The sequence below is a fragment of the Helicoverpa zea genome, chromosome 31, assembly GCF_022581195.2.
Source record: "Helicoverpa zea isolate HzStark_Cry1AcR chromosome 31, ilHelZeax1.1, whole genome shotgun sequence".
In the NCBI taxonomy this organism is placed as follows: Eukaryota; Metazoa; Arthropoda; class Insecta; order Lepidoptera; family Noctuidae; genus Helicoverpa; species Helicoverpa zea.
The window spans coordinates 1,576,472-1,864,829 of NC_061482.1; the positions used below are offsets into that span (position 1 = coordinate 1,576,472).

The following is a 288,358-nucleotide window of genomic DNA, read 5'->3' on the forward strand; positions in this document are numbered from 1 at the left end:
ATCGGCCGACTGAAAGTGAACAGTGTGTTGGTTACTGAAATGTTGAATATTCAGAACATATGTATTTCAGAAGCCCGTGTTTTGTGAATACAGGGAAGTTGGCATTTTCCTCGATGGATGTACAAATTATTTTTGGTGTTTTACTTGACGTATTTGGATACTGAATTAGCACGAAAATTATTATAATGTTAAGAATTTTATGTTATGTTTATTTCGTTACTGATGATTTTTAAGCCTGAATATTTTACGGAAAGCGTAGCGGGAGAGCTACTTTCCGCAATCGAGTAAAAGAATGCCTATGTTGTTTCTTCGGCTCTACGCTTTCGGTTTACTCAGTTTCAATTACATTTACATTGGTTATTTTGGTTAGCCCACAAAAATATTATTAATAGGACACCACTGTTAAGATTTCTGTGCTTTAAGCACTTTTGGCGTGAGAGCCCAATAGGCAGACAGAGTTACTTTCCCATGTATGCCATTAGTAAGGATTCGTTATAGTCATAAATGCACTTACCAATTCTTAGTAATCATACACTCTATTACTTACCATATGACCAATGTATCATCCTTCATCATCTTCATAAACATATATTTGATAAAAAATACCATCACCCTCCACAAGCCTAGGCGACGTAACAGAGTCAAGTATGCAAAATTCTTCCTACAAAAAATCTCCCAAAACAAATGGCCCATCTCTCCCAGCTACCCTCATACCTGATGCATGCCTGTACCTTGCTCGAGCATCGGAGCACACATTCTTGAGAGCGCGGCATCTCGAGCGCGCTGCATAGTTGCACCGTTTCAGGCACATTCCTGAATGCCCTGAAATGTCACGTACGATCCGAACAGGGTGTACCATATTGAGTTACGTATCAGAGGGATTTTTTGAGAAATTTTAATATTTGAAATTTTTGCAAGGAACAATCTTCTTTTAGGTACATCATAAAAATGAATTGGACCGATTTTTCTTGGTTTAAAATGTTTGCAGAATTTCAGGGAAGAAATATTAGTAGACGATAAGTTCCAATATATAATCTATATAAGTTACGAAGTTTGCCGAGTTAAGTTAGTATGACATGAAAACCCCTTCAGAGCTGTGAAGGTATTAATAGCGGTTCCTAGATGAGATTCCCGAGTATATGCCATCGTCAGCCAGAAAAGAATACGTTTTTAAATGACATATTTATAGAGTTATTAATATTACATATCTGACTCTACATAGATACAGACACACTACATAGTCAGTCAGACCACAGTTCATTATGTTATATTCCACAATGTTCGTATTCATTCCACTATCTTCCGCAATTTAAGTGTGGAACTATCTGAATAAACGTCACATCGTACGAATTACTATCGAAGGAAAAATGAGTAAGTTTCAATGAATTTATCAATTTGGTTGCGTTATCAGTAACTTTTTATCGGAAGCAAGACGTTTTAAACGTTATTTGTAAGGTAAAAATAAAATGTTATGACCAAATCAGACGATATGCTATCGACTTTTGCTAAAAGTATTTGAATGTTGCTTTTTAAAAAACATATCATATTTTGATGATAATCATCATCTGTCTAGCCTTTTCCCTACTATGTTGGGGTGGTTTCCAGTCTAACCGCATGCAGCTGAGTACCAGTGTTTTACAACAAGCGACTGTCAATCTCTCCAACCCAGTTACCAGATTTTTTTACCACCTGGTAAGACCTTCAGACTTACTGGCTTCTGACAGCTGTACCGACTGTCAAAGATGTTCAAATGACAATCAGGCCCAACTCATTGAACGTACCTTCCTTATCTGATAATTATTATTGGCATTATTTTGTAAATATGGCGTCCAAAAAGTCCCGTAATTAGATAAACGATTTTTGTGTCTTGTTTGGAAAATCCTAACTGAAACTTCTGGAAATTTGAATAGAAAACATTGCAGTAAGTACTATCTACTCGTACATGAACATTACATGAGCCAGATTCAGCAAACACCTTATATTTAATTCATAGTTAAAGTAATAAAAGTGTAATCGTCTAGTACTGCGCAGTAAAGTATGCTAATCTGATTTATTTGTGGAGGCAAATAGTTCATACTTATCGTTTATGTAAAGAGGTCGGGATGAACGTAGCAGCTTGTTTAGAATATGGACCAGAACATGAAATTATTGTTTGTGTTAGTGTTGCAATATTGTATTACACTTATGTTGTACTTACCAAAGAAATTGTCTCACCTACAAGAAAATTAAAGTTTCAATCCTAAATTACTTGTGTAGAAAACGTACTCCAATGTCAAACTTTTTAAGGTATCATTTTAGAAACTGAAAACCTTTTTCCCTAGAAGAAAGACGAGTGTATGTTCAAAAGAGTCACTTTATCTTTAACTCTTTCGCGTTTATACCGATGACATGCACTTACAATATTAGATGGTATGGATAGCCCTGAATCAATAATAAGATAGTTTATGTCATTTTTACAAGTGTTCCCGCGGGAAAAATATAGTCGCCCATAATAAAGTCTATAACTTCAAGCGACGTACATAATTCCAAATTCACTTTGAGTACCAACAAACCCATTTCGGTATTCAATTAAAAAGATACGGCTAAGCGACAGAACCGTTTTGTACGTTTTTATCGGGAAAATGTCGTACGATGTCGACGCTACGAGAGACAGTTTTAATATCTTTCAGTGCACTTGTACTTACATAAAATCACCCCTTATATTAAGTGTGAGGGATAGTCTGAATTCTGACTTATTTTGCTTTAGGCTTAGCACGAATAAAATTTAAAAACTTTGACTTTGGACTACAGTTAGGCGGCAGTTGGTAATATTTTTAAAAGAAATTCTTTTTTCCTATAAATTTTTTCAGTCAGTCGGATATCGGCTAAATTCTTGAATTCACCTTCATACCGATTTCTACTATCGGCCGACTAAAAGTTTGCAGTGTTGCCTTACGTGAACGTCTTTTTTAATTTTTAAATTATATTCTATTCCAACAATTGAATTCATCTATTTCAACAATTGATCATGAAAATTGATAGCTTAACTGTTGTTTTAAGAAAACTGACGTTTATTTTCTGGGTGAACTTTTTCCATAAATTATTGTCAAAATTAAATTATTGACAGTTAAGAATTTCAGCTTGATGGCTGAAATAATTAGACTCTTTATTAAATCCAGTTTTCTATTAAATTAAACTCAAAAATCAAAAATCTTGAAGCAAAACTCTTTCTAAAAGATACTGATATCATGTTCGCAGTTAGTTTACACTGGTATGACGAAATTGCGTTTAGTAATCGAAAAAACTGATACCATATTACGTTCCTTATCAGAGTTAGTAACACTACGCTTTATCTTGCTAGAGTAACGCGAGTTGATAAGTTCGCTTATTCGTGTATATGTAGCGGTTGGTAAGGAAAATGATGATTTTATATTCCAACTTCGGCACGTTGAGGAAACTACTTCATGTTCAGGGATAAAGATTAGGTTAGTTTTTACTAGATTTTTTCATTAGCAGGTGTTTCTCGTATTTTTGTCCGCGTTCCAGGAGAAAGTCTTCCCATACCTGGAAAAAATATTGCCTATGTTAACCTGGCATATTATAGCTTTCCATTCCAACAGTGCAGGATCACCTAAATCGGTTTCAGTACTTCAGGAGAGTACCAGAGATACAAACAAAAAAATGTTTTCTCTTCATCATTTTAGTTTAAAAACCTTAAAGGCAAACTTATAAAATCAAAATGGTACATAACACTAATGAGCAAAATTCCCAAAATTCTCCTCATTATAAACAAGAGCTGCAAACCGAGTTTAAACTGTAACTCAATAGATTTAAAAAAATCGCTAATTTCCCCCGGGAAGTTCATTAAAACCGACACAGGATGACGTACGAGAGGACTTGTAAGGATAACACGAGTCGCCCACGAGCACACAAACACACTGTGCCATAAAAACCGCCCGATTACACGACGGTCTTAGACACAGTGTCGGTTTCACCGCTAGTTGGAAACCAAGACCTTGATGTAAATGGAAAATTCCTTTAGTCAGTTATGCCCGTTTCATCTGTGGGGACGTTTCATTAAAGCACTATGAAAATCTAGCATGAATCATGTATGAATGTTCGAATTCAATTTACCCAGTTTCGACGTGAAACTAATACATATTTATTATCAATTTTCTTACTTTTAGTTTTGTTTTATTTATTTTTCTTCGTACATGAAATATTAATATAATCAGATTAAACTGCTTATAAGTATATACAACTAGAACAAATATATTAATATTTTCATTATCAATATTTAACGCGTTTTCCTTACATGTTGTTTAGATAAAAACATTGAAAGTTTAATGAAGTTTTCATTTGACTACCATTATTTACTATTTTCCAAATTGGATTTATTATATTCCAACCAGATTCAAGTATCAGATCCTTACCAATTAACTTGTACTTCTCATGTTTTATCGAAATTATGAAAATTCAAAGACTATTATTATTATAAGGTTACTTACTATTAAAATGACTCTTTCAGTACCTACATTATTTAGTTCACCGTTTGCCTGCGACTTAAATCTTTTCAGTAAATTCATGAAAGCGCATCACATTTCTATATAATCTGGTAAAATATAAAGTAAGACTGCCATCTAGTTAGTAGTTCTAAGTTTCCTGCTTTTCATTTTTTTACAATTTTTCCTGTAATGATGTCAACCTATTATGAATCACTCGAGTACGCTTCCTAGTGCCACTGCAAACTTTTAGTCGGCCGACAGTTTGTTCGGACTCATAAATCAATATGGTAGTGGTTGTACAGATCAAGACAGTATCCGGCTGATGTCAAAAGTCTAAAATGATTGGATCCCCTATTACCTAGGCTTCAAAATATACTGTCAACCATTTGTCCGACTATTTGTCGAAAGTTTAGTCTGTAGTGTAGGGGGTTCATATTCTTGTCAGACAATTTACCATCTCTGGTATTGCAGGCTAGTGGAGTCACTAAGGTGGGTTAAAGATTCCTCTCGATATTGAATATTCCTTCTCTTTTTATGAAACTGCGGTCGACGATACTAAAATGTATTTGGTGAAATGAATTAATTATTTATTTTTGGTCGAGTTTGTTGGCTATCTAAAGGCATTTGGGTAAGGAGTTTTATAAAGCAAGACATGGGCCTACTTACGAATTCAAAGTCCCAAAAATTTACAGATTTTTTTCATGCAATTTTTCCTCAAGTACGACGCAAATCAATTCAGTAGAGTTACAAGAGTCCATATTCGCCGTGGGTCCGTGTTTGACGTTAAGTGTGTTCGCGAGGCCGCCGGACGAGGACCGTTCAGCCCAATTGAAAGATTACTTGACGCGATAAACTGTACCGCACTAGATTGTGTTCATTCTCCTTGAGTTTCTATATAGAACAGAGGCTGGATATACATTTGCGTAGGCTAAAAAATCTTGATACTTTCGCACTTTGACGAAAAAATCAGGAAAGTGATTTAAATGTTGAGTATGCACACAGATCTTTCTAGGCAGCTGGTTGATGCTTCTAAGGGCTGGCATATTATTACCTTTGACAAAAGACTAGCATGGCGATTCATCGAGGTAATGCTGCCAGCCAATTTGTTAAGTACAACTTTGAAGAAACCTGGATTTCATAGTCCTAAATCGCCAACCCACTTTGAGTAAGCGTAACAATTAACGCTCGTTCATTCTCTGTGTGAGTACTAATGAGGAGAGGCCGCAGCCCTGCCTAGCAGCGGCTATAAAACGGCTGATGAACATGACATTTGAAGCCTCTTGTCTTTGCATTTTATTAGTTTTTAATGATAGTGATATAACTATATTTATTGAGTTGTCCTATAAATTGACTTCAAGTATTGCATTTTATACTATTCTCTTTCTTTACAATTTTATGGCATGATGTAGTAACAGTAAATTTTTCTTGTATGTAATAATGTATGCCCTGACCTTCTTTAGTGTTCATGTAAGTCTAGGTATAGAAATATCAACGTATCCATATTTACAGGATTTATTTATTAATAAAGAACCTGCAGTTACCTGCTCCGCTCAGCGTAACTGATGAACTAAATTTATTTGTGACTAGCTTCCGCCCGCGGCTTCGTCCACGTAGTGTTTGGTTATATCGCGTTTCCAAGAGAATTCTTCAAAGTACCGGGATAAAAACTATATGCTCTTTCTCAAGGTCAACTCTATCTCTGTATCAAATTTTATTAAAATCAATTCAGTGGTTTAGACGTGAAAGCGTAACAGACATACAGACAGAGTTACTTTCGCATTTATAATATTAGTAGGAATAAAGAACCTGCAGTTACCTGCTCTGCTCAACTGATGAACCGATTAAGATGAAATATAGTTTATGTTGCAAGTTGGACATTACATCACTTTTACCCGTCAATCTGTGTAAGTAGGAGGAACCTTAGATTACTTTTATCCGGATGCGAGAGAATGTCTCTCGGGACGCGAAGGAAACCGCCGGAAACAGCTAGTTAGTTATTATCTGTTAATCCAAATCATTGAACGTTGAGTGACAGCTAAATCACGCGATGTCATTACCTACAGGTTGTTTTTAAGTAGAGATTCATCTGTAGCAATAAACTATTTACTTAATTTCTTTACAATATTAGATGATATTTTGTATGGGTTGAGAAGTCGGATGCGCAGTCGCTACTTGTAAAACACTGGTACTCAGCTGCATCTGGTTAGACAGAAAGCCGACCCCAACATAGTTAGGATAAGACTAAGCAGATGATAAAAATATATATTTTTTTTATACTTGTTTTTGTGTGTCAATAATTGAATTAAATGTCAATATTACATACGTAAGACTCCGTAATCCATGTAGAGAACCCCATACAAGTGCTAAGAACTAAACTGTAAGAGCAGTTTAATATACCTATTTACTTAGTATATTTACCATATTTTTTTAATTACAGCAAAAAAAATATCTTCAGGAAATCAGATGCATCCACTAGGTACTGACTTCTAGGCCGATGTGCCCAAAAATATATATATTTTTTGTTTTTTTAGTGTTTTAAGAAGTTAATTATTTTTTATAAAAAGTCTTTTTACCAGAATAACCAAATCGTGAGACCGTTAGAGACTATTTTTTTACTGATTCCATGAAACAGTGTAGAATCCAACTAATCTATAATATAAAAATGAATCGCAAAATGTGTTGGTAAGCGCATAACTCAACAACGCCTGGACCAATTTGGCTAATTCTTTTTTTGTTGTGTTTGTTATTGTCAGGAGAAGGTTCTTATGAAAAAAAAAATAGGGTAAAGTAGAGAAGTCAGTTGACGGGAGCGAAGCCGCGGGCAAAAGCTAGTACTACATAAAAGCATAGTACGATATAGAAAAAAAAACTAGCCATCTATAAACCTAAAGCCATAAAAGTTTGCTTTTCACACCACGAAACGTCAAAGGGAAGTTGGTGCCAGAAAATGTTTCAGGTACAAATATTGGTATTTGGTACACACAGCAATATCCCACAATTTCTCGTACAAACATTTTGTTTTTGTACCAATTCGTACTATTTGCTGGCTGGTTTCCGCAGTTTTACGATAAACCTGGTATTTTACTAGGTTTTCCAGCTTTTGCTGGGAACTTTACAAATATAAACTGTCATTTTCACAACACTTCTCTTAATAAGTATAAAGATGACTGGCTCAGGTATTTAGCCGGTACTCTTAGTCCAACTTTACTCTGAATTATTTCACTGTTACTCAGTAGTCCTGATATACTTACATACAACTTTAAATACTTACATTTAAGTTTGTCTGGATCAAAACCTGTATGGATCTCATACTGGACACGCTTGACCACAAAGCCACCAAACATCATCACCAAGCCACCAAGCGTCAAAATACTAAAACATATACTAAGGCTAGAGAGTTGGTTTGTTGACTTAATACGCTCTAATTTCAGGACTTTATTTAAAAATTACTTCAGTGTTAGATAGCCCATTTATCAAGGAAGGCTATAGGATTTTTATCTGTGACAGGAGATTTCCCCATGGGACGCAAGTGAAATCGCTGCCGGATGCTAGTTCGTCAAACTATTTTCAGAGTAATATAAGCAATATTCAGGCAACCATGACACCTGTCCATCCAAACTCACTGCATTCGTTATTGAAACTCCATCAGTGATTACGTCCAGTCAATCGAATATTAATAGCATCCTCTTACTTACCCGAATTTAAGCTGGAAAATCATCCACAATCTCATCAAATGATTTTCAGAATACCTGCACTAGAAATACGTCAATATTCAGCAGCCATGACACCTGTCCATCCAAATGCAATGCGTTCGTTAATGAAAATCCATCACTGATTACTTTCAGTCAATCAAAAATTAATAGAAGCTCTTACTTACCCGAATTTAAACTGGGAACTCATCAACAATCCCAATTTACTCCATCACTCAATTAAGTGATTTTCGCGACACTTGAAAAATATTTTTCATTTCCTCTCAGCGAATCCTGAAATTTTTATGTTCGTAACTCCACAATGCGCTTTCAGGAACGAATATTAAAGTTTCAATTTTAATATTGATACGATATTGTAAATGCATGTAGCACGAATTTTATTTCGTCGCCGTCATAAATAATTCGTGCCTTTTTTGTGTTACGAGTTTATCCTATTAAATAAATAAAATATTAAAAAAAGAGAATTTTTTTTTTGGTTCATCTGTTAGTTAAGCCTTTTCCCAACTATGTTAGGGTCGGCTTCCAGTCTAAATGAATGCAGACAACCATTGTAGGTACCACCAGGTGACAACCATTGTAATGCCTTCTCCATAGCCCTCCATGGATCTCTATCTGCTGCTTTTTGTGGCCATTCCTTGACGAAGCTATCCAAGTCTTCTCTCCAGTCTTTCTCTCGGTCGCCTTCCATAATCAGGGATCCATTTTGTGGTGATGTGACCCGCCCAATCCCACGTCAACTTTGCAGACTTATTGCCCACATCGACTATGCCCGTCTTGGACCGGATAATGTTGTGGCGTGTCCGGTCCATCATAATGGATAACGTAAAAGGTCGTAGCAGTACTTTATAGAACAACATGCAGGTGGATGTGCATTGTATATCTACGCATTGTCTTGTCATTTGGTTGTCTTCTAATTATACCTAAGTAGATAATTTTCAGCATTCATGCCCATTTATGACCTCGTTTGCTGCTGTCATACAGACAACGTAATTATTTTTATTGTGTATAGCGTTTTCAGTGGTCGTCATTCCCATGGTTTCGTTATTGTAAAATTACGTAAGAATATGTGTACTGGATCATGTAATAGGTGCCTTCTTATCTCATTACATAAAATGTGTACATTATATAAAATGTGATTAGTAGATAGTTTTTGTTTGGCATAAAGAGAAAATTTTAACATGAAGGTGAGGTGAGATACTACCAGTGATATTTCTTCTGATGTGTAAGTACTTACTCCAGCAAAACAGTAACTAACATTTCCAAAATATCTACGATATGTACTGCTACCTTTGTACGTGAACACATAGTAGCTGTGAACACGCGACGTCGACTTTATTTGTACGAGAGCATATGTACGCGAAGAAATCTGGTAGAAACTCACCAATACTCTTTTGTCGAGGTAAATAAAAGTATTATGAAATACTACTTTAATCTCGATAATACGGCTTCAATTCCTGTATTCTGAAGGAGCAGAAAACTCGACACTTGAGTCTCCAATGCAATTGTGAGATGACACTGGAAATTGCAGAACGGAAGAATCCGACCGTTAATATTAGGTGCTTCTGTCATCTTTCAATTGTATTGAGTGGTTCACTTTTATTATTAACTTATCTTTTATTTTTAAAGACAGTGTCAATAAGTTAGACTCCCTGTAAATTGACTTCCCTGTCTACCTATTTACATTCATCTTTTGGAATGTTTAAAAGTAGTATTTTTTTGTTCGATTTAAGGAAACGAGAGTGTTGTAAGTGTATTTCTGCGTTTAAAACTTTATCAAAATTAATTTTCCACTGTGGTACAATCCTTTATCTTGTCGTAATAATGTTTAAGATATTTAAAATGAACAAAAAATCACTTCGAAAGCAAGTTTAAATAAAAAAAAAAAAACTTAGTATTACCATCATAATAAAACCAATTTGTAATTTGAAAAAAAAAAAACGTTATTAGGAACAAAACAGAGCTTTAAACAACAAGTAGGCAAATTATTGAGCAAGGTTTATAGGCATTCATACAGGAATGAATTTTATCCAGTACGCGAACCTTGTCAACTTATAGTATAAGTTTTATAGATACGTATATTTTTATTTTGTTATGTTTTAGTACAAAAAATAATAGTTATTGATAGTGAAAGATGTTTATTTTGTCACCGATTGTATGGTCATAGTCGTCATAGTAGGCACGCGTAAGAATAGTTAGTATCCATATTTTGAGGATTTTGGCTCGAAAAAAAAATGAAAAAAAAAATACTGATGATGCAAATATGTTCTGTTAATGATTCTGGACCAGTTTTCTTTTTGCGCACTGCTTAAAATGAATTCCTGTATAACGCTTCTGCTGTAAGGAGATGAGCTTAGAACTATGTCTAACTTAGGGGAAGGCTTGCGAAGCCACAAACTCGCTATTCACGGTGCCCGTTATCTCACCACGTGGCGGAATGCTTAGATACTTAAATTTTAATACAGTTAAATTTCCTTTGTAACCGAAGATTTTTCCACTGTTTTATTTTCCAAAAGATATCTACCATGCAGGATGCATGCAGGCTTGCTAATTGGATTTAATTTTTGTGTAACCATCGTATGTCGCTAATCTATCCTTTGAAAGACTTTTTTTTTGTAGATTATGCTTGAAAGCTCGTCTTCTTTATGATAACTTGATCATTTAGTAAGTATATTTATTCTAGTGTGGTATTTTAGTTTTTAAAGATAGTTTTAGTTGTTTTTTTTTTCAAATAAATATTTTTATTAACATTTAAGTACTATTTGGATATAAATATGAGTAGATGTTTTTTTATGTATTTTAATAGTTTTTTAATTCATATTTGATTCGAGAACTTTACCTTTAAGCATTATAGATTTTTTAACACAATTTTATTTCTTATGGAACAATTATGGTGGATGCTCCCGGTAGTAGATCAATCAATTACAAACTCACATACAAACACTTTTCTTTAAAAGTTTTATGATTAAAAAAAAAAAATTTCTATATTAATTATTTTAAGAATCAGTGTAAAAATATTCTATTTATTTATAATTTTATCTATGACCAATAACCATTGATCTTTCTATATGTCTTTTTCAGTATTTTTACGAATATTTACGGAACATTGTTTATAAGGTAATAAATATGATTATGATGGAGTATAATATACTATATACTAGTTATTTTTTTCCCTACCCATTTGCCCTACAAAAATAGGGTAATTTCGCCAATTTGCAGCCATTTTGTAATGCTCGAAAATAAATAAACTACAACACATCGACCGAAAACAATGTATGTACATGAGATAAGAGGTAATTAATGTCCACGCGGACACAACTGTACTTGCTTACTATTATAAATAAACCAAATGAGGGTTTTCGATACTTTTTCTACCGCCAGGCGGCGCTTCGTATGCGTCAGGTCCAAACAGCTGTCAAATAGTATGGAATTGTAGGGTCCGAACTTATTGTTTATTGAAATTCTGTTATATTGGAAGTGTTATTGATTTTATTATGGACTACGGTCAGAATAAGGTTTCCGAACTAAAAATTGAGCTAAGAGAGAGGGTGCAAAAGTCACTGGTACTAAGGAAAAGCTTGTTGAAAAATTTGTTAACACAATATGATTTAGTTTTTTTTATTTACTCAAGCTCAATAGTAAAACAATAATGCAGTGCTTTAATTATAAAATAAAAAAAAACACTAAAATCGTTCACTATTCATAGTAAAGATAAGCACTTTGACAGTTACCTGGACCTGACGACTCGGTGCTGCCACCTGGTGGACGCCATTTTAGAAAACCCTCATTGCGTCCACTATTTCCGTTAAATACTTTTTTTTATATTCAGTTTATTTACGTAAAACTGCTCCGAAACAGAACTTTTTACTATTAATTCTCAAAAATGCAACACAAACCTACTATGACAATATTGTTTTTTTTTTAGAATAATGAAAAAAAGACTCTTTTATGTTGAGGAGGATTGTGGAGGTTGATTTTTAAAATCTTTTCGTTGTTAAACAAAGATTTTTTACATATCGATGAGATTTTTTTATTTTTAATGATAACTTTTTACATATTTTTTTATATTCTTAAAAAATATTTTTTTTTACAAATTCTTAAAAATGTACCCCCTATATTGTATGTATTTCTTAGCTGTTGGACTCTAACTGACCCACGGTTGGACGCAATCTGGAATTTGTGAACACATATTGGGTAAAACGCCTAATTGTCAAGTGTTTTTTAATAAAAAAAAAAATAATTGATGTTTCGAACAAAACTGGAAGTTTATCTAGAAAAGACTATATAGTGACCATGTTACGTATTATTTTAATAGAAATCGTAGCTGACAAAATTTTTTACCTACTATCACCGTCAAACTATCTACACCAAATGGACGCGACCGGCGAAATTACCCTGTGTCAGGCCAATCTACTCTTTTTTTTAGATTTTCAAAGTTCTAAACTGTAAATTATTTTGACCCTATGAAACCAAATTATTTTTCAGATAATCTAGCCATTAACCAGTTTTCAATTGCTCTACATAGTTTTTTGGGCCTTCCAGCCTTAAAAATTTATTACATTTTCAAGGTTTTAAACCCATGTTTTGGATTTAAAGAAAGATTTTCATTGAATACTAGGTATTTACTACGAGAGTTTGTTTATACAATCTTCCGCATAATTTCGGATTATCTATACAAAGTGTAAAAATGTCATCTGCGTTATCAGAGACCAGTGCATAGGTTCAATGATCGACCTGTAATTTTTTTAAACATTCTTTATTCGGATATATACTACCTACAGTTTTTATACAAATTCTTTAGTCAATAGACTAACTACCTAAATAGCCACTTGGTTAGAATGTCAATTGTTTTATTGATTCTCTAATATTCTTCGTTACCATAGCCAATTCGCCAAGAGCATTTTATTAAAATTTTGTTTTTGATAACCAATCTATTGTATTGTAGCGTTAACAGAAGCAATATTTATAAAACTGTTCATTCGCTAAGCCATTGTGTTTTTTTCTAAGTTGTCGGCGTTTCTCGGAAGGCCCCAAGGTTATAGTGGACAAGGATACGAGTCGCTATTGGCCCGGGCCTTGAGGGCGGGCCCGGGTGACTCCTACTAACTTACTCAATGTTTAGTGTAACCTAACTTCTTGTGAACCATGTGTCCCTACTACTCAGTGTGCAGTGTTCAGGGTAAAAAAAAAAGTTGCAAAATCAAAAATAATCATCAGTAAAAACAAGTAGAGTCCAATTTAAATCAGATTTATTATTAAATCGCATTGCATAGTACATTTTGAGCGCAATAGAGAATAATGATCAATCGCAAGTGGCGTGCAGGTTATACAAAGTGTGGCCGCGTGACGCCGAGGCTGGCTGGAACAGAAAGAACAATTGAACAAGCATGAAATTCGTAGTGTCGGTTGAGTTCGCGCCTCTTCAACGAGTTTAAATTTTAGGCAGCGCGGGGCGGGGCTGCGTGCGCGCCGACACATCCGCTCGCTCGCAGATTGCCCAATTCCCGCCACGAGCGTGCCGCGCCGTCCATTATTCCGATTTCGTCATTCGGTACAATGACTCAAACCCAACTGTTACGACACAGATATTTTAAGCGAAAGACATCACACAAAAATAGTTACATACACAATATACAATTATACAGTAAAAAATATTTAAGTCGACCAAGTAAGTCTTCACAACGGCCTTGTCTCAAGCAGAAAATTCAGTGATTTCGCAGCCGAATCAAAAACAGCTTGCGTAATCCCTGACGTCACTGCGGACATGGCCACGCTGGGAGCGGAGCGACGGCGCGGGCGCAGCGAGCGACGGTTACATGCCAACCATATAGGAGAGAGAAAAAGACTGACTAGTATTTAATAAAGTCAAGTCGATTCCTCCCCCCGACACGACTGACATTTAGTTTTCTTTCTTCCAGTCTTCACTGTTCAGTATTGTTCGGCTCCGACTGTAAGTAAAATATTAAACGCGACACGTGCGCGAACTAGCACCGCGAGGCTCGAGTCACATGACAAAGCAAAAGGAAAAATACGAATTACTCATTTGTACTGAATAGGCACAACCGCACGCGGACCGACTTCGCTACGATATAACTTTTTGAACGAATGATAAAAATCGCCAAGTCGAAACTCAACTACACGGAAGTTGTAAAAGTAGGTCGCGAACATCTCACAAATTTTTAAAACCGAGCTAAATTATTTTTATTCACTTTAAAGTTGATTTATGATCACTACTATTCCCTAGGAGCAGTTAGAAATAACGCGCCTCACGCCGCACGAACAAAAACTAAGTTTGAAAAATGTTCCAACTAAAGTTAACTTGCACTGGAGTAGAGAGAGTTCGGAGAACACGACCGAAGCGGACGACGAGCAAAGTGCGAATGGCGGCACGTAGCGGCGAGCCATGGCGTTTGGTGCGAGAGGGGCGCGGGCGGCGGCGCGAGGGGGGGGGGGGGCGCGGGGCGGGCGGCGCGCGCAGAGAAAGGACGCGAGTGGTGATGTAATCGCGATCGATGCACTCCGCGCTGCCGTGCGCCACCTTTGATCAACTATGAGCAACTACCTGCCATAGGGGGGGCGCACTTATCGACGGCCTCTAGTACTGCGCGTTGAGCACTAACTCTAAGCCTACGGTGAATACACCTAGTGACGTATCCAGTGATAAAGTGGAAGTCTGCTGATCTGCGGCCGTGGGAGTAGTGGATCGGCGGCTCCTATGCAAATTATTTACGAGGTCAGTGACCGTAGTACAAACACGTGCTGTAATTCACGTGTAGTAACAAAGAAAACCCGTACGCTGCATGATTTCGGAATGGGGACCGCCTTAGCGGCAGGGCATTCCGAAAGCGCGATAGAACGGCTTAGAGCATTATATGTGGTCGGCCGTCGACGTAGAGTTGGTACCAGTCCGATATTGATCAGTTGGCTTGGTACCTACGTGGTGACGGGGCGCGCGCTCGTCGTGCGTTTCCGTAGCCCCTCGGCTTCTATGTAGGTCACACGTGTAAGCGTTATCCCCACCAGACCGGCCTTGGCTTACTTTGAACTAAATGGCATATCACCTCCCCTTCTCCTTGGGCACCGCGAAACCGCGGCTCGAGGTTTGAACTGGCGAACCTACTCGCATACCCGACTCATGCCTGCATTCATTATTTAAAATTTTGTAAGTATTTTATAAGCGTTACTGACATGGAACTGCGCTCCAATTATCAATTTTTTTAGGGGCTTTATTCTACCGAGTCAAGTCAAATAACATTTTATTATTTATTTTCGTAAATAGACAATAGGCACAGTAATTTTATGTTTCTATGAAGTGTGAATAAAATATTTATTTAGGAAGAAAATAGATAAAACATCGTAAAATATGGCTTGTGGTGCCGCGGGGGTGCAAGGACCATAGGGCGTGGCTCGCTCCTCCCCTAACTAGCGATACATATTTTTTCTAATAGTTACGAGTTTGGGTTTTTTGTGAATCATTTGGGATTGACGGTGCGTCTGTTAGGGATTCGTACATAAAGAATAATTTATGGTAGAAAGGAAGGAATATATTCGCCATTTTTGGATCGATATGAATTGACAAGTGGAGTGCGGGGATTGCAGGCATTGGTCGACGGCGCGGCGTAACGCGCATGTCCGAGGCGGCTGCGCGGTCCACATGACGCGGTGTTAACGATCCAAGTCAGTGTCTACGAGATCCCGCAGCCCAACGTGGCCCCACCAAATAAAACTCGCGGCTGATGATGAAAACAGCATTTCGGCCTCGTCGTATCTAGGACGGCACCCGAAATAACTAGGGCACGGTAACTGCGCAGCTGCTAACGCAACTCATAGCTGGCGGAGTCGAGCGGCCAGCCAGCGAGACCCGCGAGCAGCGGCGGCGGCGCCCGGCGGAACGGCGGCGGGGCGAGGGGAGCGGCTCTCTCTACACTGGTGAGTCCATTGCCGAAATCGACCTCTCCGCGGTACTTTCGTGCACTCTCTAATAACGCCTAAATTTATGGTAACGCGCCGATAGCAATTGGGGACGCTGAGAATCGTAATCTGAATAGGAAATCGGTGTGATTGACGGGTCTCGTGTAGTGTTCGTGAGCCAACGTCGCCGGTTCGCGCTGCCCACAAAGAAGATCGATAATTTCGAGTGTCACGGACTCCATTTTGTGTTCACTCTGTCCCTAGGTCGTGGCGACTGGACTGACTTCGTGATTCTGATCGTCCCTGGCTTGGTGCGAGGCCTGACGCGTCGGCGCCAGGAGTGCTAACTTCCCGTGTCCCTGATCCCTGAGGAGGAAGCTCTCCAGCATCATGCATCGCCTGACAGTGCGACGTCCTCGCTATTGTAGCCAATCATACTTTAACGTAAGCATCAATTATTATTTATTGCATAGTTCTTGATGTTTTTCAGAAATTATTTAACTTTTGATTATGCAGGGAAATTATATTAAGTGCAATTAGATTAAAGTCTGTTCAAGACACCAAAAAATATGTTGATGTATATACCTATCACTACCAGTAGTTGCTTTAAATGTTTATTATAAGACTAGTTGTATGTTTTAGTAATATATGTATATCTCATCAAGAAGGAACCTAAAATGTATGAAATATATTATTTTACTCTTCTTTATTTATGTTTATATTTTTTATGTCTATTGCAACCTAAGTCACCTGAGAAGGCAGTTTTTATCTAATATATACCTATATACTCATACATAAGGTTTTAATACTGTGTAGTTATTACAACATTAGCAAAAATACTGTTTAGTTTAGAGCATTCATAAAATACTTAGCAAAAATTATAAAAATACTAAATATGTATATATAGAAAACAGCTCATTTGAAATCCGTTAAATATTCCGTTATATTATTATTTTCTGTCTAGTAATGTTTTAGGTCTTCATAAAAATAATAATTTCTTTGTTAGCCAGTCATAAATAATTTAGCAGTGTGCATATAAAATACAAAAGAAAATAACTTGTGTAGATAATACTTTTAGGTAAAATGTTAATTTTGAAATAGTCTGAATTAGTGAGATATTCATTGAATGTAACTTATATTCAAAGTTAAAACTCTATAGTTTATAGCAGTTAACTTTAAATCAATGAAAATTAGTCTGAAATAAATTATTTACATACTTGTGTGTATTTTAAGTAAATATATAAACAAAAGTAGTTACCCAATTATACTTGAATGAATCAAAATTTCTGTGCTTTTATGCCTAATATCATATGAAAAAAAGAAACCTTTTTTGCAGTTAGTAAAAAAATAGTAGGTAGTAAAAATAAAGATATAAAGAATTACTAACAGTATACAAAAAAAAGAATGCCAATATTTAATCGCCAATATTTATGAATGTGTTAATTTTATTATTTTCTTTTGAATATTTCTCTTGTCTATGTTTTTTTAATCATCTGATTTCAATGAAGCCTATTATATATATCAGCAGAGCTCTAAAATAATATAACTAAACAGGTTTTAAATGCAGGAATAGTTGGTCTTCCTGGGTGCATTCCTTCCTATTGTGTTCAGTTAACCTACAAGGGTAGTTAGGGCAGCTTTGGTAGGTATTATAATAGTTATGATAGTAAGTTATATTTCCGCGTGACTACCAAACGCATTACCTATTCTTTCTTTCTCTTTGTTTGGATAACTACAACTGCACATCACGTGTTTTATGAAACTTCGGATGTTTTTATAACTGCTTGCTATTGGATATTATTTATTATTGTTAACCAATGAGATTCATACTGGAAGGCGTTTCAGTATTATTATCAAACAATGCATTCCGCAATAGCTAACATTATCATTCGATGTAACGTGCGGCCACACGATTTCCTATTGTTTTCTTTATTTCCAAGTTTAAGTACCGTTACGACGAAATTGCGGTAGATAACGTGTGCTCATACGCCGAATAGTTTGGCAGACATAGTTGGAATCGTGTTAACTAAACATGAGATAGGCGACAGAGTAGGTACTGAAGCGCTTTGAACACCGCGGCCGCTGATAACGAACGTTACGCGGAACTGTGTGATAAGCGCGGCTAAACCCGCCACGCGAGCCGCCAGCACTCGTAACTCGAGCCTCAACAGAAGGTTAAACGTACCCACTGTACTAGTCACTCGTATCAAATGCCCCACTAATTTAATTACCACCAAATACCAAGTCGGAAAATTGAAAAAAGTTTCCACGAAAACACGAGTTTGAAAAGAAAACTGTAACTCGGAGCTACCGTGAAATTGCGCCAGCAAAAGAAAAGTACGTGAAAAGAAAAGAAAATCGCCGAAATAAAAGTGCGGTGTCGCGTGTGGTGTCGCGCAGCGGGACTCACCTGACGCGGCTTCTCGGGCTTCAGTCGGCGCTGTTGTGGAGGCAGCGGCTGCCATGTTCAGTATATTTATGACAGCCGGCGCGGGCAGGACGCGGGCGCGCAGACCACGTCGACGCAGCCCGATGCCGCATTGTGCTCTATAGTGTGTACGTATGCGCGCCGCCCCCGCCCCGCGCACGCTAACTCCTCCGCCTCTTCTAACTCGCCAGCGAAACGACCTAACCGCTGCTCCAACACGCCACATTCAAACACACCCTTTAGGCCTCGATGCCTCCAAAGAAATGGTATCTCTATGGCAACGCTGCAATGGTTTATGCGGCATTTGTCTGCCATATTGCCAGAACCCGTCGATAATTCGGTTCGTACCGAAAACTGTTGGCTCGGAGTTACTTCGCGCCCTACTGCCGGGGTCATGTTATCACGCGACACACTTCTACACAAAGCGAACCTAATTAATACGATATTCTTGCTTTATTTAGACGATATAATGGGCTCCTTGTTGCAAATTGAAATGTAATGATGATAAGCAAAAAATAATAACTACACTAGTATATGTTTTATAATTTAGATCTGAAATACAACGAAGTAGAAAGAGAAATAACAAACAATATTAGTTGGCGTACGTATTCACAGTTGGTACTTATAACGTAGAGTATCAGGCGCTTACAATGGATCGAGGGCGCGCTGAAGTGAGCCACAATGGATGCGTTATCTCAGATATTGTTATGACCTTACTATTGCGTCGTATATCTAGGAGTTTTCCAGTATTATGTTCATTATTTGTTTGTTACGTTACGTTAATTTAAAGAAGAATATTATAATATTTTAGACACTGTAACAAAGTTATCAATCTAAATATATAAAACTCAAAGGTGACTGACTGACTGACTGACTGACATAGTGATCTATCAACGCACAGCTGAAACCACTGGACGGATCGGGCTGAAATTTGGCATGCAGGTAGATGTTATGACGTAGGCATCCGCTAAGAAAGGATTTTGATCAATTCTACCCCCAAGGGGATAAAATAGGGGATGAAAGTTTGTATGAAACTTTGTCAATTTTAAACCGATCGGACTGAGACTTTGCATGCATAAAGCTACTATGGCGTAGGCAACTCTTAAGAAAGGATTTTGATAAATTCCATCCCTAAGGGGATAAAATAGGGGATGAAAGTTTGTATACATCTTCTTAGATTTGTACACGCTAATCTTCCGAACTACTGAACGGATTTCAATGATTTTTTCTTTGTTGTATCAGTATTAAGCCTGGTCAACATATAGGCTATAATTTATCTTCGAAACTTGAAGACCTGATGCAGAACTCCAACAGACCAACAAAACTATAAGAGATACAAAAATGGTGCCATGGCAAAAATTGTTTCATATGATGAGCATTTTCAGCTGAGATAATAAATTTTAAGATCTGGAACACCTGATGTGGAACCCCAAGAGCCCAGCTTCTCTATACCATATACAGGTATGACGTTTTAGCAAAAGTTGTTCAATTTGATAAGCACTTTCTATTGACTTACACAAATTGAAGATCTAAAACACCTGATGTGGAACTCCAGGGGCCCAGCTAGACTATAGCATATAGAGGTATGACGTTTTAGAAAAAGTTGTTCAATCTGATAAGCACTCTCTGTTGACTTATAAAAATTGAACCACACCTACACCTGATGTGGAACTCCAGGAGCCCAGCTAGAACCATGACGGGGGTAGGTCTCACGCCTCTGGTTTGGCTTGGCCGTCCAGAGTGGAGTCGCTAGAGCAGGATTAGAAGCCCTGCTCGGAGGGTAGGTGCCTCATGGTAAGCACAGGGAGCGCGTAATCTGCGTTTAAAGTCCACCGAGGTATCCTCACCCTTCAGCTCATACTTGAGAGATTGGTTCTCTACCCACTAAACCACCACGACTTCTACTAAGTCACCACGACTTTGTCATCTATTTAATGTTTTTTTACGTAATAATACTTGTGTAATATTTTTGCCACACACAAATGCGGACTAATTAGAATCACTACTTTTATCCCTATGGTCACGTCTATTGCGGTTCAGTTCTCAGCGTTTTGTTTAATCTGCTGTGCTTTTGCTGTTAAAGTACAAAAATTAAGTATATAGAACGTTTCTCTTCGGTCCCTTAAAATTCAATATCAGACTATTCAGATCTTTGATTTTGCTGACCCCGTAGTCGCTGGCATAAGGGACAGGATCCGCGTACGAAGTCGCGGGCAGAAGCTAGTTCTCCTATATATCTTACAAAATATATTTACATGAGAAAAAAAATGTCCGTAGATACAAGAACTAATTGACGATATAATACAAATACGAAAAAAGAATTTAACATTCACTCCTAGCATTTATGAATACACTGAAGTTTCATAATTCTCATAAATCAATCTTTGTTTTATTTCTATCTTCTATTTATTCTTAGAAGTATCCTAACTTATAGATATATTTCTCCTACAGAAACCAATCTGCCCCTGCGAGAAGGTTACTCCTAAGCCTCTGAAGGCTTACCCGGTGCCTCAACCCTGGGTAAGTAGTACGTACCTACTACTGCAAGAGTTTGGCGGATCCCACACTACGCGCAAATGTAACTACGCACTATAACTATAGGTAGTATTGATGTATGTTGAGAGTTTCAGAGTGAGATCCGTGATAGTGTGGGATCCGCTTTATTTTTGCTATAAACATACATTAAATGAAAGCTTACGTTTTTAAAGTACCGTGAATTTACAATTAATCATTTTTCACAGTGTTATTTTCTAGGGCATACTCTTACTTCTCATATTCATTAAAATATAGTAAAAAATCTATATCATGAAAGCAAACACTATCTAAAACATAACAAAATTTTAATATTCAGTGTTTAAATAAAGCATTCCCAAATTAAGAAATCAATAATTAATATCCAACATTGTTCAACATCCATTCTGTTTTAATATCAGTAATGTCATTCAAATAAGCAACGAACTACATCACATCGAATAGGTACATACAAAACAACACCACACATGTATTTTTACATACATTTTCCGTATACTTATTTCTAAGCATCTCCGAGCGAAAGTAGGTCAGCAGCCTTCGTATATTTGGTACCTCCGACCCGACACTTCCTCTATATGCGTATAAATATATATTCTATAGATATATACTCGTAAAACGAGAGTTTGTTATTTGTAAATGTCAATAGGATTTGAGAATTTGACTATCAAATATAGCTCAATTATTCATGAATAGTATGCTATTTAAGATACCTACTTATGAAACCGCAAAATGAAAATAGTACGAACACTAAATGAAATGCTAAATCGAAAAAGCTAAAAATAGACCAAATAATAGCGCTTCGAAGTAAAAAAACTGGAATGAATGAATCTGGAAAAAGCTGATTAAAAGCTTAGCTGGAATCCAGGTCGCAATGATTGAATTTTCTCAAATGAATGCAGTCTGCCACCGTACAATTGATTCATTAAAATTCTTTGCCGCTTAATAAAAGATTGCGGAGAAAGAAAGTTCTTTAAGTGAGAACGATAATCTAAATGTTAATTAGACATTGAAATGAAATAGATAGGATTTAAACTAAACATTTTAAGAAACCATGTTTATTTTGTCACTCACGTATTTTGTTAAACGACGTTCTTTGTAAAGACTATTCTTTGTAATGCTATTTTTAAAGACGCCAACGCTACGTAGCCTACGTATAGATTCCGCGTAGTCGCGGCGTAGTTGTTCGTAGAAGCACTACGAGCGTAGGCGATACGTAGTCGCGGCGTAGTCGTACGTAGCAGCGCTCCGTGTGTAGGCAAAACGTAGACGCGTCGTAGTCACTGCGTAGTCATAGCTATTTTATTTTCACATCAATACGCGTTATTTAGTCTTGTCTAAATATCGATAGCTATATACTTCAAAAACATAATACACACCAATAACTTAGTAAGCTTATAGAAAAAATAATGTCTACTTCACATCACACAATGAAAAATATCATAGATAATATTTTTTAAAGTATCCACAATAATTATTCAGGTTACCTTCAACGGGGACGAAGACCAATCGATTTACGAGATCTCAGCCAAGATGGCGGCATTGGAAGTAGAAGGAGCTCAACGAGCGAAGAAAGCGAAGAAAGAAGAATCGGTGGATGATGAGGCAAGCTCTGCTGAGAGCGATGCCAGCATCGAGTGTGAGGTCGAAGATAGCAATGACGATGACTTTACTGAATCTGACAGCGAGACCGCTGAGGCTTGCGCGTCCCTGGTCGCGATACCGGCAGGGGAGGTTGGTTTCAACATTTATTATTTTTACACTTCGATTTTTTTGTCTCATTTAATTTTGTTGTAAGTAGCCTCGAAAAGTTGAGTTTGAATCTAATGATTTTTTGCCTACTTTTTTCTTACAAAATTCGTATTTTACCTACTTATTTAGGTTTAAATTATATAAAAAAGTTATGGTAATAGTCAACGTTATTTATCGAGCGTTCAACTGCCCCGTGTGTATCACGGCGCACCTAATGGGGATTCTAAGAAGTAGTTCTTTGCGACAAAATCGTGTACGCACATAGGTATTCCGATTACTTTATAGCAATCCCTTTCCCTGAGTCCATTAAGCTGTGATCTCACGGGTACACATGCCCGTCATAACTTGTGTGCGTAAGGAGGTCAATACTAATACCTACTATACCTACCTGCAGTCTCAGGTGAAAGAGAAAGTTCCCATGTTGTTGTTACGGACGGAATTCCAACGTTTTACTATTTCACTTTCCCCTGCTCTCGATTCTTTTTGCCGCTACCATAAATATTATTTCGAATACGAACGTTTTCAGAATATAGTTCAAGGCTTTCAGCGTAAACGTATAGTAGTTGCTTACGTATAGTAGTGCGTGGTTAAAATATGAGTTTCAGTTCTCAAATAAGGCAAAGGCAGTGACTTAAATACGGCTGAGGATTAGGATCCACAAGCGGCGGTCGTACTCATGTAAAGCAGGAAATAAATAGGTCGCGGGGGCACGGGATCCCGTGGGGTGGCTCGTGCTCCGCGGGGGGTGGCTGCGGCCCTTCTGGAGGGGGCGAGGGGGCTGCCAAACTAGGTGGCCTACATGCTCACGGAACCCGGTCCGCTGAACAGCGCTTTTTCATCGGGGGCACACCGCTGTAAATGAATTATTTGAATCTTCCACCCGCGGGACACGGCTGCTTATTTATCTTGTTATGTTTGTAAGCTCTGGAGAAAACGTTTTTTGACGTTTAATCATACAGTGACAAAGAAGTAAGGAACATTTATAAAAGTTTTAGCTAAGCACTAAATAAAAATGACTCCTTTCAGACATCCTTCAGTAGTGAGTACTCAGTACTTCAGTGTAGCACTGTCCCCACTGGAAAATGTAAAGGAAAACAAGAACTCCTTTATAAAAACCCCTTTTAAAACCGTGCACGTAAATAAAATTTCAGCCTGAATCGTCACGAAAAGGCCCCTTTGGATTATAAATAGAGTTGGCCACGTGTTCGTAGATATAAGTGTGTAGCACAATGCACCTCTTGACACGTTCGCGAATCTAGCGCAGTGTGAATGGGCCCCATTTCGCGCACTCGGCAAATACACGCGTAGGTATATTTTTCTGCTATGTCAGTTATAAGGATGGATTTATTGCTGTTCTTATTAAATGTGAATGATGAATTAAAGTTATGAAATCGAAGAATGTGTCGTGACCGATATTTCTTCTGATTAGTAGCAGTTTGTAGTGAGGTTTGGGCGGATTTTCAGAAGAACAAAAATAACACAAATACTTTAGATATTAGTGTAGTATAAAATTAGTGTGTCTTTTTAATGTTTATTATTAGTCATACCTAATTTCAGTACCCATTTAGGAATTTCATCGCAATTCCGCCCCATTCACTTTTTCAGTGAACGGAGAAAAACATTCAACTTAAACAGTTAAAGTCTCTCTGCGATTCAAATCTACAATAAAAAAATATATTTTATATTTTTTTTTCATATTCACAATCCATCATTACCTAGACATTCAATAAGCTTCCGCCCGCGGCTTCGCCCGCGTATAGTTCGGTAATATCGCGTTTCTGAGAGAATTCTTCAAAAGTCCGAGATAAAAACTATCTTATGTTCTTTCTCAAGGTCAACTCTATCTCTGTACCAATTTTATTAAAATTTGTTCAGTGGTTTAGACATGAAAGCGTAACAGATAGACATACAGAGTTACTTTCGCATTTATAATATTAGTAGGGATTCATCTACAAATTCATAATTATTTATCACTTCTTGTCAATCATACCCAATCTTTGACTTGCATAAAAAACGTCTGGCATCATTATCAGTGCACGATAAAAAAGTAAATATTTTTGTTTAACAATTGCAATAAATCGCATCAAATATACAACATGAAAAATACATAAGTTCAAGGTAGTTAAACAAGATAAGTTCAATCAAATCAGTTTCTGCACTGGTTTTAACTGGTAAAGTGCATCGGGGGCTATCCTTTGTTTGTCTCAATCAATCAATTATTACTCATCATTATTTGCAATTACAAAGAGTTTAGAATTGTGAATCCGCTTGGCAACCAATATTTGTGTGAGAAAGAGTTTAGGCTACTGTTTGATATAGATGCTGTAGTCAATATTTCTTAAGTCATAGTCATCAGCCCATGGCAGTCCACTACTGGTTGGCCGTCTTCCTCATATATTTAGTTTTTATCCCCAATTTTGAAATTGACACTCCTTTGGTGTCATTCCTCCGAAACACGTAGCTTGATCGGCATGAGGTTATATTCGTTGAAATCGTTTTTTTTTATATCAGCTAATATTGCTGTTCATACCTTTAAACTACTTTTTATATAAAAAAAATAACAAAATACGGTAAGTTGTAGGTAATAGAAGCTTTAACTAAAAAAAAATCATTCAACCAAACTAAAAATGTCGTCGTGGAATATTTTTCTAGGCATATCTCGAACAGGTACGTCGGGGCTCACTGTTAGACTCGCAGTGCTGTAAATGAGAAGAATTTGGAAAAAGCAATGGCGTAGGCACTCCATCATCTTGGTCCGCGTAGTGACGCCCATTTAGGAAGGTCGATTGGCGACGCGAAGCCGCCGCGTGGGCTGGACTCGCCGCTCAGACTGGCTGACGACAGACTGGGCCTTCCACCAGCCCTGAACCGTTCGTAATGAACAGGTACAGTGTAGCCAATATCCTACAGCCAAGCGACTGCCCACGCACATGTATTCTGTCTATGGCGAATTTTATAACCACACTAATTTCTATAACAGCTGTGCCCATCACTTCGCGTCGTCATTCGACATTTGTTGTTCTTTTATTATTTCGAGTCAGTTGTTCAACTTTCTTTCTATTTGGTTCAAAGGTTTTTCTTTACAGTTTTGTATTAGTTCGTTCGTCCACAGAATTATTTGTAAGTCGTTTTCCGTTTTGCATTTACAGCACCGTTTTTTCAAGAATTCTACACAACATCGGCCTGTTTACAACAAAGTTTGGTACAGGGTTGCCTTAAATACACACGAATGTTTTGAACAGCTTTGGGATAATAAAGAAAGGTCGATGAATCCTAACATAATATTACAAAATTGGAAAGCTGCACACGATAACCAACTTTTGATGAACACATATTAAAAAGACATTATAGTGCCAAAAGCACGTGTTTTTGGAGGGAAACGTTATTTGTTTTCACATACTATTAGTTACTTATAACTAACTAAAATGTCACATTATGTACTGTAATATTTGATGTGAAAATTGACCATGTAGTTACCTTCTTTAAAATTCACAAATAAGTAATCGTACCTATATGTATTCATGATCAATTCCTATTAACAACATTTATAATCCTAATGCTTGCGCACTAAGTTGTGTTATTTGATAGTTTGTGAATAAAATATAAAATTGCACAAAGCTTAGCAAAATATGTGTGACATGTGAGTATGATGTTGTCGGTAGGTGGCGTCGGAAGAAATATGACTGACGCCGGATCTCGAGGCCGCTGCTGCCTCGCCGGCCGCCGCTGCCTCGCCCGCCGGTGCCGCGGGGGACAGTTGACTGCCGCGGACCGCGCGGCACCCCGCTGGCGGGCCCGGCCGCGCCGTCACCAGGCCGCCACTGCCCCGCGGTCACTGGGGCCCTCCCATGCGTCGGCTCGAGCTCAACGATGCCACTTATAGAAAAGTAGTGGCGAGCACCGAGAACATTCTGCGGCGTCTCCTCGTCACCAAGCGATACGACTCCATCAGCAACTTCCTAGATCTGTACGAGGAGTACAAGCGCTCGGGCTGCGGGTCGCTGCGAGATCTGTACGAGCGGTACGAGGCCACGACGCGGCCGCAAGCATTGGGGGACACGTGCGTGGGCCTCGCGCTGGAACTGATGCGCCGCTGGCAGTGCCTGGAGAGTCGCTTCCCCGGTCTGCGCGCCGCCACCTGCCTCATGTCCTGCGAGGAGACCGTGCCCTACGTCTGCTACGACTTCGAGGTCTGCGCGGGACCCTTTGATCTCCTCGCCCCCGACAAGGAGCACGTTATGGTCGGTGTGCACATCACACTAAACGGCAGGCTTGGTATTCTGATCGCAGACCCTGGCTACCACGTGGCAAGAACAGTCACAGTGATGGTCGACCAGCAGAGCCCCCACACGGGCTGGTTTAATCATATTACGGAGCCGGAACAAATAAAAGACTATTCCTACAGTTTTTGTGAGGGTAGTTTGAGCTATGTCCTCTGGAAAGAAGTCATCAATAGAGAAGGAAAATATAAATACACGACTTCGTTGATTTATGTTGGTAGGCCTTACTGCGGTGGTATCACAGTAACAGAGAAAAGAAACCTTGTCTACAAGTTAAAGAGTTTGGTGCATCGTGCACACAACGGCGTCTCTGTTGCAGGTTTATATGTCTTCTTGAGCACACCATTCAGAGATGCAAAAATCAATTTATTTTATTATAGTAAAAAAGCAAAAATAAAAAAAAAATATAACCTCCGAAAATTTCAAGATATTGCAAGCGTAGAGGAAAACATTTTGAAAAAAATTAACATTTGTAATTCTCGTTTGGAATTACCAGACGGGAAATTACTTACAATCATAAACAAGTTGGCAAAAGCGCTATCAGATGAATCATTTACTAGCCAATGTATAGAAATCAACACGTACATCATTCAATGCAGTATTTGACAGCGGGAGAAATTGTGGGCAAAAATTAACGCTCAACTAAAGGAGCGCTATTCTGACCAGGCCCACATACTTCTGAAAGCTGGTCAAACATATGGGGCAGATAAAACAAAATCGAAGTGTTTACAAATGCAAAAGTCGGCAGTTCAGCCAAAAACAAAGATATCATGTAGAGAAAAATCCTCCTTCATGGCTCTTGAAATTCTGCCTCAAGAACTGCTGATCGGATTGCTTGAAAAAGTAAATTTCAACTCAAAAGAAGAAAATCAAATTGAACCATTGCAAACACACGACAATATCAATGTTAGTGAAATAGATAATATTCAAAATGCAAACGCTTCACGTAAACGGGATAAAGCGAGTGATGCTAAAGATCAGTTGGAAATGCTGGACGTGCAGGGTAGGGCTGGCCCGTCGAGGAAGCGGGGCAAGCCGAGTTCTGGTGCTCCCACCGAGGAGTCTGATGGGCAGGCCGCGGCCGGGCCGCCGAGAAAAAGGGGAAATGAAAATGTAGCTAACGAGCCCACAGGTGAAGCTGCTACCGGCGAAAGTAAATCCGAGTCACAGAAATGTTCCAAGGGTCAACAAGCTATGTTAGAAGTTGAAGCCCTCCCTCAAAATATATTTGAAGCTATGCTTGCTAAACTCAAAATTAAACAAAAAATATATGTTGCCAAGAAAAATAAAGAGCAGGGCGAAGCCAGTTTTTCACAACTCAGTAACCTAAGATTTGAGGGAACAAAACGGGGAGTTTCGATTTTGTATAATATAGATACGATAATGGAATATCAGGGTGTTTTTCCTCCTAGGAAGCAATTTATAATAGACATTGAAGAATTGCCTAAATGTGTATTTGATTCCTTATTTACTAGATCTGACCCTTCAGACAAAGAGGCCGGACCTTCGAGCGATGCGAGTAGGAAGACTTGCGAAGAACAGGAGAGTGATGAGGCTGAACAAAAGGAGCTTGTATCGAGTGAAGAACAAGGAGAGGTGGAGGCCAGCTGTGAACGGCCCACGGAGAGAGTCGCCATTGTAGAAGTTGAGGCTCTCCCAGCAGACCTGAACGAGAAAATGGTCGCCAAGGTCAAGATTCAGTTTGCGTGTCCGGAGGTTGAAGTTCCTATATTTCAAATAGAAGATTTGGCGAAGGTTCCTATCGAGGGTGCGTTTGATAAGCCAGGATAAGTAGGGTGTCAAATTATTTTATCTATGTAAAATTTATTGTATAAATAAAATGTTATTTTTATGTAAGTTTGTACCAGCCTAGGTGGTGAACATAATTTGAGCCGCTTTTGGGCAATTTAATAAAATAAAGTAGGGCACGACTGCTACAAAAAAGACTAGGTCGATTAACTAAACACAATGTAGGTGCCACTCACGTAGGTACGGGCCTCGCTAGGGAATTGTACGGAGATAATCTAGTGCACGTCCAATCAAATTATGTAGTTGGTGATTCGGGATGGCAGTGTGTCCGGCTACCAACGTGATCTGGGTCGCGCGGCGCGTCCTACTGCCAAACGCACACATGCAAGCATATCTACCGGCACGCACACTAGCGCACACGCCGTCCGCGGCCTCGTCACTAACTCAGCCGAAAAACTCGCGCATGCGCTCACAACACACACATACAATTTAACATTCTGCTATCGTAGGAGCAGACAGTAATTAGATCACATCAAAAACACACGGATTAAAAAAAATATCGTAGAACATGTCATGCCCAAAAAAAAATCTTTGATTGAATACGTAGGTACCTATATTTTGCAGTCTTAACTTAAATGAAAGAACAAATGAATTAAACTCTTTGTATTTATTTGTATAAAAAGTTCTTTTTTAAAGGCTGGTACTAACTCTTATACCTACTTATATTGTGTAGGTTTGTGTGTAAGTTCGTCTGATTCTCTGATCTGATTGGGTCGTCTCAAATACTAGAGGCGCCAAATATGTATGATCTATTATATATTATGAATCTATTATATATTATGAATATTGATAGATACACAGTCATCATCATCATCCTACCACTTGCTTGGAGGATGCTTTCCATCATCACCCTCCAAGCAAGTGGTAGGATGATGATGATGATGATGATAGAGTCAATGTTTTATGATTATATTCGGTGTTAATCAAATCTGCTTAATCATGATGATAATAATATAATTATATGTACCTATAAAGGATGTCAATTACCAAAATTTGTAGGTAATTGAATTATCGTAGGGAATAGGTATTTCTTTTAAAACAGAAATGTAAAAAATACCAAAAACAATATTTTTGTCCTTGTAAGTAGTGGTTTCCGTGGATTTCTGTATTTATATCAACATTGAATGTTATTTAGGTAAATACTGATTCTTTAAACATGTATTAAATATATAAGTCTTGCATTTATCACTTTAACGCTTTTAAAATGATGGCAGTCTAAAGCTAATAGGTAGCTATTTTACTATATATTTTGTTTTGTTTAAACTACAAACTTCTTTGTAAGATTATGAACCAAAAATGAAATTTCAATGCTTTACTAAATCATAAGTTAGGTTCAAAACTATGTTTATTTACCTATATATTTCGCGTTTAACTTTGCATTTTCAAGTAAACCATTTGATGCCTCGTTGATAGGCGCAATTGTGTTTGGTTAAAAGAAGCCACCTTTGGACAAGCAGAGCTTCTCGACAACATCTGTACGAACTTCAGGAATGCAAAGTTAATTGACGCGAAATGCACCAATTTTACTTAAATGTCTATTCGCTATTAGCATTTATTGTTAGGTTAAGAAACATACGAGGGCAAAAGACTTTTAAAAAAATACTTGAGACTGATCGGACTGACATTCCTGGGTTTGACAAGATGGTGATAGGACGAAAAAGTCCATAAAATAGAGAGGGGAAAAATGTGAAATTTTTAAACTATTTTGAATGTCTAGTAACTAACGTAGGTAGGTTTTATGCGTATTACGCAAATGGTCTTAATATCGAATATCGTTGTTCAATTAGATCTATTCATTGTGCAAGTCATTTATGGGATATTTTTCGCTAAAATAAACGAGTATTAATTTTCCCACATAAATATGTAGGTAAGTCCCTTTCATCCACTTAAAACGCACAGATTATATACAATAGTTAGTTAAAACTAAGTAAATTCAGTCCAAAGAAGCATTTCAGTGAAAATATCTCATAAATGCTTTTCTATGTCTACATATTCAATGGAACATAAGTGTATGATGATGTAATCAATTTTAAATCTGAATGTTAGGTTAAGCTGATATAATTGTATTACAGTAGGTAAAATATTCACATTTCGGCTTAAACCATGTGTTCAAAAACTATGTAGTAGGGTACATTGACACTTACAATACATTTTACTGTTTATAAACTCGTCAAATACCTACTCATATTTAAACAGGCTAACTGATTGTGAAGTTTTATGTAAAGCTCGAAATCTTGATTAAGTCTACAGATACAGTTGAGAACTTAGCCATACTTATGTTAATCTGAAATATCGAAGCCACAACGAATGTTTTAACTATTATTTTGATCTTTTTATCAAAGTATCGCAACAATTTTAAGTCATAGACTAGTTTGCAATCTATTTACAAAAGCCTAAATGTTTCGATTTTATTTCGCAGTAAACAATGCAAAGACCATCGTTTTGGAAATCTGTACGATCAAGGTGCTGTTAAAATTATTGTGAATAAACACTTTGGATCTACAATAACTTTGTGAAAATATTTATACTTGTAGGTAAATAAAAATTTGGAGAAATTTTCGGCCAAAAAATCTTGATACTTATACAAAATTGTAAGGTAGGTATTACATAATAAATTCACCCTACAATGTACTTGTATAGACTGTCTAATGTATGTATCGACAAAATCTTGGAAACTTGCTAATTATGTCTACATTTACCGAATTATATAAAAATAGCGAATCTCTCGTGAGATAATTTTTCTCAAAAATTATGTGTAGAGTTATAAACTGTAATATCATGACTGTTGAATTTTCTCTGCTGTATTAATATTAAATGAATGCATATGAAAAAGTGTTTTTATTTATATAAGTAGGTACATTCCCTCGTCCCCATCTAACGCAAAAATATTTTCCATTACGGTTCAAAAACCTTTTTTATTGTGACGATTTCGACACTATAGTAATTGAAGCTCGATAAACACAAAATTTTACAGACTGGAAACCAAATAAATTATTTCTAGAAATGCCTAATAGGAAAATGTATGGAAAAGTTTACATAGGTATTATAATTAAAAATCTTTTTTCTTAATCGAGACTTTCTTTTCTATATACTTGTCTTTCCTTGTGAACAACGTGAAACTACTTTAATTGCCTCTGAAAATCTGAAATAAAGTATAACAAAGAGTTAAGTATACTTACTACAATAGTATTTACCTGAGATAAGTAGGTTAGTATTTACCTGTGTTCGTATATTCAAGCACTTTGTACTGAAATAGGTAGGTCAACAGAATTTTGAGGCATGCAGCACTCAAACTGGTACCTATAGTACCTGCACTTTTTATCAGGTTTCGGATGTAACCACAAATAGGTAATATTTTTTATACTTATAACAAAACGCATGAGCATTTGAATACATTACATTAGAAAAATATGTAGGTGCAGTGCATACTTTCTATGCTCCCGTTCTATTGCTTAAAGTTAGTTTTATTTGTGTTTGATTAGGCAGCAACGCAACACTTTCCATATTACGAAATCAGACTTACGTCGTGCAATAGGTCTGCGTAGGTACTCGCCATGTCATCATATTGAGACCCTACACATGATGTAACCAACGAAATTTAAATGGGAGAGCAAAAAGGACGCGATCAATAACGAAACGCAACTTTACTATATCTAAAAACACGTATAAATAAGGCAAAAATCATTTGTTTCTTACTTTTATAATACAGAAGATAGGTACTTTATAAAAAGAGGTTGGTAACTCTAATTTTCTTCTTTGGAAAGACTTTAGCTAAGTAATGATTACGCCTTGTGTAGATATAAACAGCCTCGGCTATATTTAAAACAAAAGCCTGAAAGTATAAGCACAGATATAGCGACAAACCCACTTAAACGGATTGGGTTAAGGATTTTCAGCGGTGACCCAGATAAGTTAAGCCTTGGTTCCACTACGCGAGCTCTGACACGAGTAACCATGGAGTTTCTTGCCCGTACTTCTCTATAGGAAGCAACTTTTTAAATGGGCAACTAAATCAGGAATATTCATGAATATTAATATAGAAAAAGAATCAAAATTTGTATATTTATGGCGTGCTTGTAAAGACCATAATGAAATAAAATGATTTGACTTTGACTTGACTTTGAACACCTCAGGGCGGGAGTATATCAACCTATTTGGATGTTTGAATGATTCTCTATCCATACAATACCTAAACCAGTTAAAATATAAGGAACAATAATACTAAATTCATTCAACACAAGTAACACAAGTCATAGCTTGCCCGAGACTGCATTTACGAAGTACAAGAGAAGAAATAAAAACTCTGCGAACCTGCATTTCTTATGGGCAAAAACCAATGGATTTAAGTACTGCAACACTGCAACATTATAAATTCATCAATGTAACCCTACATGCAAGTAGGTATTTGAACCCATAGGTAAAACTTCAAAAGTAATAAGAATAATTTTGCTCTGCCAATATACCTCCACTATCGTCGTAAAGATTATGCATTGTCAATTGCCTAGCCTTTTCCCAACTATTTTAGCGTCGGCTTTCAGTGTAATCGGAGTTTTACAAGGAGCGACTGCCTATCCATAGTAATATGACCTATCTGTCCTCGTCAGCCTTATTACCCGGGCAATCCGACCACGCCCAGCGTACCTAACAGGCTAACCCTATGATCGATCTCCTCATCGTCCTGGGGCTCAATTCTGCTAATGTAATAGTGTGGTGACTGGATAACACTTGAATCGCAAAAGCAGTTTTAACCTTAGCGGGCATTCTGCTACTAATATAATAAGACCAATCGGTTTGCCGTTGGTCTGCCACTTGGTCTATACGGACTATACGGTAGTTTGATCTACAATCATATTGCAATCGTAAATAATTTGCATACAATATGATTCATTATTGAGTGACAGAAAAGTAAACGTTTATTTAAAAGAAGAATAACGGAATGCCACATGCGTTTCGATCGTACCTAATGAGGGTTTTCTAAAATGGCGTCCACCAGGTGGCAGCACCGAGTCGTCAGGTCCAGGTAACTGTCAAAGTGCTTATCTTTACTTTGAATAGTGAACGATTTTAGTGTTTTTTTTTATTTTATAATTAAAGCACTGCATTATTGTTTTACTATTGAGGTTGAGTAAATAAAAAAAACTAAATCATATTGTGTTAACAAATTTTTCAACAAGCTTTTCCTTAGTACCAGTGACTTTTGCACCCTCTCTCTTAGCTCAATTTTTAGTTCGGAAACCTTATTCTGACCGTAGTCCATAATAAAATCAATAACACTTCCAATATAACAGAATTTCAATAAACAATAAGTTCGGACCCTACAATTCCATACTATTTGACAGCTGTTTGGACCTGACGCATACGAAGCGCCGCCTGGCGGCAGAAAAAGTATCGAAAACCCTCATTGATTCGTGATTGGATCTCAGTCAGATGTGAATCGTATGTCGCTTAAGAAAAATTAGCAGAATGGAGCCCCTGAAGTTATCACGTACCACGTCGAGGTCACTACTGGGGAAGTACGAGAGCAGAGAGTAAATTCCTCTGACCAGACGAGGGTTGTGTCCAGTGGTCATCGTTAGTCATCTTCAAATGTGTAAATGGCGGTGTAAGTTGTAGCACCGCTCGGCGCTGCGGGATTGTTCGAGTGAGTTACCGCAGCCCTGGTACATAAAAGGCCTACGGCAGAACACGACGGTTTTTAGTCAGTAAGAGTCTGACACTCCCTCACCGCTGCTAACCCACAGTGGGAGGGGTCATTTGATGATTTTTGACGTCGTTAAAAAAAAATATTGTAGCACCGCTACCTACATGCAGATGACGGTGTAATTAAGTTATAGTACTGCTACAATGGTAAAAACATGTCATAAATCTGCTTAAAAAAACTTCAGATATTTCCCATTTTGCTGAGGGGGTGAAGTTCTACCGCTAAGAACGTACCCCTAACGGGTTCGGTAGGTGGGTGACGGCAGGCGCCCCGGCCAGCCTACGCTCCGCTTCCATTGACCCAATTCTTAGCGTCGTATGCTCCCAATTATTGACCCCGACTTATTTTCAACGTGCCAGAACTTCAATAGCTTTCATGTGTCTATTTAATACTGAAGTAGATAACTCTTCTCTCCGCAGTACTAGTACCACACAATCTGGAAGTACCTACCTAGGTACCTAAAGTTAATAAAAGATTTGTACCTAAGTAGTTAGTTCTAGGTGTGCACTGCGCAGCTGGAATCACGCTCCTCAGGAGTCCTTTAAAAATATATAATATCATTTTATATATATAACTTCTTTTTTAATGGCCTTATTAAGTAAAATCGCTTGTAACAGGAATTTAGGCATTTATTATCTACTTTTTTTGTTAATTTATTTCCATTTAAATTATATCTTTAAAATTACCATTTAAAGATCTATCTAGGCGACTGGTTGACGCTTCTCGTGACCAAAAGGCTGGCTATTACCTCGAACAAAGGATCAGCATGGCCATCCAACAAGGTAATTCTGCCAGCCTCTTGGGTACGTTCCCTGTTGACAGCGATGAAGATGAATTTTTTGACGCGTTTTAGTTAGTGTCTTTTTTTTGTATTACTAGGAGTGTTTTTTAAATGTATTGTAAATATCTATGTAAATAAAAATCTAAAAAAAGTATTAAATATACTATAAAACATTGATATACATAGCATTCATAAACTACAAAAGTTTGTAATTAATGCTACAACTTAGTCTTCATAAAGATATTTTAGGTATAGGTATACCTAAATTGAATTTTAGTAGCAAGTAATATTGACTTATGTATACATTTTTAGAATTTTGGTAACTATATTCCCAATCCTACATCAGCATTCCAAAAGCTGCAGAAAGTGAGACGTTAGTTTAAATTTAATATCACTTTTTGTTATTGTATTTCGTAAATATGCGGGTAGGTTGTTAATTAAACGAGGAACTAGGTAAGATGTTCGTCTGTTCTTTTTGGATCTAGTAAGGCAGGCAATACGATCAAGTTTTTTTGTGTCCAAATCTGCCTCCCAACGTTTTCTATGTATAATATTATCATGTACCTAGCCCTAGCCTCTTCCCAACTACGCTGGATAGTAATCGGATGCAGCAGAGTAATTATTGTTTTCATGGGGCGACTCGGCGACTTGTCGATTCGGTTGTCAAACTTTCTACCTTCTGACTGATCGTACTTTTGACTACCGTTACTTCTACCCGTGTCGACTTCCTGGGTAGTCATATTATCTATTAATAAATCTGTGGTTCACAAAAATTCTGACAGTCATAAGCTGTATCGCTGAAAAACTTTAGGTTCCGGTTCCGCTATCGGCAAATAAAAAAGCAATTTGACAGCTCACATTTGAATAATCTGTCATTAACGTCATTGCCATTTGTGTTTGTGAGTGAAAATTATTCTTAATTTTCTTACAAATTATCATTTTTCCTGAAATAAATAATAGTATAGTGTTGAAAAATCAATATGGATAAAAAGTCGAGACGTTCAAATCCGGGCAATTTGCTCGCCAAAGTACTTGATGAAGATGAATTTTATGCGACAACGTACGGAGAATTCCACGAAACTGAGGAAGACAATGATTACAAGTATGTTTTAATTATTTTACTACTATAGTGTAGATACAAAGCGTTGTTAATAACTCTGTAGATGCCTAGCTTCAATGCCAAGTTTCAATACCTACATAGTAATTTTTTACAATCTAGAATGTTGTAGGTACTTTAATAGAAATGCGGGTAATAATATTCAGGCATTTATCATATTTCTTTGTAGAGATCCCAGTCAGTTGTCTTGGAGTGTGATCTGAGGTTAAGTCTGTAAGGTGTTCGATTTTCGAGTAATCGGGACTCAGGTTTTTTGCAATGAAGAAGTCAAGCACATCACGGATTTTATTTCTATCCGTAGGTCAGTGTGTGGGTTCAGTACATGATAAGCATTCCAACTTCATATCTTCGGTGGCTTTACGTCATGGTCTTCCTCTAGTGTTTATTAATCTAGAGCCCCATTTTAAGTGTTTGGAGTTCCAGTCACCTCCACACACAAATTGAACTCAGTGTTGAAAAATAGTTTAGGAAATCCTCAGCCTTAATAGTGTGTTTAGCGGGACAGAGTATGGGAGTTACCAGGCGGGTGGTCTGTTGTGTACTTTATATATATGTTTTTCTGAATAGGAAACGTCGACGTCTCTGTCAAGTCATTGGCGTTCCAAGTTAGCAGTGGCCGGCCAGCTGGTTGGTGCAGAGAAGGTTGAGGAACATGACAGTGTCCCACTGGACCTGTCTGTCGGTAAGAGTTATTATCATGATAACTTCCATGTTATTATTATATTAGTTATTATTATTATCATGATAGATCCTTGGTATTTATGAGTTCTAGTCATGATTTACTCATCATCTCTCTAGCCTTTTCCCAAAGACGTTGAGGTCGGCTTCCAGTCTAACTGGATGCAGCTGAGTACCAGTGTTTTACAAGGAGCGACTACCTATCTGACCTTCTCAACCAAAATATCCGGGCAATCCAATGGCCCCTTGGTATGACTGGTGTCAGACCTCAGCTATGGAAGCAATTGTCTAGCTAGCTAGATATTTCCCGTGGTTTCACCCGCGTCCTGGGAACTACTGCCCATACTGGGACAAATTATAACCCATGTTACTTGGGGGTAGACTAGCTTACCAAATGTGAAATATTTTTTCATATTGGTTTAGTAGTTTGGGAGCCAGCGGTTTTCTCGCAGTTCCGCTTGTGTCCCTTGGGTTGGGAACCCGTACCGGAATAAAATATAGCAACTTAGTTGGAAAGAATGTTTTTCCAACAGTGAAAGAATTTTTTAAATCGGTTCTTTAATTGTGAAATGTTTGTACATAGTAAATAATATGAAAGTATTTTGTATCAGCCTTCTTTTACAACACTCATGAATTTTTACATATATGTAATTTCAGAGCGTAAATCGATAAGACAGAGTACAGCAGTGAAGTCAGCTGAGACTCAGCGGAGGATGAACATTAGAACCAAACTGAAAAAAAGATAGCCAAAGAAGGAGGAAGATCGGCCCACGCAGGAGGAATTGTTGGCTGAAGCTGTGATTACGGAGAGTGAAAACCTTAAAAGCTTAGGTAATGTATCAAGTTATATTTAACATAGCATAGATTATACACAGTAAGAATGTTAGACAAAGTAAGGTTGGTGGTCACCCTATTCTGAAAAGTACGTTGTAAAGGCCTCGTCTACTGACAGAGCCAAAGGCTTTGTTTATATCGACAAATGCAATATAGAGAGGGCTCTGATATTCGCGATTCTGTTCCTGAAGTTTACGCAGAATGAATTTATTGTCATTCGTGGATCGACCAGGGGCTCGATTCTGCTAAGTTAATAATGTCAAAATTTAATAGACATTGAATCGCAATAGCGGTTTTTACCATATCGGGCATTCTGCTACTAATATAAGACCAATCGTATTCCAACGACATTCGATTGGTTTGCGATTAGTCTCCGTTGTGACTCCGGATATATTCTTGCTGCTAAAGTTTGACTGAGATGCTCTGTGGCCAATGTTGAGTAGGAATATTAGTATTTTTATACATATAAAATATTACATAGTAAGCAGTTTACGCAGTGGCCTTAACGCTGTAAAATTAAATCTTCTTGAAAAGTAAAAAAAATAATACTTTTCGTTTTTCCTATGTCTTTAATTAAACAAAACCTAATTTCCATTGCTTCATGTGATTTCAGAGAGATTTAAACAAATTAAGTTGGAAAAGAAGAAGATACAGTCCATAATGAAAACTATCACCGATCCAATTATTTGGTAAGTAACCATATTCCAGTCAAATGTTCACTTCATTGTACCCAACCAAACACAAGCAACTTCAAACAGATCACACATATGTGTAAAACTACCGAATGTATACATAATTAATATATTCGTACAATTTAACGCGAACCTCTCAGGAATGAGATATTAATGAAGTATGTACACGGAGAACAAAATGACTAGCGGATATGTCATAACGCAGTCTGCAAGTCAAAATGAGAGTGTTCAGGTGACGAGGAACGTTACTAGCTCCACCTTTACAAACCTTCCATGGAACCCGCCCATTATTTTCAAAATAAAATCACTAATCAATCAAGTACAATCTTTGACAGATTGGTTTTGACAAGGAACCCGAACGTCTCTGATCTTGATCACGCCTGCCCTATATTGCTTGACCTACAAGAAGAATCCTGACCTACCTTCCTTATGCCATCTCCGCTATCTTTCCTTCCTGCGTGATTTTCGAAAAAAATATTGTGCTGACTACTATATACTAACTTATTATTTCTGTAAAAGCATTTAGACGTCTGAAATTGAAACAGAATGTTATTTTTCAGATACCATTCCTTGGCAGTTCCTATTATTGAAGAAATTCCTGATGAGGATGAAAAGCCTAACTTGTTCGAAGATAATATAGGTGCTATATAATATCGAAATTGAAAATGGTGAGTTTATAACTATCAAATAATCTTTGTATTTTTATTGTAATAATAAAAGAAAGAGAAGAGCTCGTGGCTAAGTCAAATCCACGCGGATCGATCGATCGTAATGTTAAGCAACGCTTGCCGCGGTCGGTCCGTGGATGGGTGACCATCTTGTCATGACTAATTTCTTCATGTTTCGAAAGGCACGATAAATTGGTTGATCCCTGTTGTCATTTGAACATCTTTGGCAGTTGTTACCGTTACGTCAAAAAATCAGAAAGATCAGCCACGAAGTCTGACAACCAGTCTTACCTAGGAGTTTTGGTTTGCCCGGGTATCTGGGTTGAGGAAGTCAGATAGGCAGTCGCTTCTTGTGAAACCCTGGTACCCAGCTGCATCTGGTTAGACTGACTGAAAACTTTTAAATTTCCTTGACCAACGAGTACCTAAGCCTGCTTACTTTTATATTGAAACTGTCTTTTTGCCTGTTTCACCCTTCCCTTGGGTAACTACTTCACACTCCTTGGTAGAAAGTAGTCTTTAAATGTTTAAAACCAAATGTTATCCTTATTAGTTCAGAAGTTAAGTGTAACAAAGAAACTTTTTTATTAATGAGGAATTTATTAACACTCGATATTTTCAGAATCGGTGACAGAAATACAAACTGTAAAGTTAGACGGCTCGTCTAACTTTACTTGTGGGGGGCTCTTTGTTTTGCTTATTTTGGATGACATGGGGAGTAGGCGAGTCCAGATGATGATTACGTCATCGATAGTTATTTACTTTTTAACACGAATGGCAACCCTCACATTGTCTATGCTTGAAAACGAAACGCATTTTTGGGGATTCCCGCAAATATACACGCATATGTTTAGGCACTGGCTTTAGAATCGATTCGGGGAATAGGCATGATGACAAATTTTTAAATTCCTTTGTATGATGTAGGTATACGTCTATTTTATATGAAAAATCATTAATTTTAAGAAAATGCGAAGTTTTTTAATCAAATAATTGCATTTTTCTCTGTCCACTTTGAATCCGGCGCGAAAACGCTTGTCAGTGTCATGTCGTCACTTGTGACGTCACAACTGAAATTACAAGACGCAAGTAAACAACGCTCGTGCAATAATTAAGTTTTTTGTGTTATTAAATATGAATTCGAAAGGGCATAGGTGTTGTGGGGTCCCCCAGTGTAAGAACACATCCAAAACAACTCCTGATGAGTTATTTGTGTACGTTCCTCACAATAAAAAAATACGAAACAAGTGGCTTAAACTTGCAAGGCGAGATTCAAAAGCAATATTGCCCAGGGTACAACTTTATTTTTGTGAAGATCACTTTGATGTAAATAACTATTTCGAGGTTAGGTTTCATCTCTCATTGTTTTTTAATTAAACTAGTATACTTACATGGAAGTTTTAACATTTCTAAATTCAGCTGAACAAAAATCTTTATTTGATGCCAAAAACTTTCCCAGCATTATGATATCAATTCTAGGCAAATTAGCGCTGTTTGCCTTGATAAATCCGGGCTCCATAACTCGTGTTATAAACAATTAATTAATTAAAAACAAAGATCGCAGTGGAAGTTCACAATAACGAAATGTGACGTTCGCGTGCTTTCGCGCGAGTTGTTTTGAGAAATGACGTCACGAGCTCTGATTGGTGTTCAAGATATCATGGCGGATTGCCTTATTTCGTAATTTTATTTTATAAAAATACATATTAATCACATTATTAATAAAGAAAACAATGCGCGTTTTATATTCCAAGCTTCAAGTTTAATTTAATAAATATATTATTTTAATGATTTTTGATTACTGTCATCATGCCTATTACCGCGCGCTGTTCACTTGTCTTCTTCTGTCAGTGTATTGTTTTGTTCGGATACTATAACTTTATAATTACAATATAAAAAAATACATTTTTAATTGAAAAATGTTTACGTAAGCATGGGGGGAGGGGGTAAAAGCTTCCTTATTTTTGCTGACAAGGGAGATGAGGGGGTAAATAATTGTAATAAATCTGCTTACGTAATATTTGAACGCACATTGCACATGTAGCACATTGCACATGTAGTAGACAAACCTGTAGTGCAGCTGCGGCATGTGCGGTCTGCAGTTGCAGTCGACAGGTGGCATTCAAAACGAACCTTTATTATCCCCCTGCAGGGCCTGTTCCTCTGCCTACCTCTTCTCATACAGAGAAGGAATGAGCGTTAATCACGTAAGCGTAAGGTCCTATTTTACTTTAACGCTGTCTATTTCCTTCATAGTTTCGTCTGTATACTAAGGTAGTTTATGTACCTTGCAAACATTATGTGCTCTAGGGTCTTATATTTAAATAGATTCCAAAATCTCTCGAAGAATCTGACTGAATTTGTTTAACTGTTGATGACGAGTTTCATTCGTTACACGGCCTCCTTTAAAAAAAAATGCATTTATTTCAGGTAATCATAACCCATATTGTTATAATTATAGACATTAATTAAATTTTCAATAGTTATAGATTTTATTATTAAATTTAAAATTGACACATGTAACAATTTTGCCAATTTATTATAATAAAAACAATAAAATTACCAATAAAATAAAATACAGAAATGTACACTAAATTAATTAAATAAAATGAAAATCAAAATTAAATACATTAAGTAATAAAGATAGACAATTAATTAATGACGTTGATAAGATATGACGCTCCGTTCCTCACAGTAACATCATCAGCGCCATTTATCCAGCCGCTAGGAAAATAATAAAAAGAGAAAATCCCTCATTGTTACCAATGTTATAAAATGTAGTCATTGATTACTTTGTTGTCGCACAAAACGAAACGATAATTCATGTAATGGAGTTTCTGGACTTACGGTATTGCCGAACTTTGAAAAAAAACATTTTTGTCAGTCGTTCTATTTCACTGACGGCAAGCACAATCCGCTATTAGCAGAATAAATCTATATGTTCTTGGATCGTATAAACGGATGACCAGAAGTGGTTTAAATCTCTTTACACACTTAAACCTTATGAGGACATGTAATAATACCACAACTTCACAAAATGTTTGTACACGATACGAAGTCTGCCAGGAAGTGTAAAATAAATAATAATTCTACCAATATAATTATTTCCAGAAAACCAGCCCTCTACACAGACTTTTTGAGCAAGCTGCCGTGTTTCAGCGTGGAAGCCTTGCGTACCATCCGCGAAACTTACCGCCAGCAGCTAGAGGCTTGACTTGATAAGAACGACCCCAACGTCGCCGCTTGGCTCAAGTGGCTGAACATTCCTACGTAAAAATAAATATCTAGTAAACACTTGATAAGTCCATGTACATATCAAGCTATACAAAACTATCAAAGCTGACCGTTCAATTTGTAGCTAGGACATATGAAGCGAGTCCAAGACAAACTGGATTTGTATAGCTTGATGTGCAACCAATATTTGTTTAGTTTGCCATTTATATCGGCCATCAAAGCCAGTATACATTTGTATTACTATATTCATATACACAACTTATTACTTACTAAATATACTATAAACTAGCTTAAAGAGTATTTACATAAAAATATATTTGTTATGTAATACTCTTTAAACTAGCTTAAAAAATATATTTTTTATGTAATACTCTTTAAGCTAGTTTTCGTAGAGACGGTGGAATACAATAACGTCAAAATTCGGCGTGCATTGTAAGGTAGTCTTAGTTTTATTTTATGCCGCCAAGATGTTTTAGATCGGAGCGCATTTGTCCAACATGTTGGGGCAACTTAAATGCTAAAACAGTGATTCCGTAGTGTACGGCGCGAATCTATCACAGTCCACGCCGGCCAATGAGAACGCACGAACGCGCCATATAAATATGCTAGCTTTGCGCGCGAGACTCAGTAGGATTCGCCGCCCTAGACATGCCCTCCTAGAACCAGATGATGATATAACTGTCCTCCAAGAGAGCAGTAAACTCACTAGCACTCTACACAAACACAAACCGCGTTCGTACAGACCCCGCCGCCGAGGTCCGCCGCGACGTCTCGATCTTTGTCTTCCCGACGCCGGTGGAGCTGGAGTGGATGCATGCGTGTTGTGTTCATCCATGTTGAACGTGTACGCCGGTTTTAGTCGATAGTGCTGGATCTTCCTGGAAGCTGGATGGTGAAGTACTTGTCGTTGCGTTCGATGACCTTGTACGGACCTTTGTATGGTTGTTGCAGCGGTTTGCGGACGGCGTCGTCGCGTAGTAGCACGTGACTGCAAGTTTTAAGATCGTTGTTGTTACTGTTGTTGTCGTTTTCAGTTTTTGATTTTGTAGAGTATTTTAATTTAGAAAAACTGGTCTAACAAGTATTGCTAATATAAAAGGCGGGTCTTTTTTTTTTAACTACTTTAAAAGTCTTCTAATGACCCCTCCCGCTGTGGGTTAGCAGCGGTGAGGGAGTGTCAGACTCTTACTGACTAAAAACCGTCGTGTTCCGTCATAGGCCTCCCGTCATGTACCAGGGCCCCGGTATCTCTTTCGAACAACCCGCAGCCCCGGCAGGCCTTGGCCCTACTGGACCCCGCTGGGGTTGAGCTGAGCCACAACTAGCACTCCATCACGTCTTCCTCCTCGCCCTGACTGACGCAGAAATGGGCGCCGCGGCAGCAGCAGCGGCGCACTGACCGCAGCGGAAACAGTGGGCGCTGCGGTCGACCTCCTAGGTGCAACGGACACCCCAATGATGCCAGACGTGGCATCGGAAGCACCTCAGCGGTCTGGGGTCAAGCAGCTTGACTTGCGCCGACATCCAGCCAACCAGCAGTCTTCGGCCGTCTACGATGGTCTTGGCCGCCGTCACGGGGCAGCTCACCGTAATGGTGCTCATGCCCCTGAAGTCGGCACGTATGGTGCCCGCCTTAACTTCATCGGCGGAGCATCCACCCGTCCTAGCGACGGCGGCCACCACCTCCTCCGTAGTGACTGAGTCGTCCAGGCCCAGGATGCGCAGATCTGCGCACTTGTAGGGCCTGGAGACTCGGGAGCCATCCGCATTTATGGTCGCCCTGAGCCTCTCGGCTAGAACGTCTGCGGCGGGCCCACTGGCCGCTCCTGGGACCTCCACCATTCGGGCGCCCGTTGCGGTCACCCTGAGCCGAAGGCCCTCGGTGATGCCCAGCTCGGCTAGGCTCACCGCCTCCTTAGCTTTAGCGAGCACGTCGCGGTACGACACGCCCCTCTTGACCGCGTCCGGCTTTAGCGTGAGTACTAATGCTGCAGTCTTGGGGGCGCAGAGTTGCGCCGCAGCGGCTCGCTCGCTGCGCCGCCGTCTTTGGGCCTTCTTTTTGGCCGTTTTGACCGCCCTCCGTCTCTTTTTCTTCTCCCCCACTACTTGCCACTCAGACTCAATGGCAGGAGAGGTAGGGGCCGCAGACGGAGTCGGCTTCGGAAGGCGTTTCGCCGCCACAGGTGCCGACGGGACCGGTGCCGCTGTTGGCACCGGTGTCCTCTGCGCCCGGACCGCAGTTGCGGCCTTGGGGTTTGACTGGGCGGCCCGTTCGGCGCCGCGACAGGGGGCTTGCTCGGCGGTCCCCTTCTGGGCGGGGGTGCCGTTGCAGCCGCAGCCGCATAAGAGGCCCTTTGGGCCGCTGGGGCTTCGGCTCCGCGAGGGGGGGCGCAGAACCCTGCCAGGATGGAGAAGCGCACCTGGAAGGCCGCCATCTCCTGTCGCACCAGGGCCAGGACCTGGCTCTCCACAGGGGAGGACTGCGGTTGCTGCAGAGTGGTCCCGCTGCGTTCGGCCTCCTGCTCTCTCATTTTTCTCAAGTCTGCCCGGAGACTCCTGTTCTCCTTCAGGATCGACTCCAGGACGGCCGTGAAACGAGCCACCTCTTCTTGTAGCTTGACCAGATCGCTCTTTGGAGCTTGGTCGAAGCTTACTTCAGCTGCCGCATTTATAGAGGCGGATGCCGTAACTATCGCCCTGTGCCGATTGGCCTTGAGGCGCTTTAGGGACACATCCCTGAATGTGGCCGCCACCGTCTTGGCGAAATTGGCCCTACGCTCCTGGTCGGAGCCGACGGCCGCCGCGTCCTCCTCGGAAGAGCTTTGTTGAGCTGCTCCTCCGTTGTCTTTGGGTGCCTCAGCAACCCTCTCTTCAACCGGTCTCCGGTCGGCCTTTTTGGCCGAGGCCCCGCGGCCACCGGAGGAAGACCCCTGGTCGTCCTTCTTCCTCTTAAGAAACGCCTTGAGCCGGTGCTCCTTCTTGCTTTGGGGAACCCTGAGATCACCCGCAGCTCCATCGCTGGATGCGGACTCGCAATCCGAGACCGCATCCCACTCCCTGTCGTCATCTTGGTTTTTTTTATTATTTTTTTCTGAGGTATCCATAAAAGTTCCCACGAGTATAAAACTTTGTATAAATGAAAATGTGTGTGGTTCGCACTATTGACCAATTAAGCTACCCATTTTCCAAGCTTACCACATCCCTCACGGCTTGGAGGTTTGGGGATTTTTTTAGAGAAGTTGATCTTCCTCGCGGCCCGGGCGGTTAAGCCAAGACCGTCGCCGTCGGCCCCTTTCGGAGAGTCAGAGACATGACCATGACGGTCTCCTCAGAGGTTACGAGATTAACGGTGGTGGGAAGGATATCCCCCCCACCTGCCCAGAGGCAGGGTAAGTGTACACCGGGCCCGCTCTTGCACCCGCACGTAGTCTCTCTGCTCAGCAGAGGGACCCGCGAAGGGCGATCCTCCCTTTCAGGATTAACCTGCACTCCTCCCGGGATGGCCGCCTCTGGGCCTCACCGGACAGAATATTAGCATGCGGACACCGATTACCCTCGGGAAGAGCCCCGAGGGGTCCCGGCGTCCGCACCCCAGGGTGCACCACGTGGAGGTTTTCTGCCCCAGCACCACTAAAAAGCGGGTCAAAAAAAAAATGGCGGAAAATTGAGTTTAAATCTTAATACATGTAGGGTTGGAGCAGCGAATAAAATGCAGTCGTTGATTAATCTTTTATTTTTCCTTAATTTGACAAGCACAAAGCACACCATCACTCCGACCGTTACGCCGTCTTGTTCCAATCCCCCCTCTCTTTCACACACATGCCCTGTCTCTCTCTCATTCACTCACGCAATCGTTCTATGTGAACGTACAATCCTACAACTCGGCTGTCCTGATACTTGTCTGCCCTCAGACAACACTACCATCCATTACGATGTAATACAAACACAACTTACAAATAACAAAAAAAACATTAACGTAAAAACTAAACATAACTTCTTATGTTGTTTAAGGTAACAGATAGATCTTATAGTTCGGCCATTCAGAGAATGCGTTCCTGACACGTCGCGATTGAACTGACGACGTAACTACATTCATTGATTATTGATATAATAATGTTGTTTTAATGCTCCTCAATTGTTAAAACGGTAAACAACCAGCAAAAATATTTTTATCGTAACTGCAACGCCATTGCAAAGTTACGTCGTCAGTTCAATCGCGACGTGTCAGGAACGCATTCTCTGAATGGCCGAACTATAATTGTACTAAGTTATAAATTAAAGATATTCGGCTTAGTATCTTTACAACCTTCAAGACAACTTGTATGCAACTCAATATAAACAAAATCTTACTGTATAGTGTGTACATAGAATTTACATGATAAGATATAAAATAATACAGAATACAAATCATGACGATAAACGCTACAGCTGTTCTAAAAGGAGTTTGTTTTTTATTTTTATCTATCTTTCATTCATCTCCTATTAACTGATTTAGTGATAAAATAAACCATGGAAATGCCTACTGCGGCCATGGCTTCATCTGGTCTGCGGAACTCGACGATTTAATAGGTCCTTCAGTGGCACGCTCTACCTTCTCCACATCGTAGTGATCATTGCGCTTAACCTTCGCCACCCTATAGGGCCTTAGATACTCGGGTTTTAGCTTCATTCCTGTACCAAACTGCGTTCTCTTTATGGCTACTAAATCTCCTTTATATTGGGTACTAGGTTTCCGTTTCTCATTAAATGTCTTCTTATTCTCTTCTTGTACTTGTAGTATTTGCTGCTTTGCTTTGATTCTCATTTCCTCTCTATTTTCTTCATACTGATCAATTTTTTCTTGTTTTAACAATTCCAATATGTCTGGACACATTTTCACACACGGTCGGTTAGCCCCATGGTAAGTTATTAATTAACTTGTGTTATGGGTGCTAACACAACTGATAAACTACATATAGCTACATATATACATATTGATAAATACATATTGTAACACCCAGACCACGGCCAACAAACATGCTCATCACACACATGTCGACCGAACCGGGAATCGAACCCAGGACCTCAGGTTCGGCAGTCCGGCATGGTGACCATTGCGCCATCGAGGTCGTCAAAATATGTGTAGGTCTTCTTTACACCTCATGCTTATACCAATCATAAGGTGAAATGGAGTTGTGTCTATACTTCTTTGGTAGGTACTGTTTATGGCTCTTTGCACTCGACTAATGTGTCTATACCACAGTGATGGATTTTCTAGACATATCTTCGTCAACACACTTAGTATAGTCCGGTGCAGTCTTTCTACTTGGCCGCTCGGGACTCCTGTCGTGATGGTAACATGCTGTATATTTTCTTCTTGGCAGTACTCTTGAAATTCACCCCCCAGTGAATGCAGTCCCTCTGTCACTTATTCTTCTCACAGGTTCCCATAATGTTGCTGGTGTATCTTTAGCTTTTCAACTGTTTCTTTACTCGTTGTACTCTTGGTGGGGAAAATCCAGGTGAACTTAGTGAAACCGTCCACTATTGTCAATATGTGATTGTACAGTTTCTTTGTATCCGTCAACGGTCCCAAATGGTCTTAATGAAGAGTGTGCAATGGGGCACCTTCCCTCGTTTTCCGAGTTCTTTCATAATGAGCATGTAGTCTAAGCAGGTTTCATTAGGCTGTTTCTTCCTGTTGCTCATTAACTCGTGAATGGATTTGATATCGACGTGGTCTGGGAATTCTTTTACAAGTGTCGCTTTCAGGTCTTCCCAAGTCTTGTGCGGTCGCTCTGCCCGCAACCATAGCAGTGCTGTGCCCGTGAGTGCTCTTTTTGTTGTATCAAAATGTTTTTTTTTTCAGATTGTTTAATAATTATCTGCTCTAATGATATTGTTGGCTGAGATTTGATATTCTCTTTATTTTTGCTGGTATCATCTGGTGTGTTCCAGTGGACTGAGTGTTGTTGAGCATGGTATAGAATATAGATTCTAAACGCTTTAACTCTGGAGTGTTCGGCCGTGGCTCGACATTTACAAAAAACATAAAGGAGATTGGGCAAGAATGTATGAAGTTTGGTCCAAATGTCCACCACGAACGAGACCTATATAATTAAATAGTCCACTTAATTTAGAGTAACTTTTACTAAGAAAGTAAAATAAAAACAATGCCAAAAAAAAGTTATAGCCAAAAATGTATTCTTAATTTTCGGTAGTTTTTGTATGTTATCATAATTATTTTTTATTTTATTCCACTTCCCTTTCCGCACTTTATCTAAAACTAAGATGAGTAAGACACATTTGCACATAAACAGCCCATATTTTTTTGCTCGATGGATGTACGAATCACTAACCAATTGAGGCGCCAGAAGTACTTGAATATACTCAGCGGTGCCTGGATCTAAGAAAGTTCGATGTAACTGTTGGTGTCTTCTCTCTAATAATGAACAATTCTATTTTGTCAGAAGTTACAGAAAGTACGAAAATCGAACATCACGAAAAGTCTTCAACATCAAGAAATTGAAAAAATCTATAAAATGTATTATTTGATTTTGCTATAACTTTTTTCTGGCATTATATTTTTTTTTACTTTCATAACAAAAAATGATCTATATTTAACGGGCTATCTAGCCATATAGGTCTCGTTCGTGGTGGACATTTGGACCGGAATCGCCCATTGTCCTTTAGGGGTTTTTGTTTCGTCTTGACCGCGCGCAAATGATATCACCTCTTACTTTATTTCCTGATTTTTCTATTTCCTCTGTAATTGCTGTTAATGGCGTAGTGTGGTGCAAGTTTTTAATTACAATACTACAACAGCTTTTTTCTTCAAATGTTATTTTCACTCACGGTTTTAGATGGCGGTGTAGTTGGTTTATTTACACTCTTGGTAGCGGTAGCTGGAAAAATATTTCCTAGCGAGGAAGATCTAGGTCTTGTATTGAAGAGGCTTGGGTGAAATGTCTGCTGAACAAAATTTTTCCTTGTACTGCCAGTAGCATTTACCGTCGCAGGAGCCTGGACTTCCACTCCTGTGTGGTCTTCGGTAGCCAATTTCTCATTAACAGGCCCGAATACCTGTGAGCGCCGGGGGTTAGCCGGATCGCATGACAAATTCTCTTCATAATCGCTCATAATTCATATTTAAAAGGTGGGGCATACTCATAGCGCTTTCCCAAGGTACTATGGTTACACTTTTTGAAGGGATTTAATCCTTCAAGGCTTGCAAGTAGCCTGTGGACAAGTTATTGACCGCCGCGTGTTGCTCGGCGTTATCGATGCTTATTTTGCACCACGGTGGGCCTAGGAAAAGGTGGTAAATCCTACGGACACAAGCAACTTTATCCCCCTTCTGAATATATGACTTATATTATTTATGCAAGGAAAATCTTGCGGTTCTCGGGGAGTTTACTAAAAGTAGTTAGTAAAAAGTTTGAGTAACATTACTTGGAAATGTCCATTATGAGGGCTACCGCGTATGAAATCGCTACTAGAGGTTGTGTAGCGTGAGCTCTTCGAAACGTCAAATGTCACTGTTTGCTTGCGCGCGCGGGTTTAAATTCCTAATTAAATTAACATTGCGGATATTTAACAATAGGTACTTTAGAATAATTATGGCAAATACAGGCAAATGGGAGATTTTGCGTGATAACTTCTCCACTAGTATTTTTTTGTTTCCATTAATGATTTTTGGATAAAGTGTGACATTCACGACATTGTTTGAAAGTGAATGTGAACTGAATGACCTTTTTCAAAGTTGTCAAAACTTAGGATAAGTGTACTAGTTTACTTTTTTTATTTAGATTGTATATTTGTAGACTTGCTACTAAGAGTGTACTTGTGCTATAATTTTATAAGAGAACCAGCACCAAAGGCTTGTATAAAAGTGAACATTTATTTATCTAAACTTTTGTAAGTGGTAGGTAAGCTACCAAATAAAGATATCAAAATTCATTTTTTATTTTTTTTTTGCTTGCCCCCGTCTATCTACCTACACTTAATTTTGGTGATTTAGTACAAGAATAAAAAAGATGTCAAAGTCGTGGTGGCCTACAGGATAAAGAGTCAACCTCTCGAGCATGAGGGCGTGGGTTCGATTCCAGGTCAGGCAAGTACCAATTCAACTTTTCTAATTTGTATGTATTTTCTAAGATATTTTGGACACTAATGACTGTGTTTCGGATGACACGTTAAACTGTAGATCCCAGCTGTCATTGAACATCCTTGGCAGTCGTTACGGGTAGTCAGAAGCCAGTAAGTCTGACGCCAGTCTAACCAAGAGGTATCGGTAAAAGTTCCGCCAGGACAACGTTCACCCAGCAGAATCAGTTTTTGGTGAATTTCTCCACAATGGCTGCATACACAGTTTTTTTTTAACATACACAATTATAGGACGTCATACACTAATTATCTGCATAATTAAAATCTTTAAATTCAACAACATTCCGCTGCGCGAACGCACACGTTGCTTTAAAACCGCGGACTCAATTTTGATGACCGAGCAAGCGAAGGATTCTAAAATTGAAACACGAGCGTAACGAGTGTTTCAATAATAAGAATCCTGAGTGATAGCGAGGGAATCAAAAGAGCACAAGGTGAAAAATCTTTGCAACACGTAACTTTTCATCCCACCTCATCGAGGAAATTTCTAAACATAAAAAAAAAAAACAAAATGGCGCGCACATATGAGTATCAAATTAAAAAGAAGTACCTATTAAAGTTTATTTATTTGAAAACTCAGTTTAAAAATGAAACGAGGTTAAAAATCTATGTAAAAACAATAATCAAAATTACTTAATTAATTGAATAATTATTTTAAGCAGTATTTTATTTGCTTAATATGTATTTGTTTGAAAAGTCTGATCAAGATTGTCACAAATGGAGTATTGCACACGATGTTCTAAATTCAAATCACTTTGCCGCTCTAGAGGATAAAAACGGCTTTTGAGCTCAGATATCAAAGGGTAAAACTACTCTTTCCGAGATGGTGGGATGAAAAAAATATAGCTAAGTAGACCAAATAGAGTCCGTTCCCAATATTCTTTCTATTGTTTTGCTTACTACAGAAACAGGCCCGCCGCTAGCTGTTAGTTCGCCCGCGTGCAAAACTGATTATGCCGCCCTACGACTACACATTATACCGCGTTTTGTCAAAAAAGAAAAATTCGTTAAGATTAGATATATAATTAATTAGGTACAATAATTATATTTGTTTACTGAAGTGTAAAACTAAGCCACATAATCAGGCCCGCCGTAAGTGGGCGTGCAGGGCGTGCACAGCACGCGGGCGGCACGTCCTAGGGGGCGGCAAATCTAGCGAGTTATCACGTAATATTTACAAAATACAATATCTTTTTACTAATGATTTGATTTCAATATTTCCGAACACAGCAATAGCGCTAAGAATATTACTTACAGTGCCGGTTTCAGTAACATCTGTTGAAAGATAATTTTCAAAATTAAAAATTCTTAAAAACGATTTAAGATCAACCAGTGGCGTAGCGTGGGGCAAATGCTATTTAGGGGCGGCAAAATTAAACCATACGGCAAAATTAAACCATAATTACGTAATAAAAATATTTTGACTAAAAATAGATGAGTAGATTAGCAATAAATGTATCTATAATAATAAAAAGCCATAACGGACGTGCGCGAAAAATGATTTTTCGGAATTGAATGCCTCAACAATTAAGAGCGTGTACGCTCGCCGCGCGATGTCAACTTTAGGTAATTCAACGCAAAAAATCGCGCAGACTAGCGTCGCGGCTGTGTGCGTGCCTATCATACTTCACGTATAGTCACACAAACCATTTTGATCCTTTCGTGTGAAATTAGTAGAACAAAAAATATATTACTTAGTAAATAGTTAATAGCGAGAAAATAGTGTAAATCTATGGATGACTAAAATATAAAGGCATGAAAATAAGTCGTTAATACTTACACTCTTTTGCAAAAAAATCGGACACCTATGAAAATCTTGGTTTTGAGGACTTTCTGTATATTACATACAATTTTCAACAGTACGAAATAGTCGACTGATGATTAATGGCAATGTAAGAGTTTCTGTATTTTAACCGATTTCAAAAAAAGGAGAAGGTTTCAATTAGATTGTTTTGTGATTGTTCTCAATTTGATTGTTCTCGATTTCTCAAAGACGCCTGGACCGATTTGAAAAATTGATTGTTTATATGAATGGTCCAGTCCATCCAGACCGAAAAATTGTGGTCAAATAACAACATTTGCCGGAAAGCCAAATATTGGTGAAGAGCTTGGGTTTACCAAATAAATAAAATTAAAGTTTTAAGTTATCTATCCTATATGCTTCAAAAGTTATTCGGGATCAAAAGTCAAGGGTACATCCAAAATGAACATATAAATAGCTCTGCTCCTATCTAGCCTAAGGCGTCCGCCATATTGGATTAAGACTCGCGACACATTTTTTTGTTGAGTTATTCATATCAAGCCCTTTCATTTGATACCCATATCGTAGGAATGCATTAAAAACATTTTTGTCTCCATCTTGGGTATACCCCCATATTGGATATACAATCATACATTGTCATTAAAACTGAACTTTCAAACAAAATTTCAACTCAATCGATAAAAAAAATATGCTTCAAAATTGAGCTTTAAATAAAATAGTAATGTATCAAGATTTGTTGGTCGCGCTTGAAATGTACTCTATTCTCGGTATCCACGGCAGAGGTTATTCACCCTACGCGATGTGACGGAGCGACACGTCCTCTCTCTGTGAAGCCTTGCGGCGGTCTGGTTTGAATTGACTCGCGTGCAGCGTTTTATAGTAGTTTTTAAATAATTTATAAAATAATAAAAGCGAGAGATTAAATTATAATGTAAAGTTTATGTTTAAAAAAAAGAGTTACATTACTATAGTAAATAATTGTTATAATAATTTAAGTAAGATAGGTAGGTAAAAAAAGCATTTGAAATTCACAATTTTTCACATTGTTAAAATATTTTTTTCTGAAAGATAGAGACCTAAATCAAAAAATGTTTTCAACTAACTATAGGCATGGGGATTTCATCTATGAGTAAAAAAATAAATATGATTAGATTTGCCACTATTTTCACATAAATTTAAGCTTCGAAATAGACGCTGAACGGGAATTTTATAAATCATCTGTTACGTTATAGGGGTTTTAAGTATTTAAACTACACAAATTGAAATTTATGTTCAATTAACTATATAGACAGTGAAATTAACTTGCGTTATTATAAATTAACATAGTTATAGGATAAGTAGTTAATGAGAAACAGTGGTTTGAAAAGTACCTTTTTAGGCCAAATGGCGCGCGGTTGACGTACACGCTCTTAAACAAAAATAAATTGTGATATCTGGATCATGGAGCCGCGAGCGCAGCAAGCGCGAATTTTTTTGGGGATGCAAAGGGTGAAACAGTCAAAATTGATAGGAGACGACAAAAGCTAGGGCGGCTTTTTCTGAAATTTTATTTCTAATCTACTCATCTAATTTTATTAAAAATATTTTTATTACGTAATTATGGTTTAATTTTGCCGCCCACTAAATCATGCCGCCCGGGGCATTTGCAAATCAAATAATTGGTAAAAAGATATTGTATTTTTTTAATATTACGTGATAAGTCGCTCGATTTGCCGCCCCCTAGGACGTGCCGCCCGCGTGCGGTGCACGCCTTGCACGCCCGCTTACGCCGGGCCTGTACAGAAAGTGTTGACATTATACAGCAGAGTTTAGCGAAAGCTAATATTGCATTTAGGTCACTGCCCTAACTTACCAAATATTAATAAAATATTGAGACATCTGTTTCACGTAGTCGGTTACCCCAAGGTAGGTAAGCTATTAACTAACTCGTGTTAGGGAGCTAGCACAAATGATAAACTAAATACTATGCATACGTTTATTATAACACTCAGACCACAGGCAACAAGCATGCTCATCACACAAATGTTGACTGTACCGGGAATCGAACCCGGGACCTCAGTCGGCAATCCATGCTGACCGGAGTTCAAACATTTTTGGGTGTTCTCCTTTGAAACTAATAGCCTGACTACCTAAACCAAAATATTATATATCATAAAAGAAAATACCAACATGGAAGAGAATAAATATCTTTATTTAAATAATCAGAATCACATACATATTTATATAAACTAAACATTATAGAAGGTAATATTATTAGAAGAATATTAATATTATTTATTAGACATATATTTCTTATTTCCTAAACATCAATTTATAATGATTATTTTGATAACTATCTTAAATAGACATCAATTTTTTATTTCCTCAACATCAATATACATGTATAATGATTATTTTGATTATTTTCTACTATTTTTTTTTCAATTTTTAACTAAGTAGATATCATTGAATGATTTTAAAGCTATCGAGTGATGAAATGGTCATGAGTTAAGAAGCCCGGTCGAAATACCACTGAACCTCGGAATGCAAGAAGCCAAACATATTATGACATCTTGACCGAATCTTGAAGTCCCTTTAGAAGGAAACTTTCAGATCTCTGAGCTACCAAGGACGCGAATTCCGTTTGGTGGTTGTCCGCGCGGTCGAGCGGTTTGACGTAGCAATAGCTTTCATTCCGAGATTCAACGTTTATTTGACTGGGTTAAAGCTTCAATAGAACACGCAGGAGTTTTTTTTTTCTATTTACATATAGAACATTAAACATACTTCTATTATACATATATATTTTTCATATTTTATATAAAAAAAGTATAACTATATTATATATGTATTATACTTTATGTATATATTTATTATTATTATTGAATATATCCTAAAAGCGGGACCAACGCCTTGTGGGACCAATTATCTAATTAGTATAGTAATCCTTTTAAGACGAAGAAATTATTTCATTGAGAAAAGTGTAGGGACATCCTGGTCCCCACGTTACGTTTCAATGAGACTACATGCTGGCTTATAAAAACAGAAACATGTCATTTGTCACACGGAGTGTAGACATAGACATTTTATATTAGACATTTCTGTCGCGTCTAAGAATTATTAAAAAACTAAAATCTGTGACCTACTATTTTTTTTTCTGTGCAGGCTATAGAGTACTATAGATGTTTTATTTATCGAAAGACAATGGAGTGTGCCATACTTGTGTAAATATATTGCAACTTTACACACACAAGTTTGGCTCACTCGCTTTCCTGAAATAAAGCATCTATAACTATATTAAAAAAGGTTGTAAAGATAATGTTTATCTTTTTAAAATAAATTAACAAAAAGTTTAAAAATAGGTGGATAGATAGAATTATATTTACAACCAATCAGGAAAAAAAAAAAAACTTAAGTACATACAAATCAGTCCGTATAGTTGTTCACATAATTTTCTAGAATATTTACTTCAGTGTAACTTGTAAACCTAAATATATGGAGTAATCTCCGAAAAATTATTAAAAAAAAACTACATAAATACCCTTTTTACATAAGCTCGCGTAAGGCGGAGATTTTTATAAATTATAATTTGACGATATTAACACATATTAAATCACTGCAAATTTCGAAAATTTACTTTTGAGTAGTAACCAAGTAACAGGCCTATGTAAAAAAGGTAAGTATGTATAAAAATACATGTTAAAAAACTATTGCTTAAAATAATGATTCAATTGATTTAGTCACTGTTATTATTGTATTTATGTACATTGAGTTTTGGCCGAGTTCAATTTTCAAATAATAAGTCATACTAAGATTGTTTATCTTTAGTTAAGAGTAGGAAACTAATTTATAAATCATAAAATAAATCAATTGACATAATATTGTTAAACGATTTTATTATATTCACAACCCTTCAATAGCACCTTTTAATGCACAGCCTTTTTATACCTAGTATATGTATTATCACATTTGCAGAATGACAATGGAAATGAAAATGGAGAATGATAATATCTATTAACAATTACTTAACATCTTAAAAATATTTCTGAACATACATTTATACATTATATTGTTTTTTTTAATATTTCGCTACTTAAATCTAATGTAAAATTTAAATGGATTACATATATTTTTTATTAATAACGGGTAAACATTTATCAAACAAACATTTATTATTAAAAATTTATCATAAAGTATTTTATAGATAAAGGTAAAGTCACACGAAAGTATGAAATGATGGATGTTAAGTAACAAGAACATTATTACCTTAAATATATTGACTTGAATACAGCAACCGACTCTGCCGACAATATATTGAAGTTTGTTTTTCCGTTTTTTACGGTTTACAAAGCTCGGCTATTTGGTCGGTGCTGTGAATCAGGCCTTACAAATGTAAGGGTTACAAAAACACTTCAGAGTATTAGGGTAAATAGATTAGTCCAAGACGCAATTGACGAGGCCATTCTCTAAGCTCTCGGGAGGCGACGGCGGTTCTTGCAGGACGATCTGTCTGAAATGCGGAATCATTGGGCGCTCGATGCCTTCTGAAACCAATTAAGAGCTATTGAGATACATTTTCATTCGACTACTAGACGTTAGGATTAAAATATCTTAACTAGCTGTGTTGGCGTGTGTGACAAGATGATCGCCCATCTAAGGAATGGCCCGGAAGTTAAATAGAGACGATTTAGGCTAGAGCCTACGCAGACCGGGACGGCATGGCAAAGGATTTTAATTTTACGTATTAGTATAGCTCACTTGCAATTTTTCAGCTATAATTTTGATAGCACACCTACTTTTATATAAATATAGGAATACATATGTACATTACACATATATCTTTGCATGAAAGCAAATACTTAGTGTAACCTAAGCAGTCCAGGATTAACCCATAAGCAAACTAAGCAATTAGGGCTAAGGCACTACACGATCGAAAAAAACCAGCTGTCGAACGTCGGTCTTACAATGTTAAAACGCGATCTTTACCCCCTCCCCTCTTGTCAAAGCTATAAATACGTCGGTGATTACTGACCTGGATGGCGGTTGTGGAGGATGCCAAGTTCAATCATGTCGCTGTCGTAGCGCAGGCGAGGACAGGTGCGGCTGCGAGGCAGCACGGGCTTGCGAGCGACGGGGCGGACCGGCTTCTCGTGCGAAGCGGCGCGCGGCGGCAAGGGAAGCACGTTGATCTGCAGTTAACATATATCTGTATGTCACTACAGTACCACGGGACTAGAGTCCCGGAATTTTGGAAGGCGAACGTGGGGCGCTGAATCTCTTTTAACCCATTAGAGGTCAAACAAAAAGTACTTAATTATTTTGGAATTGGAACACAAAAGACAAGAAAAACATGGAAAAATTTTTTTTTGGGAAAAAAACAAAACGCTACGCACATAATATTTTTCATATCATAAAAGAGTGTTATAATCAAGTAAAATAACAAGGTTAACTACATTAACTTTACGAGATCTGTTATTTACACTTAGGAATGTGACTGTACTCAATCGAGTGTACAGTGACTTCTAATGGGTTAAGGCAACTTTAGTGAAATGGCGAAACAAAGTTATTATTATTAGCATGCAAAATTTTATGTGGATCATGATGAAAAGAAACCTATACTGCCTTTAACTGGTTTTTGTCTTAGAACTGACCGCCCAAGTCCAACAATCGGTGACCGATATTTTGTAGGAAAAATATAGAACACACTGATAGTAATAGTGCGACACACATGTCCTACATATAGTCGATCAGAAAATCTTAGTACATGCTATAAAAAATTGGGTCGTTTATCAGTCCTACTAAAAGTCGTGACGTGGACGGGCAGCCTAATCAGGATGCAATATTCAGAAGCATTTGAGTACAGCTGTCGTGAAAATTCTTCACCATTGTGAAGTTTGGTACTAATGACTGCGCAAAAGAGTTAATTAATAAACAAAACACTATTTTTCTTTCGCGTTGCATTGAAATTGCTTTCATAACGGTAGATTTTCACGAGAGCTGTAGTAAGTACCTAAGTATTCAACGAACATACCGCACACCAATATCTAAAGAGGGTTGACTCAAAAAAACACTTCAGAAAACGCGAAAAACTGATTCTTCCATCCCTGTGCGTGCTAGAAGTGTATAGAAAACTGATTTTTGTACGCAACTAGAACAAATTTTTACATCTTTGTTGGTCGTATTTATGCATCAAAAATCTAGTTTTTTGAGTTAACTGCCTTTAGACCTAGGTGTACGATATGTATGAAGATTTTCTAGGATATATCTTTTTATTTTATTGGGGTATTAAAATGCAAGATATTTACCGGTTTGAAGTGGCGCTGCACGCCGATCTCGGAGGCCAAGTCTAGCATGTAAAGAAGAGCAGATGATGAATGATGTGTATTTTTGTTCACCTCTGTAAGAGTTATTTCAGAAAGAAACTTATTTGTTTCATACACAGGATTTTGTTACAATAATAATATTACAGTGACTTTTTAAAGGTACAATGTTACATTAAAGTACAATTGTATTGTAGGAAAAATAGTCGAAGACGTTCAAGAGACGTTTATACTAAGAGCAAATATAGTTTTTGCCAAGTTTAATAGCGGGTCGGAACATCACGCGTGTGCGCCATGCGCGTAACTATACTTATGCTCGGAAGTTGGTTGCGAGCCGCCATTAAGTTTGACGAGAACTACAGCCTCTCTTATTCGATTCCGAAAAACTATGGGGAGTCGGTAATAGGTTAAAAATGATAAAACTAAATCGTCTAATGAATGTCAAGCGGCCAATTGTTAAAAAAAGCAAATAAAAATAATGACTTACTACTTCTAGCAAACATTGCAGAGTTTTGTGGTGGATAGTTGAAGTTGCGAAGTGGATACAACCGGTATTTTACGGTTAATTGGAGCTAGTATCAGTTACACCAGACGCAAGTTTTTCAAATTCTCCATATCGTTTGTTCCCTCGGGATCGAGGGCAATCATTTTTCTAATAGGCATAAATTAATCGTTTAGATTTTGATAATCTAAAAAATGAATAAAAAATTGAAAAATTTAAGAGCCGTCAATTTCACTTGTACTGTAGAGCGATTTCAGACTAGCTTATTTACCTGCCCGGCTTGGAAAATATAATTTGCGTTTGGTGCGCGTATCATCGTTCAAGCACCGTTTTCGTCTAATCACGATTACAAATACGAGCGGATAATTCGCTGGTATGAAACCGGTCTTATATGTTTTTTTTTATATCCTGTGGATTTTTAGGAGAAATCGCAGATTGTGATAAAGATGTACAATCTGTCTCACCCATTAAGATAGATTTTTTAAATGCTTATAAGATAGAGGACAAATGATTAAGAATACTGTAATAGCAACATATTTATGTGTCGTATGTCGTGTTCGGTCCTGATGATACCAACGGTGATAAACACAGAACAACATCAATTTTATGAATGGTTGATAGCGTTTTTAATCGATATACATTTACGTTACACTAATTGCACAGGGTATTAAATTAGTTATTAAACGTATATCGTAAACCATAAACTAAAAAGAAGAAAAAAAAAACTAAAATGTTTCACTACACACACAATGATCTAGAAGTCACTAGAAGTGGCCACCATCACTAAATGACGCACAATGAATGATCGTGGAGTGATAACACAACTAGATTATGATGGTACCAAATCTACTTGCGAGATGAACAGCTCGCGACGCGTTGTTCAGAGCATCGCTGTCAGAGTCACTGGTCATCTTCCTCCCTTTGCCATACTTGCCTAGGCTCTGGCTTGACTGGGCCTTAGCTTGGCCGGGCTTTAGCTTGCTCAAAAAATGCCAGCGTCCAGCGACATGGCTGCGTTCAGCGACATGGCTGGGTTCAGCGAGATGGCTGGGTTCAGCGACATGGCTGGGTTCAGCGACATGGCTGGGTTCAGCGACATGGCTGGGTTCAGCGACATTGCTGGGTTCAGCGACATGGCTGGGTGCAGGGAGATGTCTGGGTTCAGCGACATGGCTGGGTTCAGCGACATAGCTGGGTCTAGCAACATAGCTAGGTCCAGCAACATAGCTGGGTCTGGCAGCAAGGCCGGGTCTAGCAGCATAAAATCCCAATCTAGCCGTAGCCGTGTGATCTATTTCGACGTAGTTAGACAAGATCTCTTTAGCCTTCATTTCTTCGGCAGTGAGCTTGACGATTCTGCGGGCAGCCGCGGGTGTGGCAGGCAGTCTAGCACGGCCGGCAGGCGATTTAATACGGAAGGCAGGCTTTCGCCGTGGAATCTTGGGACCGCGCGGAGGCAGCGGCAGCACGTTTATCTGATTAAGATCAAAATATAACACTGATATAGCTACAATTTTGAATTTTGAGAGAATGCTACATTCGCTGAAAGAATCGATTGCTTGAATGGACTACGTAAAATTAGAATAATTTGGAACCAATCACTCCTAATTTCTAAAGTAGGAATCTATGCCAAGGTTAAATAATAATACACACTATTATGACATCCCTAACAGCACATAATATGGTCAGATTATTTCTGTCTGTTGGCACATTATGCGTGGCGTTGTCTCCATTTTCTGGATCTCTCTCGAAGAGACCCTTTTTGAATTTGCATTCTAGCGGTACCATCAAGGTCCTTTTTTTAATTTTTCAGTGGGTATAGGTACAGGAGATATTTTTTATAAGGGTGCTTACATAAAGAAACAGGTTGCCGGTACAGACAAACCTGTACGGGTAGGTACCGGTACGTTACAACCTGTTTCTTTATAAGCGAGTGAATAGGATTATATTGAAATATTATACCTGCACTGATCGGTACCTACCCGTACCGGTTTGTCTGTACCGGCAACCTGTTTCTTTATGTAAGCACCCATACTCTGACTTATAGGCCATCATGGCATTTTCATCTATTTCTTCAAACGGCATTCCATTATTTTTGAATATCATTTTAAGTTGTCTGCTGTTTTTCGGAGGATGGTTTGGCCTGGTCTTCACTTGTGAAGTTTAAGATATTTCCATTAAACTAGCGTGGTGTACTTAATGTATTTAATACCGAGCTATGATAAAAATTCAGAACATATAAATACAATAAAAATAGAACACCGAAAATACATAATTATAAGATCCATAAAAATAACAAGCTATGTAATTGTGACATTTCAGCTATCGATAATAGACACTTTTTTCGAGGAAATATAGAAATAAGGTAACGACACACAAAAAGAAACAAAAACAATTTTCAGGAAAGTTAAAATTTATTTAAATTATTTTTTTCACGTTGTTAAAATCCTTTTTACATTGTTATTCAATGGGCACGAGCATGGCAACAGCTTTGCCGATATCTCCGTTAGTTTTCTGCAGTTGTTCGTGGCACTTGTCGAACGACACGTCCGTCCCCACCGAGACCTTGACACGAACCAACTTGATCGCGTTGTGAACGTTCCAGCCGCTCAAATCCAACGCTTCTAAGCATTGCGCCTGATTCGCCTGCAGTTGACAAACGATTTTGTTAGTTATTTGTATGAACTTAGAGTTGAAAATGAAAAAACACAGAGAAATGAAATGAAATTAGTAGTGGGTTAAAATAAATTAGTAAGCAATACTACATTACATGCTGATAAAAGGTTAGTGAACATAAAATAAATAAATGAGAACTAAATCATAATAGGAAAAATCTAGTGGAAATAAAACAAATTGGCAACTACATCTAATCTAATCTAAGTCAACTATTTCAGCAAATAAGTGCATAATATGTATGCACTTATAATTTATGAAGCTCTACGACAAACGTAATTTTATTAATTAAAATATTTTATACTCAGTTTGTTTGAATTTTAAAGTCACTGGTTCTAAAACACTTGAATTATTATCAAAAATATTCATAATCTATGCCAGTTGTCAACACTATTCAATATATTTTAGTGTATAATAAATAGAATAAGCTCTCAATATTAACACAAGTTAATTACGCTATATTAAAAGCACTGTTCGTTACATACACATTAAAATACCTGTACTTGTATATTTGTACCAAATAATTTCCATGTTAGAATATAATTATAATATATGCCATGCAATCCCAGCAGTTATTTATACCTCCATCCTCCAGGATCCAACTGAAAATATCAATAGGAAAATTCCCAAGAATTCGGTCAGGATAGGAATAGAACCCACCATACTATAGAAAGGTGCAATCAATTTTGTTAGTAGGACAAGCATTTTCAAAATGTCAGCGGGTTCTTTGGAAGTTTTTAGAATTATTATCGTGCAATGTTAATATCATTCTCTGTTAGTCAAATACATTATGTATGCACCTGTTGTTTAAGGACCTTGCACATTATACGGACTTCATCAGACTCGACACCACGCTGTCGACCACAAGGCTTTTGGTCAGCAAACTCCAACAAATCTTCTACTGACACGTGGTCTTTACAATCTGTAATGATTAACGTCTTTAATTCCATGCAAGTGTTTCTTGAGTTCCATATCATCATCATCAATTATAAGTATTGTTTAATTGACTCGTTTGTCTAGCTGTTGCAAGCACGGCTGCTATACATGAGGTCCTTTGACATCGCTTTCTGGGGTTTAGAAACCTTCACAAAGCAGTCTGGAGCCTGGAAGTTGGTGATTGCTACACCCGTGCATCTGAGAGCACGTGAATGTTCTGCGCCTGATCTCTCTCCGATCGTATCGGATTGCCGTCACATCGGACTATGAGAGTGAAGGAATAGTGAGTGCACCTGTGTCTGCGCAAATGCTCGTGCACTGTTATATGTCCTGCGCAGTTGGCTGATCTCTGTATATGAGAACAGCCGCCGAGGCCGATGATCGGCTAGGAGAACATCATCGTATATATCATATAATTCATGTAAGTATTTTAGATATATCACCTTTTACTAAAGCGTTGTTGCTTTCATCCCCGCTTTCTGATTCGCTTTCAGTGTTAACAGGTAACCCTGTATCGCTTTCGTCGTCATTGTCATAGAAGCAGGCGAAGGGATTGCTGGGACCGGCAACATTGAAAGGGTTTGTGTCAACTTTGGGGGCCGAATCGACCTCGTCCTCAGCAGTTTCTACCTCAACTGGTTTTATTTCTTCTTTAATTTCTGGGTTTTTGGTGTTCTGGTAGAGGATAACGCTCTTCGTTTCGCTGACTGGTTCGTTCTCTGGTTTTGGCTTATCTAGTAGTTTTAGCGGATATTTCCTGATGTGTCGAGGTTTGTCAATTAGCTTCGGCTTTGTAGTTCGAGGAGGCAATGGCAGGACATTCTGTTTTTAAATTGATTGATTTTGGTTTATTATTTTCTTTCATTGGTTGAGACGTGCACATGGGTAATTATAATAGAGGGTAAGCGAATGTGGGAGGGGTTAAATAAATATTCACAAGTGTTTCTTTATTTCTTATACTAATTATAACCATGGGCTATTTATTATAGAAGGGTTAACATATTGAAGTAGTTATAATGTTATATACTTACGCCGTGAGCAGTATCAGGCTGAGCAGCGTCAGCAGCGGCAAAGCTTCTGAAACAAATCAGGTGTAACAAAACATGAATAATATTCTGTATTAAAAGTTAATTTCTTTTTAAGATAACTATCAGTGTTGCACATTGCTAGTGACTTATAAAATCAAACCCTTATTAAGTTAAATAATATAGTCAAAGTCAAAGTCAAAGTCAAAATCGTTTATTGAAAATAGGCTAGATTCTAGCACTTTTTCACGTCAAAAAATACAAAATGACAGACTAAAAAATTATCCCTTGAACTAATTTTTCCAAACGCCACTTAAGTCCTAAGATGTACTTAAGTCTTTCTTCTAACTATCCCATACACATTCCAAACTTACCGGGCCTTGCTAGGCGAATTGGCCTGCAGAGAGCGGAACTGCACGTGAGTAGCGCGGGCTGGCTTCGGGATAGTGGCTGGCTTCAGAATGCCACTGGTTTCCTTGGCAATGTGAGTCATCAGCGACGTGGAAGGAGTCGGCTCTTCAATGAGGCTGGTGTATGCCATCTTGGATTCTTCAGTTATGGTGGACTGGGGAACAATAGTGGTGATGATTTATTTGTATAGAAGGCACATCAAGCTGCTTCAATAGTCAAAGATAAAGTATTTTTTAAAGTCAAAATTATTTATTAAAATTAAGCAAATTAGTTTAGTACTTTTTCACATTAAAATTACAATGGACAGCACCCCCAAAACTTCCCAGCAACACAGTTGTCCGTTCAATACACAATAATACCCGGTATGGGCACGTTCGGTACGGCCGCGGGCTGTACACTACCTGAACGTGCCCCAAAGGGTGATAGCCATTAGGCTAATCCGGGGGTACCGCACGATCTCCCGCGAAGCAGCTGGCCTACTTGCTGGACTGCCACCGTGGGATCTGGTGGCGAGGGTCTTCTTGCGCCTGTACGACTGGCGCGAGGAGGCTCAGCGCCGGGGGGAACCCCGTTGCCGCGGCAAGTTGTCGCGCAGCGGGCGGAGCTCCGGCGCGATCTCATGGTGGCCTGGAGGGAGCGACTGTCGCAACCCAGTGCAGGGCACGCCACCATCGTGGCGGTAAGTCCCCTCTTTGAGGAGTGGCTCGGGAGGAGTCACGGCGCCCTCACGTACCGCATGACGCAGGTCCTCACCGGACACGGTTGTTTCGGGAGGTACCTGCACCGCATCGGTCGTGAGGAGGCGCCCGGGTGTCACCATTGTGCGGACAGCCCCGAGGACACGGTGGACCACACAGTCCAGGTGTGCCCCGCATGGGAGGGGCACCGCCGGGTCCTCGTCGAGGCTTTGGGCGGCGGCGACCTCTCGCGTCCGGCCCTGGTTCAGGCCATGGTCCGGGGCGAGAGGGAATGGGATGCCGTCGCCTCCTTCTGCGAAGCGGTCATGCTCGAGAAGGAGGAGGCGGAACGCCAGAGAGTTCGCACCTCTCATCCCGGCCGCCGCGCTGGACCAGGTAGACACCATGGGCGCCGGGTGTCGCGAGATGACTCCCGGCCACCGTAGGCGTGGGTCTGTGGGCGGTAAGTTCGGGTGGCTCATCGTCCCTCTGTCTGCTTAGACGACAGACCCGTGTCGACGGCGCGCGTTGTTCCACGCGCTCCTCAAAGAGATGTCAGCAACCCCAGCGGGGCCCAGCAGGGCCAAGGCCTGCCGGGGCTGCGGGTTGTTCGAAAGAGATACCGCGGCCCTGGTACATAAAAGGCCTATGACGGAACACGACGGTTTTTAGTCAGTAAGAGTCTGACACTCCCTCACCGCTGCTAACCCACAGCGGGAGGGGTCATTTGATGATTTTTAACGTCGGAAAAAAAAATACACAATAATACAGGTTCTTTTAAAAAGTCAAACTTGTTGCATGGCTTCCAAGGAATTCGGAAGAACCGGCAAAAAACTCCATGGACATTTTGAAATAAAATAATGTACTATTGTTAACAATAGGTACACACTGTTAGGTAATATAAGAATCATAATCATCAATCAATTTAATAGACTTATCTCTAAAGTATAAGCTTTGAGTAGCTTAATGTGCTTAAAACGTAATAAACGACATCTACTATTAGGAATAAAAATGAAACACGAAAATAATCTTGTCATAAATTGTAATGGTACTTTATTATTAAAATTAAAAAATAAAAGACACAAGTCTTACCTGGATATCAGGAACGCTGTTAGCTTCCTCAGAAAAATTGCGACGCTCACGAGCTAAGGGCAAAAACAAATATTTACTAATCCTCATAAAACCGCAATCATCATCATCATCATCCTCTTTAATTTAATTTGGGGTCGTCGCAGCATGTTTTCTCCTTTCATACTCCCTCTATCTGCCGTCATCTCACATTCTTTGAGTCATATATGCTTCCAAACAAATTATTCACTGAAACTACAAACAAGAGCATCCCTTAATCGTATCTACAAGTTCAAAAGGGGCTCTAAACATTTCTATTCAGTAATACCCATTTCAATATACATCATTAGTCCTTAAGTGAATCCTTATAGAAAATATTGCATTGGAAATTGATAAGACCTTTACATGTAATACGGAACATAACAAGCAATCATTTATATTGAACTTGAAACTGCAATAAGCAAAACAATTTCCCTACAGGTAAATATATTTCTATTGAAATGTAATTTATCCTGTATTGACAACATGGCCTTAGGAAGAGTCCTTGATATTACTGCATTCAGGTTGCAATATAGCGTAAGTAGTAAGTAACACGAGAACCTATATTACGGCAATTGCATCGAAGCAAAATAATATGCATCGATGAATGCTGATATTACTTTCTTATTGGTAATTGAAGGTTCTCTAAGGCTTATAGGAAATTGAATGTTATCTAAAGTTTCTATAATGTAAGTAGTAGTAAGGTATCTCTATCAAAGGTTACGAGGTATAAAGAGCCTAAGCCTTTCGGCACGTGGAAGGACGGCGAAACCATGGTACCTCGGAAGACGTGTTTGGTCCTGCCATTATATTTGAGAAGACTAACAACCAGTCTAACTAAGAAGCATCAAGTTACTCTGTACACAAATTTCGGAATCAGTCTATAGTCGGTTCGTATAGACCAACCGTATTAATCTTAATTCGGTTACTTGAGCATAAATTCCCGGGCGCGTAGGTATAAGCTCGTTATGTATAAAGTCACGTCTTTTTCCATATACGGAAACTCATACAGGCGTGGACGCATTTATAAGCTCGTGTAAGTGCGAGAGGCTTTAAGCCCGTGTAAGCGCGAGTCGCTAATAGGCTCATGTAAGCGTGAGCCATCTATAACTCACTATATCTATTCGAGCGAATATATCAGAATATGCAACTTTAAACGCGACAATTTCATTGTTGCGTGAAAAGTAACGAGATAACATGAAACGCGTGTGTAAGTATATTAGTGCGAGCCGTTTTTATCTAGTGTAAGCGCCAGCCGTTAATAGGCTCGTGTAAGCGCGAGCCATCTATAACATATCATTAGCTATTCAAGCAAGTATACCGGAATATACCAGTGTACATAAATGCTACAATATTATTGAAGCGTGAAAAGTAACGAGATAACACGAAAAGCGCGTGTAACTGAATTAGTGCGAGCCCTTAATAAGCTCGTGTAAGCGCGAGCCATCTATAACTCACTTTTACCTACTCGAGCAAATATATCGGAATATTATAAGTGTAAACGCGACGATTTCATTGTGAAATATAACAAGATACTATGTAACGCGCGAGTAAGTAGATTAGTGCGAGACAGTTATAAACTGGTGTAAGCGCAAGTCGCCAACACGATCGTGTAAGCGCCAGCTATCTAAAACTCGTCATTAACTTATTCAGGCGATTATATCGGAATATGCAACGCAAACGCAACAATTGTTCTGTACCGTGAAATATAACGAGATATGTAAGAATTAGTAATGCGCGTGTAAGTGTGTATATTGAAACGGCCGTAAACGCAAAGAAAGACTCGTCTAAAATCATCCATTTAATGGTAGACAACCCCAAAAAGACTAACTTAGGGACACTCTGAGTTATATCGGAAACAGTCCTAAATAACCTGCTCAACCTCAACTATTTCTGGTTCCAACATATCATAAAAAGCAGATTTCCTTCAGCGCGCATTCTTCTTGTTGACAAAAATTTGCTGTAAGGTACATAAAAATGAGTAACTTACCAGCCGAGGAATCCTTCTCAGCATCATGACCGTGTCCGTGATGGAGAGACAGCGGAAACTTAAAATGAAACTTCGAACGCTCGCTGGGTGAATGCGGGAGTTTCTTGTCACCATCCAGATCGCTCATGGACCTAGGCCAATCAAATAAGTCTTAGTTTCCGCAAATTTGAAAATGTGCCTTTTAAAGTTTGGGTTCTGAAACTCATTAAGTAAGCCCAGTTTTGAACTTGGCCCAAAATTAGTTTCCATGGTTATCATCTATTCAATATATCGATTCGGCAATTTGAATACTGGTTATGGTTTAATTATCGTTATATGTAAAGGTAGTTAAATGGTGCACCTCACATTGGGAAATTAATTGCTGTGAGAATTATGTATGCAGTATTAATTATTACGTAGCAAATTCAATTTTAACAGTCTTACTACAAAAAAGTTTGACGCCTGTTTAGCTCGTGCTTAAAAAAAGTGTTACCACAAAACTGCGTTTAAGGGTTGTTTAGAGATAGACACGCCTTAAATCTGGTTTAAATTTAAACACCCGAACACCCTAGTTTTGAAACTGTTTAACCTCAACATTTATGTGTCAGAGCCACTCACTGTTTCATTTTGTTTGGTGTTCAGTAGGATTTCGCGCATAATGGATTTTGTGGATTCTATCGACTTCATTGACGAAATGGATGTTGAGGTCATGGAGAGTATTCGTGACAACAATGTAACCCGTGTGAGGATTAATCCGTTCGAACAGTACGACGACAAGCAATTAAAAAAAAAAGTATAGATTCAGCAAAGCTTTTGCTAGGAAGATAGTGGATCTAGTAGTATAAATTAGTGGTTACGTTTCAGATCCAAGATGACAGTGGGGACATGCAAGGCATCTCTCAACAATCGATAAGCAAAATTGCGAGAAATGTCGCGGAAGCGTTGGCGAAAAAAGCCCATTTGTTTATCAATATGCCGACAACATTAGAGGCACAACAGGAGACCATGAGAGGATTTAGAAGCATATGTGACTTCCCCACAGTCATTGGAGCCATAGACTGTACTCACATAAAAATAAGAAGAGTGGATGGAGATATGAGTGAAGTCTATGTGAATCGCAAGGGTTATTACTCCATCAATGTCCAAGTTGTCTGCGATTCAAAATTGAAAATCAGAGACATAGTTGCACGGTGGAGGGGAAGCCACCATGATTCCCTCATATTTAATGAAAGCACATTGAAGGAGAGGTTCGAACGTGGTGAGTTTCATGGACGACTACTAGGAGACAGTGGCCATGCGTGTACACCATATCTCTTTACGCCAGTGCTTAATCCGAGCAATGATAGAGAGGAGTCTTACAACAGAGCCCATATAAGAACAAGGAATACAATCGAAAGGTGTTTCGGGTTATGGAAACAAAGATTCAGATGCCTATTGAGAGGAATGTTCATGAAATTAAGTACGGCCAAAACAACTATTGTAGCTTTGACCGTACTTCACAACATTGCTATAGACATGAACGAAGATTTAGATATTATACGATATAGTAGGGGAGGCAAGAGTGCTAAACCGGGAGTGACTCGAGCGTCAATGAGACCTATTAGATTGCGAAGCTTAGATGATAAGAAGAAAAAAATGTCCTGACATACACACACTTTCATCGGTGGGTGGAGCGGCTATAAACTTTCAAAAATGTAAAAAAAAACAGTTGCGTGGACATACTCGAGCGCGTCAGATATTAATAGCATGCACGTCGTACGTCATTTTGAAAACATACGTATATTAATCTGACTGTTTCCATGGTGGGGGTGGTCGTAGGTAAGGGTTAAAAATGGGAAAAAAAATAATTTTATCGAGCGCGACAGATTTTCAAAAGGGGTGTTAAGTGAACCAAAACGAAGTCTCTTATGCAATAATCTGACGATTTAGACGTGACCTAAACTCGTGGCCATTATTTGAAATTGCAAAAAAAAATCGCCATTTTGAAATACTCGAGCGCGTCAGATTAAGATATATATGGTTCATTTATGTACCCTTAACGTAATCATCTTATAATCTGACGATTATCTGGAGAGACTCGCTTAATCTGACAATGGAAAGTTTTTAAAACTAATAATAATCAATACTGTAACCTAATTTTCTTTGAAAAATTAACACCAATATCGTTGTTTTTTAATTTTGTTATAATCATTATCTAAGTCGTGGTGGCCTAGTGGGTAAAGAACCAACCTCTCAAGTATGTGGATTCGATTCCAGGTCAGGCAAGTACCAATGCAACTTGTCTAAGTTTGTATTTACTGTCAAGTTTATCTTGGACACCAATGTCTGCACAGCAAGTACTTAGTACTTACAAGACATACACGTTGTAGCACTTTGGTATTCCTTTAAAACTTGAGATATCAATAGATTATTTAGTTTTAACTTTTACACACTTTTTGATCTATATCCCAGAACGGACAAACATTTCAACAAAGCTGTCATAATAAAGGTTATTCTAGATAAAAAGGCCTATCCAATGATATGTATGAAATTGCTATTGGCGGAGTGTACCAATCTGCTCATACATTACATACATTTCTATATAATTACATTGAATTATAATGACATTGATAAATATACATGTGACATAAACAATACAATTGAATCTATAATAACATGGCTTGACGGAATTATCTACGCGTAAATCTTACAAAAACTAATTTTATTCAATTTAATACATATAGATAAAAAAATAAGGCTCATCATCATCTGCCTAGCCTTTTTCCCAACTATGTTGGGGTCGGCTTCCAGTCTAACTGGATGACTAGGCCACCACGACTGTATAAAAAGAAGACTATAAAGAGTAATTATAGAGGACATAAATTACAAGAAGTATACGAAATGGCATTTCTCGGTATCACGATAGACAAACAATGCAACTGGAAGGCACACGTATTTAACGAAAGTATCCAATAAAATGAATCGTCTTCGTTAAAAACAGTATACATATATGCATATTATGTATGACTTCCTGAGATTAGCGAGATCAAACAAAAAAACTCTTTAGCTTTATAATATTAGTGTAGATTATTTAAGACCCAAAATGTACCAACACTTATTGCAAATGAATTGAATTGAAAAAAGAGAGAGAGGAATAGAAACCTGAGAGGAGAATACCGGCATCACGTAGCTGCACGCTTTAAACTTTATCGATTAATTTTCCTTACTTCGGCTTACGGGAATCGTCAGATTATATATTTTTCGTGAACGTTGAATTATTCCCTTCAAAATAAAAAAAAAATTAGCCGCGCTCGAGAAAGTCAAGATGACGTTTTTTTTTTACAAGTTTGCTTCCTTCCTACTTCTTATCGTCAATCGCAAATTGTCAGATTAGTGGAATATACACTTTTTAGCATATAACTAACTTACCCTATCTTAATCTGACGCGCTGGAGAATGTCAGATGATATATTTTTTTTTACTAATCTGATCCTTTATTCTAGACACGCGGCTACATATACAGGGCTTATACTTGGTGGAGGTGTTAAATGGGGTAATAGGTACCTCCCTATATACTAATCTGCCGCGCTTGAGTAAATCCCAAAATCCCTTCTAGGCCTCCCCTACTAATATGATCGTCAAAGCTCAAGATCACAGACTCAGAGAGCTACAGTAAGGGGTGCCGTAATAAGACAACAATTTATTAATCAACATTTTAATTAGTTACTATATTAACTTACATAATAATAATTGCACTTAGAATATAGATGCTTGAATAAAAGTTATTCTTTAAGTTTTTTTTTTTAATAGTTCTATTTCTATTTTCCCTATCTCCATCCTATGTTTTAATTCCTGGTGGGCTAACTTTTGCCTGTGGTATTTCATCTTAAGTTTGTGCTCTTCTACCATCATTTCCATGGCTTGTTTTTTGATTTCAAGGTTGCTGTTGAGCAGCGCGGTCTTGCAGGTACTGTAACAAAAGCGAAATATGTTATATGTTATAATATGCTAGAAAACATTAGTGTAAATATTCAAGACATAAATTTTTAGTCTAAATATCATATTAAAAATTATTTAAGTACTTACATGTTTTTTTTAACTGTAACAATAATCATGTTTTAATTAATAGTAGTTGTGAAGATGATCAAATAAAGACTCATTATGAAATAAGTACAAATTTTAGTAGGTAGGTACTAAATACCTCTTTGTTGTGCACATCAGCATTACTGTAACAGTTTCACCTTCTTCTAATATATCAAAATCCTGTAAATAATTGCATCATTAGCTTATTTAATTTTGTAATCATTACAAATATTAAGTAGGTACATATTCATGAATCCAAATGGTTTTACCTCATATAAGTCTTTCAAAGTGCTGTCGCGTCTATGTATAGTGTTGTTATCTCCATTGACAAGAGGTTCATCTGGGACCTGGAAGTGAAACATATCCTACTAATATTATAAACGCGAAAGTTTGTATGTATGGATGTATGGATGTTTGTTACTCTTTCACGCAAAAACTACTGAATGGATTTTAATGAAACTTTACAATAATATAGCTTATACATCAGAATAACACATAGGCTACAATTTGTAAACATATTGTTCGAAATACTAAACCTGCGCAGACGAAGTCGCGGGCACCAGCTAGTTGTACATATTTATAATAAGTACATTTTATTTTGTAGTTAAAACAACTACAAACTACTTTCGTTTACTACTTCTTTGATTACATCTATCTACTCTATCTAATAACTGAAGAAAATAACAATAATACAGTTACTAATACAGCTTGCGGAACCGAATCACTATCATAAATGTTTTCGTCAATAACAAAATCCGTTGGACAAAACTCCAGTATTTTAAGGTCTTCTGGTGAGGGAGAAGGTGGTCGCTGCCCGCCACCAGTAGCATGTAACGCTCTTCGGTGTTGTGACACACTTTTTTTTTGCGGCTATCTTAGATCGCCTCCAGAAACCTTTTAACTGAACTACTTCTCTGGGTTTCCCAATTAGTTCTTTGAGTCTGCAGCAAAAGTAACATTGTTACAGATATGTTATTAGAACAAAAGTTAGGTAATTCATATGATGTGTGGGCTAGTAGTTAAGCCTTTACACACTATTGATATAAAAGCCGCCCCTAAAACAACGCACTGACCGTATCATATCATTTAACTTGTTTCAGTATAATCTTACTTGTTTTGGATATTCAACAATTCCAGTTTTTTTCTTCTGTTAGTATTAGTATCCGTTAATTTATTCTCGACAATAGGTGCGGACTCCCACATTATTTCGAGGAACAGATCCTAGAATGGAGAAGCAGATGTATTACGAAACATTTCGATAACAAATTACCGGGTATCTATTAAAAATGATTCTTACCTTTTCTTCCTGGGTCCAGTTTTCACCACGTATAAGTGTATTTGTGTTGTTTTTAGTTTCTTCCATGTTTTCCAAATAATTTGCGTACTATAGCAGAATTATTTCTATTATTCGAATAAGGGCTGATTTTTCAATCACCAGATAACTGTTATCTGAGGAATATGTTTGACGTTTTGACAGCTTTTGTATGGAAAATATGTCAAACCGTCATATTTATTCCTCAGATAGAAGTTAACTGATGATTGAAAAATCAGCCCTAAATCAAATAGAAAAACTGTTTAAAATTATGACAAAATTGACATTAGAGAACGTTCCATTCCACATCACTGGACATTACCGTTTCTTCTGTTCCTAAACGGCTTTGCCCCAAAATAGTGATATTTTAATTACATTCATTACAAAAAAAAATCTAAGCCTTAATTTATTGAAGTATTTAAGACATTATATAAAATTTGCCCATCACATAAAAGTATGAAAGGACTTGTAAGCTATCTGCATGTAATGGACTGGATGAACGAATGTTTTGCTGTGTTACCAAAAGCAAAATAAAATGAATGTGATTGACGTTGTCTACGTGTTGTGTAGCGAGATACGCGTTAAACATCGTTCTGTGGTAACGAAAATTAAAAAGCTACTAAATACGTGTCTACCGCTTTAGACAGAGTTTAGCTAAACTCGTGTAAGATCATGTTTAAATCGTTTTTTGTAGTAAGACCATATGGAATTAATATCCCTAGTAATTAGAAAACAAATTACACTCTGTGAACCTAATCAAGTGACAAGAGCACGCGGGTGAGTATTTTGCTTCGGTACACACGCGAGTCGCTGGACCCGCACGTTTTTTAAATACATGTAACCTGCGCATGTGCCTCAACATGCACCGTGTAGATGCACCCTTAACTGCAAGCTCGAAATCCTGATACCGTAGTGTGTCCCGCACTACTTACTTAGCAGTGATTTCATTAGCCAGGGCGACAGCAGTGTTCAAGGTCTTCTCATCATGAGCTGACATCGGCTTCATGGTGCCAGTGGATCCCTTCTTGCGCTCCGATTTCGTCAGGGTCGTGGTCCTGCCAACAAGGATGGAGATGGTTATATAACAGTACCTAGATTTTGAAGACTGGCTGAAAATGGCACACATGAAAATTGTTCAGATCTTTTAAAATAAATGTTTTGATTGATTGATTGATTTTTTTGAAGATGATGTTCAGCACTGGTTGATGATGATGATGATAGTAGACGTAATGAAAGTCTTAAGTCAGGAATAAAAATAATATTGACACCTAAATGGAAGACATTGCGGAGACGCTATTAGGAAATTCACTTTGGATTAATATAAATTCCAAGTTGATAAACTATGTTAAATGGTTCTCGAATATTAACAGAATGTAATGTTAACATAGTCTCCGCAAAGTCCAGTCCAAGTAATACATGTAACTAAATAGCTGTAACAAATAACATGACCTTTCAACACGAGCCGAATATAAAATAACAAAATCAATGCATCCGCAACTAAAGTACTTAGTCAGAAACAGTTTACGGGAAAATATCAAAAAGCTATATTTAGGGCGATTTCAGACTAGTGCTATTTGTGCGCGTAGGTAAACGATTGAATTACAATAAGCGCCCACACGCGAGCCATATTTCCCGCTTCGAAAAACCCGACAGCTCACATGTCGAGGTAAATTACGGCCTACGGCTTATTCGCTCGATCCGTTAATAAATTGTAACTTATAGCTTCGACACGAGTAGCCATATGAGTGGCATCAATGTTTATATGATTGAAAAAACGCGTCGATACGCGCTTCGAAATAATTAGCTTATCCGCGTTCATGTGACACCACTCCCGTTTGTATAAACGATTCAGAACACAAAAAATACTTTTTGCAGTTACTTAATTGAAATATCATTTATAAATGAAAAAATAATAATATAGTAAAATTGTTTACAAAATCAAATTGACAATTACAATTCGACATGGCTCAAACATATTACAAAACAAAAATGATGAAATATTCCTAACCTTTTTTCTATGAACATAAAATCTGTTTTAACAAAGGGGAGAGATAGATGCTTATCATCTAGAATCACAACATACACACACGCTGCTTTTAACTATGCACAGAAGACAGCACATCAACCCACTTGAAACTGTCAAATTTCTTCAAAAGATTTTCTATCTTATCACAATAGCGCAAGGTTAATGCTCGACCGGTAGAATTTGACCGATTCGAGTAGGTTGACCTGCTATAGTTCGGCCATTCAGAGAATGCGTTCCTGACACGTCGCGATTGAACTGACGACGTAATAACATTCATTGATTATTGATATAATAATGTTGTTTTAATGCTCCTCAATTGTTAAAACGGTAAACAACCAGCAAAAATATTTTTATCGTAACTGCAACGCCATTGCAAAGTTACGTCGTCAGTTCAATCGCGACGTGTCAGGAACGCATTCTCTGAATGGCCGAACTATAGCGTCTATGGTCTGACAGTTTTTTGGTGCAGTTAACAGTACCGAAAGTGCTATTTTCCCTTGAAAATTTAAGCTGTCAACTACACAAAAACTTTGGTAACACTATACCCACTTATTGTTATATCGTTCAACTTAGGGTGCGCCTACACGGTGCATGTGGCTGGAGCAAGTTAACATGCGCAAGTGACAAGAGCACGCGGATGGGTATTTTGCTTAGGTACATGCGCGAGTCGCTGGACCCGCAGGATTTTAAAATGCATATAACTTGCGCATGTGCCCCAAGCAAGCTACTTGCACCGTGTAGATGCACCCTTATTTCAATGGATACTAACGGTTCGTCAACCACTACATCCTGGCTGGTCGAGGGCTCCCTTTAATTGCAGCATGAAAAATTTATGTTATACAGCTATCAATTGTTATTTTTTTTTGTGGCTCTTAGTTTTGTTCAAAAATAAACAGTTAACTAGTACAAGAGAGTTTCAATTATAATTATCCGATGATCCTTTTGCTTAATAATTTAAATTAAAAAAAAAACCTTTCCTTCTTACGCAGTGTAATCACGTTAATTATTTAATTATGTAATAAAAAATTCTGTGATTACCAATTTTTTCCACATCATAAAAAATTACTACCTATAAAAAATAATTATAGAAAGCACTTACTCATTTTTATCAGCTTTACGCTTTATAGCAAGCTTCCTGAAGAAAGCAGCCAAAGAACTAAAAATTACGTCAGTTAGTAAAACAGTAATTGGACAAATTATTTTACAGTTAAGGCCCAAGATCCGACACCATAAAAGTCCTTTTTTTTAAACAACTTTTTACTTTGTTTTTTTGTTTACTTTGAAAATTGTACGTGATTATAATTTCGATATAATATTATTATAATTTCTGAAGTGAGCTACTGCATAACACTCCATCATCTTTAAGCTGTGCCCTACCGGGTCCATATTGTGTCCACCTTATAAAACACATGGAATAAAGAATTGAGTATTTAACGTTTAGTTGTTTTTAAGAAAATTGACGTTTATATTGTCGATGAACTTGGGCCTTAATGTGTACTTAAACTGTACATACTTGCTGAAACCTTCTTCTTGCTCGGCTCGCTCCCTTTAAGTTAAGCGTGCAAAGAAAATTTTACATTGATATAAGCAATACCTCAATAATCTATCCAATCAACTATTTAGTTCTATGAATCAATACTATGTCAATAGAACAGATATCGTATGTCTCTTTATAGCCCGGTCAAAATAGACATTTGAAATAACAAAAATTCCCGGAAAGCTGATTTTTGGTGGAGAGCTAGATTTGATCATTATAAATAAAATACTAAAAGTCCCCATAGATCCCATGTGTGCGTCAAAAGTTATTCGAGGTCAAATGTCAAAATTTTAGGTTTTTTGTTTTTTTTTTCGAAATCGTTAAGTTTTATCAAAAAAAGATATCAGACCAAAGTTGTAGATCTTTAAATTTTCTACAAAAATGTCATTAACAGTTTTCTCCTAAATTTTACCATTCCTGAGATTTCGCGCTTCAAAGTATATTCCATACATGACATGCACACATTTCCACGCCACCTGTGAGGTGCGCACTCGGCGCGTTTTTTTACCGTGGTTTCCCCTGTAGGCCTACTCCACTAACTGTCATGACAATTTTAGGATAGTTTAAGGGAATAATTGCCGTCAAGTTCTAATACGATGTCTGTTGGGTTAACTATTATTGTGATTGTGTTAGATTTATCAAATTCATACAAAAACTCGTGGTGGCCTAGTGGGTAAAGAACCAACCTCTCAAGTATGAGTGGGTTCGATTCCAGGTCAAGTACCAATGCAACTTTTCTAAGTTTGTATGTACTTTCTAAGCATATCTTGGACACCAATGACTGTTTCTGATGGCACGTTAAACTGTAGGTTCTGGCTGTCATTGAACATCCATGGCAGTCGCTATGGGTAGTCAGAAGCCAGTAAGTCTGACACCAGTCTAACCAAGGGGTATTGGGTTGCCCGGGTAACTGGGTTAAGGGGGTCAGATAGGGCAGTCGCTCCTTGTAAAGGACTGGTACTTAGCTACATCTGGAAGCCAACCCCAACATAGTTGGGGAAAGGGCTCGGAGGATGATTAGTATCAAATCATCCTCCGATCCGACAATCATTTTTGCAATTGCAAAAAATAATGTCAGGAGTTTTTCTGGAGCAGGTGGGAGTAAAGTTTTAATAGGGTCCAGATATTATGTATCAATTTCCAACCCCAATCTTCTGGATAAAAATGGAAATGTCGAAGGAAAATTAGCGTGCGATAATTTTCTACAACTTTAGAAGCGGATTGTCGCGACTTCAGCGGTTTAAAAAATTTTGGTCTGTGTTTAGTGATGCAGAACCATACCTTAGGAGTGCAGTACGCTGATATTTAGGATTTAAAAGTGGGCAATCTAGCCTTAGCGACAAGCCACGTGAAGGTAATTCAAAACCCGATATGACCCAAGATAACATCGAGGCTATGCGGCAGTTAATTGTCGCAGACCAACATGTAACATACCGTGACATGGATCCGTGGGCATTACGATTGTTTTACATTCCCCAAAATTAAGTAAAGTTTTCGTGGTAAACGTTTCAGCACACCTGAAAAAGCTGTTGACTCATACAAATCGGCCAATTTGACTACCCCCACTTCAGAATGGAATAAATATTTCAAGAACTGGGTTTAATGCATGCAAAATTGCATTAAATATCGCGGAGAATTCTTTGAAAAACAATAAATGATATTAACCTATTAGATTGTCTATACTTATTTCAAACGACACAACTTAAAGGCAGCCGTCGTATATACGTGGCTTACATGTGCATATCATGTGTAGTGTGACTCTTTGAATCGCGATATCTCGGGAATGGTAAGATTTAGGAGAAAACTGTTAATGCCATTTTTGTAGAAAATTTAAAGATCTACAACTTTGGTCTGATGTCTTTTTTTGATAAAACTTACCGTTTTCGAAAAAAAAACCTAAAATTTTGACATTTGACCTCGAATAACTTTTGACGCACACATGGGATCGATGGGGACTTTTAGTATTTTATTTATAATGATCAAATCTAGCTTTCCACCAAAAATCATCTTTCCGGGAATTTTTGTTATTTGACCACTACTTTTATGTCTATTTTGACCGGGCTATTAGTCAAATTAGCAGAGTTAAGCCCCAGGTATTGGGCTGCAGAGGTGCCTCATTGTTTGTGTTTGCGCACCCACATCTGATGCCTTCGGTGTAATCCGCCTAGATAAGGTGACCTTGGATCTTCCAACCCGTGTAAGTATTCTTTGAAGAGACTTCCACACATGCCATTTTATGCTCATTACTTTACATTTCCACGAAGTTAATAAGAAATCTTAACGTTAATGAAACCATTATGCTAATTACTTGTAAGTAAATGAACAAATTACATACGGTGCTGGGCGACGGTAGCAGCTGGTCCTTGGATAAAAGCATGAAAAACAGAAAATTCTTACAATTCTAATTAATGTAAGTAATTACTCACATTTTTAAATTATCGCCTTTTATATGCATAATTTAAAATAACTAATTTTATGAAACTGTGTGTCAGTGTAGTGCTTACCCTTAAGTAACAAAGTTCACTCTAGATTTCAGCTTTAGTGTAAGAATTTATTCTAAGTGTATTAATGAATAAATTGAACTAAAGACTGTGTTAGAAACACTATTTTTCATATTTCTTCAACATTAAAAAATGCACGGTACATTAATATTGTCAAAAACTTTAGTGACTTTGACCTTGACTCGCACAATCTGGTTTTCGCAAAATCTCTATAGAAGACATTTCCTAGAGAACTAAATTAAAGGCGACCTTCGGACTAGGTCCTTTGTGAAGTCAGGAAAGATGGCAAGTCAGTGCTTTTCAAATGTCTTCAAAGACCCAAGCTTTAGGATTAAAACGTTATTAATATTCCTCAGGGTCAAAGGCATACAATACAAAAATGCACGATCCAGCATAATAAAATAAATTACAATTTTAACAATGTCTCTCTGGAAAAAGCCAATTCAATTTCCCGATAAAAAATAAACCTTGACTTATCAAAACTGGAATTCACCAATCGAACACTGTGAAATATCGAAACTAAGCTTTGCAACATGTTTGATTTCAGGGCCAATCAAATCCTGTTGTTATGAAACAAATTATTTTTCCGGATTTTACCAGAACCGTATACCTTTGCTATTGAAAAAGACTTTGTGTAAATTCTTTGAACATTGCTTTTGAATTGTGAAATCAAAGGCTTTGTCGTGAGCGCCAAATTAATTTCAGTTTCTAGGAAATGCAGCGTGGCGACTGTTACACGCGCAGCTTCATGTCCGTGGAATAAATAATGAACTATTGTGTAGGTTTTACAAAATTACAAAATTTACGCAAGTATACGTACAGTGGCCCCAACGATGCCGATCGGCGGAACCACGTCCCAATGCTGCATGTAAGATAAAACACGTCGTTGAAACAAATGAAGAAACACTTTGTTCTAACTTAAAGCAACTTTCAAATTAGTAAATCGAAGATCTTTTGTTTTGAGTCATGGTGAACACTATTTATTTGTTTACTTGTATTCACCACTTTCAGAAAGTTATCGATCAAAATCATTCATAGAAATTCACTGGAATGAGCAATTACAAAAGTATGATGCAACAAATTATGAACATCTTCAAGTGATATAAGTCAATTAAAAGATAATATAAATATGTAGATAGTATCTACGTACCGCCAACGCGATCGTTCAGAACGAGAAGTCGAGCTCCTGGTTAAGGCATTGGACACAAAATGTAAAAATATAAGTTATTTACGTTAACTGTCAATATCTACTACTAAAATAATGTAGACATTCAATCCTTAAGGTACCATTTGAACGCTAGCTGTCGACCGCACATGACTTCATTGCCTGAAATCGGCCGAAGCATGTAGAGTCGATATCAACAGCTGCGGCCGATTTCAAGCAGTCACGGCGAATGCGGTGCCGACCGTTGGAGTCGGCAGCCAGTTTTCAAAACATACCTTTATGGGTACGCAAATAATAACAATACAAAAACTAACGGATAATTAAAACAAGAGTCACCATAAAATACAATTAACCGTCACTTATTGTTTCTAAAGCAATAATAATTAATCAACTAAGTCTAATTCTAAATTCATAATCTTACATCAAAATCATTAAAACAATTTAAAACTTATACTCTAATCAACCACAGTACAACCGAAAAATACAATTATTCAATATTGACGAAAAAAGCACACAACATTTTACAATTTACGACACATATTTTCAAACTATAACCCAATTTCAATTAGTGCGAAATTTTTTCAATATTTTTCAGACTTTCAAATTATAGTACAGTAAGTAATATAATTTCTGTCAAAAGTCTACTTTAATTCTTTCTGTATTATAGTAAGTATACTTTAATTCTTTCAAGTATGTCGTATGTTTCTTTTAAGTATGTCTTAGACACCATTGACTGTGTTTCGGATGGCACGTTAAACTGTAGGTCCCGGCTGTCATTGAACATCCTTGGCAGTCGTTACGGGTAGTCAGAAGCCAGTAAGTCTGACACCAGTCTAACCAAGGGGTATCGAGTTGCCCGGGTAACTGGGTTGAGGAGGTCAGATAGGCAGTCGCTTCTTGTAAAGCACTGGTACTCAGCTGAATCCGGTTAGACTGGAAGCCGACCCCAACATGATTGGGAAAAGGCTCGGAGGATGATGATGACTTTAATTCTTTCTGTCAAAGCAATTTACGTACAAGCGACGGATATAGAATAATGTTTGACCAGCACTTAAAGTTGACTGATGTTTCGATATTCGGCCGTAAATACGTTAAAAGCACTAATTGAGCTCGAGTTGCAAGTTTCACTTACGTATCAGCGGTACCGCTCGGAGAGGCCGGCCTAACAAACCAAATAAAATCTATGTTTAACAGACTTCATAAAGTCATAGTAAATGTCATAAAGTTGTTCTTTACACTAAAAAATGTTTTGCTAATATCATCATCTCACACCTTGCCTATCACAGTGAGATACCATTTGACCACACTAAGGCCCGGTTGTTCGAAGCTCGGTTACGTCAAGGTTAAGGTTAAATTCTAGTTACAGTAAAATTAACAGGGTTTAAATTCAAAAAGCGTTGTTCAAGTACCATTTAGTTTAACGAACGTTAAAATTTCATAATAAAAACGTCAAATTAACCATTAAAATTGACAACGGTCACTAACTTTAACTTTACCGTAACGTACAAATAGGGCTGCCATCTCGAATTTCGCCAAACCCGGGCATAGATTAAAAAAACCCGGACATTTGGCGTAAATAGCATTTTTTCCCCGGACGAGACCGAAAATAATAAGTAAAAAAACAAGACCTCATTTTCATATTATTTTTTTAATTTCACACAATGGTCCGGGTTTTCCCCGGACACTTCTTCAAAATCCGCCCGGACGGCCCCCGGACGGGCTCCAAACGAGGACAAATCCGGGGAAACCCGGACGGATGGCAGCCCTACGTACAAACAACCGAGCCTAACGTAAGGCAAACTTTACATTCATAGTCCACAGTGCCTATTTTCGTATTTAAAAGTAGGCATCAATATAAATTATCAATAAAACTAATAATTACCTGATGGCATCAGCCGATCTCCCAGGTTGGTTCTGAAACCATAAAATGAAGGTTAATAAGATGTCACCTTGAATAAAAAAGATACTTGACTAAACTGGCATTGCATTGGTGTGTATAGATAGATGTTTTATCTCACGAATGCGGGTGAGAGATAATTGTGTGTGTAAATGTTTATAGGTACATATTGTAAGTGTGTGCGTAACTTCGAGAGCGCCCGGTATTGGCCGAGTCGCAGAGTCAAACAAAGAAAATGTGGATGTACACTTACGCACACAAGTTGGCTCATCCGCACCGCTCAAAAGCATCTATAAAATCATGATGATCTTTCTAGAACTATTAAAACCGTGAAAAAGTTAATAAAAGGTAAGTAATATTTACAAAATTATGATTATGTACAGTAAAACTTCGTGCCTATGTGCCAGGGCTTTAATACTCCAAGTATTTCCAGAACTATTGTAGAAATGAAATGTCAAAGAGATCTATTGTGTTAGAAGGTCCTTTCCTTGAACTTTGGTAAAAGCAGTGACATCCATTTCCAAAGTGAAGTTGGAAACTGTGATTTGCGCCTCTAGAAATGGACGAAACGTCGGACCATCCGCAAACTGGACCAATTATGTAATGGACCTTTGCAAATTGGAGTAGTTGCAATACAGAAAATCGGATATCGAATAAGATCGGATGTAGGTACCTAATGTTAAATTCCTTCACGCCTACATTAAAATAAATATGACAGGTATTTAATAGTGTGTCGAAAACAAGCGTGTTGAGAGAATTTCAGCCTAATTCGTGACTTCTGGGTAAAACCAACTAATATAGCATTTATTCAATGCACGTTGTTTGAACAAGAATGTAAAGTGCTGGACTGCAAAATACATGCAGTGCTTTGAATTCCGAACTCAAATACACGGATTTCCACATGACGTAACAGAATGTAGTTAAATCCACAAACCTCTAAATTACAGCACTACCAGGAATACTGAACGAGAAATACTTTTATTTGCAGTTATGAAATATTAATGAACATTACTCAGCAAATAGCAAAGTTTTATTAATTAAAAAATAGTTGTCGTTAAATATTTTGATCGTCATGTCGAAATTCTGTCTAAAATGTATGATAAAGAACTCAGAAACTACTGAACCGAGCCAAAAAATCACTAATGAGAATATATTTATAGTGTTTAAGCTAGTTTGAGCTCAACGCCGCCAACCCCTAAGGTCTAGGCTAGATGTACTCACCGACTATTGTTGGCAGTAATTCATAATATATCTAAATATAACTAAATTACGTGTCATGATAAAAACCTAAAAACGTTTCAAAGGGCGACTTCAGAATAGCGCTTTTTTTCCAGGTACACGGTTCTTTTCGGCATACCAACTTACACGAGCGATGTATTTCACGCTTCGAAAAATCTGTCCTGGCTTACACGTGTTTATGCCTGTATTCCGGCTTGTTCGCTCCAACTTATATGAGTTTATAAGAGAGTTAACGGTCCTACGAGTTGTTATTTAAAAGGTGGTTACACGTGCATACATACAACTTGTAAGTGCGTTTACAACGCTAGTCTGAAATCACTCTAATAACTCTACAAAGGCTGTTAAAACTTTTAAATGTTTCATTTCGAAATTATGAACCCTTTCCCTTTGTACTAACGTTCTTGTACAGATTGGCTTTACAGAGTTTCCCTTGAAATGAAATGCATTTTGAACTAATTAGAATTTCTGGAAGCATCATTTTACGTGGAACACGCGCAATTAGTTTTATTAGAAGTTATGAACTAAACTGCAGTCGTGGCCGATTAATTTTTTATATGTTTTCTTTAATATAGTCAGTCGGAAAAGTGAGCCGTAATCTTATATGACAATAGAGCTTACCTAATCAAATAGCCTATGTTAGGTTTCACACTCCGATATAACATTAAAAATATCAATGTCACAACCTTTATAAGAGAAATCCCTCTCTTGTTATACTTATGAGGAAGACGCTTAGACGATGCTGATTCGGTTTAAAGAAATTTATTTTTAATAAGAACTGATTCTGTTTCAAGATCACAAATGAGTTTCTAATTGAGAGAATTCTAGATTTCTAGAACATGTAAAAAATAAACTATTTATATAAAAATGTTTGTTATATGAATATGTTTGTCAATAAAAAATGTACATTTTAATATTCCGAATATGAGGTTCAATTTTAGTCTCACTAAACAAACTGCAGTAGCGATATATACATATGTATATAGTGATATTACGAGTATGCTCATATATGTACATAGTCATGTCTGAGCACACTCGTTATAACACTCACTGCCCTAGTCACTATCACACGAGTAAGCTGAATACACAAAGGAACCTAATTAAACTTCTACTTACTGGCTGTTATGTACATTATATTCAGCATCTATGTTCTATGCTATACATATCAAAGTCCAGAATATATCACGCTATGGCTGATTACACTTTCCGAAAAGCAACACCTGTAAAACCTGTTATAAAAACTGTGTAAAAAGCTTAAATATTCTCGCAACAAGTGAATCGATTTACTCCGAAAATTCTCTCGATAAATTAGAGTAAAAACACGAATAGTGATACTGCGAAAAAGTTGAGCCGACGTTCGATGTGTTTAAGGCTGGCCGCCCACGGCCGATAATTTAACCGGTGACAGTTTCTTTTTTGTAGGAAAAAATAGAACTCATATTTACCAATAGTGCAGCGTTCTACAAAAACTTGGTTAGAAAATCCTAGTCAGATAGTCGTACAAAAAATCAGCCTGAATATCTAAGAGAAAGTCGAAAGAAGTGGGCGGGCAGTCTTAATAAAATTCACGTACAAAATTATATGAGGATGGGTTTAAATGGTGCGATCCATCTTTGAGCAAGCGAAAAACTATTTTCTAAGATAAAGTAACTTTGATTGCGTTGCTAAAATTCATGATTATGAGTAATATCGGTTCGTCCTTTTAATGGTTGGTGGTGCATAGTGCTTGGAACTAATTGGCAAGCAAATGCTGTTTTTTTCTTTGGACAAAAGGTGATGTAGGTAATTGATATAAAGCGTTTGTGATCTTTTTCATTTACCTATTACGTTGGGTCCGCATACATTTCGCTGTGAGTAAAGATAAAGACTTTTATTGGCTGAAGATGTAATACGCTAGTTAATTAGTTCCTCTGTATGTCATTATTACTAAGGAAGGAAAAATGAGCAGAGATGTCATATGGCAGGCAGGTCAGACGCCTTGACCTCCGTCCCCCGAACAAATGCATTTTGGAGACGCCACTTTCTTAGAAAATTGTCGGTTATGACATCTCCGCTCTTTATTTTATTCTCCATTATTATCCGTCCGATATATTAAGGAGAATTAAATCAAACATAAACCCCAAAAATTAATGTTCCGTACTATTTATATTTCCATAGCAATTGCGTATTAATTAACCTTTCCAATTAACTCTAACAGATTTTTTATAAATGTTATTCAAATTCTCGCCTGTCCAATTATTTCTAACAGAATTGTTTTCATAAATGTTGTTCAAATTCTGACATTTTTATTTAAAAGCTTGAAGCTTTAAATACAGCCAAATGACACAAACAGTTAGAAGGACGGACGGTTTTTTTACCCCAAAAACGGACACTTAGGCCTAAGTTCTCCGACAACGTGCACGTCAGTTTTCAAAAGAACTATTTACCTACTATCAATTTCAAGTTCAAGTTTCAAAGTAAAAAGTGTTTTAATAAAAACGGACGTTTATTGGACGAACTTGAACCTTAAAAGCTCGTCTAAGGTGAAATAACTGGCCTTACTACCGCATATTCACACGAACAATGCATAAACGCGGTAGTAAGGCGCTTAATTTCAGCTTCGACGAACTATAGGAAGTTAGCACAAATCACTTAAGTACGTTATACTTACATCGTCACGGCGGCGGTCCATGTTGCGGAACATTACTTCTATTTCATCCAATAAACTCTGGCTAAAGTCGCTCGTACTCTTCTGCAATGCAAAGAAACATTAAATATTCAAGTCTACCATTTGTAAGGGAAGATTCATATTTGACGAAACGACGCGTCACGCCAAGACGTACAAATATAGGAGGAAGCATTCAATCATGCACACCTAATCGATGATGCATTAGTGAGTCGATTATAGATTTACGATACGCTCGGCGCATTTTCTGTCAGATATGAACCATTCTTAAGGGTGCGTCCTGAGTGAGCGCGTCAACGCGGGAGCGAATGCGAGTGCAATGCAGAGCGGTTTTTTGAGTATCCCGATGACGCAATGGCCATAATGCATAATGCCGGACCTAAGGTCCCGGGTGCGATTCCCGGTACGGTCTACATTTGTGTGATGGGTATGCCTATTGGCCGTTGTTTAAGTGTTATATGTATTTTCAGGAACCAAAGTGAAAGCCTGCCGGAGCTGCAGGATTGTTCGAGAGTTACCGCGGCCTTGGTACATAATGGGCTTAAGACTTAAGACTGACTATGTTGTATGTATGTATTTATAAATATGTATATATTAGGTATATTTAACTTATGTTGTCTATCACTTGAGTTGCCACATGTACCTACCACAAGTTTACAAAAAACGTTCGGTATTGCTAGCTGACCTTGTAAAAAAGTGTTCCAATACACGTAATATGTCCCGGTGTATTTAATAGGATGTATACTGCGCAGTAGCTCACGTCACGTAGGCCACTTCAAAAGAAATCCAGTGTTTGTTGTTTACCTGTGACGCTGCGCTGGTTTCGCTTTGCCATCGCTTTGATTGATAGCTCATAAAGGACGCAATGTAAGCGCGCTTATTTACCAACGGAAAACGGACGGCAAGGTATAAAGCTTATTGGAAATTTCGTGGAAAAATTGAGCCCACGCGCAGCCAACCGTTTTTTCAAGTTCAATCGTTACTTTTTGGAAAACAAAATTCGTAGGCACTCGAAGTTTCTCAGTAATTCAAAATCAAAGGGGCATTATGTATTTGCTTAGCCTTTTTCCAACTATGTTATGGTCGGCTTATTTGAGTAGCAATATTTTACATGGAGCTACTGCCTATCTGACCTTCTCCACCCAATTATCAGAGCTTACTGGTTACTAACTACCCGTAACGACTGCCAAAGATGTTCAAATAACAACCGGAACCTACAGTTTAGCGTGACCCCCGAAAAAATTCGTTATGCCATATATATGCAGATGGTCACCCATCCACGGACCGACTGCGCTAAGCGTTGCTTGACCTTAGGATCGATCGATGCGCTTGATCTTTGACTTATCTACGAGCTGAAGAACTAAAACAAAGGGTACGGCACTAATAAAAGTACCAAACATGGAAATGTCCTCACCAGAATCTCAATATTATCCTTTGAGTTCAAACGATCGACTCTGCCACAGGAAGTAGCAGTACCCTCCTGCAACAAAAGAGGTATTAAGAACTCGCTGAAAATCTACTTTAATGTGTAAAATCTACTTAAATAATTACAGATTCGTTAATACGAAAATTACAGGAAATAAAAAATATTTTCAGTACTTGCTGAGAATTAATGTACGCGTGTACCTCAATATCGAAAATTACGAATAACGAGAATTGAAGATAATTTAATAAGGTCTCGTTGAATAAATTAACTAAAAATTAAATCTGAATCCCGGTGAATGCAGCTTTTCCAGAAACTAATTATCCTACTGGTATTTAATATGCAATCATATAAATGCGAAAGAATCTCTGTATGTATGGATGTTTGTTCCTCTTTCACGCAAGTGGAAGGGTCCTACTTAGTAGGTTCTTATGAACCTAGGTAGTAGGTAGCAATATAATATACACATCAGAATAGCATTTTCATTAATGTGCAGGAAATAGTTTCCTCAAAAAGCGAGCAAAATCGCAAGCAAAGCCTAGTTAATTTATATTAGTGAAAACATTTCAGTAAGTATCCAATAATTATTTTCACTCACAGATTCATCGGAAAAAGTAGAAGAACATTCTCTGTATTTATTTATTAAAGAGTTTATGTACACAGTTGATGAGACAAGGAAAATAAAATAATCAAGTACAAAGGCAGTGCTTATTCCTTAAGAAATCTTTTCCAGTAAGCCCGCTATGAGGGAGTTACAATAAAAAAATAAATAGTTAAAAAAACTAAAAAACACGCACTAAAAATTACAAAAGAAGAAAGCGTGGAGCGTTTTGTCAAAGAAGAGTAAAGATTACATAAGCGCTCTACGCTTTCTTTCATCAAACTAAATGACCGCCATATTGGATTTAGGTCAAGTGATATTTTTTTTTTGTATCCCATCCAGCAAACCCTATCATTTAGTACCCTTACATGGGGGTGTATTTCTAACAGGCAACCCGCAATGTTAGATTTAAGTCACGAGACAATTTTCACATTCCTAAAAGCAAACCCTTTCATTTGATGCCCATATTATCATGGGGGTGGATTTCAAACAGCCAGTCCGTCATATTGGATTTGTAATGACGCTTCTTAGCTAGTCATGAATTGTAATCAGAACTCAGAGCGTGTGCAAAATTTCATCCCAGTTGGAAACACAGTGATAAATTTGACATTGACATTTGAATCTGACCCTTAAATCTTCTCTTAAAATACAATTTATAAAGTCAATATAAAAATGCATGTTGACAGCTATCTGACAACAGCTGCGACATGCCGTGACATTCAACTTAATCCGTGCCTACAAGCTCATCTTTTTAAAAGCTTTTATAAGGATATATTTCAACAAATGCGGAACTTTATAAAAGTCGATATGATTACAGACTCGTGTAAGCGCACGAGTCTTTCTAAACTCTCGATTATCATAGTCATAGGGCTTCTAAAGCTCTCGAACTATTTCTAGACCGCGTATGTAAAATGCGAAGATTGTATGTCTAGATGTTTGTTCATCTCTCACGAAAAAATCTCTTGAAGGAATTTTTTGTCTACAATTCTTAAAAGGAGTTTGTAGTAATTAGAATATTGACAAAATATATATTTTTTTGCTTCATTTTTTTTTTGGCCTTAATATGGCTTGCATATCAGAATAGCACAGAGGCTACTTTATATCAATGTACGGTAAAAAGTTATCTATGTACGAGAGTGTAACCGCGCGAGAAGATTGCTGTAGCTACATAACAATACCCAATTAGCTCCACTGATTTTTATCCTCGATGGAAGCAAAAAAGCTTCTTATTACAACAACAAAAAGCAGAAATAATTTAAGTGGAAAAAGTGGGCGGGGGTGGTATTTTCCTCCATGTATCTAATTATAGGAGGTATAATTGAACTGCAAGCCAGCCCACTTCAACCTGTTCAACGATAGAATATTGACCTACGTTTTTTTTTTTTAAACTCCGAGTATGAATACCGAACATAGAAAATGCATGCATTTTCTCTAAAGAATATTTCCTTAAGAATGTAGAGTACAAGTTTTCATACAAATCTCAGATTAGTAAACGGATGGATAGGAAATATTATATTCCAGATTGTAAGCCATAGCTTCGTTTTAATAGCGTAGAAGTTTTTTAAAGCCATCAAAGTATCAAAGGCCTAACTGAACGTTTGAGATGCTAATGCATCGTCATCATCGGTCTTTGTACTCATCCGATGCAGGGAGCAAATCTCTTCCAATATAGAGAAAAAACATACGAACAAACGCCGCCTCCCCATCCCCCGCCCTCCCATAAATAAAGAAAAATACCTAATATCTAAATAAGAATTTATTGACGATAGGTCAAAGTTCTTACAAGAAGTTCAAGTTCAAAATACCACGTCTGCGAACCTTAGCTAACAAAATATCATGTTTTTATATTTTCTATAATCGCGCGAAACCTCACTACCTTTACTTGATCTATGGTTATGTGCTTATTTGATAATCACGTACTATTTTAAATGTATCTGGAACGCGATATTTTCCAACAAAATAAAAAATCTATATACCTAATTGCCTACATTTTCTAAGAAACGCTAATAGGAACAACCTTTACGAGATGAGCTTAAAACGGCTTATGAAAAATCCAGTATCGATAAGAGTATCGATAACAAATCCATTTAAAAAATCCATAGTATATTCTGTAAAATATTCGTGACTCCATATTTAGAAAGAATAGATATCTAGAACGCTTAAGTAGCCGTATATAATTTTAGGCTGGCAAGTCTTGTAGACTATGGGCATGTTTGTAATGAAAGACTGTCTATTGTCAAACGAGTTCTGTGGTCAAAGGGAGTGTCCCGCCCAACAACACGACGAATAAAGGTAAATATCAAACCTATTTGATTACCAAGTGTTTGAATCGCTCAAATTAGCTCAAAAACATGTCCAGTACCTTTTGATAGTGTGATAGTGTTAAGCATATTTTCGTAAAGTCAATAGACATTGTTTGAAAACGCCAAGCGTAGATGTAAATAAAACAAAAGATCACGCTTGTGTTTCTAATTTTCTTTACAAAAGTGGTGTAAAATTCATTTCTTTTGTTTGTCTTTGTTACATTATTAGCCTAATTGTATGTTGTTTTTATTTTTCTATGTTAAGTAAAGGTTATGTAAAGCGAGTGATAGGTTGTAGAAGATTCGCAGCTGTCGGAGAGATGTCACGGCCGTCAGCGCACCACGCATGCGATCGATACGCCGACAAATACTGAGATACATAGATACTACGCAATTAGCCAGCCTTATCTAATAACAACCTACACCTAGGTCGAAAATTAAATATTTTGTAACCTTTAAAATATTACTAGATAGACTCAGAATTTCAATTCTTTTTGTCTCCAATTTTTTTTTGTTTCAAAAAATACTTGTTCGGAGTTAAGAAAACTTATCGTAAATTTCGAGAAAATCGCAAGCACAAGTATAATAGAAATCGCAGTAATACAAGAAGCCCGGCATTGTTATTGCATCCTTCAGACTATTGATTTCACAGTTCGCGGAGCTTATTTTTTAATACTATTTATGGCTCTAGAAAAAATGAAAAAATAAAAATCAGCGATATTGAGTCGAGACCTCTCAAGATTCCTTGAAAATACATCTTATTATTGTGCAAGCCAATTAGAATAGTACCTGTCGGCGAGTGCCTGGGGAGAGGTAGCAATGACTTATAACAAGAGCTTACATGCAGGTTCGTTACTTTCTAGCCAACATACTAGACAAGCATTATTCCATATGCAAGTAACTCACACAGGTGGTAAACAATCCTCAAGTGTCAGTCAAACTTCAAAATATTATTGTACCCGACCATGAACGCATGACTCCTCCCCTCCCCCCCTTGCACTCGCCGCACAGAGCAATCACAGATCCTCAAATTTTCAAAATGTGTTTTTAAATAACAGTAGCAATGCAAACGCACAGACTAGAGATAACGAAAGCTTCAGTAACACCCTAACACTGATGGATGCTAGGAAATGATTAAACTGAGCTGCAACATGGCCGAATTTAAAATCAATATCCCCAGAGTTGCACGATTTTAGGTCCTTTCAGCCCGGCTCTGAGCCTGTATGTCAAGGTTGCGCAACTAGTGGTGTTAAAATTCCCTAGTTGCAGTTTTTGCTCAAAAATTCTCCCGAAAAACGGGGAAATTCTCCCCGCATGCGGTGCGATGAGAGTTGCAACATCACATATGTGTGAATAAAGATGATTTCAAGTCTGTTTATACTTTGATTTGCATTAAATAGTAACTGGTAATGTCCTTAATGCCAATCAGTAAAATTCAAATTTTTTCTACCTTTGTACAAACTTAAGAGATTGTATAAAATAAAAAAAATGCAATCTGAAATGGACGTACAAGGGCAACAACATAAATCTCTTTATCCATTTCCTAGCATACCTTTTTCTTTATGAATATAAAGCTCGAATGAGCTTTGATACAAAGCGACATAGATGAAGAGAGCTTTATCCTTTGTCCATATTTTTACCAGCTACGTATGAAACTATCAGAGTGGGTAGTTACGAGTACTCGAACTAGCACTAGTACTTCTCCCGGATTAAAACTACTCTATGTAATACCCGTATTTTCCTGCGAACACTATATCAAACTCAATCCATGTGCATAGTTCCAGTTATTTTATCAGAACATCAGACAGATTTGCTTTTGAAACTATGAAAGTTTTTAAAAGCTTTTAGTGTTTACTAGAATTGAGATTATCAACATATGTAGTTAGCAAAATTGTTTGACTTATGTTGCCCAGCTAGCACGACTGTTGGATTAGTGACTTCTAAGTCAGTAGGTCAAGATCACTGTCTATTGATTCATCATCCTACGAGCCTGTTCCCAACAAGGTTGGGGTCGGCTTCCAGTCGGTAATAATAAAATACTGGAAAAATTGAGCCCACGCGCAGCCAACCATTTTTTCAAGTTCAATCGTTAGTTTTTGGAAAACATCATACCTACATAAGTACTTTAGGCACTCGAATATTTTCTGAGTAATTTAAAAACAAAGGGTCATCATCTGCCTAGCGTTTTCTATTTTCCCAACTATGTTTGAGTGGGCTTCCACTTACAGATGAGTACCAGTTTTAGTACCTGGATCAATATAGCCAAGGTTAACCGGGAATATTAAAATAATTTTCGGAAAACAAAATCGATATCAGTAGATCACCATCTGTATACTGATATCAATTTTTTGTATTCCGAAAGTTCTTTTATTGTTGGGAAGTAACATTATTCCCAGATGACCTTGGCTTGACCTGATCCAGGTACGGAAAAAATCCTTGAAAAAATAAGTGAAACCGCTAGAATCATCCAGTCTTGAACGAAGTTAATCGTTTCGACCTTGTACTGAAACCAGTTACAAGTTTTATAATACGGAGGAATAAGATTCCATGTTGTTCCAGTTGTAATCATCCTTAGGGTGCGTCTACACGGTGCATGTAACTGGAGCAAGTTAACATGCGCAAGTGACCCGCGCACATGCAACAGTGCACGCGGGTGGGAATTTTGATTGATACGTGCGTGAGTCGGTGGGCCCGCATCTATTTAAAATGCATGTAACCGGCGCATGTGCCTCTACATGCGCAAGCTACTTGCACCGGGTAGATGCAACCTTACTTTTACATTATACATGAGAAAGTAAGTCTGTCTCTTCAGCACAGAAAGGTCATATTGATATGCAACTTTCAACGCGGGTGCGAGAATTCTTCAGCCAAAAAAAACGGACTGCACTCCGCACTATTATCTTAAAGTTTCCATTATTAGTAAAGAAATACTTCTTTACTGCAAAGTAGCATATTTCCATTTAATGTTAGAATTTCTATTTATTTTTTTCTCCTTTCAGAAATAAATCCTTTTTCATCATCATTTCCCGAGCCTTTTCCCAACTACGTTGAGGTCGGCTTCCAGTCTAACTGGAAGCGGCTGAGTGCCAGTGTTCTACAAGGAGCGCCTGCTTATTTGACCTCGACCCAATTATCCGGGCAACAATACCCCTTTGTTAGACTGGTGTCAGACTTACTAGCCTCTGACTACCCGATATTTACTGACAGTCGGGGGTCTGACAGTGCCCTCCAAAACACAGTCAGGGTGCGTCTACACGGTGCATGTAACTGGAGCAAGTTAGCATGCGCAAGTGACACCCGCGCACGTTTTTAAGGGTGCGTCTATACGGTGCATGTATCTGGAGCAAGTTAACATGCGCAAGTGACCCGCGCGCATGCAACAGTGCACGCGGGTGGGAATTTTTCTTTGGTACGTGCGTGAGTTGGTGGACCCGCATCTATTTAAAATGCATGTAACCGGCGCATGTGCCTCTACATGCGCAAGCTACTTGCACCATGTAAATGAACCCTTAAATGCATGTCACCTGCGCATGTGACTCTACATGCGCAAGCTACTTGCACCGTGTGGATGCACCCTCAATGGTGTCCAAGATATACTTAGAAAGTACAAACAACTTATAAAAGTTGCATTGGTACTTCGCTGATCTGGAACCGAACCCACGCTCTCGTACTTGAGAGGTAGGTTCCCCGTAACCCACCATGACCTTTTTGTCTTTCAATATTTTGTGTCACGAAATATTGAAAGACAAACGTTTCATATAAAGACAAGATGGCGGCTGGGTATACATCATCATCATCATCATCATCATGTCGGCCAACTGCCGTGCGCTGCTGAATTAAGACCTCCCCCGAGGAACGCCAGCTATCCCAGTTGAGTATTAAAGAAACAATATATTCAAAAACATTATTTAGAAACTCCGGAAAACTGCAAAATGTAGTGGGAAAAGGGGAGGGTATGTCAGGGGTTTTTTTGGATATTTTTTTTTCAAAACCTTTATAAAAAAAAATCTAAACCAATAAATATAACAGGGTAGGAATTCAGGAAAGAATTCCGGAAGAAATCTGGAAAAAAAATCTTAATCTACATACTTACCGCAAGTTACAGCCCGCGGAGAAAGTTCAAAAGTTCGTTAAACACTGAATTTAACACTCACTCGAAGAAAAGGCGCGCAAAAGTTCAGTTATTGTTCCTTGGGAACACTTGGGACCTAGTACTGGATCAGTACTGATGATCCCGAGTTCAAGGGCACAAAACTAGCGCAACACTTTTATTCAAGTTTAGAAAAGTTTGGGGATAAATCGTCCGTATCGATAATAAGCTTGGCCAGCGAGATAAGGCTCAGCTGAAGCCAAAGAATTAGAGAGACACTATTAATTCAGTGATGAATCACTAAATCAGCAGTGGAGACAGTTGGTTAGAGGAGGAGCAGAGCAACTAGTGCATCGGCTTCCGAGTCCAGCTTCCAACTGGCGCTTGTCTAGCCAACCCTTCTACATGCATGCGCGGTAGACACGCGCTGACATTGAAACTACATTTCAGTGTTGCACAAACACAACTAGGGATGACCCAGACAAACAACTGTTACGCGTTACAGGTGGTATTTCGGAACATTTTTTGAAAATGTGACTGTTTAGCGTTAAATTTTAGGAGTAAATCTGTAATTAAATTTAAAATTTGATTTTGTAGTGCCAGGATTGATTTGAGACGAAATTCGATTATCAAAACAACAATAAATAAATCGATTCCTGATACCGATTAATGAAAAATATAATTTTATTTAATTCATTGAATAGATAAAAGATACTGTATTGTTATTATATTAATTACTATAAATAAGTTGCATTATTAATTTAACCCACAACACAATTTTAATGTACAGTATGTATGTTACACGTAATATACAGTACTATTTATTTTCGCCAAAAATCGAATCGCGATTTTTTTATGTTTTTAAAATGCCTATAAAAATTTAACTTACAGTTTAAAGCTTTCGGGGGGTTGTTGAGTAATAGTAGAATTAACCCGCGCGATAGTTTGACGGATGGCTCGTAAACGAGCCGGTGGCCGGGCCTGCATTGATTAAGTGCTAACCTGTGGGAGTAACCTTGCACCCGGCGCGCTTTATTTGAATATAAAATACGTAAAGTAAGGGTTATTTTGGCAAATTCTAGATTGATTTTCGTTTGTTTATGTTTATTGTTTTATAATTAACTTAACCCGTGACCTTTGAACTAAAATAAGGTAGAAATTCAGCATGTAATACGAAAGGTGCGGACATGTGGAGATGTATGAAAACAAATCAACAAGTGCTGTTGATTTCTTTTGTTCTGATGAATGTAAAAATACTAATTGTTTAAAAAACGATATCTACTGAGTGCAGTTTATATCCTGACGATATCTTTTCACCATAATGTAATGGGAAAACCAAAAAGAACGAAATAAATATTACTGAAACAAACGTAGATGCGACTATTTTTTATTTCAAAGATATTGACAACTCTGTAAGTACAGAAGACAAATCTATCACATAATTGTTCTTCATCTCCTCTCTATTTGTACAAAACTCGAAAATCTTCTTGATGACCGAGAGCGTGAACTGCAGAGAAAATAAAGCAGTCACTTAATACTATCCTTTTTGTACCACAACAACGAAAAAACAACACCATTTATAAAGACAATTCTACTACAGATGTCTTTCTTGCGATGAAATAATATTAACTGGCCACATTTCACAGAAAGCAATACAAAATTAATAAAATGGATGATTATGAAAATAACATACCTTAACAACCAAAATATAGGACGCATTTTTCGATAATGCGAGGATAAAGAAGCACAAAATAATCACATCGATATGAAATAAATGTAATAAAACATAAGTCAACACATTTGCCTAATAAAAAAAAGGAAAAAAATATCTCTAGCAGACACAGGAAATACACAATTACTACATAGGAAGGAAAGACAACTAAATTACAACTGAACGAGGCAAAAAAAAACTTCTTAATGATGCAACACTTAATAAAATGAATCCAAAAAGGCTGATTCTCCAATTTCCCTAGCCTATACAATAACAACTAACATTCTCCACCAAAAAAACATACAGAGAAGAAGTGAGTGTAGAGAAAAGAGTTGCTGAAGATATTTTACGGTTGAACGAAGCGTAACGTAAGTATTTAAATGATAATAATATCTATTTTGCAACATTTTATTATTTTTAAGTTAAAGCTCCATAGTTATTCAATGATTTTCCCAACGTCAAGGCAATACATTTCATAGGTCTGTTGCAAATGACAAAATTTCAGCAGCGTTAATGAGAATTCAATTCAACAGTCTCTAACATCAATTATTCATTTGTAGCTTAATTCCCAGAGCATTTGCAAATAAGAAAAACTTTCTATTCTAACACGTAAGAGCATGCATGTACTATAGAAAAAAATATGAAAATTACCGTATCAGTATCGGAAATCTCGTGGTACTCGTGAACTTCATCAGTCTTGGGCATGGTGCCGTTGTCGCCTTTGTGGGATCTGCCAAGAGTTGCGCTCCTCACCTGAGTAGCATTATAAACAAATTAGTACATAATAACATTTATAAGCGCATTATAATGTATTTTTTGGAATCTAAGCTGTTTTTTAAATATAAGGCCTCTTAAAACTGCTGCAGGATTGGGTATAGGACTCTTGTAAATCTACTGCGGTAATGGGATTGATTGAAAGAGTTACCGCGGCCCTGGTAATATAAAGGGCTCCAGAAGGAACAATGGTGTGTTTCAGTAAAAGTTTGATGTTCCCGCTACCGCAACAGATTCAGCAATGTTAAATAGAGGATGATTTGATGATTTCCCACCTATTAAAAAATACGTCTTTTTCTGAAACTCAAAACAAACGAGTGTCATGACAAAGATGGATTGGCGATTCGCGGAACTCGAACTCCCACATTTGTAAGACTAAACTTTGTTGCCTACTTTCAGGTCTTACAGTCATTAGATCTTGCTCTATAGTAATAGAACTTAGTTTTACAAGTGCAAAGGTGTTCTCAAAAGCATTGTAAATGGAATGGACATGTTAAAAATGGGGGTACTACGCCAAATCGAATGACAAATAATTGGCTATCAATTGATCGACCACTATAAATCGAATGTCTAAATACTCGAACATTCATAATATCGAATGGTTATTAAATCGAGCATTAAATACATCGCGCAGTCAATACATCGAGTGTTCAAAATATCTAATTTTTGTTAAATAAAATGAAATTAAGTGTTATATGTTACCTTACTAAGAATACTTTTGCTGGTAGTCGGCTCTGACAATGTCCTGAGACTGTTCTTGCGCAAACTTCTTGTTTTATCACCTAGTAACAGAGTGAACAAATAAATTATGTGGGAAATAGGTATCATAGTTGAGTAAGAGTGCTTTCTACCCGAGATGTGCTATGCTCCGTTGCTATTGATGCTTTTGATATCCATCATTTTCATTGGTGCAGCAGATAGTACAGCAATGGTGGAAACGCATTCTACTAAGATATGTTTTATATGAAATGTTTGCTATTGTAGCGAGTGGTGCCTATCCTACTATTGATACATCTTTGTCAAATCAAAACCAATATGTCAAGGATTGGTCTTGATTGTGTTTTTATTTTGAAAATAGAAGTAGAAGACAAGTTCCATGGCGTGTAAGGGCAGAGCTGGTAAAGTTCGTCATCCCCCGAACACCCGCCGCATTTTGTCGTACTACTTTCTTAGGATATTTTGCGTTATGACATCTACGCTTGGCAGGAGCCGCTTAAAGGACGCTTCTCCTTTTTGTTGGGGATTTATTTATTTATTTTTATTTATTTAATGTGATGAATGGGATGTAATGTGATGCTCCAAACAATTGTAAGAAAATAATATTTTTGTATCAATAGCAGCCTGGGGGTTATTTGTAGACTATTCTCGTATAAGTAAAAAATCTTCAGGACATAATTTCGCTTAAGAATTTAGTATTACTTTTTTCTGGCCGGCACTTTCATTTTTGGGTACCAAACTTGAATGATGTTCTTTAGGAAAAGTTTAGGCAGTTTTTCAAAAAGTTAAAACTCACAAGCTAAATCCACTTCATCGCAGTCAGGCCTGTCCGGCTGATGAGAAGCCAGCATGGGGTAGGGCGTGGTCCCCGAAGCTCCCGTCAGGTGTGACGGCGAATTCGGGTTGATCAGCGGCATCTGTTCCAGGTCTTCCGAAGGTTTGTATGGAGTCACTATCTGACGGGGCGGCTGTGGATTAGTAAGGAATATATTATTTTATTGTATTTTTTTTGTTCATTTATACACAGAAGTTGTTGGTGTTCCTTTTGCAAATAAATAAATTACGGGGATTTTAGTAGGCTTATTTTGTATGTTTTATAGCTGTAAACTCTTGAAGAAGAATACATAATGCCGTGTTATCCAACCAGCTGTTTTCAACGGTTTTGTGTGTAACATAACCTTTTTAGTACATGGGTAAAAATATAAAGTTTTCACAGGTTTCGCACGAATCAACAGTTAACGTTACTGCGAGAGCGTAATACAAATATATCGTTCGCTTTGTAGTATTTTAAAGAAACTAAATTGTTAAATATTAGTATATGTTTAAATATTAGCGTATCTCTGTTTCTATGGTGGTTTTCAAAACTACTGAACCAATTTCAACGTTTGGTACACAGATATTCTAGAGTCTAATTACATAGATTGGAGGGAAGTAGTTCAGTCAGAATGCTGGTGGAACCTAGTGTCAAATAAATCACAATTACATTCAAGGTTTCTTATAACCTACCTAAGCATGTTGTCATCAAAAGAAAATAATACTCTAACATCAATATTCATCAATCTAGTTAGTTTCCATTCACCAAATGACACAAAAGCAGAAAAAAACGACAAAATGTAAAATGTGTCGTGTAATGAAAAGCATAAAATGTAAAATGTAGAACATCGTATAATATCTGCGTGGAATGAAACTTGTGTTTTCATTATTATATTTATACTTATGATTGTTTGTTACCAGGGCAATGTTTCGAAGGCGCTGTAACCGACAGCATATAGGCTAGATTCACTCTGCAATATTGCACTCAATTGCAGCGTGAACATAGCCAGTATGCTGTGGGTTCTGTCCAAGGAACGAAGGTAGGAAACTCGCTGGAATATAATCTGTAAGGGTATGTCGTGTCCTGCGTGGGCAAATAACGGACGCAAACGCGAAGCGATGATTAGCGAAGTGACAGATGTACGTTGCGTTACGTACGTCACTTCAAAGGGAATTCACATTCTTTATTAGAACAACAAACACAATACAGCGTTCGTTAACTGCCATATCAGTTTGTGAAAACTGTTTCGCATCCATTGACGTCTGTCTAGTGTTTACCTACGAAAAGCGGCGGACAGCGTTCAGCAATCGACTGTTTGTTGTTTTCGCCTCGCGTCGCTTTGCGTTCGCATCCAAATCGCTCACTTAGGACGCATAAGAAAAAATCCGACACCAAATTGTAAAATGTATTAAAGTTAATGGTGTGAAATATTCAAAGATTATTGGCAATGATAAATTCTGGTAATGAAAATGTGTGGTTCCACGCAGGGTTAGCGGACCATTCTATATCCCTTGGCGCGAGATTGGCATTATCGAACAATTTGCGAAAAGAAAATAACAAAAAAAAATGTTAATCATGTGAATTGCTGTGGACATAGCATGAATCATTTAGTAAAAAGTGTGTTCAAAATCCGCGAGAAATGAATTCTCAAATATGTTATGTTGATCATAAAAATTGACTATAACACTTTCCACCTTATTATAAAACTTGTTCTTAACAAGTACTAACTTTAGAACTAGACTTAAACCATCGTATTTAACAAAGTGAGTGGTCTTAACCCAGAACTACAGCTGGTATTTTTTTAAGACTACGTTTTATAATAAGGTAGCATGTACTCATTCACATTCACATTCATTTGATCAAAAAATTACATCAAAACATCCGCTCAAAACCACAGAACTTCAAACCAAACACGCAAATCTTTTACCAATTATACCAAAACTCGCGCCAAAGTCAAGTACTTACGCATCCGGCAGGATCCAGGAATGAAATATCTCCAAAGTAGGCCCCATCTAGGCCCACATGTCCTGTATGCTTGACGTCGCCTTGCGGGCTCGATATCATACACCGCTGTATCGACCGCTTGCCCGTAAAAGTGTGTCGTTTAACATCGCTCCTCAGCAGCGTCGAGCGGATCGACCGCGCGGATTGCCGGACGGGATGCGGAGAGAGCGACCCGTAACATACACTTCTCTGATGGATGCAAGCGTTGGTTGGTTTGTTAATCGAACGGCTTAACGCAAATGGTTCCCGTGATGTGGTTGTGGATGATATTGATAAACGAAATGTTGACAAAAATAAGATGTTTTTCAATGCTAGGAAATTGGCGTTTGATTCAAACTTCAAGTCAGTTTACACAACAACAAGCAGATTTGGATAAGAATCTATAAAATACGATTGATTTTAGTCGCCATTTTAAAAATTAGCTTCCCATGGAGAAAATCGGCCATGACATTCCATATTACTTTTAAACTAATTTTAGAATGTTTAAAATTTTCTAGCATTTGAAAAACATATAACGCAACGGAAAAGGTGATGCCAGAGAGATAAAGTGATTAAAAACAGTGATTACACACATACAGAAAGCTAAATATTGCGGAATTTACCTCTGGTGGGACATAGGGCTTCGTGTGCGAAGGGTCTAACATGCCACAGGCGCCGCCGGGTAGAACGCCGTACCATAGTGGAGATTTTGTCATGTTCCTGAAATGTATTAGAAGGTAAATATTATTAATGTATATCATCATAAAATTGGCTAGCTTTTGAAGTAATTTTCTTGTAAAAATACACTGTACTTTCTGAGTTTATGCCATCGCTTGCAGACAGTATCCATATTTCCTAGTTTCGCTGCACATTATATAAGTGTGTGTAAGCGTATCTGAAATTAGACGTTTAACAGTGCTGTTTTCACTTAGGAATTTTATTCACACCACTAAACATCTAAGTACCTTCAGACTCGCTAAGTTACATTCGACATAATATGACAACAATATATAAATATTCCGCTATAACCATTTACTAAGGACGTCGATATCCGACCCATGCGTTGTTTATCGATTAGGGATTAAAATTTTACATAAGTATTATACAAATTTCAATATCTAACCGACAAACAACGGATGGATCAGTTATGGAAACCCGTAGTTGATTAGTTCAACTACAATACTCTAGTAAGTACTTTACACGCCGACTCCCAGCGTTAAACTGAAGCTTAAAAGAGCAATTTGCAAATGCCAGCATTTCTGCAACAGTCGCAGACCCCTCGCATGCAAAACATCCTTGAAATCCCGCTTTGCAAACGACAGATGTCAATCTAGGTTCAAAACCAGGGGATTTAATGAACGCTGTTCTGAACAGACTGGATTAAGTAAGGGGAAAATACAAAAGAACCACTAAACATGTAATTATTTGGCAGACTGACCGTTGTGAATATACAGGCTGTGTCGTTCACAATCACATTAAATCCTATCGCATATACTTTATGATATTCTAAGGCGAATTGTAAAAAAAATTACGTAATCCATTCAGTTTAACCACAGGAGTAATTTTTCGTTTTTAAATTTACAACATCATGTGTAAAGCAGAGATAAAGTTAGAAGTATCGAATGTTTTGATCAGTTGACAGCTGTCAGTTTTCAAGGGAGAATTTCAGTTGTTTGTAATGACTGACTTTTATATGGTGTTCTAATTTTCGCACATTTTTATTCTATTTACTTTGTTTGAAAAATTCTTTTTTTTTCGTATTTTTCTTTTTGTTAATCGACATATATTAACCAGTATATTAACGCATTTCATTTAATGTGATTGTGGACGACACACCCGATATATAGCAATAGCCAAAGGGGTTTGTTCCTTTGATGTCTGGATAACCTATGTATTACGGTTGGGATAAAAAGAAAACTACAGATGCATTTTGCAAAGGGTCAAGCAGTAAATATTTGTACCAACAACTGGGTATATACTTGGGAACACGATATGGCAAATGTTTTATTTTGTATGCACTCTTTGTGCAAGCGAACAAATGACTGTGTGATTGAAAAAATCTTATTCACTAACATTTTTTGAGTATAGAGCTCAGCAAATTGTACCTACAGGGCTTAAAAACGCGCAGCACATTGTGTAGGGCTTAAAAAACGTTTTCAATTTACTTTTTGTGTAACTTAAATATAGGAGGCCAGACATTGTGGATGCTTTTACTAATCAATTTTGAAATCACTATAGCAGATAAAATATTGTATAGAAATAATAACTAGCACTCCATTTAGTGTGGGTTTACAAAAAGGCTCAGCTTAGATACTCTTGAAGATCAATAAACAGTAATTTATATAGCAGAATATTTCTACAGAACATTCCTAGAGTCTTTCAAAGTGCAAGTCTTGCCAGGGTAACTGGGTTCAGAAGGTCAGACAGGCAGTCGCTCCTTGTAAAACACTGGTACTCAGCTGCATGCGGTTAGACTGGACGTCGACCCCGAAATAGTTGGGGAAAGGCTACGCAGATGATAGGTACATATATAGCAGAATATTTTAGTCAAATAACCATATATCAAGCTATGACATTTAAACAATAAATTCGCCAAACAATAAAAAAGTCTCATTTAGCTGGGCAAATGCTATGTGCAAAAAATCGCTATTATGCTATATTTACTTTGTTTTGGTACCGCTAGCAAAAACTATGAACAATTGCCAAGCTATAAAACATAAATTATATGAAAATTGTGAGCCTGATTTATTCATAAAATTATTATGAATAAATCAGGTTTTTATAGATGAAACTTGTATTATTATTTCTCATCCTGCCTGATATGATATTATAATCACTAGCTGTTTCCAGCGGTTTCGACCGTGTCTTTTGGGAAATCTTTCCCATGTGCGGACAAATATATAACGTATGTTACTCGGGGATAGTCTAGCTTCCTAACAGTGAAATAATGTTTCAGATCGGTCCAGTAGTTTCGTAGCTTTTAGTGTACAAACAAACGAACAAACAGATGTTTCCTCTTTATTAAATTAATGGACAAAATATAGATTTTGGTATACTATTCTCTCTTTGTACCTTACATTTAATTTATTACACAAACACAAAAGCTCATAGGAATCGGTTATGCTATGCTATGGGCATGCTATATGGAGAAATTTAAATTGTTTTGAGTCTGAACAACATTTAGAAATAAACAATCAAAATTAGACGAAATGAAAAATTGCTATAAACAAATCTAGTATTATGAGAAGAATACATTAATAATTATATATATATATATCAAGAAGCAATAAAAAATAGTGAAAAATAAATATACATGAACATAGTCCCACACAATAAAGAAATATAATACGAAAGTGTGGATAAAAATAAAATCGGCATGCGCCACAAAGGTAGTGAGCATGAATGTAGTCGACCAAAGAAACGGTGGATGGATTGTATGAAAGACGATAAGAAGATAAGGCTGGAAAGAGTATCGTATGAAATAAAAGGGCATACAGCACCGAAAACAAATAAATAAATTTGCATATAGCAGAGGAATGATAAATCGCAAGAGCTTGTAACACAAAAAAAAGAAAATAAAACAAAGTGAGAGACTTACAACTAAACATCGCCCTCCGAGCCTTTTTCCCAACTATGTTAGGGTCGGCTTCCAGTCTAACCGGATGTAGCTGAGTACCAGTGCTTTACAAGAAGCGACTGCCTATCTGACCTCCTCAACCCAGATACCCGGGCAATCTAATGCCTCTTGGCTAGACCGGTGTCAGACTTACTGGCTTCTGACTACCCGTAACGACTGCCAAGGATGTTCAATGACTTCCGGGACCTACAGTTTAACGTGCCATCCGAAACACAGTCATTGGTGTCTAAGATATACTTAGAAAGTACAACTAAAAATTCATAATTAAATCTGTATAATAAACTTACTCTTTTCCTAATACTGTAATGATTTGTCCAGCTTTGTACTCGAGGAAGGTGTTTCTTCTGGCGTCTTCTGGCTTTTGGAAGTTCACCGTTGCTTCCACCTGTAAAAAGAAAACAGTTACATACATTTTTGACCTTGCAAAGCAGGTTATCTTACTTATAAGGGACATACCTACTTTATGATATATAAAAAATCACTTTATGATATAATGTCGGGACACCTTCTTTACACACGGTCGGTTAGCCCCATGGTAAGTTATTAACTTGTGTTATGGGTGCTAACACAACTGATAAACTACATATAGCTACATATATACATTTTTATTTATAAATACATATTGTAACACCCAGACCACGGCCAACAAGCATGCTCATCACACAAATGTCGACCGAACCGGGGATCGAACCCGGGACCTCAGGTTCGGCAGTCCGGCATGGTGACCATTGCGCCATCGAGGTCGTCATTTACTATATACTTTATATACTTTTGTGTTTTCTTTGAACTAAATTTAAACTCAAACAGTATCCAGTGGTTTCCATTCGTATAAATAACCTAGCTATTAGTGACGCCCAACGTGTGTTAGGGCTAAAATTTTTTACTACTTATTACGTACGTGTAACGTGTTATTTTGATTATTTAACGGCCAGTTTCTTCATCAAAAGTAAAAGTCAAAGTAATTTCTAAAGTAAAAGTAACGGTCAAATTCGTTTTTTCAAGGCTAAAGTGACAGCCAAATTAATAGAAAAAATGAATTTGACCGTTACTTTTACTTTAGACATTATTTTGACTTTTACTTTTGATGAAGAAACTGGCTGTTAAAGTTTAAATGCGATTGTTATTACGATAATCATTTTTGGATAATTAAAAAACTTTGCAATGTAAAAGTCTTGTAAGATTTAGTTAGATTAAGCTAAATTTTAATAATTCTGTAGCGCTCCTGGCTGGAGGTCTTAAATTCTAGACATCCATAGGGAAAATACTAGTTAAGTAGTATACGGCTTCCTAGGCTGAACTGTGAGATGGCATCTATACTAATATTATAAAGAGGAAATTTTATTTGTTTGTTTGTAATGAATAGGCTCAAAAACTACTGGATTGTTTTTAAAAATTCTTTCACCATTCGAATGTTACATTCCTCTTTCCAAGATCCACGAGTAACATAGGCTTTATTTTATCCCGGTACGGGCAGTAGTTACCACGGGACGTGGGTATAACCGCGGGAAAACGGCTAGTACCAAATAAAAACGCTTAGCTGCCAAAGATATTGAAATGACCATTACTTACTATATAGTACAAAACAAAGTCGCTTTTTCTACCCCTTTGTACGTTTAAATTTTCAAAACTACGGATTTTGATGCGGTTTTTTAAATAGATAGAGTAATTGAATAAGAAGTTTTATATGTATGTCGGAGACTGTCATTAGTACGGACACTAAACGTCACGCAAGCGCGCCCTCTGGTGGCGTTTCCGGTGAAACAACATTTTGGCGCGCTTGGCGGAGTCGTGGCGGTCAGCGTGGCGTCCGCGGAGCTCAGTCTTCATCGAGTCTTGGTCGAGGCTACGTCAAGTCTTCGTGTTGTCGCATTACTGCCTTTCGTTACATGTAGTGTACCTAGTGTTATCCAAATTGCAAAGTGTAATGGTTCTTCTAACCTAACAGATAGTCATGTGTTGCTGGGGAGTTTGTTCCGCCACTACTTCTCCCCAGCCAAAACACATAGGAAGTGGTGAAGGGCGGGCGTTTCGGGGGCTGTCTTTTGTTCTGACTAAATTGAATAAACGTTTTTGAGTTTTGAGCTCTTTTTGAGTTATCTCTTTGTACGATTACCCTAGCTGATGTCGAACAATAGTGCCATCCTGATGTAGCTCCAACATGTATAATAACATCCATTAAATAGTGGGGAAATAGCGAAACTGGGGCGGCTCGCTAGTTTATAACATTAGTAGGGATAACATCCATTAATTAGTAGGGAAAAACTGCTATCCCGTACGAAACCGAAGCGGACCACTAGTTTAAAAAAAACTATATAAACATTGCATACCTGTTCAGGTCTTATGCTGCGTAACTTCGGCGCTAAGTCCTTAAACTTAGGCCTATTGTTGAAGTCGTGTGCCCAACACTCCAGCATAGTAGTGTAGTAGGCTTCGGGACAACATTCCGGTCGCTCCAGTCTCTGAAAAGTTTAGAATATATTGTTAGATAAGAAATCAAAAGAAATCATTTGATTTGTTTGTTTCTTTGCACCATAAGTTTCTCTCAACCTATTTGAAGAATTCTTTCACTGTTGGAAAGCTTCGCCAAGTAACATCTAAACAGTTTGTTTGTTTGCTTGAAGGTGCTAATCTCAGGAACTACTGGTCCGATTCGAAATTTTTTCAGTATTAGATAGCCCATTCATCGAGGAAGGTTATAGGCAATAGATAAAGTACCCGCTACAGTACACATACACATATTTACCTACAATCCTAACTAATATTATAAATGTGAAAGTAACTCTGTCTGCCTGTCTTTCTGTGTGTCTTTCTGTCTTTTCTTCACGCCTAAACTGCTGAACCGATTTGTGTGAAATTTGGTACAGACATAGATTCGAATTGAGAAATGACATAGGATAGTTTTTATTACAAAAAAAAATATAGAAATTAAAAATTAAATTTATTAAGGACATATAGCGCCATCTATTGGTCAAACCAAAAATCTGCCGGAAGTCACTATTCCACGCGAACGAAGTCGCGGGCAAAAGCTAGTCTGTTATAAATCTAAAATCTACTATATACAAGACAAATATCCGATGCGTAGATAGAAGAGGTTTTTGCTTGGATATTAAGTATAGAAAAATTGTTCTTAGTTATGTTTATAATCAATTTGTTCTTGAGGAATCATCACAAGAGTTGATCACGATCAGTTCTTCTAAAGGTTACTTCAAATACACTAGACTTGTGTATGGCCTTGCAATCGCTCCCGCTATTTTTCAAAGGGCAATAGAATCTCTATTAATTGGCATAGAAGGTGTTAGCATATGGTTAGATGATGTTTGTGTAACTGCACCAAAGTCAAAGTCAAATCATTTATTTCATTTGGGCCTCTACAAGCACTTATGAACATCAAAAATATAACTAAGATTGATTCTAGTTGCCCATACAAAAGTAGATTCCCATGGAGAAGAACGGGCAAGAAACTCCATGGTTACTCTTTTTAAAAATAATATGGTATTACAGTTTGTACGTATTGATACATACAGTAACAGCATGCGAAGATCATGTAGAATCGCAAAGAGAAATGACCGACTAGGGAATTGCATTTCAGCAGGCTAAATGAAGTACTGAACAGAATGGAAGAAGCGGTTTAAAATTGAACAAAGAGGAATGTCGTTTTTTGCAGAATAGTGTCACCTGTTTAGGCTATCTTATAGGTAAACATGGGTTACGATATTGTGTTCAAAAATAGAGGCAATAAAAAACGCACCACGGCCTACGAATGTCACAGAAGTTAAGCGGTTTACGGGATCATAAATCTCCAAGCATTCTATCAAGCCAAAATAACAAACAAACGTACCTGAAAGTTAGGAGCATCAATGGCTTCTAAGATCTGCTGTCCAGAGAACGCCGCCCAGGGTTGGAAGCCATACGTGAACATCTCCCAGAGACAGACGCCGAACGCCCAGACGTCACTTGCTGATGTAAACCGGAGAAATAGTATGCATTCTGGCGCACACCTGAAAAAGTTTAGGTTAAAAATATTACTTTTAGAATCACTGGGAAAGAACGCACTATATTTTAGTCCTGCCAATCTACACTAATATAATAAACTGGATTTGTTTGTTTGCACCGATTTGAAAAACTGTTTCAATGTTGGGAAATTACACTATCCCCGCGAGTAACATAGGCTACATGTTTATGGGTACGGGCAGCAGTTCCCACGGGATGTAAACGAGGAAAACAGCGAGTATTATAAAAAAGGCGAAAGTTTGTAGAGGTGCATGTTGGTGTGTATGTTTCTTTCTATTTAACGTTAAAACTGCAGGATGGATTCTGATGAATAGTGGCAATAATATAGCTTACATATCAGAATAACATTTAAGGCTACTTTTTATAAAATATTGAATTTCATCGAGTTACGGATGAAGCCAGTAAGATCATATGCAGGAGTAACTTCTTCAGATTGCAGCATAAAGCATCATTATAAAAATACTGACACTGATCATAGTTAGTTAGCAATATAAAGGAGACAAGGAAGACGCAGCCATTATTTGCTACATAATTTAATAATCATATTTTATGACACTTCCTTTATTTCATACGGAAATTACTGCAATTGTTATATTAACTCATAAATACAGTACTGTAACATGCACTTGGAGCTTATTATAAAGTCATCAACTTGATTTCATATTAAAATGACTGCTGTATACAGGGTGAGTTGAAAAATATATTGTTGAAATGACATTCTAACTGGCAGTATTATGACATTGATTGGTTCACATAAACTAATTTGTGTGATTACCCTAGCATAAGTGGTAGGTACTGTAGAACAGTTACAAACTTCTCAGTCCATAGGTTTTATTCATTATATTTTATACCTGGCTGGACAATTATTTAAATGCGTTCTATGTAAAAGAATAGGATTAGGTTTTTATACTGAGATTGTCACTTCGCCCTACGAGGCGAGAATCTCCCGGTCCTACAGTACATAATGATGTAAATTGAGAATAGAATTTTTCTAACAATGTCTTTGGGGGTATTGTTAATAGAACTGGAACATTAAGATGCATTTTTGACATTCGCTAGCTATTGTTTTTGTGTAATTATCTATTGTTTACAGTTTCGCTAATGTTTTTATTGTGTTGTTTTATTTAGAATAATTGTATAGTTATGACAATTGCCAAAATGCCATAGCAAGGTGCTTAAGATACCGACTTTTCAAATAATTTTCATACTTATCTACTCTAATTCGTCTAAAGCTGTTTTAGGCCAAAGATTCTGATCCTTATAATGAATTTAAATGAAAGGACAATGGGCACTTTGTATGGGATTTGGTACCCGCTCCAACAGTAACGTATGATATATCATTAGAAAGGTATTTACGTGAACAATAATAAAAACTATGGGGCTTGCCTCAATTAGCTGTCTGATCCGAGTAACGATAAAAATTAAATCGACATAGAAACAAGTATGTCATCCATATATGCAAATTCATTAAGAGGCATATGTCGTCAGTATAATAATTTTAAACTCAGTTATATAATAGACATCTTAAATTGTTTGAGATACACTCTATTATAATCTAAAGGTTGTAATAGTCTATGGAGTCATACTACGGAAACACAATCGTCATCTGATTTGACATAAGTTCAAAACATTTCTGAAAACACAACTAATCATTTTAGTTACATACTATCTTTAAACATACTGGCTTCCATGTACCTACACATTATATGAAATAAAAAAAACCTGTTATTAAAACACGATAATCATTAAACATTAATTGATTGTAAATACTGAAAGACTTTCATCAAATACATAAGCTATATTCTGCGTGAACTGCAAAGGTTTGCACACAGACTTTTTTTAAAGCAGTGGGCAGGCAAACATTCTAAGAAGGCCAAATTCTTGTTTTTTTGTTACTTTACCAGTTTTTATTCAATACAGTTGGATTTAAGAACTACATCTACGTTGATGATTTATGAACATTATACATTCTATTAGTCGATGTCACGCGAAATGGACAAGGAATTGGGACTAGTCGTCATAGTAAACATTTTTTGGCTTGCCAAGACCTACGCAATGGTACTAGAATCAACACTGTTGGACAGGGTACCAAAACGCCCATCGTCCTTTGGTAGACAGCTAGATACCCAGGATAAAGCCTTACAAAGAATATGGAACATACCCTACTGTTTATCCAGGTGTAGGAAGTAATCACCTCGGGCCGCGGGAGGAACTGCGGGTATCAACTCTTTCCTTATAGTTTTATTTATATGCTTTAAACTTACCATGCCACAGGTAGCTTCAGATTCACATTGTAATTCGTTTGATAATAATCTTTTCCGACGCCCAGAGCGCGGGACAGCCCGAAATCAGATATTTTCACTCTATCCTTGCTAAATACTAAAATATTTCTTGCTGCTAGGTCCCTGGAAATTACAACAAAATACAATCAGAAAATAATATAAAAGTAATTTAACATTCCTTCCTTTAACTATACAAAAACAATGTTTTATTTTGCCAGAACTGATGACAATTCTGATTCATGTCTGAAATATAGACCAGACCATGGGTCTTGCTACCGGGGATGCTGAATTGTTCGTGTAAGTAGGCGCTGCCTTTGTAGATGATAAGCTTCAGAAGGAACATGGTGGGTTTTACTCAGCAAGAGTCTGACACTGTCTCACGCTGCACCCATAGCAGTAGGGGTCATCTGATGATTTCTCATCACAAAAAAGACCATATGTCTTGTTTAACTGCTTGAATGCCGCTAATTACTGAACAATAGAAAATCAATTGAGTCTCGCGTGGATCCGCGCGCCAGCATACAAGGGGTTAAAGTTGACTAAATGTATAACTGTGTCTAGTTACAAAGTAGCTGAGTATTTATAACAACTAATACTATAACTATGTAAAATATCTCTCATATCATTGTGAAAATCTTGTAAATACTTTTCAAGCATCAGTTTACAAAGAAGTATTGGCTTATCAAGATCATCTGTAGATGCACTTAGTGCATACTGCATGTAAATCCCTTTGTGTTATGGTGCTCCCACATTGCCGTTAGAAAATGTTTAATAACGTTAGTAAACATTTGTTAGCAAACATTTAATCACAAATAAATTTTCATGTTAGAAAATGTTTAGTTATGTTAGTAAACATTTTATAACAAAACAAATTATAACAAAATAAAACATGTGTTATCTTTTGTTTGTAAACATTTTATAAGGGCGTCCTCAGCCCTCAGAAGGCGAAACCAAACTGCGAGCCAATACTATATAGATGTTATAAAATGTTTAAACATTTTCCATCAATGTAGGAGCACTTATAACATGTAACAGTTTCTAACAAAGTGCAACAATTGTTAACATTTGTTAGTAAATGTTTTGGTGTTATAAAATGTTTACAAACATTTTATAACGGCAATGTGGGAGCACCATTATATTTATGCACTTTTTGAAACTTATCTCAAACATTGTTTGGATCAACTATGTTTTGAAAAACAACATTAGTATTTCAAAAAGGATTACTAAGGATTTCTATCGTATGCAACAAAACAACTGAATCTTTTACAGAAATACTAAGGAATAGTATGGCCTATTGTATGCATCAATACATACATACCTACAAAAATGTATCTCTCAGCTGATCTACAAAACAACTGAAGTATGCATTCGCCAATCTTTCATATGGCACTAATAGTAATACACAAAATTTTGGATTTGATAGGTCAACTCTTGAAGTAGCTAATAGACTATTTGATAAGCTGAGCATGGATATTAGAAATTTTAAAAATAATATTTGAGAAACACAAGTCGCACATACTTTCGAATTATGTGTTTGAACATACACGACATACATCTTTTTTCTATATATTAAAGAAAGTCCTATTACTTACACTATTTATAGTTTACGAAACAGTTTGGACCCAGGAGAAGGTCACGGGATAGTTTTGTCACCATCCCGCTACGGGAAGCAATTACTTCGGGACGCGGTTGAACCGCGAAGCTAATAAAACATATGAAGAAGGTTCAACATACCTATGTATCAGTCTTTTGCTTTCTAGATAAGTCATGCCATCACAGATTTGTTCCGCAAACTCGCAGAGGTTGGGCACCGGGAAGTTTTGCCGCAGAGACACCTCACGAAGACACTCTAACAACGACCGCAGAGGTGCTAGCTCGGTCACCTGGAACCCGTTGAAGAACTCCTTACTTATGTGTAATCACTATTGTTGTAAGTGTGAAAGTAACAATCTCTGGGTGTATACAGTATTAGGTTACACAAGTCGAAAACTTATGATATGGACATGGACTTTAATTTAAAGAGACTGACATTATGAGTTTGTTTATAGGAAATACCAGCCTTATCCAGAAGTGGAAAGTGTTTTAGTAAAACGTTTTAACAGAAATATATGAATTATTTCTTGACTAGGTGCTAGATATTGTCTGATGAGGTGCAGGGTAAACCGAAAAATACTGGGTATCATCTAATTTTCTGAACATTTTAATTCTGAAACTGATGGTAATTTCAAATTCATCATTCTCATTTAAAACACTAATACAAAAAACTGTACTTACTGTATATGTTTAAAACAAATCTAAGTCTAGAGTTGAGATGAGGCTCCTTCCTAGACTATAAAAAAGTGTAATTCAAACGAAAACTAGAGTTGAGATGGGGATCCTTCCTAGACAGTAAAAAAGTGATTGTCTGTGTAAACTTACCAGCATTAAGGAGTCCATATGTAACACAACGCCATACAAACGCACAATATTCGGGTGCTCTATACTGTGCATCACGGCAGCCTCCTTCAAGAACTCTGTCGAATTTGACGTCATTCGCTCATGACCTAGGCACTTTATTGCTACTTGCAGCTGGAATTTTAGAATAAACCATGTTAATGATGTCCTCCTAGCCGATTATCGGCTACGGCGGCTGTTCTCATGTAAGGAGATTAGCCAACTGCGCAGGACATATTATAGTGCACGAGCATTTGCGCAGACACAGGTGCACTCACTATTCCTTCACTCTCTGCGCGCGATGGGACGGCAATCCGACACGACCGGAGAGAGATCAGGCGCAGGACCGACATTTACATGCTCTTTGATGCACGGGTGTATCAATCACCAACTTCCAGGCTCCGGGCTGCTTTGTGAAAGTCTTTAAAACCCACAAAGCGATTTCGGCCCGATTCGGGAATCGAACCCGAGAACTCGTGCTCAGCAGCCGGACTTGCGACAGCTAGACCAATGAAGCAGTAAAACCATGTTAATACATTATCATTATCTGCCTGCCTTTATCCCAATTTTATTTTGGATTGGCATAGTATATTTTTGCTTTCCATTTTCTTTTATATGTCATTTCAATAAAAGCATCACTACAATTTTCAATACATTCGTAAAATAATTGCACTTCCACTTATTGCATTCTAGTGCATTTACGCCGCTGTTTAAGCCCTGACCTCAAAATGACCTTGTAGAATATTTGCATTGATAAAAATGACAGGAGCGATCCACTCAGGACCCTACATGAATACATGAATGTCATATGATGGTCGCGACTGATAGCAATTGCAATACATGCATAATATCCATGCACTTTTTGTGCTAAAACTGTATGTAATGCATTAAACATGTGAAAATATTATGTGGTTCTTACTCTTTGATTTCCCGTGGTCCATGTACCTTGTTGTACCACGCCGAACTGTCCCATACCAAGCTCCTTGTTTATAGTAATATCTTCTATAGAAATTATATGTTTTGTAGGCACTTTGACGTTGTTCTCGAAGAATGGTTGGGCTTCTAACTGTATTGATGAATGGCCGTGTATGTTCTGAAATGTGTGTAAATGAGCATTATTAGGGGATTAACTTTATTGAGTTTGTGCATAAATTATGTAACTATCATATTGAGTAATAATTCGTTTGTAAGTTGTATACTTGCTAAAAATATCACTGGACACCATTGACTCAATAAAGTGGGAAGAAAACATTTTGAGGAAACCTAAACTTAACAAGCCTAAAAATGCTTATTCCTCCTTTGATGTGAAGCCTGTGCCCATTAGTGTTACAGTTGAAAAGACTGATAAAGATTTCATTCATAAATACTACACAGCAATGTATCTAAATCAAAACAAAGGGTTTCAAAATTGTTATCAAATAACATAACATGTGATCTATACATTTCAGTTTGGCTGATCAAGTTTCACGTGCATTCATCAAAATGAACAGTAGGCAGAAACTAATATATATATGTACACTACTACTATGTAGAAATATGTTTGTGTGTTATATAAGTCCTTACCTGATCACTTTTTTTGTTAGGTTTAAGCATTTTTCGTATTTTTGATATGTAGGGGTTGGGAAAATATTTTGAGTAGATCTTCTTGTAGCGCCTCTGTTCCGGTCTTGATAGGCCAATTTGAACTAAATCTTCGGTTAACACAAACTTAAGTTGTGATACTTTTGTTACTTTTAATATATCCCTGGAAAAAAATATTTGGATGCTGTATTTCATACGTTCTCTACATAGTGTTACTGGCTAGCTGGTAATCATATTTGAGAGCATAGATTATGTTAATTTTAGTTAGAACTTTTGTGGTTTTATGTCATAAAACTACTCAATAGGCCTACAGTGGTTAGTCAACTACAAGTAGCAGTATCCAAGAATTGGCAGTTTAATTCAAGAAATTTGTGCTTACATTAAATTCGCTTCTGAGCATACATAGAGCAATGCAAGATATAAACTTTTTAGAGGCTCAGCATAAAAAAGTATGAGCTAAACACTCGCAAAGGCAGGTAACCTTAAACGGCCGAAAACTCTATACGGACTCAGTGAAAGGTAAGCAAGCCACTTGATTATATTTTAACAACACGCAAAGTACTCGAAGGTTTTATAAACAAAACGGACGCATAAACTTGTTTATATTTACCTAAACAATTCATAATACTGCTGAAGTTCTGCTTCTTCTAAGAAATCATTTAGATTTTTACGATCTTCGAATACAGTGGCAGACTCTGGAAAAAAAACACCAAACCAGAACATAAGTATTTTGAAGTCAAAAGTTGTAATAATAACATAAACTGGCTGTTTTGTTAACAAGACTCACCCATGATGTCGTCGGCGAAACTATGTAAAAGGCTAAACAAACTGTTTAAAACTAAAAATAAATAAAAAAACTAACAATGTGCAAGCGTAACATACAACTTCACAGTATTAGAGCCCAACAGCCCAACACAAATAATGACAGTGTGCTAAACATTTTATCACGTCAATCTACAAAAAACTTCTTTAAACAATAAAAAAAGTTTCGATACAATATAAATACTAATCGACTAAAGTCAAATCTGTGATTCAATCATCTTGATGTATTTTGTATTTTATTATTATTAAACGGTTTTATTTAGCTCACCCCGTTTGTTTTATTTATTCTTGGGTCAAATTTAGTAATTCAAATTTAAGTACCTTCCTGTTGTCAAATTGATCTGAAATTTGGTACACACCTTTAATTCCGATGACAATACAATATAGTAATATCAATAACATTGTAAATCCAATATGGCCGCCGATACAAAATGGCGGATTACATATTTTTCTACAACCCCCTCAATATGGGTATCAAATGAAAGGGCTACTCAAGTAGAATACTGTCAGCAACCCCAGCGGGGCCCAACAGGGCCAAGGCCTGCCTGGGCTGCGGGATTGTCCGAAAGAGTGACCGTGGTCGTGGTACATAAAAGGCCTATGACGAAACACAACGGTTTTTAGTCAGTAAGAGTCTAGCACTCCCTCACCGCTGCTGAACCATATATAGAATGAAGAATATTCGGTAGGCATTATCATTATATACTAAAAACTAGAAAATAAAAAATTGGTAAAAAAACTTTTAAGTTAAACGGTTTTATCTTATGTGCACTGAAAACTAAAAAATAAAAAAAGAGTTACTTACCTGTCAACCTACGTAGGTGGTCCCGGTCATATTAGACTAAAATAAAAACGTGGGACCCTCTGAAATCCTACCTATGACAAAGCATATCTTTATACTTTGGTAGATCATGAGCTCGGCGTTCGCTGGTGAAGCCGCTACGGCTGATTATTGATTGTCAAAATCTCCAGTTACGATTATAGTAAGTCGATGCAATCAATGGGCCCCACGTTTTTATTTTAGTCTAATATGACCGGGACCACCTATGTAGGTTGACAGGTAAGTAACTCTTTTTTTATTTTTTAGTTTTCAGTGCACATAAGATAAAACCGTTTAACTTAAAAGTTTTTTTACCAATTTTTTATTTAATCGAACCTTCTTATCTTGAACTCAGCCTCTTAATAAATATTCTTTCGAATTTTACTTAAAATATATTACAGTGCAAATTTTCTTAATTTATTTTAAATACTTATTGAGAACCTACATATTGCAGATCTCAGGGTAAATATATTATTCTAATTTTGTTAAAGGTTCTTTAAGTAATTTTTTATTTAATTATGGTTGACGATTTTGACTGCAGACCTAAATATTTCACGAATTTTACTAATACTTACTAAAACTACGTAACATTGTAATACATCAATAAAATAATTATAAGTAATAATCTTGCAGAAAGACTTGTGAAATTAATGCAGAGTCAAAAAGTATAAAAGTGTTTTGTTTTATATTAAAAACAATATTTCGAATTTTAGAATCAGTAGATATCGATTTCAAGAAAGCTTAGTCGATTTTCACCTTACTAAAATCTACCCATCACTTAGTGATGACAGCAATTTGAAGTGAGTTGCCAGTGTACAAATTAACTCCTAAACTGTATGTATTTCAGATAATACCAATTTCCATCTGAATGTGGCACTGAAATGTCAATTTTTATTTTTGAAAGTACACTTGATTAATTTAAAAAGGGCACAGTTTTAAACTAGTGGTTGCTACTAACATTTTATAAAGCAAACGACTTCAAAGTGTATTGTCATATAACTTTGAATTAAACGAAATATATCATTCGGTATTCATTATTTAGATCAAAGAACTGAGTGACTAATTAGGTTATTTTGTATTTAAACCAACATTGTTATTTTTTACACAATACCAATGACTGAAACAATGAAGTGGTCTCATTTTCACACTAACAATTGATCTTCGCTTGAATTTCATAATCTGCTCGTTAAGGTGAATAGTCCGACGCCGACGATCTAAATTAAAAACTTTTTTGACAAAGTGAGCATGAAATAATTTAAAGTCGTGGTGGCCTAGTGGGTAAAGGACCAACCTCTCAAATATGAGGGCGCGGGTTCGATCCCACGTCAGGGAAGTACCAATGCAACTTTTCTAAGTTTGTATGTACTTTCTAAGCATATCTTAGACACCATTGGCTGTGTTTCGGATGGCACGTTAAACTGTAGGTCCCGGCTGTCATTGAACATCCTTGTCAGTCGTTACGGGTAGTCAGAAGCCAGTAAGTCTGACACCAGTCTAACCAAGGGGTATCGGGGTTGCCCGGGTATCTGGGTTGAGGAGGTCAGATAGGCAGTCGCTTCTTGTAAAGCACTGGTACTCAGCTGAATCCGGTTAGACTGGAAGCCGACCCCAACATGATTGGGAAAAGGCTCGGAGGATGATGATGATGAGCATGAAATAATTTGGAAAAGTTTGTCACATGTGTTTGGGAATTTTTTACTTGTATCTTTATTAGTCCCGGAAAAATCCATCTCATAGAAAATAATTTGTTAAAAAGAATATAGTAGTTTTTTTCTGTAATACGGCAACCCTGTCACCTACTTTGCAAATATGGCGTAGAGTTGTACAAAATGCAGTGGGAGATATTTGATAAACTTGTCAATTCTGAATTTTAATAAAAAGACATGTATCTAGGATAAGACTATTGCAATCGACTATAGTGTGCTAGACGAGTATTAAGAGTGAAATGTGAATTTTACGCAATGTAGGTACACTACCAAGATAATATTCTAATTTGAAAATAAGTTAGGAGTTTCATGTCTTATCGCTGGGCCGTCCAGTCGTTTGTTTTTAGTAAAACGATCTTTTGTTTACGTGTTACAGTTTGTCTTTTGTCTCGCGACTTTCAGCCTATCGCTTGTACTTATAAATAATACTTGGTGCAGTTTTGTCAAGTCAGGTTTTTGATAACAATCTGCTAGGGACAGAATATACAACAAACGTTTTAATATTCTATCATTATATTGTAATATTGCTATATTGTTATCTAATTGTATTAGGATTTCAACATGTTTGATTATAAACGGTTTAGTTAGCATTTAGGAATGTTTGTTATTTAGTTTTTAAGTGTGTTATGGACTTTAAGTTATGATGATGATGAAGAAGGTGCATCGAGGAGGTGTGATGGCTGTGGGCAGAATGCTGGCTTCTTTACAGGTGAGTGTCTTTCATTGTTTTCTTTAAACCTAGATTTTATTGATAAACCCTTTTGCCATGCCAAAACTGTTTGTTGTGATGAACATTTTCCTTCTCTCTTTAGGGTCGTTTATAGGATGTAAAAGTCAGGACTGCAAGATAATTATTCTCATTTTTAAGCAGATATAATCTTCTACCTATAACAATACAAAAAAATACAGTCTCCATACAATAAAACTTTAATTAGACATAACAATGATAAAATAAGAAGCTTTTAAAATTAACTTGTAACGAATGTCTCTGTGACAACGTTTTCAATGGAGCCTCTAATTGAGGCGGTCATACTATTGTTATGTAAATGCAACATCAGTTATAAATTGAACAAAAGGTGGAACAATTATCTTCCATTACAACTGTAATCAGGAAACATTATGTATCAGTCTTTGAGATGACTTGTGATTCTAGAGAAATATCTTGTAAAATATTCAAATACTTCAACCATTAAATCTAATATGAACTCATTTATATTTTGGCATACATTTATTTTTTATGAACAAAATAAGTTAACTTACTCTATGCTCTATTTTACATAGTCTTTTTACTTACAACACTTAAGTAACTTACCACACAATGCAAAGCAAAGCATGTTCAAAGTAGGATAAAAACAGCATTTTTTGAACATCAAAATTACTTCACACAGCCCCCAAAATGCCCACCCTTCACCACTTCCTATGTGTTGAACACACATCTGGGAAGAAGTGGTGAAACAAACGTCCCAGCAACACATTTTATTATAATACCCTAATTATGGATCAATTTTTCTGATTGTAATTTATACCTTGAACTGTGAATTAATTCACTAGTCCACCTTAAAATTGATGTTGAAATTGCTATTTCTATTTATCATTAAATATATAGATTTCAGCTTTAATCCTATGATCATTGTCAATTTAACTCTAGATCCTAGTGCCCACTCTTACAAAGAACATCTTTGAGAGCTGTGAGCTAATTTAATGCAATTGGTTTATTTCCTGTATGGTATCATGTGCAGCATTATTTGCATCCAAATTGAGATACAAATGCTGAGCATTATCCATTCTATTTCTTAAAGATACATTCAGAAAGAGTCTGTTGACCCGTGAAAAATGAGGGTCATAATTTATCTGCAAATAATTATTTAGCTTACATCATATGGAAATAATTTTCATATACCTAAAAATCTATTGTATAGGTACCACTTGTTAGTATAGCCTGTTGAAATCCAGTGCTGGTCATAGGTCTCTCCCAAGTGGCTCTTCAAGACACCCATTAGTTTAATCCAATGATTTATTATAATAGTAAATACAAAAGACCAACTTCAACATACCAAAAATAATCCTTTTCTTTCTGTATACTAGAACCTCATTAAAAAGGCTGTTTACATTCCACCTAGTCTTTTCGCAAACTTTTTATTTGATTGAAGTAAAGGATTCACCCAGTCTATTCAGCCTTTGCTTGCCCAACATTTTATTAAGGTTGCCATACAAATAAATTTAATTATAAAAAATGAATGGAATGCCCTGTATTTCAGAACTGGGTTAAACCTGCATTCAAATGATTTTTTCTTCATTTTAAGCCCACAACTCAGTGTACAAAAAGCCTGGATAACTTCTAAATATTCCCCTTGCCTGGCTTGCCTCCCTTTATAATTTGTGGTCAGATTGAGACCAGTTATCATTATTTTTTAATATTTCTGCATTTTTATCTCTGAAATACCCAAGGAAAATAGCCACATTTGTTTCAAACAGGAATTTTAACAGTTTGGATAGGAAAGGTTACCAAAAGGACAATAAATAAAAAATACACACATCTTTACTGTTTATTCAAAAGCAATAAAGTATTTTTTTACTTTTTGTTGACAAATAAGGAAGCCAAATAAATAGCAATCTGCATCATTTAATTATCTTTTTTACAACTTGGATTGCTATTTCTCAGAAATTGCACAGTCCAACCAAAAAAGTATTGTTTTATACCCCTTAAACTATAATACTTTTACGTTAAATTAATTAAGATGGTTTTTGAGATACCTATTCTAACATCTATGACAAATCGATGTTTTGAATGTGAACAACTAACATCAAACCTTCTGAGAATATGTACAATTCTTAGAATCCCGAAATTCCCATGTAGCAAAATAAGAGGTATTTCATTAATTGCATTTTTTTTTATTACCATACCTTTTTGAATCACTATTTTCTGAATATTATGGCATCATCTGCCGCAAGCAATAAAATTTCGTTCATTAAAATATCTCGGCATTTCTGTCACCAAAAGTATTTTTTCAGTGCAAGCAACAAATTAATTTATACATTGTAACTGCAGCTTTTCCTTGTTCAAAATTAACTCGCCTTTTTTATTATCTAAAGTAGTAAAGAATACATTTATGTATGGTAACAAAATTATGAGGAAAACTAACGCAGTTCCGCGGGGTGATTAGATTACATGCGACCAACGATCATACGACCCACTTATGCCGTATAGGGTGACTAGGGAAAAGGCTTGTAAAAGCTTCTCTGGGGGAGATTTTGTTCGCATAAATATGTTTATGTAATTAATTAATTTTAACACGTTTGGGAAATAAAGACCATGTATAGGGGTTCATTTACCGCTTGCTTTTCGAAACGGTACACGAATATTCTGTCAAGTTGTGGTTTTCCTGTAAATACTTTCCGAATTCAAACATAACAAGAATTGAAGTAAAATTATGAATTACAATGTATGAGTTTGTGAGTTTAATCTCTGCTGCTGAAACTTTACAAAGAAACAATGACGGGATGACAGTCGGATTGACTTCCACCAAGTCTATTCAAGTTTCAACCAACTTTTTGTAGCGTACAACTGGAGATTGAACGTCTTAACAAACATGCAATATTTGACTGTTACGTACAAGTAATAAACAGCTAGCAAAACTGTTTATTGTTTGAGCTATTCTCAAATATGAATTTTGAATTTTAACACAATTGCGAAAACTAGTTGAACATTTCTGTTACTTGTTAATAAAGACGTATAACGGGCAAAACTATCCTGTCTCAAAGGAACTTATTACGAGTAGTTATGTATCTGCAGCCGGGAATCAGCGAGTTGTTTTCAAAGACAAGGGAATCTTTCTGTTCCTTCCTTTGGGCCGGCCCTGAGAGGGAAGCTATTGTAATAGTCCCGCTCCGATGGCTGCCGTTATTCTTTTCCTCCACTTTTCAATATACCCCGGCTTTATGTCTGTTTGTCAATGGTACACCATAAATATTAATCAACAATAGATCAGTTTTATTTTAACCTAAACCAACTTTTGACATCTGTCATGTGTTGGTTTGCCTTTAGATACTTACATCACTTTATTTGGGACAATAACGTCTGTTAATGTAGTACAGTTCTGCCATTATCATTATAGCTGTAAGCATTTGCGCATAACGTTCGTGCATATTACAAAATTACGTCATAATCTCGGTATTAGTTCAACGATCCACTTATCAGTTTGAGCTCCGTAACCCGGGGCAACGGCTATGCTACAGGGCCTTTTCACATTCGCCGATACGGCATCCAACCAACGCAGCTGGCGATCGCTAAGCTCCTATGTACTACGAACTCGTCTATTCATTCGTAATTACTGCAATTTGTACTCCAATAATACAAAATAGAAATATTCAGGTTCTAAATTGATACTCAGAAATGATACCTTATTTATTGAAGCAGTAATGCGTATTCAAATGGCACTTTTATAAATACATTTTACAAAGATAGAAATATGATCGCAGGAACGCCCACACACTGCATCTATCATTTATATAAATAAACGAAGAATAAGATTGCATTGAGAAGACGCCCACAATGTTTTCAATTTATGAAAAACTTGTACGTACGTAGAAAACGTTCGCTCGAAATGCTTGCATTTAATCTGTAGATATGTAAAGTTAACCTTTTGTAGGAAATTGGATCGAATGCAAACATTAGAGTGCATGCAAGCGCTTACATTTAAACGTCTGAGGGGTAACGAGGTTCGGGTGCCGAGGCTAGTCCGACGAGGTTCCGTCACCCACAGCACACAGATTGTGTTTGTCACTGTTTGCCGAGAGCTTACTCCAACTCGCAGTGTCCTCACTCGCCAACGATATTTATTCTGCCTAACCTAGTTATCTAGTACTAGATGCTACTTTAAAAACACAGTGCTTAAGGTTATAGCGTGCCCTACTTACAATAATGACCATAAGCACCTTTTGCCTAAAAATCTTCCATCAAAACTCCGGAAAAAATTACCGTTTTCCTTGCTACGTGGTTTTATTACCTCACTTTCCATCGAAACACTACGCGGTCAGAAACTATTTATGATATTTACGCCTCATAAACACACTGAGTACTCTAAAATATACACTGTATACCATGTACCAGTTATTGTTCGAAGTAATCATTTTATTGCGATTTAACATTGATGAATTTTCATGCCGAATATAAAGCCGGGATATATGACACCCCGAAGGTTTATAACAATATTTTTATATAGACTCGTGACCAACCAGGCTTTCGCAAATCCCATTCGCATCAGGGGTATAAACCTTTTTGCCAATAGGCGCACAGGCGGACTGTGCACGTATGTTCAGTCAATTTCACTTGCATTTTGAAAAACCGACGGTATAAAGCTTGCCTCAGTCGCATTCAATATTTTATTTAGATAAAACGGTTCGCAATCCATCATGACAGCAAAAACGACACCGTTGCAGAAAAAATATCTAAATTAGTACTAAAATTAAGACGAACTCGTCATTTTCCAATAATTGAATGAAACTAGTTTGCCGGTCGGGGTGCATCTCTCTGCTAAATATTCTGAAGATTTGCATCAATTCTCTTTTTATGAAGTCGGAACTGAACTATCAGTTGGAGCATAAATTTTACTCTATCTGGAATAACTACGACGGTAAAATAGGAATCTACAGTTTTTGATAAAGCGCTGTGCAATCCAATTGGCTGAGGTGCATTCGTGCCGATGTCAGATTAGACCAGTTTTAACGTTTACGTTTTAATTTTATTAGCATTCATATTGTAAAGTTTTAAACGGGTTGAATGATATAATCTAGAAATAATACATAATGAAAAATAAATACTAACATTTTGAAAACATCACGAGATCAAACTGGGTTTTAGGAATTGAAAGCAAGAATCGATAAAGAAATGAATGTTCCCAGCAAAGTATATAAATATGACTTCCATGAAAGTTTATTATTTTCTGAAGCACGTATGACTGCAATGAGCGGTTATTGTTTAATTTAATGATACAGGTACTAACACCTACGAATTTTTATTTTGTTTTTACTGTGCCATAAAATAAGGCGTAGAATGTATGCCTCGGGGGAATTTCTTTTTCCTATTACCTTAAGTTTGGCTTTAGGTAATTTTGCAGTTCGTGTTGCGTGTTTTCCGAGCCTTTAGTATCTTTTGCGAAAGTAAAGGTAGTCGCTTCGACTCATTGTTAAAGCATGCAATGCTGGCCAAGATACCTTTACCTAGAATTCTTCCCAACTATGCCGAGCTTTCGATAATATAGGTCGCCGGGCAGGAGACGCAAATACCGAAATGATTATTTGTTTCTAGTAGAAACACCGTGCACCCTTTTAGTTCGATTCTAAAACTGTTATTGCTTGCATTGTTAAGATACCAACTCCTTTTGTAGCATGGTTCAGTACATTTTTCCGAATATAAAACCTAATTGACAAAAGCAGGTATAAGTTCAAATAATTTTGTGAAATTGATTTCGTTTTAACCTTGCGCTTGGGTCGCGTTCATCATACGATATTTTGAACCAATTATATGGAAATACATACACATTTCGATTTACTCTAGCATCGTATGAGACTTGTTAAGTGGTTTCCCTCAGCGAATGAAGAACAATATGGACCAACGCCCCGCAAAGCAATCTCTTGTAACCCGATAGAGTGGATGAAAAATGTCGATACAATTTTCTCTTTTTAACGAGTGAAGACCGCAGACCTGTGTTTGTTGGGTACTTTGTATAATAAATAATTACTTTGCAGTCCACAGAAATTGGTTCCGCGATTGGATTTATTATTAGTGTCATGTGCCAGACTCCACTTATTTGAGGTTGAAATAACAATTAGCTGAGGTTGAATAAAATATCAATTTTATCGACATAAAAGGCCACAGAGAAAGCTTTTAATACGCATGCATTTTGCAGCTCAAATATTGCAATATAAATGCAAAATACATTATCATAACAACAACATTATCGTTCCTTTTAAGATACTACAGTTTTTCATATTGAAACATTCTAGAATCATCCCAAGTTGAAGGTGTACAAGTGAATTGTTATTTTTGTTTGTGTTCGCTTAAGACGTCTCAGAATACTACTAATACGATTTCATAAGTAAAACCAGCACTTGAGCGGCTTTTTAAAGTAGCTTTGGTTCGGTAATAATTAATGAGTTATTTATACAATGTTTATTTGGTGGTTAACCCTGTATATCACACTCGGTGCGTGTATCATATTCACCACAAATAACTCGTAACTAATATAAAACTGACCTAGTTTCAGCCTACCATATTTATGAACGATACAATATGGTTATGTTAAAGGACAGTTTTTCTCACCGATCCCTCAGTAAATGTCACTCTTGCGCGCAAATGTTATTCTATTAAAGGATCGATGAAGTTTTTATGTTTACTTAACGGAAAATGTAAAGAAAGCAGTCTTATTATAGCGAGAGGAAATAATATTATCTCGTCCGTCCGCACTTGTTTAGACGATGTTTCATTTTGTGCTGCAGTTTAAAATTGCGTATTCTGTGCACCGCTTGAATAAAGCCGGCCTTAATTTGCAGCCAAGTGGGGCTTGATAGTGATGTGTCCCGACAGCTAGCTGTTGAATTTTAAATTGCATTTTGCCAAAAAGCACTAGGAAGCTGGTCGGAACAAATTAAACCGCACCAAGTGGAAATTGGCGTTCCTACACCACGTGAGCCATCTAAATTATAAATGATCACTAATTAAGTAATTCCATTTACGCGTGTAATGAATACCAAAAAATAGAACACGGAACTATCATAATTTTGTGGTATACGTTTGTCAGTCTGACTGTCCTATATACATAATTTTACTACGAAGAAAAATAGTAGGAAAGGCGTTTCCCGTACAGGTGATAGATGTATGAAAAATCTAGTGCACATAACGTATGTGGGATGTCGGTAAACATTGTTAGGAATATAGTGCTGAAAGCTGCTGAAATATTCAAATTGAAACCATCTTTACAAGAAAAGCGAGGAAAATGCATCATTTTCCGAGCTACAAACATTTATGAGATAAAGTAGCATCAATAATAATAAATGGAAAAATCTTTGCAACAACACATTAGTGCGTCGCGTTTTTTCACAGTATTAATTAAGTATTTTCTCAAGCTGGAGTTGGCGTGTCTATGCGGCATTTAACCTTCCTTGTAATTTCCGTGATAAATGTAACCCCATTTGGATTGGACTCTGCATTTATAACAGCTTTGTTATGTATTACGAAATCCGTTTCGCTATGTGTTAACTAAGTTTTAATGGCTGTTGTGATTGCTAGACGTCAGTCAGAAATAAGATTGTTGTGATTTAGCTGTTATCATAAATCTGGGGCTGCCCACGGTATGGTGTTACTTGATTTGTATGCAGGATAGAACTATGAAAATCACACTTAAATCCTGATATTGACACTCAAAAATTTATCTGATTTTAATAAAACTTAAATCACATGTGGTTACCAGTCAGCTACATTAAAATGCACGCCAATCTATCACCAAGAAACATGCAAACTAATAAACGCGTAACCGCCAATTGATCTCAAAGCGAACTACAAAAGGCTTGTAAACAAAAATCGAAGATAGTATCGAGTACGAACCCCTTTGCCTCAATTAGTTTTGATTGTCGTGTGACCTCGCCACGCGGACCTCCCCATCGGTTCTTGTCATCATGGAGACGATAACGACATGAACGACTGTGTATGGTCAGCTACAAAAGCTATAAGTCCTTTTCTAACATTGTTACAAAATGCCTTGGAGATAGTATGATTTTCTATCATGGTTCAGGTCTTCTCTCCCATTCTCTCTGAAGAGACGCAATTGTTAAAGACATTTAAGCCTTCCTGCTTTGGAGATGATGGTTTGAAATCCTGATCTCTAGACTGAATTTTCTGAAATAGGATAGGTATTATAGATTCTATTCCCGACCCTCAAAATCGGATCGGCAATCTGCAAACTACTAACGAGGTGTCCGGAACACGGGCTAGTTTTAATGATGGCTACCTCTAGTTGTAGAAGTTTTGATCTGCCGAATGCAGATCAATCTGCAACGTTTGTTAGTCAGCAGTTTGGTCGTATTTTCTATATTATTTGCAGACCATTTTACTCCTCGTAACTAAGGTAGTTTAACATATTACAGAGTTTTGTTATTACTGAATGTTGCTTATGCTCTATCAGGCACACATGGTCTCCAAAACAAATGCGAATAGGACTTCCATTTCGCAGTCTTGTTTGAAAAATCTTGTCGGTAACTGTACCAGGACTTTGTACTTTGTTGTGGTCGATAATCGGTCCTCCAGACGCGCTGATTGCTTGAGTATATTCTCGTGTCGCCTTGTTAAGCGATCCTATACTTATAACCATCAATGTGGTGTACTTGTTTTAATGGAAAGTTGTTAGTCGTCTGTTCGTCGCCTTCAGTTTTCAGTTCATTATCATCAGTCTGTTTTTTGGACAGATATTTTGGAAAGGTGTCTACACGTGCAGGGAAGCTATGCATAGACAGCATTGCTCCATTTAAGACTTTTTTGTCAGCTTCGCATGAGGATTTCATTCATCAATACTAACTCCCGAGATACACCCTTTGAGGGTCTACATAAAACTTTGTTAAACTCACATTGAGACTAGCCAGGCTTTCATACAAACTCACTGGGACGTGAGATTCGATATTCTTTTGACTATTCAGATTTATAGCTTTGAAAAACAGCGACTGATTTCAGAGGTGTAGTGTACCGTATACATTGCTCGTTAGCGTCTGCTAGTGCCAGTTATGCAAACTATCGTTGTTAGCAGATGCACTTGACTCGATGCTAGATCGTTACTTCGCTTCAAAAAAACTTTCATCATTCAACCGATATCACCTTGAAGGTATTAATTTACTGTCAGCAAACATATTTCTTCAATTTCTACTCTACTTGGATTTTCAATTATTTTACTCTCAAGCTGCATTCAATTTGTATCGTGTGCCTGCATGAAGTAGGTTAAACAATAAACTGAGTTCTATTCTGTGTTCCTTTATTCAGAAACAGCTATTCCACGAGTTAGTCGTAAAACGTGGACGACTATCGAAATGTCGATGTCAGGTGAGCCATCCTGCAGCGTCACGTGCTCCGGTGGGCCTTGCACTGTATTTATCCTTAAAATAAGTCCTGCGTTCTCTGATTGGCTAGAAGACAGACTGAAACAAGGAAATAAATTACATTTCGTTTTTTAGTAGACGTACGCTCCAACTTTATTTAGATACGTCTTCTTATATCACGGAAACTGTAAAGAGAGATGTTACATACGCTAGAGCAGCGGTTACCGTAATACACGATCGATAAAATTGCCCGTTCGAATATCGCGCGATTTAGGATGCAATATAATCTCAGAATGATTTAGCATCCACACGCTGAGACTATTATCTGGATAGCAAACAAATTAAACGATATTTGTTCCGAATACTATGTAAACTAAGTTTTCCTGCCAGATACGAGCGATTATGACGAAATATGCGAATTTTAATAGACAGTAAATCTTGAACTAACAACTGCCCATCTGCAATTAATTCTTTAGTTATTATGACATAAGAACAAGAAATATTCTGTTGGTGTTACACGTGCGTGCGCAATAAACGAAGACAGTCTTAAGAAGTGACGAGTCGAAATAATTATTTTAAGGCTTGAGCGAACACTAAAAATAAATCGCCAGTGTGATGTCATGAAAAGTGTTACGTACCTCTCTAACACGCATCCGAGTATGACATCAGTCCGCCACGATCATCTGTTCGCCCGTTGAATTATTATCACAGTTCCCACCATTTGTGATTCACCCAGTTTTCCATGTTTTTTTTTTCTAGAGAGATTTAATGGATTGCAGAATGTAGGTTGGCTAACCCAGTATCTCAGTGGAAACCTAATTAGAGAGTAGCGGGTAGTATCCGGTCGTTGGTCGTTGTTCTAAGATAAAAACCACAAACCGGTAGAGGACAGAGAAAATTGTAAATAAGACTAATTTATTTTCCCAAGAGTAAACATTTTGATAAAAGGAAGATTAAAATGTTTAGCCTCAGGATTCATGTACCTACTAACGGTGTATCATCGTCCCCGGGCGAGACATTTTTATATTATTTTCTAGTTGGTAGGTACCTACTACTTCGTTGTTTTACATTTTAATGCTCCTATTTAAATGCTAGTCGTAGCTCCAATGATGTAGTCACCTTATTTGATGGGCTACATTATTCATAGGTATCGCCTTCATGCTGTAGTTTGCGGGTTATTTATTTTTGTTTATCAAAGTGTATTAGTGTAACTTTACCTAATTTTAGGTAGCACACAACTTATTGATGTTGTCATAACGCCCACTAAAACGGGGGATGGCCCGTCAACGTTGTCCTCAACATGGCATTGTTTTGGTACGAGTGTTACGTCGCGGGATGCGTCACTCGGTGCTGTAGTGCGTGCATGCAGTGCTGGTCACTCGCCTGCACCGGCTGCCGCAACACATCGCGCCAGGCCCGCTCTTCCACTGACGTTTGAAGGTTAACCATTTCAGTTAACTGGCGTTCACGCCACACGCGATTCACGCTCCTCAGGATAATCATAGTTACCGATAGATACTGCTGTGTGTCTAGCCTGGACTGGGGCCAGCCCACTCAGACGCTCAGAACCACTGTGACTCGTTCATGACGCCGCATATTTTTAACGTAACAAACAGCGCAGACACACTCTCGAGTGCCAAATGTAAAGTTCACTAACATAGATTTGGCAAGAGCAGCTATTTACGCGAAGTGTCTATGCTTCTAGCGAATAATCGCGGGCCACGTAGACATTCATTCTAGTGAACCGCGTAGGAAGGCAGAGGATCGAATAAAAAGAGCACCTGCAACTATTCGCGGAATGGCTCACAAATTGCCCTTTGTCCGTATTCATTTATGTACAATGGAAAACACTTTTTACTGTTGTGCTGCCGGTGATGAACTATCGTCACATTTTTTGCGCACTTACAATCTATGGAGTGGACATATTGTCTTATATATGGCCATACTACAATGTTCTTCTTACAAAGCTGATGATACTTTCGTTTCAGTGACATAGAAATAACCCGGAAGTGATTGTTTTGTAAATTCAAAAATGTTGCTACTATCACTTTTAACAATATTAGAGAGAGTCCGCCCTCTTACCGAGGTGCTAATAATTTTGCTGTGGTCCATTGGTAACGTCCTTAGAACTTCCATCCTAGAAAGTATTATAATACGAATTTTGCAACGGAGGTTGCGCTCACTCTCCTAATTATATAAAATACGAAAAGGTACCTTTGCAGTAGAGGTTAATCCCACAGCAAAATTTTCAGGTTTTTCTTTTTAAAGATATAATCCCCTGTCTCGAAGAGCTCCCTTTCATAAAAAAAATTGAGATTTAATTAATTAGCTGAGTGATCGTTGCCAGCACTGCGGCACGTACTTGTGCCAGATAACTCTTTTGCTTCGAGTGTCGCATGCTAATTAAATGTTACTTTACCGGCCAAACGGGTTCCTGCTTTCTATTGTCTTGGCGATTTAGGCTATATTGACCCTTTATACTTACTGGGCTTAATATTTCCGTTAGTTAGTCACTTCGTCATAGCTATTTTTGCCTATTTTTTACTATATGATATGAGCCAAGTAGCTGCTATCTACCTCGACTTCCTGACCCATAACTTTTGTCCCAAAAATAGTAACAAAAAATATAAACGTTACTTTTATCGTTGCAAAAATTGAAAAGGAACAACACATTGGAAGCATTTTACTCCGGAACTATGTAACGTAGCACATACATTGCATAGCTGTGCTTTGATATATTCGAGTCCGTTTCTGGCATTGTCTTTTATGTACCACGAGCATTTCATCTAAATTTGTACATCACTCCATGACAATGGATTCATCTTGTGACCTAATGTTGTGGCCATATTTTTACTAACAATGACAGTCTCGGAAGTGGCAAGCAGCAATACCAATTGGCATTCTCTGTGATGTTTTGTTGGCAGACCTACTCGACAGTACGCATCTCCACTCGATATCTGATCGATTGAATTGACGACATGAACCTTTTCATGAGAGATTGATGTCCCTTCTAGGCGCATTTAATTTATTTCCATTCGCCTTAAATAATACGACTCACTATAATAATTAATCTTTCTAGGATTAAGAGTTGCTTCGAAGAATAATTCCCCAGCCAGCTTCTTATTAAATCTCGGATTTCTATGCAGTTTTAATATTAAAACGAGTTGGTTTGAATTATTCGTGTTTAACTTTGACAATCAGTGTAGGTTTTTTTATTAAAAGCGATTGAACCGTTTTTGACATAGAAATAGCACTCGTCACTTTTGTTTGTTAAAACTGTATCCGCACACGAGGTTTCAACGCTCGCTGTAACTTTAAAAAATTGGAAACAAAACGACTAGTGGGTAGCTGTGCCAGTTTCGATACAAAAACGTTTGTACCCCTTTATTAGTTTTTGCATATATATAGCTAACTGATCGTAAAAACGTCTGAAAAAAATACCGACTATTACCTCTGACATTTCAAAATATTTTATTGATCTGTTCACAGCGACAGCTGCATGCCGTTCTCATTGCTTTTCTGTTATTGCTAAACGTCTTTTGTTCTATAACAGTCACCTTTCAAATGCGTCTAATTTATGACGGCACGGAATCCCTTGTGCTTCCCTTATTTTTAAATTCTTCTTAGTTCTACTCAGTTTATTTCTGGTAACAAAAAACATACCCATTATAAATAGTTTCGACCGAATTTCGCTAGCACTTCCGGGAAAAATATTGCAAAATTCTTTCGTGAATGAAAACATTAGAAATAATTATTTTAATACGAAACCGTTTTATTTCTTGCCCTTGGGAGTTTTCTCGTGAATATTGTATTAATCTCTTAAGAGAGATCTATGGAGATTAATTTGTTTGTCTTTTTTAACTTCATAAAATGTACGTGACCCAAAAAAATGAAATCCGTGGAGGTTTTTTTGGCTACCTTCAAGTTGCAATTGGAAAAGAAATTCTCGTAAATCGCACTGGAGCGGGAAAACGTGAATTCACGCGAACGGAGTCGGAACGCTTATTTATACTGTTTTCCTAGCGTAAAACGTTGACACAACTAATTGGCATCATTAATCTTGATGTGCTTTTAATAAAATACATCTATAGTCGTTTATTGGATGGTTATTTCTTTCACAGATCGTAGTCACAGATAGTAAATATGGCTGATATTATTAGATGTCTTTAGGAAGGACCTTCACGTTTTTGTTTTGGGCAAGAAGCGAGAGACATGTTATGGCACCCTTGAGAGAGGACTAAGCGCAATTGATAATATCTTATGAAATTATGAAGTTCACTTAAATACTTTATGTTCCTTGCCTCCAATATTTTCCCGTGTAAAACCAGCTATGTTAATTGGTTTAACTTTTTGATCTAACATAGACTATGTTCTTGGATGTCGTGCCCTAATAACGTTAGGAACCTCTTTGGAACCACCTAGTGCTGTAACGTAATCTAATTTTGTCTTACAGTGCTAAATATATTCACTGCATCTACTGATGCGAATAAAATTGGTTGCTAACACAAATGTTCCTGTTTAACTTTCATTCACTGTTCTAACAAATTATCTCTCGTACCACCTATCAAAATTTAGCGACACCCAATTTCAGCGCTTGGTAATCAATGAGAATACCTGTCATTGGTTTTAATTAATGGTGGGACATGCAATCGAATATGAGAATTTGGTTTAGTTGCACAAACGAATGAACTGCTCCATCTTTTCCGGCATACAGAGTTTATTTTTAGCAAGTCTTGTCGCAAATGTGAATGTAGCCGTATATTATCCCCAGATGATTTGTACCCGTTTGCTAGCAGCAATAATTCTAGTCATTCTAGTTTCATTACTAATCGAGATTGGAAGACATGATGAATGATCCGGGACGAATTAATGTGCCTAATGAATGACTAGATCACGGTAGCCTGCTTTTGTAATATGCGTTGTATAATGTATGCAAGCGCCTATTGTTTGACGCGGGAAGTCATCATCAATTTATTTACAGGTCCGTACAATGCAGGTCGGTATCTACAAATTAATACTAATTGCAGTCCACAGTACAATTAAGTTTATAATTAAACCTTCAGCGCGGTACATAAATCATACAATTTTACAAATTCACTGTCATTTTACATGCTCTAGTTAAAGCTTCCCTGTCATCTGGACAAGGACGCAGGAAAATTAGTTTTATGAATGCACTGGAATAATTAGTGAAACATTGTCTATGAAAATATAGGAAATAATCATTGGTTGTGCTTGCACCTGTGTAAAAGTACAATACAAATGACATGTTTTCCTGTAAGTACAATTTTCAAGGATTGTCGTGTAATTAACTACAGGGGTGTAGCATTTCATTTAAAAACTAACCACTACTGCAAGTGTTACTTCGTAATCACATGTTTTTATTTCAAAAGTGTTATGTAGCTTTAATAAAAAAGCTCACAACGTATGTTTTTACCTCCGTATTTGTTTATAAATAATATTCTAACTAGCGGACCCGGTTTCTCCTAAAGCAAGATTTACACTTAATCCAAGTAATTCTAGAAAGTGTTCAATTAGTTAAGAAGTCGAGCAGATACGGAGAATAAGTTTGTTTCATAGTATTCAGAGAACTTCTTAGGTAAGATATAAATCTTCAATGCCAAGATGGCGCGACGGTTACTCGATGCAGTCTCTTCATGTTTCAGTATTTATAGTCCCATGAGTTAAAGCATTCATTGTGGGTCTCGGTGTTGTCCTCATTATGACGTTGGGTTGCCTTTTTAATAATGATCGCTAATCTATGAAACTATCAGTTATAAATTACGGGCAAAAAACTAACAGCAATCACAGTCGGGGACTTTATGGCAAGTTTGACAAAAAAAAATCTACGACAGTCGTAGTTAAGGGACCTCCTTGCCAGTTGGCAAGTTTTACATAGAACATCCCCCAATTGCAATTGATCAACTTGTTTCCGTTATTTCAGTTCTAAGATTTTTTGATGTCCGGATCTTTTAAGTTGAGATTTTTTAATTAGCATGAGAGATCAAAATTGAAGGGGTGGAATAGCTACGGTAGACGTTTTACGATTTGAACCAACGAAATTTTATGCCAAAGTACCTAAGTTACAGTATTGTGATGATAATAACGAAAATTGCACTTAAGCAGGACTCGAGATTAAAATTCCAAATAACTAGGTCATTTGTATACAATAGTAGGTTACACATAGCTCATTTTTGGAAGACACTCAGCGTCGACTGTTTCAGTAAAATATTATGTAGTTTTGGCACATTATTTAGTAATCTGCAATAGAAGCATGAAGGAAATGTCTCATTGTTGCCAACGGGATTTCTTATTTGGATCGTACTGGCGCTTACATGTTATTTTATGTAATATTTAGTAACATTATAAAGAGGGAACATTTTTGTTAATTTTACCCTAATGTTTTCCAAACCGGAACCGTTATGAAAAAATCTTTCACTGTTGGGGAACTAGCTTATGCTGATTATGTGATGAGCAACATAGGCTATATTTTATCAGCGTACGGGCAATAGTTCCCACAGGACGCAAGTGAAACCGCAGGAAAACAGATATAAAAGTCTGTTCTAAAAAGGAAATATAAGAATGTCTGTGGTCTATCGTCTGTCCGCATATAGACCTATCTTTTGAAAGTTAAGGTCAAATAAAAATGGTAGAAGCCAAATATAAAAGATCGATTTAGAAACATCTGATATATTGGAGTGGAAATAACCTGCGGTTTAGACGCCTGGCTAGCAAAGCGAAAGATCGTAGCTTCGATTGTGAGAAACCTTACCCCTACCCCTTTCCACCCCCGAAGTGCAAAGCAGTTACTGCAAAGCAAAATATATATTTAAGTACGTACTACAACTACTTATACGTGCGAAAACTTATCGTTATCCTTCCTTAATGTAATAAATGAGAAAGTAACTATCTGTCTGTCTATGTTTGATAATAATATACCTACAGACAGTCCCTGTAACCTGACAAAGGAGATAGGCTACTTTTTATCCGGGTGCGGGAAATTAGTTCCTTCGAGATGCTGGTGGAACCGCAGGATACATCTGGTATCGTTTAAGGCCTAATCAAATATGGTTATATAAGCATATTTCGGTTCCAGAATATCATACCCGAAATCCCTTATCAATATTAACATTAATTTGTGACGTTATTGTGACTGCAAACCTTCAATTCTACATTTCAAAATTCATTAACACAGGTCTTAAAGTATTAAAACTATGTTAAGTAGTTCGCTAGCTTTTGAATAGGGCATGGCGCGACTAGCACTCGGAATTACATGTTTTTGGGGTGCGCGGCTCAAACGACCTCCGGCGCTTTAAGCAGCTGTATAATACAGCCATACTTTACATAAGCACTGAAATATTTCATTAATTAATATGAAAATATTCTGTATTGTAAATAAACTTTTGCTGTTTCTCATATCTTTTTACATTCGATATTACGTAAGTATCGGGAACAGTAAGTAGGTCTACAAGGATTTGCTTTTTGTTTCAATATGCCGTTCCCGATTCGTTTGAAGCGCCAAGAGCTGCCATATTCCCTCTAAGAGTATTCCCACTTTATGAAAAGATATAATCAATGTAATCATTTTAATCTCTTTGAGAGCTGCCTTGGGTTATAAAATTGATTCTTGGCAAGAATTTCCAAAGGCTTCACTTCAATTTTCAGAGGCATGTCATCACGTCATGCATACGCCGTGCATAATTTTCCTTTAGTCTGTCGACGATGTAAAAGGGGCTCGGTAATGAAAAGCAGGATAAATTCTGAAGAATCTGCATTTTTTTCTCTTTACAATTTCTGACACGAGGTTTCGTTGCAGCTACACGATAGTTCATTGTTTATTTGAAAATAGTATCAGGTGATTAATGCGATTGTAATGTGATGGTAATAGTTTTGATTATCATCATTAAATCCTGTCAGTCCACTACTGAACATAGGCCGTGACACGCCACAGAACTTGATGTTTATCAGACTACATTTTGCTTGTACATGGAATATCAAATTAGAAAGCTTAATTTGGTATAGCAAGGAATATGAAAATGCCTTAAATATACCTAGATCTTTAAAAGAACTTATGATACATCTATCTTCGTTAGCACATCTCCAACTTCTAAAACTAAAATGATGTCGATACGATATATAATCATTCATAGTTAGGTAAAAGCTATCAACGTGTTAGTACTTAACGGGTTTGTTGATCAATGTTTTTGCTCATATTCTCATCGTCAATGGTTCGCGTCAACCGTAATAAACCTAATTTCAATAATTGTTCACAGCCGCGTCATTCAACGCCTTCTAGTTCAACCAGGCATTATTTAATAAATTTGGTGAAAAGTGGAAATGCCTCGGGCTACACGCCAACTAATCGATACAATATACTATTATTTAGTTACAAACGCAAGGTCGGGTGGAAGTTGGGATAAATAATTGCGACCGCACTGGTTACGCAGTCTTGCACCCGGCTTACAAAACCCGCCATCATCTTTTGTGTGCATATTTATTCGATAGCTTCATTGAAAACTACTCACAAAATAATGCTTTCTTAAATGTTAATTTATGCACGTTTCCCGATATTTTCTTCTTTGTAGGGAGCACATGTTGAAATTTATTACAGCACCCTCTAGGGGTGGAAGCGCGATTTAAATCCTCCCCTAGTCAGTGAAGCTTGTTCAGGTTTCAGTTTTCTACCGCAACACACGTGCGCTGTAGTCTCAACGACACGCCATCTATGCGACCCGACTCGAACTACGTTGTACTTTAGTTCTGGAAAATTCGCACAGATGGCGCTGCGAGTCGAAACCGTGATGTTATCAAGGAAAACTCAGCTTCGCAATCAATGCGCTAATTCGATTTAAATCCGTATTCAAATAGCATAATTATGTGAATTGCTTGCGTACATCGGGACACTCGATCATTGTACCTTGTTATCGTTTGTCTTGTAATTGAATATTAATTTGACATGCGATTGTTTTGCCCTGCCTTGTTACAAACCACAAAGAGGATTCTGGTTATAGCATTAAATGATGTTAATGAGAAATTATACAGTGGCTGCTGGGCAATGTAAACCAGCTTGGATAGCAATAGAAATAGGCGAAACTAGATTCCTTGCAAACTTCGAAATGATATGGATGAATGCATATTATTATTCAAAGTTACAACTTAAACATAACGCTATAGTATTTTTGACATCTACGTGATTTGGGTAAGAGACGTCATCAATAGCAATGACAAGTTACAAGTGTCAGATTTATTTTGTTTCATATTTGCAATAAGTATTTGAATACGCATTTATATTGATTTTTGTAAGTGAGTTTTTATCATATAATCTTGCCTCATCGAAGTAAGACTGTATTATTTTTCAAAATTTATTATGTGGTGGATTTTCTTATCTGCACCATATTCTATAGAAATTCGGATAAAGAAGAGAAAATAAAGACCAATTCGTAAAACATTAACATTTGCTTTTCGATTTCAATTAAGTCAATTGACTTGGCTAACCGAGCGTTTAATACGAAATTCCCGCTATATCGAAACACACATTTTACATCAATTTCGGCTTACCAAAGAAATTATAATAATAATTTCAACTCGCTGAGTTAATATTTTCACCATCAATATGTTACATTATGTGTCAACTTTAAGCGTTAAGGAACGCCGTTCTAAAACATTTTGCGCTCGATCTAGATATGGATGCTTGTTCAAGCTTATACATACCATTCTCTAAGCTTTAAGTTGCCTATAAAATTTATGCAAAGAAGCAATAACTGCCGTGATGTCGGTTGCCAGTTATTTTAACTGAGGAACCGTAAACGCTTGTAAACTGAAAAGTCATAACTATAGAAACTTAGAACAATAAAGAATTGTAGGTTGGAACAAACAGGGTGTTAACAGTAAAGTAGCTTTTACTGAACTTGTACAGTACCAACAAAAGAAAATTAACCAAAAATAGGTCATTTTAAAATAACACCTTTTACTCTTTGTTCTATTTTAAAAATCTTAAAACAAAACGTGCAAGGGTACAGATTTCCATGGCAGTGTTTCATGTTTTTTGTGAAGTGAAAGTGAACAGGTTAAGGCGAGGCTTTTGTCAACCCCCTTTCGCCATCTTTTCCTCCCCCAGACGTTGTCATTTAGTCGCCCGCGAATTGTAAATTCGTGACCTTGTAACCGTTCATCTTTTCAAACAAGTCGGATCGGATTTAGTTACTAGATTCTAGAACACAGTGTTATGTAACCATTTTTATCAAAAAAACATTTTAAACGTACCAAATTATTCTTTAAACGGTTTCTTTTGAAGGTGTAATTAGTTAATTAAATGCAATCTAGCAGGTAATTTGACCTGGCTGAAATCAGCACTTTTTATTCGCTTTCTGAAAACTTCTTTGACTGTGTTAAAAAGTAACCTCGACGGATGAGCTGTTTGGCGCACCTAAAGGAAATTAAATACAATACCAACCTGTACTGGACTAAAGTTTTTATGTCTTATAAGTATCCCTTTGTGAATGCGTCACATGTACTTTTGAAATGGCATAATTAATTAAGTGAATGGCGCATCTCTTGGGTTAGAATGTATTCATTTGCCTCTAGCTAATTAAAAAAACTACATTTCTGCTGTTTGCTTTCACATAATAATCTCCTTGTACTCATAGCTCATCCAAAGTTCTATAAAAGAAAAACACCATATCCAGCTTCATTTCCAACGTCTTTTAAAATGTACATATGTAATGTGACGGCATTATTCCGTTCTATTATATTCTTCAGTGGCAAAGTCTGACGGGGTACCTTCTGTTCCCAAAGTCTTGGTAGTTGTTAGTTCGTAATTGAAATGAGACATTTTCTGGCTTCAACCATACTTCACCTTCGACTTTCCAAATTAGGTCAAGTATTCATCACTCGCGATGAAAGGCAAAGATGTTTTATTTTCTAAAGAAATTATAATTGTCTCTGCTACTTGTGTGGTTCTATTGACGCAACTTATTTTGGAACTGAGTTTGAGTTCTGCGTCCGTATTTAGAATATGAATTCTTTATAGTCATTATCTTGTTATAGTTTTGGATTCTCTTGTAGTTCTTGTCGGTTGGTAATCGTATTGGTAGGAGTTAAATATTTCGTATTATGTCATTTAAAACAACGTTTGTTTACCTATTAGCCCAGTTAGTTCACACGTGCCAGTTAAATATTACAATAAAAAGAATAGATCTCTAACGAGATAATAATAATGGCGGACTTTAAATGGCCACGGTTAATCTTTCTTATCTTCCGACATTGAGAATAGACTATGAAGATTTATGTTAACTATCGGCTTATTAGTAGATAAGTTACCGCACGATTCACTACCTAATCTTTATGCGAGTTCTGAACTTAAACAGATGTGTCCAAGGAATTGATTAGTTTGATATCCACAATATATTCCTTTGACTTCGTATCATCTTCATCATCATCAACCCTTTTTACCCGTGGTGTCCCACGGCAAGGCTTCGGCCCCTTCTCATAATCAATAAATAAGCTATAATCTTCCACGCCTAGTCTAGGCGGGTTGGCGATTTCACATTTTAAAGTCTGATTCTGAAAATTCCTTCACCTACTGCCTACCTGTAACGTAATAATATTTCTGAAATTCGATACAATTTAATTTAAAATTCTTATAAGTTCTGTACTGACTTCAGATTCTTTCTATGTAATTTGCATGAAATGAAAGGGCTGACTGCATGTATGAAATCAATTTTACATACGCGGCTCAGCTAAGTAAAATACGACCCTCTTTGTTGCTTTTGCGCCTCTCCGCCGAGCACTGAACAAAGGCTAAGACATTACATTCTAATCATATTAAGGCAAGACTTTTATAAAATTCCTTCTACGTTAGGTCCTGTTTACGTTATGACAGAGGGGAATTCTGCAGAGATTACTTTGTTTTATTACAAGGTGCCAGTGTGAAGGTAATAATGAAATGGTTTGTTAATTAAATTATTGTTTGTTTTTTTGTGCCTTTTTAATAAGTATGTTGCTAATGAGATGCATTTCTCATATGAGCCGGCAAATAAGCACTACACAGTCTACTTCTTTTTCTTGGCGAGTTGATATTTCGCGACGACTATGCCTAGGAAAGTCAATTTTGATTACAAAACTCTCGTAGAAACTCGATATACGCCAAAAAACACCCTGCCGGACACTGGTTTTTACCAACGTCGAACAATAAAGAAAAATTGCAACCCTTTTTGGCTTTGCCCAACGTGAAAAAGTAGACGCAGTTTTTTTTTTCTATTCTCAAAAGCATTCCCATCGCACTGCTACCTAATATTCGGGAATACACAGAAATTGAAATTCAAGGCAGTTTGCAAATAAACCAAATCAAAATCTATAACTGCAGTCTGTTCATACACTGTATGGTGCCTACAGCAATATTGAAAAATGACCCTTTAAAAAATATTTTCGCTCCGAACTAGCTCTGAACTTTTTGAACCCATACCTTTTGTCTGCATAAAGGTTTACAAGATAGAAAACTAGGAACTAATTGATGAGTCTACTTTTAGCTAACTTACCTTGGATTTTTCTTCAAAATATTAATGACCAGATGCCATAAGTACGGATCTCGAGGTCTATCTTAAATAAATCCTCAAATATCAGAGAGAAGTTTTTCTAAGATTCTTCCATTACCTTTCTTCGCTTTAGGTAGCTGATTTCTATTCGAATCCGTCCGCAGTTATCCTTTTCAATTCAAAGAAAATCATATCCTGTCTGCTTCCAAAGATTGCTATGTTGTTTTTCCAAAAACACTCTTAAATAAATGGAGTTATTCCACGTAGTGTACTGTCATAGACATTTCTAAGCATTGCGGGCCGTTTTTCCTTCAATTTGGATGAAAAGGAGCGCCCATACAATCGTGCGTGTTTTATACAACACAACGTTTACCACTTATATGGCCTAGATTTTAAATACGGGTCGAGGTTTTGCGGAAAAACTTCAGTACGAAATTCGTCTATAGAACGGCGTGGCATCGCCATGAACCTAATTAAGAAACAGCTCTCTGTGGCAGTAACATAATGTGTACTCATATATGTTTGTAAGAACGTATACATATCGTTGCAAATGTTTAAGATCTGGAAATTGTTTTAACAATAGACTTGTCTTCTTAAGAACATTCTTAATTTACATGCCCTAGAAATAAAGGTTAACAAGGAAATAGAATAAGGTCACAGACCACACTAAAAAAACACTTATTGCATATATGAGGTCATACCATTCGTGCAGCACACATCCTTGCCAAGAAAAGTTAATACCACAGCCAAAACAATAAAGCTTAACCTTTCAAAGAAAGCTATAACATTACAATAATATTGTAAAATTATTTTCCAAAGTGCCGCACATTTTTAGTACTTCATTTGCATCTTCCTGACCTGACCCCAAAATGTTTGGCTCTTAATTTTTTCTAGTAATTATGTATTCTAGCAAAAAAAATCTTCTTTTCATACCTAAGCCTTGTTTTAGACGATATTTTCAGCGTTCCCTAGCAATTCTCAATCTTACTCCGAACTATGCTTATTAGTTAAACAAACGATTACAACAGATCTAAGCCGCTCGGGACACACTCGAAACAGATTACTTTATAGGTACTCATTTCTTATACCTAATTAAGATTCTGTACCCAAAGGGTAAAATGGGACCCTATTACTAAGACGTAGCTGTCCGTCTGTCACCAGGCAGTTGAAATTTCCACCGATGTATTTCTATTGAATTAAGAAAACTGGAATAAAATAAACATTTAGCGGATTCTCATGCAAAAAACATGTTTGTTTTATGACGTACGGAACTCTTCATTCGCCAGTACAGCTCGCACTTGGCCGGTTTTTCCAGTCGTTTTACATTTTCCTTGCAATTGCCTTTCATTAATCCCTTTTGTGGTAAATCGGAATACTCTTATTGAATACTGGATATCTGCCCGCGGCATCTTATCTACGCTGTGTGCACATGAAACACAGCCGAAAGCATTTCGAAATAATGTAATTCTCTTCAAGGAATGTTTTTTGTTTATCGGCTCAATATCTGCTTCTTCCGATTAATCATTACATGAAGATAAACACACACTGTTTGCGGTAGCACCATCTTTAAATACGCAAGAGTTAATAAAGCTCTACGAAATGTTATGGATTCTTAATCAGTGTTATATTTTTTCTTCCAAACCTTTAAATGAAATAAGTACCAGCTTTTTTATGGTAAACCGAGGTACCCGCGGAATAAAGCCCGTGTTTAATAAATTAATATCAACAGTCGTAAATAACGACAAGGTGAAAAGAAACAGTAGCCTCGAACGTCAAGATTTATGTGTTGGCCTGTGATATGAGATCGGCAGGCGTTACACGTCCTCCATAAAAGTCTATATACTATAAACCTAGCTTAATACCTTATACATACAGAATATTAGTGCTAAATACCTATTAAAACAGCGAGGGACATATTTTATTCATGGTCTAATTTCGCCGCCATTCATTCATTTGGAAAAGCTATTTGGCCTTCAGATGTTACGGTGGCTGATAAAATTTCCCCGTGTAAGTATCTCCCTTGCTCCTTCATGCGTGTAAGTAAAATAAGCTGGCACGCGTATTGGCGCAGATTTAAGCGCACTTCATATAAGCCGCGGTATACATTTTAGGTCTACGGGAACATTCTCGAAAAACTGTTGACCGAATATCTTTTTGCTGTAAGTTCAACCAGGTATTTGTTGAATGTTCGCCTCGAGCATGCTCGCGTGAATCCCTTTTTACTACAGTGCAGTTTTTTAGTCCGCTCTCTTTGTTTTTGCTCTTACTGTGTTGTGAATAAATTGCTTGTGAATTTGAACTTGAAACTCGGGTTTTGGAGATATTGTCCATTTTCCGTCAGTGTGTTCTGTATTCAGAACTAACATTCGGGAAACAGTCGTTTGGAGCAATTATTCGTTCGGGACATAGTTTTTGTGGAATTGCTCATTCGGCAAATTGTATCGAGGAATGGTCCGTCCGGGAAATTATTCATTTAGAAAACTGCTTCTTTGTGTAATCTTCATTTAGCAATTCTTTTCATTTTCTCATTGTAAGTAGTGTTCGGATAAGAAAAGACACTACTAGATATTTTTATAGCATCAATTTATGTATCCCTAAAATACTTCTCTAAGATTACCTTTTATTTTTGTTATTAGAGCCAGAGGATCTGCGTATACCCGGATAAAAACTACTCTAAACCTTTCCCTAAGGTTCGAGCTCCATAACTATCTAAATCGGCTTAGCGTTTTTACCGTAGGCGTCGACAGACATCCCACAAACAACAAGATTAACTTTATTTCCATATTTATTCAATTAAAAAAAAATAGTAATAACTCCTTAGGGTGGTGAGTAGGAGAAAACTTTCCAAGGCTTCATATTTTGATTTACTTAGGTAATATGAAATTGATAAACAAATTATACTTAATACATAACTGAACATGTTATGTTGACATGGCATCGCGAAACATTTTTTCTCCTCAGAACCGCGACGGATGAAGCCTCTTTGAGTCTATATTGATTTGTTGGCCATCCACTTCTTTCTTGCCTCGCTTCAGAAATATTGTATAAAAGGAACTTTTGTATTTTTAGCCTCGAGACTGTCTCAGCAGGACGTACGGCAGACATTCTATTACTCAAATTATCTAGCATGTCGACTGTAAAGCTCTTCAGTACGAACATTAGTTAGACAAATAGAAATATTGACGTTATTGACAATAGGATTAATCAGCGAATGAAATACCAATTCAATAGAGGAATAGACTTAATGTGTTTACTTGGCGGCGGCGCTATCACAACAGGAGAATACATTAATTTGTGTCTATTTTCAATAATATTGATGAAGAAAGACGAGCTAAATTGCACCTTCAAATATGAAGCATTTGAATATACGTATTAACAGAAATGGAGAAAAAGCTAACGTTGATGATACATTTTGCCTATTTTATAGTAAACGTTATTCCTTTGTTTAATACGTGTCGTAAAAACCTTAGTGAATTATTATTCTGATAAAATACGAGTCCACTAACGTAATTTGCGTTTCATGTTAAACTGGTTAAGCTATTCTTGTTAGCTGATAAATATTAATTTATGCCTCAAGACCATTTCTATATATTTACAGTTTGTTGGTGTATGAAGTTATAGTTCCTGGTTATACGAATACTTGACTTTTCTTTGCAGTTTCATAGACCTCATCGTATTCTTGATTCACCATTTTTTTCATGTATTCAGTTTCTGACTGACATTTCGTCAAAAATAATGCCATAAAGTGTAAAATTCAGATCAATCCCGATGTTCCAGAAATAGCCGCATACAAACAAACGTACAAACTAGGTGTTATAAATGTAGATTTTCGATTTCACACTGAATTATTAACACCGGCCATCGCCCGCTGACATAAGAAATTCATAACAGGTGCAGTTTTGGTCGCTCTCATATTACTCATGTATAAGTCATTAAGATTTTGTAAATGTTTAAAGCTTTGTACATGAATAAATAATGCTGTATAAACAGGATAGTTGTTGCCCTGTATTACCTGTATATTTTGCCAACTAGGTTAAGCATCCTCATGTTTACCCGTGATTTTGACGACGTTAACTTAATTTATACCTTGAACAAAAAATATCGTACTTAGCAGTAGCATATAAAACATTACCCTATTAAAATATGCTAATACTTTATTACCGCACACTTTCTTTATAGGTATTATTGTAGGCATTTTCCTCCAAAATCTTCCTTCAAGCTACATTTCCAATAAGTCCGACTTGACAACCAGCAAGGGTATGCAAGTAGCCGCGCTCACTTACCCGCTAAGTAATTACGTCAATTTGTGTTAGTTTCGGTGACGCTTCAAAGTGCCCGCACCGGTCCTCACGGCGACCCGGCTTATAATCACTATCACCTCGCTTCATTAGGCATCAACTGTTTCACTATATGGAGGTCAGAACTTAGTTACTGATTATAATAATGTAAATAAGCCACATCTTTCGCCGAAAATCTCTTCATCGTTTTCTCGGTTGAATTTTTTCTTTTCCTATCTCTTGGTATCCATTCCGTTAATATTTTTGTCACCCCAGTATTGTTCTTTCTACAAATGTGTTACCGATTATTACCCACTTTTAAATAAAACACTGATGCATAGAAGTAGAGAAGCTTATCATCATCTCCCGAGCCTTTTCCCAACTACCAATGATGAGGTTGGCTTCCAGTCTAACCGAATGCAGCTGAGTACCAGTGTTTTACAAGGAGCGACTGCCTATCTGACCTCTTCAACGTTTCCCGGGCAACCCAACATCCCTTGGGAAGACTGGTATAGAAGCTATAAAATAAAAAAGTATACATATCACCCACACATAGAAAGCAGATGACAAATGTCGTGACAGTTTAAGTGAGTGTCATGACGTTAACCATCACGAAATATCAACCCTACCCTTTACGCGGTAATATATGATTCATGTGAAAAAATATTCCCCAACAAATGTATACTTACTAATATTATAAAGAGATTTTTTGTTTGCTTGCTTGAACGCGCTAATCTTAGGAACTACTGGGTCCGAATTGAAAAAGTATTTCATTGTTAAATAGCCCACTTATGGAGGACGGCTATAGGCCTACTTTTTATCCGGGTTCGTGCAGAGGTTTCCACGGGATGCGGGTGAAACCGCAGGGAGAAGCTAATAAAATATAATATATGTAGAGAATACTTTACCAGAACATCCAAGGTAAACATGAATTAGTATAAAGTGCAGATTATACAGCAAATGATTTATGCTTCTAAACTGCACCCAGTTTTAGCAAGTAAAACAGACCGGTGTTACGCCATTTTATTGAGTTGCTGATAAGTGAAGCGGAATATCATTTTGCTGGCAATATTTTACCATTGATTTGTATCTTGTTTTCTAGTTCTGGAAATAACTGTCTTTTATGATAGCTGTTACTCCAGGGTTCACTCACTTCTTAAAGACAATTAATTACGAAACCTAATAAATACTTTTTCTCTTCTTCTATACTCGTTTTTTTACTCATGTAGTTAGGTTACGCCATTCTGTTCCGCAGTTCCCATGGCGACCAAACAGCTCAATTCCATTATCAGATCAAATCCATGTTCAATAGTGATGTCTCAGTTCACTATATCCGTCTAGATTGTCGTCCGATTTACACATGCTACTGAAAAGCAATCGGAATTCGAAATGGGTCACTTGCAAGATTCGATTACAGACAGTCGGACTCGGACAGGTGGAATTAAATGAAAGCTTCTGAAATGCAATAAGTCCAACCGTCTGTTTTAAATGACAACTTCATAACTAAACCCAAAATAATCCAACGAACCATATTTCATGCACAAAATATGAAACTAAAAGAAAATCAACTGCATCAGACGGGAAATTGCAACAAACCACATTATTTAAAATTCCAATTTCCACGACTTACAAACTGGGAAGATCTTTCAGATACTTTTAATTGCTCTTGTACTTCAAATCCGACGTCGGGAGACGGCGGCCGATCGGTCAACAATAAAAGAAAAACCTTCTCTATTTTATCTCGAATGAATTTGTACGTATTTCTAAAACATGCAGGTATCGTAAGTATTCAAACGTTACATGCTTGGGTGGCTCATTAATTCTTATTTTCATGCCCTGAAAACCCTCTAGAGGGGCTAAGAAAACTTTCCTGAACATACATTTTCGGAAAGTCGTCTATCGTCTCTCGGGACGCTTCCCCAGTATATTCCTTTAATCTGTTATCAATATACTTCCAGCGACTACCTACACCGAAAATAGTTTGGAAATATTTATGAAGACAGAATTGAAAAATTAAAAACATTTCACAATTTTTGGTCTAGTTAACGCTTCTTTATTATTAGTACTTTCGAATTCTTAGCTATAGCATTCAATTAACTTAAATAGAGCTTTCACGTTCCAGATCTTGAGAAAGATTTCCTGAATTAATTTAACTTACCGTTTTCTCGTGCGATTCGATCTTCATTTTACTCGGAATACGTATGTACTTAGCGATTGTGAGCGTTAAAGGCAGATGCGGGGCAATTGCTTCCTCTCACACTTAGCTCGCTCGCAAGTTTGTTGGCCATATGAGACAAATTGCCTCGCATGTAGACATAACGTAGCTATCTAAATATACGTGTGTGAGAATATTAGATGTCGCCTGTGAATTCATTCGCTTTAAGGGTCAACTCTTCTTCAATACTGCGCGAACAGGAAAACCCAAAATAGTTACCGAATAAACGAGTGTCAAAAACATTTGGTCATTTCTTAGCAACTACTATTGGTTTCACGCTATATGTCACACAGTGTGTGTGACGTTATCTAGCCCGATCAAAGCACTCCACAGATAAATTACCAGTTGTATTCCACACGTCGTTTTCACAAGGTTAGCCCGCACTTATGTCATCGAAGCGCATACTGCAATAGTATTAAACTATCATTTGTCAATGTCCGTAATAATGTACCTTCCTAGTATAATAATAACTTATCGAATATCGCAGTATTAAAACATGGAAAGTTCGCAATTGATAGATGTCGATCAAGTGGAATATATTGCGCTTTTTACAAGAAACAGTCGTTGTTGTAATGTGGTATCATAATTGCTTATGTAACTTAATATATTTATTTATACCTACTTCTTACTGAATAGCTCCATGCAATTTCTTTGATTGCATTTTGCTCGAGATACCCTAAAATGTTAAGAACCGATGGGATACTTTAATCCAACCAACCATGTGTTAAAGGTGTCCAGATATTTATTTTATTTAATCCCTCTCATTAGTTACACGTGCAAGCAATGAAACGTAAAAGTAACTCGGTACTTAAAAAAAAACATTATTTAAAAAACAATTACCACTTTATTTGTATTTTCTCTCCTGCGTTAATACAAAATTAAATAGTGACAAAAGCGGGTGCAGACATCCAATTTTCTCTGTGAAATTCTATTTGCGATTCATTTCGGAATGGCAATTGACGAGTTTCAATTGATTGTTCATTATTTGGCATGAGTAGTAGTGTTATCGGCCCGTTTAATTTCCAAATAGACGAGCAATTAAGTTTATTTATGTAAGTGCGAATATAATGCTTCCTCTTTTATACTTTTAAGACTGCAGAAAGTATTTACTTGTGTAAGAAAACGTCATGGTATTCAGTCTATGATTTTCGATGAAATATGTCGCCAACAGCAAAAGCCATCTGGAAATCTCATGGAATTCCTTCACACGAGTGAGACGGTGAGAAACAACTAATAGGTATGCCACGTATATTACTTTATAACGATGTCCGATACTTCACTTTCTAAGTAGCGATCTTAAAGCAAGTTTCTATACAATATCCTTTGCTGGAACTACTTGAAAGGCTCGAAGATATTCCTTCACTAATTGCCGTAAGTTTTACGTGCATACAACAAGATCGAACCGTGGGCGGACGCTAATTAATTACACTAATTAATTTTGCTATGTTCAAGAAAATATTAACGATTAGGTATTATTAAAAGCATAAAGCGAAGCAATATAAAGTTTCAAGAAGATTAGTTTTATTTTTTATAAGATTTTCATTCAATTTTTTTATGAACCGCTTTATTTTCATCTCATGGTGTTTCACGAGTCACGTTATAAAGGATATATAGGCATTGACCATCAAGGTAACTCTATAGACTTACAATTCTTAAAGGAGGATAAAAGAAACAGGTAAAAACAAGGTTACCGACTAAATTCTTAATCAACTGTATCTACTTACGATTTCGTCCTTGCGTATAAATCTCGAAATTAAAGGTCCGCCGATGTAAGCCAAATAAATTAATTCAACGTCTTTTATACTTTCTTAGTAAAAGATTCAAAGATTAAAATAACATTTGATTAGACATAGGAACATCTTTTGTATACTAGAGCTGAATTCTAGAATAAGCAGATTGTTGTGGTCTAAACTACACAAAAATACAAATCCTCCGGTAGATGGTTCACTTGATATGTAAAAGTGTGGTAGCTGAAGAAATCCGTAGTTAAAATAAATAATAATGTAATATTTTTGGGAGCAAAAAAGTATCCTGAGATCTAGACCGCGATTCTCATAATTTCCGTGGATTTCAATTCATGTCTTCGCTTAGCCCGTTCGTACGCCTTACAAATACGAAAAAATATTCTGTAATATAGGTACTACTGTTACTGTTGGACTTTTTAAGAGAAAACTTAAAGAAAATTATCTGTCCATTGCATCATAGTTATTTTATTCATTTATATATGTATCTAGGAATATATTATTTTATTTTTGGGTATATATTATTTAGTAGGTATATATTCATTATTTACGTATTGTTTATGTAGGTATAATATACAATATACAGCTGTTTTCTACCATTTTAATTTCTTTTACCCTTGCTTTTTACACACTGTCTACATCTCTTTTATTCTCTTTTTCCTTTCGCAGGTATGCTGGAAGAGATTACTTTAGAAATAAGCATTACCTTTGTAAATTCTTTCTTTCCTGTCATCTTTCTTTATTATGTGTGTGTACAAAAATTTGTTAATAAATAAATAAATAAATATTTACTTCCAAAGATTAGTGCGTTAAGATATTGTTGCGGTAACTGTATACTCTTCAAAGGTTGTCAATTAGTTTCTAACCTAGACAAGAATCCATTTATACAAGGCTCTTATTACACTTTGTAGCAAGATAATAAACTAACGTGAAAATGAGCGGTGTTCACACTGCTCTTGTCACTAACTAATCTCTAACACTAAGAGCTGGCCATTGTCTAAAGTCTAGATAATAAAGTTATCCTACCTTTTTGCCCCCTAGACAACCCTTCATGTCCGGCTAGCACAATACTTGTCAATACCATTATCTACTGAAATCTACTTATTATACCTATGGCTTATGAAAATAAATGTGTTCAGGAGGACACGATAAACTGTAGGTCCCGGCTGTCATTTGAACACTTTTGTCAGTCGTTACGGGTAGTCACAAGCCAGTCTTACCTAGGGGTGGGTTGCCCGGGAAATTCAGCTAGGCAGTCGCTCCTTGTAAAGCTTGGTACTCAGCTGCATCCAGTTAGACCGAAAGCCGACCCCAAAATAGTTGGGAAAAAGCAAGGTTGATGATAAGAAAGTAAACGTAATCAAGCACAAAGAAATTGTTCAAGCTACGCAGATATAAACGTAAGACAAGTTCGCTACTTTGTTACATCGCGTAATCGATAACGGCAAATCGCAAGCCGAATATACTCACACAGCTGCGAATACTCATTCAGTCGTAATATTGTATGTAATATTATGTTTATTAACTACATAGAGGGGAGAGAGTAAGTAAGAGGAAGAACTATAGCAAATGATATAAAAATGCTGTCCTTACTACCTGATATCAATAAAATAAGTTTGTCTGTATCTACGCTTGCACTGGATGGCTGATTTAGATGGAATTTTGCGTGGAAATGGAGTGAAAACATGATAACGACATAAGATATATTTCTTTATAATCTTGTGCTTGTGCTTGTCTTCAACATGTTTATTCGAGAAAGGCGCTGCCTATAAAGCAACGATCGATTCATTTTATTCCACACATTTTATTTTCAAATGGCTAATTTAAATAAAAACTAGGACAACAGTGAAAATGTATTCTATGTACTTGTTGAACTGTAACTGTTTGTACATTTGACTAAAATGCAATGCAATGTTACAACTTCTAACTAACTCGAACAATAGACAGGGAAATGATATTTAAAAGCTGTCCTTTTTTCAGTATGGAGTTACTGGTCCCTACTAATATTACAAACGCGAAAGTTTGTGCGATATGTTCGTTACTTTTTCAAGCGAAAACTTCTGATTTTTATGAAACATTTTTGAACATTTTCAATCGAATTTTGAAAATGATAACGCTAAGTTAAATTAGACGGTAAAGATGAAACTTTTCTGATGGACTTACTAGATAAACAATTTTACGTGGGTGAAAAAGATTTCACAGCTAGATAACAAAGTTTTCTTACCGTACTGAATATTATTTTAGGTCATTGTAGGTACTACATAGAGAAACTCAAATCTATATAAAATAAAACATGCCATTCAGTCCGAACAAAATCAAACAAAAGCTTTATTGTAATTAAAACGGCTCGAATCATGCATTTAATTGCCGAGGCAAACGTACCCACGTCATGAAATATGCATATAATAAATTATTACTGACTCCATCTGATTTGGGTGGAATTAAAACAATTATTATTTAACCGCTCGTTTGAATCCTTACTAATATTTTTTGTGCGAATATAACTTTGTTTGTCGCGCTTTAACCTCAAAACAGCCTTTTTAATCATCCCACTGCTGGGCACAGGCCTCCTCTCACACGGAGAAGGATTGAGCGTTAATCAAAAGTACTAACACGAAATCTGATAGAACCTGAATAAGGTTCCAGCTCCGGGTGAAACCGACGGTCACAGCTAGTACAAACATATACTATAGTATGTCTAAATGCAACTGGGCATATGTCGCCACCGCTCGACTGGGTTACATTGACATTTGAAACGACGAAAACGTCGAAATGTAGAACCTTAGCTAGTAGCTACCTATTATTATATTGCCTTATTCAGTTACGCTATATGCTCGTTGTCATTGAGGTCATCTGTAGCAGTATTTGATCTTGCGATAAAGCGGCCAGCTACTGGTTTATCTCATTTAGTTTTATGCTGTCGGTGATAGACAGTTACTGTAACTTACCGTCCACTAATGGCTCCTGACTACAGCTGTGATTAACACAAAGGTACACACTACATACCCTCATATGTCATTCTCTATCATGAATGCAAATGAGTGATCTCAAGATGAACACCTGATCAAAAGGGCTTCCCCCAGCCGCCGTCAGAACGGTTATTCCTTAGCTTTTAACGTGTTCTTGAGATGTCTTATTAATTAACATAGTTCCACGTTCAAAATTATCAAGTTCTGGCTTCGCCGAAATTGCTTACAATGCATCTAACATGCAACGACGTACCACCATTCGAAGCAGTTCACCTACTTGCACAACTTTACAAAACGGATTTCTACTTCGCCTGCTAATCTACTAGCGGTTTGATGGAATTTCATTCATTTAGAATAACATACCGATGTCTAGACTTTATCTTTTATTTTTCAAGCTGTGTTTTCTCGGTTCAACACGAGTGTACATGCGTAATTGAGTGTAATGGGTAGTGACCAGGCAATAGTAAGTGAATAGGAATGCGCTTTTGAGATAGTTTTTTTTTTTCAATAATGTTGCAGCTGTTGTAGCCATGGTTCAGTTTCTATAAATGGCTATATATTTATTTTGAAGCTGATCCGAATTAATGGCGCTACCTTTTCAAAGAATCAAAAATCGATAGGACATAAAACAAAGTATTTGTCCGTAAGATTGCATGCATCACGCTCAACAACACAAGCAATAGATTTCCTTGTCGTTCGTGGAGGCTTATTTATTTTCCTAAGAAAACCAACATCGATACAAATTCTCCTAGATTATATGTATGTATTTATATGGGCGATTCTCTGTAAGCTCGTAATCGGCTGTCCGGACCGATTTTTTCAATAAATAGTTTAATTCTTATTTAAAAAATCACATTTTATGAAACTTTAACCCTGAAGCTTCACGGGCCCTTTGTTTTTATAACCATAATTACTTTAATTTTTTTTCTATACGTTTTAGAAGCTCGAAAAATACAGTCCCCTGGCTGTCCCTTTCACTGCATTCACACCTAGAAATGCGATTTCCGAAAAACTTGATGAAACTACATTCACTTGGCAGTTAATATCACAAACAAAAATAATAAAATTATATTATTTTCGTAAAACAAGCACTCATTACAACTTTTTTCGTTTTAATAAACTCCTGTAAACTTTGTCCTGAGAATTTTTTATACAGTCCCCCGCCAAAAATTTAAATCAATCTTAAAAAAAAACTATAATATTTTACAATCGTTTTATTAGTGCAACGAAATGCAATTGTTGTGAAGTTGGCAAACTTATCAAATGCGGTAACGATACGCCATTTTGTTTAGTGTTAGAGCGTCATTTGTGAGGTGAACAAGCGTTTGGGCCGCTACCACACACAGGCCTCTGGTAAATAATTGTTTGTAATTTAATTACTTAAATTATCTCTATTTATAGTTAATCGTTACATTATTTGTGCCTTAATTGATCGGTAGGTTCTTAAAAAACTATAAGGCATCATAAATATTGTGAAATCTAACTGAAATACACAGTCCTCTGGCAACAGTCCTTTGCAAAAAAACGCAACAGGGGACTGTTTAACAAAACAGGGGACTGTGTATTCTGCGTATTGGTTTAATAATTTTCATGAATTGTTTGTGTAAATTTATTCGCTAGTCTCTTTTATTAATTTAAGAATCAAACTATCATTGCATCGCATTATTTTTTTCCTTTATGAACTTGAATTATATTACACAGGCTGATCGAACGCACGTGATATGGCTCCTAAAAAGAAGAAGCTATCCCGAGAGGAATTACTACAAAAAAAGAGAGAAGCAGAGCGGCAAGAGCGATTGCCCTATCTGACCTCCACAACTCAGTTACCCGTGCAACCGACTTTTTTAACGACGCTAAAAATCATCAAATGACCCCTCCCGCTGCGGGTCAGAAGCGGTGAGGGAGTGTCAGATTTTTACTGATTAAAAATCCGTCGTGTTCCGTCGTAGGCCTTTAATGTACCAGGGCCGTGGTAACTCTTTCGTACAGTCCCGCAGCCCCAGCGGCCCTATGCCCTGCTGGGCCTCGCTAGGGTTGCTGACATCAACTTGAGGAGCGCGTGGAACTACGCACGCCACCGACACGGGTCTGTTGTCTAAAAAGACGCAGGAACGATGAAGCATCTGAACTCATCGCCCACAGACCACGCCTACGGTGGCCGGGAGTCGTCTCGCGCAACCCGGCGCCCGTGGTGACTACCTGGTCCACCCGGGATGAGAGATGCGAACTCGCTGTCGTTCCGCCGCCTACTTCTCGAGCATGACTGCTTCGCAGAAGGAGGCGACGGCATCCCATTCCTCTCGCCCCGGACCATGGCATGTACCAGGGCCGGACGCCCTCGACGAGGATCCGGCGGTGTCCTTCCCATGCAGGGCACTCCTGGACTGTGAGGTCCACCGTGTCCTCGAAACTGTCCGCACAGTGGTGACACCCGGGCGCCACCTCACGACCGATTCGATGCTTCCCAAAACAACCATGTCCGGTGAGGACCTGCGTCATGCGGTAAATGAGGGCGCTGTGACTCCCCTGTGCTGTGAAAAGTTGCATTGGTACTTGCCTGACCTGGAATCGAAGCCGCGCCCTCATAATTGACAAGTTGGTTCTTTACCCACGAGGTCCACCACGACTTTTTCGCCGGCGACGTCATTGGTAAGCAGTTGAAAGAAATGGGTTATCAAACCAAACGCTCAAAATGGCGAAACACGTCTTTGTATAGTTCACAGCAACATAGACATGAAGCTCAGCGCTCCTCATACTGCTAACATATTAACTTACAACAATCACCAGGAGTTGCTGGAAGATCTATGTTGCGACGTATGTAGATCTATGTCGTGTCATGCTTGCGGTAATAAAAACCCGAAATATATGGCTTTTGATCATAGAAAAGTCATAAACCCCTGATGCCTCAAACAGTCCCCTGTCATGATTTTTTGGAAAATCGCTAATAACTCGGATAATAGGTACAAATTCAGTGGGCCTCCTTGTCTAACTAAATAAATAGTTAATTTTCTTTGGCATAGGACTAGGTTTTTTCTCAAATTTAAGAAAAAAAATTGCCAGGACAGAAATTGTATGGAGCTGAACGAGCTTACAGAGAATCGCCCATATAAACAATAACCAAATACGCATTGAATATAGAACGTTCTCGTTTGTAGCTTTGGAGCATGTCACAAATTCAATATCAGTGGTAGGTAACCAATTTGGTTGTGTATTCGTGGGAATTGTACGATGCACAGGCATTGCAGGTACGGTCTTTGATTCAGTTCCGAGTCCGTGTTCCTAGCAAAATTCACGATAGCCACAATATCGGCCGGCCCGGCTGAAATTCCCGTGAAAATGTAATGAGCGAATAATAGTGATTGGCGGCTACTGTGTTAAATTCGGACCAATCAGTGCAAGTAGTTGTCGGAACTGTATAATCCCGGCGAATTGATTGATTCTCCTATAAATGTTGCCTATTTTCGGTAATTTAGGCAGTTCATTGGTCTTTGTGTGTGGTGTTTATAACAGTAATAATTATTGTTTGTATTTTCAAGGAATACAATACTGTTAAGCAACGTATTGTGTATGAATGAAGTAAGAGTTAACGCTGTCATACAAGTCTCGACAAATACACACATCAAAAGTGTCTAGGGATCAAGCATTTTTATGCGGATTTCTTGAGATTGAGATGTGGCTTTGTAATAAATTTATGATTTTATAAATTTATATGGATCCTTTTTGGTGCATTTCATAATTTGAATCAGGAACTGTGAATCAAATTCGAGTAAAAGATGAAAATCAGCTGTCAATATTTTCCCTATAAACACATACAACGCATTGAAGACATTATTAGTGCTACTGTTTCCCTACTACTGATTAAAACCAACGTTATTATGGAGCGGCGACGTCATTTAAGCAGGGAAGAAATGCTCAGAGCCGTGGGAATGATAGAAGCTGGTTCCCGGCAACGTACTGTGGCTTTAGCTCTGAATACAAGTCAGAGTGTTATCAGTCGACTTTGGACACGTTACCGAAGCACTGGTACCGTAGCTGAGCGCCATGGAGGACGGTATCGCTGCACCACACGGAGACAAGACCGATACATTCAAATCTTAACTCGAAGAGCTCCAACAATAACCGCCATGATGTTAGCCGTGAGGCTTCATCACTCTTCAGGGAACTTAATTAGCGACCAAACAGTCAGAAACCGCTTGCATGAAGTGAACCTTCATTCCCGAAGACCGCTACGGGTACCACCTATAGCAATGCACAATCGTAGGATTCGATATCAATGGGCTCTTGAACACAGAAATTGGGCAGAAGAACAATGGCGTTTCGTGTGCTTTTCTGATGAGTCTCGTTTTGGTATGAGACCGGATACAAGACGTATACGACACTGGAGAACCCCTGGACGCCAACAGCGATTAAAATCCTGCCAGGAAGTCCATCCTTATAGTGGTGGAACCATCATGGTATGGGCGGGTATTTGGATCGGCGGAAGAACTGAGTTGATTTGGATCAGAAGCAACCTCAACGCTCAAATTTATGCTGAGACGATTGTATCAGACGTCATCGTTCCTCTACAAGTGCAAATCGGTCCCTTATTTCAGTTAATGCATGATAATGCACGACCGCACACCGCAAGAGTTGTAAGACAGACTCTCGCGGCAGCTAACATCAATGTCCTGCCCTGGCCTGCTCAGTCGCCAGACTTGAACCCGATTGAGCATGCATGGGATATGCTACAGAGAAGAGCTCTGCCGAATATGGAGGGTATCCAGTCGCAAGAAGACCTTTTTTTGTTGTTGCAACGAACATGGGCGGCCATTCCACATCGTGATTTGGATGAACTCATTTTGAGTATGCCAAACCGATGTTCTTGTGTTGTTAGTGTTCGCGGTAGAAACACGGATTATTAATTGTTTAAGTTACCCAATAAACTTTTAAAGAAAACTGTTATTTCAGTCTTTTTTTTCGAACTTTTGTGTTAGTGTTTCAAATGTCAAAAATCCCTTTATTAGGAAAATGGCAAATTTCTTTATTAGTGCAAAGGTGACTTGGTTTATCGTTACTGTGACAAACGAAAACACTTTATTTGATGAATCCTTAAAGAAAATTTTAATTAATATCAATCAGGAGAAAAGTTATTGCAAAAATATATGTTGATCCCTAGACACTTTTGATGTGTGTAGTTTAACAATTCCTTAACTCATTTTATCAGTGTTGTAACTCATTCACGCGAGTTTACTTCAAAGCATGCATAGTGACAAACAAACTGAATGACATTAGACAAGTTTAAGGATTGCTTTCCTGAGTTTAAACGTGAAAGTAGAACTATGCTTTCAATGAAGTCAGTCGCTAAGTCTATTGAAATTTTGGAAATGAATATGCTTAACAAAATTAACTAGAACTACATTAATTTTATCCGTGTGCATAAATTAGGTTATAATAATTAGCAAAACTAAACAGTAATCAGATTATTGCGGTCCTGAAACCGCAGTTTATTACGATGACCAACTAAATAATGTTAATTCAATATATACACGTACCTAAATTAATAAATATCTACTGAAGTATAATTATTATAATTATTTTGGTCTGTTAAATTAATTCTGCGTGTTTTTAGTGGTTATTGATCCTTTTTTGTTTAATCTTAATAAGCGGATAATCGCCTGATATTTGATCGTCTTGGTAAATAAATTAAAATCTCTATAAGATTTGTAGTTAATTATTGTTTATAATTACTTTATGCAAAATTCGTTAATATTTATTTTGTTCAAATTAAATAGGAGGTGTTTTTGAGTCTAGATAAGTTCTAGTAATTAGAGCACCCATACCTCTATACCATTTTAGAAAGTTTTCTGCAAAAATAAATTGTAGCTCTCTTTTTGAGCTGTAGATGTATCGATCCGTCAATTTCTTACATTATTTACATAGATTGCTACAATAAGTACACCTCACGAGTTTGTGGCGTACAGCTTATTTACGCTGTAACGTACACAGGCATTCCAAGAAACATAATTACTTCGTATCTACGATTATTTAGTTCCCGCAAACCACTCTTTCTTAGGCTATTTACTATACTTTAAACAGTACAAATTGTGAAGCTACTTAATAAACTAGTTGTCTAACTAAAGTTAAGCTCTTTCGTAGAAGGCAACAAGCGTTGAAAGCACTTGAATAAAAACCAGTGTTCTTCAGTACTTTCCGAATAACGGGAATTCTGAGAAGTTGCAACTTGCCCATAGTATAGCTACTTGTTTTATATTCAACTTGATGGAGCTTGAATGACGCGGTGTTTTTTTCTAACTGTTCTCTATTTTAGTAAAAGATTCCCGTGGTTGCACCTGTCTCGCGAAGGGACTATTATCCGGGATAAAGAGTATATGTAGGTACGTTCTTTCTTTGGCTGTAGACTATAGGTTACTTTGTCGGAAAATCCGATCATTAGTTTTGATCTAAGAGCTGGACAGACAGACAGAGTTGCTTTCGCATTTGTAATGTTGGTAACGGTATTATCAAACATGGCTTAAGATATATTTCTAACAAACATTTATAACACAGTACATAAAAACATGTATAGTACTATAATTCTTTACGTATATGGGTCTTACCTACCATTATATATTAACTCTGTAAACATAATTAATGAGTAATGAAAGTCAAAACAATATTTTGGTACTTATTAATTAAATACAACAGGTTTTTAATTAAAATAGCTTTTCAATCAGTCTGAAAATAAAAGACTTAATAGTTATTTGTATAATGGTGAAAAGCACCGAAAACTGTTGCCAAAAATATATTCCATTTTCCATTTCTGAAAATCACAGTGAAAATTAATCCGACCTATAAAATATTTCGGTGACTATACAGTGTAAAAGTAACTCACGAAATGCAAAATGTTTTTTTTTAATCCCACTGGTTTTCAAAGAGTGCGAGCGTACAAACAACTCTTCTGCTTCTGTTTTATACATCATATAAATACAATATAAATGTCGTAGCTAAAATTGCAGTTCAATCATACAGCTAGCCCTTTAACTACTTGGCTACGATTAAAACAGGACTGTGGCTACGAAGTTTTAACAAGAATGACGTTTTGTAGCAGTGGCTTGCTACGCGCGTAGCAGTCCGTCTACGCGGGTGATATTTCTGACTGACGTTTGAAAGACAACGGTTGATTACGTTTCTACGTTTCTAACTGCACCTGTCATGTCGTGTTCCAGATATTTGTTGAGAAATTCTACGTGAAAATATATATTTTGGACGAAATCCCTCCCAAAAATATGTTCAGTTATTTTTAAGAACATCATTGACGGTGGTCAATTAGATGGATATAGCCTATAGTTCGGCCATTCAGAGAATGCGTTCCTGACACGTCGCGATTGAACTGACGACGTAACTTTGCAATGGCGTTGCAGTTACGATAAAAATATTTTTGCTGGTTGTTTACCGTTTTAACAATTGAGGAGCATTAAAACAACATTATTATATCAATAATCAATGAATGTTATTACGTCGTCAGTTCAATCGCGACGTGTCAGGAACGCATTCTCTGAATGGCCGAACTATAACATCTTTAAATATATATTTCCGCTGAACACGGGACAAGTTATGAACCTAACGGTTTTTGAGTGGACTGTATACCTATCATAGTTATCGTTGTCATAGTTTCAGAGATATTAAGCTGATATCGATGGTGATTCCACCTAATACGAGTCGAAACCGAATACCTACTATAAAAAGAAAAAACATCAGAGGCAATGTTATAGATACTTAATCCCGCTATTAAGCTTAGGGATGTTTTTTGTGGAAAAATACGGAACCTTCGGAATAATAGAAAGAATTTTCCATGTCACCAGCAAATCCCTAAACCCATTTTTTAACGAAACTTTATCAACTATGTGAAATAGTGTCGACGTCAATTTTACAATGTACAAAATCAAGTATTTATTTTACCTTTGAAATCTAACGCTTTTGTTTTCACATGTTAGCTTGGAAAGCGGCAATGTTTCAAAAACCTGTTTATATTTGTTCCGCTTTATGAGCGACTTAGTAAAGGACGCAAATTGGTAGTACGGTTTTCGCAGCCCCCCGCGCCCTTCCCGGCGACCGTACGCAAGCGTTAGGTATGAATAGAACATGTTTATCATATTAAATTCGGTCTCTGTGCCCCCGCCGTAATTTGTACGCGTAGACCCTAAACAAAATGCATTAATTTAACTTTGTTCCGAGTTTGTATTTGACTTGTTCCTTGCCATAGCAATGTTGCTTGTTTGACGGTTGAAGGTCACGCTAAGAATACTGAAATCGTATGAATTTATAAGGGCAGTCGATTTGTTAGCTGAATTTCTCGCAGCGTAGATCGTTCTGGAACTAAAACTGAAACATGCAATGTAGGTTAGGGAGCGTGGCATCTGGGTCTTTACTCTCTGCGCATAAATTATTTAGGCACTTTATCACAGCCGCGTTCGTTCCCTTACCTTACAATTCATACTTAAAATACCTTCATGTGTCGTTAGCGCCAGGCTAACAGATAATCCACAGCCCCGTACTTCGATGCCCCAAATTATTTTATCTACAAAGCAGGAAATGGTAACCTATATTTTTATCCAAATTATGGTTCGGCTCCGACGTAATATTGTCATAAATACGGCCTAAATACCTATTTACGTAAGTTGTAAGACAGGTTCACCCCTTGGAAATCGCTGACTTATCGACTGGGGATGGCCTTGGGCTTTAATTATAAACTTGGGTCGTTTAAGTTGACTTTGTTATGTGTATATAAAACAGCGTCGTTTCTGAATCTACTGCCTATACGTGCCTGAGCTTGCCGTGGTGGCGGCAAATGAAATTACCTGATTGCACGTAACTACCCACGAGCATTATGAAACGCTTCTAACTGAACTATAACATGTTGAGTGTTGTCGACGAATACACTACATTATCAAATAATGTGTACACTCAAACAGACTTATTGAATAACTAGTTTACGCCTTCAGGTTCACCTGCTTCCCGAGGAAACTAATTTCCGCACCAAGATAAAAAGAAGTCTATATGTTATTCTGATTGTATAAATAAATCTAGATCACTGCCCACTTCGCCGTTCAGACAATCACAAACTTTCGCGTGTTTGTTTCTACATACAGAATTCTATTTGTGCGACAGTATATCGGAAAAGCTCCGCGGATTGTTATTGGCTTGGCTCATTTGTAGTAACTAATTAATTTCGAGTGCCTCATTATTGTTTCCTATAGGCATCCACTTGCTTGTAGGGAAATGATAAATCATCATCTGTTTAGCCTTTTTGCCTTTTTTGGGGTCGGTTTCCAGTCTAACCGGGTACTTGGTAACAGTGTTTTACACGTGGCGACTGCCATGGTGGCCCAGTGGGTAAAGAACCAACCTTTCGAGTATGAGGGTGTGGGTTCGATTCCAGGGTCAGGCAAGTACCAATGCAACTTTTCTAAGTTTGTATGTACTTTCTAAGTATACTTAGACACCAATGGCTGATAAAAAGGTGAAGGAAAACATCTTGAGGAAACCTGGACTATAAAGTCTGAAATCACCAACCCGCATTGAGCAAGCGTGGTGATTAATGCTCAGTCCTTCTCCATATGAGAGGAGGCCTGTGCCCAGCAGTGGGACGATAAAAAGGCTGTAACAACAACAGACTGCCTATCTGGCCACCTCAACCTAATTAACCCAAGCAATCCGATACCCCTAATTAGAGCGAAATAAAAACATTTCGATAAAAAGATCAACAATCAGCCTATTTATAATCAATTTTAGTGATGTTCTCCACTTACAGTCCTAGATCCGAGTGCCGGGCTTACGATATCCAGTTGGCTTTTTGATCCCGGTAAAGTGGTTTTCTGTTGGCTATTCACTTGAATCAACACAATACCGCCGACGGAACAGAGTTGGTACTAACTTAAGCTGAGGCTATATCGGAGATTATGTACCTGTGCTTCGATTATTCCAACCACTGTTGTTATGCTTCCAGTCTTGTATCTAGGGGTTTATTTTTGGCCTGTATTATTTGAAGAACAAGTAGTACCTAAAAGTTGATGATACGTGGAAACATTAGTTTGAAGATAGACCTACATATACGACTGAGTAATTGTACCGTTTTTAGTTATAAACAAAACATTGTGAGGAGAAATAAATAAATAAATAAAAAAATAAATAAAAGTTAAGATAATGTCTTAGTAATATTTAAATAGTTAGGTATGAAGTGACCTTCCAATATGAATTCAGTTTTTAAAAACTGAAGGTCGTTTAAAACTAACACCACACTGCAAATTTTTATACGAATCGAATAAAAAAAGGTGTGTCAACAGAAATCGGTTTTATTGAAATGCGTGAAAGCGCCACAGTAGCGCTCGTGCCGGAAAAGGTGTAACTAAAAAATAACAGAATTGGAAAGTTTCTCGCTTTGGAATACCAGATCAGTTTGAAACGTCATCCAATGCAGATATGCACCGAATTCGACCGCATATAGCTATGGTTAACTCAGAATGTGTAGCTAAGTGAGAATACAAGCATTGTTTTTCCTAACAAATACTTCAGGTATTAATTGATGTAACTGAGCCTAAGGCCACGTGTATCCAGCCTAAAAGATAATTAGTGATATATTATGATTAGTGATATTTTTTATTTACGTACTAATTCGGTACGCTAGTCAAAACATAATGTTTAAGAAAGCTTCAGGTTTCAAGGTTTTCGTAAGAAAAATAGGATTTGTAACTAAGGTAATAATTGCCTATGATAACCTAACCTTTTTTTTTTTTAATCATTGAATTCACGGTAACGGCTCACAGTAGGTTTCGAAGCCGGTATGCAGTAAGAACAAGATGTTAGTATAGAGATTGTAAAACTTTTTGAACGAATATTAGAACAGTTTCAGTTTTCTTTTTTTCAGTAGTTGGTCTTCGTTTCATAAAATAATCCTATTATGTCCCGATACAAGTTTTTAAGGAAATGTGCCTGCTTAACAAGTCAACGGTAATTTTATAAATGATTCTCTCTGACGCAAGCAAAGCTTCTCTTCCGATCACCTGGTTGGAAGAACTAAAAATGCTAAAAGTTACTACTTAATTATTAAAAACTTGCACAAAGGCTTGGTGCATCATAAAATAACTTTCAAAGAACAAAGTCTAGCCTCAAAATGGACTTCCCTTTCAGTGTCATTAAATATAAGTACAGTATTAACTGAGTTTATTGACAAAGGCTACTTTATAACTTTGATATAATTATGATATTAGTGAACCACCTTATATAATATAAAATTCAGATTTAAGCCTTTAGAAAAGGTATCGTAGAAGGATCTCTACTGCATAATGCATACGAGTTACCTCCGTGCGAGTACAAGGCAACAGCGAGTAATTATTTTAACTATAAATTAATGCGGGGAGAAACTTTTTAAGCGTGTTACGGACACGGTAGAGCGTGAGATTTAGCTTAGTCAAAGTTTACATTGAGATGCAGAGCAAAAGCTAAAATATTATTACACTTGCATTTTTTCTCAGCGTGGTAGAATTCCGACCACTGGGCAACTTTTTGATTTTAATTATTTAAATAAGCTCTTTACTGCTCTGCATTGAAATAGGACATGGTCTCTGATATGATTATTTTCACCTGAAAGAAAACTACTAGGAATGTATGCCAGTAGATTTCTATACACTTAATGTACTTATGTGCATTCAATGCTCTTTCAGTTTTCCAATAATTTACATGCCATTACTGCACCTACACAGTTTTATAAACGGCACAGTTGCGCAAGTCCTTTGATGTTGAGAGATGCAACTTCTCAAGTTTATTTACGTTATTTAAACCTACGTCGTAATACAATATGCAAGGGTTGTCAACCAAATGAGATGAGTTCTTGGATATTTTTCTTTTTAAGTATGTAACATGCGCTGCTTGTATTTGAAATGTAAAGCTCATTTTAATCAGGATAATATGTGTACAGGTAATGTTACCTCTAAATTCTACGTATCATCTTTTGCAAGTAAAAGCGTTCCCTTTTGAGCTGGCCTCGCTCGATACTGCAGAATATGCAATGTTCACGGGGTCCGGAGAAAGTTTTTCCAGCTTGTTCCTCCGTCCAGTTCCGAAGCATTACATTGATTACTTCGTATCTAATAGAATAGGGATTCCATCCAAACCTGTGACATTAAATGTGGAAATTTAAGCAGGAAAAGTTTTACGGAGTCTTAACTAAAATGGCTAGCATCTGGACATTGACCTTTAAATTAACCGACCATTTTTATGACGTCATAAAGTTGAGGAGTGAGCACTAAGCAGGCGGATGGCTATTCCTCGTGGTTCTGAAGAGGTCGTCCCCAATGACCTGCCAAAGTGCTCAGCAGTAGATACTCGGTAATTGTTTACTGGCACTGTTACTTGAATTTATAGTTGATACACATAATGAAATAAAAATAAAAGTGTTAAAAATGATTGACCTTTAAGAAAATTCTAAACAACGATACTTGAGAACTTCTTTCACTATGTGTACAAGAATTTTCTTAGTGTCGAGGCGTGGGCGAACGAATCGCAGTCGAAAATCGATATCTTGTGAAACTTAGGACGATACCCTATTCAAAGGCTGCGAGAGTTTACGGTGTTATAATACCTATTATCTACAAGAGGCCTTTGTGCACGCTCGTCCTATGTCACCCAGATCTTCAACACTGGCCGACATGACACTATCTTTTCCTTCATATTGTACTAACGAATGCTATAAAAATACAGTGGTTACATGTAATTTTACGTACAAACATTGTGGCAAAGTAAATTTATCTTACTTATATTATAAATGTGAAAGTTTGTGAGAATGTATGGATGTATGTTTGTTATTCAATCACGCAAAAACGGCTGGACCGATTTGATTGAATTTTGGTATGTAGATAGGTGATACCCTGGATTAACACATAGGCTACTTTTTATCAACACACCATGCGGGCGAAGCCGCTGGCGGAAGCTAGTTTTAATATAAAATATTCCCTGAAACCACCTCAATTGAAATAACATTACGAATATATATTATTCAGTAAATATGATTGAAATGTTTGCGGCCTGCTTAAGCCCCGTGCAGTTACCTAAATGGAACATACTAATAATTACTTGCTATATTTTGAAATTGGCATTCGTTTTGAAATTTTGAATTCGTAATGAAGTTTCAATCAAATGGCATTTATATAATTAAATATTTTAGTGTATGTAACGAGTGGTTTGGTTCAATCAAACAAGGCTTTCAAAGTGCATGCGTTCAGCGGGCGAGTGTTACTGCGGTTTGTATAAAATAGTTTCCACCGACCTAACTGTTTGAACAGTTTCGAGTGTTGTCCAAATTGTGAAATTCACCAAATTATTTGAACGCTAGGCTGGTGTTTAGGGTAAAGCTGACCACAATTAAGCGTGTGCTGTGCGGTTGCGTACCGACTTGTTAACGTGCTTTCACCGCAAAATTTAAAAAATCCCCTTTTGTAACATCATTGGTATGAGCTTTGTACGAATAAAATTATTTGGTGTTCCGGCTAATATTCTCATTGCGGTAGTAATGTTACGAGTCGCTAGTAGCATTCAACAAAAATTATACGTAATCCTATTAGCACGCTATTTCTATAGTACCCTAGCTAGAGTCATTCGTTGTGACAAAATTTAATTAAAACTTAGTGAAAATGAATGACGCCGAGATGTGACACAACTCTATAATGGCATTTCTTTTTGTGCGAGCTCCTATAGTTTCGTAAAACATAAAATGGCTTGCTGCGACACTCGTCTACTGAAGGAAATAGGTTACGGAAATAGGTTATGAGTTAAAAATCTGTGACGACTTGTGCACTATTGCGATCTTTGAAGTCCGATAAGTTTGGTCTTTCCGTTCAGATAGATTGAGATAAAAAGGCGCACTCAGTTCCTCGCAGCGATGGAAGTTTTAAGCGTTCTTTAAAGTAAATACCGCTAGTGAAGTTTAGGTGCTTAAAATACATAGCTGGAATATAAAACTAAGTACTTCAAGTACTAGACTAAAATCTTTTAAGACCTTCACATTTAACATTTTATATTTATTTTAAGTCCATCCTTAACATTCAACGTTTTATATTTATTTTATTAGTGTACAAATCAATTTGAAAAACAAACGATGTCTCCCCAGTTTACACAGTTCGACACATCTTGCGAGTGAGTCACGCGATCGAGGAACTTTGGCCCTCCACTTTAAATATTCATGCAAACCAAAGCGCAGTAGCGTGTTCACGGGTGCATCATAATAATTTCACGTGCTTCCTGCGCTGTACACACAGGCACTCAATCAAGTGTCCGTTCGCCACCGCCGCCCGACGTTCGATTTATCTACTTAGCGTCGGAAATACATGACCGACGTGACTGACGCCCACTTTACACTGCTGACACCTTAAAATCTTATGCAACAGTTATGCGTTTGTCGTAATAGGTTATGACAGTTACAAAGGGTTGTGGGAATTATGGCGTTTGACGATTCAAGTTATGGAAACAAATCTTTTCTCATCCTGTCGTCATGCATTTGCCGACTGTCGATGCATGACGTACAGTCTACATGGAAACTTGAATCTAATTCACAATCTGAATAATTTGTCGGTAACTGGCTGATAACTTAAGCCAGTAATTTTACGGAGGTGTTGAAACTGCCCATTAGCCTTTTGCTTGACTAATGTAGTACTAGGCGGTACTATGTTTGACGAGGGTAATATTTTTATAGCCCATTCAATTAGGTTGGTGAACCATGCTCAAATTAGGTTGTTGAACTATTATGAATGCGAAAGTAACTATGTCTGTCGGACCCTCTGTTTTGCGAATCGATTCGACTGAACTTTGGCGCGGCGATAGATTGAAAACTTTTTATACGGGCTTGTGAAAAAAAACTTCCTCAGTCTAGTGTAAAACTGTGGGGTTTTGCTACAATATAAGCGATTACGCTGTTGCATGCGGCGTGCATTCGGAAACTAATGATAGTCTTTTGTTTTGATCCAGTTTTTTCAAAGTGGGGAAGTTTGTTAATGCCCCACAATTCCACTTTAACACGCTTTACTAAGCGATTTTTATCGACGTCATAATGGTGTTTTATAACTCGTGTAAGCTCTTGAAGTTTCAGCAATTTTAGTTTGAATGAACTAGGAATTATGTTTAGATGACTTTCTATATTTCTGTTACTAAATTCAGTCATCTATCTGAAAATTGGTTTCTAAAATGAATGTACAAGAGGCGTATTTTCTTTATTCCTAAATGACATTGCGAAAACGTTTTTTTTTTCTGATACAGTAGCCAGTTTTCTAAATAGTATTATATTCACTGTCGCCTAAAACGTTCTAAGTTACACAGCTAAAAAAATACAATAGCTGTTTTATCCTTGAACGAAAAATATTGAATAAATAAATCAACAAGACTTGAATACTACTAACCACTTCCAGCACTCATTATTTAGGATTAATACCTGCATTAAATATTAAAGAGCAAGTCCGCTTTGAATAACTCTTTTTCAATAAAAATATTAGTCACAGCTCAGGAGATGTACGGATTGAAAAGCGATTGGGATTTTATACTGCGGACAATTTTCTTTTCTACAGCTGAATGTTTTTATGAATTCCGAGACGAGAAACGACGTTGGTTTTTCAAAAAGAACCAGGTAATAAAATAAATGGAGAGCCAGGTACAAATTATTAAAGCCTTCATTTCATACTTGATAGGCTCTGAGTAGTATCGTTTAAGTAATTTGCTGTGACACGTGTATCGATTTCTCGGAATTGCTGATAATTTACGGCGAATATCATTTTTGCAATATTTCACAGTCACTTTTCTTTCTTGCTTCTATAAAGCGGCGATGAGTTTACCATTAAACATTTTCAAGAAATGATGGCTTTTTCAAACAAGACTAAATGGACAATTATTTTCTTCGTCCGCTATAAAACTTGATACAGAAACCGCCACTTTGTTACATTAGTTGTCATTATTAAAGAACTTTTATTTGCAGTGAAATGCAGGCGTGCCGATTTATTTGTGTAGTCGTCCGTTCAGTGCTAAAACGCTTTCGATATTTTCCGGAGAGAAGTTTTGCACAATACGGTCAGCTTGTGGCCTGTAACTCGATCTGCGAATGCTAGTGGACCGGTTGGGTTAGGTGCCGAGTTAGTACATCTACACCCAGTACCTACGGCACTCCAATTCACTTGACACGATATGTAGAAACTTGTTTTAACGTCGCAGGCATTTACGACAGCCAGTCTATCGAGAAAAATACTAGCCATTTAACTTAAAAAGACTGACATTCTTTGCACATTTCAAGTGAAATAGACTGAATATTTTGTTATTACAGGGTTATTTGGTCGGAAGGTTTGCTAAAAGGCGAAATGAGATGAAGTTAGTTTGCAAACGTTATTAAAGGGGATTCAATTATGTGCTCTTTGAAGTGCGTATCTAATTTTACTCAGCCAGTATGGCGATTTGCTTATTTTTTGTTTGTCCTTTGACTCAAAGACTTTGCTGGAACATTAACTTTCCACAACTTGTTTTATTTGTTTCTGATAGAAAATTGAAATGGTAATAGATTTACTTCAAATATGACGCCTTTTGACTATTTATAAATTTTCTACATAATTTTCCACGAAGATATCTATTTATTCACATATCTTTGTCGCACCCCGATTGGGTTCGATTCGTAGGAGAAATTATGAGCTAGTAAAACCGAACTCGTTTGAACTTGCCGCAGACTTCCGAAACAATGTAGAATATGAGGGGAGCTTTTTTATAAGGCCTTTCAAATATTAAAGTAGGTGCCAATGAAAATAACTCAATGGAATAATTCAAACTGACCGACTTTGGTTTCGTAGACGTGTTATTAAGTAATATCTTGTAAAACTGATTGTTAATAAGACTTTATTTTTTGTTTCAGGTAAATATTTTGTAAGCAAAAATCTGCTATTTCTGCTGACGTGGCCTGATTCATTGTTGGGTATGTATTACCTTAAAATATTCTGAGTTAATAATGTTTTGCCGTGTATGTACTGACATTGAAATGTGTCCGAGGTTATTGAATTGGGTCCGGCCCGTCTTATTATGAAGATACGGCACGTTCGTCCCTACAATCGAAATAGGATTATAGTAAAGTTGTATAGGTGGTAGTCCAATTGTAGCGGAACGCTAATCAACAGATTAATATTATAGGACGGGTGCAATAATTGAGCGTAACCACCTCGCCACATTGTGGCCACCGCGTTAATTCTCGCGGACGAGATTGATCAATGGCCGTTTGTGAGACTCCCCTCCGGCTCTCTGCGAGCTGCTCCCTACATTACTACTGCGATTTATTTTTGTGTCGCGAGCTTCAAGACTTCTTAATTAATTAAGTAGTTATGAAGTTAATCTTCCTTATCTATAAGTTTCAAAGTTTAAGGACTTGCTCGCTCTATCTGTGAAGGCGTTGGAACTCTTCCTCAGTTTAAAACTTTGTCGTTGTTGTAAAATGCTTATAATTGTTTAGTGGCTCGAGAGATTTTAGTGATTATAGTGAGGGTAAGAAGTAGCGGAAATCGATATGCAAAGTAGGTTGGTGAGCAATGTGGTGTGGAGGTCGCAGGCTATGCGTGCGTATGATCGATGGTGTTGCGTGCGCTCCGGGGCCCGCATCCAGCACCGGTAGAGCGGCGTGACGTGGCTTCTCTTTGTTCCACGCCGCCCGTCGCCGCCACCATCGCCTCCACCGCCTCCGTCGCTTGATATCGCGACGCCGCGCCTACCTCTCATTGCGCATGCTCAGCACGATTCTCCTGCGTCCCCACTACGTCATGATTTGAAATGATATGCGGTGCAAAATAGCGTACATTGTATCTGTACGTGGTCACAGTCGGGATTGTGGCCGGTTCGACTGTTCTCAATAGTTATCTGGGCGGGCGTGTGCCTCGCGTGGTGTAGCCGGTCGCTGGTCCCGCCGTGGTTAGTTGGGAGCTGGAAAGGGAGCGCGCGGCAGCGCCGGTATCGATCTGAGCGTTTCGTGTGGCCGCTCGTGCACGACGCGACGTTCTCTCGGGATATTCGCCCAGTGGTCGCCGTCGGCGCCGGCCTTGCTGCACTGTTTACGCGCACTGTATATTTATTTCCTCCGCGCGATCATGCTCACCGGAGCTAATTGATAACGCGACACACGCATCCGCGAGCGCATCTGCGACCCGCACCGGCCTGTCTCCGCGATCTCCTACACTACAAACCTGATAAACTTTAGGTAAGTCTAGTTTTACTGTTCAACTTTATTGCTGCAGTTTATTCGAGCTATTGGAGCGAATGTTTGAAAAGTTTGAAAACTAAATGCTCGGTCCGTTAGGCTTGTAGACGCTGTTTAGTTTCCTTTCATAATTTTGGTGATTCTCATCGTCGTCCACGTAAATAATCTGTGTATAAAGTGTGTTCAAATATTTCTATTGAGTGTTTTAGTCGGCCATCTGGTTTATATTCTAAAGTTAGATTGTAAAATCGTAAACCACAGGGAATCATCGGTACATATGTATCAGCAGAGCGAGCGGTTTGTTGAACGCACTCCATCCAGCCAAACGGTACACACCGCATTCAATCCATACACCGGCATAAATAGAATGCCTTATTTTACCAAACCTGCCTTAAATACACACTCAAAAAATATTTGAAAGGGCTTTATACACGTGATATATTTCTCATTCATACTGCGCATGTCTTTCAAGTTTATTTGTCATACATCTGTACAATAGAATTACTAAAATCGGTGGCTAGAGGTTTTACCCGAGTAAGTTTCTATACAAGGCGTATTTTAAAGTATAAATTAGAGCAGGAGCTTTTGTTAAGGCCAATCCGTACGTGTTGAGTAGCTGCCAGTGAAATGGAGGGCCTCCCTATACTGAAGTCCTCTCTAAGAGTACACCAAGCCTCTTTCCCCGCAGACGCTGTTTAGCGACATTGTGATGCTGACGGCAAAAGAACTAAAACGGATTAACTAGAATGAACACAATTTCATCCAAGAAATCTTTACAGCGTGGCGGATTCTTCAAATTACGTTCGCACTGTATACGTTCAGTCGTCTCTAGTAAATAGCATATCTATTGTTGGTACGCCATATAAATATAACTATCTACTTATACAAATATTGTATTTTCTCCGTGATGTACCAATTAACACGCGTGCTAGTTACTACGTCCCATAACGTACCTTGGAACATCGTGTGTTATTTCAATTTCATAAAAGTTTACAACGAATACCCTATTATGATATATGTTTTTCTAACCTTATAGTAACATCGCAATCTGTTCAGCGAGGCGCATGCGTCATCAACGCTATAAAAACCAGCATGAACGGCGACAAAAATGTCTCGTGCACTGCATTTATAGTCTTCTATGCTGAAATCTTCTTAGAATATTGCGTGTACAACATTTCTATGGAAATAAGACCTCGGGGTAATGCGATGATATCTTTTAAAAGGGTACGGTTCGGGTGCGGGCACCTAAAATGTAATCTTTATAAGTTTATCGCTCTATCACTCCATAGTATACAACAGACACTTATCAAGTACTAGCATATTTATGTTAACATGATGAAACATTCAACACTGCACATAGAGACATACTCCTAATCGCTCGGCAAAAAACCGGTTAGGAACGAGATCGGCTCATGCAATCGGGGTCCGTGCCAGAATTTGTAAACAAACAGTCGGTCGGCCGAATTTAATGCTTGAGCCGAGTATTCATAGGGGAACCGTACCCCGTGACATGTGTCTCCCCATATGCCACGCGGGGGAATTATCGTGCAACTCACAACACACACCATACCGATACTAAAATATTTTTGTCTCCTGAATGACAAAACGCCGCAGTCTCCAACGCTCTATCTGATCTACACGTAGGATTACACACATTTTAAGATAGCGTTATCTTTATGATACAATAAAATTTAACCAAATGAAATAGCCGACTCATTTGATGATGATAAATCTAATTATAGTCGGTCCGTTGTATAAATAGAACGTTTTCATTATGATGAAATAAAAAGGACACTGTATAAATACCTACTAAGCTACACATGTCGATTACCTGACACAGAAATATAAACAGGGATGGAATAAAAGAGCCAGTCAAACAAATCCGAAGATTAGGGAAAATCGTAAATTGTTCCGAACATTTTCGCATTTCTTGGCAGTATTTGATACTTGTCGTTTCTATTGATCGTTGTAATCTCAGGTAAGACTGAGTAACACTCTCATTGAGGGCATTTCTCCGATACAACGCTTAAATGATGATAAAATCGTGTAGCATAGATTGATAAATTACCGACAAATTAATGGTGTCAGTCTGATAACTAAGAAGAAACAGGTTCGGTTTGGTCTCGCCTAAATTCACAAGTTATTCGCATTCTCGCGGTACAGCCACTTATAGGTATTACTATACAAGTGCCTAAGTACTATATGGCCTAAAGAGGCAGTTCTACTTAAAAGTCTTCTACTAAGTTCAACTAATTCAAATACAGTCTTAAATAAAACGTGTGAACATTAGAATTCAAACAAACAAATCTAATGCCAACACTCCCTAACACAAACTTTTAACATATTTACGCAACCAACATGACAAAATTAGTGATTTAAACTGTGATTGCAAAATTTCTAACTAAAAGTAGGTACCTAAAAGACCATCGTTATTCCCCTCTCGGAGCTGGCGTATTTTAGTTGGAACTGAAATAAATGCTGCCAACTGCACCTAACCGCGTGGAAAGAGATCTCGTTTTTGATCTTTTTAACTGACCGTTCTTTTGGTCCAGATTCAATTTAGTTTATTTACTCCAATATTTATCTGGCTGTTTGCTTCTTTCGATGTTGGATTTAAACTGCAATTTCAATTAATATTGCAATCGCAATTTACCTGTCTATTCGTTTTACCTATACCAAGAGTATTTTCAGGAATAGGTATTTGGGAAATAGTTTTGAATTCGTATTTAAAACCTGAGTATACTATATCAGTAAGAACCGTTGACTTTATTCAACTAAGTACTTTCTGTATCCTCACGAACGGCTTGGGCCCCATTCGAAGGAATCTACCACCTACCAACCTATACATTACACCAAGTTATTTACCAATCTCTACAATCCATGGAGAACAAAATGACTAGCAGAGATGTCATAATGCAAAAACCTTTAAGAAAATAAAGCGCTGTGCTGCGGGTGTTCGGGGACTAGGATGGTTACTAGCTCCGCCCTTTCACACCCACTATTTTCAAAATGAAATCACCAATCAATCATAACCAATCTTCGACAGATTTGGCAGACTGACTTTGATTTGACAAGGAACCCTAACACCTCGTTAGTTCTAATAACTGACCACACCATGCTTGACCTACAAGAAGGAGCCTGACCTACCTTATGGCATCTCTGCTATCTTTCTCTCCTCCGTGGTAGAGTCGTTTAACTGTTAACAAAGAAATAAGAAGTAATTATTTCTATCAAAGCAATTTTAGTATGAGGATAGATCGAATCTTCCAGAAGGCAGTGTTTCCCGTGAAGTGGGACTTAAGACGTGGGTAAAACCGTGGAGTTCCACTAGTATACAATTGATTGGCCAATAAATTCTGTAGAGGTTAGCAAAGGCACGCGGTCGTCCGTATGATAGTCACCTTATCAGCCTAATGTATTTCGTTCACTGTTGCAACGAAGTTTTGTTATTCAGTTTGCATACAAAATAGAATGACTTAAAGAATGTCTTTATACGTTCTAGATGTAACAAGGACGAATTTTGGACTCTATCCACAGTTTCAAACAAAAATGTTGACGTTAAAACAGTTGATTGCAAAAAAAATGGGGATAGAACACTTCCAATCCATAAAACTCTTTGAAACCAATATCACCACACGTGCCAGATTTTTTTACAATAAAGTTTTTTACTAAACAAAAACAGAATTGTTTCCTTTTTGGCGACGTTACGTCAAAAGGATTGTTAATTGGCAACCTGTAAACATTGACAGTTTCGGAAAAATCAAACGTACTACAGGAAGTAAACAGGATTTTTTTCAAAGCCACAGTTCACAATGGTCTGTACAAACTCAAACATGAAACCAAGCTTAGTTGGAACCAACGCGGAAAGACTTGAAGAATGTTGTTCTAGATGTAACAAGGGCGAATTTTGGACTCTATCCACAGTTTCAAACAAAAATGTTGACGGTAAAACAGTTGATTGCAAAAAAACGGCATAGAACACTATTCCAATCCATAAAACTCTTTGAAACCAATATCACCACACGTGCCAGATTTTTTTGCAACAAAGTTTTTTACTAAACAAAAACAGAATTGTTTCCTTTTTGGCGACGTTACGTCAAAAGGATTGTTAATTGGCAACCTGTAAACATTGACAGTTTCGGAAAAATCAAACGTACAGGAAGTAAGCAGGGGTTTTTTCAAAGCTACCGTTCACAATGGTCTGTACAAACTCAAACATGAAACCAAGCTTAGTTGGAACCAACGCGGAAAGACTTGAAGAATGTTGTTCTAGATGTAACGAGGACAAATTTTTTGACTCTATACACAGTTTCAAACATATGTTGACGGTAAAACAGTTGATTGCAAAAGAACGGCATAGAACACTATTCCAATCCATAAAACTCTTTGAAACCAATATCACCACACGTGCCAGATTTTTTTGCAACAAAGTTTTTTACTAAACAAAAACAGAATTGTTTCCTTTTTGGCGACGTTACGTCAAAAGGATTGTTAATTGGCAACCTGTAAACATTGACAGTTTCGGAAAAATCAAACGTACTACAGGAAGTAAACAGGATTTTTTTCAAAGCCACAGCTCACAATGGTCTGTACAAACTCAAACATGAAACCAAGCTTAGTTGGAACCAACGCGGATTAGTTTGATTGCTGAAATCGAGCCTTTGTTCTGAAGCACTCACGATAATTGAATGTAAACTAGATACAGAGCTTGATTTGATACTGCTATTAATTAGTATTATCACGTTCCAATGTAAGCTTCTTATGTTGCACCATGGATTTGTTTGCGGGCTTATTCTCCATGAGACCAACTTTTTTAGCCGTGCAACCAGTGTGACTTTACATAGGAGCCAACTTTGACTTTGCACAAAAAAATTGGTACAACAGCCAAATAAAATGAGGATATTTCATAAGTCATAGTTAAAACTTTTCATAATAATTGCATAGTTTTACAAAGTCATATTTGCAATACAATACCGCAGTCAATCCATCATTCGGATAATTACAATAATTATCTATGCAACTTTCCTCAAGTACGAAACCGAACTACGACATCAAGATAATATGATCAATGACGTCCTTGCACAACTTAATGCATATTAATTACATTACAAACGATACTTCCCACTTAATGTACCTAGTTAGATGTCACGTAACAGTCCTTATGACGATGACGTTATGGTTCGTCACTGGTAAGTAATACTACGGAGTAAGGAAAGATGAGCGGAGCGGACATGCAGATGGGTCAGGCTTCTTCTAGGTCAATATTGTACGGTGGGTACTGCCATCACGATCAATAACGAGTGAACTAACGAGGTGTTCGGGTACTATGATACATCTGTCAACGATTTTTGTTATTACAAAAAATGATCGGGTCTAACGAAGGCGTATAAAGGCGAAAACAGTAGCATTCCTCGTCCTCCGGCATTTCAGCACGCTACTTTCTCAGGCGATTTTCCGTTATAGCACCTCCGCTAGTCATTTTGTTCTCCATGGGTCATACAATATCTAAGATCTAGCCGGTAATACATACATGTGTCGTGTGTCCACTATCAGACGCGTTATTTCCGGCTCGTCTAGTAAGTTAACTGGCACGTACGTCTAAGTGGTCAGGATAATCCATCAGCGGGGTGTTTTGCTGCACAGCTGCCCGAATATCTGAGCCACGTAATACCTTACTTAGCTGAATTAGAATGTTTAACGTACCATGGTCTAGTACTGATTACTCACGGCTGGTGTTACAGAAACTAATCACTTAAACAATTATGACAGTCACTGCACCAATGTTGAGCTAAATAAATATGTTATTCTTTCAAAGATAAGCAGTCATAATATTGTATGAAGTGAGCAAATATTTTTCAATACAACATACATTCCGTTATCCGAAATTCTTGATATGTTCCGAGATAGACATCAATAAAAGTGCTTTCTAAACAATATCTTTATTTATTGAACGATTCTGTTATGTACACGGGATTGCTTCATACTTTTCCGACGCATGTAAGTAGGTGGCTAGGTACTTGTTTGTATGGATATATCGAATGTTTTAACATAAACTCTTCTATAGTTTTCCATGATTATGTGAAGTTAACTGTTGTGCAAATTCAATCAAATTGATGTCTGAAATCTGATTGCTGGTTATAACTCCTGAATTGCGCTACCAAATACCCATTCATGAATAAAGTACCTACATAATACGAAACTTTTACTGTCCGATATAACGACCACATAAAACGTACATTATTAACCGAACTATCTAACGTACAGTGCCCAGAACAATACCGTAGTTTGACAGCCTTCATTTGTGCGAAAAATAGAAGAAAAAAAAACCATTTTTATGCATTTTTCTCCGTGAAAATTGAGCATCGGGTTTATATAGTTTGTTTGTTGTATTTTTATAGCTCGCGGCAATCGAATGTAGCTAGCCCGAACATACGGTTACGCGAGCAATTTTATTATTTTTTACAATCCGGGTCCTATCTCAAAAGTAAATTGTGTTTCGACAGACTCAATTAGCGATGTACCTATGTATTGTTTCGTTATAAGCGCATTTTAGATTCGTCAATTTTTGGTCAAGATTTAATTTATCTCTGAAAGTAATTATTTACTTAAAAATAAAATGTGTCATTAACCAAACTATGATCCTGAAACAGACAAAAAATATATATCCTACAGTTCGAAGTTTGAAAATTATGAATAAATTACACCCTCCGTACAAAATCCTCGTAACGTTCCCATCTCGGCTACCTGAAATTGCCTTTCATCATCCCTTTTGTGGCTCAACATTGTTCTGATCCTGTAAGGCAGAGCAAGCAAAGCCATTGATTTATAAATCGCCCTATCCAGTTTAAGGGGATTTCTGTTGGCATATTGTTTTCGTGACCTGCCGCAATTCATTCAACTACGTTCAAAGGAATGACCAGTGAATACCTACTGCATGCTAATAATACCTTGTACATGATCAAACAAACACACGCTGTACAGGACATCTATGTAATAATTAGCATAATTAGCTATTGTTAATTAGTTATTCCATACCATGCTAGTAATAACCAAAATTCAATTTAGCAAATAGGACCTAATCTATATGTACGCGCAATGCAATCAGTGCGCTTTGATTGAAAGGCAACAATATACCAAGTAAATTAATTGTCGTGTCTAATGCCAGGTATGCTTTGTCGCTGTCGTGACCAAAGGCCAGCTTCACCTGATATTGTATTGGACTTGTAACAAGAACGCCTTTGAAACTAGATACGGTTATATAGCCGTGGTTTGCCTCTGTGACAGTCAAGCGTGCCGGCACACGAAATGCGGTAGACTTGGCAACAAGAAAAGCACGACGAACAGACGTCGCAAGGACTTTATCCTGAATTGATGGAAACTCCGCCGAATCGAGCACTCGTGCATGACTCTACGCTTTCATGCAATTATACTAAAGTGTTTTAGTAAGACTTTCCACGTGTACCACAAGATACCTAAGCTTTCACAATATAGTCTTTATTCCTCTCTGCAATGTAGACCACTCTTTTTACTCTCAGTCCATTAGTCCCTATGCTTATAATACGAGAACCATTTTCCGGATTTACTATCAACCTTTTATGTTGACTAAATCTCTTAAAACTTATATTCCTGTTTCTGTCTCCATTTATTTCAGTCAATATTGTTTACCACTATCTATCTACTTCTTTCTCCTGCCCTGTTCCCAAATATTACTTGGGGTCGGCGCAATATGTCATTTTCTTCCATTTTCCCCTGTCACTCGTCATACTGACACTCACTCCCTTCCTATTCATATCATCTTTCAGGCAATCCATCCATCTTTTCTTAGGTCTTCCTCTTCCTCTCCATCCATCTACATTCATACTTAGCACACACTTTGTTGCATGCGTATCATCCCTCCTCATTACATGTCCATACCACGACAATCTTCTACTTCTCATCTTTTCTGTAACTGGCGCTACTTTCAGACTTCCTCTAATGTAATCATTCCTCACTTTATCCATTCTTGTAACACCACACATCCATCTCAGCATTCTCATTTCTGTTACATGCACTCTCTTCTCGTCCCTCTTTTTCAATGCCCAACACTCCGATCCATACAGGACGACAGGTCTAATGACGGATTTGTAAATTTTGCCCTTCAGTTTGAGGGGCATCCGCGGGTCACAAATAGCGCTAGTTACCTGTCGCCACTTCATCCATCCAGTATTGATCCGATGCGTAACGTCCCTGTTCACCTCACCGTCACTTTGGACGAGTGAACCAAGGTACCGGAAGTCGGAGCAAACTGGTAGGGGCATGCCGGCTAGGGTTATGGTCATGGGTCCCGAAATACCGCCAAAATCACAATGAAGGTATTCGGTTTTACTCCTGCTCACCTTTAAACCCACTGTCTCCAGTCTCAGCCGCCATGCCTCCAGTCTACTCTGGACCTCTGGCCCACTCTCCCCCACCAGAACAATGTCATCGGCGAAAAGCATACACCAGGGTGCCTCCTCCCGTATATCTGCCGTAAGCGCGTCCATTACAAGCAGGAAGAGATACGGGCTGAGGGCCGACCCCTGATGTAAGCCAACACCTACACTGAAGCTGGTGGTAGTGCCCGCTGCGGACCGGACTTCTGTACGGCATCTGCCGTACATCGCTCGGATCAACTGCACATACTTCCCTGGTATACCTTTCTCCTCAAGGGCCCACCACAAAACCTCACGAGGCACCCGGTCATATGCCTTCTCGAGGTCGACGAACACCATATGCAAGTTTTTGTGTGCACCCCTGTACTTTTCGCACAATTGGCGAATACAGAATATAGCGTCCGTTGTACTCCGACCAGGCATAAAACCGAATTGATTTCGTGCGATATCACTCTCTTCTCTCAGCCTCCTTTCAATAACTTTCTCCCACACTTTCATACTATGTGACATTAGCTTTATTCCTCTATAGTTGTTGCAATTCAACACATCACCCTTGTTCTTAAAAATGGGCACCAGGAAACTATTGCACCACTCGTCTGGTATAGTTTCCTCTTGCAACAACTTATTGAAGAATAAAGCCAGCCATTTCCATCCATCCATCTTTAATAATTTCCACACTTCCACTGGTATTCCATCTGGCCCTATCGCTTTTCCATTTTTCATTCCATTCACTGCTAATCTGACCTCATCCTCACATACATTTCTTACAAGGCCCTCGTTCACCGCTTTATGATGGAGCACACCGCTCCACTCATTTTCTTCATTCATCAGTCCACCATACCACTATCTATCTACATCAGGTATTAATAGATTGAACAAAGTGTTGTCCGCCTACGCACAACTTCTAACAATATACGAGTTTAATTATAGACACAAGCACGGCAACACCGTAACTTTACCTTTATCCTTTGATTTAGTTGATATGTGCATTGTATCTCGAAAATAAGTACAGCCATTTATTCGTTGTCGTAAATGGTATTACATGTCTGGGGTGTAGCGAACCTCCCTCCCTATCCCTGTATCGTTCGTCTGCTGGCATTGCACTTACACAAATCGTTTTCATTTCTCATATCAGTGTCCGACATCTCTGACAATATACTTTATAGGAGTCTAAAGGATGTCGACGAAAAAAGACAACATCGCCGAGCTTAGTCGATGAATTCGTGGATCTGTTGTATAGCCACAAGTACGAGTATATTGCTGTATTCGTGGAACGTGCCTCCAGGCGGCACTAAAATGTAGTGTCTTCTTAAGATCTTTTTACTGCGCAGGGCTTAGAGCTCAAGAAAAATGTTATGGGTTCACACAATATTACCCCCTAGGGCCGTAATGAGTGTAAAAGCTGCTCCTATTATGAGTGAAATATATTCTCTTGCAGGAAACCGCAATTTTTCAATGAGTGATGAACATGCATTGCTCCGGCGAGCAAGCATCGTTATTCATTCGTGACAACTTTTCCTTATTTCATTGGCTTACGTTCGTGCGTTTGCAAATGAAAGCTTTCTTTATTCGCTAATTAGATTTGCTGTAATATGAAGGTGTAATAAATGCTTGCTATACCCTGATGATATTTACGGCAATTCTTACATGCAGTATCCTTAATAGGTTATAAAACTAAGAATATAAAGATACCTAAGAATATAATGATGTAAGCCTCCGCCTAAGATCGACCGTTATTCCCATTTTACTAAGCCTCTTATGTAAATGAAGAGTATAATCCTGCCTTTTAAAGTATAGTCAAGCCTCTCTTGGAGTTAAAATAATTTCAATTTCTACAACAACAAGATACTTTATTACTTGACTCTAGTGTTTTGTTGTAATTTCTAGTTGGATGTTTTATTTCGTATAGACTCCTGAGAGTACATTATATTGCTTTGGGATTTGTATTGATAGACCAGGGTTGCTATTTTTTAAACAAAATATAATTGAAGTAGGATGATACCCATTGGAAAAAGATGTTTATAGGTGCAGCCCTGGTGGAAACACAATTATTAACATCCAATCACATAACCTTATATAAGACAGTGGCAATTCCAACTTTTTCTTTTATTTGCTTTCCGACTGTAGCAATTCTTTTATTTTAATACCAGTGTCTATCCTATTGGTATCTTTTCAGCTTCTACCTACACAATTTGGACGTGAATCAGGTGATAAAGTTTGAGAGGAAATTCCAGATTTACGACGCACCAGTTTTGCCGTGTTATAAAAATAAGCCATAAATAGGTTTCGTACCTACCTCGTAAGACCAGAATACTGGACTTTATCCACGACCGTGAAGCCATCGCGACAGATTGTGCAGTTCGGTAGAAAGATTCCACAGAATAAATCCATTTTAAAATGACAGAATGCAATATTGTTCTTAAAGTCCCAATTTCACGATACCTTGAGTTCAAAAACTGGTCAAACCGTTCACAAGTGTTTGGCTTTTGACGATGTGTTCCTTTGATGCTTTCAATATTCGCATCAAGAGGCACCTATAGGGGCTGCAGGCTAACTTTGTCAATGCTAGTATAGACGAACGATTTTGCATATTCCGATTGCACTGCTAGTGAAGTTCCATTCAAGCAATATTCATTGCAATTTCTGCTCAGTTGACTTCCAGTAGACTTGACATAACCAGGTACCCTGGAAATGTCGTTCAAAATCGACATTTTGACTCGGAGCGTTTTGTATCTGCAAAAAACTAACAAAAACAACGCCGGCTGTTTCCGAACGGCTCCGTAGAGAACAGTTGTGACACCGCGACAGACAAACGCTAAATTAATTCCACAGTTTCATAATTCAATTCACTTTACAATTTTTGCCGAAATTTTATTGAAATTCATTTGAATATCGATTCGTTTTACGTTGGGCTGCATACATTATAATGTTTCAAAGCCGACGGGACGCGGACTTTATCATATTTTTTCATCTTTTTGTCTGAGGGCTTTATAGAATAACAGAATAGGTCTTTCATATCGTCGTCTTAGAATGAAAACCTCGGAAATGCATTTTTTCTCAATATTTTTTTATTGCATTTCTTGGAAGATAATCGTAAAAAATATCGAATACCAATCCTTATCCTGAAAAGTTATCTCTTGCACTTACGAGGTTTTCACTCTAAGTGTAGTAAATTAAAAAAGAAAGAACCTTTTTGACTACACAGTTTCTCTGCATAGCTTTTAAGTGGCAGGAAATTGCTCCAAAATATTCACCGTAACTTTGCGATATCCATTACAGTCCAATATTTGTGGCTTTCCGAAAATAAAACTCCCGAAAACTAACTTCACAGCCCGTACTGCAATAAAAAAGTTGGTATCACTTTCCAATTTGCCGATAGGGTCCTGCAAAGAGTACTGCAAATATGTGACAAGGTGCAGTTTGCATTGGTTACAAAACGAACAGGACTACCGAAAACATTACCAAATATTGAAGATTTTTATTTCATTTATTGGGCGAATATCGTGCGGTGCGGTGTCACGGTGAAACGGTCACGAGGCGTGGAAAAGTGCCGCGTGTTGCGCCACTTAGCTCACCAGTGTACAGCCGCCGTAGTTGATGGCAAACTGATGGAATTATGACACCTGGCTTGCTGATCCTTTTGCGGTTGCGGATTTCAATAAAACCTTTTTCTATGCGAATTGTGCCGTTCGTTCATTTGACTCTATCGACTTATTGGGAAATCTGTTACATATTCGGGTTTTGTTTGTTAGGTAGTATATCTACTTTTGCTGCCTTTATAGATGAAAATAGCTTTTAACTCTGAGCGGAGAATTAAAGTTTATTATTCCAGGTAAGACACTTGGCTCAGATCATATAGCTGAGTAGTTGGCATTCCTAAGCTTACGGTAGCTCAGACTTTATGACATCTAGTTCAGAAAATACCGTCTTTATTAGTGCTATCACTACAAAGAAAGAATTTCTCAATCTCAATCTCCTTGCTTTCGCAATCTCCTTGCTTGGATTTCCACTGAAGGAATTTCAGTATTCTCTAGCATCAGCTAGCGGAGACAAATTCACGGAAACTGAAGAATAAAGTACAAATTGTTAATTATTTTAAACCTCGCATAGTCGAGTCTAATCAGTGCGGGCGTACCAGCGTGTCTGAGTCTAGTCTTATTAGTGAACACTAAGGAAAATGTACATTTCATTCGAGTAAACGAGTTTTACTCGGTCCTATTACGTACGTACAATGTGTAACAGTCTTCTCAACATACTGCAACTGTGCATAATGAGCTAAGCTGTTACTTGAGATACAAGGTAGATTTTTTGATGAATTTATTTTGCCTCCAACTGTCATTACAGACTCAGTCAAGGATTAACGTAGGTTCTGAGACCACATTTGATAGGCGTAGGCAAGTATTATTCATTATTGACGAAAAATGAATACACAAAACAGCAGGGCGGATAACAATCTTAATACTTGAAAGGCCGACAGCACGAACAGCTCACTCTTGTGGCCATGTTAATTGGCGGGCCGAAAGACAAAGCTGCCCTTCGGAAATCAATCAAGGAACAAACAAACTGCAATATTCCAATATTGCATGAACATTCCGGCCTACACCCGGCCCTCGCATACCTCTATATGCATGTGTCAAAGCATTCCGCCCATAGATTCCAGCTTTCCGGAAATTTGAACACACGCACGTAAATATTATTCCGTTTGCTGTGACCGCAGCTGCGAATAGCAAAAACCGCTCCAATTAGTGTTTGTTATTGAATCAATGATTTCTACCAACATTTGGTTTTGTCAAATAAAAATAGGTAACATCATTTTAAGTGTTTATGAATGTAAGTTACAATAACTTTTTATATAAAACACAAGAAAAGACTTAACAACTAGGAATTGTTTCCAGTTAAAAGCGGTCTTCTAAGAAGTACTTAAAAGTTGTTACAGTAAAATGTTTTTCTTAAGAGGACAGAGAACGGGTGCATTTGAACCGCTAACAGGCAGGTTCTGCGTAGTAGCTCGCAGAAACGGGCTTATGTAGCAATTCAATTTGTGCAACTAATAATATTATTGTTCAGCACCAGTAAATACCTTCACAAAATGAATTAACATCAATTGCTACAAGAATAATACCACTCGAGTAGCCTCAAAGAGTTTCTTTTCTCGGAAGATGTTCCGATATTTCCAATCATCTACTTCAATTTATATTTCTACTACAATAAATCTACTTACCTAGTTATTTCTTAGGAACTGTTCCATTTTATAATAGTAAATAATTTGTAAGGTTTCTCAAGTTGTACTTAAGATATTCTACAGCGTTCGCTAAGAATTGTACTGTATTCAGAAATTGTTTCATTGAGATTCATCTTGCACTTACAACGGGGTGTTGTTTTCAGTGCGCTGCCTACATTATAACCACTTATTCTACAAAGTTGCGAAATGTATAAATACTAAGCTTTTTTTTTCAGCGTCAAAAGTAGCTGAACAAAATTTTCAAAAGTCCCTAAGAACGTAAAGAGTTATAATTTCTTTAAAACACAAATGCCGACATTTACTTCAAAAAAGTTATCGGCAACAAGGTGTTTAGCAGGTCAAAATTTTGAATGAAGCTACTTAAAACGACGTTATAAAACCTTCCCTTGTTCAAGCTTAACCTTTAACTGACCTAATTCACAAACAGCCGTATCATCATTTGCCACTATTGCTTAATTATAGGTTGGAAATCTTGTGTCTTTAAGTAATGGCGGCGCGGCGATTAGCCTCCATCGAAGTAAGGATCACGTAATTATAGACGTATGTCGTTTGCCGTCACGTACATTGTGCGAAGTTGTATGTTGTATGTCAGTGGGTATGTACTTTTGTATGTACAGGATGATAATGATTGAGCCATTTGCCACTGTTTAAAGTATCCGTCGTAATGAAGATACAAAAAAGATTATATATGTTTTTAGATGGCATACATTCTGTGCCTAGTTCATCTGTCGTTCATACGCTTTTCAAAATTATTTCGATGACAATCTCGCGTTCATATCAAACTACAACATTGCCAAGGTTTCGAACTTGCTCATCAAATGTTGTACGCGACTCTACAAAGTATGTACGAACACACACAGCGGGTTGCTAATCACTGTAAACATTTTCATTACCTCGGTGCACGCCGATTACATTATTTAGCTAGATAAGTTAGACATACCAGTTACCTAGCTTAGCTTGGAACTTGCTACAACTCCTGGTTACAACTTTTGAATCTTACCGGAGCGGCTTACTTAACTTGATGTGTCTCGAACATAGTTTAATGCAATAGTTCGATAACTAGGATAGTTAATTTGTAGTGTAACAACACATATTAGAAGTAGGTTAGCACGCACGGTTACAGCACTGTTACAGCTTAAAAATATTTGTCCAACCTTTTTTCGCAGTTCCAGAAAAATATTTCAATAATTATAGGTACCTAGTAGCTGGTGTCATACAAATTATCGTATTCAAACCTTTTAGTAATTCTGCTTTATAGACTTTTTGTCATGAACGATGTCAGAATATAACACCTTATAAAGGTACATTATATTTTCATAAAAATGACTTCTACGTATGCTAATGGTTGTAGGAATTCTAAAAGAACTTACAATTGCTGTAGAATTTCGCCTTGCCACGCCCTTGTTACCGTAGTGGAGGCGTCTCTTTGTACGTGCGATTATGGTGTTGAAAATACGACTTACAAGCCAGTAAAGAGACCCATATACGTATACTACTTTTATAGTGAAATGAGGACTAAAACATACATATAGCGAGAAAAGTGAAAAAGGAATAAGGCATGCGCTTTCAACCAACTTTCAAAAAACATCAGGAAACAACACACGTCCTCTTATGTTCTCAAATCGACTGTTTTTGTATGTTTGTTAGTTTATTTCTCAAAAGAAGAAGAGTGTGGAAGGAAAAACATCCCCAAATGAAATAAGGATATAGGCAGGATGATGATGAGTCTATTTCTAGAAGAGTCTAAACCGATTTGAAAATAATAGATTCCGATTTTTACATGAAAAGGTTTATGCGCCAAGTATGTAAAGGATAAAAGATAGCAAAGTAATAACCACTTTTGCAATGAACATGGAAAAGAAATGGCCTTATTAATTCAGAATTATCAGAAGATCAACGTAAGCCTCTTAGATTAATTGAATACTAAGTCGGTCTCCGATGCACTTGGACGCAATCGAGGCCAATACTTATTACTTAATACTTTTTGAATTCATGCTAATCATTAGGTTTTATTTCACTGTAATCTGCTGGTATTTCTTAGGTTTCCTCTTTTCACTTCTCTTTTGTTTTGTACATATGTGTGCGTGTCATTGAACATCCTTGGCAGTCGTTACGGGCAGTCAGAAGCCAGTAAGTCTGACACCAGTCTAACCAAGGGGTCAGATAGGGCAGTCGCTCCTTGTAAAGAACTGGTACTCAGCTACATCCGGTTAGACTGGAAGCCGACTCCAACATAGTTGGGAAAAAGGCTCGTAGGATGATATGTGTTCGTGTCAAGAATATTGTACATATGTACACGTTGTTAAATCTCTGTGCGAGTGTGTGCTCTACGTGTATTTCTCGATATTTTCATATTTACTCTGTTTTCATAAAAGCCTCACTTGTTATTATAAAATAAAAACAAAATATTTTATGAAAATACAATGAGTTTAACGTGGCGGGATTAATATTTGTTCTGTAGCTACGTACAACCACCATGTGTTTCATTTCGCACTATTATTGAAGCTCGTTGCTTTTTGAAGTATTTATTTGAATTCTGTATGTGTTCCGTATTTCGTATATTGGTACTTGTATGCTTTATATGCCAGTTGGTTATTAAAGACTTTTGTTGGTTTACCACAAAAACATGAAGAGATTTTACATGATGAAACTTGCGCATAACATTGCGAAATCTCTCTTTGCATTTTACTCTGCATACATTTGCCATAATTCCACGCAGTATATGCGGACTGCAAACTTTTCTCGCAAGTCGTGACTTCAAGAGATTTGGCAAAGCTGCCTCGAACTTCAAAAGGGTATCAATAAGAATGTACACAAAAATGCTTCCGAGAAAAGGTACATAACAGGCGCCGCTTCTCGCTTGTTACCTCTTGTTGGTAACTATCTTGTTAGTATATTCTGTACGTGTATCAGTATTTTCTTTTTATTTCATATATTTTACTGTCCATAGTTACAACGACGGTAGCAGGGCTCAATGCCCTCAGCTCGCCGGAAAAACAATTAAAATGTCCCTCATAAGAAATATAATACTGATGTTTACTCAATATAATTGTTTTTTTCTATCATTTCTTAGCTCATTATCGTTTTCCTCAGGAATAACACGCGAATAGTTTCATGTGAGTTATCCAAGTGAAGTCGTTACTGAGCTATTCTTGTATTCTTGTAAACACAATTAGGAGGAAGTCATTGATATTGTTTATTGTTCACTTTGTATATCGCAAGCCAACTGTTCCTTCATTATGCTGTTACAAACAAAAAACGTTGTCACTGTGATGTGACAGACACGCTGATTGTCGACAAGTAATCTGATACCCATTGTGAATTACATGATAACACAATCTAGATATTACGGCGCGTGATACGGCAGCAATCAGATTAATATAATAGAGCCATCATCTTGCATCCGCCGTGCGGTTTGCGGATTGTCTGTTCGAAGCGTAACCACCAACATATAGATTGCCTGTTGACCTGCTCCTACATCTGATTCGTTGTAAGCTACTTCTAAAACAATAACAATGCTTCTTGAATACAAATTGGACATCCGCTGCACATAAACTGTCTACAAACTCGCAGCGTCTTATTTCCACCTGTATGCATGTATGCGCGAAGGCGAATGACTGCACACAAATATTTTACTTTAAAATCAAAGAAAAACTGCTATTTATCCAGTCTTCCGTCGGCCGATAAAAACGTTGCCATTTGCGACTGCTTTACGATTTGACTTACATAGTTCAACAAATACACAGCACTTAACGTTTATTTTGGTCGACATAACATGGAAATAGACTCTGACTGCCAGCTCACCTGAAATAATAATGAGTGGCATACATTTATAAGTTTGATATTCTGCACAGCTGTCTGTTAATTCGAAGACTGGAAGTCAGACCTGCGTTCGAATCTTTTTATTTTATAACAGGCACTTGTAACGGCGACGTCATTCCTTTTGATGGATATTGTTGAAGCTATTTTGGGAATTGATATATCTTCGTCTCCTTTACCTAAATATTTTTCATAACTTGTAGAATTTATCAATTCTTGAATATGAATCTTGTATAGCTATATTACTTACACCTAGAATTTAATACCTAACTCCTATCTATGATCAAATAGTGGAAATCGTGTAAAGGCTAAAAATATCCAAACAAGATCACTTTTCACTTGGATGCAGTTGGGACGGTTTACTTTAGTTCAATTTCAAATTGAATCTCCGTTTTCAGATCTATTTAGTTTCAGTCCGAGGTTTTTCAGTTTTATCTGACCAGTTGTACGATGTTTTGGAATATTTGAGTTACGAAGTATTTTACTTGGAACTACGTGGAGTACACAAATGCACGCGGTAACAGTAAAAATAGTCCATTTACCATATTTTTATAAAGTAAAACATACAGAGCACAATTTGTTATAGAATATGTTTTTTGATCAACACAGTGTTGCTACTCTAATATGAAGTGAAAACAGTCGCACCCTCACCCTAGCCCAATTTAACGATCCACCTATGCCTACCTACGAACGTATATCATATATTTATTATAGCGCGATCGGGATCCGCTTCGAACTGTCAGCTTTCTCACTTTAACCGCTTGTAATGAAACGTGGGAAATCATTCCACGGGTTTTTCCTTGACGCATGTTAATGCCTTGCGAATAGTCATTAAGTACTTATTTTCTAAAGCATTTCAGCATTATATTGCGCAATTATAACGTATCTAACAACTGTTGTTTTACATGTGTGCTGCTTTTACGTTGTATTGAAACAAAAACTCAATATAAAAGTGCTCGGTGTATTTCTGAGTATAGATAATGTTTTTCGGTTTTTCGGTTCACCTGGGGACAATATCATCGACTGAACTATTCGTAGACTGCCAATTTATATCGGCGCTAACGTGTTTGATGTAGCACTTAACGCGAATATTTTGCGTCTTCCGAGCATTTATTATAACTATAACCATTTTCGATCGCGTTCGATACTAAAAATCTGGCTTGTTTGATATCATTAAAAACGTGTTGATAAGGTGACACTTCAGCTTTAGTAAAGCGTTTTAACTTGATTCATTAAGTGCCTATATTTATATCTAGGTTTCACAGATAAACAATGATTTACAGTTAGTCACCTATAGGAAACTTTAATAATAATTGAAGCAAAGTTTTTGTATGTATGCAACACTTGACACTGCACCGCTGTGTACACAGCGAGTGTCAGCGTGTATACACAAGCGTGACATTTATTGCGTCACGACAAACCACGCCATCATCACAAAGTGCCGGCAGTTTGAACAGCACAGATATTTTACATCTGACGTTTCAGTCGCAATCTCTGTAGTACTCCAAACTTAGTTTAACAGTTTCAACAATTTACCCTTCCAAGTATAAACCTCGCTTGCCTTTGACAAAGATCTTTTTGCATACGTAAGTATAATGGCTTAAATTACTTCACCTTTAGAACTAATTACACTGAAGTACTTGCGTCATGAATGCATGCTGGCTATATAGACTTGCAATATATTCACGAATTGAGAATGAATAACTTGTAAAAGCTTATGAGTTCCTTTTGCCTGAAACGTTATATGCGTTCATTATCTTTGAAATAGTAATTACATTTGCCCGCGGTTACACATACATTTAAATAATAATTTAACTGCACACTCCACCGAAATTGCTTCGAAACGTGAAGGTAATATGAAGACGCGAATTTGCACTGCAAAATACTGGTGTATTTTTAAGACTAATTGAATGAAGATTAAAATGTTCAGAATGCTCGGCGTAATAAATAAAAATCATTTCACATTGATAAAAATATTGTGAACCCATCGATGCTGGGCCAACAAAGAAAAATATTTTCATTTATCCCATAGTTTCATTAACGGTTTCCCCGAATTTATCATGTAGGGAGGCCCTCTGAATACAGCTCGCAAAAAAAATGAAATGCGACGTGGAATCATATTGAGCGTGAAATTATTCCTGGATTCAGAGATTGACGTTTCAAAGGTAAAGTTTAAACTTGATCAAAGTGTGATTGCGATCCAGTGACTTTGCAGATTACTAATTAGACGCATGCCCTGCTCTGATCGAATGCAGATTCCGATTGGGCTGCAGGTTTGTACCGAGCCACGATGTCCACTGTAGTTATTACCTTAACCAAAAATTCGTAGGCACTAGCTAATTACCACGATCAGTTTCCAATCTGAGATAATTAATCCTAGCAAATAATTGCACTAGATTTTGTTAGCATTTACAAAAATATGTAACAAACTAACACATTTAAAAATGTTTTCCGATTGCAAATATAAATTACATTTTCAATTTGTTAAAATAATTCATTGAATTTATTTGGTCCACTAAACTAATATGATCGCATTGCAAACAGTTGATTGAATATCGTTTGGAATACTGCTGAAATTTTCTGCACCGTTAATTTTTAGCTATCACTTTTTTAATCCAATTTTGTTTTGTATTACTTTATGTTATGAAATTAACTGTTGCCACAGACCAGGAGAATATTTGCCGCGCAGTACAAAGATAAAGTTCGCCGTCGATAGTTAGAAACTGCCTATAAAATATCTCAAGCTGCATTCCAATGAATGTCGGATGTATGCGCCAGTTGTCGTCTTAGATAGGGAAACGTACCGGGCCGGTAGCGCCGACTCAGCTTTACAACTGTGATTGGACTCCTTTTGTTAGTCCATAGCTATCGCCAGCTCCGATTCACACGGCATTTCAAGCTTTAAGGACTTTATTTGTCTTCTGTTCTCCAATAAGCCACGCATTTTAGTTATGTCCCTTTGTGATTTTGTCCTCTGATCCTTTTGCAGTGTTTTACGAACTACTGATAATACGTTGAAGTATTTTGTATGTTGTCAGCAAGTGTATGACATTGGCAGGTTATCAGGATTCATTTGTATGTGAAGATCAGTCAGCGAGTTGGCATTGTCCTTCGCGTTGCCCGTTATTGTATAAAATACTCGATTTGGAAATGCTCGGAATATAAATTTTCGGATTCGATTACTTAGCTCTCTTTACGCATTTGCAGTCTTGTTTGTTTTTTCGAGTAGTTCTATAAGTGAGAGGGTCAGAGTTATGATTCCGTTTATTAATTAAATTTGTTTCGTGGATGGTTCTGAGGTTATTTGACATGTGTGTGTGTGTGTGAGAAAATTAACTTTCTCAACGTTAAGTACTTTGTAAACAGTTCTTATGATTTGAAAGTTATATTTCAGGTTTAATTAGCGAGATAAGGTCAGTTTTCTTCAACCGAGTTCGGCCAAAGCAAGTACTTTGCATTTTGAAGTTGCAGAAACATCGTTTGTCGAAATTGCATTAATTAATAATTATTAAATTTGTCTCTTCGTACTGTAGCGAGAAATAGATTATTCAGGTACGTATTTCGGTTTTCTATTCGATTTACAAGTTGGGATCTATATTTGGAGAGGATTTATACCAAATGCATTACGCTAACGTACCGTCGGTGGCAATATAGGAACTAAGCTTGTAATTCCACCTACAGCTTTAACTAAAACTATTGTCCGTCGATGAACCAGGATTTGGGCGCTTTTGTTAAAGGGTCGAGCGCACATTTCGTCCTAAAATGCAACTCATGCATAAACTAGAAACGTAAACCGATTACATTAGGTTGAGAAATATGTAGGTACACGGTATTTGAAACAAAGGTATTCCAGAAAACCTTTGTTCAATACCAGGCACTTAATTTGAGCGGTATCTCCGGCAAAATCGTATATCAAAACCAAATCCAAATTCGATGAATTCGTACATTTCTATCGAAGAATCCGAAATGTTGCTGTTTGATATGAGAAATAGTTGCGGTACAAAATAATTAAATGGAGGTGGGATCCGGATTGCATCGGTACACAGGAGTTCTAGGAACTGGGAGGCGGGACTGCACCCGGGGCTCGCGGGATGACGCTGCGCGCGCACCCCCTAGCCTCGGCGCCTCCTCTCAGTTGGTCCGCGCCACAAGTGTCCAGTGTTGCAGCCATACGCATTCAGAGTCCCGGCGCTGATAGACATTGCACCCTCTCGGCTCCGCTCCTCACGGTCGCGATACATCTCCGCAGGTCAGATCGCCTAAGTGTCGTCGCTTACCTTAATCACTTATAATAATTATTTTTGATTATGTTCATTCAGTGCAAGTGTTGTATCTAATTTGTAGTGCTGATTTTATTTTATTTCAGTTTTTTAAGTTTACTTTTGTATAGCATATTTTTATATTTTGTTTAATTGAAAACCATTCATTGAATGTATGAATTTATTTTGTAGTTTTTAATTAATCCTATTGAAACTTGGACATTCGTTTATATTTCCCGAAACTTTTTATTTGTTAATATTCCGCAAAGGTTTCAATTTATTTGCCAATGTCCAAATTTCAAAAGAGGATTATCGAGTGATCCAATAAAAAACAGGCCGCAACGTGATTTCATGCTAAAGTAATTTTCAGTGCACTATATTCCCGACGGAATTTTATTGTGAGTTGAAATATTTTTTAACCGACTTCATCCGTGAATAGAATGTTAAACAATCATACAACACATTGGAGTTTTGATTAAAATGTTAATAACTTCATAGTGTGGTTATTCATCGGTACGTCGAAGCAATATTACATTTTATACTTCGGCCGTTCAGAGAATGCGTTCCTGACACCTATCAGTTAGTCACGACTAGTGATGGGCACAACATAACACTGAGTTCGTTACCGTTCCTTCAAAATGAACCGCCGCATTATTTTAAGATTATTTTCGTTTTAAATTGGCGGAATCATTTGTTTTATATTTTAGTTATTTAAGTGGAAACCAAAAAAAGGTAATATTCATATAATAAAATTGTTTTATTTATTCTTTGTTACAAGTACATTGAATTGAATGTGCGAACAGAATATTAATCAGACTCCGATTTGCTTGAGGAGGTGGTGTCTTCATCATCATCTTCGCCTACATGTATAATTATATTATTATCAATAACAGAATCAATCCTGATATCTCGGTCTAACAAAAGCCGGGTAATCAAATAAAAACAGATCGAAAACACTTGAAAAACGTGGTCTATGCGCACGAAACGACAACGGACGACTGTTTTAGCGTCACAAAATGGCGGCCCATAACGCCATTTGGGGTTACCATTTTTAATCTAAGTATAAAAATGCGGTTTGGTCATAGTTTTATTTTTATATTTCATAAACGTTATAATTAAGTCTTATAGTCCATTATTTTCCAATTCTTAAAAAGAAAATCAAAACGTATTATTTTATATTATAACTGTATAAGAACAGATTACGATACTTGCCTGTTATTTTTAGCACAGCACTACAAAATATAAACCGCTGACATAACCTTGTAATAGCGCAGTATAGATTTAGAAAAATATTGTTTACCAAGTTATTTGACACTCAGTTTGGCACAAAATTATAACATTCATTGATTATTGATATAATAATGTTGTTTTAATGCTCCTCAATTGTTAAAACGGTAAACAACCAGCAAAAATATTTTTATCGTAACTGCAACGCCATTGCAAAGTTACGTCGTCAGTTCAATCGCGACGTGTCAGGAACGCATTCTCTGAATGGCCGAACTATACTAACAGTTAATTGAAACGTAATTAAGATAGTTAGCCGAGTCGCTTGAATATTCAGTTACAAAATGGAAATATTCTTAAATCTTCATGTTTAGATTAGATAACATGGATTGTAAGAGAGACGAAATTAAATCAGTCGTTTGTAACGTACACTTGTTGCCAAATCAACAAAGACGTCGTCGCTAGAATGAATTTGTACATACAAAAGACTTTAACACAAACAAGAGAAATAACATTTCCAGCAATCTTCGAACGCTCTGGGGAAATCAAAGCAAAACTATTCATACAACTAAAGTTTATGTCGGATAACATTTTATACATAGACTTATGTATTGAACGGTGAAATAAAGGACGGTCCCTTGTTTTGATAAATAAATAAATCATTTTTGCGGTAGATACAGATAGAACCTAACTAAGGTAATATCTGGCTAATATCCTTATTGTAAACATATTGGCGTGCGTTGGAGGCGTGCCATCACTTAGGCGTAATTAGTTGCAAAGTGCATTTCCTGATTAATAGTAGGTATGAGGGCGGCTTTCTCCGCTTAGTTTGAATGACAAGTCTCGCGTCACACCGACTTCACACATTCGACTCCCGCCGCCGTTTCCTCTCAAATAATTAACTTATCACACACTGACAATTTAAATTTAGCGCGCGCTTAATATTCCCGTTATTTCAGGAATTTACGCTGTGTAAACTTTGTAGACTGTCCGAGTTGGTTTGTTGTGAAATGGTTAACTGCCGTATTAAATGAAGTGCTGAATAAAATTAATGGTCACTTAATTTATGTATGCAAATGTAGTTTATATTTGTGAGCGTATAGCTTATGACTTTGCATGTGTTAACGTAGTTACCTGCTTATAATAAAGGTGATAATAGTTTTTAAAGCTCACAGCCAGTGTTCTACATCGCGGTGGCTTCTATTGTATGTTCGCTCCGTGTTTGATCGAATAGATAATGCATTATGTACAAGTCTGTCGCTTACAATAGTAGGCATGACTACGCTCAGAATGATCGAGTTGGCAGATGTCGATGCATACAATTTACATAAGTTATGCAAATATCGAATTATATTGCTGTAACTTTAAAATAATAGATAGGTTTAATAATTGAGCAAAGTTAGTGCGGGAACAAGGCGGTATAGTTCTATGGCATCAATTATACAAGGCCGCTCATTACGCGAGCTCTTTCATCTATGTTTTTGCAGCCGGGCTTTGTAGTCCCGCCGCGCCGGGTCACCCAGTCACCCCTTTCCTTGCCTACGTGCCGGGAACTCAGAAACTGCTGACTGTTACGCTGCGGAACCATGATCGTATAACTTTCAACCTCAATTAGGCGAACCGGCATGACACCAGCGCTCACATACAAACAGAAAATTGCCTTTTATCTATACGTGTTAGTTTTCACACGCGCCCGCTCTATTATGCCGCCGTGAAAGCCTCTACATTTCCGAGCGGCCGTACGTCTGACAACTATTGTATCACTAGCTTTGACCACTCTGCGGAAGACCCTCTTTTTTCCTTTGTTTCTTGGCTAACCAAATGTCACTTCTTGAATCTAGAACGTTTCCTCCTAAAACGCTATTTAAATCTCGCTTGTCACTTGTTTTGATCAAGTTAACTCGTATTCTATTCGTGTAGAGTTGATTTCTTTGCTTTTTATAGTGTCGTTAGACGCACGGTGTTACGCATGCCTGTTAACTAATTATATTGTGCCGCGTGAGTTGCTGGTTTTATCTACTGCTGCGGTAAATATCATAATTTATGTAAATGGAAATTTTCAGCTTATTTTTCCGTCCGCTAATAAAAGAACTACGACATATTGTTATTTGTTATCAATGTAATCAATCTCTAAGTGTTTTCATAAGAATCAGAACGGACGTAATTGGTTGTTCCTAATTGGCAGATTAAGCTTAATTAGTACATTTTGTGTTCTGTTTTGGTTAGTTATACTTAGCAAAACCAGGTTTTTCCTTCGGTAAAACGTTTAAATTCAAGAGCAAACAAACACTCGACTAACTAGCGTTGGGTTCGGCCAGCGCGGCGCTATTTCCTCGACTTTTGTATTATTTCATCACTTCGCGGTCTCTAATTTAACATGACCAACTTCTAGTTCAGCTTTTATAACAAACGAAATATTAAATGGCCAATTTATAAACTTCTCCGTATTAATAACACGACTCACGAGCCTTCGTTCGCCTATGAATATTTTTGCTTTTAAACAAAGCCTTGATATGGCACTTTACGACACGGTACTTAACATTTCGGAATTATTGTTGTAATAGTTTACCTTTACCTAGCAGGTATATTTTTCCTACTCACTTTAGCTACCGCACCTATCTCATAAGATCAAATCTTGAGGTACTCAAAAAACGGAGCTTGAGTGTGGTGCACAAGAGTCAAAGGACGAATACAATAACAATAAGTATATGTCCGTCCGTGCGGCGCGCCCTGAATGCTTTATATAATTTAGGCAGCACTTTGACGGCAGACCAGCCGAGTGCACCGAGACTTCACACGTCTTCCTAGCTCCTCACGAACAAACACAACCTCGTATCATTTCACTATAACGAGATATTCCTCCGTGCAGCCCCAGCGCACAGAATAAAAGAACCTTTACGATAAAGACTCCTACAATAGGATACCTCCCTCTCTAGAAACGTAACCGCGTTAAATAAAACTCGCCTTGTTCCACAGGAAGGCCAATCTTAATTTTGCGGCTTTCTTCAACGTTCGTCTAATAACACTAGTCAACAGCATTTTCGTATCCAAGGTGAAACATATAATTTTTTGCAGATTATCTATCACAGAATCGAAGTCTAGAACACGGGACTGCTCTAGCACGTCTAGTTTTGGAGAAAAACCAATCTGAAAATGCCTAAAAACACTTTTTTAACGATATTTAAAGCCATTTTTCTACAGACACTATTTTTTTTCGTATTTTCTAACTAAAGAATCATTTAGTACTGCTCTTCTCAATTCAAATCCAGTTACTTTACATCATTACGAGTTTTCTTCCTCAAGATACCATTTTACATTTACGGTGTATTTTGTCCATAATAAAATGTCAATTAGTAATGTAAGGAAAATCGTACGACGTAGCTGAAAAAAAATATCACGAGAATGGAAACTCGTACTGATGTAAAGTAAACTGGATTTGAATTGAGAAGAGCAGTACTAAATGATTCTTTAGTTAGAAAATACGAAAAAAAAATAGTGTCTGTAGAAAAATGGCTTTAAATATCGTTAAAAAAGCGTTTTTAGGCATTTTCAGATTGGTTTTTCTCCAAAACTAGAACTGCTAGAGCAGACCTGTGTTCTAGACTTCGATTCTGTGATAGATAATCTGGAAAAATTTATATGTTTCACCTTGGATACAATAAAAAAGGAAAATTTTGTTGACTAGTGTAATTCAAGGCCTCGTGTGAAATAGCACGTAAGGCGCAATGTTTTTTTTTATTTTAATAATTTATGAGTATTGTGGCATAGCAAGCCTTTACTTGTCGGACTTTATATTGGCTTCATTACGCGTACCCTTGTGGCGTGTCACTCGCCCAACTCACAACTGCTACAGAGTGTAAAGCGATGTTCTCAGAGATGTTTTGATATTTTTAACTGCCAGTTTTATTATTATACAGTGTCTTCGTGAGGTTGTAATGGTCACTTAATTGCGGTAATAATGTCAGGCGGCAGCCAGGCATTCATGAAATTGTGAAACGCCGCACGGCCGCGTCAACGTGACCGGCATACCGGCCGTTTGCATTAAGCATCCTTCTAATAGCAGACGCCACTGCCGCTGCAACCTTTCCTTAACACATGCGCCGATTGCAAACTACACTATTGTTGTACACTTGGTAAACACTTCACATCCAAACGTGTGCCTAATACGTCTACGTTAAGTATAATGATGTGATGACGTAAGCGCCTTGATTGTCTTGCTAATTTGGAAAGGTATATCAATCACAGTCATATAAATGGAACGTTTTAAAAGCCGCTAATTCGAATAAAAAGCTTTGTGACATTGCGAGGAATATTAAAACGCCCGCTGAATACTCTGGTATAATGTAAAGGAATGTACAAGTCGTCAGCTGAGCCGCTCCGAGACGAGAGTGCGGCGCGAGGTTTCGCCACAATTCTTGGCGCCACAAAAGCTCTAACGTATTTATCTCGATGAAGCTTGAGCGCTTGCCTTGACCGTGCTAAATTAACACTTTCCACCGTCCTTCACTCTAGTGGTTGCAGTTATCGACGCGCCTCCACCGGGTTACGGTCACAGCATATTCGTCCAACGTTTATGCTTTTCTTTCGTCGCCTACAAATATAAAATTACTGTCACAGCTATATGGTAATAGAAGCCATTGCATGTAAATTGTAGCCATTACTTTTACAGGCCAGTGGATTATAATGTTATCTGCATTTACGCTGGATTATTTACGCATCCACATGAATGCATTATTTGTACGTCACGTTTTAAAAATAAGGGAATTAACATAAGCGGTTTTGGAACAAATCATAAATGAATTGATGATTTTTTTCACGTGGTCCGCTATTTTTGCAACTCAATGTAGGTACGTGGAATAGTCAGTAGGTATGCAGTTGCAATCGAGTCTTCATTGTGTTGTCGTCATCACTGACGAGAACATATCGATGCCGACATAACTCCGCTCTAATTCATGAACGGATGATTCCAATTTTGTGCGAGTATGATCAATATTAGCTGATGCATATCGATCAGTTTGCCGCAACTCGTCATATTGGACGTCTCTTAATTACGTATAATAACGTTTCAAGTTCCAATAAATAGTATTTATGACGCAGGTTACGTAGTTTCAGTTCTCCGTAAGTTTGTGAATTCGTAATTATGCGCTTTATCACGTTTCGCAGCTAAGGCGCGGTAATAATTATACGCCCGCATTTAAGATAAACTTCTGCGCTCTGTTACAAGAAATATACAACAGTTTAATAATGAATTCTTGGCTTCACTAGTGATCTAAGAGTTTGTTTATTAGTAGTTTTATCTTCATATATTTCCCGGCATAATTGACCTCGGTTTTGAAAATGTATTCAATGGTTGCAAAAAGTTTGACCGAAGGAGTCAACAGGACACGGCACAGTTCGTGATCATGCGCCGTCTCATTGTCAAGACCACCCGTCATATGTATGTGCGATGCCGAAATATCCAATGTGTTATGCGTCGGCACGTCCAATTGCTACGCCAAAACGACATTCAATGAAACACAAGTGATCTCGCCTTTTGGATTATCGTAAAACTATTTTCGTGTATCGACTGCAGAGTGAGCGTAAATCACTTAAGCTATTTTTTCCATAGCGTTTAGAAACATCTCAAAATAGCAATTCACGTAGGTATGGGTTTTTATGACGTAACTCTTTGCCGTGGGGCTATGGCGTACGCTATAAGAAATGCACGGTACACTCAGTATTATTTATTCGGGATCTGAAACAGTATTTAATAAATCGATTTAGTTAGAATCGCCAGCAATTTGAGCAACAATAGCCACTGGTCTAGTGGGTACTGTTCTAATTTGATGCTGGCTTTCACAAGTAAAAGTTTCGTCGTTATATTCATAGTTGTCCGAGCTTAGGGCTGCCGTGTGAGCGTCACCGGCGACTAACAAAATAATACTATTATCTAGGTTAGGCGAACAAAATCACATCTACTTTGTCTACATTCAAAATTAATTATGTTCCAGTTAAGGTTGAAAATACATAGTCATTTGTTGCTGCGTTTAGTACTTTAGTGGAAGCACAAGTTGGTAAATTCGGTGTAGGTACGGACAGCCGCTCAATACCCCAGCTACTGGTAGTGTCAGCTGTATCTACTGAATGTATTCTACATTATACATTGTTGTACAAGTACGGACACAAAGGCAAGGATTGTTAAACAGTTTCAGTAATTAATCTGCACTTCATTTAAAATGCTCTTTAGCTTCCCGTAGAAGTTATTTAATCCCGTTTTAGAAATGCGTTGCAGAATTTTCTAAACGAACCTTTCAAAATTTTATAAGACCCGGAAAATGCCAAAGTTTAATAATAGGATGGTTTTTAAGGCCAGAATATAATGAGTGGAAATTCGAAGAGATCTAAAATTACATACATAAGCTATTCGATTCTAGGGTCTACACTTTCGATATTAATTCGGTTCTGTAATCAGAAATCGATAATACTAATTAGAAATTATCCAATTAAGGCGGGGCGCTTACCCTAAGCTGGCTGCAACCTATTTGGCTGAGCTACACCATGACAGGTGCGCGCCGATGTCTAAATAACATGTAGGTACATGATGGATTTGAGCGGTGACTCTGCATTTTAGTGAACGCCCCTGCCCCGGGTTTATTTTATCGAATTTCCCTTCGAAGCCGACTGAAAGTTACCTCCATTAAATTAACGATCGTTCGGTCTTCTTTAGGGTGCCGTGATATTTTCGATAAAACTGCTTAGAGGATTTACAGTATATGCTACTACAACTACTATAATCAAAACATTTAAATCACAGCTCTCATGTCTGGCACTCGCATTCAGAATAGCGCTTTCTCCTTGCAAGACTTCAAAGAAGTACTTGTGCCCTGTGCAGGAATACTGAGTACTTTGCACAGCAGCTTAGGAGCTTAAATATACCACGTTTCGGAATAGTTAACTACAACCTCGCTTTGTCAGAATCTAATTTATAACTCCAAGTTTCTAGCAATCTAGTGTTTCCGCCTTCAGCTCATCCAAACTGCTTTGATTTATGTTCGAACGCTCCTAAGTTGCTTGATTGCTTCTCGTGCATCATGCACGTAAATGACGCAGTAAAAACAAAGTTACTAAGCATGTAAGAAACAAACAAATAACTTAGAACAGCTCCTGAGTGCAGAAATAATGTGGCAGTTATTATTTTCCGTCGTGCCGAGCCACACAAATGAAAATATTATAAGTTCAGAGCTGCTGGCGCTTACACCAGCATCTAAGTCAGGCGCTTGCTTTTTTATTATAATTCGTGTACAGCACGGAAGCGTTGAAGCCCATTGTTCTTACGGAGCTTTTATTGAAAGCACCTGTCGGCGTATGCGATGTTTAAACAAAGGTTTTTTACACCGTACCGACTGTACCAGACGGATTGCTTTATTAATTTTCGAAAAAGCTTTCAATCCAGCCTTTCTTTGACTTTGTTGGCTGTTTTTCAGCCCTGTCTGTGCTCATGTTAGTATTCACGCCTTTTGTAGTCAAATATTCATCCACACAATGGATTTTAAGACAAATCTGGTCTGCACTTCGAATATTGACTATCTATCCAAATATTGGGAGGTTCCCCGATGCGCGACGGCAGACTACACGCCACTTTTATCTTTATCATGGTGTCCATGACATTTCCACGCCCTAGGCTCTCGGCTGTCACGAAAAATACCAGCCTTTACTCACTGATGCAATAACCGTGGCCGAATAACGAACAGTGAACCACGTCTAGACTGAAATTAACTTGTTAATAGATACCGTCGACCATAGTCGGCTTGACAATTTTGTTACGTTGCAAATTGCTTGTTGGCGTACCCCTCCTGCCTATTACCGTGCTGTGGACGCGAGTATTTAATTTCTTGAGGACGTTAGGCATATTCTTTACCGTACGCCCTTTCACAACGTAAACAATATTTCTATTTTCAGATTTTACTTTTTTAATCATAGGTACAGCTTTGTCTTTTATTATAGAGTATAACGGTTAATTGTTGCATACTGTCCGCAATTTCCCTGTCAAGCCTCCCACTATTTATCGATTTATTAATGCAACGTTTGTCGAGGTATTACAAATTGTTGGGGATATCCAACAATTAGTTACCCCACTGATGTTATTCTTTCATAGTATTGACAATTCCATAGATATTTTCAGCCCGCGGCTAATGAACTCCGTTTTGTATGCGTATGAAACTACATCCACAGAATAATTATATCTTTACAGATAATTAAAATGAAAAATTATTAACTCTCTGTTTGTGAAGCTGTTTAATTTAAATTGAAATTGAGTTTTTAATGGGTTTACGATCTGGTTGTAATGCGGTAAACGGCATTTTATATTACAAAACCAAAGTTATTTTCCTGTATTTGCGAATGAATGCAGGTCTTGTAATATTATTAAGCATATTTCTGTATTAAAATGTACACCTAAATTACAGTTGAGGCTGATCCCAACACACATAGATAAAACAGTAGGTACCTACACGAGTTTAGCGTATCGCCGGCGTTGTCTAGACTGCCGGCGGACTAAACTTTCTTATCGCGAAAATTAATATTAGTGGGCGGCTTTGAACAATACTGTAATGGTATCTGAGCGCTTTGTACAGGCCAGCCAACTGGCCTACAAGAAACTTTGGGAATGTCAGCCGTATTAGTTTTCAGTATCTAATCGCGAATCTGGGTTACCGTTGATTTTTAAGACCCTACCTTCATTATTGTTCTATTTTTAGCCCTATACTTCAATCGCTCGGCGGTTTCTGGACTTTCTTCTGCTCATTTTAATTCAAAATCCGGTAAACCAGAATATGATTTACAAATATTGTTTTCTGTTTGTTCTAGCATTCACCATGGGTTGCTTCGTTAGCAAAGACAAGCTGACGAAAGAGGACATGGATTTTCTAAAAACCCATACGTCCTACGATGAGACCACCATTAAGGAATGGTACAAGGGATTCAAGGTAAGACATTTCACTTTATACCTATATCTATTCCTATTCCAGTTCCAACTTCTACAGCGATTTCCCATTAACATGGGAAACTCTGACGAAATTCCCCGACGAGAAATCTAAAAATAGTCCAAACTTATCGAATTGGGAAACTCGTCCAGGCTCGCCATTTTACATTGTGCACTATACCTGATTGCATTTGGCAGTGAGGTATTACAGATCCCTGGGGACATTGTCGCTCTCAATTGGGTATTTGACTATCAGGCTGTATTGGAACTGCATCTTATTATCTTCATAAAAAAGAAAGAAAACAAATAAATGGTTCTAACGTAAGGAAAATTAACGCTTTTCGACGGGTGGGCGGGTTGTCTAACGTTGTCACGCCGAATGACATTTTGTTTTTGGGACTGTCGACGCTCGCAGCGTTGGCACGATGACGTCATATTTCATTCATGCTGTCTTTATTTTAACCGTGTTTTTTTTTCTAACTGGTCATAAATGACTAACTTGAAATTATACAGTAAAATATTTAACAGCAAATAAATGATTTTCTAGTTTCTACAGCCTTGTCATAAAATGCAAATGTTCAGCTAATAGGAATCGTAACTTCGAGGAATCGCAACTAAGCTCAGTTATCTTGTAAATTTCCCTCGTTAGAAACTTGCAATATTGTTCATTCCCCGTATTATTTGATAAAATATTTTATTGGAAATGCGATAAACTTTAACACTGAATTATTGAAAAACTTGTTATTGTTATAAAACCTTAATGGCCTTACTACAAAAACTTTAACAACTGTTTTACACTTGTCTAAAAAAAATGTGGCTCCAAAATGAACCTTATGTCAACGTCATAATTTGACATTTTTTTAGACAAGTCTTAAACTGACGTTAAAAAGTTTTTGTGGTAAGACGGTAAGTAACTAATGAGGGGATGATACCTATGTCAGAAATCTTGATGTGAATTTTAATAATTCTCCTTTAACGACTGGTTCTATTTTACGTTTTCTATTGTAACTGAAAACAATATGCAATTAATTTCTTCTTTCGCTGTTTCGAACAAAGGCCTCGGAATAATACCTAAGCTGACTTATGTAGGATTGTAGGTAGCTAGTATAAACGGTTGACGCTGAAACAAGACCCGCAATATTTTATGACACGTATTAAAAAATATAAGTTATATAATCGTATATGAAACTCGGGTTGCCTTAACGATGTAATTTTTCAAGTAAAATGCAGTATAAAGGCTTGGATGATTATTTTCTCATAAGCTTTTGATGTAGATAAGAGCAATCTTGGCTGGAGTCCCAGCGATACCAATTTGTGGATACTAAGGCCTCAGAGTAATTAAATTTTGAATTAATGCAAAATCGCACTCGTTCTAGCTTTTCCGTTAAATAGTTATTAATATTAAATGTAGGCTTGGTTTATAATTGTCTGTTAGAGGTGTTATGGCTTTCTGATTTCGTACTTTTTGTGCCAATCAATAATCACATCGTCTGTAAACAAAGAAATAAAGATTCTTTTAGAAGTGATCAAAATATAAGGGCTTCTGCCAACTTGCTCTTAATACTTAATTATAACAACAAAGCCACACAATAATAACTTGACAGTGTCTAAGCCTGCCGCGTACACCCCTTCACTTAACTTGAGCAAACACGCAAACATTTCTGGATTGACAAATTTGCATTAGCACCAAGCTACATGATTGTGCCGGCCGCGTCCGGCCCCTCATGCAATGTTTAGTCTAGGCCAGCGGTTCCATGCACATCTGCATATTATTATTGCCGTCTCGACCCAAACATGGCGTATTTGTGATTTCTCACAGAAATAACACGAATATTTCGATAGAAGTTTAAAGAAAATTATGCGACAATTTACTTGAGACAGCTGTTCAGCCGAGTAGGTTGACGGGTCTTGATCATTGGATCATTCACATCTACCATTCACTTAAGAACTTTTTGAATTTAAATTTAGTTTTGTCAGAATTTATATACATATTTATTCAGGTTTCGTTAGCTCTTTCGACTTGACACATAGTTCCTTTTTGTCCGTGCAGCAAGATTGCCCCAACGGCAGATTGACGCCCGCCAAGTTCGTCGATATGTACAAGATGTTCTTCCCGTCCGGGAACGCCGTTGAATTCTGCGACCACGTCTTCCGCACATTCGACATGGACAAGAACGGATATATCGACTTCAAGGTAACATATCTTAGCTAGTTGTAAGACTGCTGGCGTGTACGTGTGTCACACAATAATGCTTGCTGTAATTTTCATTGAAATTATCCTGGCGTTAAACTGAGCAATGCGAATGGCTCGCTCTAAGTCAAACTGTCTCGATCCATTGCGACTGAGCAAATGAATATATTGTTTGGCACCTGCAATAGTTAACTTTAAGATGCAATGTGAGATGTAAACAAGAGAGCTACCGTGATCTTGTTTGTGATGGCTCCGACTCGCGTTGTGTATCGTTGAATTTGTTGTAGGAGTTTCTGCAGGCCATCCACGTGACGTCGAGCGGGACGCCCGAGGAGAAGCTCAAGTGGGCATTCCGCATGTACGATGTCGATGGCAACGGTGTCATTGACATCCAGGAGATGACGAAAATCGTGCAGGTTTGTTCTCAACTACACCGCGATCAATACGGAGCGATGCCCTTCCGTCGCCGCAACCACTTGCTGCACGTTAATTATACCCGACCCATCCCAAATAAAAATACACGACGCTATTTGCGACCCGGGGTGATAATTAACAACATCGATACCGAAGGACATTGCAATGTGATCTTAAAAAAACTTGCAGCCATGTTCTCGGAGCATAATACGGATGATTCATAACAACGGCTTAACGTATGTTTAGCAGCATCTATATTTTTATCTCGGAAGAGGTTTTGTTTAGTCTCAGGTGAACATATTTTACAATAATGATTGTACTCGTTTTTGAGCGAAAAGCTTTTAAATAATTCTCGGTAAGTACTCGTTCGATCATTCGTGCATCAGATTTGGCAGAGCACTCACAACAATATTGAAATGGAACAGTGCTCCATCATACACCTCTGTCTCTGTCCAATTTGTGGTTTTAAAATTTCATTGTTTTTGTTGGAGTAGTTATTACTACATACATTTCGTCCTAACTATTTGTGCCAAATGATAAGTAGGTTCGCAGGTGGCTTACTCGCTGACATCGGCGACGTTAGAAGGGTGATTTATTTTAAATGCAGTTAACCTCCATCGACTTAAAAAACTTCATTACTCTTCGCCGTTTATTGATTTAAGAGTTGATAAGCTAATGACCGTAAATGAGTGAAAATACGACGTTATTATTTTAAATTACAGCGCGCTGTTTATAACTACGAAGTTTTTTTAGGTCAACGAAATTCTAGCTTAATTATTTCAGCACTCATAACAGTTAAATAAATACGAAGCAGTTAATTTGAACTAACTTATTGTTTTAGCTGGTAAAATATTTCAATTAATATCCGCTCCGCAAAGTGGATTTTAAATTAAAACTAGATTGTGCAAAAATGATAAACGAAAAGCTATTAAGGTTTATTTTAGTAAAGTACACAATTTTAATTGATATTTCCCGTTAATAATAGCTATCTAATTCGTTATAATTGGGAGTTTGCTAGCCTGATGTGAATTTCAGTATGCCAGATTTTCGATACAGGTTTAATCCCACTTTTCTATAAATAGAAATATTATTTCCAGTTAGTAGAGAATTGAAATTCACTGCAATTTAAATTAAGCTTCAAGCATATCATAATCAGAATCAGCTTATTTAATAGCTGCCCAATTTTAGCTTTCACATAACGCGTTCATGCCGTCCGGTCTTTAACAAAGGGTAGGTAGAGTAGGTAACAGCCTGAGATAAAATCTTTGAAACTCTGAGAAAGATAAAGGTCTATTTCCGAGACGTGTACTCGTATCTCCAAATGTAGTCGCAAGTTTTATCCGTTCGTGTCAATTGAGAGCTTCCACATAAATATGTTATCGGAATCCTTAGGTGTGGCACATCCACACTCGACATTAAGCTACGTACACACTCGATGTTTCAACGTACGCGTAGACGTTACGCCTAGACACGTTTCGAATCGAAAGCTCCGCGAGGGGAGATTCAGCACATGTGCTCAGATTTTACATGCTGACTGTAGGCACCGAGCTATTGAGCGCTGTATACACCTAACGCGTACTGAGAACGATAACGTCTGTACATAGCTTTACAACTGGTAATGTACGTCACACGTCCTGCCAAACACAATATCACTTTGAGCGCTTGCGACATGAGATCACACGTACGATTATCAGCTTAATGCACTGATTTAATATTGATAGATGCATTCTGATTGACACTATTCTCACCCGGCGGCGCCATCTTGCGCAAATGTCTTTGAGTATTTGCACATTACCTATAACTCTCTACATCAACTCTATAGATAACAAGTCTATACAATTAAATTCCTTTGTCCCATAATTGAGCAATTTATTTTATTCAGGCATGAAAGCTTGATCATTTCCAAGCAAAGTACAAACGAACGTTCCTCTATAATAATTTGTATTGATTACAGGCCAGGAAAGCCGTTGATTCTCACAATACTTGTAAATATCTCATAAAGTTCGATCTGTCTGCGTCGTGGGTATGACGTACCTTCATTATATTATTTAGCTCTATGTACTGTGACGTAGCTTTTTTTAACCTGTGGTTTTTCATACAATTCCGTTGTCTACTTAGTCATTAGTAACCCTTGCTTTATTACGTATTCAAGAAATTTTATTATTCTGTTTTACAAGTTCATACTGAAGGGGTTGCGTTCCTTTGGAAAAGTATTGTCATTCAATTTTGATATGCAGTTAGCGTGACCTCACTGATGGAAGAGTCAGTTGTTTTATCAGCTAATGATCATAATTTATTTATTGTGCCTGACAAACATAAGTGGCTATTGGAAATAAATCGCAAGCGGTTTGCTCAAATGACTCTTTCTGCTGCCTCTTTTGATTTCTGTATGAGTTCAAATAACTTCAGTCTGTTTTTATTATGCCAGTCAAAAGAGGCCATCTACGGGACTTTAAGCCGATCGAAAATAAATAGAATCTCCTATATAAATATATCCGCCTAACCAACCACCGATGGAGTGACTTTTCAAAACCGCTAGGAGATTTCCCTATTGAGATTCTGATTGCTAGTTAAAAGCTCGCCTCTTACTGCGGAATTATTGACCAGAGTACTTCAAACACTTCTTTAAACCTCGCCGGGTTTGTTTATTAAGAGTTCGGTTTAATCAAGTAGTGATTCAATTAAAACTGTAAGCGCGTTTGGAACGCTAATTCCTGGAAGCAAGTGAAAGTGGCGTGAAACTTAATTCACTTACTAGTTATTTGGGAGCAGTACAAATAAGCAGGGTTTAGCATACTTAATTACCGATTAAGTCCGGTCGGGGAAGGCAAAACAAATGAAAAGCGGGACATATATTTGCAGTGAAGTGGCGCGTACGTGACGTCACAACACACTGAACTCGTGGGATAAGCGCAGCTTTGTGCACCGCACTTATCTACCAAAATATTATAACCAACGGACTTATGCTTTATGCGGGTTTTGTCTGTTTAGAACAAAAACACCACTACGTTTTTCCAAAGTTCTTTTTATGAAACATTTGCCGAATGTGCTCCGAGAACATGTTTATTTATTTTCTTTTCGAGACTGCATGTGACTGCTTTTTAGAGTGTACATATTGTGTTTTTTTCCGCCCGTTTCAGGCTATTTATGACATGCTCGGAGCATGCTCTAGTAACCGGCCGGCGGACTCTGCTGAGGAGCGCGCTAAGAACATCTTCGCTAAGATGGATGAGAATAACGACGGCCAACTGACGCAGGACGAGTTCCTCAAGGGCTGTCTGCAGGATGAGGAACTGTCGAAAATGCTGGCGCCTTAAACAGGCAAACAGCTTCTTTTAACCCTGCGATCGTTCTCACATACCCACCCTCATTATATGCCTCACGATAACCCGACGGCGTCGTCTTGTCCACACGGCAGCATTATACAAACAATCGAATTATCTCTATCGATATAGTTTCAGTCAATCATTCGATCATTAACTTACATTCTCACTGTAAATATATTTTCCAAATTAATACTCACCCGCGCTATCAAATAGTTTCTATTCTGTACAAATTTTTTGTATCAAAGTAACATTTATTACCGAACATTTTTAACATTTGGAGAAATTTTAATCGTTGCGGTGTAAGTGGAGGTAGTTAAACCGGGTCAGGTTGTATCATCGAGTCGGATCTAACACGGTACGCGGTTCGGTTGTGGTGTTGCCGTCGTGTTGACACGGCGCGACTACGTAGCATGTGTCGGTCACTCACATTGTGTGCGCATCTGCCGCTGCACCATCAGCCGAGCTCGATATGAATCGCAAACCGAGCCACAATGTCGTTCTGTCCGCCGAGTAAACGCTAACAATCTATCGATTGCATCCGCATGTCGGTGTGTGCGCTTCGTTCCACCCAAATCTCGGCTAAAAACAGCCACGGACGAACAATGTATCCTAACAGCGATTACTCGCCTCGGCTTGAGGTATTTTAAGCCGACGCCCGACGTGCGCTTCACAATCTGCTTTACCACGACACATGTGAATTTTGTCGATTGTAAAAAAAAAGTATTGTAAAATTAAGCTATTATTGATGTAACGAAATTGACGTCAATGAATCCTCGATTTAAAAATTGTCCATTCCTATTGATAATTGTATGAATGATAATTTAATGTATGTGGAATATGTCGCTGTCGGATTGTCCACTTCGCTAATAGTATAAGATTGTGTCCGAACCATTCACTTCGTAGACGCTCTATGACTATTCCTATGTGACTCTCGGTCTATCTGGTTCAACGCTATATTCGATCCGATGTCGGATTACTATGATATAATACTGCACAGTATAAATCTTACATTCTAATATTAAGGCAAAATTAGTGTAGCTATGTATGAACAGAATCGGTCAGATTGTAGGCACAGCCGGACCCGGTCGCCGGCACTCGACACCACGCACGCGCTGCAATCTGATCTCTTCTGACGGGTTAAGTTCAGTTTACGTAAGTTAACATAACCGTAATATTCTACATGAGTAAACTTTATATTACTATCGTTTCTAGTATCGGTGTTGTTTATTATTGGTGTTATTCGTAAATTCGTCAGGGATCTCCACATCGCCCGGCCCGCCCGGGCACTCACGCTTTTTAATCCCAATATTGTTTAAACGCTTTCGTATACTCTCTATTCGTGATACTATCTGTTACTTCGCGTCGTAATAAATTACTTACCTACTATTTATACTATTTATTGGAGTATTTGTATGTATCTCCCGATGATTTTCCACTACTGTGCCTTCTAGTTCCCCTTTGTAAATAGTTTACCGATTCAGCATTATTTATTTCATCTACCAGCTAAGTTTATTGGTTGTCAACTTTGCCAAAGGCCGTATTCCCTACCTATAACTTAACCAAATTGTAGTGTGCCCTAGTCCCAATTTCGTATTATAGTTAATTTAAGCATATTTATTAAATTTCGCAGTCTGCACAATAGGCACTGGCCGCACATAGTCGAAAGGGTCGCGATATTATTAATTAATTCATGTTAATGTTAAGCTATGTTCTATTAGTTTTCAGTGCACAAATATAATGTAAACATACGTACAAATAAAAGATGGCAGAGCGGAATTAACGCACAAATAAATAGTCACGAAAAACGTATAAAACTGTTGGCTCGAGTCAGAAATATGTCATCATACACTGTTCTCCATCGTTAGACTAACAGTTATATCCCATCAAATCAGATGACATCTTAAAGACGGTATTTTGCTTCACTCAGGGTGACAAAATTATACAACAACTAAATTCATTAACACCAACAACAATTAATCATTCGATAACACGTCGTCACCACATAAATGGCCTCCGCGTATAACAACTCCTGTGAAGCTACTGCAATAACAAATATCTAATTGCAATTGATAATACCGTCTTATTTTTGCAAAAAAAGAAAACATTTCTGAATAACGCAAAAAGTGTTAGTATGCCTACTGCACCCACACATCTGTAACGATGAACAGTGCGAGGCCAATAATGTTTCCATAATCAATTCATTACATTGAATAATTTCCATAGTCAAATGCACTGATAGCTAAACATCCTGTACAACAATTTATTGTTCAAACATTCCATACGTTACGCACTACACCATAGTCATTTAAGTGTTTATTTAATTTTTAGACAACTATTATTTCATAATATGTAATTATCTTTATTTCATATGCATAATTCTTATGTTTTACATGAATTTGTTGTGTATAAAAGTAATTTAATTTATAATTCATTTACTGTATAAAATGTATTTATATTTGTTTAGTTAGTATCCGTCCGACGATAATTACCGGATATAACATTGCGATAGGAATTCATTCTCCTGTTGCCATGACAACCACATTAGTAGAACAGTGTACACGATCATAAATCGACTGAATTTTATATTAACATAGAAGAGGGAACAAAATTTTCACATCTTGGACCTGAACGTAGCTTCGCAGACAGGGTGTTGTGTGACATATCAGAAAAAGGATTTTCGATTGGAAATATTAAAAGTAAAGTAAATAACATTTAATTTAAAAACATAACCATTTCTTAGAAATTTCGCCCTAGGCGACAAATATAATATTGTCTCACTAACAAGCAGAGTTACAATGCCAGTGTACATATCTCAAACATAACGAAAGTTTAATTAAACTTCATAAAATTTTGTCAATTAAATTGTCATAATGTTTATAATTTTTTATTGTGAAAGTTTTTGAGGACGCGACCCAGGCCTACGAGTCAGTTGCTACTGATCTTAAAGTTACGGTTAGTTAGGCATTGCCACTCGGCAGTCTTCGTACTCTCCTCTCGCCCGACCTTCCATCCAACTCTACTCGACTCGTTCACTTCACTTCAAGTCAACGCTTTTTGTATGCACTTTGACCGCACCACTTCTAGTAACTTTTATCATAGATTAAAATCTCAATTATAGAGTCGTAATATCAATGTGGATTACATTCGCTTGAACGTTCAGTTGTTATCGTGCCATGTATTTATGTTCATTGTATTTAAAATCTAGGGCGGAAATTGGCAACAAAAGGTGATGTAAACATCTTAGTGAGGGCGCCACTGGCTGCTTACTGTTAGGTTTAAATTCTTAGTGAGACGTTCGTTCTCTGAGCATTATCGCCCATTTTTATACTTAAACATTGGTTAGGACATAAGTCAATACTTTGGTCTCATGAAATCTCAAACTGTAATGAAGGGACTACTCTGTTCATCGGGCGTGGCATTTTACATTATTAACCTATAAATTAACTCGTGATTTTATAGTAAGCTGAAATTACAATGAATGAATGTTAATTAGGAATCATTTAGCCTATTATTATTCGTTTTATATAATAATTAATAAGGTAATTAAAATGTTGTAAACATTAATATTCCTGAGTGTACTTATGTTTCATGACACGTCTAGATTGCTGAACAACGCAACCTTTTTACAAAAAAAAAAAATGCATTTCTCATTTGGTATTTTGGTCAAAAGTATTTTAAAATTGTTTAAATTTACTAACAGAGTAGTTACCTTTTATTTAATTTTATTATTTGTAAACGTACCGTTAGCAGTAAGTTCCGATCACAATTAATTTATGATTTATTATTTATATATATTACAAGTTGATTGTAACACATAGTATATAATTTAAGATATTATTGTAACTAGTTGCGATAGACGCACAAATTTTGATTTTATTAATTTCTAAAATGCAGGTTGTTAGATTCAATATAATTGAATTAAGTTTGTATAACATCAGTGAAATGAATATGTTTTAGGGTTCAGTTGTATATTGTCTTGACAAAACTGTACCTAAGCGGTGTCGACACGCGTACTTTACGTGAAGTACATACTTTGTTACCCAAAGTATTCGACAGAGGTCGCTGGAAACATCGATAACTTCACATTCGATCAATAGCAAGTACAATAGACACTCATTGTGTGGACCCCGCTTTACTTCATCAAGTCTGAGTAAAGTATTTGCAGTCCAATCACGTGGTTATTTTAATTACTATGTAAAATCGCTTCAGAACAAATTATTAGAATCATTCAGCACTTGTAATAGATGAAAGTATCCACAATATGTCCCATTAATATATGTTGTATTTCTAAGAATACATAATATTTTTAATGAATTCACATTAAGCATTCAGTACCTATTAAAACTGATAAAAGAAATAGTTCATAATTATTTGTCTCATTATTATAGTGTGCACGACATCGTAGTTTTAAATAATAAAATTAATATTATATTTAATAGATAATAATCAAAATCATGTAGTCAGTATGTTCTATCTCTTTACGCTAGGTGGGTATACGATCGAATTATTCTTCAATAAAATTACAAAAACGAACTTAGTTCTCAATCACCCCCAATTTTGATTTATTTTTTGTTTTTATTTTTTGGAGGTTTGCAAAGTTAGCAAAATACGCATCTATTATGAAAAAGCTTATTTGACGTCCGGAAAGAATGCAAGACTGCTTTTATATTTTGATCTTAATTCCCACCATAATAAGGTTTGAAATATAAAGACTATGTCAGTCTGGTTTTGGACGTCAAAAACATTTTTTTTCATAATAGGTCGCTAAAAGACGGAGGCTGAACAACTAAAACCCTGAATTTTTTCACACCATCCATATAATATGCATTTTGCAGTAATTAGCAGGAAAAGATTGCTACTCATAAATTGAAAAAAAAAAAACACCATAAAATGCCTAATCACACTAACATCCCAGTACAGAATTACACTGTAAAATACTAGAGAGAGATGGACCTATACGGAAGAGCACTCACCATTTTTCACAAAGGAATTCGAGTTATAACTAAAATGGTCTATACAGTTAATGACAGGTCTAAATTATCGATTGCTCAGGCTAATGATTTCTCACTAATACCATACAAAATTGCAAGTCATCCCTACAAGGCCTATATGAAGGCATTTCACACAAACTATACTACATTTCTGAGAAGTACCCCCGAAATAATTGCCTACATTTAATCGAAGATATTGATTGCATTTCTCCTAGAAATGACGTGGGCGGAGTAACTTTGGTACCGCCCACGACCAATCAGAAAATTCCATTTTATATATAAAAAAGGATTTATTCACACAAATATTATGTAGTGCTGAAAATATTACGTTTAATCACTGGTAATCCATATAAAGCAAAAATGTTGCAAAAGGCTCAAACGCAGTGAATTAATACGCCTCCAATATTCCCATTACGTGGAAATGGAAATGTATTTTATAATCTAGGATTTATTTGGTATATAATATACCTCCCACAACCCCCTTTTACACACCCTGTATATCCATCTCTCTCATAACAACCCACCTATGTGTACATATTAATTACATAATAAGCGATGCATGTGTGTGTACCATATACACACACATAGATACATAAGCCTTTAATATCAGTGGTATTTAATTCCAATATTGGTACTTCTGGGAAATATTCGAAACGTAGAATTTAATTTTCAATTTTACTCACAGAATAGTCGAAGCTTCCCAATAATGCTAGCTACATGATTTTGAGTAATAAATAAAATATGTCGTGCACATTATTGCCATTTTTTTTTTCTTTTTTTATTTATTTGCTTTTTATTTTTGAACTTTTGCTCCGAATAAAGAGCGTTTTTCGAAGACTGCGACAAGGTCAGATTTTTCTCTATAACTTTGTAGAATTTATTTGCAAACGTTATTAATTTTATTCATTATAAGTTCGGCCATTCAGAGAATGCGTTCCTGACACGTCGCGATTGAACTGACGACGTAACTTTGCAATGGCGTTGCAGTTACGATAAAAATATTTTTGCTGGTTGTTTACCGTTTTAACAATTGAGGAGCATTAAAACAACATTATTATATCAATAATCAATGAATGTTATAATTTTGTGCCAAACTGAGTGTCAAATAACTTGGTAAACAATATTTTTCTAAATCTATACTGCGCTATTACAAGGTTATGTCAGCGGTTTATATTTTGTAGTGCTGTGCTAAAAATAACAGGCAAGTATCGTAATCTGTTCTTATACAGTTATAATATAAAATAATACGTTTTGATTTTCTTTTTAAGAATTGGAAAATAATGGACTATAAGACTTAATTATAACGTTTATGAAATATAAAAATAAAACTATGACCAAACCGCATTTTTATACTTAGATTAAAAATGGTAACCCCAAATGGCGTTATGGGCCGCCATTTTGTGACGCTAAAACAGTCGTCCGTTGTCGTTTCGTGCGCATAGACCACGTTTTTCAAGTGTTTTCGATCTGTTTTTATTTGATTACCCGGCTTTTGTTAGACCGAGATATCAGGATTGATTCTGTTATTGATAATAATATAATTATACATGTAGGCGAAGATGATGATGAAGACACCACCTCCTCAAGCAAATCGGAGTCTGATTAATATTCTGTTCGCACATTCAATTCAATGTACTTGTAACAAAGAATAAATAAAACAATTTTATTATATGAATATTACCTTTTTTTGGTTTCCACTTAAATAACTAAAATATAAAACAAATGATTCCGCCAATTTAAAACGAAAATAATCTTAAAATAATGCGGCGGTTCATTTTGAAGGAACGGTAACGAACTCAGTGTTATGTTGTGCCCATCACTAGTCGTGACTAACTGATAGGTGTCAGGAACGCATTCTCTGAACGGCCGAAGTATAGAATAATTAAAACCCAATCAATAGGCACAAGTACAACTTTTTTTTGTTTAAGTAATTAAGTGTTAACTTACAGTCATTAAAAGTTCGTAATAACGTTTGTAAATAAGCTTAATTAGTTGTAGATTTTCAAATTTGAATTATTTCATTTCAGTTGTAAGAAAACTGCTTCAACTTACTAATATGATAATTTCTAGTTACATAATATCTTAAAATGAACTCTTTGCCGATTAGGTTAAAAATAGAAGTCGGAGTATATATTTTTTTTATAGTTAAGCAGTTTTTTTGCAACACGATACAACAGTGACATTGTTTTCAATTTTCAGCATTTACTACATAATGATTATGTTTTAGGGCACAAGATTTGATTAACTAAAAGCAAGCAGGTTGTGTAATATTTTAACGTCCTTTCCGAAATATAAGCAGACAACAAAAATGGGCAAACAAAATAGTAAATTAAAGCCAGAAGTCCTGGAGGACTTGAAGCAGAATACTGAGTTTTCAGGTATTTTATACATTACTTAACTAAAAATATAATCTTCTTGCTCCCTCAGGAAAAAAAACTGTCTACGGTATACTTACGAGTTTGACACTTCTCTATGAGACCAACTTTTTGAAACCGTGAACTAGTGGGTCGTTTCATAAAAGCCTGCAAAGGCCTTCTTGGAATAACATTTGACTTTGATTTAAAAATCGGTGGATTCTCCTTCTTTTAACTATTCAGAAATCAGGACTTGGAGTTTGAAATTACCCAACCACTTTCAGCAAGTACCTTGAATGACGCTCATTCCTTCTCTGTATGAGAAGAGGCCTGTGCTCTGCAGTGGGACAGCAATAAGGATGATCAAGATTAATACATCTTTAGCATAAAATGGTAAATGAAGTTGATGACTTACATTTTTCTATTATAATGTTCCAGACGCGGAGATACAAGAATGGTACAAAGGTTTTCTAAAGGATTGCCCCAGTGGACATTTGTCTGTAGAAGAATTTAAGAAAATATATGGGAACTTTTTCCCGTATGGCGACGCTAGTAAGGTACGTAAAATCCTTTCACTTAAAAAAAAAATACACAACTGATGTAGCAGCTCCTTGATTGAAAATTATACTTCTGTAATTGATTTGCACTTTTTTTACAATTTCACGAATAATTAAGTCTAATGGCCAGTTTCATCGGTTACTGATCTGACAAGAACTCATCTAAAGGTAAACTATAACTTTTGGTTTCACAAGGCTCGGATAGCAATATCTGGCAGAAAATTTTCAGCACTCTTAACATAACGAACATTAACTCGGAAAACTAACTGTCATTTTATCGGTAATCAGTGAAACCGGGCTTTACATTTTTTCATCAACATCTGTTACTTCTTTTTTCAAATCCTTTTCTATAACAACCAGCATCACAAAACCAACCTTTCTTCCTCAGTTTGCGGAACACGTGTTCCGGACTTTCGACGCGAACGGCGACGGCACGATAGACTTTCGGGAATTCTTGTGCGCGCTGAGCGTGACGTCACGCGGCAAGCTCGAGCAGAAGCTCAAGTGGGCCTTCTCGATGTACGACCTGGACGGCAACGGGTACATCTCGAGGCAGGAGATGCTCGAAATTGTCACAGTAAGTAGAACTTTCTAGAATTTTCAAGAATACTAGCTTCTGTTAGCCGTTTCACCCGCATCCCTTGGGAAACTGCACGAACCCGAATAAAAAGCCTAGCCTTCCTCGATAAATGGGCTGTCTAACACTGAAAGAATTTTTCAAATCGGACCAGTATTTCCTGAGATTTGCGCGTTCAAACAAACAAACAAACTTCAGCTTTATAATATTACTGTAGATTCCAGGTGACAGCCTTTTTTTAGTCACATTTTGTTTAGTTGATGAGCGACTGAAATCATTTTCGGAAGCCAAGATAAACTGTAGGTTCCAGCTGTCCTTTGATCATCCTTGGCAAAAGTTTGACAACCAGTCTTACCAAGAGGCGTTGGGTTGCTCAGGTAACTAGGTTGTGGTTGTTCGACAGGCAGTCGCTCTATGTAAAAACACTGGTTCTCAGCTGCGCCCGGTTGGACTGGAAGCCGACTTGAACATAGTTGGAAAAAGTTAAGGCAGATGAGATGATCCCTCGCAGTTTCTCGCTGTGGGCGCAGCGGGAACTGTCTATTTCTGAGCCTTTACTGGCGCTTCTCATAACTAGATTACCCGTACATCTTCTAAAGAATTTAATAAATGCAATAAACTACATAATATTGTAGCTATATCACCACAATTCCCAGTCTGTGCTACAAGGATGTATTAATTACAACCCGCCTCCAAAGACCAGTGGGCGTGTCTCTCCCTTTGACAATTTGCTTTCCCATTTAATATCCTCCATCACAGCTTAATTAAACATTTTTTATAATCAAACGAGCTAATATTATTTCCTGGAAATATAAACTATCTCAAAGCTAATAGAGTTATTCAACTATGTACGCAAACATTGCAGGGTAAATAAGGTTTAATATATTGCTAGCTAGTTCATAACTGTAAACAGCTCATAATAAGGTAAATAAAATTAGTACCTATTACCAAGAATTTCATAAAGGCAGAAACTGTATTTAAATAAGAAATTGTGGACAGTTTAATTACATACACGTGTTGTGTTGGACATAGCAAGGCTTTATTTATGCTGTACTTAGAATACGAATTATAATGCAGCTTTAACTTTTAATTTTAACGCAAAGAATAAAACTACTAGTACACTAGTTCCTACTAATCGATCGGTGCTCTTCTGGTTTCAAGAACTAATTCTTCTAAGTGCTCTTGAATGTTAACTTTTTCCAATACTTTACTTTTAGTCTACTTCTTATTGTTCAATGAATTACTTATTGTTACTAAAGTTTTATACTGTGATTTTATTTATTTGTTTCTACAACTACTAATTGTTCTATTTTGCCCAATTTCAGGCCATATACAAAATGGTGGGGTCTGTAATGAAGATGCCTGAGGACGAGTCGACGCCCGAGAAGCGGACCGACAAAATATTTCGACAAATGGACAGAAACAAAGACGGAAAACTCTCTCTAGAAGAGTTCATAGAGGGCGCCAAGAGCGACCCGTCTATCGTACGACTGTTGCAATGCGACCCCCAGTCTCAGTGAACGTTAGTACTCAAGTACCACTCAGTTTAGCCACACTTATATAAAACTGTTGTATAATATCACCCTTATTACAATGCTTGTAAGAGCTAGTGCGCAAAGTAACGCGTCGTAACACATTCGATCAGTTTGTTGTCCTGTTGCTTGGCTGTTTGTTACATTTCCCACAATTATTACTCACTATAATGTAATAAGGTTATAAGGGTTTGTAAAAGTTTAAATAGTTTATGCTCTGTGCTTCTTGTTCACAAATACTTGCAATGTATGGTTACGTTAGTTCTATGCTATAGAGGCGAGATGGGAAGGTATGAGTAACGCAGTTCCGACTGCTCGACTACACCAAGAAATGGTTGTGACGAGATTCTACAGATAGAATGGTTACACAAATCTAATGTTCATATTTACAGTAAGCGAACAGTAGAAACGTAGTACAAACATTAGTATAAAATAGTTGAAATAAATTATATTATTTATACAGCATCAGTTAAAGAGGAATAGATGCTATTTACAAGATACGAAATAACGGAAACGCAGCAATAATTCCAAAGATAGAGTATTTACGGTTAGATAGGTCTATGGAGAAAACATGAATATTTTGATAATAATATGAAGTTAGACTAACGGAATCTTGTCTTCTATATATCTGTAAGTTCTTTAACGAAACGAAAACACCAAAAGACAAATACATTTATAAAAGACAGACAGACAAAGTAATTCGTTGACCTAGATGGAATTCGACTTGTGTAAAAACTTCCCGAGTAACAACCAAACAGCAGGACAAAATGTGCGACTGTAATGTGTATAGTGTTCAAAGATTTTTCCCATTAATACTAGTTAGGTTAAATACACATTCTGTGCCCACAAACGTTTTGCGGCTTGTCGAATAAGCGGGCTCGCGAGTGCTCGCTAGTGCTCGTGCTTAAAGACATTAATGTTATGCCGACACATTCTCATCTATTTACAATATATCTGCAGTCGTCAAATCGCATATTTATGCCCCTTGAACAATTGTGCATCTCTTAACTTCGTATCCCAGTTTCATTGATTGCACAATTCTACATACAATCGATATACATAAGCATATATCGATGTGTTAATATTGCATGCGCATAACTCACTTGCCCGCTTATATCGCGTCTAAATTTTTATCCAATTAGGTATCTCCCTATATTATCGAAATAATAATTGATTATATCTACAAATATTGAATGTTCCAGCAATCAATACATTGGTGTAATATGAGATTTTCGGAATTTCTAGATCTTAATGATTCAATTTAAATTTTAATGCAATCATTTACCGTATATTTAAAATTATAAGTGTGTCTTGCTATACATCTGATAAACGATATTCTAAAGTCTTATTTGACAGTTAAATTAACCGTAACTGGTGGAAATATGCTGTAGATTACTCATATATATTTGTTTAAATTAATTTAACGATGTTAATGCCTTGCCTTGAGACATGTGAGTGTAGCTGCGTGTGACCTGCCTAAATAATAATATATTTAATATTGTTACTTATGTCATTCCTATCAGACTATTAACGAACATGACAATTAGACGATTCTAGTGTATTTGCTTCGTGCAGATATTATGAGATTATTCGATGGGTCTCTGGCAGATCACACGTGGCTACATAGCATTAGGGCACTAGGCAGTACATACGGCTGTCTTCTCACTGCTAGAAACATCACCTCGATTGAACGACTCGACGGATTCATCTGTAACGTCGGCTGACGATATGAGAACATATACTGAGTTCACAACAACAACGCAATAACGACACAAATCACATTAGTTATATATGTTGATCTAAGTGTGTGTTCTCATGTTCGCACCGTATGCCTAAATATTACATGAAACATAGGCAAGTTCTAGCAATGAAAAGACATCGTCTTATAGCACAATTTAGGAAGACATGTACGCAACAAACGACACATACAAATACGATAATATACAGTTAATATTAATTTATATTATAATGAATATTCATGCTGATTTATTCGCGTAGCTGATATTATTAAGGTTTAGTTTTAATGAATGATGAAAAATTTATGAATTCATTATAATTGTCCCGAGTCAGCCTAAGTATTATTATTCAATTATTACGTTGCAAAATGATTTGTAAGGGTTTTTTAATATGATTAGTATGATATGAAATGTAACAATTGACAGTAGTTAGATCGAGTGTTTCACACTGGACTGGATTCGACCTTCAACCGGCTTTAGGGCGGCCGAAGAGGGACCACCACGTTACATTGGTCGGAGTCACACGCTACCACAACATATTTACATTATAATATAGTATTTGTGTATTCTATACAAAAGGTCTATGAAGGTATTGTGGCAAGACTGCTATTAATTGTTATGATATATAATAGATATATTGAGTAGAAGCCCCTAGTTACCCGTGGTCTTTCTGCGAAGCCCTGAACCCATCCTGAGGTCGCGAGACGACGGCCGCTGCGAACCCGCCTTTATGTTAAATGTTGTATAAATGTCGTAGTTTACGTGATTTTTAGTATAGACTTTTCTAAAGCAATAAAACAGACTGAACTTATTAATGAATATTTAGTCCGCGCAACTTTAGTCATTCGTTTCACGCTTAAAGCAAACCATTGTGATAACATGTGACGCTCTCGTTCAGTTCGACGCGTGTGTTACTGAATATGATTGTGTAACCCCGTCTTCCAGACAGACTTCTCGCTACTTAGTCGTGTGTGAACTCGCAGCGGCCGGCACCGTCAGGCCTCTGCCTCGAATTTTGCGGGCAGCGGGGCGGCGGCGGCGGCGGCGCGGGAGCGGCAGGATCTTACGCGTATAATCAAATGGACCGGCCCTCGAATACAGCGGCGCGGGAGCGGCGCGGCGGCGGGCAACGAGCGGTGCGCTCCAGTCAAGCGGTGACCGCCCGCGGTGGGCGTCTGCATTGTAGGCATAGTGTTATACATTTTTTTTGTGACGTATCAAAATGTCTTCGGACGTGCAAGAGCTAATTATTTCGGCCATCTTTGAGAGGACACCCATATGGAACAGCAAACACTACAGAACACAACACTACACTGCTATATTGCCGCGCGATCTGCCCGCTAGTTTCGAGAACAGGTATGCGTTGCCCGCCCCGCTCCCGCGCCGCCGCCGCTGCCGCCCCGCTGCCCGCAAAATTCGAGGCAGAGGCCTCAGTCTGAAAGATGCCCAGATTCAAACAATATTGGCTTACAAACAATTGGTAGTAATCGAATCTTATATTATAATAGGTTACATATATAAAATACATTTTAGTATATTTATTTATTCAAAATATTTATCACAATACAGTGTTTATATACAGTTGAAGAATGTCGAATAGATTAGCGCTTGTTCTCACCCCCGTACCACGTTAGTTGACATGATCTTATGGATTATACACAATTTGTTATAATGTCATTCATTATATGTAGTTTTTATAACACATAAACATACGTTCGAATAACCAATGAGTTATTAACGCGATGCCCATAATCTCAACACGAATATCAAATTAATGAATATATTTACAGTAAGTGTATCATAATGTTTGTTATAACAACTACATATCTAGGTATAGTAAGTTAGTTACACAATACACAATGTATAGTATTTCTTTTATAATTTTATAATAATATGTTTTTGCAGTGTATCGCCATTTGACTAACGCACTCTTGTGGCTGTATTATTTGTTTTCTCTAAACTAATTGACTAACATTAATGTTCTAAGCACGCTTTTTTATTTATTTACTAGTAGCTTTACATAGATGTGTAATGGACAAATTCTCGTTTTATATAACGAACATGATTTGAGCGACATTTTATTTTGCTTGTAGCTAGCTAGTTCATTGAACGGAATATCGAATCAAATGCACAATGATTTTGTTTTCGCACAACACTACGATGTATTATTGTTTATTAACAATGTGTATTTATTGTGGAATTGATGGTCTATTGGCTGAGTATTCAAGTTGTCGTACCTTCACGTAATCTCACCCGCCAGTGCTTATGACTATATATTTATATACCGCATACTGTATATCGTTGAGCAATAACTTACACTCAGACCGACAGTTGCACCAAAACGTCTTCTTATATAATATATTCAATAGCGTCTCAAACTTTACAAATACATATATTATGATGTCGTGAAAATTTTATATTCTCAGTAATTTTACATATCTGTTATATAAAATCGATGTTCTATTAAGTGTCGTAGTATAAAATTCCGTAAAATATAAATATCTAACCTCAGGACAAATATAAAAATGAAAAGAAAATAATATTTTTAATATATCATTTTTTGATTGTGTACAGATTATTAGGTGTTCGGTCGAATTTTATAACTGTGTCATTTTTGGTAATAAGATAATTAAATTCTAAACATGAACGGTATGTACATCATCCTAAATGAAGCCTTTTATTCTAAGTGTTTAAAGTGGAATTAACGTTGTATTTTGAATTAGAATTAGCAAGTAGATGTTTATAAGAGTTATTTATAATATTCCTTACTTCTCTATGCAGACACCAAACGTTTCTATGCATTTTCTCAGTGTTTCTATTCTATATATTTCCTGACTGTGCAGTTGATTCTATAATCAGTTTCATGTATTCAGTCTGACATTGCTTTAACATAGCAGTGAGGTGATTTGCTGCACATAGTTGCGAACTTAGCACAAAATCCCATAATCACCAAAACGGGATGCTGTAAGTTAACAAAAGATCACAATAACGTACGGAGTGGCAACAACGCACCCTCCTACACTAGCAACTAGCTACGAAGCGGCAACGTCGCATACTGACATCACGAACGATCTTATAATGCCAAGTGAAAGATATTAGTCTGTAAAACTCGAGTCTCAATACGCGTATCACAAAGCATTATGTGAGCGAATCACCTGCGAACGTCACCTTAGATAGATAGGTTATATATACCCAATATTAGATAGGGTTCTGTTCAAACGCTATATGCTCCGCGACTAGTCATTATAGCTGATTTTTCTGAATTCCACAGACGATTATTTTACTGTCTTCCAGTATTTTAAGCAGTAGACGACTGACTGCGGGTAGATGTACTTGTATTAAATCGTTTAGTTCAGGTTTTATTCCTGATAGTTGAAGAACAGACGGTTCGGCACCGCGCTCTCTAGTTTATTGCTAGCATTAAATGGGTGCTAATTTATACATACATATGATCTACAGCTTTGAAACAATTTTTTTTAGTTTACTTTAGCGGCGCTATAGCGGGGTTATGTATAATAAAGTTACAATTTCTTCCTAATATCTAATTAGATACGTTTACGCTCTTCCTCGAATATGCTTATCGCCTTTGAGTTGTCCACTCTATATGTAATATCACATGTTATCTATGGTGCATAAAATGTCCTCTGAGATTAAAGGATTGTTATGATATGTGTGGCGATAGTTTAGTTGTGAGATAAACATTATTCCGGTATTATTCGCTGTTCAAGATGCGTCAGTGTTTCCCGACTCTTTCCGATAGCTTCCGCACTCCCTTCCTCGTCTATGTTTTACTCTCGTCCACCTAAACTACGTGTTACACCAAGACACTTAACTAATAAACAAGTATAAAGTCAGAGTGATGACAACATCAGTACACTCAATAGTTACAATGTTTCCCACTGTTTCCAATCTTGCACTAAACTAAAGCTACGATTATAAATATTTTACTTTTTTGTAAGTATCAATAACTAATACCTACTGTGTTTAGCATATATGAATGAAGTTATTATTTAATACGTAATAATGTATTGTAACTTAGAGATTATAACTATTATGTATATCCAGGGTGCTATTGACTCGAGATGAGCGCTGGGTCGGCAATCGATATAACACTATCCCTCACTTGTGAATTGAAGATAAAATTCACCATCTAAAGTGCTTATAAATTATACAAGTTGTTGATTTGCATTTGTGCCATACGTCAGGAGGAGGACATAAAATACGTAAATAATCGATTGGAATTACAAAAGACGGGAAATAGCTAATATACACTGCTTTTTTTGTCATTGTAATGTCGTAGTATTTCAGAAGTAATCCAATTTTATGAATGAAATTTATGAATAATCGTTGCGTATGCTTTGTGTTTGCGTTTGTGTGAGAGCGCAGCACGGTTTTAAGGCCAGTAACACACGCACCAAGTTTAAATACGGCTAGATGACAATGACAGAATTCCGAAAAAAAAATTAAAAAACAAAATTACGTACCAATTTTTTTGTTGATTTGGGTCGAGAATCGTTAGCATAATTACGTCCTTGAATATGGCACGGATGCAAATCAACAGCTTGTATGAGCACAGCTCGATTGCCCCATTAAGATGGTGGGTTATAAGAACCTGAGAGAGCACCAAAAATATTAATGCTAACAAAATCCCACCGTGGGAGTGAGTGAGACAAATCTCCTTTTCGCAACTAAACTATATGAGCATTAATAATTTTCGTGCTGATTTCAATCTCAGTACATCGGTCGATAAGCCGAGCTCAACTCGTGACACCCAGGCACGGGATGTTTCGTGCAAACCACTCGATTTGCTTCAAGGACCAAAACGTACAAGAGGCGTAGTACCTAAGAAACGGACGGTACCTTGACAGTCGGCGTATGTCCGGCAAATAATTCGTAGGTGTATAATCACATAAATTATTGACTACCTATAATTGTTGTGCATTACATATCAAATTGCTTGAAACAACATGTTCTCGGTGTTGGGTATTTCACTTTGACACATGTCGGCTTTCCAATTGTGATCAGCATTTGAATTTAACACATAGAACATAATAGCACCCTGCTCTAAGATTGTACCGTCTCGTTCAACAGACAGTTGAACGTAACGTCAAACTTATGAATTCGGCTCTAATGCAAACATGCTTGTAAACTTAAACAAAAACATTTTGTCTTGGCAATTCATTGTTCTGTGTAGTCAATTTGTGATTCCTACCATCATTTTCTTTAAAATTGTCCTTCTAGTTCTGATACTCTGTTTTAGAATAAAATTATTATATCTATTTATTAAATCTTTCTCCTCTCAAATGACGTTTCATTTTCAACCTTATAGAAATCTTAACCTTATTGCCTAATATATAGCTGTCTATTGTTATAAATATTCTACTTATATAATGTAATCCTGTTTGGTATTTAAATAAAATAATTTATTATGTATCATTGAATTCATTTTCTTAGAAATCCAAATTTAAAGACACCTGAATCATTGTTAGTTAAAACGCTGCGGCCTATCAGTGCCTAATTAATAAAATAAGGCCAAACATGAGGTTAAAGCTAGCCATATTTTATTGAGGAGTTCCCTCGACTCCGTCGTCTCCATCATCAGACTCACCATGAGCCTATCATCATCATCCTCCGAGCCTTTTCCCAATCATGTTGGGGTCGGCTTCCAGTCTAACCGGATTCAGCGAGTACCAGGGCCCCGATTCTCCTAAGTTAATAATGTCAAAATCGAATAGAAATCGAATCGTAATATGATCGCAATAGCAGTTTTAACCATATCGGGCATTCTGCTACTAATAAAAGACCAATCGTATTCGATTGACATTTGATTGGTGTGCGATTGGTCTGCTATTTTGGTGATTTTGGTCTATACGGTAGTTTGCTCTACAATCATATTGCAATCGTAAATCATTTGCAGACAAAATGATTCATTATTGAATGACAGAAAAGGATAAAAACGTTTATTTCAAAGAAAAAATAGCGGAATGCCACATACGCTTCAATCGTAATCGAGTCGGGATTGGATCTCAGTCGAATCGAGTCGAACGTGAATCGTATGCCGCTTAAGTAAAATTAGGAGAATCGGGCCCCTGTGCTTTATAAGAAACGACTGCCTATCTGACCTCCTCAACCCAGTTACCCGGGCAACCCGATACCCCTTGGTTAGACTGGTGTCAGACCATGAGCCTATAAGAGTATATTATTTCATACTAAAATATAATTTTGTCAATCGGTCTAATGGTACGTTCACACGCGCGCGTTCAAATCGACATTCAACGGGCACAGTCACGTTCACGAGCGTGTAAACGGTACGCCCGAGCCCGTGAACGCGCCCGTGCCCGTGAATGCCGCGAATCAGGCGAGTGTCGGTTTTTTGGCAAAGTTCAAAGGATGAATGTGCGGGCGCCCGGCGACTGTTTACACGCGCGCGGGCAGTCAGTCTCTCCTGCGCTTTCGCGACGATTCAACGTTCTAAGAAAGTCGCTACGATCGGAGATTACAACATGGCGGAATGGTCAACGTCGTTCATCATTTTGTTTCTTTTTCCAATAAAAATAAGTTAAGCCAAAGGCTATGACCGCAACAACACCGAGATCCTCGCTGCTCGCCATTCTTGCACTGACTGACACGACGGCGCGCGTGTGAACAGCTTGAATGTCCGCCTGCCCGCGACGGGCTGCACGCCGCGCTGCCCGCCAGGCTGCCCGCCGGGCTGCGCGGCGCGCGTGTGAACGTAACATAAGAGTTTACAAGATACCTACGTACAACAATATATTCTTATTGAGCACTACTTTTTAGGAAGTTACTCGAACGTTGAGGAGGGTTAATATGACCTATATAATTCAAATCAAGCTGTCTACATAGTTGTTTAGTAGTTTGGTAAATTATGTTATAATTTTATGATAAAATTAGTGAGGTTTTGATAATAAAAGAGAAAAATAAGATATAAGTAACGTTTTATTAATTTTTGCATAAAATCACAAAAAATGAACAAAGTAGAGATCACTTAGTGTTCAAAGAATTGCTACATAAATACACAACAAGTCTTAGCAATTTATGGCACTTTAATAAAAACTTAATATTATTAATCTTAGGGTAGGTTCATATCTGACGGAACATACGTCGCGTATTTTCGGTCGCGTAACGCCAAAACAGACAAATATACGATAAAACATTCAATCATTCACACCTAACCGATGATGCGTTAGTACGTCAATCATACATTTACGATACGCTCGACGCATTTTCCGTCAGGTATGAACCGACCCTTAACAATAATGCAATCACATCAACCATCACTAACATTACATATACATAACAATCCACTGCGCTAGTGAGGCACCAATTAAATAGAACTAAGTCAAAGTCAAAAATCATTTATTTCATTTAGGCCTTCACAAGCACTTATGAACTACTTTTACTTTTTTTTTACATTTTCGTTCAAGAAAACCAGAATAAAACAAAAGAAATACCTACATAATATTATGGCATTTAGATAAGTAATAAGATACAGAAAATATAACAACAAAATAAAATAACAAAGCACATTAACAAAAGTACTATACATATAAGCCTAATCTAGATTATTACATAATATAAATAACATCTTTGCGAGTTCACTGAACTGACACGAAAACGTTAAAAATATATATATACAAGACTTCACACCCACATTGAATAATTAACAATAACTACATTTTAAGACTTTTACATTTTACTCCTACATTTTGACAACCCGAATAAAAAAAGAAATACAAAGTGTTAGAAGCGGGTACGTCGTGCGAGCAGTGAAGTGCCTAAACCTGTCCAAAGCCCGGACCCTGGCGCAAAAGTTACGACGAGGTGTGGCTTCTACTCCGACAGAGCTATAAGGCTGTTTGATTATGAATACAACCGCGACAAAATGTTGCTGCGCATGGTGCTGGAGGTGGGCGAGACAGACCTGGACTCGTTAATGAAGGCGCGCGGCGCCGGCATGACGCCCGCGCTCGTGCTGTTTTACTGGGAGGCCACCAGCACTTTGGGCTTCCCACAAAGTACAAACAACGGTGGACTGATGGAACTTTTTTGAAACAAAAAGAAATACAAAACACAATGTTCACAAATAAAGTACACATACAGCAAACACGATGAAGGGAATGCCAATGATAATAATAATTTTACCATAAGCGGGTACCCCATCAAACTTTCTCGTCCAAATAGAAACATCACATCCCAAGTTCAAACAATAAAATTAGCTCCAACGTGCTCCAACGTACAGCAAGTATTGATGCCCCAGGACAACAACAGCAGAACACAACATTCTTATACTGACCCTACAAAAGCCGAGACAAAAGTACAAAATAGAAGTCAGACGTTAAAGTCTGCAACACCTAAAATAAAATCAGCCAAAAAGGGTTACAGATCTAAACATAAGAAAGCTTCACTTAAAATCACAAAAAAGGAACAAAGAAGAGATCACAGTTCAAAGTAGGTATTTCTACATAAATACACGACAAGTCTTTTCAGTTAGTATGTTATGTTGTAAGCTATGTAGACTTAACAATAATGCAATCACATCAACCTATCACTAACATTACAATAACAATTCAATGCGCTAGTGAAAACATAAAAGTGTATAAGTTATTTAATTTTCACTAACTGGACATATTTTTTCCGGTATAGTATTACTGAAACAACTACATTTTTGACATTTCGCGAATATTAGACAATTAAATAGAACTACTTTTACAGTTTACATTTTTGTAAAAGAAAACCAGAATAAAACAAAAGTAGTACCTACATATTATGGCATTTGGGTAAGTAGTAAGCAGAAAATATAAAAATAAAATAACAAAACACATTAACAAAAGTACTATATAAGCTTAATCTAGATTATTACATAATACATATAAATAAAATCATCTTTGCGAGTTCACTGAACTGACACGAAAACATTTAAAAAATATATATACAAGACTTCACACCATCATTGAATAATTAACAATAACTACATTTTAGTATTAAAGTCAGTAACACCTAAAATAAAATCAGGCATTGGAAGATTTACACCAGGATCTAAACATAAGAAAGCTGCACGCCATAACAAATACAGTATATATACAGTAATGACAAATTACAGTATGTTAAAGGTCCGGATATATTAAGAATAAAGAAGTATGGAAGTCTTAACCATGCTGCGCCGACCCGATGATTTTCAATACATACACATTTACGACGAGCTTGACATGTATGGTTTGTCTTACGGTCTTTTTAGCAGGGGCCCGATTCTCCTAAGTTAATAATGTCAAAATCGAATAGAAATCGAATCGCAATATGATCGTAATAGCAGTTTTAACCATATCGGGCATTCTGCTACTAATAAAAGACCAATCGTATTCGATTGACATTTGATTGGTGTGCGATTGGTCTGCTATTTTGGTGATTTTGGTCTATACGGTAGTTTGCTGTACAATCATTTTGCAATCGTAAATCATTTGCAGACAAAATGATTAATTTTGAATGACAGAAAAGGATAAAAACGTTTATTTCAAAGAAAAATTGCGGAATGCCACATACGCTTCAATCGTAATCGAGTTGGGATTGGATATCAGTCGAATCGAGTCGAACGTGAATCGTATGACGCTTAAGTAAAATTAGGAGAATCGGGCCCCTGGACACACTTGACATCTTTTACGGATCACGTGGATTATGGACATTTTACGGACACATGATCTTCTTCTTCAACTTCTTTACCTATCAGGCCAATCTTCCTCCTCTCTCTTCGGGACTCCTCTAATGCCGCTATAATCCGTTGATTTTGTCATCTCAGAGCGCAGTCGCCGTTGTTCTGATTTGTCACTGAAAACGTTTGGAGCACAGGCTTCAGCTACTACCAACAAAGGCAAACGGCGACACGGCGTCCAAGTTTTATAGTTCCGAGGAAAGGACGAGTGGTGGGTCAGCGCTGAAAACCAGCGCTGTTGTTTCGTGCCTGCGTGCGCGAGACAGCATTTATGCTGAGCGCTGTCCCTTTCACGCATGAGTGACGCTGCAACTGCAGCTTTTTTTTCTTTTTATGTCCATTGATTTTTTTTCTTTCTTCAAAATTGTTCGCGACAGACGCAACCGTGCGCCGCGACTGCTAAATCATAATGCCTCAGCGTTGTCGTCGCGTCATCGCCGTCGTTACCACGATCACACATTATGTCCATCAAAGTTCACACACTTAATAAGGGAACACATGGTATAATAACAAGAACTTACTCCGACTTAATGTGTCTATTCACTGCTGAGCGAAAAAAGAATCCTACTGGCCACATTGCGGCCTATTTATACCGATTTCTGACAATCAAAACAAGGAGCGGAAGTGTTAAAAAGTATTACAATATAATGAACCAATCAGAAACGCTAGCAAATCAAAATAAGCTCTAACATTATAAATTCAATTCAAAAACGGAAATACCACGAAAGAAACACAGGAGTCAAAATAAAATCTTACTACTAAACTAACCAATATTAAATTAAAATAATGCAAACGGAAACATGGTTGAAATCAAACTGAAGACTTATTCAGGTATTAAATATAAACACAATTTGAAATCAACAGACTTACTAATATTAAATTTTTAAACACTTGTAATATCACAAAAGGAAATACAGTTTTAGTCAAAATAAAGATTAACAAAATAACTATATTTAATCGTAAACGGAAATTCAAAACAAAAACTTACTAAATTTAAATCAACCGGAAGTTCAAAATAAAATAAATAATAAATCTAGCAGAGCTGTCAAAACAAATACCAATTTAAAGAGATAAAACGGAAACGACATTAGAAATAACTTGCAACACTATAAATATCGAAAGTTGATACAAAATAATTGCAATTTAAATTAAAATACTACTTTCGCGCCCATATTTTCGTATCTGCGCGTTACTATTTATAGGTACTTTGATAATTTTCTGATGAGGGTAGTGGGTAAAAGACGGGGTGAGCTAAATAAAACCGTTTAAAAAGTGCCGCGAGCCGCACCGGTGTACGCGCTCACTAGCGCCCTCTGTGTTAGAATCATAGCAATTGTAGTTATGATTTTGATAGTTTTTTTTAATATGTAAAATATAATAATAATAATAATATAGCCCCGCAGGGCATCTGAGGCGGATGACGGGGAGTAGCGACCCCGCGGGGCTATATATCCGAGTGCTCCAGGGAGAGTATACTGTCCCTCATCTCCGGCCTGCCGGAGTGAAGCATGACGGGGGATAGGTCTCCCGCCTCTTGGCTTGCCTTCATCGGCTGGTCAGAGTGGAGTCGCTAGAGCAGGGTTAGCAGCCCGCTCGGAGGGTAGGTGCCTCGTGGTAAGTGGCGAGTGGGCCGGTGATGCTGGACCCACAGAGAGCGCGTGATCTGCGTTTAAAGTCCGCCGAGGTATCTTCACCCTTCAGCCGCTCATGTCCCTGTTGCCCTCTTGTTGCTATTCAGTGACTGATTCCCGGGGGCCCAGTAAGTGAGTTGGCGAGTCTCCACCTGCCATTTTTACGTGTGCAAACATTGTTATCGGCAGGTGCCATAGTTCCCATAGTTATCCCCATTCCCAGTCCATTAGCATCCCATCCCAATAGCCCTAGTAGTTTTATTCCATATTTAGCAATAGTTTAGCACAGAACCGGGGATTGTCCTTGGGTACGTTTTTATAGAGTATACAGGGATAATCGTCGGCTTTGTGTCGCCATTTCATTAAAGTTGTCTCAAAAGGGCTTCAGCGTGTTGGCTTCGGCCCCACGTTCGCCTTCCAAAAATCCGGGACTCTGTAGTCCCGTGGTCGGTTAGAGACATACAAATATAATATAATAATAATATAGTGTATTCGATAGTAATATTGTTAATAGGTAATAGTGGTAGCCTAGGTCTACACTGTAATGTAAAATAAACATAGTTCTGCCGTCTAAGGCCTGATTTTGTCAGGACCATTAAAAAATTGGCAATATTATAATATAATATAACGAAGTGTACTCGTGCATTAATGTGACTATTAAAAGAAAATCCTTTATTTTCTAATCATTATTAACCCTTAGCATAAAGACATTTAACTTGTTGTATTTAACGCCATCTATCGGCAAATGTGTGTACCTGCAAGAGATAGGGCGGGACACCGTGGGAAGCTGGTGCATTGTCTCTCGTATGTTTTGGAAAACCCCGTTGAGATATGGGCAGTTAGTTCCACAACTTCAACACAGATTCAATATCGTATTTAAACTTTATATTAAGTAATCTATAACAAAGATTGTGGACAAATCTTGAAAGAACATAAACAGACTTTCAGTTAGGCATGACTACCTACTGTTACTGTTACAGCCTTTTTATCGTCCCGCTGCTGAGCACAGGCCTCCTCTCACAAGGAGAAGGATTACTAGCTACTTCGTATAAATTAGACGTGTCCAAAAGTCAACAACTGAAAGCTGATCAAATGATTTGTTTACATGCTTTTTTACTCCCTTGCAAAACATACTGAAAGGATTTTGATGGCACTTTACAACTATTTAAAACCTCTTTAAAGAATCAACCTTGTGAATATTTTTCTGTTGCCCATGTAGGTAAATATTCTATAATACCACTTCTTATCTTGGTATAAACCAAAGTGGCTTTCTCTGTCCCTCTATATCCTTAAAATTACGCAACGGATTTTGGTGCGTTTTTTTAAATAGATAGAGTAATTGAAGAAGAAGGTTAATATCAACATTCCACGTATGAAGCCGGGGTGGGTCGCTTCTTCTGTATAAATTACAAACATATTCATATAAATAGATGGAAACTTTTCGCCAGTGAGCTTATCGACCAACAATACATTGCTTAAAATGTATAAAGTTAAACGCACTGAACACTGGTTAAATTGAACTATTTATCATTATCTCAGCCATAGGAAAGGCCATCGATTTGTTGAATATAAGTCTTCCTCATGTATTTTCATAAGGATCGGTTGGAACTGGCCTACTGTGTCGATCCCGAAAGCAAGCCGCAAGGCACCGAATCGCAGACGCACCGACATGAAAAGTTTGAAGGAACCCCTAAAAGTAAACTGAGCACCTTTGTAATAAAACATTTGGTGATTGAAATAACTTCAACTGGTGACCAGCAGAGGGCGCTGGACAGTAAATAAGTAAATGCTATAAGAAAACTAAGTGCCGCTTATTTATTTTTTCAAACGCCTAACTGGCACCCTCGCTCCTATGCAGAGGTATGTTATTTCTTGTATTTGTATTTGTTTCCATTTTTCATCAATTGATAACTTAATTAAGTAAATAGAATATCTTTATACAGAAGAAAAACTTGATACACACTTTACAAACATGCTATGGTAAACCAATCGTCCAAAATAATTGCAAAATTTGGCCATCAATAAACCCGTAACGTGAACGGCTAAAATGGAAACTGAGCTCGAGCGTCCGCATTAAGATGGGCCGACTTACGCTTGACCCGTGTTTCATCCCCTCTTCATTACGTGAGCGCATACAACTGCTCGTGTTTTTGTAAACCGAGCGCTACATCCTCTAAGTCTCATGACGGAAAGCAGTTTAAAGATACCGTTTTGTCCACTACGTACCTACGTGTTAAAAAGAGTGTGTGTGCAATGTGTGTCGGGCTTTTAATATTAAGCATGCTGTGATCAAAAAAAGTTGTCAAGTTATAGACAAGTAAGGTAAAGTAACATTACAAGCAAATGAAACAATTATAAACTCAACAACCAACGTCCGTTCAAATTAAATCAGCTTAAACCAAATAAAATTACACGGCAAATTGATTTAAAGCTCAGTACACACATACGAACATAGTATGTATAGGTGGGCTCCAAATTGCGTATTTAAATAAGTACCTATCTATAGAGGAACACGTATGAACGAGTTTATAGAGGTTGGCAGCACAGTTAGTTCGCTCTCAGTATGGTGTGTACTATGCGTGAGGGGGTGAGGGGTGACCAGGCGGTGGGGAGTGGGGTCCGGGTGGCGCTCAGGACGCGCCTAAGGGGCCTCGTCCAGAGAAAGTAAAATATCCTGGTATGGGGGAGGCTAGTATTGTCAAGCCAATGTATAACTATAGCTTTAAACTATATTTCGGGGGTCCATATATATACTATAGGCTGTGGAGTACTTATTTACATACGTATATATGTTTATCTATTATGCAGACATAGGAAATGGAACAGGTTGGGAAAGGGACGTTGCGAAATTTGCTTACATCTATTGGACGTAAAATCGTTCTAGTTTGTATTATTGATTTGAATTCTCATTGCATGATGGTCTTGTTGTAATTTATGTAGGCTTCTTGTTTTGCTTGAGGAGTGGCGTAGCCGTAAGGGATTGAGCAGTTGGTCATCTTTAATAGACTTTTAGGTTTATCTTTGAAGTTACCCTCTGGAGGAATTTGACTTTTAGTGGACTGCTGCAGTTGATGTCGTGAACTGTTTATCTTTCAACCAGATTTGTAGCATAGGATTCCTGGTGAATAGGTGATGCGGGTAAAAAGGAAAGTACTGATTAAAGATTTCTTAAAAGACTGCGAAGACCATAACTGCCACAGACTTTTAACTCTGTCTAAAACATTAAACGCTTTGTTGACGCCAAAGATGACCATTAGTAAAATCTATCAATGTTTCCGCCCAAGATGTGCATATCTACGTCCGTATAGCTCAAAAGTTATCAAAACAGTGTCAGTGTCTGGTACTTTCTGCTCCGTCAAATACAGAATCTTGCTTCTAATACTCCCCACTAAGCTCAGAATCAAACCCCGTTCCGCTTACTTGTCGCAAACATTTGAAACTGAAAACTTTTTCATAAAAATCGAGTCTTAAAGAATATCGACCTAAAGATGGCAGGTCTGCTCATAAAAAGCAAACGATCTTTAAGAATACGGAGAACCTTATTTCCTTGGATTTAAGGTTCGTTTTTGTTTGACTTTTCGAGTTGAAAGGGTTATGAGAAAAATGTAAAACATTGACGCATGAAGGTGTAGGATCTTTAGGTATGCATTAGATGCACTTATTTGTAATTTTGATTAATATCCCTGGCTTGTCAATGACCGGTCATGGTAACTCGGTATTGCGTTGGACGGCCAGACAAGATATTATTAATAACTAGCCTCTTTTTTGCGGTTTCACCTGTGTCACGGAGAACTACTGCAAGTACCGGGATAAAATATAGCCTATGTTACTCGGCAAGAGAGTAGCTTTTCAGCAGTGAATTTTTCAAATCGCTAGTTTCGGAGCCTTTAAGGTACAAACAAGCAAATAAATATTTCTCCTATATGATATTAGTATAGACGTCAGTCCTGCAAAACTGGATCTGGTATAGCTATATGAATTCTTTTGTTTTTGTTTTTATGCAGCGAGCGACCGAATATCGCCCTAGTGATATTGGGTTCGAATCTGTTAGTGTTAAATGAGCGTTAGTATAATCGTCTTAGTACTAACCTATATTTTTTCATCGTTCTACTTCTTGATTATTTACATAGATAGTCATTTACAAGCAATCATATTTATTTTTTTAAAACTATTTAGAGTAAACAACAAATTCGTGATGAAACTATTTCAACCGATATCTTATTATGATCTTATCATAATAAAAACTTAGCATAACATTAGCCATTGTATTTAATAACTTACACAGAAATATGATCCTGACTCATTTCAACAAATATTTCGTTCCAATAATAAAACATTGTGTCCAAAATAAGGTTAACCGTATTGTTATGTCTGATTGTGAACCCAAAACAATAAAAAGGGCACCTCTCAACCTTGACCGAGAATCTTCGAAAGTAGCGGGAGAAGCTTAGCGGTTGATATCTATTCTTATAAACATCGTAGTTAATTAACTATGTCTATCAATAATAAGGTTAAGCAACGCTTGCCACGGTTGGTCCCTGGATGGGTGACCACCTTGTTCCTTCGTATTTTGGAAGATACCTTAAATTGGTGGCATTTGAATATCTTTGGCAGTCGTTACGGGTATTCAGTAACTAGTAACTTTGGCAGCCAGTCTTATCGAGGGTTACTTTAAAAGTGTTGGTGCAAAAAGAGATCAGTATTTTGTACTGTATGGTACCTATTTCACTTATCTTAATCATAACCCTACTCCCAATTTGTCCTTTGTGTAGCTTCTGTATTTGCTTACGCGATGTTTGTTGGCCGCGGGTTCGAGCCCCGAATTCAGTTTGAAATTTTATTATGTGTATAACTTTATAGTGACAGTCGTGTCAAGGAAGTTTGATTATAGCTTCAAAAGTTTCAAAACCATACAAGAATATAAAGAGGCAGCAGTTAACTGTCTTTTGAGGAAGTATCAGCGAAGTTTTGACGCATTGCTTTTTCATAACAATTCTTACAAAAGCAAGCAGTAGGTAAGTACCTATGTGAGGACAGATTTTGGGCTTACGCAATAACTTGGTACGAACAATACTCCGTCCTACAGCTGCCGCTTCGTAATTCAGTGAATACGTAGCCAAAGCCCCTCCAAATCCAATCATCATACAACGATCTTAAACATAGCCCTAAGTCTAATGAGAAGTGATGGAAAATTTAATTAAGTTCGATCGAGATGTTGATATGCGAGCACTCATCTGAGAGCGGCCCGAGGGGGGCAGGGGGGCGTCCGAGCAACGCATGTAAATGCGAGCAACGCACCGACGCCACCGGCCGGAACCTACAGCCGCAGTAGCCTACATCGGGAGGAATGGAAAATATATATCAAGCCGAGCGAAAAGTCCACTACACACCCCCGGGGTGGCGCGCCGGACGTGCGTTCGATTCAAACGAGCCGCGCGCCCCTCGCCTGCCGCGCCGTGCCGCGTCGCATGCTGCCCGCACGCATCGCACTCTCCGACACGTTACGTTTTCCTCTTCCTCTACATGCTGCTAACAACATTTTTCAGATGTAATTTCAGATTCTTTCTTTAGCCTCGAGAAAGTCCCGAGGAAAATAAATATTCTTAAACCCGACCCTTAGCCGGGAAAAGAGGAAAAAATATTAAAAATTAAGAAAATATTTGTTTTACAGTTATGTAAACATCTCTAATTACGACCTGTTCAAATTATTATTTTTTCTTTGCAGCGTGCGCGGGGCGGCGCTCTAATTAACATCTATTACAGGTATTTCGGGAACAGAGGAGTATCATTTGGCGAGGGCGCTGAGTACACTCAATTAAACGAGGCCGCCCCCGCCTCCGCGGCTGCCAGGCGCCGAGCACGCTCGTGCTAACACTGCACTCCTCGTGCATAGCGAGACGCCGTGTACCGACTGGCGGTGTCTTCAGGGTTATGGAGTACTGTAGGGTCGGGCTTGCGCTGCATGGCGGGTAGGGAGTGGGATCGCGCGCTATCAGCGTCTAGACCAGCAGCTGGACCTGTTGCATAGCTGCGGCGTGCAGGCGGCAGTGCGCAGCGCGACCGCCAGGCGGCGCTGGCCGCTCGGCAGCCTCCCCGTGGTCACCCGGTCGGAACGCTCCCTCCGCCTCCTCCCAGCCTCCCTCTTTAAAAGCCAGTGGCGAGCTTGAAGAGAAAGTGCCGCGTGTGTACACTCACATGCGTACAACCATCTTTGGCGGGCGCAGGCCGGCGGGGTGAGCCTCGGATTATGTGGAGGCGCCTCCCCCGTATGCGTAAGTGCGTTCACACAAAGCCTTCCCACATACATTTGCATAGTGACATTGTTCGGTAATAATGTATGTGACCACTCGGCTCGCCGCCCCACGGCGACATCTTTCAATAGATCGCCTCGCTGCTTGTTCTGTGCCTCCCGACGCCTCCCCGAGCCCCGCAGCATCTTCCCAGCCGCTTTCTAATTAAAATACATCTACTATGCTATACTGTTTGATTTCCTATACGTGTTCGATGTTTAGTTGCTATGCTAAATTAAAGTAGGCAAAACCATCATCCTGTTCAGCAAGGATGTAGAATGTTAAAAATATCTAGACTAAAGTCGAGCTATTCTGAGAAGAGTGCGGAACTAGTAGTCTGTAAGCCAGCTCGGTAGCTTCATACATGTGTGTCGTCCGATCAACTGGATCAGAAGAAATTGAATGTGTAATTTTGATTTACATATGTGACTAGGTAGGTACACATGTGCGTATAAGAGGATTTCTTGAAGTTTCGTCGATATAGGGTGGTGAGGGGGGGGGGCTCGGACGGCGCCCGGCGCGCGTCTGTGTGCGTATGTCTCGGACATGCACGGTACGCAGATTTCTCTAACGATTTTCCCGGAGTGTGAAATGTAAAATAAGGGGTTAGACGAGGCTGAGCTCGGCCTCGTCCCCCGCGCCCCTGCCTGCCCCTCCACTCGCCAAATTGATGACCAGCCACCCACAGGGCGATCTGTTCAAATTTAACACATATCGTATTTAAAAGTAAAACGGTTCGGAACCTTATCTTCCCTCATTAATATTCCCTTGCAAATTGTTAGCATACTTCGTGTCGATTTTATTTTTAATTTTCTACCCGTGCTTGTAAGACCATCTCATTTAAATCTCATGATGATCCTAGGCACAGATCTTTAGGTAGAATTAAATAATTATTCACAATTCGTCAAGAATTCCTTGTAAGAAAAGGTAGAAATTATTTGGTTCCTAGGCATCTGACACGAAAACTTAGACCTTATTGTGAAACTTATCTAGATGAAAGTTTATACAACAATGAAGTTTTGTAGCATTTATTAATTTTGTAGCCAGATTTATGCAACAATGAAACCCATATGCGAATTTTACACATTATTACACAAATTGACATTCCGAATTTTACGAGAAAGAACTATTTCAACTTAAAAAAATAACTAAGTCATTAAAAATAAGTTAGTACAACTTATGGAAGAAAGATGGTGATTTCAAAAAGTCTATCGAAGACATCTTACTTTCTAATGTTTCATTGCGTAAAAGCCTTTCATTAATAAGGACATCAAAAGAAGACTTCGCTGTAGGTACTAAGTACTCAGACAATAACCCATGTCTCATGGGAACTATTCTGAGCACCTCCATAAAAACCCTGAAATACCCTATAGATGAATCCTTGATTGATAAATGGGCTATCAAACACTGACATATTTTTTCAAATCGTCGTCGTAGTTTCTGAGATAATATGAGAACAAACAAACGTCAGCTTTATGACATTACATAGTTTAGATGCAGACAATATTTCACTAAGTAATTAATGAAGATTTCAGGAAAGTCGACATGCCTGAAAAGAACTTGTGAGAAGAAGGCAGACAAAACAGTGTGGTAGAAGGTACTCCAAATAAAATTGAAATAAGGGAAGATGATGATGAATTAGTGAAGAAACAAAACAGACAGAATATCAGAAGAAAAATAATGGAACTTCTAGAACCATTGAATTGGTTTGAAAAGCGAGTCAGTGGTCTCAGAAATAAGGTGATAGACATAACGCACGTAAAGACTGCAGAGACTTTGACAAGACTACCCTGTCAGATAGCTGATGTAACAAGGAGTAACTTAGGCTACTTTTATAACTGAGTGCAAAAAGTAGCTCCCTTGTGGCCTTCCTGCCTTGAAATGTAGGAATAAGTTTATTAATCGGTATTCTGACTGGTGTTGTAAGAAAGCAACGAAACTATCAGTTTCGCATCTTATCATATTTTCCACTTTGAAAACTTCCACACAAACTTTCGTATTGTGTAATTACAGAAAACATGAGTTGATTATGATCTAGATATAAGAAATACTCTCAAGTTTTGATATTCTTTTTGTCTTATACAATCCAGATGATTTCTCCAAACTTCTTCCTATCTAACCTATTTATTTATACGAAATAACAGTGGTGGTGTGATGTAGAAACCGGTTGGTAACGCAGCCACCCCCGCGTCTAACTGTATTTTATCGTTTTTTACCTCACCCCCGCACCCCTGGCCGACACCCGCTGCATTCCTATGCACCCCTATCATCTAGAGTGCGTGCAACGCGTTCTCAAATCGAAGTTTTTTATTAAATCCGTGCGATTCACTATAAAATATATTCAGATGGATTTGCTTGTTATATTTTTACTCGACTGCAGAGAAGGGTTGTGTAAGATTAGCAGTCATTTTTGGGTTGGCAATGGTTCCTTGTAAACCGGAGCATATTATCTTAAATTATTACGTATCTCTAGTCTTCTCATAGCAGTGGTAACTCATATTTGGGTCAAATTAAACCCACTTAACTGAAGAGAATTTCAGTCAATAATAATGTTCCTGGATATTTTTTATTTCCTTAGTTATGAATTGAATTCACAGTACCACCCAGTTCTAACCCCTGAAGACTTTTCTGCCAATAATTCTAGCAAATATTAAAAAGTTAAGACAATCAGCAATCACCACGAAGGGTGATTTGAACTTTAGTTTAAGACCACGTGGTATATTGCAAAGAAGAAAAAAAAAACTTGTACAAGTTCAATTTATAGCCATAAAAGTTTCATATAAAATTCCTATTTCATGACGAGCACCTAAACGCTGTTTTATAAAATACATTTTAGCATCTAATTCCAAACTACAAGTGTTCGCAACACAAAGACCAACCAACCGAGTTATCCTCAAAATTGCAAGAGAAATCCAAAAGCGACGAACTCAGGCGCATCATTGTTTTCTCACCATCACTGTGTGGGTGCGACTTAGATTTTTTTCCGTATCACACAAAAGCTTACGCATGTGTGCGTGGCATTTCTCAGAACTTTACGTGAGAATCGTGCGCTTTGTGCTTGTGTGCGTACAACGTGCATTTTACACCTGTTTCGAGTGCATCTGTGTGGGTGTTTTTTTCTTCCGAGGGGTGGATGCGGTGTTGCTAGAAGCGAGTTTGGATGCACGCATGGAAATTTGACAACGTCGCAATTTGGATGCACCACTACTTTTGGTGTACGGTGCAGGGTTGACTTTGGTTTCTGGAATGAGTATCATTATTCTAAATGTTGTTCAATAGAGTGGGCTAGATTTATGCAATCCGTTGTAAATATAGTTTCCATTTATGTAATTTCATCAAGAGGTATTTTTTGTAAATAATATGTTATGGATAAGATATTTAAATCAGATAGTCGATTCAAGAGATGATTCATGACATCAGAATGAAATACAGGAAAAAGATGCTCACTCCCTGCAGATCGAACGGTTTCAGTGCCTAACTGCGTTGAGATTTCACTAATCTGACAGGAAATGATCCTATAACATTATAAGGATGTAGGTGCGTCTGTATGTTCGTTACTCTTTCAAGCTAAAAAACTGCATGGATTTTGATGAAACTTTGCAGTATTATATCTTAAATATCAGAATATAATTTAGGCTACTTCTTATCTATCTGCGAGAAGCAGTTCTTTTAGCACGCGAGTGAAACCGATCATAGGAGCTACTGCATAGCATAATGATTGGAATGAGCAAATATTTCTAACTAATCATTCCGTCTCGTCATAATGCATTGTACAATTATTATTAACATTAGTCTAACTGTCGTTGGGTAAGCAGACTTCGTTCATGAAGTGTCAGTTAACAAGGCTAACTATAATTTAGTATTGTTTAACGGCAAAGGTTAAGCATTGCATTTTGATTGCACATGTGCATAGCTATTGAATGGTATGGAATATTTTTATCTTCAGCATAATTTTAAGAGTATTCGGTTGCCTGGGTAAATTGGTTGAGGAGGTCGGATAGGCAGTCAGATATTCCATGTAAAACATTGGTGCATTCATTTAAACTGGGCCCCAATATATTTGGGAAAAGGCTGGACAAATGATTAGGAGTAAGTTACACTTCGTGAGCCATATCCAAGACTGCTAATTTTCATACATTTACAAAAATCAAAAGCAAATAAACATGGTAATTCAAAGTACAATTTTCATTAAAGAGATGTGGATTCACCTAATCACCGCGGTCATCACACTAAAACGTTTTAAGTATCATTTGGCTCTCGCTGCACAAAGACGGACGAATGATGAACACTTACAAACGAAGGCCAATCACACAAAAACTAATGCAACACATGTACGGACATAAGTACATATATAAAGTATATATAAAATTAATTATTACTCTTAGTCACTTCACCGATTTGACTTTAACAGAGGTCACATTCGACTTGATTCTACGAACGCTCCCGTTTTTAGCGAGCCAGACGTGTTATTATTTAGCAATTACTAAACTTCATTTTTATTTCTCAGATGTCAGAACTGACCCGGGTAAGAAGTGAAAAAGTTAGTGATCACGAAGGCCCGTTACGGTGCACATTGCAGCGAATCGAGCCGACTTTTTGCCGCCATTCATTGTGGGTTCAACTCTGACCGAAGTTTTGTTTTGTTTGTAGACTATTTGTATGTAGCGGGAAACTTTATCTATATTAATATGAGATGAGAAGTTTGTTTGTTCGTTTGCGCTAATATCAGACACTACTAGTCCAATTCGCAAAATTCTTTCAGTATCAGACAGTCCACTTATTGAGGCTCCTTTCTATCTGGGTCTGCAAAGTAAGTTGTTATCACACGACGCGGGTGGAGCCGCTGGCAGAAGCTAGTATAGGAATACTGACTGACCAAAAATGTTCCTTCTGGAGCGTTCACTAGAGGTGAGAAAAGCAGGACTTCCAGAGATCCCACAGACCCCAAGGGACAACCAAGTCTTTGAACATACTTTAAATGTTTTCAATATGTTTGTCTATTAATAGTAGAAGGCATATTATGAGTCATTACCTACGGATGTTGTTAAGAAGTCTTGATATTGGCAATGTCAGAGAGGTGGGCAGAGGCCCGGGGCGCTTCGTGGTACCCGCAAAGGACGATGGTACACATTCTTAACAGGATTTGTTAATTAAAACTGATTTATATATTAACTGGCTGCCAGCGGTTGCTATCGGTTTTTGGTTATCTACTTCCCGCATCTGGATAAAAAGTAGCCGGTTATACTGAAGTATAAGCTTTTTACGTGAACGAGGAACAAATATCGATACATCCATACTAATAATTCCATTTGTAAACTTGCATTTCTGATGTTAGTGTAGTAATTATTTTAAATTCTTTAATATCACAAGTTTTTTTTTCAATAATATTGCTTTAATAACGGATTGTAAAAGTTACGTAATCAATAATTACAAACGATCGCAAAGGATCTGATGGCTAAAGTTAAGTGACGCTTGGCGCGGTCGCTACCCGGAGGGACCGGACCATCTATAACCCAACAGCAAGAAAAGGCTAGGCAGATATAAATTATCACATTAATAAGGTGCAACAACTTCTCTGCATAGTAATATCATAATATAATTCATCTTGTATGAAATCATCGGGTCTTTCGTCATCTCGACACACTTAACTCAACACGAATGTGTTCAGTTGGTGAAACTCAACATTTAAATATTTATCATGTCGTCAACTCGACACGCCAAGATTTTGATGCGTGTTCAGTTGGTGAAACTTAAATTTAAATTATTCACTTTTATGTTTTCACCAAGTCAACACGTTTTATAATTTAACCCGATTTCAAGGAAAAAGTACAGTCAACTAAATTCATTTTCTGTGTCACAAACATCATTGGCCACTGAACGTCGGCTTAGCAAACGCTTGAAACGAGAACACGGATTCCCAAACTCCTTCACAACATTTTTACTAAAAATGTACATACTTTTCATTCTGTTACTTACTACCAGTACTAGGAAATCATAAGTGCATTGAAGCCAGATAAATGCATTAGCAACTTTTAATAGTGTTCTACAATAAAATAATGGTATTTAAATCGAATCATTGTTTGTCACAAGTACTAGGGTGACATAACTTAACAGAAGCTATTCGCTATCGGATTACTAAGTGTTAGTTATTATTGCTTACCCGTGGAATATAATTGTTAACTACTGTATGTTGTAATGTATACTAGATGTACAGGGTATTATTATTATTGTCGTAGCATGTACGTTACTTAATTTTTGTGATCGACTTTAATATTTGTGTTGACATCTGTCAACGCCAAGAGTTAGCTGGCGCGAATGATGGAGATGGCAAACGATTGTAATTTTGTGATAAGTAAGTACAAGAAGTTATTGTGATACGAATTGACGTTTTATTTCGATGATGTTTGTGACACAGAAAATGAATTTAGTTGACTGTACTTTTTCCTTGAAATCGGGTTAAATTATAAAATATGTCGACTTGGTGAAAACATAAAAGTGAATAATTTAAGTTTCACCAACTGAACACACATCAAAATCTTGACGTGTCAAGTTGACGACATGATAAATATTAAAATTTTGAGTTTCACCAACTGAACACATTCGTGTTGAGTTAAGTGTGTCGAGATGACGAAAGACCCAAATCATCGAACCTGTTAAAAAAATTTTGTGCTTTCTGCTTCTCACCCTAAAACTATAGGTATTGTAAGATAATAATAATATTAAAAAACACACAAAAATATACTTGTAACAAACAAACAGCCATAGCTACAATTGAACACTAAAACACTTTATCAGATTACAACATTGTTCAAACTGAATTTACTTAGAAATATTTATTACTTTCTTCCGAAAGATAAAACAATTTTTTACAACACTCTGTTAAAAGTCTAAAGAAATAATAATAATATGTTATCTTAACCATTGTTCGTACTAGGTGTTAGTTTTAACAATTTAACTTAGTTGTTAAAAGTAATTAAGCTCTGGCTTTAAAAGATTAACTTTTCTATTGTTCACTGATAATCTCGCTTGTTTTACTATTTCTCGAAATTATGTTCCAGGAATAGATTTTTGTGTAGTATTTTTTAACACGTTTGGTTTTAGTTTTACTTGTAACTAGACAAAGAAGTAGACAATGTAATATTTTAGAACATATTTAAGTTAATTCAGACTAAGTGTCTTAGTAATAAAATCCTACTTTTTAGTACTACTTGGCAGTAATATAACGTATTATCAGAATGACAAGTAAGCTACTTTTTATCTATGTACCTACAGATGTGGTTTCTCGGGATGCGAGTGAAACCTTAGGCGGAAGCTAGTGTTAAAAATAAATCGTATACTACCTATGTACTGATTGTGTTTTTTTGTTTTGGTGGCAAATCTATGATGCACACACAGTAAACAGATACGTAGAACAGATACCAATTATTTAAACTAACGTAACATAGTGCCAATTAAGCATTTAAAGTTTTATCTAAATACCTTATTTATGAACAAAAGTGTTCAATAAAGTTGAGTAAAGTATTAAGTCGAGAAGAAGCGACTCGGTACAATGGTGCTAATAAGATTGATAGCGATAACCATCGGAATAAGTCCGCGGCCGCGATGCCCGTCAACCGGTAAGCGAAGTCGCGTTGATAGCGGGTAGCGGTAAAAAGCATTATGTATTAAAATAATAATTGGGTAAGCTACGTTTTTACGATTTAAGATTATCATCAAAAGTTTTCTTAGTTTTAACACTAGTAAGTTTTATTACTAGTAATCTCATCCATATCTCCAAGTATGTCGTACTAGATGGAGATAAAATACCTACATAGTCAAATGTGTGTCAAATCAAATACTCAGATATGTATTTCCCGACAAGAAAGTTCGGAAGAAACTTCATCATCATCCTCCGAGCCTTTTCCCAATCATGTTGGGGTCGGCTTCCAGTCTAACCGGATTCAGCTGAGTACCAGTGCTTTACAAGAAGCGACTGCCTATCTGACCTCCTCAACCCAGTATCCCGGGCAACCCGATACCCCTTGGTTAGACTGGTGTCAGACTTACTGGCTTCTGACTACCCGTAACGACTGCCAAGGATGTTCAATGAAAGCCGGGACCTACAGTTTAACGAAAGACAGTTTAAAGTTCGGAAGAAACTTGAGCTATAGAAAACAATAAGTGTGAATGTATGACGCCTAACATAATCGAAGAGATTGTGGTAAGCCTCGCAAAAATAATATCCAGATACAGAATAGGTAGTGGTGGTAATATAGGATTTAGTATTAAGCAATAAACTGAGTCAAGTTAATTTTAAGCCCTAAATAGCTTTGTCTACCCAATAAAAAAAAAAAACTGAAATTACCGATTTAAGCTTCGACTTAAATTCAACGAACTCAATCATTAAACTAATCCGACTTCCAAAATAAGTAGAAGTCCAAAGTCGCTGTCTACGCGACCTCGCCTCGCGAAAGTTGTCGAAGCTCAACTTTGTTTGTCAGGCTGTGTGTTTATTGCCGTCCCTCATAAAATGTTATGAATGATACAGTCGGCCACGCAGGGATTAACCATTTAGTAGCTACGTTTCGTAACCATTATACGTTTAGTTGGGCCTTTTCAGGACCTTTTTGCGTTGAATATTTTCAACTATACGAGTATGTATACGGGTGACGAGATTTTAAGTGCAGAACTGAGGTTCATGTATGTTATGCATTGGTTTAACGTCACTCGGATTTTTATATTTGTCTAAATTATTTTTTTGTTTTGTAGTTGAAACTTTCACACATCATCGTATATTAGATTTTGGTTCCCACTTGAACCTTGATTACAAATACTACAGTTCCCAGTTTTGCGGTCACAATATTTCTTATTGTTACTGAGTCGTTATTAAGTTGTGTTATGACGCAAAGGTATTACCCAGACTGTAAATAAGTTGAGTAGGTACGTACTTTCCCAAACAATTCCGAAGTTTCTTGTTGGATGTTTACGTTGATTTTACGTTTCATAAATACTTTTGAGTACACCTACTAAGTTGTATCAAACAATCATTGCATTAAGTGTGCAACGAAGGAATGGTTACATGTTTATTATAATATACAAAATTGCTAGAAATGGGTTCTGTTGGTTATCCTTTCTTTCTTTTTTAAAAAATATTCAATGCACAAAAATTACTTTTATTCTACGTTATTATATGTAGGTAGATAAGTGTCATTTTCTACTAGAAACTGAAGTTAAAACATTATATTCTAGCTACTAAATAAGCGCGCTTGCTTCACTTAAGGTGTCCGGGAATAAGGAAGTGTCTTCATGTCAGTTGAGGCTATCGGTACGGTCCGAGAAAATCGATGGCAGCACCCCTATAGTTTTGCATGGCCACCGGCCGGTGCCAAAAACACCCCTCGCACAAATTCACCTACATCTTTTAACTTTTTAAATATTAATTTTCTACAACTGGCCTTTTTAGACTATGCTTTCGAAGTGTTTAGGAAAAAAAAATTAAGGAACCGCGCCTCCTGCCTCCTCCCCGCCCCTCGTACCCCTCTCACGTCCACGATGCAAAATTATCAGTGCCCTGCGCAAGGCTTGGCCATTCTGATAATACAAGCGTTTGCCACGGATTCGCTTGTTCTATTTTGTTTGAGAAATTAGTTTTATGTGGGTCTCATTGAGTGGTGTAATCGTTTGAGAGAAATTCTTAGATACCCGTCATAATATTTGCAAGAATTTTGATAGTATGATGCAAGTTCACAAGTATGATTCACCCGTGAGTGGGTAAGCCGCTGCAGGTGTCCGCGTTTTCTTTTTAATTATGACTCCTTATCTACCCACTTAGACATTATACTATCGTTTTAAATCATGACCTCGAACAATGTTTTTATTCGCTTTATCACAATCATTCAGATCTTTTTCGGTTATTGACTTTGAATGAGGAAATGACATTTGCTTGTCATCTATTAGGAGTTAATAATAAACATGTATGTGCAAGTATTTGTTTTGCTATCTGATCTAGTCGATAATAACGTCGAATATGTTCCAAGGTGACCCATATCGGGCCAAAATACTTGCATCGAGTGTAAACAATGCACTCTGACTAAGTTCAACAGTACAGTTTAGGATGCTGGGGCTATTATTTTTTACGTACAACATAATAAAAGGAGATTTAAAATTTAGAGAATTTCGTCGCAGGGCTCTGTCCGCCCGCATTGTAAGGGTGGGTGCTATCGCTGTCCTACTCGGACGCAGCTTCACCGGACATTTCGACCGGGCATTTCAATTTTGAGAAAGAGTAGGACCAGCCCCGTCCCCCGCGGCCTCGGCCACCCCCGCGCCGCCGTCTCGCTCGCACTAAGGACACACAAAAGGACGAAGGAGCGATAACTTCATCACGGTGCGACGGTCTCTCTCGCACGCACGCCACGGTGGGGGTCGACGTTGCGAATTGTTATAGAAGTCATGCCCCCGAAGGCGACTTCGGGAAGGCTGTCAGTTGCTAGTAAACGCTCGCAGCGTCCGTACCCGGCGACCCGCAGCGTCCGCGACGCGCCTTGCACACCACAAACTATACCGCGCCACCGGGTTTACAAACAAGTGCCAAGTTGTTACGCCACTACTTCCTCTGTGATTTTAGTTTATTATTATAGACACTGTTAATTATTGTTAGACTTTTCCGAGTGACAATAAGTAATGTTACGGCTGCGATGAAACTTTCTGCGGAGTGAGAGCGAGTGTTGTGGATGGACGTGGAGGTGCGCGCAGTCCCGCGGGAGGCAGTGTTTACAGGCGCGCACGTGGTCGCGCCGCTCGCCGCGCCGACATGCCGCCAAAAACTTTGTTCGCAAACATGAGCGCAGTCTGAGCCGCGAGGATCGCGCCGCCCGCGACCATGACTTTAACCTGTAGCGCCTGAGCCAGCCCATACTACATGTACGTCGACACTACCAGTGCCGTTTTTTTATTATTTTTTTTTCGTTGGAGGAGACGGTGCTCTCCTTTGGATTGATGATTTAAATGGCTAACAGCAACGCTGTTTCGTCGACTTTACCGTCGAGGGACTATCATTGTAAGATTTGCGATCTCTACTTGGACACTGTCGATTCGTTAGAGGTGCATCTGCAATATCACAAAGAGAACTTGTACGTGAAGTGGGGTACGCAAAACTCACAGAATGATACCGACAACAATAACGGTGCGAAAGTGAAGATCGAGACGACGGTGTCGGCGCCGGCCGACTCGAGCGACAACATGATCACCAAGCCCAGCCCCGAGTTCCAGCAGCGGGCCACGCCGGAGACGTCAGCGCAGTTCCCGCACCCCGCCACCCCGCAGAGCTACCACAGCGCGCCCTCGCCCTACCAGAACCCCGACCAGACCAACTTCTCGCCGGGGCCGCAGTTCGGTAATAACTATTCTCATTCTGGCTTCCCGCAAAACCAGCACTCCGAGCAGATCAACTGGGACCAGTCCCAATACAACCAAGAGTACCACAAACCGAACCGGTTCCACCCGTACAACATGCAGGAGCGAGTGTCGCAGGTATCCTCCTCGAGCCCGCTGTACGGACAGCCGCTCAACCAGCCGACGCCTTCCCCGTCACCCAACCAGTGCGACAAGTGTGGCTTCGTGTGCGACTCCGCCGTCCAACTCAATGAGCACTGCAACTCCGCTCACGCGAGCACAGCGCCCACGTCAGCGTCCATGCCATTCCAACAATACCCCGGGAAGCAGTACAATAACTCCGGCTACCAGAATGAAAATGCTAAGGTAAAGGAAGAGCATGAAGAGTCATCAGATATATTAGATTTGGATTCACAAAAAGTAGTTTATCAAGGAAATGAGGGCGACCAGCCGACAACGCCGTTTGAAGACACGCCGACACAAGGGCGAGAAGTTAACACGCGGACTGTACCCATGATGCCCTGGGAGACACAAAAACTATACAGTAATCCCCAGCTTAACGGAGATGTTTCTTTATTCAAAGAACAAAAGATGTTTGCTGAACAAAAGGCGTATCAAACGGAAGCTAAAATGTTTCACCCCGAACAAAAGTTTGCCTATACACAAGACAAGTTCCTCGGTGTACACCATGATCAAAAACCTTTCATGCACGTCGAACAAAAAATATACCCAGGCGTACAGATGCCTCCTTTGAGTGATTACTCCGGGCCGGTAGCATCATCCAACCCTGACATGAAACCACCATACCGGCCCTACGACTCGCAGGCGGCGCCACAGATAACAAGTACGCAACCTGCTAACCCTACTTCATCAACACTTCCTACTATCGGAGGTAAAGGCGCTAATTGGAAATCAAATGAAGCGCGACGACCGAAGACGTACAACTGTACCGCCTGCAATAAATGGTTCACTAGTTCGGGCCATCTAAAGAGGCATTACAACACGACGCTGCACAAGAACGCGGTGCGGTCGTCGGGGCAGCCCGACCCGGCCACGCTGCCCATCTCCAACCACCACCACCCGAGCCGCGAGATGTCGCGCGCGCAGCAGCAGGCAGCCGACTCCAACACGCAGAGCCCCGTGCCGCCCGAGGACGCGCGCGCCGTCGACGACTCGTCGCTGCAGTCACCCTACGCGCCGCAGAGCTTCGAGCGCTCGCACCGCGTCGCCACCATGCAGGCCAAGTCGCCGTACTCGCATCTTCAACAGGGTAACTTAGATAATAATTTCAGTAATAATCCTTTAGCTAATCACCCTTTACAGCACCAGGTCGGCTCGCATCCGCTCAATATAGGTAGTCAACCGCCGGGCATAGGGAACCCGAACGATAGTAATCATCAGTCATCTAAAGGTGTAGCAATATCAACGGCAGGGAATCCCCCAAACGGGGAAGCAGGTCCCTCTGTTTCTCAAAATCACCATATGAGGGGCCTGCTATCAGTGTCAACCAGCAATATTACAACTCCAGTCCTAACGCAGAGTACGCCCGCGCTTACGGCCCACACTCTGCCTCCGTTCAGTCATTTGGGTGTCAACCCGTACAGCCCGAGGTCTACGGATCCTTTGGGGCCTTCGGTTCCGGACCCCACGCACACCCCTTTATATTTGGGTCAGAATTTTCAGCAGACTATAGCACCGAACTACCCAAACGGGATGGCCCCCCACGTTATGGATATGGCTATCAACAATCTGCCTATAGCCAATCCGGCTACTTTTGGTGAATCGCCTGAAGAAGTCGATGTTATGGAACAGGACGCGTCCAGCGAGCCGGCCGGCGGCCGTCTGCCGAGCTTCTCGCAGCTCCAGACGCAGAGCTTCAGCGTTTATGTTTCTAACTATATCACGCAGCCTAACGTGGGGGGTCAAGTTGTTTCTGATGAGTCGACCGCCGGGTATATCATCGTCGACCCGGTCCACTCGACTTTACAGTACGCCAATACTGACATGTGTGGACAAACTATAGACTACGATTATAACTTTTCGCCGAGAAAAGTAAAGGACGAGGACGTGATCGATTACGATTCCGAACATGCCAAAGTTTATCCTTACGGTTACGCCGTAGAGGGAAAAACTATAAAACGCGAAGTCGACATGTTACAAACTGACTCGGGTGAACTTCAAATACTGAAGATAGAGGATATCATGGACTACGCGAATAAAGAAAACTACGGGACTCAGATGAAGTCCCCGGCTAGTCCCGAGAGCGCGAAAGCTGAGAACGAGAGCCGCGGCTCGCCGGCCGTGTCGTCCACCGTGCCGAGCACGCCGCTCGCCGAGCGCAACCAGATGAAGAAGTCTGCCGCCACCACCGTGCACAAGTGTTACGAGTGCGATAAACTTTTTAACAAAGGCTGCTATCTCACGCAGCACAATAAGACGTTCCACTCGGGCGCTAAACCATTTAAGTGTATACGGTGCGGCAAACGCTTCTCTGACGACGCTTCATACGAGTGGCATTGCGTCAAGCACTCCGACAATAAACCGTTCAAGTGTAACGAGTGCCCGAAGTCTTTCAACCACAAGTCGGACTTGCGCCGGCACATGTGTCTGCACTCTGACTGCAAGCCGTTCACTTGCGATCACTGCGGCAAGGGCTTCATACGGAAAGACCACATGGTGAAGCACTTCGGCACGCACAAGAAGAAGATCCGCACGTCGTCGTCACCGACGTCATCCTCGTCGGTGTCGTCGACGTCAGCGTCACCGACGTCGAGCTCGCGCGCGCTGCACGTCGCGTACAACTGAACGCCGCGTACCGCCTAGTGTCGCACACACATATCATTTCATACCAGTAGACAGCTCGTCACACTTTGACTAGACTCAGTAGTGCGGTACCACTACTGCTCGCCACAGTATCGGAGAGCGCTCGCGACGGTGTGACGGGCGGCGCGACTTCGGCGCACGCGTTCAGCTCGCAGTCAGTTTTTTGTTGTTCATTGAAGCTAACCTTGCGTCCGGCGGCACAAGGTGACTTTACATGGCTGGCTGTCTGGCCGCTAAACATATAATTACATGACGTTAGCGGTTAGAGTAATTCTACGATATCATTTAGATCGAACCATATCATTTTACATATTGAATACTGAAACAAACGTAGAAGTAATTAGATAAAGTAAACGTCGTTTTATTTGCGAAATATCAGCGCGACGTACAACCACATATCTTATTTTATTGTAAAAAATTATAACGTATAAGCAGGTTTTTTTACTTTAGTTAAAATTCTATGTTTTCTTATGATTGTTGAAGTTTACGAACGAAATGTGTATTTTGAAAAGTATTTAGAGTATTTTTTTGTAAATATTGGGACACGATTGCCAGACATTTATTTTAAGTAGGAACTGGAAAATACAAATAGTACGCCGGAGATGAGAGTTATGCTTTAATTACGATGGGTACAAATTGACATTTCAAACGGTTTAGATGAATTTTGCCAAAATATAGGGTTAATGGCAAACTTTGTATTGAGATAGGTGGAGTAGAGTAGCGCACGCGACGCCCGCGTAGCTGTTAGCATTTTGTTCTAGGTGTAAATCTATTGATTGTAATCATTACACGTATTGATATTTTCCCGGTGCTTCCTATTATTATTTTGTCTGTTAACATTTGTTTTAATATTGTAAGCTAGTTGACTTCTTTGTTTAAAATTCTGATATTTTCCTAAAATGATTAATAGTAATTTATGTCCAATTAAGTTACCAATACGTTATTTGAACGAATTTAGTTATACATTCCTGTTTCGTTAGTGGTAGGAAAGTAGTCTTCCTAAACGTTGCCAAATTGTAACCGCCAACTCTCTGTTGCGAAACGATTTAATTTTTAATAATTTTTAGCCTAATGATAATGAAATTCTCTAGCAATAATTTATCGTAATAATGTAAATGTTTTTTGTATAGTATTAAAATAAAATGGTCACGTTTTATTGTTTTATGTACTGAACAAGTTATAAGGGAATCATGAATTATTTGTATATAGTATTGTGGAAAACGGTAAAATCACATTACGAAGGACATATCAAGGCCGTAACGCGCTTGTGCAGGCGTGTCAATATACTCGCGTCAATGTCGATAGAATAATGTTCAGCCGAGTGGCCGGGCGGCCGAGTGGCCGAGTGCGCTCCTAGCGCAGTACCACACGGACGCATCGGGCAGTGCATTGACACGCCGCGCGCGCATATCCTAGGTCACAAATATGCAATGTCTACAGATATGCATTTATCACGAAACAAAAATGTGCAATATGAACATTATATCGACTTAATTTTTGATAATGTTTGTATTTGAATGTTGATTATATTGCAGAAATATTTTTATACACATAGAATTACACAAACAACGTTGATCTACCTCATCAGCGCGTTATAAACTAGCGACAATCCGAGACACAATTATAATTGTTTAGCGCAAACCAGTCACCATACTGTGGACTACTCGGACCGATATGGCCTACCTCTTAAGAAAATGTTTAACTTTAATGAATTTGTAAGACTAGTGCGACTGTCGCTCCACACCTCAGCCGATGCCTGGGCTCGCTCATACACTTGCCACTTACAGACATGAGACGATCCCAGGCATTATATATCACAGTAATATTTCCATTTATACAACATTTCTGATAAATTATATTATGAGCTGTTTGTGAAGTAATACATAAAAGTGTTATATTGTTGAGAATATTGTATAACAGTTTTCCTATAGCAATAATAATGTGTGAAACAATATACGAAACTGAACTACCTCAAGTAACGAGTAATAGGGTAATAGGTACGTGAGAGCGGGACACGGGCGCCGGCGCATCTATATACCTCATCTTGCCTTCCATGTTACGTTTAGAGTGAATCGTTATACAGCACGCCGCCGCGACTCCCGCGCCCCGCCCTCGCCCTATATATACATATATAATATTATATATATATTAGAAGGCATGTATGTCTCCCTCATACTGTTTAAAAGCACATACTAGTAGTATCATTAGATATTAACTTATGTAAATATACAATAACGATAAATTTGTTATTTATCATATTCTATTATCGTACTCATCGATAGACTTATTTTTAAATAAGTTTAACGTAGCGATTTCAAGTTTATAACATTAGTATTAAGGACGATAAACTATAAGATTTTTGTGATGAATATTTGTGTATAATGTATTAATTTAATAATCAGTTACCAGATGATTTCTGTTACATTGAGTCGAGTAAAATCGGAAGATTTAAATACGATACGATGTTGTTTTCTTTATGAACTTGTTCCCTCGTCCAGTGATTGTGTATCTGTGGTCGCAGATGGCATGCTTTCGTTTTTATTATTGACTTTAATTTGTTAGCGTAGCGACAAAATTTGACATCGTCGGGCGACATTCGGGAGGAACGGTCACTTTACTAATGTTTGAACACCTTTTGATGATGAAGTTTTCTTCTGTTTTCCTCTCGGGTGTCGTCTCAGTATAGATGTAAGTCTTGATTATAGATTTATGTAGTGTAAGGCGACAGGTCTGTGACCGCTACGGCGAAGGCTGTGCGCTCGGCGCGGCTCGTTCACGCTTCAGGGCGACACCACGCGCGTGCGTCTGATCTCACTCAAACAATACTAAACGCCAAGCGTGAGCGAGCCACTAGCTTCCAATGCGAACTTTTTGTATGTTAAGCAAAGCGATTTTATGTTCCCATGTATTTTGTGATTTCCCAGAACTTGGACGGGAATAGGAAATGTCTTGTACTGCTAAGATCTACATATTGTATCCGATGGCTGTAGCAGTAGTAAAGGTTTCAGATCTGTGAGTTAATATAAATTTAATGTGAAAAATATTCTTGTTTCATTTCCCTGTTTCCCTCTGCCTCAAGCGATTTGATTTATTGCTAAGCAATTTTTTTTTTTCAGTAATCTTTTTTTGTTTTTTATTAATGGTTATCTTTCAGCGCAGTTTATGAATGCGATCATAATTTCGAACTATGGAAAGTATATTTTCTCTAGTGCTGTATTCTTTGTGTTACTAAAACAAATTATTTTATCTTTTTCACTCTAAATGCAATATGTTATTACATTCCCATTTTGATAAAAACTCAATTGTTGTATTGTGTCAGAAAATGTACTTATCATAGTTTGACTACACAATATATGTGACAATCATATGAATGCACACACACACACACTGCTATAGATAATTAAAAAAATGAGAGTAATTGCAAGTCAAAGTGAACTTAATCAAACATTTGAACAGCAAATACCCAAATTCGTAGCCTTGGTTTAGCAAAATATTCACTTTGTTCTTTTTTCATTACACTATTTCGTGTCTCAGACAATCCACTCATAGTTTTTACTGCCTTAATTCTTTTTTACTCCCTCTCCATCTATCTACATTCATACTTAACGAACTCTTTGTGGTATGTGTAAAATCCCTTCTAATTATTTGCCCGTACCATGCTCTCAGCCCTACTCTTAGTTCTCAACTTTTCTGTAACTGGTAATATAGACTTCCTCTATTGTAATCATTTCATCTGTTTGGCCTTTTCCCAAAATCAATTGCTACACATAAACCCTCTATTTCAAGGCCTAACACTCTTATCCATAGAGGATGACTATAGATCACAGCTCGAATATTTTTTAAAATCAATGCTACGAAATAATAGCCACAGATTCTTTCCCAAAATGATCCGAAAATGTAACTAACGACAAGTCTCACCAAATAGAAGCATTTAAAATAATTTTGTGCCGTCATGTATCAAACATACATTGGGTTTTATTAAGAGATTTTGAGAATAGTTGGTTGTTCCTTGCGTTAGAATTTTTGGATCATATACCCTGGTTTTGTAAATCTTACGAGGTGAGCTGGCCTGAGCTGCGAGAAGGAGATTGGAGTGGAGTTCTCTTAGTAGCGTAAGTATCAAATATAAAAGGTAAGATATAGTAAAATGATACTGAAGACTTAGAGAGTTAGGACATAAACACTTGAAAGCAATTAGACTAGGCTAGGTAGCATACTAAATTTTAAGACTTTTGAAGTCTATTTTTTGTCAAATAAAAGCTGGGTCAGTTTTATGGTTTTCAAGTGTATTCTATTTTATTGGAATAGGGGAACTCAATAGCTTAACAATAGAACAATCTGCCTACCGCTAGACCAAACTTGGTTTTGTCAATTATGAATATGTAGATTCCTAGTGTGTAGAATAGTGTAGAAAAATCTTTAAAATTATCATATTATTTTTTCTGCTATACTTATAATGATTTTTGTATTTCTAATAATGGTAGTTAATTTAAACAAAAGACCGATGATAGGGTAGTAAACATGAATCAATAAAAACATAAGCAATTAAATGTTAAGAACAATGCTTTTAATGAATTAATATAAAAGTTATATTCTTTCGCGCGATCTCGCCCGCGCGCTCACTGCTCCTACAAAAGACTTCAACGCCACTAACGTGTGACAAAAATATAATTTCTTGCATTTATATTTTTATTATCTCATAAAGTAATTTATCAATTAGAGAAATAGAAAGATATGAAATAATATATTACTTTTATTTACTAAAAATCTGTACATCTTTTATTCGTGCAAGTAATAAGCATAGTCTAATGTTATAAAAACATCTTGCACTCTTGAACTAAGATATTTAGTTAGAATAAAATCCAACATATCGTACTAATCATCGCGGGTTCGACTCCCGCTCGAACTGTTATTACAATCTTCTAAAGCTTTTAACTCTTTCTTGAACACCCATGAAGGTTTCATTGGAAGAATCACCGCAGCACTGGAACAAAAAAAATATTTGAAAAATGAAAATGACATACAAATGATTCATTTCTAAGTCAAAATCAAATTATATTATAACCAAAAAGTGTTTTTTTTTTTGGGAAATATAGTAAGCTGCAGTTATCGCTGTTAATGGTATGAAGCTTAATTTGAATTAAACTAAATAAAATTACTCGAGATAAAAAGAATCGCGTAGTATATTATCATCGATCGTATTCCTTTTGTTGGAGAAATCCTGTTTTTGAATTTAGGTAGTTCCGTCCATCTGGTACTATGGTGTCATTTATTGGATTATACCCCGATGGGACGGCAATCCGATGCGACCGAAAAGAGATCAAGCGCAGGACTGACACTTACGTGCACGGGTGAATCTATCACCAACTTCCAGACTACGGGCTGCATTGTGAAAGTTAAAGAAAACCCACAAAGCGATTTCGGCCCGACCCGGGAATCGAAGCCCTCGAGTACATTTGGTAAAGTCTTAAAAGTGACAAAGATTTAAGAACCATCATCCTCCGAGCCTTTTCCCAACTATGTTGGGGTCGGCTTCCAGTCTAACCGGATTCAGCTGAGTACAAGAAGCGACTGCCTATCTGACCTCCTCAACCCAGTTACCCGGGCAACCCGATACCCCTTGGTTAGACTGGTGTCAGACTTACTGGCTTCTGACTACCCGTAACGACTGCCAAGGATGTTCAATGACAGCCGGGACCTACAGTTTAACGTGCCATCCGAAACACAGTCATTGGTGTCTAAGATATACTTAGAAAGTACATACAAACTTAGAAAAGTTGCATTGGTACTTGCCTGACCTGGAATCGAACCCGCGCCCTCATACTCGAGAGGTTGGTTCTTTGCCCACTAGGCCACCACGACTTAAGAACCATTTCAACTAATTTTATTCCCAGCCAAAACAGTCCAAGTCACGGTATAAGTATGTATGTTAGCATATAAAGACTTAGGTAATATATGACTATACAGAATGCGTCACCATCGTGTGAACGGCCAATGAGGAATTTATTAATATTAACTGAGAACATTTAGATATCTTAAAAGAGAATACCTACATATTGTGTAGCTTTTAGCTTTTGAAGAAGTTTACGTTCCCGTAAGAGATTTCTGGATACATTGTTATATCCCGAACATATATTTTATCAAAACTTTGCTTTATAACAGTAAAGTGTTTAAGCTGCTGAATAGCAGTTTCTCAAAAGAACAATGGTTTTAATTTCAGTCTACTTGTAATGGCACCTCTTTTTTATTATCACATGTTAACCGTATAGTCCTTGGCGTAAATATAAGTTATTGAAAGACCCAATAATACCACCAAGATAAAATAATTTTGCCTTTCTACATTTACGGCCAGTTTCTTCATCAAAAGTTAAAGTTAAAGTAATGTCTAAAGTAAAAGTAACGGTCAAATACGTTTTTTCAAGGCTAAAGTGACAGCAAAACTAATAGAAAAATTGAATTTGACCGTTACTTTTACTTTAGACATTACTTTGACTTTTACTTTGGCTTTAACTTTTGATGAAGAAATTGGCTGTAAGACTTGCTTCTTCAGTGGATTCTCGTGCATCCTCACAAACGGATAAAAAGCCTTCCTCTATGAATATAAGCTATCTAACACTGAAACAATTTTTTACGTCGATCAAGCAGTTTCTGAGATTACAAACAAACAAAGGAACTTCAGCTTTGAAATCTTAATATAAATATATTCTAGTAGGAAGTATATCGACCTACACGTAGTTTCGTTACTGGTTGGTGGTCACAATTCTCAGAATTTTTGGACCTTATTGCGTTTCTATGTGAAACTTTTAGAGGTATTGTGGTGAAATAAATTGTGATTGTTGCGTATAGTGCTAACCTTCTGCTGTGGTCGGTTAAAAATTTATAAGTTTCACCGGCCACTGATAAAGTTTCTGATAGCCTATCAGAAAGTTATCTGACAGATAAACTATAACTTTTGGTATCACACGTCTCGGATAGCAATACATGGTAGAAATTATGAGCAGCCTTTGTCTGGCAGATAGCGCTAACTATCAGATAACTAACTGACAATTTATCGGTAACCAGTGAAACCGGACCGTGCGAAAATTTAGTTGGCTGATAGTTTGAGCTGACTAATAATATTTTAGGATTTCTGGAGATGTACTCTAGTGCACACACAATACAATACAGCGATCAGGTATCAGCCAACTAAAAAGTTTGTTTCGTCAGCAGTTAATCAGCAGCTCTTTCTTTTTACCTTATACCTACCTTCTCAATTTAGTTCTACAAGTTCAGGATGGAATTGGACAATCAAAGTCAAAGTCAAAGTATTTATTATTTGTAAAACATAGGCAATAAAAATGGCTTTCAGAAATATAACCAATTTTAAAAGCGTTCATTATTTGAATAGCAAATACAAAAGTCCAAAAGTACTCCATATCAAAAATGCTTATTAGAACTATTATTTTCATTTATAATGTATCTCCAATTTAAACTAGACCAAAACGTGTCAAACAACCCATCCGAAAAATTGCTCTGAACACGCATACATTTTGCTAACAGCACCTCCGATTCACCGTAACCTTTGCAAAAACTAGTTGGCTTAAAGTCTAGAAATCAAAAGTAAAAAATCCTCGTATATCTATACTAATATTATAAAGAGGAAAACTTTATTTGTTTGTTTGGTTGTAATGAATAGGCTCAAAAACTACTGGACCGTTTTTTTTTAATTCTTCCACCATTCGAGAGCTACATTATCCACGAGTAACATAGGCTATATTTTATCCCGGTGCGGGCAGTAGCTCCCACGGGACGCGGGTGAAACCGCGGGAAAACGGCTAGTATATAATATTAAGTTGGAGTTTCGTTCATACGTTTGATGGCAGCGTGGTTGAAAGGGAGCGCGTGACGGCCAGTGGGCACGATGACCTACACCGGTTTTGCTTTCGTTTCAAGGTCACAACTGAATCAGAACTGTAGTGTTGGGATTCGAATAAATGAGCGGTTTATCGATACTCGTTTTTTTAACAAGTTCGTGCAGAAAATATGAAAACTTCGTGCTAAAACGGGGAGTTAAGTTTCCTTGTCTGTTGAAAGATTTTCTTTCTGGATGATATTTTCGGAAAACATATTACAATCATGTCAAAAAATATACGTTAACAATTTGTCGGCAGTACAGACGAAAAATATCAATATCTGAACTGTATATTCTGTTGTAGTTATTATATTTGCCGATATGTTTACGAGAGTTGCAGCATCGATATCGACATGATTATGTTCGCGTCCCTACCAGCCAATAATGTTGATATTCGTTGTTGTAATAACAGCATTATTTAATAGAACATATGTTGGTGACAAAGTCTGTACTCTGTAAATATTTGTCGAAACATATTACGTTCCTTATTTATCCTAGCCTATTTATTATGAGAAACTGTATTAGATTACGTGATTTCTATATATAAAAAGTTTTTACACCTACGACACTACAATTTGTGAGGATTCTGTGTATATTTTTTTGAATCTATTTGACTTTTGGCGGTGCATTGACATAGTACATGTTGAAACCGGCTTGTTTGAAATGATAAGACGAGATAAAAATACTCGTGTGTGGTTCCTAGCCTGTTTTAACAAAGATGGAATCTTACCTACTTTTAATGAAAAACAACAATATCGACAAGAACGTAGGTATATAAATAAATAAACCACCTTTATATTTGACGAATATTTGGCAAATCAAACTGGTCGACGGGGTGAACCACCTTAGAAGTTTGCACAAAAAATAGTCGTTGTAATACAAACCTCAAGTTCAAATGTTTGCAATTCAACACTGAATTACTGAAATAAAAATGAGGAAAACACTAAGCAATAATAATAGTGGCTTAAGACAAATAAATTGGTGTTTACGGCTTGCTGCAGGCGTTGAGTGCAGACATTAAAATTTTACAACTCAATATATGTAAATTAAAGTCTGGTTAGTTCAAGTCATTGGCATAATTAGTTTTTTGTTTATTTGGAATAGGAATTTTACTTTTTATAGCCCTTTATCGAGTTATATTGCCCCAGTGCTAGGTAAACTACTCTTATTGAGATATCATGAAATTCATTTTTGTCCAGTTTCTATAAATAAGAAACGTTGGGTATTCCTCGGTATAAGCAACTTGAACAAAAGTATTTTTGAATTCACTAGAATCCTATTTGCAACTTAAGTAAGGAATATTTTATTTACAAAGTTATATACATATTTACAACACAAAAAAAAACTTTCCTAGTAGAACAATAAAAAAAAAATATATACAAGCTGTTGATTTGCATCCGTGCCATATTCAAGGAGGTAATTATGCTAATGATTCTCGACCCAAATCAATAAAAAAATTGGTACGTAATTTTTTTTCTTTATTTTTTTTTTCGGAATTCCGTAAATGTCATCTAGCCTTATTTAAACTTGGCGCGTGTGTTAATGGCCTTAAAACCGTGCTGCGCCCTCACACAAACGCAAACACAAAGCATACGCAACGATCACTCATAAATTTCATTCATAAAATTGGATTACTTCTGAAATACCACGACATTACACAAAAACGCAGTAGACAAAAAAGCAGTACATATTAGTTATTTCCCATCTACTGTAATTCCAATCGATTATATACGTATTGTATGTCCTCCTCCTGAACTATGGCACAAATACAAATCAACAGCTTGTATACACATATCTAAAAGGCGTCAAAAAATTCATCCCCATCGCTGTCAACTGGGAGCGTACCCAAGAGGCTGGCAGCATTACCTCGTTGGATGGCCATGCTGATCCTTTGTCCGAGGTAATAGCCAGCCTTTTGGTCACGAGAAGCGTCAACCAGCCGCCAAAGTAAGGTAGGTGTAATCTTTAAGTAAAATTCTAAAACTTCGGTATTATTTTAATAAAATTGTTCTGATTGAATAATGAGAAGAAAACCGTTGAAGAATATGTACTACTACACATAGGCCGCACACTGCAAACTTTTAGTTGGCCGATTGTTTGTTTGTTCTCATTAGTATGAAGATGAATGTACGCATATTAATAGAAAGACCAGGTATTTAGTCGGTACCAGACTAACTGAAAACTTTGAATGGAATTGAAAAAAAAAACAACCATCGAGTCAACTGTCTGCCAACTATTTAGTCTGCACTGGGGTACCCTCATTTTTTAAAAAAGTAAATTTTTATTTTACAACATCTCACTTAACAATACCAGTAACATTAAGCTTTAAATCGGATAAGTATCGATTCATAGTTCCGAATATCGTGGAATCGAATCGAACTCGATTACAGAAGATGTAGTAATTTACTCGGTATTCAATTAATTTCCGGTCTCACGCGCTCAAGTGCGTTGATAACATAAATTATTCGAGTGGGCGGATGGAGGCTTTAATGTGGTTACTATTTTTATTATTAGCTACATTTGAATTTTGGATTTTTTCCAAAAAAATATATATTGTTGTAAGTATAGTATGGAATTCTCAAACAATATCTATATATTCGTGTTGTAAGCATTAAATAAAGCCTGTTCATAAGTTCTCTTAAGTGTAATATTATTTACGAGTTTGAGTTTTCGCTTGTTATTGTTAGAATTATTTTACAGGATAAAATGTAGCCTAAAGCCTTCCTCGATAAGCGGGCTATCTAACAATGAACAATTGTACGAATCTGACGATAAGTTCCTGAGATTAGCGCATTCAACCAATCAAACAAATTCGTCATCATCTCAATATATAGGTATAATACGAGTATACATTGCTACTACAGGTAAATGCTGCATGGTTAGTTTACCTTGGTAATATATAAAAAAAAACAAAATAAACTGACCCGCTACTTCAACCAATCAAGAAGTAGTAGTGGTTAAGGAAACTCTTACTTATTTATTCTCACTTCATCATCAGCAGTTTTTTGCTGTCCCACTAGCCATACAGAGAGGGAATGAGCGTTAAACACCACAATTTCTCGAATTAAAGTGGAAGTTCTTCTGGAACGTGGATGAAACCGCGGGGTACCTATAGCTAGGCTCTCTGTCGCACTAATATTTTAAGGTGAAAGTTTTTGAGTGTGTATGTTAATTGCCTCTTCACGAGCAAACGGCTGAACTGATGTTGATGAAACTTAGCAGCAACATAGCGTGATCATCAAAATAACATATAGGCTAATTTTTTGCTGGAGTCTGGGATAAATTCCCTCAGGAAGAGGGTGAAACCGGTGCCAGAAGCTAGTAATTAATTTTGATTTTTATATACATTATCACTAATTTGCAAGCCCTACGGACAAAAATATCGATGTGATCATTTTGGCTAAAACTCGTATGGCTTGCTTTAAAAGCGATTTGTTTACCACATAGCCTGACTCAAGGTCACTGCATCGAGAGTCAATGACTACATAAAGTGCATTTGTTTTATTATTAACTGCATGGTCAAAACACTTGAACATGTTGATCGATTAGTTAAAGAAATTGAAGGGAATTCAAATTAATTAAACACCAACTTATCCTTAAAAAACTATATGTAATATTAGGTTTTTACAAGTGAAGAAAAAAGCTCTAATTACATGCCTATGACATATTATTGGGTCTAATGCCAGTCTAATCAAGGGGTATCGGGTTGCCTGGGTAACTTGGTTGAGGAGGTCAGATAGGCAGTCGCTCCTTGTAAAGCACTGGTATTTAGCTGCATCGTTAGTTAGTTGGGAAAAGGCTAGGCAGATAATGATAATGTCCATAACACATTAGATACTAATTTTAATTACATATACAAAAGTCTATTTATTAGGTATATGTATAAAACAGCCAAAACATGTTGCAAGAATAAATATGTTGATTTTTTTACGATCTTAAATGATTATATGAAGCGATTTTTCACCTCAATGCAGTGTTAATACCTATCGATATTTATATTGTATTATTATTCGATTATTTCTAGAACAAAACATAGCTACATCTAAATGGATATATTTAAACAACAAACCGGTACTTGTTGTGGAAGAATGTTCGAGTATCAAAGTCAAAGGATTTTATTTCATACTAGCCGTTTTCCCGTGGTTTCACCCGCGTCCCGTAAGAGCTACTGCCCGCACCGGGATAAAAAGTAGCCTAAAGCCTTTCTCGATAAATGGGCTATCTAACACTGAAAGAAATTTTCAAATCGGACCAGTAGTTCCTGAGATTAGCGCGTTCAAACAAACAAACAAACTCTTCAGCTTTATAATATTAGTATAGAAGACCTATTGCGAAACGCAAATACCCAGGTGCACGTTACAAGGAGTGGGTCTTATGGAGAAGAACCTATATCATAATCATCGTGTAAATACTAAGGGCATTCCAGGCCAATTATCGGCCAAGACGACACTTTTCCAGGAGATTAGCCAGCTGCACAAGGCACAAGCATTTGTATCTACCACCAACTTCCAAACTCCGGGCCTTGTGAAAGTTTCTTAAAACGTACAAAGCAATTTTGGTCCAACCCGGGAATCGAACCCAAGACCCCGTGCACAGCAGACACGCTATGCGACTACTATACGATGTGATGATGATAGTCAGTCCATGTCTTCCTAGCTGATTTCGGCCACGGCGGCTGTTCTCATATAAGGAGATCAGCCAACTGCGCAGGACATATTATAGTGTACAAGCATTTGCGCAGACACAGGTGCACTCACTATTCCTTCACTTTCATAGCGCGGTGGGACTATGAGTATGAAGTGATTGCTAGACCAACGATGCAGGAATATTAGTACGGTAGCATAAAATGGTAATGATCATCCATTACTAAGGTTACTAAGTTTTGTAAATAAGATAATTTATTTCAATTAAAGTAAATAACGATGGGTTAGTAAAATTTTCCACGATGTGTACTTGGAACACAAAGAAACGCGTTTTTTCTTTTATTGGTTTTATCTTTATGATTACTTGTGTTATATCTCATCTCTGAGGAACGATGTGGTTTCCATGATGTTTCGTTTTGGAGGTCAGATGGGCAGAAATTACATGTAAAATATCCGTTTACTGTGTAAGCTAATCCTGAAATAGACGGGAAAAGGATCACCGGAATTGAGAGACACTCTTGTTTTGAAATGTTTGATATATCATCATATAATTAGTCATCAGCCCTTTGCTTCAGGGCCCAGGGTTAATCTCATACAGAAAGAAGGAATGTGCGTTAGTAATCACCACGCTTGTAACTAACTGTAACTTGCGGAATCACCAGTAACTCGTCCTTCAGAGGCCAGTAGAGGTATATCTATTAATAGGTACGAAACTTTATAGAAATTGCTGACAGAAGAAAAAAAAACAGTAGGCATATTCTAATTTCGAATTCTCCCACTCTCATACCTACGGGGTTACCAGACCGGACCTACACCACTTTTCTTACCTAAACAAATCCACACCTGAAAAATAAATCTTACATTTGTTTTTTTGCCGAACGCGTTTCAATATGGTATCATTGGATCATGGATGTTAATGACCGAGCGTACTTGAGCCCGGGAGGTCAGTGGCGTGGCGACAATGTATTTGCAATTATAACTTTGATGAGAATCGACGTGATCATGGACGAGTGTTTGGCCCTGACTTGTGTATGGGCAGAAAAGGAGTCTGCATGCAAAATTATGCGAGCACGGGATTACAAGCGTAGGCGGGAATCGTATGTGAAAAAACGAGGGAGAATGAGTAAAGGAAAGTTCATCTTACTGTCATATTTACATTCTCTAGTCAAAGAAAGGCATAAGACCAGCAGTGGGACAACACTAGAGAGAAATCAAGAAAAAAAGAAATATTCAGTCTTTTTTATCCTTATTGTAAAGAGTAATCCTGTCGGTCTTTTTGTCTGCTCGCTCTTACACCAAAACTACTAGCCTTTTGATTTGAATTTTTTGACACCCATTATAGGTGACCCATATAGCCTGTGAAAGGACGTACGCTACTTTTTATCCTGGTGCACGAAGTAGTAGTTCCCACAAACAAGCGTGGAACCGGGAGTGATAGCTAGTATTTACCTATAGAAGTCACACACATATACCATTTACATCTAAATATTTTTGTTTCCGAAGTTTATCTCTGAGCGTCAGTGCAAATATTGCATAGTCATCTCATTCGCTGTCGGTACATAGTTCATGGCCCGAAGGAATCGACTTCTGTCTCAAAGTTATTCGAGTTGTTTGAGAGTCCGTTTGATAAAGTGAAAACGATAACAATCCATTTGAAAATCGATACTATGACATAGTCCTGTAGAGTTATTAGTAGTAGAAGCTATAGGTTTCCAAATGTTATAAATAAAAGTAATTCTGTCTCCTTGCTTGTCCAAGTTTCATGCCAAACCTGCTGAACCTATTTAAATTTTTGATACACACATAAGCTTGTGGCACATTATAGCAGCACGGCAACAGCACGGCTGCAGCACGGCGTCGCCTCGAATTAAGACTACGGCTAGCTGCCAGCGCGCCAACCACGCGCTGTCCGCTCGCCGTCGGCGCGCCGTCGGCGCGCCGACCGCGCGCCGGCCGCGATGTGTAAGCTTGCTGTCACCGCAAACTCAATATTATTTTAAGACGATTATGATTGATGTTATGATTGAACACGACGTAATGACGTTGTTTCGCTGCCGGCTCGGAGTCGGCGCGCAATTAGCATGCCGTCGGCGCGCTGTACGCATGAGGACCGCTCGCTTGCAGCACGCGGGCGGCGAGTCGAGTTGTGTGGAAACGGCAAGCACGCTGACTGCTCGCCGTTGGCTTTTTCATATTGACATTAGAAAATATATTATAATATACACGATTTAATGCTCTAAATTGAATGACAACTTAATTGCTGGTGTGGAGCCGTGCTGTTGCCGTGCCGCTATAATGTGCCACAAGCTATAGTCTAGAGCCTGAGATAGGACGTAGCCTTCTATTACCCGGGTGCGAGAAGTATATGAACATCTGTGTATCAACTGTACTTCCTCACGTATAGGTATTTTATTAATTCAGAACAGTACAAATGGAAAGTGCAGCAAAATTATAACTTTTTAGGTGACCAGATAATACTACATGGAACTCTGAAAATAATTTCCTGTAGCTTAACAGTTAAACTAGGGAGTACTATTTGATTTAACACAAAATCTACGTTTATCAGAATTAACTGAAGTAAATCGGAAGCTGCACCGGGTAGATAAACCCCTGATCCGTTTCTATTGGACAGTCTCAAAAGATACAATTTTCAACAATAAGATGAGAAGCTCAAAATTTTCGATAACTATAGATAATGAGGTCCTTTTGATTTTTAGGTTGATTACACACTACCACAGTTTGCGATTCGAAACTTGTGAGAACAAACTTCAGTGTATAAACTTATGTTGTTTGTATTTTCAGTTAGACTGCTGCTGTACTTTTAAAACACACCTTAAGCGATATACGCCCTTAGTGACAGCATCCAAGTCATCACGCAGGATCTTGCGAACATCATCTTCTGCCTGTGTTGGGGTAGGCTTTCAATCTAACCTGATCCAGCTGAGTACCCGTGTTTTACACGGAGCGACTGCCTATCTCACCTCATCAACCCAGTTACCCAGGCAATCCAACAACCATTGGTAAGGCTTGTTGTCATACTTACGGACTTCTGACTACCCTTAACGATTGCCAAAGATGTTCAATGACAGCAAGACTTCGCGACCAAATAGATCTATTTGACAGTTCTAAAAATAAATGACGAATAGTGCAAGCATTGAAGCGTGTCACAAATGCGTAGGACGTGTCAGTGTGTGATCAGCCTAAGGAGGTGACGTATCAAAATATCTTAATATTATTGTTTGTGTTCATACATTAAAATTTGCATATTTTGTACCTACATCCTGTTCATGCAACGCAATATAAGATACTGATAACTTATCGTAAGAACAAATTATTTGCTGAGTGCGATAGTTTCGGTTTTAGCCGACTTAACTTTAGACCTAATGGGAGGTTATGGTACTCGTACATCGCTATTTTTAGTTCGTATTTTTGGTCAAAACCTTTTACACGATCACCACTGTCAGTTATGGGTTTTTCAGCTTCCATATTACTGTAAAAATATTTTTTGTTTACCTACTTAAATTGTTATAGAATTTCCCATCGTTAATTAAGCCATCACGCCACACATTAAACATTATAATCTACATGTACCTAGGTACTGCATTTGAATGGCTGTATTTTTATCACACATTATATAAATGTTGCCTTTTAATGCCCATGGATTTTCTCATCTCGGAAATACTACTTCGCGCACCTAAGAAATTTTACCTCTTGTCTATTGCATTTTCATAAGCTGTTAAAACGAAACAGATGCTTGGAATAATACAATAGTACAATATAAGATAATTAATTCGGTAAAACACACATCGAAAATGAAAGGATTTTCATTTTCACTCCCAAGTATTGTACCTCAGGATACCATCGTATGTATTTTCCGTATCCCTTGTCCCTACCGTGTCAGTTGTATGTCTATTATAAATTCACGTACCTACTCTTCCAAGATCAGTGCATACATACAGTGTTAAGCAGCCGTGTAAATAAGTTCGTGAGATGCGCCGGCGTCGATTTAGGTCAAGGACCGTTTCCCCTTGCAAACTCCTTGAAGGTCCACGGCCAATCACCACTAAGCTTCAACTTCTTTTTTTACCGAATCAAATCATTTTTATTTACGTAGGTATTACTTGACCACGGTTATCTGGTCATCAACAAGGACAAATTTAAATATTAACAATCTGAATAAGGAAGGACTCGATATCGAATGTTTTGTGCGTTTTCGAAAATACCTTCGCATGAACACGAGTGCCGTATGCACTATTGCGTCGGAATTTTAAGTGTTTGTTTCTCTGTTAATGGGGAGTCGGGATTCATAAGATGCAATATGCTGGTACGGTCTGCAGACACTGTATTCAATTAATAGTATATTCACCTCTTCTAGAAGAGGTTCGAACAGAATGATGGCATCATCATGCTGGAACAGAGCCTCTTCTCATAAAGAGAAGGCAAATAGCGTTTGACATGGACTGTCGGATTAAGTTCAGCGCTTATCTTAAACTCTGTTAAAGTCTTTGGCAATCACAACGTCATCCTTCTTGAGACCACTGGTGTCTCCTTTTCAAGCAGCTTCTGGAAGCTGCTTCCTTTTTAGATTCTAGAAGTTGGAGGTGTTATATTCCCATGCCTGAGCATAACACCCAAAGTAGCGTCTCCGAATGCTACTCAGTAGTAGCCGTCGTTATAATTCCATGTCAGTTGCCGTCAGGCAGGTTTGTAAAACTCTGACACAAAGGTTCGTTTAGTCTTAAATCCTTCAATTTACTCGATAAGAAGAAGAATGAAGTTTGTGCATGCACCGTTACATATGGCCTTAATGCCTAACTCTGCCTACTTTTAGATAACATAAGAACCTTACTTCAACTGTCTAGTCAAATGCCGATTGAGAAGGACAATATTTCCTTTAAATTTTTCCTTCATTCTTTGTGAATGGATTAAGGATAATTAAAGGATAATGTTTGAAAGTTTATACCTATAAAATATTTGTCTAATTGTATTGGGTATCCTCATTTTTATTATTTTTTTATTTACTCTTTCACTCCCTCATTTATTTGTTATGTAGATTTCAACGACAACAGTCGTTACAAATCTACATAACATTTTAAAAAAACTAGGGTCCAAAACTCTGCATTTCTTTCATGAACTTAGTAGACAACGTGACTAGAGTACAAACGTAAGTTAGTACTTGACTTTGGTTCGTCGCCGACAATTGAGTGCAATTGTGCACCGCACGCAAGCACTTAATATAAATCTATTGTGCGATGTTACTGTCGAGTGTCGGCCAATCACTTACTATGATCGTGTACCTAGCTAGTTACACCTAGTATTTTTTTAGGTAGAAAAACATTGGTAGCGCGAGAGAGTATCAGATTTTTACAAACTAAAACCCACCTTTGTTCCTTTTGAAGCATTTCGTTACATTCTTTAAAACCTAAACGACATAAGACTAAAATAAAACGATCTCAAAAGTCTCTCACTTACGAGTATTTTACAATGAATGATGAATACATAGTTTGCTTCTATGTAGTCTGCTGGACATAGGCCTCTCCAAGTGCATGCCACTGAGATCGATTTTCGGCTGCTCGCATCCAGCTCCTGCCCACATTCAGCACAGCCCCTGCTTGCCTTGCGCAAGTCATCACTCCACCGTGCCTGAGGACGTCCTACACTACGTTTGCCGAGGCGTGGTCTCCACTCTAGAACTTGTTTACCCCAACGGTTATCGGTTCTTCGGCTAATATGGCCAGCCCACTGCCACTTCAGCTTGCTGATTCGGTTTGCTATGTCGATTACCTTGGTTCTCTGACGGATTACCTCATTTCTGATGCGATCCCTCAGAGAAATATATGTAGTCTAATAGATATATATCTATTTCATCATCTTTACAAATAACACTAATCTTATCAAGTTGAAAGTACTAAATACACATGCATAGTACTACCCTATTACCTCTCCACTACAGGGTAAACGAACGTGACCATACACACCGATATCCTATAATTAACAAACATGCATACAGACACATACATACATACACGCTATAGCAATTAGCATGCCCTGTCCTTGAATCACAGACGACCTTAGAACGCGAGTTATGCATAAAGAATCAAATACTGAATTGGAGCTGAGAGCAAAAACTGGTTGGTCCAGGTGACGTCAGACACGCGAAACGCGAACGCTTCCGAAGACAGGACTTTATAGAAAACGACAGCGGCTAACTGTTGATACCGAGGTAAAGAGTACACTGCAGATTTTTAGTCTGCCGATAGATGACTCGCTAATTGTTTTTTTTTTTAAGAAAATCTGGATTGACAATAAGTGCAGGGTAGGCATATTGGGGGCTGTCACCTGTAATTTGACCTTCAAAAAGTGTTGATTTTCAACCTACTTGAACATAAATGACTTTTTATCTTTTATCTTTGATAACGCATAAATAAGCTGTAGGTACGTTATTTTAAAGTAAACTATACATTTTTACTTAAAAAAAACTAATAAAGGGCGTCGAAAAGTTTGTCCTCATCGCTGTCACCCGGCAGTGTACCCAAAAGGCTTGCTGCATTGCCACGTTGGATGGCAGAAAATCTTGATTGACAATCAAACTTTTTTGTCAGATACCGGATAAATACCTGATCTTTGTAATGTGCGTACTACCATTCATCTTTATAGTGATTTATGAGCGCAACAAACTATCGGCCGACTAAAAGTTGCTTGACTGCGGGTCCTTTTATGGCGAGGCTGCGTCTGAGAGTTCTCTTTTGTTTTTTAGAATGGAAGTTTTTGGCACTAGGCTTTGGGAGTCATTTGTTTCGCTGCTGGCTGACTGAAAATTTGATTTAAATACGTATGCTTGTGTTAAAAAAAAATATTTAAAAGATTTATTATTAAATTAGGCAAGGTACTTTACTCAACGTATGTAATTTCAGCCGCTGCAAATCACTGAAGACATTATGATTTTATTCTTACATATCTAACTTATTTAATTGCAATTCAGTTAGTAATATTTACAATAAAACTTAAAAAGTACCTAAATGTATTTTTAGAAATTAATAGTGTGATAAAACCCATAATTCTATTAAAAAAATACATGCGGTCTATCAATAATTTTAGGCCCAAGATAAAAATGGACATGATGGACATGTACACATTATCCTGTTTCCGAAAATAGTGCTTTAAACCTCGTAGGCCTTTTAATTATACAAAGCAGATAGTTTATTCGATAATTTGTGATAAGTATTCGATAATTTCCGGCAATGTGTGGTCACCACGTAAGTGCGTTGTGCCTTTTCTTAGGATTGCAGTGGGGTGACCATGAATTGTTTGCAAATTAGCGTCTCATGTTTGGACTGAGTACTGTATGTATTTTGCGTGTTGATTTTTGAAAAGAGTAGAAGAGTGTCATTACTTTTACTTCGTTCCTTTAAAAAAGAAATGCGTAATTTTATTTTATTCCATAATTAATTTGTCACTCAATAGGCAAAGACGGCCATAATTCCACTGAAAACCAATTGCCAAAAAAAATTCGTTTCCTTACATGACTTCGACTTCAAAACGACTTCTACTAATAACAGAATTATATTATAAAATATTATCTTAATAAAGTTTTCTACAACCTACAGCAACCCACTAAATACTCAGAATTCCTTAATAAAACTTACAAGACTTATCCTGCAACCATAAAACTATATGGTAACCCTAAATTCGCAGTATTTTTCGCTTTGTTTGTTGTAAAAAACATGTCGGTTACTCATAGGTCAGCGGTGCGAGGCCATTATTTTGTTAGTTTTTTTAATATAATTTATATGTATTGTCAATGAACATAAATCTTCGTTTTATTGGTGTATGCCGTGGTTCAATGGCGAGAAATATTGAATCCACAATTCGAGATAAGTGAGCTAATAAAAATTATAATAGTTCTCAACATAGAGCTTTTTGATTTCCTTTCTGTTTTTGAGCTGATTCGAATTTTGGTTTCATTTCCACTTATTCAAGCCAAGTTGAGTCGTGTTGGCGTAGTGGGTAAAGAAGCAACTTCTCAAGTATGAGTGCGTGGGTTCGATTTCGGGAAGGTACCAATGCAAGTTTGTATTTACTTGTTAAAGTAAGTCTTCGACACTAATGATTGATTAAAGTTGAAGGAACATCTCGAAGAAATCTGGAGTATAAAGTCTGAAATCACCAACCCGCATTGAGCAAGCGTGGTGATTAACGCTCAATCCTTCTCCGTGTGAGAGAAGGCCGCAGCCCAGCAGTGGGACGATAAAAAGGCTGATGATGATGATGTATTTCAAGATGTTAAAGTAAAGCAAGGCGCTATATTATAATATATATTTTTTTATTATTTGAGTCATTTTAAGATAATTTTATTAGCTAACCCGGCGAACTTCGTACCGCCTAATTATTGGAGGCATATTTAGTAAGTCACAAACACACGACACAATACTTTTTAATTTTCGCAATTTTTCCTTATTTGCTCAGCGTTTAGTCCTACCCTGGACTACGACAAACATTTTAAAACCAAAATCAGCTCAATCGGCCCAGCCGTTCTCGAGTTTTAATCAGACTGACGAACAGCAATTCATTTTTATTTATATAGATTATTTTCCGCAGTTCATTTACTGCACTAAAATTAAGTGCCAAAAAATATCAATAAATTATTTTTGAAGTGCATTATTGAACTTCATATTATAATTACAATATACCCGAACTAAGCACGTATGAACATAATTATGAGAGATCAATCATATATCACGAATATAGTTCCTAAGTATTATATTAATAGATGCATTTTAAACAAGCAATTTCATGTTACAGGGTGTTTTCAGAATTTTGTAGTCTATAATGGAGTAAATTATGATAATGTGAGCAGAAACCGTTGTTTTTGTATCTCACGGGCAAATTAGAGATAGCATATTATATCGATCATATGCATAATTCTTCACTTAAGGTTCACTTATAAAACTCATCATCATCTGCCGAGCCTTTTCCCAACTATGTTGAGGTCGGCTTCCAATCTAACTGGAGGCAGCTGAGTACCAATGTTTTACAAAGAGCGACTGCCTATCTGACCTCCTCAACCCCCGGACAATCCAGTTTTACTCATGAAAGTGAAAGTAATTATTTCTGCCAAAGAGTGAGTAGTAAGTAACCACAGATTCTATGGAAATAGACTGAAAACAGCAAACAATATTATAAGTATTAAAGTAGTAAGGTATTACAAGTATTTTAGGATAAGGTGAATAGGTATTCTATTACCTCATCCTTAAGTATTTTTCTATTTTTTGCAAGTTTTTCCTCCATTTATTATTATTGAAATCTACACCCTATATTTTGGTTCTCATGTCCGTATACATTTATATTATAATCTGAGTGCATTATTAAGAAATAAGCCGCGTCGGTGGTCCGCGGCACTTTGATCCATCACCTTCATATAACATTTGCCGATAGAACGTTTCCCGAATGTTGTTTAAAATAAGACTACTTGACGTAATTATAATTGTTAATACGATTTATTTAAAGGTCAAATTTGCATGGATTTAAATACTTTATATAATGCACCTGGGAGATTTTAGTAGATCTTGGATTTTTTTCAAAATTCAACGTTAAACTATTATAGGTTTTTTAAATATTAGGGTACTTCATCATCATCATCATCATCATCTCAGCCATAGGACGTCCACTGCTGAACATAGGCCTCCCCCTTTGATCTCCACAGATACCTGTTGGAGGCGACCTGCATCCAGCGTCTTCCGGCGACCTTTATAAGGTCGTCTGTCCACCTCGTTGGTGGACGTCCTACGCTGCGCTACTTATTCTTATTAATTTAAACATTGCCATTTTCCAATTTAAAACTAGTGGATCAAGTAATCAATTTGTCACATTAATAACAAATATTGACAGAGTCATCATCATCCTCCGAGCCTTTTTCCCAATCATGTTGGGGTCGGCTTCCAGTCTAACCGGATTCAGCTGAGTACCAGTGCTTTACAAGAAGCGACTGCCTATCTGACCTCCTCAACCCATTTACCCGGGCAACCCGATACCCCTTGGTTAGACTGGTGTCAGACTTACTGGCTTCTGACTACCCGTAACGACTGCCAAGGATGTTCAATGACAGCCGAAATATGTGAAATATTGACAGAGTACCATACTATAATTCTGTCACATTTATTTTATAAGCCTACTGCATATAAAATAAATAAGAAGTAAGAAGAAGTGTTTATATTGAAAACCGCAACAAGCCATACAAACAAACATGCCGAAAATATATTTTTACCCATTTCGGTTCAGCCAGTTTATGATAGTATTAAGATTCTTTATCAACTACAGCCTCTCAGACGTATATGTATTTTTTCTGTATTTTTCTGTGAACAAAATAAAAGGCATCCCAAAGCATATTTATTAGGTACTTTAAATTTAAATTAAAGAATGTCGTATGTACTTAAATACTTTAGCGAGCGCACACTGTTGACTTTTCAGTCGGCCAATTAAAGGTCGGTGTAAGGACTTTTTTTTTCGAAAGTTGTGAATTTAATCTAAGTTTATTGTCGATCTGCTTGGACAAATACCTGATCGTTGTTACGTGTATACTTACATTGTATATTATACATTGTATACTTACTTTGTATACCATTCATCTTCATACTGATTTCTGAGCAGAAAACAACTATCGGCCGACTAAAAGTTTGTAGTGTGTGCGAGCTCTTAAAGCGATTTTGTAGTTTATTTTTCGCGAGACACCGACACAAAGATATTTAAGGACCCGTTTTTGATACATTTGAACCAATTTAGTTGAATCAAAGTTGTTATTAGGGTAACCACGATTCAAGGTGATTAGGATTTCCTGAAATTTTCGGTTTTGTATTTTTTTTTGTGTAGGCTTTCTGAATTACCGATGAGTAATGTAGTTGAGGTGGTGATTCAGATTTTTTTGAACTTTTTAGTATGGTATTAAATCAAGTTTTAAAACGAAATAAAAATTGTTTGATGTGTACAGAGATGAAATTCACAGCGATTTGTAAAAATATACAAAAAAAAAATATTATGAAATAATCGAGAATCCCGTAAACAATTCAGCTACATCCAAATAGTTATTTCGTAAACAAATGTAACTTACCGTAATAACTTTTAAGGTAAAATATTTAAGACGTTGATTTGCTTAAATTAAAGTTTGACACTCAGCGTGACGGATTTTCACACCATTTGTTGATAAATAACTTGCAGGCGGAGTTCAAGGCTTGCGGCAAACATCTAAAAGTCGGATTAAACCGGATAATACCGGAGTTTAGTTGATCAAATTACTTTGTGTTTAGAATTATTCAATCGTTTCAAACACTTGTGTTATTTGAAGGGCTGAAGTTTTGAGTTCTGTTACATATTTATACAGGTAATTGGTTATGTTTTTATTTGAATTGAAATTCTCAAAAATTCTCGTAGGGGCACAGTGCATATTATAGGTACTTGCATTAATATATCACATTATTAGACATTTTTTTTGTGCATTAAAACTACTACATTTATCTGGACTAAAACTAGAGGGCTTCTATAAACATACAAGATTGTATCTCATTCGGTTCATGCATTCTTTTACGTCACTAAAATAGACACTTAATTTTTTTAGATACTTCCAGGACACCGCCAAACTTATTGTCACTCTACTCGCGATAGAAACGCAACATCGCGTGGCATTGCCCCGATGCAGTAATTGTTGCCCCGGGTGCAAGCTGACGTTAATTAATAATGCCCGCTAACAAATTGCAACCATTTTTGTGCACCATTTTATATGCACTATTTTAGGATTTTTTTGGTGCTGGGTTTGATTTACAAGTTCATTTTTGGCTGTGTTGGTTGTTGTTTTACGATTGTCTGATGTATGGTGCATTATGTAGGTATTACTATAAAGGTATCATCCACTTCCAAATCCTACGCATCAAGCTCTATATTTTAAAATTTTAATGACTATAATGGGTGTCAACATCATCTCAGCCATTGCACGTTCACCGTTGTCCATAAGCTAACTTTTTTTTGACAATCAAAACAAATAAAGACATTTATTTAAATGTTTTCAAATAAATATGTACCTACACACCATACATATATAAACTTAAACTTTTCTTTAAAATGAGCAAAATTTCGACGCCCTTTATTAGTTTTAAGTTCCTTTTTTTCTGAATATAGATCCTGTAACTTGAAACCATGCATGATATTCCCATACAAAATTCACACACAGCGACAACAACATCAACGAGGCAGATGCCTAACAAATGACAATCAATTGACCACGTGATGTCCACTGGTTGACCGATCAGTCAGGGTGCATCTACACGGTGCACGTAGCTGGAGCAAGTTAACATGCGCAAGTGACAAGAGCACGCGTGTGGGTATTTTGCTTTGGTACATGCGAGAGATATAGGTTCTCTCTTAGCTCTCTATATTCCTTCACTCTCTGCGCCCGATGGGACGGCAATCCGACACGACCGGAGAGAGGTCAGTCGAAGGAACGACATTTACGTGCTTTATAAAAGTTTCTAAAACCCGTACAGCTAGAGTTAGTATTATAAAGTCACTAATTAGCACATTGTTTTCTTCAAAATATTAGTTGTAGATGTAAACTTGTGCGCTTTTGTTTCCTATTCATAGTTTACATGAAATTCTATACACCTATGTTTGTGCTTATTCTATAAATAGGTACAAAGCGTGCCGGGTACCGACTAGACAGGCATCGCGGTATAGATAGACTGACAGATAACTCCACAAACCATGATAATGAATGAGCTGAAATATTATAGTTGTAACTCAGTTTAATGTGCATATTTCAGGTTTGGGGTAGAATTGTTATATTTTGTAGTGTAATTTTAGGTTTTCTTGTTATACAGTCGCTCCTTGTAAAACACTGGTAGTCAGCTGCATGCGTTTAGATTGGAAGCCGACGCCAATATAGTTGGGAAAAGGTTCGGGAGATGATGATGATTACTGAAACTGGTAAACAAGGTTTTAACCAATCGCAGTGCCGTCTAGAGGGACTAAAGTGAACTAAAGTTGCGCTTAAAAAGTTATCACTATCAACTGAGATAAGTCAAAAAGTTTAAGTAGGGAAATTAGCTGTTCTCCGCGTCCCGACGGAAGTACTTCCCGCACCCGGATAAGAAGTAGCCTATGTCTTTTCTCAGGCTCTAGAATCATCGTCATCTCCCGGGCCTTTTGTGAGGCTCTAGGCAACCTTACATAAATGGGTTCAGTAGTTTTAACGTGATGGCCATGATATTAGTAAGGATTTAATCTGTGTCTATTACTATTTTAATTTATATTTTATAGAGCTTCTTTATTTATGTTTTATACAAAGAATAATAGAGTATTTAGTGCGTAGTATTGTGGAGCGGTCGTGCCGCATCACTCGGGTGGTTTGTAACAGCGCTCGCCGTGCCAACCACAAGCGCAGGACTGTGCTACACCAGGAGCATATTCTACTTACATTTGTCAACAAGAAAGATAGATAGATAGATAGATATATTCTTTATTATGCACACCAATTAAAAATCAAGAAGAACAAACAAAAATTTTTATTGAACAACAAGTTTGGTGATCCGGCAAACTTCTTTGGTAAGTATAGCTAAATAGTCTGGGAAATATAAGTTATCTTTTAAAGTAATTTTCAGCGATTTCTATATATTCTCACATTTTAACTTTGACTTATTCACAAAAATTTTAAGATCGAAAGACAAATCGGCGCAGTCATTTTAGAGTTAAAGTTGGAGATTTGAAGAAGTACTTTCTCTTGAAGTCGAAAAATTTAAACTATTAATCTGTAAATTGTTTTAGAACTTAAGAAAAAAATATAGAGCATGAGAATAGACAGAGTGCCTTTCTTTTATTCTGTGTTACAAACATTTTAATCACTTCATTAGCTTTAGCATGGAAGCTGGACAGACTGACAGACTTTTATATTTTACATTTTAAGTATAAGATAGTTTTAAGTAATTTATAACTTTATATTCATATCTTAATGGTAGAAACATGTAAAATAAACTTTAAAAAAGGAACTAATATGTAACAACCCCTCTCACTGTACCCCCGACCTACGGTATCGTGTTACCCGCGTTATTATCGAGACCGCCAACCATTTCGCTCACTCAGCAACCTGCAGCCTTTACACGCCAATGCTTAGAGTGCATTTGTTATGCACTATAAACATTGAACTACACCTCAACTTTCATACAAGTGTTGCAGTCAAAATCAAAAAAGACGATTTTGATTTTTCAGGCTGAAAATGGTAATTTTTTTGTTACAAATACTGTGAGTTTTCTTCCATGTTTCAGGAAGGCACATTAAATTGGTAGGTCCCTGCTGCTTTTTATGTTTTTATCAATCGATCATAAGGGTGCATTTACACGGTGCAAGTAGCTTGCGCATGTTGAGGAACATGCGCAGGTTACATGCATTTTAAAAACGTGCGAGTCCAGCGACTCACGCATGTACCAAAGCAAGATACAAACCCACGTGCTCTTGTCACTTGTCACTTGCGCATGGTAACTTGCTCCAGCTACATGCACCGTGTAGATGCAGCCTAAAGCTAAGCAGCTAAAGCTTATTAAACAACTAAGGCTTAGCATGATTAACCAAGTAGTCTGTGCGTGTCTGGGTGACCATCTTGTTATGAGGAGTTTTGGAAACCACTTTAAATTGGTGGCTCCCGACTGACATTTGAACAACTTTGGCAGTAGTTACGAATAGTCAGGGCGCCGAGGTGAGGGGATCAAAATTTTGGAATTTCAAATTTATGTTTATTTCTGGTATTTATGTGAATTGATACAAGTTTTTACCAAAATACATAAAATTCTCAAGGATGTCAAGAAAACTTAATGTTAATTTCTTCACATTTTCTCAGAAAATCGATTACTTATTTGCCTGTTACGGTGTCTAAACACCCGAAAAGTACCATCTTTTAACACTAAACATTTACCAAAAGCACGTTCTTTAACAAAACAAACAACCAAATTACATAATGATTGCAACTACATTATCACTGTACAAAAGCCATTTTGTAAATTAAAGCTAAGTTCATAAAAAAATAAAAATTAAAAAAAAGACCACCCCAAAACAGCACAGTTAATAATAGACAAACAAATAGTTTTCAAACGACATAGATAAGGATGGAGATAGTAAAAATAAGCGAGTGTGAAAGAGATGACAAATCGTAGCTACAAGATGGGTGGTCGAGAATTTTTTATATTGCAATTTATGTTCGTAACAAAATTTTAAGAAATGGTTTAGAGTTACAATCAATTTGAAAGTAGGTATTTAATTTAATTCATCGTGTCATCGTGTGTGAAAAAGGTGTCCCGACATTATATTTATTTGCACATGAATACAGTAGGTTCATAAAATGTTACAAAATTTCAATATGTTCGGTATTCAGTCATAATCATAATATAATGACATGCAAATTAGTCTATACACACACGTAAACATGCAAGTGATAAAGTTTAGGTACCTACTTATATTTTGGTTTATATTCTAAAAATTCTTTTATACAGTAAAAAGGATTATCAATTAGCCATCTACGTAGTGCCCTTTTGAAACGGGTAGTTGGTAGATTAAAACACAACTGAAATTCACAAAGCTATGAAAGAATTTTGCACTCACTAAGATTTCTCTGGAGACAATTGCACCCCGTCAGTACATGTACAGATTACACTTACGACTCACAGAATGACAAACATACATTGTGATTAACAATTAATATGTCAACACCGCAATCAGAGACATTTAATGATTACTTAAGTCACTCCTTAGTGACAGATTCTCACAGAAATTCTGCACTAAGGAACGGCTTAAGTAACCATTAAATGTCTCTAACGGCCAGTTTCTTCATCAAAAGTTAAAGTTAAAGTTATGGCTAAAGTAATGTCTAAAGTAAAAGTAACGGTCAAATTCAATTTTTCTATTAGTTTTGCTGTCACTTTAGCCTTGAAAAAACGAATTTGACCGTTACCTTTACTTTAGACATTACTTTAACTTTAACTTTTGATGAAGAAACTGGCCGTTAGTGTGTCCAAAAGTACTTGCGTCAAAGTTGAACTAGCAAAAGAATGAGCATCTAAAGCTTCTCTAGCTTGAAAGGAGGAACCTAAGGATTCCATAACCTGTCTATCTGTCGATATGGTTACTAGAATACGAGTTTGATATTACCAGTATAGAGCTCATTATGCAAATCGACATACATATAGCTTACTAGCTTCCGCCCGTGACTTCGGCTCGTAGTATGTTGATAAAAAGTAGCCTATGTGTTAATCCAGGGTATCACCTATCTACATACCAAATTTCAACCAAATCGGCCCAGGCGTTTTGGCGTGAAAAAATAACAAACATATATGCATACATTCTCACAAACTTTCACATATTGTATTATATTAGTAGGAAGTAGAATAAGTAGGATTAGTAGAATTGAAGTCCACCATAAGACGAACAATATCACTGACCTACGCTAATATAATATAACTTAACTACTATAGAACAAAATGTTCTACCCACAAAATAAAACAGCAAACTAAAGCTTCGTTTCATTATTTATGTAAATGACTGCAGAGAACTAACCGAACATCGGTAAATAAATAACGCGGTATTATAGTTGGAAATACCGAGGGAAACACGATATTACAATGAATGTAAATCGTGATAGAAAATAGCAGCGTTTTACCTGAAATAAAACGCATATTAAATACTTACCTTATTTGAAGCTTACTAGTTTGAGATAGGCACCTACGTGTTTTCCGCTTTTATCTCTGTCCTTTTCTACCCCATATCTTGCATCTCTCTCGCACACCGACCAGTTTCACTCCCCACCAGGCAGGAGGCGACGAGTGTTCTCGGCGGCCACAGTTCGTCATTGAGTCGAAAACACCAGGCAGAAATTAAAATGTAAGCTTCAAATAAGGTAAGTATTTAATATGCGTTTTATTTCAGGTAAAACGCTGCTATTAAATTCGTGACCGTTATTTGAAGCTTACTAGTTTGAGACGTGTTTGTTATCGCCTGGTGGAAGTGGACGCCAATGTGAGCAAAAGCACAATGAAATTGTGTATGTAAATAGGTACTTAGGTACACGAGTAATCACATGTAAGTATGTGTATTGCGTCCTGGAATACTAATGTAATCAAAGTTAACTGGTACTGGTACTCAGCTACATCCTGTTAGACTGGAAGCCGACCCCAACATAGTTGGGAAGGGGGCTCGAAGGAATAAAAATTAAAAGAGAGATGCAAGAACAAAAGCAAAAATTGATTTCATTTTCTAATAGTAATTAACAAAAACATTGCGATACTTCTTAATAACAATAGTAACAAAAATATAGACATTAATCAGCTGGATTAATTAAATAATCGAGATAACTTGCTACTTCTATTTAGTGGGTATCTTTCCCTTCTGTAAAAATGGGCAAATGTATTGCCTGATCGCCAATTACCCTCTGCTAATATATCGTCCAAAGGTATATTGTCAACACAGATTTTGACGCTACCGCCGAGTGGAAGCTTCCTGGGGTTGTAGTTATTCCTGCCTCTTTTAACAATGTCTTAATCCACCCGCATCATCGTTCGGGTGCCTGCCTTTGGTTGGCCTCTAACGGATATAAATAAATTTAAGGAATTAGCCGATGTCCGTCTATCTTCTAACAAGGCTTTAGTCTTTCTGACCCAATACACTGGACTTAGATTTATATTTTCCTGATTATCCATCAAACAACAACCCGACTGCCTATGACTAGAACTGTCGGTCTTAGAGCCAAAGACTGGCCATAAGATTAAATTATCTTTGTTGTTTTTGAAATGTTCTGGGTCTATTGCAAGCAAGGAAAGATCATGGACTCGCCTTTCCGAAACAAGCTAGCAAAAGAAAGAGCAGCAGTGTGCCTGGAAGTTGCAAATGGATTATTCTCGTCTACGTTTACTGCACTTAAGTAGGTTACCAATTGGTCAATATTCCAGATGGACGGCTTCCCGGGGAACAGGTTTGCTCAGCGCTATTGATTTTAAAATGTGTCCGACTAGAACGTGTGAACCTAGCTCTAGAGTGGTTTCTGCATTGCATAGTGTAGCTATAACTGACTTGTGTAATAAAATAGTATTGTATGCTAGTTTATTTACTATGTGTAAGTCCGCTAAAAATTGGGTAAGTATAGGTCCAAATAGGGATTCAAGGATTCATAGGATCCAATTTCATACTTTTCGCCCCAATTTAACCATCGACTCCAAGCTGATTGATAAGTGTTGCGTGTGGATTGAAGAAGACTTCGGTCGGAGAGACTCCTTGTCCCTCCCCCCCCCATTTCCTTGACCTTGGCAGGGGGTATCCCCGTTGCTGTGTCTATCGGTTTCTGCTCGAGGTTCATCAGTGTGTAGGGTACTGCTAATGATCGGGACTTCAAATCTGCTCGCCAAAATACCTGGTGCCACCGAAGGAACTACTATGAGATTAACTCCCGTTCCTGAATTGAGATGACTGAGGACCTACGGTATAAGGTAAGGTGGCGGTAATACCCATGCTAGCGGGTAAGTCAAAACTTGAGAAAAATGCATCGTGGAACCCCGCTTTCGGGTCCTTCAGATCTAGGGGCACGTAGTACACAACTATGTGTCCCTGGGCTCGCTTCGAGGCAAATAGGTCCACTGCTGATACAAGATGCCACTCCGGTGGAGGTTTGTGTCGGGAGAGATGGTCTGCCTGACTGTTGAATAGGGCTGGTATATGATTCACGACGTGATAGATTTGATACAGCTCAAGATAACTGAATACTCTGTACGTCAAGTTCGGTAGGCTCCTTGATCGGGTGCCACCTTGATTTCTTAGATATGACACCACAGTCCCATTTCTGCATTGAAAAATGGCTGTTGATCTCTTTAGCAACTTGCCGTGATTTTCCAGTTAATACTGCAAGCATCTCTTTCAGATCGCAGTGAAAGCCTTTTTCTCTCTCGTTCCATGAACCCATTACGGGAGTTCCGTTCAGTTGTGCCCCCATCCTACATCGGAGGCGTCCGTGGTTATAAGGTGACAGGGAAGTGGCGAATGAATATCCAAGGTTTGGTGGCAGCTGACCAGCCACCACTTTAGATCTGCTAAGGTATCTGCTGGTAGGTTCAACATTGCTATACTCCATTCACCGAGCCGTGAGCCCACAATGTAACCAAAGAATGACACTTTTTCAAAATGGTGGGTATAACCCGACCGATGACAAAAACGTCACATTTTTATGTAAAATGTTCTAAGTATCTGTGGTCTTCAATTAAGTAGGGTTCTATGTATGACAGTCAAGACTTCTAGGTTCATTTTAAATGTAAACGATTTACTACATATTTCATTAAAATTAAGAAAATAATTTACGGCATTTATTATACATATTTGATTTCAATTAAGTTTGAAAAGATTGCATAAGTTCCACAGACATCGTTCTAAAATATCATTTCTAATGTTGTCAGTATATTACTTTCGTAGTTATTTTTATAAAATATGATCATTACTTCAATCGTGACTTATAAGAACCCTTTTTATGGTTTGTTCACCGTTTGGCTCACGGTTCCATGAATAGGGTAGGTATAGATTGCTGTTCAACACTGCATTGAGGAAAGTGAGGAGAGCCCGGTAATGCAGTTTGCCGTATGGAACAACGAAAACTTGCGAAGTTTAAAAGTCCTATCAAGCTATGCAGGTCTTCTAAGTTTGTCGTGCTGTTTGTCACGTAGTGCGTTTTGTCATTATCTTGTTGATAATGCTTGCGATTTATTCACTTGCCATCCAAAACATGGTGCAAATGATCCCAAAGTAGGCAAATATATCTTGGTGAGCCACCAGAAAATCGAGATACACAATTATAAGTAACCCTTGAGTTTTCAAAGTTTGAGCCACCCAAATTGGTCACTGTGGCGAAGGTCTTGGGTGCCGTGCTTAAGCCAAATGGTAGGCACGTAATCTGAAGCAGTCTTCTTCTGTATACTAGTCGAAGAACATATCTGTGACCTTCGGCTACCGGAAGGTAGAAGTAAGCCTGGGCGAGATCCACTTGCACAGCCATTCGTCTTTCTGAAGAAACTCTAGCACCCGAAAAACATTTATTAAACTGAAGGGTTCCGTAATTATGAACTTGTTGAGAACCTTGAGATTGAGTATTGGACGGTTCTTTCCGTCGCCTTTTGGGCACAAGAAACATATTGGAAAGAAAGCTGGCAGAATTTGCAGCTATCAATAGAACTTTTTGTTTTATCATTTGGGATATGACGACATCCATCTCTTTGGACTCTCTGGTCAAATCTGGCATTATCTATCGAAGGTGACTTTTGGCCAATGGTATGCGATACCCAGTTATTATTTTTAACAAGAAAGGCGGAGCTCCCATTTCTTTCCATTGGTCCTGATATAATGTTAGGCAACCCGCCTGGAAAGTCATAACTTACGTGCCTTGTTGGACGCATCAAAGTCCGCCTGCGGTCCTGGACGCTTTCTGTTTCCTCTGTTGGACATGGTTCCTATTGTAATTTACTCGTGATATCAAAAGGGAGCTTTTAGAGTTTTGCGTCACACGCCATTCAGCGTGAGTGTGATTACCATTTCCCTTCGAGGGAAGGTTATAATGGCGACTCTTCGAAAGTCGATCCAAAAAGCCACCCTGCGAGGGTAGATTGCAATGATGGTACGACCCGCAACATGCATGATTGGTACCCTGCGAGGGTCCGTGATAATGAGCCGACCCCTGCGGGGGATGGCTAGTATACTTACTGGTCCCTGCTTTGTAATGATGCTGCTACTCGCAACATGCAAGATTGGTACCCTGCGCGGGTCCGTGATAATGAACCGACCCCTGCGGGGGGTGGCTAGTATACTTACTGGTCCCTGCTTTGTAATGATGCTGCGACTCGCAAAATGCAAGATTGGTACCCTGCGCGGGTCCGTGATAATGAACCGACCCCTGCGGGGGGTGGCTAGTATACTTACTGGCAGTCCTAGGCGGAGCGTACCAAGTCTTTCAAGGCCGAAAACCATCACACGCCGTGATAATGAGCCGACCCCTACGGGGGGTGGCTAACAGACTTACTGGCAGTCCGAGGGGAGCGTACCAAGTCTTTCAAGGCCGAAAACCATCACACGCCGTGATAATGAGCCGACCCCCATGGGGGGTGGCTAACAGACTTACTGGCAGTCCGAGGGGAGCGTACCAAGTCTTTCAAGGCCGAAAAGCTTTCTTGACACCACCAGCCCTCTTCAAGTGCGGTAGTGACCAGTCCGAACTAAGGAGATGCTGGTTGGACCGCACCTCACACCATTCTTTTTTGTCAAAAAGTTGAACGCCTTGCAGGATTGAACTAGGGCCACAGGTGCCTTAGGAACTTCGGGCTTGCTTTCTTTTCCATAGTCGTACTATCATCATATCATATCGTCGTATACGTGCACGGGCTGTGGTAGCTTTATTATTTACCGCATCCGTATTTGCTTTATAAGTCACTCATTCTGAAAACAAATTACTGAAAAAAAAAAGTACACGGAAGAAACTCGTGACAAAAAAAGGGGTAGATGTACAAAATATTAACACTTGATTTCGCAAAATCGAATATCGAACGGTAAAACCGTTAACAAATTGTATAAAATATTATAAACTCACCTGTGTTCTGCGAGAGCACTGAGTTTATTTTTCAACGAAATACTACAGCGGTTGGTTAGACCAACCTTCTCGGGCGGAAAACAAGACGCCAATGACGAACTGTGGCCGCCGAGAACACTCGTCGCCTCCTGCCTGGTGGGGAGTGAAACTGGTCGGTGTGCGAGAGAGATGCAAGATATGGGGTAGAAAAGGACAGAGATAAAAGCGGAAAACACGTAGGTGCCTATCTCAAACTAGGAAGCTTCAAATAACGGTCAAGAATTTAATGTTTAGTTTAATGGTTTATAAGTTATCTTTTGGCTTCGTTTTGAGGAGTTAAAAATAGGTAAATTTATTTCCCCGTGTTATTGAGGAGAATAGACATTTTTTTTGGCTTTATAGAACATTCTAACCAAAAGTATTTTAAGTTTAAGAATATGGTTATATGATAAGATGTGGTCAAATCAAAGTTAGACTTATTACAGGAGTTTACAAAACGTCAGTAGCTAAGGTGCACTGATCCAAGCAGTGGGTCTTAATGGTGAAGACCCGACAAGAAACTCCATAGCTCTTCTATTTTAGCAATTTAAAAGTGGGACATTGTTTTTCTGTTTTCTGAATAATAAGAAATATCTGTACCTAAGCAAGAGTGTAGATATTTATTGAAATTAAATTTAATCGATCTCTAATATTACCTTAAAACAAAATACAACAAAGAAACTTTAAAATAACTACCAACTTATTTTGTAATTGAAATTGTCTTACTAACATATGAATGTAAATGCGAAAATAATTCTGTCAGTTTCACCAAAACTATTAGAGGAGCACCTTAAGTGAATTCTGGCACCGGGAGTAGGGCTGCTATCTCGAATTTCACCAAACCCGGACAAACATTAAAAAAACCCGGACATTTGGCGTAAATCGCATTTTTTCCCCGAAGGAGTACGATTTTTTTAAACAAAATAATACCTAATTTGTAATCCATTTACTATTAACACATACTTAAATCCAATGAGGTGCTTCCTTACATGAAAAGTGTCCGGGTTTTCCCCGGACACTTCTTGAAACCCCGCCCGGACGGCCCCCGGACGGCCTCCAAACGAGGACAAATCCGGGGAAACCCGGACGGATGGCAGCCCTAACCGGGAGTCTAGATCTAAGAAAGGAGATAAGCTTACCTACATTTGATCTGGGTGTTGGATGTTGTTACCTCGGGGCGCGGGTGAAACCGCAGGGAAACGCTTGTATTAACTAATTCGTAATATAATTATGTATAGTTATGAGGACGATCAATAGAATTTTCCTGTTACGAGTTGGCACTATTGTGCTTTTAATTTTACTAACAACAGAATATTTGCTAATGTAATGAAGGATATTTATACTCTTATAATATGTACTAGCTATTTTGCGCCCGCGGCTTCGTCCGCTTAAAGAGGAAACTATGTTCCACATTCTTTAAAATGCCTCTTCTCCATGCCAAAACCTCAACTCAACCGGGTTAGATTTTATCTTGCGTAAAAGCGTAACAAACAAACTCATTTCTTTTGCATTGATTATTTATTAACACTATTTGAAGATGAACCTAAGTACCTATTCTGAAGTTGGTAGGCATCACACCACTCAATAAACCCCAAACTTCATTCCGTCTCTATCTAACGTTTGGAAATTTCAAAGACAACATTATATTCTAAATACATTAGCAGTTACTATATTTATCGAACACTAGAATTTTACTCGTCCCTGTGGAACTTTTTCCCTTTGCCAGATAAAATATAGCCTATGTTCTAGTGAAAATAATTTTCCAAATCGATTCAGTAGTTTCGGAGCTTTTTATTTATTTTTATTTATTTATTTATTTGTATAGAATGTAGGTACAACAATAATGGTCTTAGCTTAAAAAATATAGTTTCAGTACATTCTGCCTGTTGGCATACAAATGTTCTTACAATTATAGATAAGAGAATTCTTACAATTCTAAAGTACCTAGATACTTACAATTAAAATGAGACAATTATAGATTAGAGAAATCTTAAAATTCTAAAGTAGATACTTACAATTAAAAATAAGATCATAGTAATAATAAAGCTTCATACGAGTAGTAATAATGTTATAGTATGTAATATGATAGTCAAAGTCAACGTAAAATAAAGACAATAATACCACAGTATGTGCCATTTCAGTCGTTCATGTAAAAACTAAAAGTAGTTTTATGTTCCCATAAATAGTAAAAGTTACAAAAAATCTATATGACACATAGGAAACTTAAGAGGACTAGCATGAGTCTAGAACATAAAAAGACAACAGAAGTGGGACACCCTGTGTATGAGTTATGAGTGTTCGCGTGCTATATAGGGTGTGTTTATAATGACGGATAACATTCTTTGATTAATATTATTTTTGTTTAATGTAAGTGTGTTATTACAGTCACAGACTGATCAGTCGGCCGACAGTTGACCTGATAGTTAGTTTGTTTAAGTTTTTTTTTCGGCGGTTAAATACCCGATCTTCTTCTAT

At 37.5% G+C, this 288,358-nt stretch overlaps 6 protein-coding genes and 2 long non-coding RNA genes across 26 annotated transcripts; 5 read left to right on the forward strand and 3 right to left on the reverse strand.

The window, feature by feature from the left end:
* Positions 1-14,689: 14,689 nt before the first annotated feature.
* On the forward strand, positions 14,690-31,732 carry LOC124645004. 8 transcript variants are annotated; one of them, XM_047184724.1, is made up of 6 exons: positions 14,690-14,924; positions 15,791-16,120; positions 16,367-16,546; positions 20,982-21,050; positions 22,542-22,793; positions 26,474-31,732. In XM_047184724.1, exon 6 carries the CDS (start codon positions 26,660-26,662, stop codon positions 27,695-27,697), a length of 1,038 nt encoding a protein of 345 aa, XP_047040680.1. In that variant the 5' UTR covers positions 14,690-14,924; positions 15,791-16,120; positions 16,367-16,546; positions 20,982-21,050; positions 22,542-22,793; positions 26,474-26,659; the 3' UTR covers positions 27,698-31,732. The 8 variants fall into 8 exon arrangements, with proteins under 8 accessions (XP_047040680.1, XP_047040678.1, XP_047040685.1 ...); XM_047184723.1 differs by lacking the exon at positions 14,690-14,924 and adding an exon at positions 14,931-15,353; XM_047184722.1 differs by lacking the exon at positions 15,791-16,120.
* A 4,529-nt stretch (positions 31,733-36,261) lies between these two features.
* Positions 36,262-46,628, forward strand: LOC124645353. Of its 2 annotated transcripts, none has more exons than XR_006986215.1 (6): positions 36,262-36,484; positions 37,067-37,181; positions 37,835-38,008; positions 38,625-38,700; positions 39,264-39,371; positions 42,480-46,628. It is a non-coding gene; the product is annotated as an uncharacterized LOC124645353 (long non-coding RNA). The 2 variants fall into 2 exon arrangements; XR_006986214.1 differs by having other exon boundaries at positions 39,281-39,371.
* A 9,642-nt stretch (positions 46,629-56,270) lies between these two features.
* Positions 56,271-60,789, reverse strand: LOC124645463. 3 transcript variants are annotated; one of them, XM_047185273.1, is made up of 3 exons: positions 58,794-60,789; positions 57,521-57,677; positions 56,271-57,029 (listed from the first exon to the last, which is right to left on the reverse strand). In XM_047185273.1, the coding sequence occupies exons 1-3, from the start codon at positions 58,839-58,841 to the stop codon at positions 56,923-56,925; spliced, it is 312 nt and encodes a 103-aa protein (XP_047041229.1). In that variant the 5' UTR covers positions 58,842-60,789; the 3' UTR covers positions 56,271-56,922. The 3 variants fall into 3 exon arrangements, 2 of the variants coding, with proteins under 2 accessions (XP_047041229.1, XP_047041228.1); XM_047185272.1 differs by having other exon boundaries at positions 56,271-57,032; XR_006986236.1 differs by having other exon boundaries at positions 56,915-57,029; positions 57,521-60,789.
* A 916-nt stretch (positions 60,790-61,705) lies between these two features.
* LOC124645209 (activated Cdc42 kinase-like) lies at positions 61,706-115,893 on the reverse strand. 6 transcript variants are annotated; one of them, XM_047184986.1, is made up of 27 exons: positions 115,656-115,890; positions 115,479-115,563; positions 114,851-115,031; positions 114,207-114,380; positions 113,273-113,422; positions 112,589-112,737; positions 110,837-110,977; positions 108,400-108,559; positions 106,889-107,020; positions 104,849-104,946; positions 101,548-101,644; positions 100,907-101,134; positions 98,924-99,095; positions 98,113-98,192; positions 97,288-97,389; positions 87,923-87,988; positions 86,494-86,574; positions 82,593-82,624; positions 81,843-81,872; positions 74,414-74,536; positions 68,130-68,260; positions 66,125-66,177; positions 64,319-64,509; positions 63,951-63,996; positions 63,363-63,741; positions 62,784-62,905; positions 61,706-61,956 (listed from the first exon to the last, which is right to left on the reverse strand). In XM_047184986.1, the coding sequence occupies exons 1-27, from the start codon at positions 115,657-115,659 to the stop codon at positions 61,771-61,773; spliced, it is 3,393 nt and encodes a 1,130-aa protein (XP_047040942.1). In that variant the 5' UTR covers positions 115,660-115,890; the 3' UTR covers positions 61,706-61,770. The 6 variants fall into 6 exon arrangements, with proteins under 6 accessions (XP_047040942.1, XP_047040945.1, XP_047040947.1 ...); XM_047184989.1 differs by lacking the exon at positions 87,923-87,988; XM_047184991.1 differs by lacking the exon at positions 100,907-101,134 and having other exon boundaries at positions 115,656-115,889.
* On the reverse strand, positions 71,786-73,574 carry LOC124645210. Its single transcript, XR_006986180.1, has 5 exons — positions 73,467-73,574; positions 73,281-73,390; positions 72,439-72,516; positions 72,173-72,349; positions 71,786-72,056 (listed from the first exon to the last, which is right to left on the reverse strand). It is a non-coding gene; the product is annotated as an uncharacterized LOC124645210 (long non-coding RNA).
* A 2,395-nt stretch (positions 115,894-118,288) lies between the features above and the next one.
* Positions 118,289-220,639, forward strand: LOC124645345 (neurocalcin homolog). 3 transcript variants are annotated; one of them, XM_047185154.1, is made up of 6 exons: positions 118,289-118,473; positions 213,923-213,947; positions 215,328-215,478; positions 215,893-216,011; positions 216,400-216,588; positions 217,914-220,639. In XM_047185154.1, exons 3-6 carry the CDS (start codon positions 215,409-215,411, stop codon positions 218,106-218,108), a joined length of 573 nt encoding a protein of 190 aa, XP_047041110.1. In that variant the 5' UTR covers positions 118,289-118,473; positions 213,923-213,947; positions 215,328-215,408; the 3' UTR covers positions 218,109-220,639. The 3 variants fall into 3 exon arrangements, with proteins under 3 accessions (XP_047041110.1, XP_047041109.1, XP_047041108.1); XM_047185153.1 differs by lacking the exon at positions 213,923-213,947 and having other exon boundaries at positions 118,289-118,477; XM_047185152.1 differs by lacking the exon at positions 213,923-213,947.
* On the forward strand, positions 118,509-212,466 carry LOC124645346 (neuronal calcium sensor 2). 2 transcript variants are annotated; one of them, XM_047185156.1, is made up of 5 exons: positions 118,509-118,925; positions 202,064-202,182; positions 204,229-204,372; positions 204,657-204,785; positions 207,924-212,466. In XM_047185156.1, exons 2-5 carry the CDS (start codon positions 202,072-202,074, stop codon positions 208,098-208,100), a joined length of 561 nt encoding a protein of 186 aa, XP_047041112.1. In that variant the 5' UTR covers positions 118,509-118,925; positions 202,064-202,071; the 3' UTR covers positions 208,101-212,466. The 2 variants fall into 2 exon arrangements, with proteins under 2 accessions (XP_047041112.1, XP_047041111.1); XM_047185155.1 differs by lacking the exon at positions 118,509-118,925 and adding an exon at positions 169,944-170,264.
* Positions 220,640-248,030: 27,391 nt separating the features above from the next.
* Positions 248,031-254,157, forward strand: LOC124645457. The gene has a single exon (XM_047185264.1). The coding sequence runs from the start codon at positions 248,488-248,490 to the stop codon at positions 251,677-251,679; it is 3,192 nt and encodes a 1,063-aa protein (XP_047041220.1). The 5' UTR covers positions 248,031-248,487; the 3' UTR covers positions 251,680-254,157.
* The last annotated feature ends 34,201 nt before the right edge of the window (positions 254,158-288,358 follow it).

Bases quoted from the DNA above. Each gene is read 5' to 3' on its own strand.
- LOC124645463 (XM_047185272.1), bottom strand. From the start codon at position 58,841: ATGCTAGACTTGGCCTCCGAGATCGGCGTGCAGCGCCACTTCAAACCG. The intron at 57,678-58,793 runs GTAAATATCTTG...TGTTAACTGCAG, and splicing joins TGCAGCGCCACTTCAAACCG to ATCAACGTGCTTCCCTTGCC. The intron at 57,033-57,520 runs GTCAGTAATCAC...AATTGGTTTCAG, and splicing joins CCTCCACAACCGCCATCCAG to AAGGCATCGAGCGCCCAATG.
- LOC124645346 (XM_047185156.1), top strand. From the start codon at position 202,072: ATGGGTTGCTTCGTTAGCAAAGACAAGCTGACGAAAGAGGACATGGAT. The intron at 204,373-204,656 runs GTAACATATCTT...AATTTGTTGTAG, and splicing joins ACGGATATATCGACTTCAAG to GAGTTTCTGCAGGCCATCCA. The intron at 204,786-207,923 runs GTTTGTTCTCAA...CGCCCGTTTCAG, and splicing joins AGATGACGAAAATCGTGCAG to GCTATTTATGACATGCTCGG.
- LOC124645004 (XM_047184724.1), top strand. From the start codon at position 26,660: ATGCGTCGGCTCGAGCTCAACGATGCCACTTATAGAAAAGTAGTGGCG.
- LOC124645345 (XM_047185153.1), top strand. From the start codon at position 215,409: ATGGGCAAACAAAATAGTAAATTAAAGCCAGAAGTCCTGGAGGACTTG. The intron at 216,012-216,399 runs GTACGTAAAATC...TTTCTTCCTCAG, and splicing joins CGTATGGCGACGCTAGTAAG to TTTGCGGAACACGTGTTCCG. The intron at 216,589-217,913 runs GTAAGTAGAACT...GCCCAATTTCAG, and splicing joins AGATGCTCGAAATTGTCACA to GCCATATACAAAATGGTGGG.
- LOC124645209 (XM_047184986.1), bottom strand. The intron at 113,423-114,206 runs GTAAGAACCACA...CTAAAATTCCAG, and splicing joins GGACCACGGGAAATCAAAGA to CTGCAAGTAGCAATAAAGTG. The intron at 66,178-68,129 runs GTAAGTTACTCA...TTTTGCCCTTAG, and splicing joins TGAGAAGGATTCCTCGGCTG to CTCGTGAGCGTCGCAATTTT.
- LOC124645457 (XM_047185264.1), top strand. From the start codon at position 248,488: ATGGCTAACAGCAACGCTGTTTCGTCGACTTTACCGTCGAGGGACTAT.